Source organism: Vulpes lagopus, chromosome 5, assembly GCF_018345385.1.
Source record: "Vulpes lagopus strain Blue_001 chromosome 5, ASM1834538v1, whole genome shotgun sequence".
Taxonomy (NCBI): domain Eukaryota; kingdom Metazoa; phylum Chordata; class Mammalia; order Carnivora; family Canidae; genus Vulpes; species Vulpes lagopus.
The window spans coordinates 85,719,373-86,007,730 of NC_054828.1; the positions used below are offsets into that span (position 1 = coordinate 85,719,373).

The 288,358-nt window shown below is 40.0% G+C and overlaps 1 protein-coding gene across 1 annotated transcript; it reads right to left on the reverse strand.

Annotated features, from left to right (window-relative positions):
* Positions 1-57,100: 57,100 nt before the first annotated feature.
* TACR1 (tachykinin receptor 1) lies at positions 57,101-195,085 on the reverse strand. The gene is made up of 5 exons (XM_041757580.1): positions 193,965-195,085; positions 123,861-124,055; positions 63,688-63,838; positions 61,563-61,759; positions 57,101-60,104 (listed from the first exon to the last, which is right to left on the reverse strand). Exons 1-5 carry the CDS (start codon positions 194,351-194,353, stop codon positions 59,813-59,815), a joined length of 1,224 nt encoding a protein of 407 aa, XP_041613514.1. The 5' UTR covers positions 194,354-195,085; the 3' UTR covers positions 57,101-59,812.
* Positions 195,086-288,358: the final 93,273 nt, after the last annotated feature.

The following is a 288,358-nucleotide window of genomic DNA, read 5'->3' on the forward strand; positions in this document are numbered from 1 at the left end:
GGTTTATTTGACGTGCTGACAATCCCAGGTTTCTTAGCCTGAGACATATGGAGCCTATTAATGTCAATGTGAAGGACCTCTTTGGAGATGCTTTTAAACCAAGACAGACAACAAGCCCCTTTTGCTTTCCATTCCCTAATTGAGTCTAGTACCGTGAGTGGAGAAAGACATGCTTTTAAAAAGGTGTCTATGCCTGTCATTTCATGGTGTTTTCTTGAGGAGCTGCTAATTAGTACATCTCTACCTTATTAGGGATGGTAAATAGGGACTGACCGGGCCTTCTCTGGGCAGGGAGAGTTCTAGAAATCATCTGTCCTTATCTCAGGGATCAAAGTTTGGCTTTTTAAGTTACACTGAAGATGAATTTATAAGACTCCCAGTACATTTTAAAGAAATGCGTCACTTCAAAGTTATTAACTGTGAAACCATATTTCAAAAACAATGGGCAATCGTATTGCTTATTTGCCTTACCTGCGTGGGAAGAGAAACTTTGTGCCTTTGGTGCCTTGAAATAGTAAAATACCAGGTGAATGCTGGCTGAAAATCTTAGGGATCATTTCAGGGTTCCTCCTCATCCCACTGTTGCCGTATGGTAAAAAAAGCAAGAAGCCAAATTGTTTTTTTCTAATTGTCATTCTTAATTGTGAGAGGCATGAATCACAGTGATTTCACGAAGCACTTTGTAAAAGTGAAAAGGTCCGTAAGTCAGAACATGTGTCAGAGAAAAATGTCCGATATAACTGAATTGGGGAGAGAAAGTTTGCAGGAGCTCATTGTCATGGGAAACCTTCCAGCTCAGAGCATGAGACATAGACTGTGACCGTGCACTAATGGGAGACACCTGGACACAGGACAAGAGGAAACCCTAAGCTGTGGTGGTGCCGGGAGACAGGAGAGAGGAGTGAATATGCCAGCATGCGCTGGCAGGTGAGGTATTTGTGCTAATAAGAATGAGTGATGGTGGTGGCCCTAAGGTTAATGAATGTAGCCTACAGGGCCTCAAGTGGCTAAACAGGCCTGCCCTCAGAGGATTTCACAAGGTGCTTCCTCTGCGTCAAACTTCTGGAAAGCGCTGAGATTTTTTTATTTCATTGGTTTACATAGCTAGTGGTTTAGGAGAGACGGTATAATCAGCCCTGATGCAAGTGCCTACAAAGGCTGGCAGGGAGAGCCAGGAGTCACAAGTTGGGATAGATGAATGGATAATCTTCCTCCAGTTGATCCTAGGAAAACTCTGCCCAGTGTTCTGGAAGATAAGAGGAAACTTTGCAGGTGTGCTCCAATGACAGTAAGAATTGTCGGGGATCCCTGGATGGCTCAGCGGTTGGGTGTCTGCCTTCGGCCTGGGGCGTAGTCCTGGAGTCCTGGGATCGAGTCTCACACTGGGCTCCCTGCATGGAGCCTGCTTCTCTCTCTGCCTGTGTCTCTGCCTCTCTTTCTGTGTCTCTCATGAATAAATAAAATAAAATTAAATTAAAGAATTGTTACAGCTGATATAAACTGGAGGGAAAAATCCTATTACTGATCAAAACTAAGGCCAGGTATGATCAGCTCTTTCTGCTCTGTGACTGTCTGTTGGCCCCTGGGGTATAGTCTCGCCTGCTTAAGAAGACTTCACAAGGTCTCTATGATGCACCTTGCCTGTCCCTTTGTGCTTGCCTCTCCTTCCTGCCCTCCTTGTACTCCAGCCACCACATTTCCTGAGAGCGCTGTGGTCCCTGTGGTGTGCTGGGTGCTCTTCCCCCTGCCTGCCATACATTTCTGCTTATTCTCTTCTCATTTGCTGGCCCAAAGCGTAAGATTGGGAAACTTCCTGGCCACCTTCTAGGTGACAGTGGGTGCCCTTCCTCTGTGCTCCCACAGGACCCATCTCTTGCTATCTTAAGCCTCATCACACTGTGAAATCAGTGCTTGAAACCCTGTGTGCCATTAGATGGCCTGCTTCATGATGGGGGTGGGGTGGGGGGTTGGGGATGCGGCTTCTGCCTGCAGCTTGTTCTGGCTTCAGCGCCCCAACTCCAGCTCTAGTGTGAGACAAGTAAAAGTACTTGTTGCTCAAGTAAAAGATTTGCCTGAAAAAAATTGTGTTAAAATATTTATAATTTAAAAAAGTAGTACGTAAATCTATGATTATGGTAAAAAACAAAAAACCTTTAACAGAGAAGATAGATTCAAAAGTGGAATTCCTTTTAGTTCAGTTCCACCTTTAAACTCCTCCTCCCCATAGGTGTATACTGTGGCCCGTGTACTGGCCTGCCAAGTTTGTATGCATCCTCATATTCACGCATATGTAATTTTAAGGCAAAAAAAATGTATAATATATATGTGATATATAGGATATATATATGGACACACCATTTATGCATGTGTGTGCACATGTGTGTAGTTAACATAATAAGTTGTAAGCAACGGAAACAAAGCTGGATGATTTTAAACAGAAAAGGAATTTAATGTTGAGTGGCTCACAGAACCGGCAGGAGGCTGAAGAAGTAGGCTTGGAAAGTGGGAAGATGGGAAGCTGGACCACGGGTCTTGCCCCCTCCACGAGATGTGGGGACACTGTGGCTGTCCCTTGAGCCCAGACTTCTCAGCCGGGCCCCACTGCCTCTGTCAGTGCTGCTCATTGCCACTGGTGCTGCCCCTGACCAACAAATGCCATGCCTCTCTGCTCTTTGATTCGTTCATTCTGTATGCACAGGCTCTGGCAGAGGACTGGCCTGGGGTAGATAGGAGCCGGCAGCCAGGTGCAAAAGCACTGGGCCCGTGGGTATGTGTCTGCAGACTTTGACTCCTAGGGAGGTGGCCTCTGCCTCCTCCTAAGTCTGCTCCTCTCATGGACTTTTTTTTTCTAACATTTTTTTGTTTTCTTTCACTGCTTTGGTGTTTGATCCATCTGGCATTTATTTTGGCCCACGGAGTGACGTGGGGAGCCATCATTACTTGTTTTCTAAATGGCTACTCGGTTTTCCATATGCTGTATAAGAAATAATCCATCCCCATCCGTACCCTCAGTACATGATGTTTTGAAATACTACCCTTTAATAAATGTGTTAAATCTCATACATGTTTGGATATGTGTATTTACGGATACTCTGTTCCACTGAGATGTCTATTCATGTACTAGGACGAATTGTGTATTTAAAGCTTTTGTCAAAATAACCCATCTATGTTTTTCAAAACTTTACATTTTGAAATAACTTCAAACTTGAGTTGCAAGATTAGTACAAAGAACTATATTCCCTTCACCTGGATTCACATTTGCTTTATCACTGTCTTTATTACATATGTTATTATTACATAATTTCATTCAGAGCCATTCAAGAGTAGATTGCAGACATGATACCTCCCATGAGACAATGACAAACATCAGGAAATTTAACATTGCTACAATGCTATTATGGGTTTGTTTAAATTCTGTCGGTTGTCTCAATAATGTCCTTTAAGGTAGTTTAATAGTTATTTTTTCTTATTTAGATGCACTATAGGATCATTCCTTTTGTCTACTTTTTATGTCTTTTGTGTCTTCTTTCATCTGTATCAGATCTTCAGATTTGTTATTCATGATCTTGGCATTTTTAAATAGAACGGCTCATTAATTTTTTTTAGAATATTATTTAGTCATGTACAAAATTTTAAAAAGTCACATAATACAGCAGTCGTATCAGTCAGGGTCCTGGCAGAAAATAAAGCACTCAGGAAGTCCAAGAGACTTTAGTAAAGGGACAATTTTTAGAAACAGGATTAAGGGACACAGGGGACATTGGAAAGCTATCTCCATCCCTGGGCCTGAAGGGGCAAAGGGAGAGGACATTTTGAGAGAGCCAGTAAGAGCCGGAGCTTGGATGAGAAATGGCATCCTTTGCTCAGAAGCATCCCTCAGGGCAGGGAGATTGCCAGAGCTGCCTCCCTCCTTCTACCTTTTAACTCTGCAGTGCCTCCCATTGGCTGAGTTCAAGCAGAACCAGGGCAGGGAACAGCAAGACCAGCCCCTGGAGCTCAGAGTAGGGCAGAGAAGGGTGAAGGGTGGATGGGTAGGGATAGGCTTATAATGAGAAATAGCAATGCCTACCCACACTCTTCCAGCTTTGTTGCTCAGAGACAACCACCTGCTGCTATTCTGATTTTTCTCTTTATTTCCATAGGTCTAAACAATTTTTAGAAATTTATCAGTTGACTTCCTTTGTACCTTTTCCCTTTCTTTCTGTCATAGTTATATATTTTTTGTTGTTGTTAAGTCAATAGACAGTGCTTATATTATTATTTTTTAAGGATTTTATTTATTCATGAGAGACACAGAGAGAAGGTAGAGACATAGGCAGAGGGAGAAGCAGGCTCCCTGCAGGGAGCCCGATGCGGGACTCAATTCCAGAATCCCGGGATCACCACCTGAGCCAAAGGCAGACTCTCAACTGCTAAGCCACCCAGGCATCCCCAGTGCTTATATTATTTTGAGAGTGCAAAAATTGTTCACTGCCACACCAAGAGGTTTGTGATGCTTGGGCTTTTAAATTTCCTCATTTTGTTTTGTAATAATAAGCATATTGCCTTTTCATTTGCTAGCTATCTACAAGCTTCCTTACTAAGTTTATCCAGGCACTCTGACAGCTGTGTACCGTGCCTTTCATTAAAATTTTTCATATGCTCAAACATATATGTTTATTTTATTTTATATTCCTCTGTCTGCCTGTTCCAATCTGGAACTATTGGGGCCTAGACCAGCTATCTGCTGTCATCTGGAACTTTCTCTTGGCTGATTTGGTAGGCAGAATTGTAAAGATGGCCCCCAAGATTCTCATCTGCTGGTTATTTAGGCAAACAGGACTCAAGGTACTATTATGGGGGGGGGGTGTCTTTGCAGGTGTTATTAAGGTCACTAATCAGCTGAACTTAACATAAGGAGATTATCCTTGTGGGCCCAATGTCACCACATGAGCCCTTAAAAGTGGAAGAGAGAGGCAGAAAAAGAGATGTGGCAGCAAAGATGGGGCACAGGCAGGTCAGAGAGATTAGAAGCAGGACAGGGATTTGACTTGCTGTTATTGGCTGTCAAGATGAAAGAAGGAAGCCATGAACCAAGAAATGGTCTGGAGGGTGGTCTAGAGGCTAAGACTGAACCTAAGGAACCCGGGTCCTGTACCTAAATGGAATTGTATTCTGCCAACAGCCTCAACCAGGTTGGAAGCAGAGTCATCTCCAAGGCCTCCAGAAAGAAATGCATTCTGTGATGTTTTGATTTTGTCCTGTGAGGCTGTAAGCAAAGAGCCAGATAATCCATGCTGTGCTCAGACTTCTGAAGAAACTGCTTGATAATGAACTTGTGTTGCTTTAAGCACTAAATTTGTGGTAATTTGGTACATTAGCATGAAAAAACTAGTACAGCTGTCATTACGGTCTTCCTCCCATCTTCCTTGTGTTGGGGGTCCCCATTTTCTAGAGCTCTTAATCCTGGAGCATATTCTCTAGTGTAGCCATTCTCAAACATGGTGGTTGCAGGAGCCTTTTATGCTCTTAAAACTTAGTGGGGACCCCAAAGAACATTTGTTGATCTGGTTATACCTATCAATATTTAACATGTTAGAAACTAAAGCTGAGAGATCTTTAAAATGTTCATTAGTTCATTTCAAAATAACAGTAATAAAACACATTGCATACTAACACAAGAACACTCTTTATGACAAATATAGTTTTTTTTAAAAAAACAAAAACCACTACTGAGAAGAGAGCCATTGTTTTATATTTTTTGCAATTTCTTTAATGTCTAGGTTAGTAGAAGACAGACGCTTATACCTGTTGCAATGTATTGTTCTAGGTGAAGCATCTGAAGAAAATCTGGTCCCAACCTGGATGTAGTTGGAAAAGCAAGACCTCAGTGATCCCTAAAAGGCTCTCAGGGGCCCCTGAAGTCCCTTGGCTGACTTGGCTATACTTTGAAAACTGCTACTGTGGTGTCTTGTTGATCAAAGTATGATCTAGGGACCAGCAGCACCAGTGTCCCCAGGATCTGTTAGGAATGTGGACTCTCTCAGACCATCTGAATCAGAACATACATACAGTTTTTTTTTTAAAGATTTTATTTATTTATTCATGAGAGAGAGAGAGGGAGAGAGAGAGAGAGAGAGAGAAAGAGAAGCAGAGACACAAGCAGAGAGGCAGAGGAAGAAGCAGGCCCCATACAGGGAGCCCGACGTGGGACTCGTTCCCCGGTCTCCAGGATCACGCCCAGGGCTGAAGGCAGGCCCTCAACCGCTGAGCCACCTGGGTGTCCCAGAACAGTTTATTTATTTATTTATTTTATTTTATTTTCATTTTATTTTTTATTATTTATTTAGTTTTTTGAACATACAGTTTAATAAGATCCTCGGGTGGTTCCTATGCTCAGGGGGGTTTGACCCCTCCTCAGGTCTGATTAATTTGCCAGAGTGGCTCACAGAACTCAGAAAAACACTGACGTTTGCCAGTTTATTAAAGGATATGATAAAATATACAGATGAATAGCTAGATGAAGAGATACATAGGACATGGTCTGGGAAGGTCCTGAGTGCAGCAGCTCTGTCCTTGTGGAATTGGGGTGTATCATCTTCTTGTATGTCAATATGTTTACCCACCTGGAAGCTCTCAGAACCCTTACTATTGAGATCTTATGGAGGCTTCTTACATAGGCCTGATCAATTATTAACTCTATTCTTTGCCCAACTCCTCTCTAGAGGATAGGAGTGGGGCTGAAAATTCCAAGCTTCTAATCATGGCCTGGTCTTGCTGGTGACCAGCCCCCATCCAGGAGCCAACCCAGAGTCACTTTCTTAGAACTACAGATCTCAATGTCACTTAGGGATTTAGGAACTCTGTGCCAGGAACAGAGATGAAAACCAAATACATATTTCCTTCTCATAAATCACAATATCACAGGCATTTACTTCTGAAGTATAGTATGTTCTCTGAGCCCTTGCATGTGTCAAGATATCTTTATTATAGTCTCATGTTGACTTGATAGTTTGGCTGGGTATAGGCTAGATGCTAGGCTAGATGAAAATCATTTTAGTTTTCAACTTCTGTTGAAGGAGTAAATCAGTGGCATTTGGTGGGAGAGAAAGGTATATTCTTTATCTGTGTAGGCTTGGGGAAGAAATCCAGGGTCTGCTAACCTTCCTGTAAATAGACTTTCAACCAAGTTGCATGTTTTCAGCCCCTTGCCTGATTTCTACCTTCCTCAGGAATTTTTCCTCTGTATCCTGAGGCTTTACCACGGTCTGTAGGGCAAACGCTTCTCATTTTTAACTCTCTCTACTTGATAAAGTAGAAAAGTTTATAAAGTTTTAGAAAAGTTTTAAAGTTTATAGTTTCCCTTGTTCCTACCATTCTCTTTGGATTTTCAGTTTACACATTTGTTTATTATTTCACTGTCCTTTGGTGGTGTTTCAATGGCTGTATTTGCTCAGGAATCTCCCAAATGATTTAATTACCAGAATACTACAAAATTTTCTGCTGTCTGTTGGGTCTGAAAGAGTGTTGGTCCATCTTTCATTGTTATTTTTTATATGAACTTTATAATCAGCTTGCCTACACCCAAAACCCACTGGCATTTTTACTGAGATCATATAAATTTATAGTTTAATTTAGGAAGAACTGACATCTTTAAATTATTGAGTCTTTTGAGAACAGAATATGCTTTTCCATTTATTCAATTGTTCTTTTATATCCCTCAGTAGAATTTAAAACTTTGCTTCTTGTAGATTTTGCTCGTCTTATATTTTCTCCCTTTGGTTGCTATTATAATTGAGATAATTTCTTCTATATTCTTTGTAACTGGTGTTTAACTTACCATTGTATCAAATGAGGTCTTTTTGATTTTGATGTATACAAATCTCCTTCATATTTTAAAATATATTAGCTAGATTTTTGTTTAGTTTTAAAAGTAATGTATAAAAACATAAAAATAATTAAATATAAAAAGGGTATATGATAAAAAGTAAATGTCCCTCTTGTCCTGGTCCCCCAGTTTAATCCCAGTTGATTACTGTGGATTATTTATTGTATAATCCTTCCAGAACTTTTTATATATATACATGGGCATATGCATATTCAAAAAGATATTGAAATGGTACTCTTTCTTCCTTTTGTGTGAGGCCCAAAAGCCTGCAACAGCATTGTAGATGACTTATACTTGTACCAATATAATTGCCTTTGTAGGTTGTACTGAGAGATTGTAAGAGAGCATTGGTTGCATTAGCAACTCTCCCTCTCGACAATAGAGAGTGTAGAAGCTGAGAGATGTCTCTGGGGAGGGTTGTCATTGTTCTTGGTCAAGTGAGTGTGGTCTCTGGGCCCGTTTCCTGGCATTTGTGAGAAATATAGTACCTATTTCAGCCTGAAATGGTTGAAAGGCTGTTTTGAAACTATCTACCAGGGAGTTGAGGGAAGAAGGGTAGCTATCCTGGAGTTGAGATGCATTTCCGGTAGCTGTGGGGCAAAGGTACCTGTTTTGGGGGTACCATATATAAGTTCTGTTGAATTTGGGGAGCAGCCAGGGATTGTCTTGGGTCCCACCCAAGAGGCTTTCCTGGTAGGACCATGTAATCCCAACAGAATGAATCTTTGGGCCTGAAGGAAAGGTGGTCTACAGCCAGACAAGAGGTAGCTCCTAAGGGCTCCACACCCATAGATCCCCAGTGAGAGAAGCTCCAAAAAGGAGGAGAGAGAAAGAAAAATCAAAACCCATAACAGGTTTCTGTAAAACAAACATCTGAAAGCTCTGCATCTGTGACACTCAGAGAAACCGGCTCCATAGCTTCTGTACTAGCCACAGAAACCACGTCTCTCTAGACCCCCTTCCGCTACATCCCAAGCTGGGGTGGGGGCAGGGTCAGAAGCCATAGCCAGCAGTGATTTGGAGACCTGAGCAGGGAAGAGGGAAACAACCAAATTTGCCCCCCTACCACATACCCCTTCCCCCATTCCCACTCCCAATGGCACACACCTGCAGACAACAGGCCCAGCTGACTGAGAAGGAGAAGTTTTATACTGGACAAGACTAGAGTTGTTACACTGAATGGATCCTTAAATTACTAAAACGAGGTTTTCCTTACAAGTGAATGTGATGGGGGGCTTTTTAATTATCAAGGAATGGCTAGAGACCTATGGGACCTGTAAGCAATGTCATCCTAGAGCAGAGTAAGAACAAATCCACGGTGTGAGCTTAAGCAGAAGTGGTGGGAAAGAATGTACTTACTTTCTTCATGCACCCTATTCCAACTGGTTCTGGCTTCATCTAAAAACCAAGCCCCTACTCCTCCCCCCAAATCCGAAAAGCCTTCACAGATAGGGCCATATCACACCCACACTTGTGTACCTTGCTTTCTACCTAGTAATATATCTTGAAAATGTCCCCTTCCCTTCCCAGCACACACGTACCTATTTTAAGTCTGTTATGTAGTATTCCATTATATGTACAAATGGTATTTATTTAGCTGTTCCTCTATTGATAAACAATTAGGATTTTTCCAATCCTTGCTTTTCATACAATGTTGCAATAAATATGTTTATTCAGTTTTTTGCTTGCATATGGGAGGTTATCTATGGAATACATTTCTGGAAGTAAGATTACTAAATTAACCAGTATGTAAATCTTAAATTTATGATCCTCCAAAGAAATTGCACCAATTTATATTTCTACCAACAGTTTCCTCATAACCATGCAGATATTGTGTATCATCAAATGTTTTAATCTTTGCCACTGTGAGAGGTTAAAAAAATAGTACCTTGGCAATTCATAAATAATAAATGAGATTGAGCATCTTTTCATATGATTATAAGTCATTTGTATTTCTTTTTCTATAAACTGCAAATATATATCTTTATAGATTAATTTTTAAAAAATTGTATTTTTGAGGCAGCCAGTGGGTGAGTGGGTAAGGAGTAAGAGACTGGGCTGAACGCTATGGGGAATGTGGCCCCACATTGGAATGTGGCCAGGATCTTTAATCTGCTTTCTTTCCTTCCTTCTGTCCTTTGGGTTTATCTAGACATCTGGGTTTGAAATTCTGCAAAGCATTGACTACCCTACCTAGTCTTGTCTCCCCACTCTACCCTGGCACCAAGCCCTCTGGGTACATATGAGCCAGAACCATGCAGGTGAGTGATATTCAGCTACCAATTGAAGGCACCATGCAGGATCCTTGTCTACAATTCCCTGTGTGCCAGGAAGCCAGCCTGCATGCCCTGAGGGCTGCCTTGATTGGGTTCAGTCAGTGAGGGGCCCCACAGGAGATTGGGAGATTGGCCCCAGTACACTTTTCTTCTCTCCCTGTGGCATTGCCACAGGCTGCTTAGTCCCTTGACCAAAGGTCTCATCTCTTAGCAGTCCACCTTGTAACTTAGCCACCCCATCTTTGGGTTCCTTTAGCCATACACTCCCTTACCCCTCAGGCCTAGGGGTGAGATGGAGGCTATTTTCAACTTTGGGACACTGTACTATTCCTTGTGAGTTCCCTACTCCTCACCTACACCTTTGTAAGTAGTCCTAATAAACTGCTCACAGATTGTCCAAAGTTTCCTGTGTCATCTCGTTTTAGGGACCTTGACTGGCACAAGCTCCTTGTGTTTAGCTGCATCCATTGGATCCTAAGTCAAAAGAAAAGTGAAGGAGCAGCACCCACAGCTGGTATTAGAACCTTCAGCCCCACCCAGGAGAGGCCACAAAGAGTCATAGCAGGGGCCAGTCAGCAGCAACATGCTGTCCCCTAGAGCTCCCAGGACCAAGTGGAGAGAGGCTATGGCACCCAGGCAGTGAGAGCTCTAGCGTGTGCTGGAGCCCTTGCTGACTGGTGCAGCTGAGAAGGTTGTATGGAGTGGAGCTCTGGAGGGGTTCTGTGTTGGAGGAAGAGGTGACAGCCACAGAGTAGCACTGTGGCCCTTTCTGGGGCTCAGGCAAAGCTGGCTTCAGAAGGATCTCAGGAGTGAGGGGGAGGACCCAAGAGGGGCTGGGGAATGAGAGGGGAGGGGGAAGGGGGTAGGCAAGTTGACCAGAATGTTTCAGCTGCCAGAGAATTGGGCAACGTTGGATTCAAGTTCAAAGCATCCACAAGAGACTGCTAGCTGGGCAGGTAGTGGCGCCCCAGCTGGGTAGGATCTGAGAAGATGCTGGAGCCAGGGAAGAGGTGAGGATGGTAGCCAGAGCTGCCACTCTCAGCCCTGGCTCCTGGCCTGTGAAGGAATCCCCTCTCTTGCAGTTCCTGCAAGGCTCCAGGGAATGCCACGTGTGCTCTACAGCCCGCTATTCCCACCTGCAGCCTCAGCCAGTGCTTTGGCCCCTGTGCAAAGTGGCTCTGCTGGTCAGTGCTTCTCATTATGGTTTCCCCAGGTGACCACTGTACTCTCTCTTACATCACAGTCCAAGAGTGATCCACTTTTCCTTCCCAGCTTAGGATAGGCTTTCACTGGAAATATGGTGAGAAGAGGCAGTAAATACCATACAGAAAGGAACATTGAGAGGCCTCTGGGTGGCTCAGTGGTTGAGTGTCTGCCTTCGGCTCAAGTCATGATCCCAGGGTCCTAGGATCAAGTCCTGCATTGGGCTCTCTGCAGGGAGCCTGCTTCTTCCTCTGCATGTGTCTCTGCCTCTCTCTGTCTCTCATGAATAAATAAGTAAATCCTTAAAAAAAAAAAAAAGGGAACATTCAAACTGCATGGTAGAGATCATGCCTGGCAGAGCTCCTCCCTGGAGGCTTCTTTCTTCCCCTACCTCTGTCTGTAGCCCCTTGGCTTTTTATAATGTTTGATTTCCTCTACTAACTTTTTGCTTCCTGTTTGCTCCGGACTGGTAAGCCAGACAGGTAAGCTTGTTACCATGTGGTCTAAGATAGATTGATAAATTTTGAGTGAGAGATTAAAGATTAATCCCATAAGTAGAGTGCACTAACATTAACACCATTATTTTGGTTGTTTGGAGGCCTTTAGGGTTATGTTTTCTCAGACTTGACTTTCAGCTATATTCTAAGTAAGTGAGGTGCCCAAATAACCTAGTTCTAGGCTGGGAGTTTGTGCTATATACTCTTTTTTTTTTTTTTTAAAGATTTTATTTATTTGAGAGAGAGAGCACACAAGTGAGCATGAGTCGGGGGAGGGGCAGACGGTGAGGGAGAAGCCAACTCTCTGCTGAGCAGGCAGCCCAACATGGGACTCAATCCCAGGACCCTGGGATCATGACCTGAGCTGAAGGCAGATGCTTAACTAACTAAGCCACTCGACACCCCTGTGCTATATACTCTTGAAGGAACATGACTGTGTTAGAATTGGGGGAGATGTGGAGAGCAAAGAAAAGCCCCCGATGCAGCTTTTGGTTTCATTGACTGTGTATGTTGGGTCCAGGATATGATTAATTGTTATGGATAAAGGGCAGTGTGGCCATCAGACTTAGAAGAGGCACTGTGGGCAGATGACCACCCAGACAGACAGGACCCCAGGCACAGTTCTGTAGGGGTCCTGGACTCTTTGTTTTGGTGCCTGCCTTGGTACCCAGACCACCCATCTCTGTTTTTTCCCCATGCTCCATGCTTTGTCTTACACCTTGATTTCTTACCTGAATCTTCTATTTCTGAATCATTCACATCTGTATAGCTATATATTTTTATTTAGTTGTTTATTTCAATACCATCCTGCTTCATTCGGACTCCAGCCTTCATAGTAATGTCACAAACCATCACTACTTTTGGCTCTGATGTCTTGGCACTAGCTTGGATCTGGTAGGCCCAAGAGTTTCCTGAGCTGGTATAAAATCATATATAAGGAGAGTTGTATATTCCACAGGATGGTTCAGTTATGAAGATCTAGCCAGAAGATTCTAAAAAATGTAGGGTTTAATGAAAAAAAAAATGGCTGTTGTTATGTTAGCAAACACCCATTTGTGGTCTCCAACCCAGACTCCCAATAAGTGGGTAATGGAGCTTTGACACCCTCCTTCCTCATTCTGAGAGAAGAAAACATGAGTTTCTGGGAGGAAAGATGCACATTCAGAGGCAGGTTCAGGGCAGGATCTTCCTTGAGGAGCTCTTATCTCTTCTCTATCCCTATCATTATTGCCAATTGGCCCCCTAAAAACTTTACGGAATAGGTGAGTTTGGATGGGGTGCAACAATGCAGAGATTCTAAAAGGACTTTGAATTAGAATTGCAAAAGGGAAAGATGTCCCTCCAGTGTGCACTAGGTAGGTTCCTTCTTGGCTTACTCTCTGATAAGCAAGTGCTGTCCTGGTGGGCCAGTTTGGGGTCCTCCTGGGGAGTCCTGCAAACAGATCTATTAGCCCCACCAGGTGAAGACTTAGCTCACAGTCACACCACTGCCTTCAAGGCCTTGTTATCATCTATTCTAGATAATTTCAAACATGGTCTAGACTAGTATTGTCCAGAACTTTCTACAATGATGAAAAATTTCTGTCTGCCACCAAGAGTTTTCCCTAATATACCCTTATTCTAGGTTGGGGACCACAGATGGATGCTTACTGGTGTAGCATCACCTATTTCTCAGCAAAACCCATGTTTCTTAGAATCTCCTGATTCGATCTAGATAACCCCACCATCTCCTGTCCAGCTGGCTTTGAGGTCAGTGGGCTGATCTGGCTCCACATGACGACTTCCAGTGTGTTCGGGTCACCTCTGGAAGCTGAACCATTTGCTCTGGCTGCCTTACACCTCATTTCTTGTCTAGTCCTTTATGTTCCTCATTTTCCAACCATATTCCATCTTTAGTTGAACTCACTAAGGGATCTTGGGGAAATTGTACTTCATAATGTGTAAAACAGAAACATCAAACAGAAGAGTCAATGAGGATGAACCCATTGGCTCCAAGGTGCACTAGGTGATTTGCCAGATTCTTCTGGCTCTGACCTTGATTTCCAGTAAGCAGAAATAACAGGAGAACAACAATAACGTGAATGATAACAATCATGCCTGCTAGAAAAATGCAAAGAAATGAAACATGCAAAATGACTTTGAAAAGTTAAAAATGCTCTATTAAAGTATCAAATAGCTCTCAAATTCTTGTTTTCCTCTCAGGCAGACCACCAGTAAATGCTGCTCATTTTATCTATCTCATACTTTTTGTTTCTCTTATTTCTTCTGGGCCAAATGGGGTATAGCTGATCAAAAAATGCCTACGACTGGATGAGCTTCCTTCTCCTGGTCACCATCAAAGTGCTTTCTTGTTGTCTGCGTTACATTCAGAAACAGTTTTTCAGCTGGTTTGAGGAAACAACTTTCAAATGACTTGATAGAATAAAAAAAAAAAAATAGGACTCTGACAGCCCTCAAGGCTTTGTGCATCCAGCTGGCCATTTCCTTAAATGATATAAGATGGCAAGCAAGGCTGCAGTGAATACATCCACCAAAATTGGGCAAGTGTCAGAGGACCCAGGACACTGAGGATGATGTCAAAAATTACTCAGGGTCCAGTCAACACATTTTTGGGAGAGAATCATATAGAGATTTTTATACTAAATATCACCAGAAATGCACTTTAAAAAATAACCAGGACATACTGTATGGTAACTAACAAAATTTAAATTTAAAAAATAACCAGAACATTTTCTTTCTCCATATTTTACAGCACCAAGCAAGAATTATTTTAGGTGAGCAGACCCTGAAAGTACAGAATGTAAAGAAAATTCTCCATAACTCATTCATCTTGTTGGACTTAGAAGGGTCGAATGACAGTTACAAATGACAGCCTTCCTAGGTATTCAATTTTCTGAGGTCTTTTAAATAAGGAAATGTATTTCTGGGATTATTTATACAATAGTAACAAAGCAGTGTTCAACTTTAGGTGATAAAAAATGGATTTAATTAAAATTTAAAAAATGTAAATCAGATTTGAAAGTTTTGTTTAAATATTTTCTGTTCATTGTTGACATTAAAGAGGATGGCAGTGGGAGTGAGAGGGAGGAAGACCATCTAGGTGCTCAGATCAGGGACCCAGAAGTGTTGGGCCATCCTGTCCAAGGCTAGGTCTTTGTTGGAAATTCAGAGACAGTCTCATAAAAACCAAATCCACAGAAGATTTATGTGTATGGATACTCCATACCCCTGCAGGAAGGAGGACACTTGGATGTCCACTTAGATGTCACTCCTGCACAGGGCTGTGGGCAAGGATGAGAAACATGTGCTTCTGTTGCCCACTGTTACAGCCTTTGGTCTGCCCCTCCTTGGTCTACCCATGGCTTCCTTTGTTTTTTTGTTTTTTTGGTTTTTTTTTCATGGCTTCCTTTGGCTGAGAGAACTGATCTCTTCTACCTCTTAAGCTTGTGTAGCCAGCATTGCCTAGGTTTTCATTAGACTCTAACCTCTGAACCCCAAGTTAAGCATCCCAGATAACATGCTGCCTAGGGGAAGATGTTTCCTGTATGGAGAGAAAGAAGCAATCCCTGTTATGTTCCAGACTGTGTAACTGATCTGGTACTCCCTACTGAGCTTGAGGTCAAGGTTATTGGCAAGTCATCTACATTTGCTCATGGGAGAGCCTCATCTTATGGGTCAAAATGCCAACAAGATGTGGGAGCTTCCTGGTCAAAGACATCTAGTAACTCCTAGATGGGCTTCATGATAATTACAGTGTTGTATTCTTCACGTTCCACTCAGTCTTCTCTTGTAACCAACCAAGATCCTCAAGAAAAGGGTGGGGTGGCGTTCTGCATTTGCAGAATTCTAGTGACTAAGACAGCTGAAAACTATAGTCCTCACTAATTCTAGTTTCTCTGACCCCACTTAGGCTTGCATGGTCAAGGCCAATGCCCACAGCATAGCATTGAGATCTCAAGGGAGATCTCAGGTCTGACCAATCTCCATCCTGTTGATACTTCTCTTGCGAGCTGGTCTGGTAGAGGTCAGTCATCTGGTTTGGTGATGGGAATTGCTCACTACCAAGCTTGCTTCTGTCTTCCAAAGAGTCTACCTTGAGGATGCCTGAGCCATGGGGACTGGGAGAGCCATGCTGGATCTGGGAAGCCCAGGTCATGCCAGTCATGATGGCCATGATTTTTTTAATTAAGATTTTTATTTATTTATTCATGAGAGGTGCACAAAGAGAGGCAGAGACATAGGCAGAGGGAGAAGCAGGCTCTCCATGAGGAGTCCAAAGCGGAACTTGATCCCAGGACCCTGGGATCATGACCTGAGCCAAAGGTAGATGCTCAACCACTGAGCCACTCAGGTGCCCCCAGTTTTTTGTTTCTTGAACTCACTCTATTATTTGTGTTATATGTTTATATAATGTACAATATTACATATAGAACATATATTTTATACATATTTGAATGGTGAGTTCATGTGGACGAATGCAGGTAGACATTGTATATGTTACAATCTCATCTGAAATGAGGGATACGTAATCTTAAGCTTTTCATTCATTTATTTATTAGTTCAAACAAGTATTTATTAAATGCTTAAAAGTGCACATCACTAAACTAAGAATGAAACTCAGGCGTGGGGCACAGAAGGGTAAAAAAGACCAAGTGCCCCTATCTTTAAGCAGTTCAGAATTTCTGGGGGAGACAGGCATGTAACAATTTACACCTGACAAAATTGTCAAAAATAAAGTATAAATCAGGTAACATTAGCATTTTGATGAGGAAAGGATCAGTACTCTCAGTGGGGATTAGGGACCATGCCCATGAAGAAATAACTTTTGAGATAGCCTTGAAGGATAAATAGAATTTCACTTTAACAGTTATAAAAAAATAATTAGTCTTGGCAGCAAAGCTCTTAACAATAAGTATTCATATGGCAGTAAGTATTTGTATAAAGCAGCCTCACACACTTTATCTTAATTGGAACAATAATTTTGCGAGGTTAAGTAAGGGAATATTACTATTATTTTTTAGGGTCAAATTGAGGCTTAGAGAACTTTTATGACTTGCCTCAGATGACCTATTATTTAGTCAGGGGAGGAGAGAGTGCAGATGTGTCACCCATATCTTCTATGTGCACGTACTTTGAGAGCCTTTCCCCACTTGCCCATGCTTTTCCGGAGGTGCATTCCAGGAATTTGCCAATTCTTGGTCACTCATAGACTTATTAACCAGCCACAGAAACCATCGATGGTTCTCCCGTGGTGGCTACTGTGGTCCACACCCCAGCAGCATCAGCATAGCTTTGTTAGAACTTGTTAGAACTATAAATTCCCAGACCTTGTTCCACACCTGCTGGATCAGCAGTCCTGGCGATGGGTGTTTTAACAAGCTTTCCAGGTGATTCTGCTGCAGGTTCAAATGTTGAGAACCACTGGCATAGCTGATCTAAATAACACAACTTTGAGGAAAATAGAATGAAACATGAAAACTGCCTCTTAAAAAACCCAACGAATCCTTATAGTATCAGAAATTAAGGCAAACTGTGTTTTCCTTTTCATTTGGGGATTTTTATTGAGTAGGGTGAAAAGGCATAGGGCTGGAATAAATTTAGTAGTAAAACTGCATACACTTCATTTTCGTTGAGAAAACTGAGATACATTCAAAGCCACAGGGAAATGGGGCTCAGTCCGCAAAAGTCAAGGCCTCCCAGAGCTGAGATACAAGCTCATACATTACTTCAGAACACAATGGGATGGGTTTCTGTTAAGGGTTACCCACAAAAGGGGGCCCATAACGGGTGCATCTGCTCTTGAGAACATGCAGGCTCTAAAGAAATTCAGCTGAGAAATGGGAGACATCCTAATGTCATGGCATTTCATTCTTTTGAATACTTTGTGAGAAAAAACGAGAGGGATGAGGGTATTCTGTTACCATGGAAACCTGGAGAGGCCCAGGCTGGCAGATGATACCAAGCAGCTGACAATGCTTGGCACCCTGATTCTAGATAAGAAAAAAGGGGCTGTGGAGGCCTCAGATTGGGTCAGATGAATACTCTTTTATTCCTACATAGTTCTGCCACACTGTCTGATTTTAAAAAAATAATCCATTAAATTAAACAGCTCTCACGGTGACTGTGATTGATGAACACCTAATTGCATGTTCCCTTTACCTAGAAGGCATTCCACTTTGTTTGGTTTCTACTCTCCTTCACTGCAGAGCTCCAACCCACTTTCTGAGGGTGGGCTTCCTCATCAACCGGCCCTCAGACCCCAGCCATGCAAGGCGCTCCCATGCCTTTTGTCTTGCTTCCCTGTGTTTGTTTATAACACAGAAATGATCCCTTTCAGCAGGGAGAAAATGCCTTCAGGATGTAAATAGCAAAGTGGTCTATAATCTTTTCCCTTTCTTTCTTTAAAAATAAAAATAGCTAACATTTATTGAGTGCTTATTGTATACTACCCTAGTGCTATTTAACCAAAGACCAGCAGCATCAGCATCACCTGAAACTTTGGTAAAAATGCAAATTTGAGGGCCTTACCCCAGACCTGCTTAATCAGAAATTCTAGAGCAGGGAGTCCAGGGGCCTCCTCTCCACCTCAGTGATTCTTGTACACACAAAGTTTGAGAGTCACTGTACTAGATGCATCTAAGTGCTTCATATTTCTTCTCACTTAATTTTCGTAACAATCCTTAACCTAGGACCTTGTGTTGCCTCCTCACACAGATGGGGAACAGAGGCACAGAAAGTATGAGTAAATTGCTCAAAGTCCCTGAGGTGTCTTATTTTCAAAGGTGTTGACCACAATCCCTTCCACTTTTTTGATAGGACTTTGTCACTTCTAGTAAGAAGTGGAGTCTGTTTTCCTTCTTGAATTGAACTGGTATGTGACTTGCTTTGACCAGTAGAATGCAATGAAAGCATGTGGTGCACCTTCTGATGGAGGCCTTAGGATGCTTTGCAATGTCCTTTCTCATTCTCCTAGTACCCTGACGCCTGTGTCAAGAAGTTCAGGCTATGGTGCTGGAGAGAGAAGGTCATACAATAATAGGAACCATGTGGAGAGAGAGGCAATGAGGAAGAGAACCACAGTGTGCCAGCAGACAGCCTTACCTAAGCCAGGTCCTGTGGGGAGGCCATCTTGTGGGAGTCATGGTAACACCACACAGAGCAGAGTTTGTGGAGCACTGCCTGACTGCCCAGCCTGCAAAATGTGAGCAAATAAAATCGTGTTGTTTTAAGCCAGTGAGTATTTGTTATGCAGTGATAGATAATTGAAACAGTCATGTAATTTGTCAACCACAGATCCTGGATTCCAACCCAGGCAGTTTAGCTCTGTTATACATCTTAACCATTGCTCCTTGCTTAATTGAATTAAAAAAAAAAAATACACTCGCTATTTTATTGCTACATAGGGCTTTCAACCCAAACTCCAGTGCAGAGAATCTGGTTTTGATAAGCCATGTAGTATATATAGCACCCATTTTTTTTTGTCCTAAGCTAGATAATAATAATAACAGCACATATATAGTACTATGTACCAGGCAAATCCTGCTTTGAATATGTTTTAATTTGCTTATTTTTTTAACTTTTGAAATATATACTTAGTTAATTGGTTTTCAGCCTTTTAAAAACACAAGTATTTAAAGCTATTTTAAGTACGATTTTAGCTGCATCCTAAAAATTTCGATATGTTATATTGTAATGATCATTTCATTCAGAATAATTTCTAATTTCCATTGTGATTTCTCTTTTGACCTTGGGTTTTTATTTTTTAGAAATATGCTGCTTAATTTGTGATTTGTTTTCTCATTTTTAAATTCTTTTATTTTTATTTTATTTTCCTGTGGCTAGAGGATATATTCTATATGATTTCAGACATTTGAAATTGATTGGGACTTATCTTATGGCCTAGTATATTTTCAGTTTTGGCAAATGTTCCACATGTACTTGAATAAAAATGTTCTTACTATGGTTCATGGCTAACTTCCATGAACTTTTGATGTTGTTGTTGTAGATGATTATACCCTTAAGGAAATTTTCATTTACAGATGCCTTGCAAGGATCTGGAGGCCCAAGGCTGAACCATTTTCAAAAGCTTCTGTTTTATCTTAAAAGTTTTTTGCATTGTGCTATTGACTCAGTAATATATTGGGCCTATTTTGAGATGGAATTATTTTTCTAACACATGCATCAGGAAAATACCACCTTCTAGAACAGTGTCTGACACATAGGAGGCACACAATATGTATTTGTTGAATGACTGATGGAATGAGTTGGTTGACCCTGTCTGTGGTCTAAGCCACAGAAGCCTCTTCAAGGCTGCCATAGACCTCACTGGTCAGATGAGATCCTTCCCTGCCATCTGCTGGGAAACTATTGTAGAGAATATGCAAATCATAATATCTCTAATGCAAATGGGCCCCCTTAGAGTTGTGCAATATCCAGTGTTCTCAGTTGTATCTGTGGCCCTGGCTGGGACCTAAGTGGACCTACTTTCAGCCTCCTGGTTCATCTTTTCCCCATATGAGCCACACTGGAAGGAAAGCTGCATTCAAGCCCATATCTGATTGAGGTTTCTCCTTAACTTATCTGGACTTTAGTAGAGGACCTGGATTCCAGTGAGTAGTGTTGCAGCAGGCAGTGTGCTGCCAGGGAGCAAGGCTTAGCCAAGTGGTTCTGATAACTGTGAGTGTCCCCTACAAGGAAGAGTGAAGGTAGGACTGTGCTATATCTTCATAGATCCTGAGATTTTTACTTATTTATTTATTTTAAAGATTTTATTTATTTATTTGAGAGAGAGAGAGCAAGCATGAGTTGAGAGGAGCAGAGGCAGAGGGACAAGCAGACTTCACGCTGAGCATGGAGCCGACGTGGGGCTCAATCTCATGACCGCAAGATCACGACCCCTGAAAATCACAACCTGAGCCAAAATTAAGAGTCTGATGCTTAACTGACTGAGACACCTAGATGCCTCAGAGATTTTTATTTCTAATGAAATAACATCACTAGTTCTATATGTCTCAATAAATTGAATTCGTAATTACAAATATTTCTACAAAGAAAACTCCATGCCCAAATGTTGATTTCTGGCAAATATTTAAGGAAGAAATAATATCAATTGTGTATAAACTCTCTCAGAAGTTAGAAGACGGGAGAATATTTTCCAATCCATTTGATGAGGCCAACATTACTCTGATACCCAAAACAGACGTTATAAGAAAAAAACTGCAGATCAATAACCCTCTGAATATAGCCACAAAAATTCTTGACAATTAGCAAATCAAATCCAACAACATAAAAAAGGATGATATATCATGACCAAGTAGGGTTTAATTCTAAGAACACAAGTTTGACCTAACATTCAAAGAAGTCAACGCAATAATCACATTAACAGAATAAGAGAAAAATCAAAGGACCATTTCAGTAGATGCAGAAAAGCATTCAACAAGATTCAACACTCATTCATGTTTAAAAGCTCTCAGTTTTCAATACAATGGAAATACAAAGGAGCTTCCTTAAACTGATAAAAGATATCTTTGAAAATTCAATTGAATGAAAGTTCTTCACTCTTTGTTTATGGATCTGGGGTGATATTATCAGTACCTAACACCTATTGAATGTTTACTATGTGTCAATCTTCAATCCAAGTTCTATATAGATGTCATCTTATTTGATCCTCTGAATAACCCTATGGTGGTTGTACTACCATATCACATTTATCACACTCACAGAGGCATCAACTAATTTACTTAAGATTGCTAAACTAGTACAGAGAGGAGCTAGGACAGATTGGCTCCAGAGTCCATGAACTTAACCATTGCCTTGTACTCTCACCTTCCAATTTGAGGTTTGACTTCGTGGTGTAAACCAAAGGACAAGAGTCTAAAGCAGAGGTTGAACACTGGCCATGTAGTAGAAATTCTTGTAGAGTTTTCAAAAGCCACACATGTGCTTCAGGGTTATGCCATCTGGTTGCATCAGCTGTACACACTGTAAATGCTTGACCTGCATTTTAGATCCCCAACCTCTGAGATTCTGATTCTGTGGCACAGGGATTCTGCATGGGCATCTGCATTTTAAAAAGTTCTGCAACTGGGGGAGAACCATTAGAGTAAGTGTTTTCTGTGCTTGATTCCTGGATTGGGTACTATGACATTCAGAAGCTTTAAGTATATCTTTTGCAAATGAATTACTGTCTTAAGTGCCTTGTTAAGGTATAATTTCTCATGTATGCTCCCATGCATGCATTCTGTGCTTATTGTGTACCCAGTATTCATTCACTATTTCTTTCTAAGAGTACACAGACTTTGCTTAACAGGACAATGTGACCAGTGAACAACCGTTCCCCCGAGTTGTCCTTGCAGCTAAGGGGAGGCACATGACATGATCTGGCCAATAGGATGTAAGTAGAGGTCTGCTGGGGATATATTTGGAAAGTTTTGCTCTTGTGGCTGATGCTCCAACCTCTAGACTTCTTAAGTATGTGAGAAAAGAATAATTCCCATAAATATTTGTTTGTGTCTCTATTACATGTGGCCAAATAACTTTTCACTAATTTCCTTTCAGTAAACATTTACTAAGTACCTGCCTTTATGTTGGCTTTCATGGACAAAATAGTGAATGAGCTAGAGTCTTTTCTTCAGGAAGCTCATGGTGAGGTTCAGAAGGAAGATATATGAAAAACAACGATAATACACCCTGGTAATAGCTACCACAGAGGTAAGATTAGTGGTCAAGATAATCAAGTCTGAATGAGCCAAGAAGACCACTGACTGAGAGATGTTTGTGTCTGTTCCAAAATGATGAACTGGAATTTGCTATGTAGATTTAGAGTGGAATGGGAGAAAGTGTATTTCATATAGGTGGAAGAGCATGTGTGAATGTATGAAGTTTTGAAACAATATGGGATGCTCAGACAGCTCAGTATGGTTGACCTGTGGGCTGAAGGTAATGGACAGTGTGAATGAGAGCTGGTTAGTTCAGGCAGGGATATATGTGCCATTTCCTACCAGGTGTGCCTGGTGTTGGGAGTCAGCAAATCGTTTTTAGCAGGGAAGTGATTTGATAAGATCTGTGCTTTTAAAATTCACTTTGGCAGCAGTGTGGGCAGTGGACTGGAAAGTGATGAGACAGAAAGATGAGTTATAAAGCTATTTCATCGTTAAGGCAAGAGATGTCAAGAGCCCATGCCAAGGCAGTGGCACAGGGCTAGGCAGGAAAGGATGAAGAGGAGATAAACGCTTTTGGTTGCTATTTAAATTCCATAAAATAACATTTTGGGCCCTCTATAAGTTTGTTCATTGGGACTTTGTACTTCTTCATATTAGCAGTTTTAAAATTTTTATCTAAATGTCCCCTTTCCACATATTTTATTGGCTTTTGGACTTGTGTTATTTTTTAATAAAAATTATTTATTTATTTATTCATTTGAGAGACAGGGAGAGAGAGAGCATGAGCATGAGCAGGAGGAGGGTCAAAGAAGAGGGAGAAGCAGACCCATCACTGAGCAGGGAGCCTGATGCAGGACTTGATCTCAGAATCCCAGGAACATGACCTGTGCTTAAGGCAGATGCTTAACTGACTGAGTCACCCAGGCATCCCTAGACTTGTGTTCTAATAATAGTTTCTGTCCCCAAATGATGCCTTTTCTCCAGTGGATTTTTCCCCCTAAGTTCTGCAAGACCATCTCAGCATCTATCTCTTGATCTTCATTCAGTTCATAAGGGAGGCCTCAGGATTAATTCACAGGAGAGCTTCAGGTCAGAATCCTCCTCTGGAGATGGATTATGTCCAGCATCAGCATTAGTTCTGGAGAATTACTGGAAAAAATACTGTTAGCTGTTGTTACATTTCTCTGAGAGGAAAATTATGACCTTAACTCATGTTCTCTATTCTGTGTACTGGAGGATGAGCACTTGAAAAGTTCAGCTCAGAGGAAAAAATATAACTGTCCCTTCAGATTGTATTTCAGAGAATACTTGTAAATACCACATTTCTCTTTACATCTCTTTAGAGGGAGGAGGAGGAAGGATTTATGCAAATATTACATCAATTCTTTTTATGTCACCCACCCTTAGGTTAAAGCTGTTCAAAATGATTGACATGAAACCCTTCTTCCAAGTTCTTGGGTGATATGTGTTCTCTGGCTTTCCTCTGCAGGTAATTACAGGTGGACACATATGTGAAGAGTTTGAACTGGGACTGATTAGGTGTGATAGTTTCCCACTGCTGCTGTAACAATTACCACAAAGTTAGTGGCTTAAAACACCACCACTTATCATCTTACAGTTCTGGAATTCAGAAGTCTGAAGTGGAATCTTATTGGGTTAAAGTCAAGGTGTCAGCAGAACTGTATTCCTTCTGGAGGCCCTAGGCAAGAACCTGCTCTTGGCCCTTTCCAGCTTCTGGAAGTTGCCCATATTCTTGGCTTGTAGCCACATCACTCTGCTTCTATCATTGCACCTCTTTCTCTGCCTTCCTCTTATAAGAACTTTTGTAATTACATTGGGCCTGTCTGGTTAATCCAGGATATGCTTTCCATTTTAAGATCCTTAACTTCATCACATCTGCAAAGTCCCTTTTGTAAATGAGATAGCATTTCACAAGTTCTAGGGACTAGGACATGGATATGATTCTGTCTACCACATTGAACTCAAACCAGGGGACATTGTCTGAAATAGGTGGTTTGGGAAACCACCCTGCTGCCATGCAATGAAAGATGGAAATAATCAATGATGGAGGTTACATTATCTTCTTAATGAGGTTTTTTGGTCTCATAATACCCAACTTTACAATACCCATTTATTACTATTAATGCAATGTGAGATAATGTATTTAAGGGTTGTTTCCTACCTATTGCCTTCATTAAACTGTAAGTACCATGAGGGCAGAGACTATATCTGCTGTGTTCATTACCAGTGTGTACAATCCCCCACTGGCTGCTCTACTTCTTCCTTAGTGATGGAATTTCAATTTTATTCTCAGGGTACTGTGCACATCCTAAGAAACAAATGACTCTCTAAATCAATGTGATAATTCTATTCTCCTTTGCCTGTGATTAGTCTACAGATGACCATGTGACCTGGTTCTGGAAAGATCCCATGTTTCTGCTCCTCAATCTTTAACCTCTGGTTTCTCCATCTTACCAAATTACCAAATGGGTAACTTCTACTTCTTCTCTATCCCTTCAGACTGAATGACCCAGTTATTTACCCCTCTCAGATACTTTTAGGAGGACAACATTTCAAATTTGTACATTTTTTGCATTCTCTAATTATTAACAAAAGTCACCACTTGGTTGGATTTGGTTTGAGTTAATCCATTTTTTTTATGTCTTTCCCCTAAGGCAGGAGATCAGGCAAAAGTGAATTTTTGATCTTGCAAAGTTGAAGACTTGTTCCTGGATTCTGGGGACCCCCAGAAAGTGTGTCATTGGGTAGAAAGGCCTTGTCTACTTGCCCTCTCTGATTTCTCTCTTCCTCTGGACTTTAGCTCAACAAAAATGAGCCTTTTTAATGAGTAACCAGAGCAGCCATAAAATTGAATGCTCAAAGCTGTTCTGTTTACATGATCAGCAAGAGAGGTTGCATCTGAAGATGATAAGAATTCAAGATTGGTGCAGAAAAGGTGACTCATAATAGAGACAAGAAGATGGGATATCTCTGGAGAGTAGATATTTTAGAGAAAATCCTACTGATAATGAAGCTATACACACACTGTCTTTTCCTTCAGGTCAAGTGGCCTGGTCTAAATTCTTAAAATAACTAAGCATTTAAAACTGGAGAATAAAAAGTGTCTCTACTCCCACATAGGCACTATTGGTTGCAGTAGAGGCTGTGGAAATGCTCTGGGAGGCAACTTGGCAAAATACATCAAGAGCTCTAAAAATATTTATGTTGTTTGACACAGAAATTCCACTTCCAGAAATAAGTCAGAAGGAAATGATCTCAAATAAGGAAAAGAATTAATAGGCACAGAAGTGTTTATTGCACTCCCTTATTATAATAAGGAAACATTGGAACTGATCTAACCTTTTAATGATAGGAGGAGGGTTAATTAAGTATCATACTACAGTCCCTCGATGAAATATTATGCAGTCATGAAAATTTTAATTATGGAGACAATACCAACATAGAAACATAATGATGTAAAATTTTATGCATATTCTGATTGCAGTGTCCTAAAAATACACAATACTGTAATCAAAGAGTGGAAGGAGATACATAAAATGAGACATAGCTGTGTTAGGGTGGTGGAATTATTAGTGACTTTTTTCCTTTTTATATTCCTATCCAATGTAATGTTCCTATATGTTCTTTATAATATATAAAATAAATACATAAAATGCAAATGCTCTATGAATGGTTAAGAAATGGGGCAAGAACTAGCATTCATTGAGGGGCTATTATGTTTCAGCTACTGGGCTAATATTGTCTGATATTACTGATATTACTGTATCTGATATTATCTGATATTACTTTCTTTTGTCTCCTAAGAGATATCTGTCTTTACATTTTTACATAAGAGGAAATGGAAGCTGCCAGAGGCTGGTTGAGGATGAATAGAAGAAGGTGGGGGGAAGGCAGATAAATAGACAGTGTGATCATAATTTTCTCAGTAGCAGGACAGTCAAGGGGCATCAGGAATCAGTCCATTCCATTCACTGGCTACATGAGATGATGAGGGCTAATTCTTTCCTGGGCTTATTTTCTTGTGCTGCTGTCCTGGCAGAGAACTGAAGAATGAAATCTTGGTAGTACCCAACTGGGCTCTTGGATTGCTGTGCCTCTCCGAGCGTCCAAGGGGGCCTCCTTCCAGAATGAGTGACATCTTATTGGCCATTACTTCACCACCTGGAGATGTGGCTCTGAAGTTCATCTGCTACTCACGGGGCTTCTGTGACTGTAGTTAGTGGAGGAATTCCTTCCCTCATTCCCAATCTCTTTCTTTTCTGTCTTCTCTCTCTCTTTTCCTTTCCATGGGGAAGAAGAATGGATAAGAAAAGGCAAAACTAATAAATAGTAAAACATTTCACAGTTGTTTTGAGGGTATCTCTCATAGTCTACATTTCTTAGAAGGCAGAGCCAGAGGCAGAAGCTTATGGCCTAATACTTTGTCTGGGAGTGTAAATCAGCGGTGTGCTGGGGCTAGCTTGTACCGTCCCACAGGAGCTGATTGTTTAATTTGCAGGGATTGTGGTTAAACCCTGACATGACTAAAAATTAAGTTACATAAATTTCCAACTAAAGAAATTATATAAAAAACAACAGCAATAAATACCCAAACCTACCACGTCCTAATCATTTGAGTGAATTTTCCCATTATCTAGATTCTTGAGGTTATTTATGCTTCTTATATCTCTATGGTAAAAATGCCAAGTAATGGTGTGTTACTGAGCATCTCTTTCTGGTTCCAGAAGCATTGTATTAGCTTGAAATCAGCCATGGTGGGAGTATTTACACCACATGAAATAGGCAAATGATACAAATCTGGGCTTGACCTGTCTAGTTGACTGTCTAGAGTTAATACATTAAAGAAGAGGTTAGTAAGGCAAATTAAACTTAAAAGCCCCTCATGTCTGCAGCCACCTCATTGTGAATCCTGCATAAAATTGCAATAGTCTTTTGGTATTCGAGAACTACTACCCACTATAACAAAGAAGTTTCTCATGCCATTGATAAATGAATGAAGTTCAGACATATTTCTTTGGAACTTCACTTTCATCTTACTCATTAAGTGAAAATATCCAGCTAACATCTACCAAATATCTAAGTGTCATATCAGATGACACTCAGAGAGCTGGTTGTTGAAAACTCACCAGCACAGTATTGGGCAAACCCAGAGAATCAGGAGTGAGGAAAAAGAAGGAATGAGGCAGGGAAGGGGCCAGCTTAAATAATTTTAAATAATTTCAAGGTGTGGGTATACACCTTGAAAATACCACCTCAAAGAAATATTTGTACATCTATGTTGACTGTAGTATGATTCACAATATCCAAGAGGTGGAAACAACCTAATGTCTATCCATATATGAACAAATAAAAATTGTGGTATATACACACAATGCAATATTATTCAGCCTTAAAAAAGAAGGTAATCCTGTCTCATGCTAAAAACACGGATGAACCATGAGGACATCATTCTAAGTGAAATAAGCTCATCACAAAAGATCAAATACTTTGTTATTCCACTTATATGAAGGATCTAAAGTAGTCTTTCTGGGAAATAGAAACTAGACTCATGGTGGCCAGGGGCTAGGGAGGAGGGAATAGGAGAGTTGTTGTTCAAGGGGTAGAGACATTCAGTTTTGCAAATGAAAACATTCTAGTGTTCTCTTGCACAACAATGTGCATATAATTAATACTACTGTACTTTATACTTAAAATTAGCTAAAATGGTAATTTTTTTTTATTTATTTTTTATTTTTTTTTATTTTTTTTATTTTATTTTATTTTTTTTTTTGGTAATTTTTTTTTTAATTGCAATTTGAAAGAGAAAAAAATACAAGGAGATGTGTTACTTAGCTGATCAGAGTCTTAAGCACAGCTAATTGCTTGGTTTCATAGAACATTTTCGGAGTCTACAAATAGTCCATCTGGGGGTAGAAGGGAAAAGGTAAAGGGAAAAGAAACGATCTCCCAGCTCCACCTTCCACTCTGTCTCCCACACCCATGAGGTGTCATTCCACCATACTTCTAGTGACACAATGTCACTGGCCTCTCTAAGCAGGTAGATGGTTTGTAGGGGACTGTGTGTGGACCTTCCCAATGTGTGGCGGTGGCGGTGGCAGCAGTGACCAGACTCCACAGTCACGAGCTGTTGCTCTGGCCAGGAACCAGGCACCTGGGCAGACCTCAGAGGCACAGAAATCGAGACCAGTACAATATTCCTGTGGTCTCTTAATTTAAGCTGAAACCAGGAAAGGAATTATATGAGAGCATAGTTGTTTGTCGTCAGGAATGAGGAGGAAAACATAAAATTGCAAATTGCTGTGTTAGGCCATTTATTGAGGAAGCCATTCATCAAAAGAGCAGAGGTGCTGACGACCAGATAAAATACTTGACATACTTGACGCAGAGGAAAGGCATTTTGATGGTATCTATTCAGAGTTCCATGGGGCAAAATAAAGTCCAGTGCTACTGGTGACTATTCAACAGTGGCTGTAGTAAGTAGTTTATAAAAGTCAACTAATGAATGGATGAGAACCATATTTACTAAAAGGACATGATGTTGATGGGAACACATTTTGATTTTCAAAATATCACTTTTAATGGTAAATTCGTCAGTGTAACAGAGCTGGCTGGAGCCTAGATTTTATTCTTTTCCATTCTTGGGAAATCGGCAATGAAACGTAGGGTCAAATCCCTTTTATTTATGTCACATTTGCATTGTGCTTTGAAGAGGAAAGTCCCACATTAATTAAGCTAAACAAAGTCTTGCGAGAACTACTTGCTTTTATTAGCAAGGGTTTATTAATCAAAAACTTTTCCCTACATTTAATCAGCTATTAGACCTATTCCCCAGGTATAGCAGTTTTTATTTCCATCCCTATTTAGAGGGGCAGAAATTGACTGAAGGTCATCTAAATTGATCTAGAAATAGAAGAGATGATGGTTTCCCTTAGCTATGGTTTAGGATCTTGTAACACCAGCAGTCCCTGGAAGCATGAAGCAGTTATTAAGACAATGCAGTTGTCATGAAGGTGCAATTGGTCTCCTCTGCCTTTTATGCTTCCCTGACTTTTCCACCCCCTGAATCCCTTTAGCAACAACTCCAGAGATCTCTGATGTCTCCTAACTTTGAAGAGGGACTTTGTTCATCTCTAGCACCCTTGCAGCTTTGCCACTCCTGGACAGCATCCATGGGATCAATTTTGCTCTTTCTCAGTTGCATTATAGAGGATGCTTCTCTGCTCATGAGACTATAGTGGGTCATGCTCTCATCTAGACTAGGAACAATCCCTTTTTAAAGTTTTATGTCTCCTGGAAAGCAAATTAGCTCATCAGTGACTGTTGCACTGTTGTCAAGTGACATTTATCAAGTGACATTTAGTGAGACATTTATTGCAAACCAAGGGGAAGGAAATACAATGCTCCTTTGGTAGCTGCCAGGACACTCCCATCCCATCATCTCCCCTCACCCTTATTACTTAACTCCCTTGGGTCTGACTTCTGACTGCCAGCATGGGTATTGCCTTACCTATGGGCTTTCCTGTACAAGCTGCAAGTGACCCCTACCCTCAACAGCCCTTAACCAGCTGATAGGAGTTGATGTATATAGAAATACCCCAGTTGCAACACCCTGGAGTGGGACAGCTCTGAGGTATGTGCTGTACACTGGCTCCCAGAGTTCCACAGCAGAATCAAGCGCCAGTGGCCCATAGAGCTTGCTTGATAATGCTCCTCCTGTTGGCTTCTTCCCTTCCTTGGCTCACTACCCCAATCCCCTCCAGCAACTTTTCCTGGGATTGCTTTAAAAATAAACAACTTGGGAATTCTGGCCTCAGGACTGGCTTCTTGAGGAACCCAAATAAAGAACCAACAGCCTTTAAAATCATAAGACAAATCTGAGCTGAATAAAAGGTCAACCTTTATTTCCAAAAGAGCCCTTGCTGATGCATATTCATGTCAGCGGAGTACTTCTCTGTCTTCTCTGTCTGTCACGTGACTTCAATTTGCCCAGAGCCGAAGGGAATGGAGGGAATGGAGGAATTTGGGTTCGTCATACCTCATAATTTTTCAGTTGTTTCCAAAAGCCAGTCATTTTCTATTCTTTTCTCTATTAGCTTTTTTTCCCCTCATGTAAAGTTTAATGCATTGCATTCTATGAGAGAAGCAATGAGCCTGAAATTTAATGAGTTAATCCTATCCCCCCTTTCTTTCTCTAGCAATGGAAACATTTTGGCATTTAGCTAAGTCCTCCACGCTTTGATATATAGTTGAAAATATGGAAACAGATGAACTAAGGACTTAACTCCCCAAATTAGAAAAAATGGTGGCAAAGTACATTCAAGGAAAGCAAGAGGAAAACACAGTAAAGATAAAAGCAGAAATTTATAAATTAAAATCCACAGAAATCATAGAATTGATAAATCAAAGAGCAGACTCTTTTAAAAGAACAATCAATTACATAAACCTCTGACTTCAAGTCTTCAAGAAAAAAAGAAAACATAAACCAACAGAGTTAACTATTACAATACATCACATTAATAGAGTAAAAGATGCCTTTTTTATCATAGCCATTTTTCAACATTGTTTAGAAGTTGTTATCCAGAATTACTCTGACTTCAATCCACGAACACAGGTTTTATGGGGAGAGGGGACTATAGAATTTCTAGGTAGGAAAAGCTAAGAAAACATATGCTTGCAGGATGGGGATATTTGAGACTTTGACTGCCGTTGTCCTGAGGTAGATAAATGGATGTTTTCTGGGGTATTAGGTACACTAGTTATGCAGGATTAAATGAATTTAACTAAGTTTCTTTTTTTTTTTTTAATTTTTATTCATTTATGATAGTCAGAGAGACAGAGACACAGGCAGAGGGAGAAGCAGGCTCCATGCACCGGGAGCCCGAAGTGGGATTTGATCCCGGGTCTCCAGGATCGCGCCCTGAGCCAAAGGCAAGCGCCAAACCACTGCGCCACCCAGGGATCCCTTAACTAAGTTTCTTTACCATATAACTTAAGTGTAAATTTTGAACCTGCAGTGAGGCAAGAACTGAAAAGGAAGAGAGAAAAAGAAAAGCGGTAAGTTTATTTACAATAAATCATTATTTTTAGCTGATGTGATTGTTTCTCCATAAAACTTAAGAAAATCAACTGAAAACATATATGACCAATTATGACATTAATAGTTTTACAGTATTTACAGCAAAACCAGTTAAGAAAAAGTGGGAAAAATATCACATTGAAATACTACTAAACATTTAAAATGCTTAGCACTAAAATTAATAAGAAATGTTTTAGGCTGATATGAAGAAAACTAAAGAGTATTTCTGAAGAACAGAAAAGAATGAATGAGGAGCTTTTTCAAGGTTTTGAAGATGTTAAGTTCTCAAATTAAGCTATGGGCATAATATAAACATAATTAGAATATTTACTGGGATTTACAAGGAATCTAATGCAATAATTATAAGTTACCTAAAGATTTTCTATTTTCACATTTGAAATAAAAATCCATATTTATTATTTTTATAATGAGAAAAAATACAGCTATAAAAAGTAAATGAGTAAATAAGGCTATGAAATACTTGGAAAAGAAGTTAAATGGGAAGGAATTACCTTACTAGATGTGAACATAATATATAAAAAGACTATAAAAATAAAATAATTAAAATGTTATGGTACTGATTCAAGACATGAATAGACATCCATACTCTAAGACACAAAATAGCTTAAAATATAGTCAATAGAGCATCACAATAAGAAGTAAATGAATTACTTAATAGCTGATGTTAGGAAACTGGTTATTCTTAAAAGTAATAAATTTAGAACCTGACTTTAAAAAAATATATATATATACATTAAACTTAAACCATGCTGAATGTCAATCATCTCGATAAAATTTGAAAAAAGCACATGTAAACCCTTATGAAACTTGAAGAAAACAGGTGAATATGTATTCAATCTCTGGGTAGATAGGAGGTTTCCAAGTAGAGGATAGAATGAATAACAAAGGGAATACAGATTTGGTTACATAAAATTTAAAAATCTTCCGCCTTTTAAAAACTATATAAAAACAAAAAGGAAAACAACAAATTGGTATTATAATTTTTAGTATCATTTAAGTCCTCAATTGGGGGACCCAATTAAAAATTCCAAGACCCTCAGTTGAACAATGAACAAAAAACATGAAGATACAAAATTCAGAGAGGAGAAATTATAAGTGGCTAAGAAACAAACAAATACATATCAACTTCAACATTAAATAAATGCATGATAAAACATGCATTGCTAACTCTTGCTGGAAATTGAAAACTGTATCCTGGGATCCCTGGGTGGCTCAGCGGTTTAGCGCCTGCCTTCCGCTCAGGGTGCGATCCTGGACTCCCGGGATCGAGTATCTCATCGGGCTCCCTGCATGGGGCCTGCTTCTCCCTCTGACTGTGTCTCTGGCTCTCTCAATCTCTCTCTCTCTCTGTGTCTGTGTTTTTCATGAATAAATAAATAAAATCTTTAAAAACAAAACAAAACAAAACAAAACAAAACAAAACAGTATCCTGTCTGAGGCAGAGATAGCCTGCTGTCAGCTCTGTCATTCCAAATCTGTGCACCTTCCTCCTTCATAGGACAGAACGGACCGGGACTACATATCCTAGGAACCCATGCAGTTGTGTGCAGCCATATTGCTGGGTTCTAGCCAATGGGGTGGAAGTGATATAAGCCTTTTCTGGGCCTGACCCATGTAAACCTCCCATAAAGAAATACACTATGCACTTTGTTTCTCCTAGCTGGCGGTACTGGAGGCAACCCCCAGAATGACCTTGGAAGCCAAGTGCTGAAGAAAGCAAAGCGTTATCAATTCTGGATCCCTGAAAGACCTGCCAATCTGTTCACATGCTCACTACTATTATGTGATCAAGAAATAGATTTTTATGGTGTCTGAGCTGCCATACCTTTAAGGATTAACTTGTTCCAGGAGTTAGCCTACAATAATCAGTCCAACCCCCAGGAGACTTTGGTCTTTCTTTGCCCTCAGTGACTGTATGTTGCCGACACCTGGGGCTTTGTGGGACACGTCTTGCTTGTTGTAATTACTCAACTCTACCCCTGTAGAGTGAAAGCAGCCACAGACAGGAGAAAATAAATGGCCATGGCTGTGTTCCAATAAAACTTTATTTGCAAAAATAGGTGGCTGGCAGGATATAGCCTTGGGGGCTACTGAAGCACAGCTCTATGCCTTTGGCCTAACTTATTTTCCTTCACAGCACTTACTACATGATATATCACATATGAAAGCTTCCTAAGAAGAGAAATGTTTTCTGTCTTGTTCACTGGGGTATTTCCAGCATATAGAGTAATGACTAGCTCATAAGAGACTCTTGATAAGTATTTGCTGAATAATGATTATAGGTTTTGATGAAATTGGCCCATTCATCTGCTGCTGCTGTAATTGTTAATTTTAGTATCATATTTCTGCAAAACATTATGGTGGAACTGTTTGCTCTCTTCTCCGCACCCCCACCCTCTGTGTCTCTTCATCTTACCATATCAATGCATCACATGCTGTACACTTGCAACTACACAATAACCACCCTTCTTCCTTAGCATGCTGTCTGTAAAAAAAAATACATTCATCAAAATTGCAAACACTTGGGGGCATCTTCACAGAAACGAACACCTCTGTTTGTATAGTAATTTGACCCTGGATGGTGACCTGGATATTTACTCTACAGAACTTTAGTATCAGGGTAAAGGGTCTCAGGCAACTATGACAAAGTAACGCCTTTTGAAGAAGAGAAAAAAATCGGTTTTTGGAGGGCAACCATTTTATTGTCTGTATCCTAGGCAGGATGCCCCTGACACATCAACAATGTGCTCACATGGTATGTGTTTATTGTAGGGACAGTGGAGGTCACTCCTCTAGTTCTCCTCACATTGTATAGAGGCATCTTTCTTCCTCTCAAACGTTTGATGTTTGGGGCTCCTGAAGACCAGACTGTAGTTACAGAATTCCAGTAGTTTTTAGGTGTTCATCTTACCTAAGGGGAAAAAAAGCACCCCTGGAATCTGGAAAGTGGCCTGACCCAATTAGCCTTGGTGTTGCTGGGAGGTGGTCAGGTACCCATGACTGGAACATGTCCATCTGTTGGACAGAAACGATCCACAGAACACTGACATCAGACAGGGCCCTTCTAGGAATCGGATGACATGAAACAAACCAAAGCCACTTCATAATTTTAAGTGAGCTTAGACAAAAACAAGGCCATTGGGCCACCTAAATAATACCAAACACTCCCTTATCCTAGCTAATGAATTACAGCTGCTTCTTTCTCCGCTATAGCTTTGTCCCCGCTCCAGTCTGTGCTCCGTTGAAAAGATGCATTGAGATACCCAGTCACAAAATTGTCTACACTTTCTAACAGTTTTCTGATGTCAAGTGATTCTCTGCTTCTTTAAACCCTCCCCTAAATCACCAAGCCAAAGCACTGACTATAATAAGTTATTTCTAATACCCTTTTACTGAGATGCCCCAAGGTTGTCTGTGGCGTGTTTTCTCTTTTTCTGTGATATAAACCTAACATGTTAAACTACAGGCGTGTTCTTGGTGCTCTTTGGCTGGAGGGTGTTGATACACCCATGGGAGATGCGATGTTTTCTTAGGAGGCAAATTGCCAAGCTGCATTAGGCTCTGCAACCTTCTGGAAAATCCCTAAAGTACATCTTGAACCTAATCTACCAATGTCAATGCTTGGGATTCTAATAACAAGCCACATAATAGCATGAAGATAGAATCACAGGTCATGTAATAGGAAGTGAGGGTAGTTTTCGTCCTTAAAACATTTGAAACCTTAAAATTATGCCAACCATGATGGGTTGTCTCCAGACTGTGCCATAGGACCACTAAAACCTCACTGTGAAAGGATTTCAAACAGTTGGAGGAGAAACTTCACAGACAATAGTGATGTAGCAGCACCCAGCCCAACATCTCTGCATCCAGCCACTCCACTAACAAAGCTTCTGTCTGTTAACAGGTGATACTTGAAATAACTAGTCCAGCAACTGGCAGTTCCTGCCACTGCTCACCCTAGTTACGGGTAAAGAGCTCAGGCTAATTCTCAACAAACTCAGGACCTAGTGGGTTACGTGTATTAGTCTGGGTTCTCCAGAGAAACAGAGCCGCTAGGATGTGTGTGTGTGTGTGTGTGTGTGTGTGTGTGTGTATACATATATAGGGATGTATTTCAAGGAATTAACTTATGTTTTGTGGGGGCTGACAAGTCTGAACTGGGGCCCTGGCCACCAGACTGGAAACTTGGGCAGGAATTCATGCTGTTACCTTCAGGCAGGAGACATTTTCAGGGAAATCTTAGTTTTGCTCTTAAGGCCTTTCAACTAATCGTATAGGACCCACCCACACAATCAAGACTTACATTAGTAAGTCAACTGAGTATAGATCTAGCCATAACTTCAAAATACCTTCATAGCTACACCTCTCAGTTCTTAGTGATTGATTGAATAACTGGGTACTATGGCCTTATCAAGTTGACACATACAACTGTCCATCATGGGACAGCTCTTCTCCTGGGTATTCAAGTGTTGCCTTCCTGAGTAGGTAAGGAAGAGGGGTGGGGCAAGGTGTGAGGGTGTGGGGACTCAGCATACTCAAAACACATGATGGTAGCTTCTAGGCAAGAGTCGAGGGATAGACTGGAAGAAGGATCTGTCATTTCCCTTCAAATGTACATAGGGTAGCCAGAGCTACTTGTTTCCTCTACTAGGACACCCTGGGCCAACTCAGCTGCTAGGTTATGCTGGTGACTTGGGACATTAGAGGTCAAGGTTCATAGATATGATGTGGACACTACAGTGACAGTCTATATAAAGCCCTTAGTTTTTAAAACATTGGCTACTCGATTATTAATGCTTAATATATCTTTTCTTTCTTTTTCTGCTTTTGAGATCACGCTCATCCTTTGGACTCAGCTCACATGGCAGCCTCAGGTTTCTTCTCACTTCCCTGGTGATGTCAGAGTGTCATATGGCTTTAAACACCACCTACTTCACTGATGCTTTTCAAGTTGGTAACTTTGCTCTGAACCCCGTATCCATATAGCTAACTGCCTATGTGATGTTTCCACTTGGATGACTATCAGGCATCTCAAATATGACATGCCTCAAACAGAACTTTTGATTCTCTGCCCCGAATATTCCCCTTCTGCCACCTTCTCCATCTCAGAGGACATCAGTTCTACTCTCCAGTGACTCAGGTTAAGAAGTTCACAGTTATTACTACTGTCTCCTCTCTTTCGCTCACGCTGACCTCCGATTCACCAGCAAACTCACTCGGCTGTACCTTCCAAATGTAACTAGAAGCAGACCACTTCTTCCCATCATGGCTGCCCCCACCCGGGTCCAAGCCCCTTCATGCTTGGTGGTTGTAGAAGCCTCCCCGCTGGTCGCCTCACATTCACCATTGTGCTCCCTACTAGCTACTTTTACCACTGTGGCCAGAATGATCCTTTGGAAACCTATGTCAGTCATGTCCCATCTCTGCTAAAAAAAAAAAAAAAAAAAATCCTGGCTTTGAAATGAAAGCTCAAGTTCTTCAGGTGGCCTCTGAGGCCCCACATGTTCTATCAGTAACACCTCCTGCCTTCCCAAAGTCACATTGATGAATTTCACAAAAATAATGGCTGAAAGAAGCCAAACACAAGAGCATCCAGAATGTATGCTTTTATTTATATAAAGTTGGAAACAGGAGGTACATGTGGTGCCCAAGTTCAGGGTTGTGGTTCCTTTGGGAGGGGATGCTGAAGTGACTGAGTGGGGTGTAGGAGAGCTCTTAGGTGCTGTTAATGCTCTATTTCTTTCTTGGCTTGCATACTTTTTTTTTTTTTGGCTTGCATACTTGTTGCACAGGTACGTTACCTTAGTGACAAGTCATCTAGCTGTAACCTAACGATCTGTGCAACTTTTCTTTATGTTTGTTATACTTCAAGAAAAAAGCTTAAAATCCTCTATTGGGTTTCAGATCCACTTTTTTCCTTTTAAAATATTTTTTTTTAAAAAGAAATCTTTACCTCAGTGTTCATCGAACGATGAACGGATAAAGGAGATGTGGTCTATGTATACAATGGAATATTACTCAGCCATTAGAAACAACGAATACCCACCATTTGCTTCAACGTGGATGGAACTGGAGGGTATTATGCTTAGTGAAATTAAGTCAATCAGAGAAGGACAAACATTATCTGGTCTCATCCATTTGGGGGATATAAAAAATAGTGAAAGGGAATAAAGGGGAAAGGAGAGAAAATGAGTGGGAGTATCAGTGAGGGAGACAGAACATGAGAGACACCTAACTCTGGGAAATGAACAAGAGGAAATGGAAAGGGAGGTGGGTGGGGGATGGGGTGACTGGGTGACGGGCACTGAGGGGGGCACTTGATGGGATGAGCACTGGGTGTTATGCTATATGTTGGCAAATCGAACTCCAATAAAAACATATATGTACAAAAAAGTAATCTCTATACCCAATGTTGGGCTCGAACTCACAACCCCAACATCAAGAGTTGTGTGCTCTACCGACTGAGCCAGCCAGTTGCCCCAAGAGACTCCACTTATAAAAATTAATTGCCCAGGGATTTTTAAACACTTTTTTGGTGACTTCTGGGCATCAGGCTACAGGTCAAAATCGACAAAGCTGTGTCACATGCTGACTCCAAGCAGCTAGTGGTGGCTGCCTGGAGCAGTATTTTGAGAGGGGTTTGGGGTCCATTTCTGGGCTTAGCAGCAGCAGAATGCTATAGCCCAGAAGAGACTTTTGTCATAATTGAGGGAGAGAGAATATACTGTATGTGTGCCTACTGGTTAGCCAGTCCCATTGATGGTACAGTCAGGTGCTACCAATTTCTGTCCCACAAAACAGTCTGACTTGTGCCAACACAGAACTGATTTGAGATTTCAGAAGCTGTGTCATGAACCACAGACATTCCATTGATATTTCTGTCTCTAATTTCTCTGATGATCCATCACTCTCTAAACTCTTCCCCCACCCCCCTCTAACAGTATCCTCTACACTTGAAGTGCTAGGTTTTGGCAGCAACCCCTTACTAAGCAGGCATTCACTATTTCATCCTCCTTGCATCCTACCAATCTCCAGTTGCCACAGCAGCAGCCCACAGCCAGACCATGAGTCTTACATCTAGCTGCTACCTCAGTCTGGGTAGTTAGGAGGCCCTGAAAAATGCCATCAGAGAGTGGTGGGTGTCCTCCCCCTGCCTGGTGAACCCAGAGGGTGACAATGGGTGGATCTCTACTGGTAGTCAAAGCCCAGATGGTTTGGTCTACTGTAGTAATCCTTAAGCCTCTTTTCACCTTAGATCAGGGAGAGATGAGTGCCAAGATACTCTTCTTTCTGTTCTTTGAACACAAGAAGCTCATTTGCATCTCAGGATTTTTGCATTTGCTATTACCTTTGTTTGGAACACTACACAAAGTCATCTCCCTCATTTAGGTTTCAGCCTTAAAGGTGCTTCCTCAGAAAAGTCTTCTCTTTCCTCTCTGAGTCATTCATTGCCTCCCTCATTTATTCAATGGTTATTATTGAGACCCACTCATTGCCAGATGCTGTTCTCAGCATGGTGATACAGCAGTGAGCCAATGGACAAAACCTCTACTCTCCAGGGAACATCGATCTAGCAAGGGAGAGTATAATAATTAGTAAGTAAGAAAAGACATGTAAAATGTAGCAGGCGGTGACAAATACTGGGAAGAATATTAAAACAGGGCAAGGAGAGAGGAAATGAGAACAGGGATAGGAGGAAGCACCATCTTGGGTCAGGTAAGTAGGGGACACCTGCTCGCAAAGGTGATACTTGAAGCTGGATGAAGTGAGAGAATGAACACAGGAAACATCTGGGAACAGCATTCCAGGCAAAGGGACTAGCGAGGGTGAAGCCCTGAACAGGAATGCTGCCTCTCCTCCAACATGCCTTTTATCACCTGGTCCTGTTGATTTTCTCTATAGCACCTGCTACTCCTTGACATTATTAATTTAACTTACCGATTATGGTAAGGGGGCTCTGTGAGAGCAATAATCTTACTGATTGTTCACTGCTTTAATTCCTGTGCTTAGAATTGAGCTTTGAAAAAAAAATACATGGGCATGACTTGTTAACTTTCTGGTCAGTTAGGCTCTAGGAAGGCAAGTTACAGAAACTTACAAGGAGAAGGAAGGCAAAACCAAAACCAAAAGGGAATTTAGTGGAAGAAGGTGTGAGAGTTCACAGAATTACAGGCAAAGCTGGAGAACAGGACAACAACACCTTGGAAAGTGAAGGGCAGAAACCAGGGCAGTCCCTGTGGTCTGCTTGCAGGAATGAATGGGTGTCCCCATGGAGGTCTGTCGAGGACATGACTCAGTTTCCCATTCTCTCTCCCTGTGACTTTCCTCTCAAGAATCCAATGTGATGAAGAGGCTGGCATCAGGGGCATGTAACCATGCTTTGAAGAGCCCTTGCTTGACTTAATGTCCTGTTCTTGCCATCTTGAAATTCTTAATAATCATTGAATAAGGGACCCTGCATTTTCATTTCAGTAAGATTATAATTTATTTAGAGAAGTTTTATGTTCTTAGCAAAATTGAAGAGAAGGTACCGAGATTTCTCATATACCCCTGACCCCACACATGCATACCCACCCCATTATCAGCATTCCCCACAGGCATGGTACATTTGTTACAATTGATGAGCCTACACTGACACATCATAATCACCCACACTCCATTGGGTGCATTAGGGTTCACTCTTGGTGTTGTACATTCTGTATAACATGTATAAATGTATAACAACATGTTTCCATCATTACACTCTCATATGGAGGATTTACACTTCCCTAAAAATCTGTGCTCCACCTATTCATCTCTCCCTGCCACCCCACATCCAATTCTTGGCAACCACTCATCATTTTACTGTCTATATAGTTTTGCCTTTTCTAGACTGTCATACAATGAAACCATGCAGTATCTAGTCTTTTCTGATTGGCTTTTTTCCATCATATAATAATATGCATTTTAGCTTCTTCCCTATCTTTTCATGGCTTGATAGCCCATTTCTTTTTAGTCCTGGATGATACTTCACTGTCTGGATGTACTACAGTTTATTTTTCTGTTCACCCACTGAAGGACATCCTGGTTGCTTCCAAGTTTTGGCAGTAATGAGTAAAGTTGCTCTAAACATTCATGTGCAGGTTTTTGTGTGGACAAAAGTTTTCACAAGTTTTTACCTTTTGGTAAGTAAGTACTGAGTGATACGATAAGGGTGTGTTTAGTTTTGTAAACATACTGCCAAAATGTCTTCTAAATTGGGTTTGCCATTTTGCAATCCCCCCCCCCCCCCCCGCAATGAATGAGATTTCTTGTTGCTCCACATCCTCCTCAGCCTTTGTTGTTGTCAGTGTCTGCATATTGGCTGTTCTAGGAGGTGTATACTGGTATTTCACTTGTTTCAATTTGCATTTTCCTGCTGACCTATGATGTGGAACATTGTTTCATTTGCTTATTTGCCATCCATACATCTTCTTTGGTGGGGTGTCTGCTCAGGTCTTTGATTCATTTTTTAAATAGGGTTTTTTGTTTTCTGGTTAAGTTTTAATAATCTATTTTGGGTAACAGTCCTTTATCAGATGTGTTTTTGCAAATATTTTCACTCAATCTGTGGCTTGTCTTCTCATTCTTTTGACATTGCCTTTTGCAGAGCAGACATTTTTAGTTTTAATGAAGTCCAGTGTATTAATTATTTCTTTCATGGATTGTGCCTTTGGTGTTGTATCTAAAAAGTCATTGCCATACTCAAGGTCATCTATGTTTTCTCCTATTTATCTTCTAGGAGTTTTATGGTTTTGCGGTTTACATTTAAAATTGTTAGAAAAGGAGCCATTCTTTTTGTAGGGATTGTAGTGGTTTTTTTTTTTTTTTGCCTTTTGTTTTCATTGGTATTCATGTGTAACAAAGAAGTGGTCTGTAGATCAATATTTTCAAAACTACAAATATAAGTTTGAATTAAATACTAAAAAAATACATCTATGATCCATTCTGAGTTAATTTTTGTGAAGACTGTAAGGTCTGTGTCTAGATTAATTTTCTTGTTTTTGCATGTGATATCCAGTTGTTCCAGCACTATTTGTTCAAAAGACTATCTTTGCTCCATGATATTGATTTGCTTCTTTGTCAAAGAGATTATATTTTGGAGGGTCTATAGCTGGACTCTTCAATCTGTTCCACTGATCCATTTGTCTTTTCTTTTGCTAATAATTCACTGTCTTGATTATTGTAGCTTTTTTTGGTTTGTTTTTTAAAGATTTTATTTATTTATTCATGAGAAACACAGAGAGAGAGGCAGAGACATAGGCAGAGGGAGAAGCAAGCTTTCTGTGAGGAGCCTGATGTGGGCCTTGATCCTGGGACTCTGGGATCACGCCCTGAGCTGAAGGCAGATGCTCAATCACTGAGCCACCCAGGCATCCCTTACTGTAGCTTTATAGTAAATCTTGAAATTGGGTAGTGTCAGTCCTCCAGCTTTGCTCTTCTTCCATATCATGTTGGCTATTATCGGTCTTTTACTTCTCCATAGAAACTTTAGAATTAATTTGTAGTATTCATAAAATAACCTGCTGGAATTCTGATTGGGATTGCATCAAGTCTGTAGAGCAAGTTGGGAAGAACTGACATCTTGACAATATTGAGTCCCTTAGTCATGAATATGGACTATCTCTCCATTGATTTAGTTCTTTGATTTTTATCATTAGAGATTTGTAGTTTTCCTCATACAGATCTTATACATATATTGTTAAGGTTTATATGTAAGTGTTTAATTTGGGGGGATGCTAATGTGAATGGTATTGTGTTTTCAATGTCAAATTTCACTTTTTCGTTGCTGACATATAGGAAAGTGAGTTTTGTAGATTAGCTTTGTATCAGTGCATTTTCATTTTGTGCTGCAAATCGCATGGTCATTCCTCGGGTCACCTTGGGTCATGTACTACCCCTTTGTCAGAGGAGAGCAGGGGCAATGTGCCTGGCAGCTCCCCCAAGATGTCCCCAAAGAAAAATTGAGGGGAGTTACTGGGGGTTAGGAAACAGGCTTATACAGCAGCCCTGTTAAGAGTTCTGTTATGTACTGGCTTTGTTAGGAGATGGAAGTGCAATTGGCTATTTGTTTCTAACTCAGGAAACAGATCTTATGCCTATATCCACTCTCACTCGTAAATACTGTTTTCCTCAGGCCCCACAGGGTTTGGAAACCTGCTGTTAGTCTCTCAGTATCTGTGAGTGGTTTTCCCAGTTGTTCTAAGTTGTTCAGAGAGGGAGTTATGAGTTCATGTATGTTGAATTCTTGTTTGTAAATTATATATAATGTAAAAAGTAGTGTTTTCCTCAGTAAAATGTAGCTTTTTTTTTGTTCCATGAAAGCCACAAGAAAAAAATTGGTCTTAATTGTATGCATAATTGTATATTATTCTAACTCCACCAGTGATTCTACTGCCATCTCTCTGTGGTAAACTTTTGGGTTTCCAAAGGCATATTCCCATAGTTCTCTTTGTATAGTATTCTAGTTATTAGTGTCTTATTGGCACTCTTCAAAGAGCATGCTACTGTTTTGTTCTTTCTTCATGTCAAGTTAAGGGTAATTGTATGATTTGAGATTCTGTTATTTGCATGGGTTTAAAAATATATGATCAGATGAGCCCTAGAAATTTTGAAAACTCTCAGCCTGCTTTTATTGGGAAGTGATTCCCTCAGTTTTTGATTCAATATGGTCAGCTGGGCACTCACTTTTATCTCCCTGCCCTCCCCAAATCCTATTGAAATGTCAGAAAAGTTACAAGAAATGCATCCACAAAGCACTATAAATTGTAAACTTTGAACATTTTTAAAAGATTGAAGGCAGATATGATCAAATGATGGAGAAACCAGCCTAGAGAAAACTGCAAGTCTGAACAGTCTTGGGCACTGATAGATAGAGCAGTGAGAACCATTCTTCCTCACGAACTCTGGAACACTTCTAAACTTAGAGGCAACGGAGTTTATCATGTCAGTGACAGAAAGCAGATGGTGAGAAATATTATAAATTACAAAAAAAGCTACAAATTAACATACAAATATATAAAGAGCTTCTACAGGAAAACCTCATAATGCTCAGTAGAAAGATACAGAAAAAGGAATGAAAATGGTAAAAAATTATGTGATGAACACTGAGTGTTATATGCAACTGATGAATTATTGAACCCTACATCTGAAATTAATGATGTACTATATGATGGCTATTTGTTTTTTTTTTAAAGATTTTTATTTATTTATTCATGATAGACATAGAGAGAGAGAGGGGCAGAGACACAGGCAGAGGGAGAAGCAGGCTCCATGCAGGGAGCCCGACGTGGGACTCGATCCCGGGGCTCCAGGATCATGCCCTGGGACAAAGGCAGGCACTAAACCGCTGAGCCACCCAGGGATCCCCTATGATGGCTATTTGAATTTAAATTAAAAAAAGATAATGGTAAAAAAAACTGTAAACAATGTGAACTTCACTGAAAATCAGAAAATTACAAACTGAAACTAAGCTGAGATCCATTTCTCACTGAATCAGTGTATTAGTCAGGGTTGTCCAGAAAAACAGAATCAAAAGGCACCGTGTGTGTGTGTGTGTGTGTACATGTTCATATGCACATTACAGTTGAGAAGTGCTGGTCTAAAGGGAAGAGGTACAATGAACAGAGCTTTGGTAATTCTTCCTGGATGCAGACATTTATTACATCTCTTCATTCAAAGGCTTTAAGTGTGATTTTTGCTTTGAGGGAGAGGAGAGAAATAAAAAGATAAGTATCTCATTAGATAAGAAATTATTTAAATCAGATGCACATTCCCAGACTCTAATTGAGCATTCTAAGCAGGGAGATTTAAGAGGAAGTAAACTGAACACATCAGGTTTTAAAAAACGATGACAGATTCATGATAAGTCAGAATGATCATTTGAAGCAAAACTTTCAAAGGGAAGAATCAGAACTCCTTCGGAACCCCCCAAAAGCCAGAGATTTTGAGCATTCAAAACTCAGACTGCAAGCATGATTTCTGAGAACAGTTAGACCATTGAAATGATCATGGAGTGGATGTCCAGAATTATAGAAGGTTTGCACTGAACTGCAGTGTGAGCCAGCTAAGAAGATCTAACTGGAGTCACAAAAGGAAGTGTCTTTTTTTACCTAGGTTTTAATGTCTTTCTTTCTCAATAATTTTGTGTTGAATTTTTTCTTTGGATTAATCTGAACAATAACTACACTTATTATTAAACTTGAAGCTATGTCTCCCAAGGTATTTTAAGAGTCTCAAGGGGAAGAAGGACATATTTCTATGGTTGTCGTAGCTGCTGAAATTTATCTGGCATTTAGCTGTCAAAATAGCTGCTGGCATTTCTAGGGCCCTTGCATGAGGCAAACTGCAATACCAAACCCTTTTTAGTTAAAAGAAAGGGTTGTGGTATGCCTTGTTTATTCTGAATGCATTATTTTTTTTTAAAAAATTTTTCTTACGGGGATCCCTGGGTGGCGCAGTGGTTTGGCGCTTGCCTTTGGCCCAGGGCGCGATCCTGGAGACCCGGGATCGAATCCCACATCAGGCTCCCGGTGCATGGAGCCTGCTTCTCCCTCTGCCTGTGTCTCTGCCTCTCTCTCTCTCTCTCTGTGACTATCATAAATAAATAAAAATTAAAAAAAAATTTAAAAAAAAAAAAATAAAATAAAATAAAATTTTTCTTATATATTGATTCTTATGGATGGTTGTACTCATTTGACAGAGGAAACAGAATGTGGTATTTACCATGACCCCTAGCAACATATGCATGTTTAAGGTCAAGTTATTCCATAAATTAAATATTTTCTTTTAAAAATGTGTTTATATTACAGTAAGAGGCACATAATACATGTTCATGACAAAGATCCTACTTCCAGCATCATTTCTGTTATAGCAGGGTGTTCCAATTCTCTTAAAAGGCCTTTGATGTTCTGGACAAAAGGTTTTTTTTTTTTAAGATTTTATTTATTTATTCATGAGAGACACACAGAGAGAGGCAGAGACATAGGCAGAGGGAGAAGCAGGCTCCCTGCAGGGAGCCCGATGCAAGACTTGATCCCAGGACCCTGGGATCATGACCTGAGCCAAAGACTCAACCAATGAGCCACCCAGGTGCACCTGGACAAAAAGTTTTTTATTCAGAGCTTCCCGAGAATGGTGTCCAGTAACTCCCTTTTTCTTAAAGTATATGAATAGCCACCATATCCTAGAAGGTTCAGGAAAAGACATTTGGCTTCCAGAATTGTTTCATACTCATCCCAACTCATCCCAAGTTGTGGGGTTGTATTCTCAATCTCTATTCATTGATTCCTCAGACATAATGCTCTCAGGTTAAACTCAAAATATGCATTTTTTGTTTGTTTAATATAGTTGATTTCTGCTTTTCTTGTTTCTAAAAGGTTCTGAGGCAATTAGTAACAAGGACAACAAGGCTGATAAAATGGAAATAGAAAGTCAGTATACAGAAAAATAAGTGGAAATAATGTACTAATGTACTAATGATATGACGGTACCAGCCTAGGTACAAGACCCAAACTCAAGTGCACATTTCCTGGAATCAAGGGATAAAAAACAAGCAGTATATACTACACCACTCATGATCAGGAAGAAGGAAGTATATCAGTTTCCTAATAGAGTCAAAAATCTTCTGGCCATAAATTCCAAAAGAAATTCTCCAAGCAGAGATTAAGGAGTAAAGTGTGACATTGTGAATAAATGGATTAATGCTAGTACTTTCCTCCTTAGGGATATGCAAAGACTAAATTAAGCAAAACATGCTAAGCCCTTAGAATTGTCAGTGGCACATAGTAAACTCAAACATTAACTGTGGTCCTCAACATGATTATATAAAAGTTATATACAAATTACACGGTAAAGAACCATTGATAATATTCACAGTAACTATGGCAAATGCAGAAGTGGATTCTATTTAGTTGTTCTTGAAACAGCCCTAACCAAGAGCATGACATTAACACAATTCAGTGAAGGTGGTTGACACAAACCACAGCTAATGTAGTCCAAGTGTGGGGCTGTCTGGTGTCCTCATTGGATCAAAGGACAAAGCAGAGGGGAGCTAGAGAAGTGGCTGGATTGTATACCTTCTAGACCAGTAATACTTGGACATGATTCTTAGTCATCTGGTAAGTCCTTAGGATCCTTTAAATGAGCAGGGAATGAATAAAAAAACCCCAAGTTCTTATAGGCAAATGGTAGGCAATTCCATAGACTTATAGTAAATTGCTTACTAATAACTAGTAGGTGTATTATTGAGGGTTACTAAAATTTGGTACTCAACAAAACTCACACTAATACTATACTAGAATTTTCTGAGGATTCTAATTCAGCATTTTACCAATAAGTCTGGTTCCTCCACAGTTACTGCAAAGCCCAGAGAGTGAGATGGCTTGTTATCTGTTTATCATTAGCAGTATCCCAAGTTTACTGGGATAGCAATTAAATGGCAACTGTTATTGTTATTTAAAGTATTAATAAATTTTTCTGAGGGCTGTTTGGTTAATCCTACAATGTGTTATGATTTATATTTGCATCAAAATATTGCTAAAGTTAATGCCTGTATGATTCCCTCAAAATGTGCTTGTGTTATCCGTATGGTTCTTTTTCTGTTGGAGTAGCTTTCTCTGACTAAGTGACAGTCACAAAGGTTTGAGAGCCACTGCCTTAGATTCTCTTGCCTGGATGTCACACTGCCAGCTAGACTCTCACTCATTGCATGTTGCTTTGGAAACCAGCAAGGATGAGGTAAGGTTGACTCCCTAATGTATTATTTGTTCAATAGATATTTATTGATCTAATCTAATTAATCTAAAATCATTCCTTTGTATCAATGCAGTACTAGGAAAGGGTGTAGATTGGATCATAAAACTAACTTGGGCTCCTCGTAGGACTTATAGTCTAACAGGGATACAAAATTAAAAATATCATACAAATAATTTATTTTTTCAGGTTATGACAGTGCCATAAGGAAAAAGAACAAGGTGGGATGAGAGAAAATAATGTTGGGGATCTGTTTGGGGGTCTATTAATGTTAGGAGTGTGGAGAAACATTTCCAAAGAAGTAGCATTTGATCAGAGATTTGAAGGTAAATCAGAGATTTGTTGGCCAAGCAAAGAATGAAGAACAATTCAATAAGAAAATGACTGGAAACCAGAAAAAAAGGCCTTTGTGGAATTCACTTATCCCTCCTTGGGCCTCAGATTCATAGACGGAAATGATTTATGTGGCAAGATGATCTTCTCATAGTTACCATGCTGTTTCAAAACTTGTACCATTATTCTTCCAAAATTTAACTTGATAAAGCTTTCTCTGAACCATCTTGCTTGGAATTTATTGTTAGGTATTAATTCGAAGTTTAGATTAATTGTGTACATATTCATGTATAATTACCTTTTGATGATGGTCAGACTTTGGAATTCTCATAAACCAGATAATGACTAATATTGTAACTTACAGTAATTTTAGGAATGGAGGGATTGAGTGGGGCATGGTATGGGATCAAAATACATATGATTATGTATTATCATATGGGTTATCATGTATTATCATATAATATGGGTTATTAGAACTAGGGCCTAAGGTCAGAATAAAAGACTAAGTTTGAGTTAATGTTGAGTTACCTCAGAGCTGAATTAAGATTTATTCAATTTCACATAAGGTCAAGAATAGCTTCAGAGCTGCCTTAGTCAAATAGCCCTCTGGGGAGACTGGAGTCATCTGGGAACATAGAATTATACAGATCATCATGTACACAAGTACTGTCTTCTTAGAAATACTTATGTCCTCCATTCTTGATGGCGAGTTTTACATGGGGGCTTAAAGGGTACATGTCACCAAATACTGGCTGGGTTTCTCAAAGCCTGGTGCCTGAACCACGTGTTTCAGAATAAACTGTGTTTGTTACAAGTGTAGATTTGGAGGCACTACTCCAAAATGGCTGAATCAGTTTCTGGACAATCTTCAGTGACTACCTGAAATCTATCATATGAATGCTTCCCTGACCACTCTCTTGAAGCTCTGTGCCCCAACTCCTTGTCCCATTACCAGTGATGACCCTGCTTCCTGCTTCTTAGAGAAAATTGAAACAACCAGCTAGAGGAATTTTTCTGATATCCTGCTTTCAAATCTCCTAACCTACCCTCATCCTTTGTCTCTCATCTTTTAGCTGGGCTCTCTGTATACCACCCTCCTGCTTTCCCAGATATTGCTACCAATTTTCTTTCCTTTCTCCTGTATATTCAAGTGCTCTTTCTCAAAAACAATCATTCTTGTAAGCATTGAATTATGTCCAAGTGTCTTCTATTAAACAACAAATACAAATTAAAAATACCTTCCGTGGTCCCACATTCATTCCCTCTAGCTAACACCTTCTCTTCCACTTCTTCTAAATTAGCCTTTTGGGAAAAGATCTGTAGGTTTGGGTTTCTCTTTCTTCATCAGACATTTTTCTTCCTCAGCTCACTGAGATTTGCTTCCATCTCAGAACCCTACTCAAATAGCTCTTGCTAAGGCCAACACTGATCTTTTCACCATTAAACACACTGGGCCTTTTCCATGTCCCCTTCCTCAGTTTGCAGCATTCAACATCACAGGATCCTTTCCTCGAAGAATTCTCTTTCATTCTTGACTTCTGAGACACGGTATTCCCTTGTTGTTGGTTGTTTTCTATATCTCTCTCGGCACAATCTGACTCCTCTTCTACCCAGCTATTAGATGTTGCAGTTGATTACCCAATACTACCACACTTGGCGAGCTTCTTCATGCTCATGGCATCAACTGTCATCTATAATTGACTTGGAAATTGATGTCCTCAGCCCCGTCTGCTCCCTCAGCTCCAAATCTGCATGTTCATCTGCTTACTGGATATATCCTTTGCTGTCTCTAAGTTAGCTCATATTCAACTCATAATATTTCTGCCTCTCCTCTCTCCCCAAGCTGATATCCCAGTGTTCTGTGTTTCAGTAAATGGCTCTATCATTCAATTAATCACGTGAGTAAGAAACACGAAATTCACCCTTGAAACCTCCCCTTTCTCCATCACCAGTGAAGCCCATCAACAAATATTTCTCATATAGGCTATAGGCTTCTCAAATCCATCCCCTCGTGCCCATCTCCTTTTACCTAAATCTTAACAATAGCCTCCTAACTAGTCTTCGTGTAGCTAGAGTGGTCTTTTCCAAAGGCAGATCAATCCTATCACCTCCTAAATCTTTTGCTGATTTTCTTTGCTCTAAGATTGAAGATCATAATGTTTATCGAGGCCCATAGGAGTCTCCAAGTTCCTCTGCCCCCTTCTCTTCCAGCCTTGCCTTCCACTATGGTTCCTCCCTCTTCCGGTCAGACACACTGGTCTTGTCTCCTCCCTCTTTTAGCCAGGCACACTGGGCTTGTGCTTTCAGTCTCTCAAATAAGCCATATTCTCTCCCATCACAGACCTTTCTCCGTGCCATTCACATGCTCAGGTTGCTCTTTCCCTCCTCTTTGTCTGGGTTACTCTCACCCCTCAGAGCCTCACTTACTTGGAGAACACCTCCCTACCCTCAGATGCTGGGTGCAGTTCCTTTGTAATAGAACATTTCTTTCTCTCATAGTCCTTTTCTCAGTTTGTAATTATGCCCTCCTTTGTGGGATTATTTGATCAGCATGTCATGTCTTTCCATTAGCCTAAAAACTGCCTGCCAGTGGGAGTCATGCCTGTTTTCACTCTCGTTGCCTCCCTGATGCCCAGCATAAGGTCTGGTGTGTTGTGGGTGTTCCAAGAATGAATGGATGAAGAACTAGGCATGCCCAGACCCGAAGGAAGTTTCATATTATTTGTCACAAGGACCATCAGGGTTCTTGGTGTATAAAAACAGCAGTGTTGCTTCTTTGGAAATTACTCATCATCTAGGAAGGAACATTTCTAGGAATACAATAAATGTTTGTTGAAAGGGTGAGTTTCGGGGAAGCTCACAATTAGTCTTGCTCTGATTATATAGCCAAGAAAGGGCATCCAGAGATCTATACCTTTGCCCTCAAGCACACACCAGGTGCTGCCTCTGCCTTCACAATGTGGCACATCACATTGTCTGTTATCTAAGAAGGGATAAAATTTGAGACAATTATGGTTTATAGTCTCTTGTTGTAAAAAGAAAATATATCCAACTTCTGCTGCTTTTGTCTTATAGATTAACTTTCTTTCCCCTCCTCTCTCACTGAGCTCTGATATATAGACTTCTTCTTTCGCTTGGATATGAATCTGAGTTGAACATAAGGGGAAAGTTGTAAATAATTGAAAAAGTCATAAAATTGGAATGTGTGTGGGGACTGTATGAAAATAAAGTGCTTTTCCATAAAATGCTCTGGGAATTGGTTTAGAATTCAGAGAAAACAGTTCTATCCTGAGCTGGACACGGTTCAACACTGGGGCATTCCAGAAGTTGGAAGCTATGGCACATCTCTAGAAATCTGGGAAGTAAAAATGCTGCACTTTAATTCTGATTTTGCAAACTTGCATGAAAGAAGACCAAAACAGGGGCAGGAGGTGGGTGGAGGATAGTAAGCTTGTGATAGAGGGACAGTTTTGGAATGCTAGAAGGAAACACTGGGAATGGGGGCTCAGACAGAGCAAAGGTGAAGAGGGGATGGAGTTGTAACTCCCTCTTACATCTCCTCCACTGTCCCTCTCCCCTTTATGGTACTGACCCTGGGACCTTGCTCCCAACTATCTTCTTAAGCCCAGTTCTTTGAGAGTCTACCTTGATCAAGTGAGGCAAGACTATGTGTTAGGAACCCCCTCCATTCACCTATTTACAATTCATTCTTTTTGTCAAAACCCCTCGCCATCAACTTTCCAATCTGTTTTCTGTTTAGGTTTTGTGCTGCCCATTGGTTCCATGGGCTGCCTACATCATGATCACTTATATGCTTATTAACACGCAGATCTACTAAGTCAGGATCTCTGGGAATGAGGCTAGGAATCTGGCTCTTGATAAACTCCCTAAGTGATTTTTTATACCCATTAAGTTTTAAAACAATTGAGTTGGCCCCTCCAGTTTTCAACTTCCTAATTTCTTTTCTTGGGTATTGAACTTGCCCTTCATGATCCAGGAATCTTGTGGGTAATGATGGATTCAGGCTGGCCCCAGGACACTCTCCTCTTGTGCACATTTCCATGGCCAGTCCAGCGGTCCCCACCTTTACCTCCAATACCTAGGTAAATCTGGCCTTATAGATGGGACACAGATTTTTAAGTTGTTACTTGTAAATATAAGGTATTATCCTTCCCAGTGACACTTATCTTTCTAAAAGAAGGCTTTATCTTCCAGAGAAATGCATTTCTAGGGAATTCTGTGCATCCAGGGCTAAATGTGCCAAAATTAATTATAGCTGGAAAACCCTGATAAGCAGTCTTCAAATCAAAGTTAGAGCCTGGCCACATATCCTGTCTAACTGTAGGAATGACTACAGAGACTATGAAGACAATTTACCGCTTGAAATGTTTAATGGAGCTATGGAAGTTGACTGCTCCTGGAAACACCATCTCTTGCATTAGCATTTTGGCAGTGTGGTTGGGGCAATCCTTCTAGCCTGGGCCTCAACACCTTTAAAAGGTGAGAGTCCTGGGGGCAAATGAAGGAAAGAGACGGCAGGGGGTTGCTCAAGACCCTGGGCTTTGAGATTGGCTGCTCTGAGACTTCTGGTGAGACATGGAATGAATTACTCTCTCTGCCTCATTGTCCTCCTTATAAATTAAGGACAATAATAATATTGATTTCATGGCATGTGAAGATGAAACCTGATAAGGCCCATGAAATACTCGGCATAAGAGTTCCAGAGCATAATACTTGTTATCCCTCTTATTATCGTCTTTATTATTACATTTGTGGTGGGAGACAGAAGGAAGCAATTTTTCCATTCTTTTACTTTTCAAACCTTCAAACTTTCCTGGAGCACACACTGCTGCTTTCACTCACATGCTCTTTTCCTTATCAGACAAGGACCTGGGGGGGTATCTTACTCTAAGCCCCATCTCCCGCACCATTTTGTAAACAGATGTGACCCAGGGAACATGAACATTCAAGACCCAAGGGTCTCCAGCATTAGGGGGATGTATAGAAAAGGGCAAGGGCTGTTCACTCATCTTGCCTAGATGATAGCTGGGGAGTCAGTTTGTGCTGATGTAGAACCTCAATGCCATCTTCTTTTTGAAAAATTAGCTGACAGTGTCATGCCTTGTTCAGGCCGTGGGACCCCGAAGCCAGGGCAGTAAGAGAGGTCTCCCAGAACACACAGCTGAAGTGTGGGTGACCCTATTCTGTCTTCTCCAGTCACCTTTTGAGGATTCATGCCCAGTCCTGTAGGAGATATGGGGACTGAATTTTGCCCTGGAAATCTACAGAAAGATTCATGACTATCATCTGATAGGGGTAAAAAGCTGGGGTTGATGTCTCTGAGCCACAGTGTCCAGTTCCAAATCCAAGTCCAGTGTAGACTGAAGCCAAGAGTGGCCCTGATAAGCCTAAAGTATCTGATGCAAAATAATACTTCTTGTTCCATAGGTATTGCCCTAGGTGGGCAACTGAGCCTGCCCAGCCACAGCTTGGCATCAGCGGCAGCAGAAAACCGTATTGTTTCCTAAAAAGGGGACCTTGTGCATCACCTCTAAGTGGGCTGCTGGGAGCCTGGACCCTGTACTCTGCATACTCCTGGCTGGTGGGCGTAGCCATCCGCTGCTCTTCACACTACCATTACGACAGCTCCCACTGGAGCGTTAGGACCATCGTGGGGCACCTGGGAGTTAGCAGAATGTACGCCATGATTAGGAATGTGGGACCTCAAGTCAGAGACGGGAGAAGGGGACGGGCATTAGGAGTCCATTGTGGAGTCTTACATTTGGCTCCCTGATCAGATCTGGAGTTCCACTGGTGGGAACAGAAACACAAGTGATTATGACAAATCCCTATTTCCAGACCCCGTGTATTCTAATATGTGTCTTCTTTTCCTCAGATCTATAACTCAAATAATGCCCAGGTATAGGAAAATCATGCTCATGGCATTGACTCCTAGGCCACTTCAAAGCAAGCACCCTACCAGCTGGCAGAGCTTTTGTATAGAGCATTTTTAAAAGGTCCTCCAGAGGGCAGCAGAGAGCAGTCCTAGGCCAATGTGGGACTGGTGAGAGGTGGCGCCAGAGGTGGCGGCGGTGGTCACATTCCCGGGGATTGCTGAGGGATGGGCTTTTGATTTGGGAGGATTTGAAATTAACAGTAGAAAGGGGGATACATCGGATAAGGGAGCTTCATGACCTTGAAAAGTAAGAGTGTTCATTAGATACAAAAACACTTGGGAGACTTTGGACGTGAATGGTAACAGGCAACCATTTCCTGGGGGTGATTATGTACATATTGCCACCCAGGAAAACACTGGGCTTAAGACCTCTTGATCTTTTAGTGACATTTGGTGAGGTGTGGCATCAAGTGTGCTTTCTAGCATCTCTGCTTTGACTTTCCTCCCACTGGGCTTTGGTGAACATCTGTCTACCCCTCTGGACTTGAGAGCAGAGACCATGTGCTCTTGAAACGTATACTTCCAAATCCCCAGCAGGGCACCTGCAGCATCATGACCGTCAGGCAGGGGTTTAGTGGATGATGTTGAATTATCAGCTGCCAAATCTTTATAGGTATAAAATAAAAGATCTGCTTCCCTTTCTGGGGAAGTGTTTGGGTTGTCCCCAAATTTCTGAAGTCAAAACAGAACGATGTTCACAATAGCCATCACAGCATCTTTTTTTTGACCATCTGGACTAGTTCAGGTGGCTGCCATCTTTGAGACATAGTTCTTACCCCATGTAACTCTTCTGCCAAAACAAGTACTCCTCTGGGGCGTTGTTAAGGAACAAGAGGGCAATGGGCATGGATTGGGGAGGGGCAACCAAAGCCAAAAAGAACTTTGTGGACAGTAAGCATGCACTGCCATCCCCTTCGCCCTCCACTCTGTCTGGTGGTCTCTTCATGCATTAATGTTTTCTACAAATCATACATGGGCATGGTTGGTAGATGATGGCACTGGCATCTGATAGCCCTCTGGGGTTTGCTCTTCTTCCCTCCCAGCCTGGAGGTGGGATCTGCTATGGCAGCTGCTTCTTCTAAGTGTAGGGACTAACTCAGGAGTCCTGTTCTGAAAGCAGCTCAATTCAGGAAAGTGGGAGAGTGGGAGGTGGGGTTGGGGGATGAGGGGAAAGTGTGGGTGGACCGGGGCATTGGACAGGCAAGGAGGGGGTTGGGGAGATGGGAAAGGGGATTTGTTAGGGATGGGCATTCTCATTCTTGCACCAAATCCTCTCTTTAGCGATGAGCACACCGGGAAGGCTTCCAGAGTTGTGGCATTAAATCCTAGAGATTGCAGCAGGGAGAGTGTCCAGAGAAGAGGGCTTCCAGGGACAGGAACAAAGTTGCACTGAAGAGTGGGGAACAAAAGGAAACTGGAAATAAAAAGAATCAGAAAGAGGGAAGGGACACATGTGCACGCAGTGCAGGGGACCTGGGTTTGAATCCGTCTGCATGAAAATCTTTGAAGCTGGGGGGACCCATGCTGCCAACACGCCATGGGAGAGGGAGAGTGACAGGCCAGGGCAGCCACCCAGCCAGCTAATGTCAGAGCTGATATCCATTAGGCTCTTGCTCCTAATCAGCAGCCTTTTCTCCTTGCTGGCTGTGCTGCTCTGCTCCAGAGGGAGGCCAGGATCAAAAGTCGCTATCACTTATTTTGGGTTCGGTGCTTGCAAGATAGGCACCCCACCCCCTCAGTTCCCTTTCTTCTTCCCCTTCTTCCCTTGTCTTCCTGAACTAGGTCCAGATAAATGGGGGTGTCTCAGAACACTGCCTGTGGGGGGCAGGAAAGCAGTTTCTTCAGCCAGATGCTCCCCTCACCTTTGAAGATGAATGAGAGGAACTTGCTTGGTGTGTCCCCCACCTCACCCACCTCTGCTTGAGGTCTTGACTGAAATCCCCCCCCCTTCAGGTTCCAGAGCTGAGATCTGCTGACTCACGTACACTCATATACACCAATTAATGTGTACACTGTGGAGGAGACTGACACAGCTCCAGGGCCGTATCACCAAAGACAGCTGTGGCCTCCAAAGCTAAGTACCTGCAGCGTGTCTGTAGGCCACACGTGCCCACACAGGACTAACGTGAAATGGCTTTGCCTTTCCACAGGAAAACCCATCCTCCATAGCTTGCCCACAACTCCAGCTAGCCCTTCCTCAACTAACAAATATTCATTTTTTCATGGAGAAGGGTGAGCACATCCGTTAATCATGAATTCGGTGTTTTTACTGCCTCAAGCATCTATAATGATGCTCTACAGCTTTAACTCATCTGGGTGTCGGAGGTGAATCCTGATTTTGTTCTAAAGCAGTTTCCAGTTTCCCACTTTCTCTGGGTTCTCCAGGGCAGCTTATACCTGTCACTGTGTCTGAAGGTCTCAAGGCTGCTCGCCCCTGTCCTGGAAACAATTTCATTTCTCTCCTTCTCAGGAGAACGGAGGGTGAATGATTTCTTGGGGGAGATTCAGGTTTTGTACCTCTTACTACACACCCCTGGGCACACGCACACGCATATGCAATGTCTCACATAGGACTTGTAGGAATCTTAAAGGGGTTTGTAGATCCCTTGAAGCTTATACAAGAATATCAGTTTAAGATGTGTTGGTTTACATGGAAACAGTTTTATTATTTGTATCTGATGTTGGGCAACTGTCCATATTCTCCTCAAAACTCCCTCTTTTAAATGCCTTTACAACCTTTGTCATTGCAAGTCCACTGACAGCTGCCTACTGCTCTTTGAGAGGTGAGGTGTCACAGGGTGGCCCCAGGAAGTAAAAGGCAGGTTGCCAAGGCTCACAGACATTACTGTGAAGGTTTCAAATTCTGCCAATGGTTTCCTGACATGTGCTTTTAAACACAGGGGGCTGGACCAAAGCTCTGGTGGCAGTCATGGGGAGGGTCCCAGCTCTGATGTCCCTTCAAAGGAGAATTGGGGAGGGGGTCAGCTGCTGGCTTCCAGCTGCAGTGCCTCAGGACCTCCTTCCCACCCCCTTTCAGCACAGGTGTCAGATCTGGGCAGTGCTATCAGCTTCCCTTGATTGCTCCTGCTTCCTCTCCCCTCTATCTTTTACCAGTATCCCCCCAATAAATCTCTTGCACTTCTAACTCTGTCTTGGTATCTGTTCTGGGAGGACCTGCAGGGGTGCAGCTTTGTTCACAGGTAACATTGTTGGTCACTTTGCACAGTCCTTACCTTTCTAGATCCTCACCTGCAAACAGCCCCCACAAGTTGTCAACCCATTTTGTCACAGAATTAAAAGTCTGTTGGGTGTGGGTTCCATCCTTCTGGCTATGCAAATTAGTAGGGTTCATGATACCACCCCATTCAGCATCCCGTAGGGTCCTGAGGTTCCCTGGAGATGAGATGGAGTCATGAGATAGTCAAACACATACTTTATTTATGAATGGAAATTCTTTCCAGGATTCTAGGCTGGATAACAGAACTCTCAGGAATTAACCCTGTCCACTTCTAGGACTCTTCTTGAAAACCAGGACAATGAGGTCAGTTCCCCTTTTCTCAGGAGTCCTCTTAATCCTTCTAAGAGAAAGTACATTCTAGTGTGTCTTTGAATTCTGGTGGGGGTGAGGAGGACAAGGATTCCTGCCCTTCAGTTCCTCCCAGAAAGGTCTTCCAGCCAGCCCTCAATTGCTAGGACCTGACTTTGAGTCCATGATATGTATCAGCTCCTCTCTGTGACAGAAGAAGAGGAGGAGAGATTGGCACAATACAAATAACACATTGACAGCAACTGGATCCCACATTTTGGAAGTAACATAACAAAGATGGCCCCATGATAGCTTATATTCTATTATTACTGAACAGTATACCAAGGAAAAACACTCAGGAGATAAACACAGGGTGATGCAATTCTATAAGAACGAGACCCATGCACGGTGTAAATCACGGTGTTTCGCACATGTGGGAGCTGACAACATTTTTCAATGGGCAGTGGACAGTGGGTCAGAGGAAGGCTTGCTGGGCCCCCAGCATGGATGTTCTACTATATTTGAATGAGCCACAACCATCCAATCTTCTCCTTATTACGTGCAGTGACGATGCTCTCCAAACACATGCCTTCAGGTGCCCTGGACTGACTTATTGCAATAGGCTCTCTGAAGGTCCCAGCTTTTGGCTTGATTACCCAGGTTGAGTGTGGGTCTTTAGAATCTTGGGGAGAAATGTGCTTCTCGGGGCCTCTGTACCTGGTGGGCAGTCTGGACCCCCTAGGACAGGTGAGTTAGCCACAGCCAGACTAGCAACTTCCTCAAGAGTGGAAGGAGCATTGCATCCCCAGTTCAGGGATAAGCACAGAGAAGGTAATCAATAAATCCTTGTTGAATTCATCCCTTGCCTCTTTGATAAGAGAGGATGTATCCAATTCCTTGACACTTTCTTCTTAGATATGTCTCAAAATCATGCTGGTCCCTCTGGAGTGAATAACCCATGCATGGTATGATTCTTTATTGGAAGTATGACGAATGCTTTGGGCATTGATTTTTTTTTTGCCCCTAAATTATGTCTTTCATTCATATATCTGCACTGAGCTGGCTTTATTTAGTTTATTTATTTAATCCTTCTCATGCTGCTTTGCAGAATATGGCTCTTGGGTTGTTCTGGCTTATGCTGTTGCTATACAACTTCCCCAGGCCTGCCAGTGTCCTGGTAGGGCTATAGCCCGCATAGCTGGTAAAGGCTGGGAAGCCCAGGGGCTGTGCTGGTCTCCCTCAACACTACAAATGCAGCCCATGTGCATCCATCCTTCAGACCACAAAGAGGACATTCATGGATGTTACATGAGACTTCTGCTTTCAGCCACATCTGGACAACACATAAATCTGAAGGGCAGAAAGAAACTGTGTGCTCACCTGCTGGAAACCTCATCTGAGCACATACCTTATGCTAGTATAAAGCTAAGACTGCATTAGTGTCCCTGCCCTAAGATACCTCAAAAGGCCAGGGCAGGGAGACCATGTGTTTATCTTCCCTGATGGCCTCTCTAGCCATGGGACTTGGCCTGTTAACACCTCATAGGGAGATTCAGGCTTTGACATGAAGTCCTCTGCTCTGTCAAAGACCAAAATGTTCCAGAAGCAGGAAAGTACTCATGGCTTTAGGATCAATCAGAGAATGTTTGATATGGATGTTGACCTGTTCTAGCAGTTGCTACTCTGTAGGAACTGGATAATAAGTCACTAGATTTGCTCTTCCTATTCTTCTTGAGACCACCAATTTTTGGTGAAACAAAAAAACCCTTATGCAATCCTCAAACCATTGCATGTTAAAAGGGGTACTTAGGTTATCTAGTTCAGCCCACCGTTTTACAAATAAGTAAAGAGGCTCAGATAGATTAAGTATGGAGCAGGCCTCTCGACTCTTGGTCTGTAGCAGACACTAGCTGGCATTAGTGGACGTAACCTGTCGTACTGGTGTTCACCACAGTCCCTCGGGACATAGCACAGATGAACCTGAGGTTCTCAACTTCAAGATGTTTCTATGCACTGAAGTACTGAGGTGCCTAAAGGAAGGCATCCATGCTTCCTTTTCATAGATGCTTAAAAGACGGAGTTAAATCTTGCCTTCAGATTTTGTGCAGTTCCTTCTTTTGTTCACCCTGTCCAGTGAAGGTGGATGTGATGATGTGCTCCACCAGCTAAAAGAGGGTAATCTGAGCCTGACTGGGGACAGCTTCACTCAGGTCAGGCAGGGGATCTGGGCAAATCCAGGTGCTACAGGAATCATCCTAGAATGAACCCCCACATACAACCAAAGTTAATTTTAGAATCATAGAATGGATTGCAGGGAATATTAAGCCCCTACCTTGCCATTTTACAAGCTCAGGGAAGTTCAGTGATTTGCCTTGGGTCACACAGCATGGGGGATGGCAAAGTCATAGAAGAATCCAGTTTTTGTTTGTTTGTTTGTTTTTGTTTTTTAACTCAGGGTGGGATGCTTTCCCTAAAACATTCTGACCTTTTTCACAAGCCTCAACGTGAGGATGTTTCTGATGGTTTCTAGATCAAGGCATTATCCATGCATGAAGTGAAGCAAGACATAGATGGTGGTGGCTGCCCCTGCTGAAGACCTGGGGTCTAGGAGAGCATGTTGGAGTAGAAGCTGAAGCTCTCGGTCATGGTCTTGGAGTCACTGCGAGAAGAACCATTGGAGGTGAGGTCCAGGGATGAGGGTGTGGTCTTGGGACCATCCTCTAGCTCCTCCTCATGGGCCCCCACCACGGTGGAGACGGTGGTCTCCAGGCGGCTGACTTTATACACGCTGCCCTGGGTTTGGAGGTACCGGGTGGATTTCATTTCGAGCCCCTCGTAGTCGCCGGCGCTGATAAAGGGGCAGCACCGGAAGGCATGTTTGAAGCCCAGACGGAACCTGGTGAGAGAGCACATGGAGAGGTGACCCTGGGGGACGGCTCCTTCACCCGCCAGAGTCCCCCAATCTGACTCTCCGTTATTAGTCTTTACACTGACAGCTGAACACAGTAAGGCCAAAACGATCTGAAGGCCAGTCATCAAGGTATGATCTAGGACTAGACCCCAGAGTCCCGCGAAATGCAGGTGTTGACTGAGGGCCACCCCTGGACTCCATGGCCTCTACTGGCGCCACCTCAGCCCACGCAGGTTCAGTTCACCATTAACAGAAGCATTAGCCAAGTGTTTATTCCATGCACGGTACTGTGCTAGTCACCGGGCAGTAAACACACATGTCAGGACTCCTTTCCCTCAAGTAGCCTGATGACCAAGGTTGACTTCAGTCATTTCCTTTCAATGTGCCTCAGTTTCCCTGTTTGATAAACAGGGAGAATCAGCCTTTACCTAAAGGCATCCTGGGATATTTAGCCCAAGAGCATTTAGGCAGGTCATCAGGCTCTCTGAAGAAGCCTGATGCATCCGGGAATGTTTGGACACTTTCAAGAGAATGGCAGCCACTAAATTCACAGCACTTTATAGGCTGAGGACAGAAGGCTTGAAAGACTGTGACAAGCACTTTATTTCTGCCCCCTTACCCACAGAGAGTGAGAAGGTGGGGAAGGTGCTCCAGCTGACAGACTGAGCTGCCACCCTGGCATCCCAGCTCCCTTTTGGGGACTCTGCACACTGACCTGAATTCCCTATTACTGACCACAGTTCCCTTCTCTCACTTGTCCAAGGTTGGCTTCTTCTGCCAGGATAGCTTTCCTGACCAAGGAGGCCCAGATCAGGGCCCTTTTGCTTACCCTGACCTGCTGGAACTGCTGGGAGAAACTGGGTAAAGCTACCTAGATTGTATGATGGGATGGGAAGCAGAAAGTGAGAGACCAGTGAAGGGAAACGATGGAGATTCTCCCGTGGAGAATAGTATTCAGGTGCCTTCAATCTGTGTATGTGTGTGTATATGTGTGTGACTCCCTCTGACTCCCCCTCTGTCTCCCTCCTTGCATGCACAGCCCCCTGTGCGTGGATCCGTAGGGCAGAGTGAACCAATTCACAGTCTGTGAACTAGATCCAGCTTGCAGACCTATTTATATCCATCAGTGACAGAGATTATTTTTTAATGTGCACTCCCCCCCTCCTACCTTAGTTGCCAGTGTTCAAAAGTCAGAAGACCTCACACAAAAATATGGATTTCTGGTTCTTCTTGGAAAAGAAAAAAAAAAGTCTACTTTGGGTTCGTAATCCTGCCTGGCGATAACTAGTAAGGATTGAGTAGTGTAGTAATTTTTTGCTGCAGTCTCCTTGCCACTCTCTCTTGTATCACAGAGGTTTTGCTCATTTAGGTTGAATGGTTGGCTGCTCTAGAGACATATGATCTTGTTACCTCTGGAGAGAGTATGAGGGATGAGGTCCTCACCTGTCGTTGAGGCAGCAGTAGATGATGGGGTTGTACATGGTGGAGCTCATGGCCAGCCACATGATGGCCAGGTAGACCTGCTGAATAAACTTCTCCAGGTAGAGATCAGGGTTGATGTAAGGCAGGAGGAAGAAGATGTGGAAGGGCAGCCAGCAGATGGCAAAGGTGCATACCACGACAATCATCATCTTGACCACCTGGCAAGAGGGTGAGACAGGTGAGACCACCAGCACACCCACCTTTCCTCATGGTTACTTTCTCTCTTCTCCCATCACCTCACTGCACACAGTGCAGTATGGGGTGGGAAGTATTTATAATAACTCCTTTCCAGGAGGAGGAGGAAGGACCATTTATATGTGGTACCAAGGGACTTTGATTATGTCAGTAGTTCTCAGAGTGTGGTTCTAGGAACAGCTTTGTAACCATCATTTAGGAACTTGTCAGAAATGTGCATGCTGGGACCCCATCCCACACTTACAGAATCAGAAACGCAGGGAGTGAGATCCAGAATTCTGTGTCTGAGAAGCCCTTTGATGATTCTGAGACATGTTCATGTTTGAGAACCTCTGTGTTATATATCCTTTTGGCAGTGACTGGAGAAGCCAAAGGAGGGTAGATCCAGGGGAATGGGAGAAATCCAGGAAGGGGGAGGAAGCAGCTGGGGTTGGGTGGGGGGATGAAGGGCCAGGGCAGTATCTGGGGAAGGAAGGGGAAGGGAGGGGTCTGGACAGCTGCAGCTAGGGAGCAGCAGATGGTTAAACGGGATTTAAAAGGTTCTTATGAACAGTGGGTGATGTAACCTGTTCCTTTTTATCTCCAAGAAATCTTCAGAGAAAAACTAACTAGCATTCACACAATGAAATACTATATATAAAGAGGTACCAAAAGAGAAAAAAATAAGAAAGCTCTTGATACACTGTTTTTCAAAGATCTTGTGGATATTGTTAAGTGAAAAAAGTGAGGGGAAGAAGTATGTATTGTGGACAAAAGAAAAGAATATATATTTATTTGACTTATAAATGCATTGTAATATCTAGATGGATTAATAACAAATAACAGTGGTCACAGTAGTCTGTGTGTCTGTGTGTGGGGGGAGGGGCGTGCTTGCGTGAGTTGGGAACTGGGTAGATGGGAGACCTAGAAAGGAAGAAGCCCTTTCATGGTAAGACTCAGTATATCTTTGGACTTTTAATTTTGAAATAATTTGAGATTCCCATGAACTTGCAACAGTAGTACCGAGTTCCCAGGTACCTCCAGGGAGATCATCTTACATGACACTAGCAGGTGATTAAAACCAGGAAATCAACATTAGTACAGCACTATTAAAGCAACTTCAGATTGTATTTGGATTTTGCCAGTTTTTGCATGCACTCATTTTTGTGTGTGTGTATGTGTGTGTATGGTTCTATGAAATTGTGTCACATGGATAGATGGTGAAAACCCCACCACAATTAGGTTGCAGAATTGATCCATCACCACAAAGAAACTCACTCATGCTACACTTTTATAGGCAGACTCTCCCCTCAGTATAATTCCTGGCAACCCCTAGTCTGTTCTCCATTACTAGTTTTGTTCCTTTTAATATTTATTTATTCATGAGAGACACAGAGAGAAGCAGAGACACAGGCAGAAGGAGAAGCAGGCTCCCCATGGGGAGCCCGATGCGGGACTCAATCCCAGGACCCCGAGATCACACCCTGGGCTGAAGGCAGATGCTCAACCACTGAGCCACCCAGGTCCTGCCCCTCCTTTTAATACTTTTTGAAGTTTGAATCAAGTGACTGCATTATTTTGTAAAACTCTAATAATAAAAGAGGACTTACTAGCTCTTCAATGCTTTTGTAGTTAAGTGTGTGTGTGCATGTGTGTGTGTTGCAATTACCCGTAAGGCAAGAACTAAGCGGCTGCTGTCTGTACGGGTAGGCCTAAGCTACAAATATGATGAAGAGAGATCTTCCCTCCCTGGCCACACATTCCCTCCCCTCCCCTCCCCTCCACTATCCCACAGACCCTAGGGATGTTTTGTGCCTGTGGCCTCTGGGCCTCCTGAGGCTCTGGGGCGTGTCTGCCTGCCAGCTTATTGCCTGCACCAGGGTGGGTCAGGTGCTGCTTGCTCTTTGCTTACCTTGCGCTTGGCGGAAACCTGCTCGTGGTAACGGTCAGAGGAGTCCCCAGGGATCTCGCTGGCCCACAGGGTGATTCCCACTACTGTGTATGCATAGCCAATCACCAGCAAGGGGAGGAAGTAGATCAGCACAGTTACGCAGATGTGGTACCTGCAACAAGGAGGATGGGAGAGGTCGGTCTAAGAAATAACAGGGGCGGTCAAGGCTTGACAACTACCTTTCTCAGAATTTGGATGATAAGGCATGCCCCAGGGAGGCTTGCTGCCCACATTGGATGGTTGGGGGATACATGAATGGATAAACTAAAGAAAGCAAATCTCTTCAAGTTATGTTTTTCTCGTGGACTCATTCTATAATAGAGATTCCTGTTGAGATTGGAAAGAAGAATAAACACTGACAAAAAGGAATTGAATCCATTGTATACCTATGACAATATTAGTTGAAAGTAAGGTCAATATTCCATACATTCTCCCTCCAAAAAAAAATGCAACCTTAGGCTGCATTAATAGAACTATACTCTCTAGAATGCAGGAGGTGGTTGTACCATTGGGTTCATACTAGTCAGATTACATTTAGGCTCAGTTTTGGTATAGGAGTGCAGACCAACTTATACATCCAGATGAGAACCACTGGAGGGCTGGTGAGCTCTCATCCATTCTGCATGATAAGTGGATTCACAAGTATAAGAATAATTAGCTTGGAGGACAGAGATTAAATTTATTTTACAACTAGGATCAGTGGATGAAAGCCACAAAGTATAAACCACTTCTAAGCCAGGCCCTTAAAAATATATCTCCAGATGGAACCTTCCTGGGTCTGAGTTACAACTTGCAGGACAGATACCAACTGACTTGAGTTTGACTAAGACATAGGCAGAAAGAAACCTTTGGGATGTTAAATCACTGAGATTTTGAAGTTTGTTACAACAGCATACCTTATCCTATTCTGTTTAAGGCAAGGGTCTTCCTAAGTAGGACACTCAAATAATTTTTTTTTTTTAATTTGAGAAAGGATGTTTTTCTCAGGGGGTCTGGTATGTCTGGCTAGTTATAGTTCTTTTCTCCTGATATGGGCTTAATGAAGAGGCTCAGTCTCTTAATATTAACTACTAATAATAGTGGGAATGGCTAATATTTTGGGGAGTTCACTCTAGATCACTGTGCTAATAATAATAATGCTAATGATGGTATTAATAGCAGAAATGGTAGTTAGATTTTATTTAGTGAAGAGTGAAATGCCAAGCACTTAACTACCATTATTCTTATTTGATACTTAAAACAAATGATTAAATAGTTACCATCATAATCCCATTTTATAGATGAGGAAGCTGAAGTTTAGAATTTAATTAACTTTCCCCAAATCACAGCTGGTAAAAAGAGGAGCTGGGATAAGGCGGCAGGACTATAACCCCAGAACCAGCTTCTTGTCCCTGGAGAAAAGTCACCCAATGGTATTTTCTTCCACTCTGTTTATGCTTATTCTCTGAAATGATTTATTTTCTCAATAAGGAAAACCCACTTATTCACTTAATTTCTCCTTTACCAATACTATGTTTTCAATCACTCCTTGCAAAGCCCCATAGTTTTACTACTTATTTAGCCTCCTCTGAATATTAAAATTTGCAACTTGAAGATGTTTGAAGAGCTTTTAAGCAATGCACCACAGATTTGACAAAGCAGAGTGCTGAGCGCATCCATTTTGTGCAGATAGGCTGCTCCAATCTTGTTAGGTCCCCCCTCGATTGTCACCTCTGGGAGCCTCTGGGTTCTCCAGCCACCAGGGCAGTGAGTGCCTACTGAGGTTCCTACCTGACCTCAGCCTCTCCTCCTGCTTGCCTTAGTTGCCATTTGAGATTTGAGGGAACCTCGAGGTTACACCTGCTCCTCTTACCTGGAAGAACAGTCCTGCTTTATGCAGACTGACACTTGATTGGTGATCTAAGCACATTAGCTGAGCTTTGTGGGGCCAGTGCCTCAGAGTGCTGAGCATCCCTATGGGAGTCAGGGACATGACAGGAGGACCCTGCAGTTGTCACCTATGCTCCTTACCCTGGACCAGTGGTTCCCAAACTTGAGCCAGCTTCAGAGTCACCTGGGGTGCTTGTTCAAATGCAAAGGGCTGGACCGCACCTAGACTTTTCCATTTAGCAGGTCTGTGGGGAGTGCCTTAGAATCTGCATTTACTTTTTATTTATTATTTTTAAAAGATTTTATTTATTTATTTGAGAGGGAGAGAGTGCAAAAGTTAAGGGGGCAGAGAGAGGGAGTAGGGAGTCTGACTCAGGGCTTCATCCCAGGAACCTGAGAACATGACCTGAGCCAAAGTCAGATGCCTAACCAACTGAGCCACCCAGGTGTCCCCTGAGAATCTGCATTTATAACAAATTCCCAGGCCACGCTGCTGCTGTGGTCCAGGTTCAGATTTTGAGAAACACTGTCCTACACCAATGGTTCTCAAGCCCAGAATCATATGAGAATCACCAGGGGAGCTTTTAAAATGATCAGTGCTCAGAGACGCACATTTAATTGGCCTTGGGTGTAGAAGCAGGAAACCACAGTTGAGAAAATTCTCCAAATTATTCTGGCACATGGTTAGCACTAAGAAGCACTGTTTCAGGTCCAAGGTCTGCAAGCCCGTTGGAATCCCATTGTTTGAGATTTTATGACTTCACCAAAGTGAGTGTTAGCCATATTTTTAAATTTCTGTGTCTGACACTTTGAGGTCTGGGCCTTGCTGACTTGGAAAGGACCATCCCTCTTTGAGCTAGTTGATTCCTAGAGATAATTCCTGCTAGTGTGCCTTTCATATGCCAACTAACCAACTCAGGGCCCATACACCCCCACCCACCTGTTTTCTCAGGGGCTCTTACTGTGTGGGATCCTATCCAGCTGCCATAGTCACTCCAGGGCCACCTCAGTCAGGGGTGCGGAACCCAAGGAAATGATTCAAACTAGCCAATTCTAAGCCTGTTTACCCTGCCTCACCCATTCCTTCTCTGGAACACACAATAAAGGCTTTCCTGACGTCCCCCCATGCTCTCTCTCTGCCTGTGGCCCTGCATGGCTCGCCTGCTCCTTTGTCCTGGGAACTGTGTGTAGTAAACTATCTTTTCAATGGCAATCATGTCCTCATCTGTTGGCTTCACCATACTTGAATAGAAAATAAAAAACCTATACTTTAAAACAAAGTGCCCTGTAGAAAATCACAGATCAGATCAGACCATTAGGAAAATGCTAAGCTGAATCAATAAACATTAACTTATCAGCCTCTTTCTTTCCCCCAAGTAGGTTCCACGCTGGGCATGGAGCCCAGTTCGGGGCTTGAACTCACGACTCTGAGATCGAGAGTTGGATGCTTAACCAACTGAGCTACCCAGGAGCTCCTGGCCTCTTTTTTTCTTATTTTAAAGAAGGAAAAGTAATTTTCTTATTTATTTGTAAACAACAAAAACTATGGACTTAATTCTAGTTAAAAAGTATTACAATCAGGTAGTGCATTAACTTGTCCATTGTAGAACAGGGATAATTAAGAATAACATAGGATTATGACTCAGCAATTTCACTTCTAGATATATACCCAGGAATAGATACTTGTGCACCAGTGCTCATTGCAGCACTACTCACCATAACCAAAAGGTGGAAACAACTCAAATGGCCCTCAGAAGTTGAATAAATAAGCCAAATGTGGTATACACTTAACGTTGGAATATTATTCATCCACAAAACAGAAATGAAGTTCTGATACCTGGGACAACATGGATGAACCTTGTAAACGTTATGTTAAGTGAATAAGCCAGACATAAGAGGACAAATGTTGTATAATACCACTTATATGAAATATCTAGAATAATCAAATTCATAGAGATAGAAAGTGGAATAAAGGTTGCCAGGGGCTGAGGAGAGGGAATAGGATAATAAGTACAGAATCTAGGATGATGGAAAAGTTCTGAGAATGGATCTTGGTGATGGTTGTGACAACACTGTGAATGTATAATGGTACATTTTCTCTTATATGGATTTTATTGCAATAAATTTATTTTAAAAATTCCATTAAGAGCATTCTAGTGGAGCTGGGGTCTTAAGTCTCCAGATGGACAGTTATTTGCTTTGTCCAGGAACCCCTTGACAACCTCCCCCTCCAAAATCATAAAAGAACAAACCAACCTATAAGTTTGATTCTTGGATGGGATCAAAGGTTAAATGCATCCCCCTAAATCTTGCTCAGATAAATCCCCTTTACATAGAAATTGCAGATACTCAATCCAAACAATGTCTGAGTTATCGAAACTCCTAAATGGCTCTCAGCCAAATGAATGAATTCCATCAGCTGAGAACATGAAAATAAATACATTTCTTCCATCTTGACACCTTCTTGGAGAAATTTTACCATATCCTTGTGGTTAATTGGAGATAATCCTGTTTTGTAATTTTTTATGCCAAAATCATTATTTTAGAGAGTTGGCCGATGGAACCTTATGTAATCTTATTATGTGTGGCTCTATGCTATTTTTTGATTTTCAATTTTGATATTCCCTAGGTTCCTGCCAAGCAGGGTTTTATCAGTTCTCAGAGTTAATATCAGCCTTAGGAGAAGAGAAGAGGGGTCAGAGATGCCTCAGACATGAGTCAGAGAGAGAACCAGGAGTGACAGCAAGAGGCTGCAGGGATGGCATGGCTCCCACTTGATGAGATGTGTGCATGGATTCTGATCATTAAATTCTGTCAGGGGACTTATCTGTACTCAGAAGGTAGGTGCACACAATGAAATCATGTCTTTGTTCCCTCCCGGTCACTCCTCTAAGCAGCACATTTTACAGGATAAACTTGCTGAATACAGACTGTGCCACCCCAAATCCTGCAGATTTGCCTGTCCTTAATGCTCTCTAATCCAGGTTCACCAATGGTTCACTATCTGGAGTCATCTCATTGTTCAAGCACCAACAGTTCCGGTCTCTGAAAAAATCCCCAGCATTTGAAATCAGATACATGGGTTTATTCAACAGTATCCAGTGCATCTTCTAATGCACTTCATGGAGGCTCTTGGTGCCCTGAGGTCTCCAGGGAAGAAGGGGGCTGAGAGGACAGGGCTCGGGGGTTTCTGCTTTACTGTAACAAGTGACTGCTTTGCTGGGTTTATGTGTGACTTTCTGTGGATGATGTTGTTTGGTGGTGGTGGCGGGAGATTTCAGCTGTAACAGAAAGGGTGATGAGCACCGATGTACTCCTAATCCTTATCCAATGCATTAAGCCTCTCCATGATTTCCATACCACGCAATCAGCTACTTGCTTCTTGAATACCCCGTGATGTGCTGCTCACTGGCCATAAAGCCAGCTCCAGGAGTGAGACCTGGAGCTTGTTAGAGATGCAGACTCTCAGGCCCCACCCTGGATGGGCCAAATCAGAATGTGTGTTTTAACAAGACTACCTGGTGGTTCATGCACAAGTTCGAGTTTGAACATGGCTCTCAATCTTGGCTGCACCTGGGGAGTCCTGAAAAATTCCAATGTGTGGATCCCACCCTCAGCTTCTGACTTAAGACTGGCCTGCGGTTCTGCATGGGCATCAGAGTTTCAGAAGCTCCCACGTAGTTCTCCTTGCATTGTCATCGAGCCTCCTGCTGCTGGCAGCTGCAGACGGATGCAGTTCCTCCTTCAACCGAGAACCTGTGGCCTGTAGCTTTCCTTACTTCATCCTAGGTCATGGGCAACAAGCTACATCTGCCTCCGGGGACGGTCCTGCAAACTTGAGATGACCAGGAGCACGCCTGTCCCCAGGGCCCTCTCTGCATCTCAGACTTGTGGGGCCACTTCTCATTGGCCAGGGGTTGAGTAGCCCTCCTTCTGCCCTTCCTCCAGCGGCCCTCAGGCTATTTCTTAGAACACAGTGCTGGCCACCTGCCTTTTTACTTTCTTTCAAAAAATTGGCTTCTTTGCAGATAAACATGGTTTCTTTGTAGTAAAAGAAAGAAAAATTCATGTATTTTACTTCTAGACATTAGACCAAATCCCAAAGCCCTTGCAGTCCTCTTGCAGGCAAATGGAAATTACAATCTACTGATTCAAGCATTTATTCTGCACCTACTCTATGCCTGGCCCTGTGTGAAGAGTCCAAGCCTCTGGTCTCATCACCAGGAGCTCAGTCTGCAGGGGACACGGTGAAGTACCAAAGAATGTGACAGACAGTGGTTACCACCTCAAGTGGAGACACTGAGAAAGGCATCAGAGGCCTTTACAAATATATATGAAATACAGAAAATGTATTCATATGTAGACAGTTTAAAAAATGACCCTGAATATAGTAGGCATTTTGTTACTAAGTGCGTGGAGAGTGATGGGAATTCAGAAGTAAGACTCTCAACCAAGCCGATCGGGGATGCTCCCTGAGGAGGTGTGCTTGGCCAGGCCCTGATCTGCAGGAGGTGGGCAGCTCAGGGAGGGAAAACAGAAAGTGCAAAGGCACCAATGGAGGATCTGGGCACGATGCGGTGCTGCACTGTGATCTGGACTGAATGCAACGCAGCTGTGCAAGGGCGTATCAGGAGACTTGGTCAGAAAGGTAAACAGAGGCTAAATCATGAAGGGCATTTTATGACAAGCTGGAGAGTTTATAATGTATTCTGAAGTTGATGGGAAAGCATGAAATGGTTTTAAACAGGGAGCGACATGATCAGATGCTTGTGCTCTGGCCATGGCAGGGCTTCGATGGAGGCTGGCCAGGCTAGAGGCACCGGCCTTTGGGATGCTGTGCATGGATCCAGGCTGGAAGTGACAATGGCCTGATCTAGAGCCATGGCAGGACAGGGAGGAGGGGAAGGTTCTAAGTGGTGCTGTGGCTGGGGGGAAGATCTGGTGGGCTTGGCTGCCAAGGGGGCAATTTAGCTGGATTTCTGGCCAGTGTGAATGGGGGCGAGTGAGGCCAACTGTTGCTGGCATGGGGACCATGGAGGAGGGGCAGGCTTGTTGGGGAGGTCAGCAAGTTGATGTTTGGGGATGCTGGCCTTCAGATAGGCAGTTGGACGTCTGGATCTGGATGGAGCTAGGACAAAAGGCCCAGATGGAGATTAGATTTGGAGCCCTGAGGTGTCTCCAAACACTGAGAAGATGAGAGAATGTGGGGAGAGAGGAGGGTGGGGGTGAGCCCAGGGCAGGAGGGAAGAAGAATGGCCATGGGTGGGAAGTGGGGAGGAGAGGGAGAGTACAGGGGCTGGAGGAGCCTGTCTGGTGTGAGGTGGGGAGATGGTGTTGGGAGAGCAGAAGATGAGGACTGGAACTTGCTCTGTGGTTTTGGAAATAGGAGATCAAGAGAAGATTTAGTTTTTGTGGGGTGGTCAGCAAAGGCTAGCACAGGTGGGGTGATTGATGGGGAGTGAGGAAGGGGGGCAGTAGGTGGAGACTCCATTCCTAAACTGTTAGGTCATGAAAGGATGGAGAGGGCAGGGAAGGAAAGGCAAAGGAAGACATCTGTGTGTTTGACAGGGTAGGGGATGATGAAGCCCCCAAGTCCCCTGCCCCACTTGTGGCCAGTACACCCTGGGTCACAGTCAGGTGAGTACATGTCCTTCTTCCTGTTTTTCAGAGAAGGGCTAGGATCAAATCTCCATCAACTGCATCTGGTCATAAACTCAGGGCAGAAATGTGCTTTGACCACTCAAGGCAGATGCTCAAGTGAATTCATTTAATTGGGGTCACAGAATTCCTATCCCGGAACAGTATTACCTCCTGGAAGTAGTCGCCCAGCTCCTACCAGTGAACAAGACAGGAAATAAAGCACATTCCTTCTCCAGTCACTGTCCAAACCATAAAAGTCAGAATTTTGATGTGTTCTTCTCCAGGCTACTTTTTACATTTTATCTGCTTTATTAGGTGCTATGGTCCTTGGAGGCAGAGCCCAGCGGTGTTCCTCTTTAATCACCCTTGCAGAACTGGCACCAAGGAAATGCTTCATAGAAAGATATCATCTCAGGCTTGGAAGGACATCAGAATTCTCACCTGCTCTATCCCCACACCTAGCAAGCAGTCCTCCCCAGGGCATCCTCTACAAAAATGTGTCCAGCATCTGCTTGAGTGCATGTCCTGCAGGCACAGAGCCTGGAAGCCTGAGCTTTTCCTACTTTTTCATTTTTAATCAATAGTTTTCTTGTTGCAAGCACTATATATTCATTGTGGGTTTGAAAATATAGGCAAGCGTTAAAAGAAAAGCTTTAGGGGGCACCTAGGTGGCTCAGGCAGTGAAGTGTCTAACTCACGGTTTTGGCTCAGGTCATGATCTCATGGGTTGTGAGATGGGGCTGGCGTGGGGGTCTGTGCTCAGTGAGGAGTCGGCTTGAGATTCTCTCCCTCTGCCCCTCCCCAATTCATGTGAGCACATGCTCTCTCTCCATCTAAAATAAATAAATCTTAAAAAAAGAAAATCTTTAGAAGTTCCTATGATCCCATGACCTCGAAATAAATTCTAATAAAATTGACTAACGTCTTCCTACAATTATATGCACATTCACACTCATATTTGTATATACATAAGTGTATGTCACATTACTTCAAAAATAACATGGTGTCACAATCATCTTTTTATGTTAATAAATATATTTCTATAAAGTTTCTAATGGGTGTGATGATGCCCCATTTATGGAGGTACATGGGTATTTGGCCCATCTTCTAAGTGGGACATATGAGTTATTTACTATGGTTTGATATTTAGCTGGTACTGTAATTAATATCTTCCAATACATGCCCTTTGCTCTCATTCTTATTTCCCAAGGATTAAATTAAGTGTTTAATTTCTAGAATTAAATTTAAAGTGTTTTTAAAAGTTTGGTATATATTGTAACTCTTCAGAAAATGTCGGCCAGTTTGCACCACTCTGGCCTCTGGGCTCTTCCTTTTTCCAAGAGGGCAGAACTGGGCTTTGGTAAATCTTCTATTCTTTGACAACATGAAAGCTTACTTTTAATATTCTTGATTCATTATAAATTGAAATTTTATAATTATGCTTTTCATCATTGTCATTTCTTCTTTTCCCAATTGACTGCTTGTATAATTTTGCATTGGGGTATTTATATGGTCCTTACTAATCTGTAAGAACTCTTTATGGCTTCTAGCTATCATATTATACTTAGAATTGCCTTTTCAATACCAAATCATGAAAATATTCACCTATACTTTCTCCCAGTTTATTTATTTGATTATTTGCATTGTGACTATTCAGTCCATTAAGGATTTGGGTGAGTATTATGACAAAAGGCTCCACACCATTTTTTTCTTCAATAACTTTCCTAGTACCACTATTAGATATTACATCTTTTCCTTGCTGATTTGAATTTGCACTTATACCTTATATCAACTCATATATATCCTTGGCTCAGTTTGGGGCTTCTGTTCTGTTTCCTTGATCTGTATTTCTTTCTGGTGCCAGCTCCACACTCTCTCAATTTTTGTGGCTTTGTAGTATATATTTTATCCATGTAGTATATTTTTTATCTCATACTATTTTACTCAACTCTCCAAAATAAGAGATCTCCAGACCGTCACATTTCTTAAGAAGAGGGTCAGAGGATAGTTTCAGTTATTTGTAGCCAGGCTTTCAGCTTTCCAGAACATATCATATGGAAAATGCACTGGCACATCCCTGCACAGGCTTTCATGATGTCCTGATTTTAGAATTTGTCGTGGTCAGCTCTCTCAGACGACGGAGAACAAAAGAGGATGTGTTGCTAGGAATGGCTCCAGAGTTTAGAAATATTCTAACATGAGATATGTAAACAATGGACTCCAGCAGAAAGAAACTAAGCTCCCTTACCCACACCCCTCCTCCTTCCAGTCTGCACAGGGGCAGAATGGGAAAGGGTAGAGATGCGAAGATAAGAGTCCTACCTGAAATTGGTTTTTACATTAAAGAGAAAAGTAAACCCCGAATTACAAAGCTTCTGTAGACTTCCTAATGCTGAGAGAAGAGAATAAATCAGATGGCCCCTGGTTTGGCTGAGGACCTTACTGTGTTTGAGGACAAGAAACGATAGGCCAGAAGCTTAATTTGAGGTAGAGAGAAAAATGCTAAACCTGTCTCTGCGGAGGAGAATATCAAAAGTACAAGGAACAAGAAAGAGAAAGATAAGAGAGTAAGGATGGGGGGGGGGGGAAGTGAACGAGAGCGAGCGTTCTTGAGCCTCACCATCAGAAGCAGGGACTTGTAAAAGGGCACCGCCAGCAAGAACTTGCCCATACTGAGAACTGCTCTAAAGACTGCAAAGAATAGTCATAGTGGAGGGTAAATTTACAAAGTGCAATCCTGTCCTCTGATTTCTAGATTCACTCCTCTAATGTTCTGTAAGATACGCCCAGCCCAACAGCTCCATGTCAGCGGGGCTGTGAGGAACTGAAGAGTGGGGCCAAGGGGCTGCTCAGAGATAGTGATGGCCACACAGTTCCCACGGTGGGTGAAGGCTGTTGCTCGGAGAGGGGTACTCTGTCTCAGGAGGCAGGGAGGCTGGGAGGGACTCCCTGAGTCTGCACTCTGTCCCCTGGTCAGTCTTCTCAGTCTGGCAGATGATATCAAATCATGTAGATATTCCTGGAATCCCCGTGGGAATTCTGGAAACACCAGCCAAGCCGTGCAGCCCAGATGTTGGCGTCCGAGCAGACATCCACCGCCAGGTGGCGCCAAACTGCAACCGGCGCCTGGGCCAGTCCGCACTTCATTTAGGTCATGGGCATTTCCCAGTAACACCGCGCTAAAGCAGCAGGCGTTTTAGGTGCTTGCAGTCCTTGCACACTGCGCACCTCATCCCCCAGCCCCTTCCCATGTCATGATTCCATTTTCCAGTATGTACCTTGGTCCAGTGTGTACCAATGTAGCATGAGCTTTGCAAGCCTCCTTGGTTGATGACAGCCCCGTTGAGAACAAGACTGCATTGTGCCTGTGAGTGTGTTTTCCTATCAGTGAGCACTGATATATGTTTTGCTGGTATTACTCACCTACTCTCAACCCCTCCAGGTAGTTAACTCTACTGTGCTATGCTCTGCTTGAGGCTGGCTGTCACTGTGGAACACTCCTTGCTGGATGAGTCGCTGGGGACAGATCTGGGATGAGCCTCTGCCCTGGCTGCCGAGCCTGTAATAAATGCTGAGTGAGGAGCACTCACTGGTACTTTATCATGCTGTTGAGCGCTGAAAATACAGTTATTTTTATTATTTTTTTTTTGTGGGACATTGTTAAAAACTGCTTCAGTTGGTGCCAACCCGTATCAGTCAACATTTCCTGATATAAGTAAGTTGCACCATAAATGTGGGTGTTGGTTGGTTTTTACCCTCCCTCCAGTCTGTGGGATCTGAAGAACACTTAAAATAATCAAAACAATCCTAATCATAAAAGCCTTCTCCCCACCCTCCAGACTAAGTTCCCAGACTCATAGTCCTGGAACTGAGCACCCTCCTCTCTTGCAGTGCCTGCAATGTAGTTCCTCTTGACGGCAAATCTCAGCAACAGCACCTCCTAACAAATGGCCAGTTAGTGGCCATTTTCCTTGTCTTTGGGTGAAATCTTCTGATGAAACCTAGCATCAATCGTGGTACCATGTAAACAGCTATTGGCTTGTAAAAGAAGAAGTTTCACATTTTCAGTGTGCATTAGTTTCATTGTAAAGGTATTTCTGCAAAGTGGATTTGACTTCATGTCATTACCTCTGGGGCTCAGGGTGAGAGACAGATATTGCTAACCCCATTTTAAATTGAAAAATTAAGGTACCAGGAAAGTAATTGCCTCGTTCAAGTCGCTCAGAGTTGAAGTGGGAATAGAAAACAGATCTGTCCTTCTCCCATTTCAATCCTTTGCTTTTTTTTTTTTTTTTGCTTTCTGCTCAGATGAGCTCAGAAGAATGGATAAATGTCACTCTGAGCAGAAAACCACAGTTTTCTAAAAACGAACAACACATACATCAAGCACAAAAATTATCCACAGTGATTCATAATGGCAGATAATTAATTTATTGAAAAATAGCGGGGGATCCCTGGGTGGCTCCGCGGTTTAGCGCCGCCTTCGCCAGTCCCCTGTCGGGCTCCTTGCATGGAGCCTGCTTCTCCCTCTGCCTGTGTCTCTGCCTCTCTCTCCCTCTCTGTGTGTCTCTCATGAATAAATAAAGAAAATTTTAAAAAAGAAAGAAAGAAAAATAGCATAGCTTAAAACATCAGACCCAGCATTTGGTTTTGTCTACGGGGTGACTTAGAATGTGGTCAAATCCTGCTTTCCAGTTTACCTCTGAATTCGTTCTTGCATTCCCACTGCCTTTTCCTGCCTTGAACCCTGAGCCAAAAGAGTCTCCCAGTTGGCTGAAATATGTGGGAAAGGCAAACACCCTACTTTCTATTCCTCAACTGAAAGTTTCTTAGGACAGACAATAGACCATTCCACTGTGAGCCGTGCAGGCCATCAGTTTAGAGTTTCCATTAACAAATTGAGAAATGCAATTTATGGGTCTCACAAGAAATAGTCAAGGAGACTACATTAATCAATTTGAAGTCTGCTGTGAGTCGTATGTGAGAAGACAAATATTTTTAACGCGGAGTATTGATAGATTTTCATGCCTCTCCAAGCTGGCCAAAGAGAATCTAGCAATTTCTGCACCATCTTTTATGTAGTCTTTTCCTCTTACAAAAAAAGGGGTCTTTATTGCTGCCATAAAAGCTAAGCTGATCTGTCCAATAAAACAGAAAGTCTTATGGACTGGATGTGAGAAGGAGGCTCCGGCTGGGGAGGGTATGGGGTGGGGACAGCAATGGGGTATGAGAGCAGGTGGTAAGAAAAGACAAAGAATTTTTTATAATTATTGCTGTGGACGACCGTTTTGGCTACTTCTTAATAGAGTTCCTACTTTTATTACTTTTACTTATTAAACGAGGCTTCCTAAGCTTGACTCTGTGTAACTCCTGGATCATGCCAATTTTGGCTTTATAAGGGTTGTGTGTATATTGTTAACAAAGTCACCTGTTCAGGTAGGAGGCCAGCCCTGTGTTGAGGCAGTACCTTCAGTTATGGGGGAGGAACATGTGAAAAAAGGAGCTGTGTACTTGCTGCTGGGCCCCATTTATTCAACCATCTTAGTGTTAATGAACTCCCTACTTTGTGCTGGAATCTAGGGGTATAGTGGTGAATGAAACAGACATGGTCTCTGCCCAAGAGAAGCTTAAAGTATAGTGTGGAAGACAAATTGTAAACAAACATATGAACAAATAAATATAAAACCATCAATGTGTTGAGTGATTAAAGGAACCAATGGGGAAGACGATGGAGAATACCAGACACTCACACTCAAAGGACTCTCTGATGAGGTGACCCAAAGGGTGAGGCAAGCACATGGGGTGCAGGATGGAGGGCCCATGCAGAGACAAGAGCAGACACAAGACCCCGTGCTCCAGGGCAGCCCGGGTGGCTCAGTGGTTTAGCACCTGCCTTTGGCCCAGGGTGTGATCCTAGAGACCCCAGATCGAGTCCCATTCGGGCTTCCTGCATGGAGCCTGCTTCTCCCTCTGTCTCTGCCTCTCTCCTCTCTCTCTCTCTCTCTCTCTCTCTCTCTCTCGTCTTTCATGAATGGATAAATAAAATCTTAAAAAAAGAAAAAAAGACCCTGAGCTCCAAATGAGCTGGGCATGCTGGAGGAGCCGAAAGACGGCTTCTGCAGCTGGAATGAAAGGGACCAAGGGCTGTGAGACTGGGGCAGGGCTGAGGTGTGTCACTGAAGGGGTTAAGCAGGATGGGATGTGATCCAGCTTTAATTTGCAAGGTGGGGGGGCAGTGCTTACCCAGTGGTGAGGGCTGGGGAATGTGAAGCCTGTCAAGCAGGACTTGGGCTGGAAAAGCAAGTAAGAGTCGATGCTGCAGGCTTGAAGCAGAATTCCTCCCTCTTCAGCAAACCTAGGCTTTTGCTCTGAAGGCCTGCACCTGGCGGTTGAAGCTCGCCCACATCATGGGGATAATCTGCTTTTCTGAAAGCCCTCTCGTTGTACGTGTTCATTACATCTTCAAAAACACCTTCACAGCAACGTCTAAACTAGTGTTTGATTAGTGGCCCAGCCAGCTGACACAGACAACCAGCCGTCAGGAGGCACAGCTTGGATGGAGAGAGCCAGGCCCAGGGGGGCTGCAGTCTGGAGACAGAAGAGTGGGAGGCCTGGCAGGGAGGGGAGAGGGTCAGGGGGTGGGGGTGTCCCCAGGCACAGCCTCCAGCCCAATCTCACAGCCCCAGACATTCATTGTGTTTGGGAAGGAAAGAGGCTTAGGAGAGATGGCATTTTGGTTAAAATGGTATTCCAACCTGTGATCCTCCTGGTTGAAGGGGGGCCTGGGTGGAACATGGCATGAGGAGTGCATGTGTAACTAAACAGCCCCTTACAGTACTTACAGGGGCAGATAGTTCCCTATTACAGATGGGCCTCCAGATAATAATAATAATAATGATAATAATAATAACAACAATAGCAACCCTAACCTCAACCTTAACCCCCTGGACATGGAGACACTGTTTGCCGGGCACTGTTCTAAATATTTTATGCATATTGCCCCATTCATAACTCCCAACAGTAATCTTTGTTTTACAGATAATAACACTGAGGCACAAAGATCGCAAAGCACTTATGTGCCATGGCACTTGGAACAACCCCGGGACACCATTCACAGAGACAGTTGTGTGAATAGCAACCCCTGGCATTGTGCAGTGCAGCTCACTCTGACAGAGTTTTAGGAACTGGCCCAGGAGTTCTATGTCGTAGAGATCAGCGTTGCCTTGGGTGAAAGGATGGAGCCATTCTCACTACATAATATCAAGGGCACATGCTATCAACATGGCTTATTGCTGTTGATGCTGCCTTAGGGTCACCTAGGGCAGCATTTGTCAGGTTCATCCACCCTACAGCTACTGCCCTGCCCCTTTCCACACTGTACTCTCAGGAAGAAAGTCACTATGTATAGCCCACACTTAAGGAGTAGGGAGTTATGCTTCCCCCCTTGACAGTGGAGTCGCTACATAAATTATTTGGATTTTTTTCTGCACTGGATAATATCAGACAAATATTTGTTTATTCTTTCATGTTTACTTATTTATTCAATCCTTTTGGACTAATCCAATATGGAACCATGTATATGTATTATATACTTCGAGTTATAATCCAATACTACTTTATTAAAAATTTTTTTTTTTACTAATTGCTCCAGCTTCAGCCATTGGGAGCTCTTCTGATTGACCCCATAGCTCTTGACTTCCAACATTGTGTGTATGTGTGTGTGTGTGTGTGTGTGTGTGTGTGTGTGTGTTGGTTCCTTTTGTTGGAGAACAAAATTAGAAACTGAGATACTGGGTGATACAAAGCTTTCTTACCTTTTCCAAGTACAATATTTATTATGTCATTTTCTCCCCCAACCTCGTATCTTCTTGCTCCCCAACCAATCCCCTGTTAAGTGGGGTTTGGTTCCAACTCTACATAAAACTAAGGAACTGCCCTCCAAAGATCATGCAACAGATCTCAAACTAGACCCTAAATCTCACAACTGAGCCTCAAGTTTTTTCCAATCATGCCTGTGCTCTGCACACTGGTGCTCCTCTGTGCGTTGGAGAAGTTTCATGGTTTCCAGACTTTCTGCTTATTTCATCTTCACAGCGGCCAGAGGAGATGGATGCTCCTAGCTTTATCGCTATTCTGCATGTGAGGAAGCTGAGACACAGAGAGGCAGCTCCTGCATAGCTGGGCATCTGGGGAGTAGTGGGGGTGCGGGGGGGGGGACTAGTGAGCTGTGGACCTGGGTCTTTTGATGCTGTGGGCCACAAGCTACTGGCCACAGGTCAAGTCAGGTCGCCACCTGTTTTCATAGGGTTCATGATGGAAAAGTCATTTTTACATTTATAAATGGTTAAAAAAATCAAAAGATTATTTCATGTCATGTGTAAATTATATGAAATTCAAATTTCAGGGACCATAAATAACATTTTCTTGGAACACCGCCATGCCCATTCCTTTGAGTATGTCAGCAACTGCTTTTTTGCAGTGGCCAAGGGGAAGAGTTGTGTCAGAGACCTCAGGTTCTGCAAAGCCTGAAATATTTACTACTTGGCCTCTTAAAATCTGCCGACCTCCCCCCCCCCAAAAAAGAAAAATCTGCCGACCCCTTCTTTGTTGTATTGCGAAGAAAAGGGGCTGAGTTACAACCATCGCAGAGGAAGCAGTACAGGCCAGGGCTGTGCCTTGGTCTTATTTATGCTGCTGGGATGCTCTCCCTTGTGGCACCAACCCTAACCCTACCCTTCTCCTCGGTCCATCTCCTTCTGCTGGGAGCTTCTCTGGTCTTTCTCCCCTCCCACTCCTCCTATCTCCCACACCACCTACCAATGACTTAGTTTTTGATTATTTGATGTCTTGTATGGTTCCTTTCATGCACATGAGCTTTATCTTCCAAGTTATCTGCAAGCCCCTGAAAGCAGGACAGTATCTTTCTTCTGCCCTCCCTAAATTACCAACCACAGATTAAGTATGCCAAAACCCAGCTCGGATCATTGATATGAATGACCTCCTTATTCAGGCTTCCAGCTGCCTACCAGATTAAGCATGAACTTCTTAGCAGGATGCTTAGAGCTCTTTGCAACATGATCTGCAACCCCCATTCTTACTCATTAACCAGCGTCCAGATTAGTGCTTGGAACCTAGTGCATGCTCAGGAAATGTTCCCTCCTGCTCTCACCCACCTTGTTTTCTCTTACGCTCTTCCCACGTTGGAAAAAAATTGAGAACAGACCTCTGGCTTTGGAAATGATGAGGTCACTCAAGAACAATTTCAGTGTCAGGATGGGGACAATGGCAGGAACAAGGGAATATGCCAGTGAAAAACACAGCTGCAGCAAGTATCGCATAGATGTTTGTGTGCTGGGAGGAGGGCGTTCTGCAGCAGCCAAGAGGCCAATGTTTAGTCTTGGGGGGAGCACTGCATAGATTTGTGAGTGAAGACAAGGAGTCCATTGTAATATGAGGAGGGGGTTAGCTAGGGATTGCCCAGAAGGAGCTGGACAATGGCTCAGGTGTAGAGGAGGAGAGAGGGAAGGGAGGAAGGAAGGGTCTAGTTTCTGTCTTCTTGATGGGTTGACATGAGTCATCTGCTGAGTCAAAGATGCAAGGAAGGATTAGAGACCTGAGGTAATCAGCCATGGGAAGGCAGCTCATGACTTCAATAATGGAAGTGGTGGAAGGTTGCCGGTAGGATGAATGAATACAGCCACACATGAATGTATACGGTCACACTTAGCTTGGTTTCCTGACTTTCATTAGCATTTATGGGAGTTCCCAGATGTGTGAGGGGAGAAAATATAAGAATATGAGGTCAGAATGCTGAGGCTGGGGATAGGCCATGGAGGCTGGGAAACGTTGGGAGCAATGCCTTGGTGAACACATTTTTTGAGCTACCCTTGATTTAGCACCAACTGCAGGTCAATGGGTTAGCATGTGTTACCTTGTTCAATGCCCACACCAATTCTGTTAAGGTGGGGTTTGATCAGTTTGATTTTGCAATTAAATTTGACATTGACTGATGTCATAGTATTAGTGTGTGCTGTGAGCTAGGATTTTAATCAATCTTTTTCTCTTTTTCCAGTCTATCATTCTGCCTTCACACTGTGGAAATGTGGTCCCAAGAGGCCCCAGGCTCACAGATTAGGGGAGTAAGTGAAGCCTTGAAGGGTTGAGACCCTTTAGCATGCTCATTTCTATCCCATCCTCATGTCCTTCCTCACTGTGATGCCATTCATGTAACCCCTCTGGGCTGGCCCTGTCACAAGGGTGGTGCTTGTGTTCTGCTGAATCTGTTGGTGAAAAGCAGAACCCTGAGGGTACCACTGTCCCTGGTTCCCATGGGGGAACCACGAAGAAATGGGTGGAAGAGGCCACTCCTTGCTTTCCTCTCTCTCCGGTTCCAGAATATCAGGACGGGATGGGGACTAGCAAGGGTCCAACCTCAAAACCTCTTTGCTTTTCATTATGACTCTCCAACAAGACCCTTGCTATGGACTGAATGTACATGTCCCCCAAATTCACAAGTTAAAACTATGTAAATCTTAATTTAAGTCTAGTTTAGGGACGTCGTCCAAATTCCTCCCCAGAGATAGATATGCCAGTGACCTTTGCCGCAGTTTGAAAGAAAATGGGTGTCTCCGGGGACAGCTAGCTGGCTAGCTGCAAGAGACCCCCAAAGGGCATTCGCCTTGGTGAGCTCTCTCTAGTGCAGGGGCTGGCCCCAGGCTTTGGGCTCCAGGACCCTCATTTGTCAGCATGCATAGCCTCAGAGGCACGGACATGCCAACCATGCTCTCAGGAATCTGATTTGTAAGCCATTTTCTGGGAGAAATATGTTGCTAGGCAGACTGGATGCTAGTGCTGCCAAATCAACAGGCTGCAGATCGCGTAATCAGATGGGGCACGGGGAGGGCTGCTTGCTGGCATCAGACTCTGGGAGGCTGAAAGGCAGGTGTACCCCCCTCTACAGTGAGGATGTGTCCGGGGCATGGACTTGCCTGCCATGAGGGGACACCTGCAGTCTATAAGAGCCTGGCACACTGCTGGTGCCCTGAAGATGGCTTAGCAAGGTGAGGTCAACCTCAGGACACTTTTGTCCAAGTCCTCAAGACTATGGTTCACAGACTTCTACATTTCATGGAAAAAGTTTAAACAAAACTTGGGGACTGATGTAGGTTTTTTTTCCCCCAGTCTCTTATTGTATCAAGTAAGGACATTACAAATACTAGCCTAGGGTAAGCTAACCTAAGCTAAACCAAAGGAAACTAAGCTAAGCTAGTGACTACTGTCAACATTACTATATTCAGGAAATTATATTTTAACAACAGAAAGAAGTAAGGGCACAATTTCAGCATAGAAGGCAGACCTTTAAATTAAAAAAAAAAACCCTCATGACATTAAAAGAGAAAACTTCACTGGGTGCTGGCATTCAGACAGGGTGTCTGGAAACTACTGAGAATCTGGCATTGTTCAAGGGCCGTTATTCTGTATCCCTGCCTACAGTCACCATCCTGATGAACTGCTGCCCGTATATTTCTTTTCCACTTCCTGGCTCCTGAGGGACTGCAGTGCCACCCTGCTCCCAGATGACCTTGACTGGCTGTTGGGGTGTTCCCGGCTTACATACACACGCAGCTCCTGCGTCCCCTGTGTGTGGAAGCTCCCAGGGAATGTCTCAGAGGGTGATTTTATTTCTGAGAGGAAGAAAAGGAGGGGTGAGAGGGGTAGTGACTGGCTGACATTGGTCACCAGGCCTGGTGGATGCATCCTCTGTCTGACCACCGCTGAGGGGTGTGTGTGATGGGGGGTGGGGGTGGCAACTGGTGTGAGCTCAGTTACTAAAGGGGACAAAGGCCAAAGAGAGAAAAAAACAAGAAGAACTGAAGGATAGGGGCATGGTGGATGCTCACAGGTGAGGGTGCTCCAGGGGCTGTCCTTGCCCAGGGTCAGGTGAAGTAGGAGGACAGAGAAGGGAATCCCCCTACCACTTCCTGAGACATTCTTATGGTTATTTAATGGGATTCTGGGCAGATTCCCTTTTCAAAGCCTCATATAGGTCGAAGAGACAAAGGCCAAGTAAAGCAAGGCTCCCAAACCCACCTGAAGGACTGTTCCTGCCAGGCTGGGTGAGACAATAGCAGAATAGGTTTTTTTCGGCCCAGCTGGGAAGCCCTTTCCTACCCAAGGTTTTTTAAACTGCATGCAACATCACGGTCCCTGAGGTAAATAAAGGACACCTGCTGTGGCCTCTCTCATTCCTCTGAGTGCAGACTAGTTTCATATTGAGATGCAGACACCTTTGAGAGGGGTGACTCATTAAACCATTACAGCTGAAAAAAAAAATAAACCATTACAGCTGGAAACAGCATTCTACACAGCTGACCACTCCCTCCATTTGAAATAACTATCTCCTTTCTCAGGGAAATGCAAATTAAAACCACAACAAGATAGCTCCTCACATTTACCAGAGAGGCAAAACTAAAAATGTCTGACAACTTGAAGTGTTAGCAAGGACATGGAACAATAGGAACTCTTATTCACTGCTGGTAGGTATATACACTGATACACTCACTTTAGAAAACAATTATCTTATGGACATTATCTTACAAAGTTGAACATGTACAAACCCAAGTTAATTTCACTTTAAGATATGTGTTCTATGTGATGAGATGAGCACTGGGTGTTGTACTATATGTTGGCAAATTGAATTTAAAAAGAGAAAAGGATATGTGCCCTAGAGAAAATCTTCTGCTTGGAACTCAGAAATAATACATAAAAAGGTTTACAGCAGCAAAAAATGAGTAACCATCCAAGTGATGACAAGTAAGAGAATGGATAAATAAATTATGGAGTACTTACCCATGGCATAATATGCAACATTTAAAAATACTGAACCACAGCTACAAGCAATGATAGATGAATCTCAGAAACAAAATGTTAAGCAAAAATTTTAAACTAATCATGAAAACCACATGAAGTAGGACACCATTTCTATAAAGGTGAAAATCAAGCAAAACTAAGCAGACTACTGTTCAGGAATGCATATGGACCACCCATGAGAGGGAAGCAGAAAGGGTTTCTGTGGCTTAATAATGTTCTAGTTCATAAGACAAGTGCTAGATTCTCATGTTCAAATTATTAATATGTCATATTATTTCTATGTGTGTTATATACATTCATTTATAAAAACAAAAAAATATAATAAATGTTCTAGGAAAATAAAAAGGTAGAAATAAATCAAAATATGTCAACGACCATGATAAATGTAAAGAGATGGAGTTTGCTGGTTAAAAGGCTGGGATGGTAAAATTATATTTTAAAAACAACAACAACAACAAATCCAGCTAAATGCTCTTTGTAAAAGGTATACATAAAACATAAGGACACAGAAAAATTGAAAGTAAAAGGACAGAAGAAAACATTCCAAGAAAGAGGCACTATGTTAACATCAGACAAACAGACACAAGGCATGCATTAGGAATATCTAATATCCTAATGTCCAAAGTTAGGAATCAAGAGAGTCTCTATAGAACTACACTGAGAGTGATAACTTATTTGAATCTGTACAACATAGCTTCACTATGTTATACTACGCATATAAAATGAAACAAAAATAATTACCAGGAAAAAAGGATAAATGCACAACCATGGTGGGCAGGAGGTTTTAACCCAGCAAGTGAGTGGCAGATGCAGATTTGTGCTTGGATCTGCTTCTGCTATTCTGTCCTCCTAATTTCCTATGTGACCTTGAACAAGTCTCTCTTCCTCTTGCTACACCTCAGTTTCTCATATCTGACTAGACCATATGGGTAGGATTCCATGAACTCTCCGTACTCTCCATACTCCCTTCCAGGCAGTATCTGGGAAAAGACCCTGTCATATGACAAATACTTTTGACCCCAGTGGCAGCTGGTGCTTTTTGCTTATTAGGTCTCAGGAGAATCTATCACCTGCTGTTTTCCCTGACTGTTTCACCTCCCAAATCCCCTCTACCCCCATCCCAGGCAGCTTTTCACACACAGAAGTTCATAAAGCTCTTTGTCAGCTGAAGGGCTAATGGAGTAAAAGCACAACCCGGTCGATCCAGCTTCTGGGAGCTCCATGTCTGGTTTGCTTCTTGAAGTCAATTAGGAGGTGATAGAGTGAGGAAGGCCATCCAAGCCGACTCTGCTGCAGGGCTGGCATTAATACAGAGCAAATGCCCTTCCAAACATGGAAGAGGCCATCTGTGAAATCTGGCAGTCCAGCCTCCTTAAGTAGCAATTCCAAGTGCAGCATAAAGGGACCAACAGGGCATGGCCAATGTGGTCATAGGGACTGGCTTTGCTGGCCTTGATGATCCCTGGTACAACACTGAACTACCTGTGGCTTGTCTTTGTAGGTTTTCCTCATCTCTACAGTAAGATGGGGGCCAGGTTCTTACCTCTGTGACCTCTGTGCTCATAGATCCTGGCAACTGTAAGTTGTGGAGAGGTAACTTTTTTGTTAATTGACTATTTTCCTCAGTAGGAAGAAGGGAGGGAACTAGCATATACCAGATGCCTATAAGATTCTAGATGCTTTGTAATTTCACAAGGTACTCAACACACACCATTATTACTTTAATTTTACTGATGGATTGAGACTCTGGGAGGGAAGACTTTGGACAGTAGTACTAACAGGATTCAAAGTTGGGTCTTTTGATAACAGAGCCTGGGCTTTTTCTGCCAACAAACCTACAGTAGCTGGGACATCTCCCCTAAGAGGTCAGATGGTTCTGCTATGAATTTTCCTTCCTATAAGATGGAACTCTTCCAAATAGGGCTAGAAGGAAGAAGAGATTGTTGGTAAATGGCTGACACGGCACTGCAAAAATCCACAAATATCTGATGATTGACATGGCAACAATATAAATACACAAACATCCTGGCAAGGGGTTTTTAGAAGATCATTCCCAGATAGAGCCCTGTAGTCAACAGGTGAGCACGTGCATTCATTCCTTCACCCATTTACCACTTTCTGAGCATTTACTGTGAAACAGGTCTGGGAAGCTAAGAGTATCACGATGAGCAAACACAGACCCAGTCCTTGGTCTCTTTGTTCTGTTAAATTCTCAGCAGTTTGAATCTACTGAGAATTCAGACGAGTCATGGAGGGAACAGTGGCTCAGAGCTGTCAAGGTGTGTTGATCATGAATACCAAACTCAATAATTAAATTAGGTACTAAATTCAGCACTAAATTCAGTGTCCCTGTCCAGATTCCATTTGGATTTTCAGTTCTCGTCTCATTTGAGTTGGGAGTAATGGATATTGCATGAATTTGCAAGTTGTATGATCTTGAGTGATTTTCTAAACTTGCTGAATCCCAGTTTATGTATCTAGAAAGTGCGGATTATGTTATTGTTCTCCTCACAGGAGTTTCTGAGAGGCAAATGAGATTGCTTATTTACAGTGCCTAGCATAGTAACTGGCCTATGTCAGAGCTTGACAAAAACCTAGTATTATTCAAAATAGTAAGAATTTAATTTCTGTTGGTTCCTCCTTGCATCTATTTTATTATTTCTCCTTTTTATTAAGATCCTCTTCTATGCAAAATATCCAATGGCATCTTAGTTTGCTTTCTCATGTTCCACCTCAACCTGCTCCAATGGCACCATCCATTACCACTTCCAGCATCGTGGAGTAGCACAGAGATGTAACCAGTGTCCTGGTAGGGACGCACTCAGGGGGAACTAAAGATCTTCCTTGGGCATCAAGAAAGCAAATTGTATCTCATTTGCTCCCTTTCTGATAATCATGCTGTGTGCAAAATGCTTAGCACCATGACTTGCCATCTTGTATATTTACCCCTCTGGGTAAGCGAGAGCTCTTTATCCCTAGTTCTTCTTCCCCTCTCACCATCTTTTTATCTATTTCATCATAAATTCTGAAAATTATCAGAATTATAAGGGAAAAAATGTGACAAGAAAATTCTAAAGTTCACATGAAGTGAATACAGATGTTAAACCTTATATCTACGAGCTCCCTGGCAAACCTATCAAAGCATCAAAATCCTTTGTGCCTGAGGCCTCTCCAGTGACAGAGAGCTCACCGAGTTAAAAGGCAGCCTATGCCATTGCTTCTCAGTAGTAATTATTCCTGAACTTGTCTTTACATGGAAGCCACATGGCATGTCTTCATATAACTTGCATTCATTTGTCCTAATTTTGCTCTCTGGAGTGACCCAAAGTCAGTCCCACACCTCCTCCATGTGATAGCTTTTTACTCTCTTTCTCCTGTACATCCCTTTTATCTCAACACATGACCACTGCTGTAGTGTTGTCCATCATAGTCGGACACAGTTGTAATACATCTCCTTAACATGTCTGTATCTAGTCTCTCCCCTCTGAACTTTCTTCCCCATTCTTGCTACATTTCTCTCCCCCAAACTGGATTACTTTCTCCTGGTTAAAGTTGAAATGTTAAACTTGGCACTTGAGCCAGTGCTACCACCTCCTCTGTCCTTCCTGCCCTCCATTGCTGGTCCCCAGCTGTCCAACCTGCCTTTCTTGCCTCGTCTCTCACTGAGACTTTTCACCAGTGGTACCAGTAGTATCTCTAGACAACTAGAGTGGACAACTCATTGCTAAGAATGACTTGTGATTTTCTACTTCTTTGTTTTTACTTATTCCATATTCATTCTTTCTCTGGAATACTCCCCCCACTTCAGCCTCTATGCTCAAATGAGATTTATTTGTATTTCAGGAGGAGTCTAGACTGTGCTTCTAGACCTAATACATTTATGTCTCAGTATAGAGTAAATCATTTCCATCAATCCCCTGAGAGATTATTCTTCAGGGAGATGCCCCAGTTGTAGCAGTTTTCTGGAAGATTGATCCCATGGTGGTCTTTGGGTTGTCTAGAGGGAAGAAGACTGAAAGTGGAGAAACTGCTACATTTCCTAAGCAGATGTGTCATCTCAGGCAGACTGCTACCATCACAAGGTGTAGAGAAGGTTGCCAGAAGCTGGGTTTGAAGTAATTAAGCTAATGCTGACAGTTCACAGCACAGAAGGAAGTAGTTACTCTCCTATCTTGCAAAAGATTGCTACATGTCTATTACTTACACTTCAGGATATTAAGATTGGGACAGAGATAATTCATACTGAAATTAGAAATCGAAATGCAATTAGAACTTCCTAATTAAGTTGTTATAAATATTTATAAGAGTATAATGCACATTTCAAATGGCTGGAACACTGAATGTCTCTTTGAATGTTCTGAGGGAGAAAAATGTAGTGCTCAGTCACTTCACCCTGGGAAAAAGGTTGGGTCTCCCAAAAGCTGAATACACACATTCATGAAAACACACTGCCATAAACACAACCATCATCTCTTCCCTTGAGCACCTGTCACCATTGGTATGCTCAGAAATAGCTATTCATTTGGACTTTGAATATTCATGATTTAACATTGAACCAGTTATGCCTATATTTTATAGTCTTTCTACCTCAGAATTTTGGAAATATGTTTCATTATCCACCATACAAGAGCATTGTTAGGTGGCTCAGGAAGCCAATGTGGTGTCTAGAGCCATCAGTTGGTTTATGGAGGAAAACACTTTACCCTAGAGGACAGAAGACCAGAACTTCAATTCTATTTTGGCTATTTTGGTCACCAATCCTATGAGCTTGAATTAAGTGTTTTATCTTTTCATACTTCCAGACAGGCTAATAGAAGCATCTCTACCTTTGAGGCCTTGGAGGATATATAGAAATAACCAATGTGAAGTATTTAGGAAAGTTAAAAAGAATGAAGCACCTGGATATTATTGTGTTAATGTAATTATTACTTAACCGAGGTGGCTGATAAATTAGTGCACACAGAAGAAATACTTCCCTAACATGTAATACCTGAATGGGGAAAATTGGAGGAAGCAAGCCATGGGCAGGGGATGTGCCATGAGCATGGACGGATTAGTCAGGAGGAGTCAGGGAGGAATCATCTTCCCAAAGCCAAATGGGAAAGTGCCCAGATTCCAGGCCACTGGCAGGCTGCTTGAGAGAACAATGGCATGTCAATCAATGTCCCAGTCCCTCAGTCCATCACATCACAGGTGCTAGGAGGAATACAAAAGAAGCACCAAGCCTTCCCTGGGGGAAATTACAATTGATTGGAGAAACATTATGTACACTCAGGAAACAGAATAAGACTGGATAATAAATGATGTGAAATTGTGTAAAGGGAAAGCACATTAGTGCTGCCAGCCCCACCCTTCTACCTGGGTAAGAGGGACTCACTCTCCTGTGTCCTAGGCTTTAAGAGCCGCACTTAGGCCCTTGTATGAGCAGGCCACCCACAGACTGAGGATTCTATGAGGGGTCAAGGAGACAGACCCACAGGTGACCCCTTCACTCTTGTCATGTTTTTGTACTTAGGACCCTGGAACTCCCTAGAGCCTACTTCTAGGGCCTGTGTGGACCTCTTTGTTTGGGACAGTCTCTCCAAGAATGGAAAATGCTGCTTGTGTTGCTTGTGGGGTGGCCAAGCAACAGCTGCTCATAAGGCCTAGATGTGGATAGAGCTTGGATACAGAGATCGGGGTGTCCCATGGGTAGAGGGCAGAGGCAGGGATGTGAAGGGAACTGGGCCAGGCAAAGAGCTAGAGGTTGAGTTGTCCTGTGAGGCCATGTTCCCACAAAGAACTCTAAGGAGTAAAAGGTTCAAACCTGGCCTCCGGGTCAATACTAAGGTATAATTTTTCAAGATAAGCAGACAGAAATTTTAATCAATGTTTTATTAGCTTGATTTATCACTTTTTAGTATTTAGACATGATACACAGGCTGTACTCTTGTTTTTGGCCTGCAAATGTTTGTTAGTGGCAGATCTGAGGGCTACAGCAGTTTTGAGAAGGAAGAGACCAGCATTTCCTAAGCAGCTGCATCACCTCGGGCAGGCTGCTGCATCACAAGGGGCAGAGAAGATTACTGGAAGCTGGGGTTGAAGTAATTAAGCCGATGCCCGCAGATCACAGCATCGGAGGAAGTCATTACTCTCCAATCTTGCAAAAAAGGTTGTAACATGTCTATTACTTACACTTCAGGATACTAAGATTGAGAACAAGCTATTTCTTATTGGAATTAACTGCTAAGCATCTGGGAGGACTTCCTCTAGGATATGGGATTTGAATTTTCCCTTGAAGTATCTGTCAAGGTTGGGAAAGAATTTCAAGGCACCGAATGACTGAGGCAAGTCTTGGAGGTAATGAGGTGACCTGACTGGAATAGGTCATTGCTGATTCCTTCCAGCCTGGACCATTCTCACTACTCTTCCATGCAGCTAAATTCCTGACCTTTTCTTTATAGCTTACCAAAGCCCCACCTCCTCCATGAAGCCTTCTGGGATTTTGTCATTCCATAGAATCACTTCTCTTTTCTGATCCCCTTGGAATACTTTATCTACACCATCAACAGGCACAACATTTTTTGAGAGAACATACTGTGTACATGGGTATTATTAGTTGGCACTACCCAGTTGAAGATTTAATTGTGAACTAATAGTTTCAGCTTTTTCAGTTTTTGTCTCCCCAAAACTCAAACTTCTGGAGATCAAGAGCCCTTCAGTTAAACACAGAGTGATTTCAGAACTGGTCTGTGGCAAGTTCATTCTGACAGTTTTGTGTTGTTTGGGTTGAGGCGAGGACAAATGGAGAAAGAGGAACAATTACTGGTGTTAGACTTTTTGATCAAAGTTGCTTCTTTTGGTACAGGAACTGGGAACATGTATCCCCCAAGGAATCTGAGGGCATAGCCCAAAGCTACGCATGTCAAGCTGAGACATTTATGTGAAGCCTCTTGTTTTATCTCAAAGCTTCATGCAAATTTTATATTCTACTCCATGATACATTTTTGTATCAGTTAAAATAAAGTTTTAAATTATTTATCACTGAGTAAAACTGCCTCTCGGAAGATTCATCATGCCAATTTTAGAAAGTGTGAATTATTCTCAGGCCAAGCACAGCACTTGGCACACGGTGGACATGCAACAAATATTTGCTGAATGACTAAATGAAAAAACCACACTGGGGAGTCTCATGTCCCTAGTCAGAAGGATTTAGGCCAAGTTTGGGCAGCTGAGAATTATATTGCTATTTCAATTGTCCACATGTGAGGGAAAAGGCCCAGCTGGAGTGTTGGAAATATAGGAGAAGGACAGAGATGAGAGATCCTTCAAAGGAAAAATAAGTAGGACCAACACACTGACTGCAAAAGGAAGCTTAAAAAAAAAAAAAAAAAAAAAAAAAAGGAAGGTAATCAGAAATGGAGAAGTTTCAAAAGGGAGGGGATGTTTAATTCAACTTTGTTGTTTGAGTTTGACTTTGTGATGACCAAGGTGGATTCAGATATTCTTGGGACATCTTTTTCAGGCAGAAGGAATCATCAATTCAATATGCTACAGGCGGAGTTATTGTCTTTGTAAAGTATAAAATATGAAAATCTTCAATCTGATAGAAGAAACCATCACTATCTAGACTCATCCTGTCCAATATTGAGGCCTCTGGCCACATGGGACCAGTTGGAATTGAGCTGTGCTGTAATGTGTAAAATACACACTGGATTTTGAGGCGTACATACACATACATACATATACCCACATTCAAAGAATGTAAAATAGCCCATCAATAATTTTTATATTGATTCCATGTTGAAATGGTAATACTATGGATACATTAGGTTTGATAACATACACTATTAAAATTAATGTCACCTATTTGTTTTTTGTTTTTTTTTTTTAAAAAAAGATTTTATTTATTTATTCATGAGAGACACAGGGAGAGAGGCAGAGACACAGGCAGAGGGAGAAGCAGGCTCCATGCAGAGAGCCTGACATGGGACTTGATCCCGGGTCTCCAGGATCACACCCTAGACTGAAGGCGGCACTAAACCGCTGAGCCACCAAGGCTGCCTGTTTGTTTTACTTTAAAAATTATGGCCACTAGAAAATTTTAAAGGACATATGTGTCTTCCATTTAATGTTCACATCATATTTCTATTGGGCAGTGCTGGTCTGGATGGATGAAGTAAGACAACTTGGTCATAGATCCAGGAAAAGAGATCCCAGTAGCTCTTCCCGAAGGACTACCAAGGACAAGCCTTTGCAAACCTCCCTCTGCAAAACAATGTTTATCTCTCTGGTGTATTTGGAAGACACTGTTAATAGATGGTTGTAGAGAATGATCATCATTTACCACACACATGTGATAGGGTTTACTGTTGAGAAAAGCCACAGAAGTGTAAATTTGAATCAAAACAAAAAAACCTTTGGCTAAAGAAGCCCCATCAGTCCCAACCAACTTCAAGCAGAAGTGTGTGATTAAACTTGCTTTTGTGTGAGTTATCACTTCCCCAGCTGTATCTCTAGGTTGTCACGGATTCGTCCACCTCTTGCCATTTTAAACAGTAAATAATTGGAACTTCTGCTCATCTCCTTGCGATTCCTTATCTTCCTTGCTGAGACTTGGTTCTTTAACTAGTCTCATCTCCCTTGAGGATATTACTTAAACATCTGTCATAATTCTAACAGGTTCAGGATTCAACTTGCCTAGTAGTTATTTGTGGTACTTTCATGTAGCAAAGCATGGAGGTACATAGAGACCTATAAGGAACTTGATGCCCAGTGGCAGGCACTCAGGAATGGCTTTTCGGATCCTTCTGAGGGAAACAATTCTGTGGTGGAATGAGCTTCTCTCATCTGGAGTTCTGCCTTGCATGGGTCCTTGCTTCTCTGCCTTGTAGTTTGGTCCTGTGGTGCGTGGCTCCAATCTACCTCTTTGGTGACAGGTGGGTAAAAACCCAAACTCTCAATGTGGCCAGCAATGGTTTGTCTGACATACTCCTTGCTGTAGCCACATCTCAGGCCATTCTTCCCACACACCACTCCAGTCACCCTGGCTGGCACTGCTTCTTGTCCCTGTCCTACTGCTTTAAGGACAGGCCTAGGGCCTGTCCTTAAAGAGCCCTTGGCTTGGAATGAAGCCTTCTTCCCTCTCTCTTCAGGCACTACCTCCTTCCCAAAACAGCCCCTCTGGGCATCTTTCTGGAAACCTTCAGCCTTTTTATTTGCTCTCATGGAGGCCAGGGGTTGTCTTTTTTTTTTTTTTAATTAATTTTTATTGGTGTTCAATTTACCAACATACAGAAAAACACCCAGTGCTCATCCCGTCAAGTGTCCGCCTCATTGCCCATCACCCATTCCCCTCCAACACCCGCCCTCCTCCCCCCTTCCACCACCCCTAGTTCGTTTCCCCGAGTTAGGAGTCTTTATGTTCTGTCTCCCTTCCTGATATTTCCCAACATTTCTTTTCCCTTCCTTTACATTCCCTTTCACTATTATTTATATTCCCCAAATGAATGAGAACATACACTGTTTGTCCTTCTCCGAGGGGTTGTCTTTTAAAATGCTCATCACAGTTGATGATCTATGGCTTATGTGGTTATGCGATTCTTTCATGTCTTTGCCACTGGATTTTAAGTACCTGGAGGAAGGGGCTAATCTTTGTTTTGTTCACTGTTGTATCTTCAGGGTAGAGACTTAATATATATTTGTTTTTTTTAAAATTTTTTTTAATTTTTTTTTATTTATTTATGATAGTCACAGAGAGAGAGAGAGAGAGGCAGAGACACAGGCGGAGGGAGAAGCAGGCTCCATGCACCGGGAGCCCGATATGGGATTCGATCCCGGGTCTCCAGGATCGCACCCTGGGCCAAAGGCAGGCGCCAAACCGCTGCGCCACCCAGGGATCCCCAATATATATTTGTTGAATGAATTTATAAACATGTTTGTTCTGTTCCTCCCACAGACTGCCTGGAACAGCCCTGGTGGAAGTACTGACCATGAGGCGGGATGCAGCGGTAGAGGGGCTGGGCGGGGGTGGGGGTGGGGGGGTGGCGGTTGGAAGGACACCTGTCTCTTCCTTCTTCCTCAGGTGGAAAGGCCTGTGCTTTAGACTTAGTTGTCATGTGTGGCGAAATGGTGGGGTAGCTGGGTCAGTTCCAAGCAGGCACATGGAAAAGGTATGATGTATGGTGTAACCTCCATCCCCCAAACCTCCAATCACTACCTCCTTCTTTCAATCCCTTGGTTGGAACTACTTCTCTTCACTCCCTGGGATTTCCTTCTCTTTGCATTTCAAATATTCTCCCTTTTCCCTGTAGCTTTTCTGCTCCAGCTGCTTTCAGCTTTTTCCTTCCCTTTCCATATGCTGCCCCCATCTTCCTGCTAGTCTGGCAGTTTCCCAAAGAGAGCATCAAGCTCTAAGGGCACGTGGAAGCAATTTTCCATCTGATTATAGTGGTTTCTAGTTTTAATATACCCACAAAAGGCAGCATGGCTCAGGGAGCTATCCTGAAGGTTCACCACATGGTCCTCTCTTTGGCCTAGCACACAGGCTTGGGGGCCTGGTACAGAATCTCAGATGAGGCAACTGGTTAGAGCTCTTCATGGCCCAGAGATCACATCTGCGACCACTTTACATAGCAGGTACATCATGGCTTGCCTTTTGTATAGATGCAAGATTTTTTCATGTGCTAGTTCTCCCTTCAAAGATATATCAGGAATCAGATCACTTCTCACTATTTCCAAAGGCAGCACCATGGTCCAAGCCACTGCCATTTTTGTCCTGAACGATTGCCACAATCTCCTTGCTTCTGTTCTTGAGTCCCTAGTTCAGCACTGCATTCTGTATCATCTTATCGAAATGTGATTCAACCATGCCATTTCTCTGCTAAGATCCTCCAACAGAGGGAAATATAGTCATTTGAAACAATGTGGATGGGTCATGAGGACATTGTGAAATAAATCAGACAGAGAGGACATCGTGAAATAAATCAGACAGAGACAAAACTGTATGATCTTACTTATATGTGGAATCTAAACAAACTGAACTCATAGAAACAGACTATAGACCAGTGATTGCCAGAGGCGGGGTACTGGGAATAGGGGAAATGAATAAAGGTGACCAAAATATACAAACTTTCTGTTATAAGATAAATTAGTCCTGGGGATGTTATGTTTAGCATTTTGACTATAGGTGACATAGATAATAATACTGTTTTGTATATGTTTTGCATATGTGAAAGTTGCTAAGAGAGTAAATCTTAAATGTTCTCACCATAAGAAGAAAAATTTGTAACTGTGAGGCAATAGTATTAATTAAACTTACTGTGGTGGTGATCATTTGGCAATATAAACATACCATACATCAAACCACTTTATGTTGTACATCTTAAACTAATACAATGTTACATGTTAATTGTATCTCAATAAAACTGGGAGAAAAACAGATCCTTCAATGGATTACTCACTCAGAGTGAAGGTGAGGTCCATGCAATTCCTCCCTCTAGCCTTGCCTCTTACTAGTCTCCTATTGCTCATTCTACTCCAGCAACACTGACTTCCTTCCGGACTGTGCCAGAGTGGTCCTGCCTCTGCACTATGCACTTGCTGTGTCCTCTGCCTGGAATGCCAACTCTTCAGTGTGCACACAGCTTATTCTTACCTCTTCCAGGAGACTCTGCTCAGATGTGATCATTTCAGTGTGTGGACCCTGGGTCTTTGCCTTAACCATTTATTCTTCTCCCTTTGTCTTACCTTTCTGAAAATAAACAGGCACATCACTGAGGTTATGCTGAAACACTGGCTGGTTCAGAGATGCCTTTAGAAAATCTGTGCTTGCTTGAGGGCTTCTGAGGATTTATAAGAGACCATAGACCCTAGGGCAATGGTTTCCAACTTCAAAAAATAAATTGAACCCTTTTATCAAATGAAATCATATGTAGAAGATCTCACTTTGGCAAGTTTTAGAGAAATGAGTTGTATGACCATAAGAACACATTGCTAGGAGCAGAGGTTGTTACTGTCTTAGCGGACAGATTAAGAAAAAGAGGTTAAATTCTTAATGTAGGAGTTAGAAGCAGTGAGGGGAGACAGGATATAGGCTTTGTCACTACTACTCCAACCACCCTTTCCCCCAACCACAGTACATAAGAAATACATTTCTGCCTGACTTCAGATGAACTCACCAAATATGGCAGCTCATCACCACCATCACTTCCATCAAATCTTTACCAGTACCATTCAGCTAATTGCCTCTATTGCATCATTTTATCCATAAGGACAGTGAGGACTCATCATATGCGTTGGTTAAAACAAATATGTTCTCCACCTCCTTCAGTTCTGCTCAAAGTTCACCTTTCAATGGTACAGCCACCCTACTGCAAAATGGGCCCTTCCTTTCCTTTTCCCCTGAACCCCCATTCCACCCATTCCACTCTGCTCTGTTTTTCCCATAGCATTTGTCACCTCTAACATGTTTTAAAATCCACTTATTAATTGTTATTATTATTATTTTGTTGTTTGCCTCTGCTGGAATGTAATCTTATCATGGATTGAAATGTGAACTCATCTGTCCGCATTCCACTCTCTCTTCAAGTTCCAATCAAGGGCCAACTGTCTTTCCTGGCTCTGGTTTACACCGACTCTGCCTCCTCCTGAGTTCTCACACATTTCAGTGTTAGGTTAGAATAACTTCCTGGAATCTTCCATTTCTTTTGTGCTTGGAGGTGGGAAAATAATTTCCCACTGGGCTTCTACTCCTAACTCTGCCATAACTCAATGGCGACCTTAGGAAATTATCCAGCGACTCTGAACCTCAGTCTCTCCATTTTATAAGAAGGATCTGAATTACATGATATTCCAGTCCTCAGATTTCACCTTGTAAGAGATCATGAACAATTTGAGAGGAGGATCCATGAACAACAACAACAATAATGATAACAGTTTTTGTTCACAAATGTCTGCTGTACCCATTTCCAATCCTCTCAATGATCTGATAAAGGAACTACTACTATACTCACTTTACAGATGAGGAAAGTAATACTCAGAACTTAAAAAAAAAAAAAAACAACCAAACTTGTTGAAGTGATTAATGAGACAGGGTATGGAGTCTTTCTTGAGTCTGCCTAACTTCTAAGCCTCTGTCCATGTCCTACTTCTACATAGTCTTTTGTCATATATTTCTTTTATATTACTTTTATTACATGATTGAAAGACCTGGGCACAATAAATGATCTGCGGTGAACTCTGTGTTGTATTCCAAAACTCAAGGAGAAGAATCTATTTGCATTTTCTTGCTTGGTTGTGACACATGACTGCTGCAAGGGCTGGGCTGTACCCCCTAGGGATTCCTTGATGCTGGCAGTTGGGCGGAAGGCAGCCACATGAGAAAGAAGTCATTCTTCCACTCATTAATGTGTACAACTGTGGACAGGTTACATAAGTTCTATAAGCCTCAATTTATAAATTATTTTCACCTATTAAATAAGGACAATAGCATCTACCTCCAAGGATTATTAGAAGAAATTTAAGTAAGGAGAGGAGCGTAGCATCAGTGTATAGTGTTTTAAAATTTTTTAAAAATTGTGGTAAAATATATACAGATGATATTTATCATCTTAACCATTTTTAAGCCCACAGTTCATTGGCAATAAATACATTCATTTTGTTATGCAACCACCACCACCATCTACCTCCAGAACTCTTCTGGTCTTGCAAAACCAAAACTCTATATGGGGTGTCTGTTCTTGTTCCATTTCAACCTAGGTGCACAACTTAACAGACTTTCCAGTTCTCTCAAAAGAAAACACACACACACACACACACACACACGGAGGTGAAGACCTCCCTGATGATCTTACAAAGTGGCAGAAGAGTGTTCAAATCACACACACTGTAGCAAACCACTACATTCTACATTACCTTTCCCCAAGCCTCACTGGTTCCTGTCTCTTCCTTACCTCCTCCAACTTCAGAAACCACCCCCCAACCTTTGGTCATGCAGGATGTAATACCACCAGCTTTAATCTCCAAACTCATGTTTCCAGCTCATCATGGTGCTCAGAAAACAAGGTTCCTGCCAGTTTACAGGAGTCACTCTCTGTGGACAGTTGGGGTTATAAATAAAAAAGATTATTATCCTTATACATTACCGTTATTATCTTCATCATCAAAAACTTTTGTTGGTTACTTGGAAGAATGATGCAGAAAAAGAGAGGTGCTAGAAAATGGACAGTTTAATCAATTTAATCAACTCAAAGAGAGTTACAGATCAACAGAACAAGCAAATCCAATGCTGGACAAAGTAGCTCTGGGACTCAGCCTCCTAAGTGCAGAAAAATTGAACCAACTACATCCAGCAACTGAGGCTCCTCTATCCTACACATGATTGAGTATGGCCTGGAGACCCACAGTCCCACCCAATTCCCATGCCTATCCCATCTGTAATAGCTCCTGGGTGGGAGTCAGGAGGTCTTCAAAGACCATTTAGAACTAGCAGGGAAGATCAGAGCCTTCCTCCCTGGGCTGACACATGGGGTTCTCCATTACCTAGTTCTCTATTACCTGGTTACCTCCTCCCTATCTGACTGTCTGCCAGAAACTACCATGTCAGTATGATTACCTCTGTCTGGCAGGTTCCTTCCAAGAATTAAGTGGAAATCAAATTTATCTGGAAGAGGTAACATAAAAGCTATCTGCAGCTGCTGAGGAACAGAGAAATGGAATTAAAGCTATCAAAATAAGAAAATTCCTGATCAGGAGTCTTCAATTAGTCCTTGTCATCTACAGGTCAAGTTATTTTTTTGTGTAGTAAGCAAAATTTGTTTCTAATACCTTAGTAAGCAATAAATCACACCACTGATGGGTTGCATGCAACAGAAGGCAGATGGTGTATCTGGACATGGGGTCCTTTAAAGTGCAAAGGAGAGGACAGGAGAAAGGGTGAATGTGTTACAGGTTCATATTTTCAATTTATAAAAACCTGGGGATGTTTAATTCTGACTTTCTTCTTCCTCTCACATTATCTCCATTTCCTCCTGTGTGATTGTCCACAAAGTAGAAAAAGGATTTACCTGAATATTGAAGATTTTCATTTTCCATCTTTGCACAGTATCTATGCAGCATAGATCTCACAGATCTTAGGGGTTAGACATTAGGCAATGGAAGGGACCAGAAGGTTTGTCAGTGACAGTGGTAAGCTTTGCTCTCGTAGCTAGATTTTCTCCGTCATTAAACTTGGAGCAGAATGAATCTGATCTCTTAATCCCCCTGTGGAATTCTCAACAAACTCAAGAAGGAGGTGGTTAAGGGCACTGACAAAGGGTTATGGGGCAGCCATTGGAGATGAAAGGCCTCAATGTCTGGGAAGAATAGACAAGAGTCTTGCAGCATTCAGTCTGCCCATCTGTAGCACTTGCAGAATCTGTCTCTGCCTTGCATTTGGTAGGGCGGTAATTCTTTGTGCAGTTATGGCTGCCACTTTTTCTGACAGCAGCATACTATACAGGCTGTTTGAGGAGAGAGCTTACTGAAAAGTGGGGAGTCAGATAACTTCACGGATGAGGTGATATCTGATCTGAGTTTTGAGAGAGGATAGGGTTTGAATAAACAAGGAGGGAGGGAGTTTCATGCGGGAAGAAAACAGGGACTGAGATTTAGGCATTGGAATGAGTGGATCACTTTTGCAGATATGGAGGCCCATGAGGTCTGTTGGATAGACTCGCTCTGGTCACACTGGGAGAGGCTTGAATGCTTAGGCAAAAAAGTTGGGCTCCTTCTTAGGGCAGGGCTTCTGAGTCAGAGCAATTGGTGCTCATCCAATATCTGTGATCCCCTTCATGTTGACCTCCCTTGTAGTCAGTCACTTGGGGTCCTGTGAGTGAGGTCTGGCAAACAGGAACATGAGCAGAAGTGACACCACTTCCACTTAGTGCAACTCACCCATCTCCCTCTTCTTTGGTGCCTTTGGAAATGCTCCAGTGATGCAGCTACAAGACAAGAACCCAGGACCCAGAACCCAGGATTGTAGGGAGGACCCAGGACATATGCTGCCTATGAGAAATATTATTTTATGATAAGGTCCTTAAGTTTGGGGTTAATTTTAGGGCAGCCACCTTGACAGCTTCTAAGGTTTAGAGTCAAGCAGAATTGGGAGCTAGGGGTGGGTGGAAGCATATGTATAAGGTTACATCCTCTTTATCTGTGAAGCTTTCTGTCACATGCAATCATAGTACAGTACTCTTCTAGGCTCTGGGGAGAGCAGTTGCTTATAAAATCTGTGAATGCCTCTCCTTTTCAGTAGGCACCATCCCTTTCCCTGTGCTGCTCTTTGAACACCTTGGAGCAGCAGAGCTGACATGGAGAGTGAGATGGCTTGAAAGGATGGACATGTGATACTCCAGTTGAAGTTGGGTATTAGGAAGCAAGACCCTTTAGTTCTCTCCAAACATCAGCTAGCCAATGGAGCCTCTTCAGAACTCCTGATGCATCTCAGAATCCAGATTGAAAATACCTTGGTAGCATGAAAGTGTACATGAATTGGATTTAGAAGATCTCAATTTGACTCCAGTTCCTAATTGAGCAAATATGGGTAAATTTTTTAATCTCTCTGGGTTGTGTTCTTCATGTGAAGTCCCATTCTAGCACATCTCTTTCAAAACTGCTTCTTCCATCAACAACCATCTCTTATCTTACAATATTTCTGTCCTCTCAGTTAGATAATGTGTTCAGGTCTTGTATCCTAAAAAAATTTCCTTACCCTATTGCCTGGCAAGACTGTCTTTTCTTCTCTCCTTTACCACACATACTTCTGAAAGAATAGCCCAAGTTCTCCACTTCTACTCCCACGCTCACTTGGTTTGGGCTGAATGGAGGTAGATATTTTCTGACCACAATTAAAGAACACCTGGGCGGCTCAGTGGTTGAGCATCTGACTTTGGCTCAGGTTGTGATCCTGGGGCTTGGGGATTGAATCTCCCATCAGGCTCTCCACAGGGAGCCTGCTTCTCCCTCTACCTATATCTCTGCCTCTCAAGAATAGATAAATAAAATCTTAAAAAAAAAAAAGAGCCAGCTAACTTTTCATGGGTGTGATGAATGTGGGCAAGAAAGGGAGGTGGTATCAGGATCTTTTGTTCTGAGTTAAGTACACAATATCAACAGCAAGAAAAGCTTCATTACCAGAGAACTAGATGAAATAACTCAGTAACTTGTCTTTGATCTTTTCACTTTTTGGGTTTTCAGTAACGCTACTGCTTCACTGATTTTTTTTTTTATTGTAGGTGATGAAACTATGTCTGTTATTTGAAGTGTATGAATATATGAGTATTTGGAGACTTGAAACAAACGTCTCTTCACCTAACAAATAGCACATTCAGTATAGGAGCTAACTTAGATCCTTTAAAATAAATGACAAAACCATGGAACTCAACATGGGAAAAAGCAATGACAGTGATAGATCATTACACGAGAGCAAGAGTGTAATGCGGGAGCCTTACACTCTTGAGCCAGTGGGGCCTCCCACTGTGGGAGGCCAAGTCAGTCTCAGGTAACCTTCCTTCTTATTCTCAGTTTGGCACCAGCAGGCAACCACTGTCTATGCCCTGAGGGGACCACCTGCAATGGAGGCAGCCATTATTTATCCACTAAATCTCACATTCATTCCCCTCAGAATAAATGGGCTGAGGATCCTTCTGCTCCTAATTGCCACTTCCAGACCACTTCCCCCTCTGTCCTCCAGCCACAAACCTCTCTTGCTCATTGCTGTCACCCTCCAACTCTAGGTCACCCTTTCCTCATCACTGAGGACTTTGGCTCTGGCTGGACGTTTTCTCTTCCATCCAGCCTCTGTCTTATCCTAGTGACTTTTTTTTTTCCCCTGAAAAAAGACTGCCTAGCACTTTGGCATCTCAGCTCTCAAACTCCTCATCTGTCTCTTAATTTCAGTTATCTGTTTCCTGGTCATACCTGGACTGTGCACCACTTTTGAGATGTGGATTTTAAATATCCCCTCCATACATACCTTGTCCATCCTCCTGGATCACTTGCCAAAGTACCTTCACTGTCACAGTTCTGTCTCAATGGGAACTCAAATCAACTGAGCCTATCACTTTCTTCTATCCATGTCTTCAGGTTTTACTTCCCTCCTTGTCCATCAATATAATCACTCCTTTGTAGCTGCCATCAATTCCCTTACCCTTTCCACTCTGTGTTATATTCACTGGATAACATCTCAGTCCTAGATGAATCCAACCACTCATATTCTTGTCTGTTGCTGCTCCAGAAGCTGAACACTGGGAGAAGTTAGCAGAACTAGATTGACTTGATTTTCAATTCCCAAGTCCCTTTCATTCCATGATTCCATGACCCTACACCCCTGGTTCTTTCCCTTCCTGCTGGTCATTGATTCACCATCCCCTTGCCTGAGTCCTCCTATTCTACTGACTTTCTTGGACTTTTGTCCAGACCTTCTTCTCTGATTACCTCTCCCCAGATGAATCATCTGTCCCAAAGGTTGTAGATTCATCTATGAGCTCATGGCTCACATTTTTATGTCTCTAACTCAGATCTCACTCATGAGCTGGACTCATATGTTCACCAGAATGCATGTCATAAAGTGCCTCATAACCACCTCTTGCTTCAGCTTTCTGGTTCCAGCATTTACTCTCCGCCATTGTCAGGGTAAAGTTTAAACTCCTCAGTGGGTCTATGTGATCTCTAGCCTGCTATTTCTTCACTTATTCCCTATCCTGCCCCACTCACTACAACATGCACACACACACACACACACCACACACACACACCACCATTGTACACCACACACACACACACACACACACACACACAAACACACACACACTCAAATACACTGAATTTCTCCAGAGAGGTAGGATGATACATAGTAGCTAATAAGTGGGCTCCACAGCTAGAATTCCTTGGTTCAAATTCTAGTTATGCTACTCACTACCTGGCAAATCTTGGATATTTTACCTACCTTATTGAGCTTCTGTGAGGATGAAATGAGAGGAGGCATATAAAGTTCTTGGCAGAGTGCCCAGAACACCATAGATGCTTAATGAATGTTAGCAATTATCATTTTTAAAACTCAATTTCTTAGGCATAACATATGATCTCTCTTTTACTGTATGCTATTGCCTGGACCTGGAATTCTTTCTTCCACTAAACCCTGCATACTCCCACTCTTACTCATTCCCACTACAAGCCATCTAACTCAAACTCAACCTCAACCTCCAGGACTCAGCCCATTACCTACTTGGTCTGTTGGACATTTCATGATTACAGGTTAAAGACATCCTTCTTTGTGGTGTTCTGGCACTGTAGACATTTTATCCTATAATACCTACCATCCACCACTGTATTTACATGAGGTATATATCCTTTACCTCTCTGGTTGCCCAGTAGTCTCTAAGAGCATGGAGGGTGGGGAGTGTCTTGGCCACTGCTATATTTCCAGAATAGTACCTGCCATAAAGTAGGTGTTCATAAATATTTGCTAAGTGAATGAATGAAATGATAAACCACACTGAGTAACCATAGCTCTCCTCTTTTAAGAAGAATAAATAAAAAAAAGAACATTTATGGGAAATATTAAGTAATTTTGTGATTCAGAGATGCAACCCCCCCCCCCCAAGTCACTAAACATCCTTAGAGACATGAATTAGTTCCTTGAAATAGACATCTATAAGAAAAAAGAACACTGGTGAGAGAGCTAATTTATATACTCAGAAATAATAAGATGCTGTCTTTAAGAAACAAAAGGAAACTTCCATTAAATGAGTTCCAACATCTCTATCCAGCCAACCATGATGAAAATCATGGTTGCTGAATTAAAAAAAAAGAACAAGTAAATAGCATATTGGACAGGCAGAAAATTAAATTAGGCAGAGGACAACTTGACTATGCTCCTAGAATAACTTAGAAAAAGGAAAACAAGGTAAAGGAAAGTTATGCTATATAATAGGAATAGAGGTGAGATTATAAGTCTTCCCTCGAATGATGGTATAAGATCTATTAAATTCGTAATAATAATTAAATAAAACAACGTAAGAGTTAGTGAGCATCTGCATTTATTGGATGAATATTATGTACCAGACACTGTGCTAAAGACTTTACATGCACTATGTCATCTAATCCTCCAATAACTCATTATGTAGGTATTATTATTATTATCTCCAATTTTCAGATCACAGAAATGAGGCCCAGAAGCATGGGTAAGCAATTTTCCCAAAGTCACATAGCTGGTGAATGGCAGTCTTACTGTGGATTACTTTGGGAGTGAGCTCTTAACCCATGTTGGGTAAATCATCGTCTTAATTCTGGAAATTTATGGAAATAAATGCCAGGCTCTGTTCAGTAACTGAAAGTAAAGACATGAACATATTTTCTGCCATATTGTTATATGTCATAGTCTCTGGTTTGGTTTTTTTTTTTTTTATGAGAAAGGAAGAAAGAGAGGGAGGCAGAAAGAAAGAGAGGGGAACAGCTCCATATATCTTGGACTTAAAAAAATAAAATAAAAACTTTTCTAAATACCGACTAGGTCAAGGAAAAAATATCCAATGGTAGATTATTTAAAAAATAAAGAGTATGATACAACTATGTATCAGTGCTACTAGAATGGAGACAAAGTGGATCTATGGGGCAGATAGTTTTACTATTTGAAAAATGAAAATATGTGGACTAAGTATCAGAAATTCAGAAAATGTACATTTATATAAATTTTAAAAAAGCAGGAGGAAAATTGAACTCCAATAAAAACATATACAAAAAAAAAAGCAGGAGGAAGGAAATAAAAATAAAAGCAAAAGTTAATAAATGAAAGCAAAATGGATAAATAATCTCTTTTGGTAGGAATTTTGGAATGAAAATAGAGGAAGTAGAAATAAAAAATTTTAAGATGGCGTATAATTATATATTATTAAATTCAAAGTCACTATGAATAGATTTTTTTCCATAAAAATATAGGTTAACTAATTTAAAAGCAAGAATCCTCAAAGTAGCAGTGATGGAATTAATGTACTATAGAATCATCCCATAAAGAACTCCAGAGCTAGCTAATTTTATGGGTAAGTTCCTTTGCTAATTCCAATGCTGTTTCAGAAAACAAGTATAGTTTTCAAAAGCTATCCCTAACATGGGTACCAAGACCTAAGATTTATCTAAGAGACAGGAATAGAATTACAATGATTTATATTCTTAGGGTACATTAAAAAATACTTTTCTCAACACATGCTGATATAGTTTGATAAAACTCTTCAACAAACTAGGAATAAAAGGGTAGTTCTTAAAATAATAAAATGTATGAATATTGAGAAAGAATCTTCTCAACTAAATTCCCAATTTTAAACCTAATTGTGAAACCAATAACTCACACCCTATTTAATAGTAAAGTTTTGGAGGCATTCTCAGAAAAATAAGAAAGTTAACAAAGTCCTTGTTATTTAATGCTGTAAAAATTCTGGTCATTACAACACGAAGCAGAAATAAGCGATGTAGCCACTAGAAAGCTGGAGGAAAAAAATTATTTACCCATAATAAGTTTGCATTCTTAGAAAAAAAATCCGCTTAAACACCATTAGAATCAGTAAAGATGAAAAATAAGCACATAAAAACAAATGACTCTGCTATGCTTCCAGTTGAAAAATATAAAGGGAATCATTATAAAATTTGAATGTAATACTCTAGTTTAAGCCCAATGTAGGTAAGTATTTCTCCTTCTGGAAAACTCATTAAAATTGTCAAAGAAATGGAAAAAAACCATTTCATCTGTGGAAATTAGTGCAGGGTGTCACCCACTGGACAAGGCAGAGTTTTTCAGGTTGCTGAACACCTGAGACCTGACAGAGGGAGGGTGCAGCCAGATGGAGGAAGAATGACCCACTTGGGAAAACAAGTGTCAGGAAGCTGCCCCAGTGCAGAAGACTGCAAGGTGATGCTAGAAAGGGCTTGAAGGGATGGGTAAGGCTATATCTTGAAACTGCTTTCAGTTCTAGAATGCACAGTAGGCCTCAGGGTAGGAAACTGCCATCTCAGGGGCCAGTGTCCAACTTCCCAAAGGCTTTAACAGTTGGGGACATGAACTCTGATGACTAGACAAGGGGGACAGAGCTCTGAGGATCTCCGGGCTGTCCCTTACAATGAAGAGGGAGAAGGGAAGAGGAAAATTATAGCAAACCTATACTTCTTTCCCTTTCATTTGTCATTGAAAGAGTCAGGAGGGATCCATATAATTCCAAATCCATTTTAATTCCCCACACTGGGCTACATTTTCTAAGGATGATTAAAAAGAGAAAATTATTTGCTATTTGATACAACCAACAATGGGAACCAACCTAGGAGGGAAGAAAATATTTCTTTGTGAAATATCTTGCTTCAGGAACAGTTAGAAACTTGAGGTACCAGTATCTTCTGCTTTTATGAAAGACCTACATCAGTACTTGTTTTCAGTAACTGGAAGAAATTTGAAGAGGATGTTCACTTTTATGAAAAAAGGCAAAAAGCAAAATAGCTTCCACTGCTTGTTTTGCAGTGAGCTGGTATGCAGCAGCACCCACTCTGAGCATCAAGAGCAGGTGTACCAATCTGCTTCCCTAGGAACTACATTCAGCAGCTCAGCATTAAGTCTCCATAGCTCAGAAATTTGTCTGTGAGCATGTGTGCTGTATCTCAATCTATTTTGTGCATCAGTTGGGAAGATGTGTCCTAAGCTATTGGAAAAGTCTAGGAGAAATTATTTTGGGGTCTGGAGATGCTCAAAAAGTCTCCATGTAAATTAATGGTAATTGCTTCTTTGCTTTATGCCATTTCAGTTTACAAAGGATTTCATAGAAATGCTCTACTTTTGGATAGCAGGGGAAACCATAATCTTGTTTATTTTTCAAACAAGATTTCTGAGGCTGTTGCACCTGTGAAAAGGGCAGGAAATACTTCTTTCAAAGGAAAACATGATTATAGAATTACAAATGCAAAATCTGAGGGAGATGGCCAAGTAGGAGGATCCTAAGCTCATCTCACTGATACAATTAGATACCACTCACATTAGTGTAAATAAACCAGAAAATTATAAGAAGACTGGCAGGACATACTCTTGATGGCTAACTGCAGAGAAGAGACCACATCAAAGAGGGTGGGGAGGGCAGAGATGTGGTTGGGAGCTAAATGACCTGCAGGACTGTCTGCAGGAGGGAGGAAGGCTATAGACATGAAGAGGTGAGAGGAGCAGACTCCCATACCAGGCACCCCAGCACAGGAGACCCACACTGGGAGGACAAATTCCCATAACATTTGATGTTGAAACCAGAGGGGCTGATTGATTTTGTGAATTCTTACAATCAGCAAGGCTCAACACCTGGAACTTTAAAAATCACTGGGCTTGGCTCTGAAAGAGCCAAGAAGGTGATAGGAAACTAAATCCTCACCCTTAGAGACAGCACAACAAAGAGCCCTATGGAGATACAAGCATAGGAGCAGCAGTTTGAAAAACATATGGGATATATGGGAGAGAGATTTGTTTATTAACTTCAGAGTGTGTGCATTGGGAGACGTCTCTAAGAACAAAGAACCTAGTGGGCACCATTTCCCTCCCCTGCTCCTTACCCCAGAATAGGTACACAGACACCTGCAGGAACCAGCACAGTGTCAACACTCTCTACCTAGCTTGCTAATAATGTACGCTGCTCCCTCCAATATGCCCTTGGCCAGAGCCCATCCAATATGGTGCCGCAAGCCTGGTAGTGTGCAAGCAGTCCTGACAGGGGCTAGCAAACTCCAAAGTGACTCCTGTCCCAGGGAGAGGGGGAGATAACCATACACACCCAGTCCAACTGTAGCCTTAGTAGTGGGCTGGGCTAGATGTCTGGTATGACTGCATGCCCCACCCACTAACAAAAGCTTCTCAGGGTACAACACAGGAAAAGCATGCTGCAGTTCAGTGCTACTCCACCTCTGGCAAATGCCTGGTCTGACTCAAAGCCCAAGGTGGCCTCAGACTGGCCTACCAACAACATAGGGACCAAACTCTGTCCACAATAGACAAAGAGAGCCATTGAAGATGACTGGACTGAAGGCAAAAGCAGCTCAGCTGCAATGGTAGGGCACATGAAACCCACATAGGAGACAGGGTCTCCTGAAGGGCCTGAAGGGCCAAGTTCTAGTGAACAGGGACATTGCACTGCAGAGCACTCCTGGTCCTCTTCTTCATAAAGAAGGTCTTTTCTCTCAAGAGCAGAAGATGTAGCTGGCCTCCCTAACACATAGAAACAGACACAGAGAGTTAGACAAAATAAGGAGACACAGGAATATACCCAAATGAAAGAAAGAACAAGACAAAATCATAGCAAGGGACCTTAAGGAGACACAGGAATATACCCAAATGAAAGAAAGAACAAGACAAAATCATAGCAAGGGACCTAAGTGCAATGGAGATAAGTGATATGCCTGATGGAGAATTTAAAGTAATACTCATAAAGATACTCACTGGATTTGAAAAAAAAAGAGGAGGACCTCAGTGATGCCCTTAATAAAGATATAGAAAAACATAAAAAAGAACCAATCAGAGATGATAAACTCAGTAACTGAAATTAAAAATACACTAGACAGAATAAGTAACAGACTAGAGAAAGCAGAAGAATGGATCAGTGACTGTGAGAACAGAGTCATGGAAAACAATCAAGCTGAACAGAATAAGAAAAATATTATAATAAAAAATGAAAACAGACTGAGGGAACTCAGTGATACCACCAAACATAATAACACTAGCATTATAGGTATCCCACAGTAGTGGAGAGAAAAGGGGCAGAAAATAACAGTTGAAAACATCCCAAATCTGAGAAAGGAAACAGAAATCCAGATCCAGAAGGCACAGAGATCCTCCAACAAAATTAACACAAGGAGGTCCACATCAAGATGCATAGTAATTAAAGTGGCAAAAAGGAATGATAAAGAATTTTAAAAGTATCAAGATAAAAGAAAAGAGTTACATACAAGGGAAACATAAGGCTATCAGCTGATTTTTCAGCAGAAACTTTACAGGCCAGAAGAAAGTGGCATAATATACTCAAAGAGAAAAACCCTGCAACCCAAAATACTTTATCCAGCAAAGGTATCCTTCAGTATATAAGAAGAGATAGTTTCCCAGACAAACAAAAATAAAGGGAATTTATGACTCCTAAACCAGCCTTACAAAAAATATTAAAGGGGACTCTTTGAGTGGAAAGGAAAGACTATAGTAGGAGTGAAAAGTAGGAAGCACAAAAACAGTAAGATTATGCATGTCCATAAAAACAGTCAAAGGATTCACACACAAAAAAAGATAAAAATTATGACACCATATACCTAACGTGGGGGAGGAGTAGGAATAGGTTAAAACTTAAGTGACTATCAACTTAATGTAACCTAGTATATGCATAAGATGTTATATACAAACCTAACGGTAACCACAAATAAAAAATCAGTGATATATGCAAAAAATAAAGAGAAAGGAATCCAAGTATACCACTAATGAGAGCAAGAGAAGAAAGAACAGAGAAGAACTACAAAAACAACCATAAAAAAGTAACAAAATGGCAATAAGAACACACTTACCAAGAGTTACTTTGAATGTAAATGGACTAAATATTCCAATCAAAAGACATAGGGTGATGGAATAGGTAGGAATGCAAGACCCATCTTGCTACCTACAAGAGACTCATTTAAAACCTAAACACAGGGGATCCCTGGGTGGCTCAGCAGTTTAGCGCCTGCCTTTGGCCCGGGGTGCAATCCTGGAGTCCGGGGGTGAGTCCCACATCAGGCTCCCGGCATGGAGCCTGCTTCTCCCTCCTCCTGTGTCTCTGCCTCTCTCTCTCTCTATCATAAATAGATAAATAAATCTTTTAAAAAAAAGCCTAAACACACAAAATGTTTATTGAAAATGAAAGGATGGAAATGCATTGAAAATGAAAGGGATGGAAAAGCATTTATTATGCAAATGGAAGTGAAAAGAAAGCCTAGGTACTAATGTTTATATTGAATGAAATAGATTTTAAAACAAAAACTTTAACAAGAGACAAAAAAAGGACACTATACAATTGTAAAGGGAATAATTCAACAAGAAGATATAAAAGTTATAAAAACTTAGGAACCCAATATGGGAGCACCCAAATACAAAGAGCAGCTAATAACAAACATAAAGGAAGCAATTGATAATAATACAATAACAGTCTTTAACACTCAACTTACATCAAGGAATAGATAACCCAAACATAAAATCATCAAGGAAACAGTGCCTTTAAATGACATATTGGACCAGTTGAATCTAACATATATATTCAGAACATTCCATCTGAAACAGCAGAATACACATTCTGTTCAAGTGCACATGGAATATTCTCCAGAATAGATCACATATTAGGCTACAAAACAAGTGTTAACAAATTTAAAAAGACTGAAGTCACACCATGCACCTTTTCTAAACACAGCACTATGAAACTGGAAATCAACCACAAGAAAAAATCTGGAAAGAACACACGGAAATCTGAAAATACATGGAGACTAAATAACATGCCACTAAACAATGAATAGCTCAACTAAAAATCAAAGAGGAAATCAAAAAATGCATGGAGACAAATGCAAATGAAAATACAAAAGGTCCAAAATCTTTGGGATGCAGCAAAAGCTGTTCTGAGAAGGAAGTTTATGGCAATATGGGCCTACCTCAAGAAAAAAAAAAAATCAAATAAACAACCTAAATTTATACCTAAAGGAACAAGAAAAAGAACAAACAAAACCCAAAACTAGTATAGAAGGAAGGAAATAATAAATATAAGAGCAGAAATAAATGAAATAGAAACTAAAAAACAGAACAAAACAAAATAAAGAACAGATCAATGAAACCAAAGATCTGGTTCTTTGAAAAGGTCAATAAAATAGATAAACGTTTAGCTAGACTCATCAAGATAAAAAAAAAGAGAGCAAAATAAATTCAGAAATGAAAGAAGATAAATAACAGCCAACACTATAGAAATACAAAGGATTGTAAGATAATATTATGAAAAATTATTTGTCAAGAAATTGAACAACCTAGAAATGGATAAGTTCAGTTCCAAAACTGAACCAGGAAGAAATAGAAAATTTGAACAGACTGATTATCAGCAATGAAATTGCATCTGTAATAAAAAAAACTCCCAACAAATAAAGTCAAAGACCAGATGGCTCCACCAGTAAATTCTACCAATGTTTAAAGAAGAATTAATACCCATGTTTCTCAAACTATTTTAAAAAATAGAAGAAAAAGGAAAGCTTCTAAATTCATTCTATGAGGCCAGCATTTCCCTGATACCAAAACCAAGTAAAGACACTACAAAAAAAGAGAACTACATGCCGATATCTCTGATGAACATAGATGCAAGAATCTTCAACAAATACTAACAAACTGAGTCAATGATACATCAAAAAAATCATTCACCATGATCAAGTAGGAATTATTCCCAGGATGCAAGAGTTGTTCAGTATTCATAAATCAATCGACATTACAACAATAAGAGAAAGGATAAAAACCATGAGCATCTCCATAAGTACAGAAAAAGCATTTGACAAAGAACAACATCCATTCATTATAAAAGCCCTCAACAAGGTAGGTTTAGAGAGAATACACCTCAACATTATAAAAGTCATATATGAAAAACCCAGAACTATCATCACACTCAATGGTGAAAAACTGAGAGTTTTTCCCTTAAGGTCAGGAACAAGACAAGGATGTCTACTCTCACCACTTATATTCAAAATAGTAGTAGAAGTCCTAGTCAAAGCAATCAGACAAGAAAAAATATAAAAGGCATTCAAATTGGTAAGGAGGAAGTAAAACTTTCATTATTGCAGATGGCATGATTCTACATATAGAAAACCCTAAAGACTCCACCAAAAAACTACTAGAACTGATAAATGAATTCAGTAACATCACAGGATATAAAATCAATGTACAGAAATCCATTGCTTTTCTATACAGTAATAATGAAGTAGCAGAAAGAGAAATTAAGAAAACAATCTCATTTACAACTGCATCAAAAATAATAAAATACTTAGGAATAAACTTAACCAAAAGGTGAAAGACCTTTACTCTGAAAACTGTAAAACATTGATGAAAGAAATTGAAAATGACACAAACAAATGGAAAAATATTCCATGCTCATGGATAGGAAAAGCAAATATTGTTAAGATGGCCATATAGCCGAAAGTAATCTACATATTTAATGCAATCTTTATGAAAATACCCCCAGCATTTTTCACAGAACTGGAACAAATAATCCTAAAATTTGTATAGAGTCACAAAAAACTCAAATAGCCGAAGCAATCTTGAAAAAGAGGAACAAAACTGGAGGTATCACAATCCCAGATTTTAAGATATACTATAAAACTGTAGTAATCAAAACAGTATGGTACTGGCACAAAAATAGACATATAGATCCCTAGAACACAATAGAGAGCCCAGAAATAAACCCAGGATTATATGGTCTATTAATCTTTGAAGAGGCAAGAATATGCAGTGGGAAAAAGACAGTCTTTTCAATAAACAAAGCTGGGAAAACTGGACAGCTACATGCAAAAGAATGAAATTGTACCTCTTTCTCACACCATCCACAAAAATAAACTCAAAATAGATTAAAGATCTAAAGGTGAGACTTGAAACCATAAAAATCCTAGAAGAGGGGATCCCTGGGTGGCGCAGCGGTTGGGCGCCTGCCTTTGGCCCAGGGCGCGATCCTGGAGGCCCGGGATCGAATCCCACATCGGGCTCCCGGTGCATGGAGCCTGCTTCTCAGAACCTCTGCCTGTGTCTCTGCCTCTCTCTCTCTCTCTCTGTGTGACTATCATAAATAAATAAATTAAAAAAAAATCCTAGAAGAGAGCACAGTTAATTTCTCTCATATAGGCCATAGCAACATTTGTCTAGATATGTCTCCTGAGGCAAGGGAAACAAAAGCAAACATAAACTATTGGGACCACATCAAAACAAAAAGCTTCTGGACAGCAGAGGAACAATCAACAAAACTAAAAGACAAGTGAATGAGAGATACTGACATATCTGATAAAGGGTTAGTAGTATCCAAAATATATAAGGAACTTACACAACTCATCACTAAGGAAACAAATAACACATTGAAAAATGGGCAGAAGACATGAATAGACATTTCCCCAAGAAAAACATGCAAATGGCCAACAGACACATGAAAAGATGCTCAATATGACTCAGCAACAGGGAAATGCAAATCAAAACCACAATGAGATATCACCTCATACCTGTCATAATGGCTAGGATCAAAAACACAAAAACAAGTGTTGGTGAGGGTGTGGAGAAAAAGGAACCCTCTTGCATTGTTGGTGGGAAGGTGAACTGGTGCAGTCACTGTGGAAAACAGTTTGGGGGTTCCTCAAAAAATTAAAAATAGAATTACCATAAGATCTAGTAATTCCACTACCAGGTATTTACCCGAAGAATAGAAAAACACTATGTTCATCGCAGCATTATTTATAATAGCCAAAATGTGGAAGTAACTAAAGTGTCAATTGATAGATCAATGGATAAAGAAGAGGTGATATTTTGAAATAATATATATATTATATATATATATATGATGAAATATTACTGAACCACATAAAAGAATGAAATCTTGCCACATGTAACAACATGGATGGAGCTAGAGAGTATAATGCTAAGTGAAATAAGTCAGTCAGAAAAAGACAAATACCACATGATTTCACTCACATGTGGAATTTAAGAAACAAAACAAGTGTATATTTAAAAACCTTGATTGCTGTCAAACTGTCTTCCTGAAAACAGTGCCCATCTTCCCCATAACCTTGTTCATGCTTAATATTTTCATTAAGTTTAACCTGGGCCAATCAAATAAAGAGAAAGTTGTATCCCTTACTGGAATACAGTTTTCATATTCTTTTATGCACTGTTAGCTTTTTGATTAAAAAATAACCTCTTATTCTTATTGATTAGTCGAAGTTCTCTATGTTAATTATATTGATGGTTTGTCTCATATATTGTATTTTCATGGAGTTTCTTTGATAAACAGAATTAAGAAATACATCTGTATCTTTATACGTTTCTTCAAACCAGCAATCTCTTTCATTTTGGATTTGCCTTTGGTTGATGTTACAGAAAGCTCTTCTCTATCCCAACTTACACGGAATTTGTGTTGGTCTTAAGTTGTGAGAAAGGAATATAGCTTTATGATTAGCCTGGAGTTTCCACAGAATATGTTTTATGGACAATGGTTCTGTGGAATGTTAATGGGATTAATCAAAAGAAGGATTTTATGATCAAATATGCTTGGGAAACATAAGGTTTAAGCAAAACTGTCAGGTTTCTTTACTGCAATGCTTAATCAGGGTGGATCCTATTCACTGCAATATAATTTGATGTAGCTAAACACTAGAAACAATTCAAACATACATCAAAATCATACCAGATAAATAAATTATTTTTTTCCATAAGGAGAAATACTATGTATCTGTAAAATGAGAATGCTTGCCCATATGGTGAGAAAGGACATCTGAGATACATTGTTAATGGATAGAGCAAGAATAGGGTGTATTATATATTTTGTGTAAGAAGGAAGACAGTAAGATCATATATATATATATATATATATATATATATATATATATATATATAAACTTTTTAAGATAAGCATAAAGAAACTTTAGAAATCTTCCAAGAAAGTAAGAACTGTGGCTAGAGGGAAAAATCTTTTCCTGATTTTATCCTTTTACAATAACTGTTGTTTTAAACCACATAAACATATTTACTATAAAAATAAATTTAAACATTTTTGAATAGAAAGACTCTCAGAGGCTTTAATATACTAATATATATATTGTGACTCTCCGAGTTGCAGGCAGTGGTGGCTTATGCAGTTGCCTATAAAATCATTTGAGTTAGAGAATTCTACAAAATTTTGGCTGATCAGGTTTCCTTCCAAATTTAGCATATACTAAATACAATATTTTACAGTCTTGGGTTTCTGTGTGTGTATATGGGTGTGTGATTTCTGTTGTTTTTTTAATTGATTAATTCTATCCCCAGGAATGATTATTTTCATATCTGGAAGAGCAAGTCACCTCTTATCATTGTTTTTCATTATTTTGCTGATATCAGAATTAATTCTTCTTGTCCAATCTTTTCTGGAACTATTTTTATCCATTTATTCTTTCAAGTGTTTTGTTTTATCAGTGACCTAAACATACTTGTGGAAAGTTCGTGGAGAGCTGATAGCTTTATGGAATTATATAAAGATAGAAGGGTATTTCCACCTTTTGATTATTGTGAATCATGCTGCTACGAGTACTGGTGTACAAATAGGAGAAAAAAGATAGGAGACTGTTTTCTATATGCCTTTAGGTATTTTCCAGAATTTGAATCAGGTGAAATGATTTCTCAAATATTCTCTTATGCCATTCAGTAAAGTCTAAAATAGCATGATGTTTTCATTCATATAACTCCTATTTCTTAAATATTCAAAGTGTTTTAATTTTGTTTCTGCTGTAAAGGAGATCTCTTATACATTTATTTTCTCAAGGATTATTGCTGATATAAGCTTTAATAGTTATTATATTTTAACAAATTTATTTTGAAATTTATTGAAACAAATAGATGATGTTTTCATTTGACCAATTAATTTAATGAAATATAATAGACTTCCTGATAAATCACTAACCTTATTTGCTGGAAAAAGCTGAAAAATAAACCATTGTTATTTCAGTATCATTTTGAATTTTTTAACGACTTTTAATTAGGATGTTTGCATATATGTTTATAAATGGAATTGGCCTGAAGGTTTGTTTTTGGAGTTCCCTTTGTTAGTTTTTTATGATTATGTAGTGCCAAATGTGTATAATAAATTAGCAAGTACTCCATATGGTTCTGAATTCTTGAAGAGCTTATAGGGTATTTAAAAGAATTTCTCTGCACACATTTTGGTCCCAGTAACTTTTGTAAATGTAATTCTTTTTTTTTTTTTTTAAGATTTTATTTATTTATTCATGAGAGACACAGGAAGAGAGGCAGAGACACAGGCAGAGGAAGAAGCAGGCTCCATGTAAGGAGCCCAAAGTGGGTTTCAATCCTGGGAATCTGGGATCACACCCTGAGCCAAAGGCAGATGCTCAACCGCTGAGCCACCCAGGTGTCCTGTAAATGTAATTTTTGAACAGTATTTTCATTCCTCTTCCCTCAAGCTGCGTCAATTCGACATTTACTATTTTGTACGAAATTGTCCATTTTTATCTTACTGTCAATTATGCTCTCTGGCCTGGGTGCACCTTGTCCCCAATCTAAGAGCAGCTGCCTCTGGAAGCTGATCAGGGAAGCCCCAAGGAATCTCAAATTAGAGTGTTCCACCTTTCTCAGGCTTACACTTTCCCCCCCCAAGTTAAGGGTCGATATTTTATGTCTTGCCTGTGACAGTCCTTGGTGGCAGCTGCCTTTTCTTTGGCTCTATCTGCACAGTATCTACCAGAAACTGAGTGAAATTTCTGGCATTTGTATGGCAACCTTCTTAGTTTCTACAGTCATGTAAACTTTTTTTTTTTTTTTTAGTTTCCTCCTCCTTCTTTACTTTGCTCACTCTAATTTCTTTCTGGGAGTCAAGGTTAAGGGATTATTTTTAGGCAACCATCTTTCCCTGAAGTGTCAATGTACTTTTCCTTCTTGGCTTAACTGCTTTTCATCAACGGCTGAGACAATACCAGGGGCTCTGGGCTGTATCTATAAATGTAGCAGGTGTCAGGGGAGGAGATTAATCATAACAGCTAGCATAAACAATCAGTCCTGGAAACACAAATATGTTGACACCCCTTTGGCTAAGGCCTGGAGCAGCTTGGCAAAGGATCCACAGTTCTTTTCTTTTGTTTTATTTGTGAAATAATCAAGAAGGTGGAAAATTTGAGAAGTAATGCCGCAGGTACATTTTCTGATATTCCCTTCTCCCCTCATAACTGTCAATTAGTTGATTTTCAATTTTCATTATTATTAATGAAAGAAAAGATACGTGTAAACATAAAAATTTCAGCTACTTTCTGGTGATCGGCTGTAACATACAAAAAGACGAAATGCTGCAAAAAATAACCACACATATTTTTACAATTTTTTTTAAAAGATTTTATTTATTTATTCATGAGGGAGAGAGAGACAGAGACATAGGCAGAGGGGGAAGCAGGCTCCTCGCAGGGAGCCTGATGTGGGATTCAATCCCAGAACTCCAGGATTGCACCCTGAGCTGAAGGCAGATGCTCAACCGCTGAGCCACCCAGGCATCCCTACAGTCTTTTTTACAATTAGTACTCACAGAGAATTATATTAGAGTTAATATATACCCCTTCATGTACATGTTCACAAAATTTCCAGGTAATTAAAAGTCATAAATGATGCTGTTTTCTGGCATAACCTTTCCCAGTATTACTGGTAATATGTGGAATTCAGAATAGTCACAACTTACTTCTTGCTATAGCTTTACTGCCTAGTTAGCTACATAGAAGTTTAATTAATAGACAATGATATATGACCAATATTAATAAATTATTCAGGAAAACTGGAATCCTCCAACTGTCTAAATATCATTCATTTGGCTGTCTTTCTCATTTTCCATCCTCATTACAGACTTTTTCTTGGCCTTAATAGTGGGCCCTCTGATGAAGAAATGTTGGCTCATTCATCTTACTTGTCCTCAGAGGCACTGTCTTGGAACCTTCTGGGACCACTGCAACCTGATAGCATCCTCAAGAGTGGGCCTGACCCTGAATAACTTTGAAAGCTATGACACATTCTTCCTCATTTTAATAGAACAGGGAGGTTGATGCACTTCTCAAAGCCAAATGTTTCTTTTTCATAAGTTCCTCCTTGTATGTGTACTTTTCTCCACCCGGAAGAGTCACTTGTGGTCACCCATGAAACCAGTCAATCCACTCTCCCTTCATAGGACTTCCTGAGCAGTGTCACAGTTCACCAGAGCAGCCTCAGCAAAGCCACCAGCTTTCAAATTGTGGCAGGACTCAACACAGATGATGATATTATTGGATTATTATTATTATTATTATTTTTTATGATAGTCACAGAGAGAGAGAGAGGCAGAGACATAGGCAGAGGGAGAAGCAGGCTCCATGCACTGGGAGCCTGACGTGGGATTCGATCCCGGGTCTCCAGGATCGCACCCTGGGCCAAAGGCAGGCGCCAAACCACTGCGCCACCCAGGGATCCCCGATATTATTGTATTAATAATGAATCCACATCTTCATTTTCATGAGTGTTACAACAATAAGATATTTTCTATAACCCTGCACTATAAATACAAACAGAGGATAGCAGAGGACACTGAAGCAGTCCCCAAAAGGATCTAAGGATGTAGAAGCAGCTTGTTTTAAAGCTTAGTGTTTTAACTTAGGTCAGCTAAAAGAACCCACTGGAGTAATCGATTTTCAAAGAGCAGATTAATTAACAAAATTATCATTAGTTTTTAAAAGATTTATTTATTTGAGAGAGAGAGAGAGTAGGTGCAGAAAGAGAAGGAAATAATCTTAAGCATATTCTGCGCTGAGCATGGAGCCTGACAAGGCGTTGGATCTCAGAACCTGAAGACCATGACCTAGCCAAAATCAAGAGTCAGACATTCAACCGATTGATCCACCCATATGCCCCCCAAATTATTTATGTGCACATATAAACATATCTGTATATATATTCATAGAAGTTGGTAAAACATGTTTAATGACATAGGAAATCATTTATGATATGGTAAATGAAATAATCAGGTAATAAGATGTATATACAAATTACTCATTTTATGAAAAGACATTTAACTCTGCTTGTAGAAGGAGAAATGCAAATTTTAACTATAATGGGCAAAAATCCAAAAGCCTGACAATATAGTTCTCTGTTGGGAAGTTTGTAGAGAAACAGGGACTCTCATATACTGCTGGTGAGAATGTAAATTAGTACAATCTCATATGGAGGGCAAATATCAAACTTAAAAAGTTATAGATCTTTGACTTAGCAATTTCATTTTTGGAATTTTTTTTTGCTATAGGTAGCCTTACATGATACATGTAAAGGCTGTCCATGGCTGCACTTTGTGATAGCAAAAGGCTGGAGATAATCCAAAGTCCATCAAAAGTGATTGGTTAAATAACATTGCACACTGTAGTTGTGAAAAAGAGTAGAGAAGCTCTTCACGAACTTGATATAGGAATATCTCTAAGATATATTAAATTTAAAAAATGGGATATAGAATGATGTGCATGCATAAAAAAGCTAAATTTTGTGTTACAGGGAGGGAACAATCTATATTTGTGTTGACCTGTAAGTGTATAAGACATTTAAAGGAAACTAAGAATTGTATTTTCCTAGAGATGGAGTAAGCGACTGGAAGAATATTTATCAAAATGTTACAGCCTTTCGTAAATGATGGGTATACTGGGGTTATACCAATAAGAGCAGTTTCTTAAGAGCTTGTAAAAGTAAAAATCCTTTGAATAGCATTTAATTGTAAGTTAAAAAATATGAAGCATATATTCTAGAAAAAGTGGATGAACAAAATTACCTGGTATTATGAATGATTTTTAAGCAAACACTCATGCTACTACCATTGAGCTCAAGAAAAATAATGGTGCCCGCTCCTCCAAAGCAACTCTCAGTGCCTGTTCTCGATCATACACCTTTCCCTTCCCATGAGAGATAATCATGTCTTTACTTTCATGGTGACTACTACTTTGTTTGCACTTATAGTTTTGCCACCTATTGATGTGCTCCTAAAGATGTATTTTCATTTTATTTTAAAACTTTTTGTCACTGAGGAAGGCACTTGTGATGAGCACTGGTGCTATACTATATGTTGGCAAATCGAACTTCAATAAAAACAAATGAAAAAATAAAACTTTTTGTAAGAGACATCCATGTTACATGGAGCTACATTTTGTGCATTGTGTTAATTACATAGTATTCTGTTACTTGCTTATGTCACAGTTTTGTACCCATCCTACTGATGATGGATATTTGGAATATCTCCAATTTGGGGTATTAAGAACAATGCTGATATGATCCATATGGATTTGGGTACATACATGCATGAATTTTTCTAGGGCAATTACCCTAGAGCACAACTGTGGGATTATAGTGTATGGATAGCTTCTGCTTTTCTGGATACTACAAAATGTTTTCCCATATGGTTTTATCTATGTATACTTCTAGCAGTCTACAAAGGTTCTAATTGTTTCCTAGTTTCACCAAAGGTTCTTAAGACTTAGTCGAGTCAGACTTCTTAACATTTGCTAGTCTAACGGGTGTGCAGTAAGATGTCATTATGGTTTTAATTTGTATTTCATTGGTGACGAATGAAGTTTTGTGCCTCCTCACATATTAATTGGTCATTTGGACATTTCCTTTTGTGAAGTGCATGTTCAAAACTTTTGCCTACTCTTTTATCGGATTGCCTTTCTTTAATAGTGCTTAATTTAATCTATGTATTAATAAAGAGTTTGAATGATGAATGATCAGGGCTGGAGGTTCACCATGCAGACAGAAGGCAAATGCAGCAATCTAAGATTTTTCACAAAACCTTTTTATGTAATTAGCTGGCACAAATTATTCATCAGGCAAATTGTGCCTACGCATCTGCCCACCACAGTCTGCTGCCAGTCATCTACCCATGCATCCAGATCAATGAATGATGCTGATGGCAGTAGTTAGCATTCACCAAACTCTTCCCATGTGCCTGGTACTGGGCTAAGCATGTGCCTTATTTACATCTCTCAATACCTCTATGTGTAATGTTCCATTCAGCTTCAATAACTTGACCATGATGACTTAACTAAAGAGTGATGTGGCTGGGAGTTGTCCCTCATTTAACTCCAGAGGCTGTGTTCTTATCCTAATTATCATACTGCCTTAAACAAAGTTTCCTTCTGGTTTCAGATTTGGGATTATTGTGTGCTGTAGAAATGGCAATCAGTTCTAGCAGAAGAGAATATAATGAAGTACTTAATGTAAAACTTAAATTCCCTAAAATATACCATAATGCATTATGAAGGATATTGACAATAAGAAAATAGGCTTACATAAAGCTTACTTTGCACTTATGTTTGCTTCACAGCCTGTACGTGGATGGCAAATATGGATTCTTTCAGCTTACTACTGCATCTCTAAACATTTCACACATCTTAAGTAGCTAAATCATATGCTCTTCTCCAGAATCATTTTTTTAAGGTTAAAATCATGAAATAAACACATGGCATTGTCTTTCTCTGATTGACTTATTTCGCTTAGTATTATACTCTTTAGCTCCATCCATGTTGTGCAAATGGCAAGATTTCCTTCTTTTTTTATGGACAAATAATATCCCTGTGTGTGTGTGTATATTTCACATCTTCTTTACCATTCATCTTCACTCATGTGGAATTTAAGAAATGAAACAAATGAACAAAGAGAAAAAAGAGAGAGACAAACCAAGGAACAGACTCTTAACTATAGCAAACAAACTGATGGCCACCAGAGGAGAAGGAGTGGGAGGGTGGGTGAAATAGATGAACACTTAGCATAGTGAGCACTGAGTAATGAACAGAATTGTTGAGTCACTATATTGTATACCTGAAACTAATATAAGACTGTATGTTAACTATACTGGAATTAAAGTTAAAAACAATAAAAATTAAAAAAAATTTAAAAATAAACATAAAAAGAAAGAAAGAGAGGGAGTGAAAAAAATGATGAAATGAATAATGATGGCAAATATAACCATGCATCCAGTACAGCTACCTTAAATCCTCATAGCAAGGAAATAAGACAATCTGGCACACCGTATTGAGTCTCAAAGGGCTTTGCAGTCATTAACAAGCGTAAGACAGCAAAATGTTCAAGAGTAAAACTTTAAAAACTACTATTTCTTGAGCAAGACTACAGAGGTCTGTGGAAAAATAAACCCTTTTTTTTTCCATGTTAAACTTTAAATTTGTTGGAAGATAAACGAACTTTATTTTGAAATAAAACTTTTCAAACTTGGAAAAGATTATGAAAATCAAGAGCTGAGCTACAGTCGAAGACAGTTTCTAAGCAGTTTATATAATGGGTTTTAGTTCAGAGGGCTTTCATTTTTCCCTTTTGAGGGAACTTTCTGGCTCAAACATGTTCACAGGCCCCGTACAGCTTGCAAAACTATGTTCTTTCTCCCGCTGAGACCCCGCTCAGGCTTGTACTTTTATTTGGAAATATAATTTTCAATGCCTTCTTCTAGCCTGAGCATTAATCCCCCCACTGCTTGATCGATTAAATCCCACTGCCTGTGTCTGGAAGGCAAAGTCTGGGCTTTATGTATTGCTTTCTGGCAAGCCACATTTCCATGCTCCACGGAACAGGTGCAGCAGTATAACTCTCTGCAGCAGGCTTTTGGACCCTCAGATCTTGGGGTCCAAGAGGTAGTGTCTCGTGTTACCATCTAATGAGTTTAAAGGCCTGTGAGGATTCTACTTCTATCGATGGATGTGGTTCGATAACAATATCTTAACTTTAGTATGGCATTTAATAGCTTACAAGGTGAGACTACATGATCTCGTTTGCACATCACAGCAGTTGTTTATGGGAAGCAGTGCTTTATCGCCTTCAAATTTTAACAATGAGGGGGTACTGTGATCCTTGCCCAGAGTCACGTAACTAGTAATGGCAATCTTGTTATTAAAACATAGGTCATCTGATTATTGACATACCAGTGTTCTTTTATGATTCACAAAATAAACCCAAGATTTGAGATTTAATAGAGAACTTTCAAAAGGACCCACATCATCAATGTGCTCTGAATCTAGAAAACTAATGGTAATATAAATGTCACATTGCCACTTACCTGAGCGGAACAGAACAAAGAATGAGCTCTTTCAGTGTTACCTCTAGGAGAAGTCCTGGAGAAAATTGTCAGGATTTCTTTGAAAAACCTTAAATGTGATCAATCAAGCCCCCAAAGATAAGCAGGCCTGCTTGGTAGGGAAACTTGTAATTCATAAAGTCTCATTGTCCTGGCCTTGTCTTCCTACACTTTTTGAATGTGTATCTTGTTTCTCCACCTAGAAAACCCTAGAAGATAGGTGCTGTGGCTTGGTTTTCCCCAGACGCACATCCTGAGATAAAGATTCAAGTACAAGTGACTTAGAAGGAGAAAGAAACACAGGTAGGGAGGAGGGCAGCAGTACAGGGAGGGGTGTGTCATTGAGCCAACTGCCACTGGGGTGACTGGAGCTTCACCCCAAGACAAAACCTTGGACACAGTGTAAGTTACACACCTCAGAGACACCCCACCTGGGGGTATGGGAGCTGGGTGTTCATACAGCGACTCCTATCAGTTGTTGAGAGCTGCAGGGAGCAGAGGATAACTTCCCCACCTTCTGGTACACTGAACACAAGGGCAGAGCAGCATTCTATTGGTGAGGATCAAGCTCCCAGGAAAAGCAATGCAGACAGTGGCAGGGCAGAGTCACTAGTAACTGGCAGGAGGATAACGAAGAACATTGGAATGGTAAGCTACCATAGGATCAAGGTCTTACATTTTTCTAATTTTCATTTGAAGTCCAGAGTGGTATTTGAGACATAATAGTCCCTTGATAATTATGAACACATCAACATGACATCAGAGTGGTTATGAGAAATGCTTATGGATAGACACTGAATCCTAGGCAACAGAAGAACATGGAAAGAAAGAGGAAACAAGAAAAGACAAAGGAGGCATCAGGGAGTCATCCCTACTCACACTTTCTCATAAATCTTGTTGGGATGCTCTGGCCATTCAATCATGCACACCACTCTGTTGGGCATGGTCTCTGTGGTTGAGTAGTAGCCCTGGGGGAAGGCCAGTAGAAGAGCCAGGACCCAGATGACACAGATGACCACCTTGGTGGCCGTGGCCGACAGCCGGGGCTGGAGGGGGTGGATGATGGCCATGTACCTGGAACAGAGAAGAAAGGACAAATTTCTGATTTGGTCACCAAAATTTGTATTGGCAATTAGCATTGTTCCTACAAATGAAGAATTCCAGGGAAATCTTTGACTTCTAATGATTGTTTCTTTTATTGAAAATCTTATTAAAATTCAATTAATTAACATATAGTGTATCATTAGTTTCAGATGTGGAGTTCAGTTATTCATCAGTTGCATATAATACCCAGTGCTCATCATATCAAGTGCCCTTCTTAATGCCCATCACCCAGTTACCCTATCCCCCCACAACCACTTCCCCTCCGGCCACCCTCTGCCTCCTATAATTAAGAGTCTCTTATGGTTTCTCTTCCTCTCCAATTTCATCTTATTTTATTTTTCCCTCCCTTCCACTATGATCCTGCTTGGTAGGGAAACTTGTAATTCATAAAGTCTCATTGTCCTGGCCTTGCCTTCCTACACTTTTTGAATGTGTGAAATCATATGATAATTCTTTCTCTGATTGATTTATTTCACTTAGCATAAAAGCCTCCATTCTATCCATGTTGTTGCACATCTTCTTTATCCATATACAACTATGTTCTGATCCTTTTTGCATACCTTATCCTCAAATTTGATGACTCTTATGACATAAAACCCTAAGATCCATAAGAAAAGACAACCAGGTTTTTAAATATTTTAGAACCCATCTAACAACATGCTAGGAGTGAAGTTTTCATCAATAGAATGCTCATGCTGGGGACACGATAGCCAAGTATAGATCAGTGGCATACAGGAGAACTGGAAGGGCAAGAACAATGTTGTAAATTTATTCAATGTAAAGACTATCTTTATCCTTTTTTGGATTAAGGAATAATATTGATAGAAGTAGTGATTTTTAAAGTCCTTATGTGGCAATTTAAAAGGCTGGGAATTGTATATCGTCTCTACAATGTGAGGGGAAATGAATGTGTGCTAGAGAAAGGAGTTAGTCTAACAGCAAATTGTCAGCTCCTGGCAAAATCTTCATCAGTTCTTTGAACATCTAGAAGTCAGTGTGTGGCTAATAATGCATGTCTCATGAGGAGAAAGACAGTTTCCACTTTTTGAGACAGATACACTTGGGTATATTAAAGTCCCAGGGTGGATGAAACCTCATTTGCAGGAAGAGGTAAGTAAAGTGAATGATGACTCAGGACTTGGAGCCACTCCTCCATGTCCTCTCATCTGGGTTGGGGCACTGCATAAGTGTGTCCACACATTTGAATTTGTGCTGCCTCTGAAATGTAGCAGAGACCTTAGGGATAATAAACATTCCAATCAGCATTTCATATCAGTTATAATCACATCAATTCTGCATCCTCCATTTTAAAAGACCTTTTGCTTTGTGTATTTTTCTTGCAAAGTTCACAGGTCTGTCCCTTAAAATATGCATTCTTTGTCATAGTAGAAAATATGTCTAGTGCTTCCTTTAGGGTTTAAATATTATTGGACAAAACCTCATGTTTGATTCTCTGATAGGCAGGTATTTCTGGCTTCTAGAGGACAGAATGGCCAATGGAGACTTCAGAAATGAGCAGACAAATAACAGCCCAGCTGTCAGCTGGCTGCACATAATTCCACATAGTTCTTTTTCTACACACTTTGGACTCCTAGGATCTGTAGGCCACAACTGGGGCCACAGTTACAAGTAAAGCAATTTCATTCAGTATGTGCTCTACAAATTCACACTGGGCACCTGCTACATGCAGAACGCAGCTTTTCCTTCTCAGCTCCAAGCTCCTAATTTCTCTGGGGAGAGTAGGCACATAAATAAGCAACTACAAAACACAACAGTAGGATATGTGACCTCAAGTGGTAATCCAATAAATACCTTAGAGCTGTACGGAGGCGGCAGAGATAATGAAGTCTTGGTATGGCAGGGGGACTTATGGAGGCACCACAAGAGGTGTGCTTAGCTGGATTTGGGACAAGTCTGCTGGGCATCCATCTTGAAAGGTAGGAAGCGTTCAGAGCTTTCCTCCCTTCCTCATGTCATGATTAGATCTGACTCCATCTGGGAAGTTTGATGGCTCAGTTTTCATGAAGGCTTCTTTGAGTGTCCTTTTATAATCGTAAACTTTATTTTATTTTATTTAAAGATTTTATTTATTTATTCATGAGAGACAGACAGAGAGAGAGAGAGAGAGAGAGAGAGAGAGGCAGAGACATAGGCAGAGGGAGAAGCAGGCTCCATGCAGGGAGCCTGATGTGGGACTCGATCCCAGGACCCAGGATCACGCCCTGGGCTGAAGGCAGGCACTAAGCCACTGAGCCAACCAGGGATCCCCATAATCGTAAACTTTAAAACACCTTTCTCCACATTGTCTTGCTAGGAACCTAGGCTTTCTAGTAGTTTCTTCTGGAGATGCCACTCAAGGAGTTCAGTATCTGGAGGTTGGATATTAGGGTACCTCAGGTCAATTACTACATATATGAACAGAAGCGATAAACTTCAGAAAGAAACACCCCCAGAATCTCTTTCTTCTGCCTCTTTTGGATAGTGGGCAGGTGGTGTAGAAGTCAGGGAGAGTGAATTAGGAAGAGACTTGGAGCAGATATTTTAGTAGAGGTGAGCAATAAGCTATACATCTTTGGGCAAGTTTCCTCAGTTGAGTTGGTTGGTGGCTATAAAGCCTATCATCCAGCTGTTGTCTTAGAGCACCAAAAAGACAAAGACAACCCTCGAGATGCTATGAATCAAGCACCATCTGTCTTCTTTAGGTTATTCCAAGGGAGGTCCACTGAACCATAGACCTGATGACCTTCTATCCTTGGCGTGGTCTCCTGAAAGGAACCCTGAGAAGTCTTGATTTCCCTCCTGGATCTGCCTCTTTCATGCGGCCTGATGCCAGTGAAGCACTGGTTTCCTCTGTAGTCATGGAATGCAGAATCAGAGCCAACAGAGGTGAACTGTATAAACACTATTGTCCTTTCCTATTTGATGAAGGCCTAGACCTGGATGGTCACGGCCACAATGTCTTTGAGTGCTTGCATTGATTGTAGGATTGTAGGATGGCTTATCGTATCATTTCCCAGAGGTGAAATCTTTCCTAGCCATGCCTTTCATTTCCAGCACCATCCAGGCTTCTGCTCTCACTGTAGCTGTGCATTCTCAAGCTTCACAGGAATGTGAGGAGACTGCACAGAGGAGAATATGCTAATTACATTGTCCCCTTTTAATATTATCTCAAATGCAAGATTTTAATTTGCTTTTAACTCAGAATAAGCATTCAATCTTAAATAAACGTAACTGAACACCCACACCCATGCCCAAATTGGTAATGCAATCATTCAGAATCTAATGTGACTGAGGCTTAAGGGAAACTGCATCAGGATATCGGTGCTATAGTTCCAAATGGTTTGCAGAAAGTCATATTTTATCTTTATTGCAAAAAATTACAATTTGAGAGCCCATTTCAGTTTACTCTGCTGTTTTTTGAGTATAGGAGCATTTCAGTGACAAAAGAAAGTATTACCAACATAAAGCCATAGAGAATACAAAATATTGGCCCTAAAAATGTATGTATTTTCATTTGTTCAAAATAGAGCCATTTATAAATCTCTATTTTTTTAACTTTCCTTCTTTCTTTGACAATCCTCACTTCTAGAGCTTATAAGATATGCTTCTTTCTTATGTACCCCAAGTCTTGGATAGCTTGTCCACTTGTCCATGGATGGATGCATATTTCCTGTTCTGCTGACCATTCATAGCTTGGATTCCATTAACATACATTTATATATTTATTTGTAACACTCTGAATAATTCTTGCTTATTCAGTTATGACTTATCATTGAGCAAATGCTGCAAGCCTTAGGAAAGTGCATTCAATAAATATTTATTGACTACACTGTGCTCAAGAGACCAGAAGGCAGTCAATGAAATATCTTTTTGGTTTACGCATTAATCATCAGGCTGCCAGAGACAGGGATCTGTGTGGGATGTGGATTATGTTCTCCACTTCAGGTTGCCCCAGTCCCATAGAGGGCAGGCAACTCTGATTTGAATTGTATGTGGCCTCCCAGCTGAAACACCTGAGGTGCTATCTTCCTTTTGCATGATCATGCTTTATAAAAAGAACCCTCCATAAAGCCTCTGAAATCTGGCAAAATATAAAAATGCACATTTTTTTTTAAAGACAGAGTGAAGCAATAGTATTGTGAAAAAGAATTCCAATCTTCTGACAAGCCCTGGTGTCCTCAGAATGTCCTCCTACCAGCCTGAAATCACCTGGAAGAGAGGATGTGTTTCTTCTACCAAGAGATCTGACTTCCGAGGCCCTGCCTCTGGTTCCAGTCCCCACCCTCCCTTATCCCTACTCACTTCCTCCCAGGATGGTTTCTGTCAAGGGACTACATCTTGTTGGGTTCAAATGATTAGGAATAGTGGCAGCTGAGAGCATGGCTGCTCTAGTCCAGTTCAAAGGTTGGTGAACTTTTTCTGTAAAGGGCCGGATGGTAAATATTCTAAGTTTTGCGTCCCACACAGTTTCTGCCATAACTATTCAACTCTTGCCTTGGTAGTATGGAACTGCAGACAAGGCAACTACAGTGTGACTGTGTGCCAATAAGACAATTTACCAAACTGGTGGGGGCTGGTCTTGGCCCGGGGCCATAGTTTGTTGATCCTTGGTCTATTTGATAGGAAATGAAGAGTAGGAGGAATTAGAACCATTGGAGAACATGGTGTACTCTTCAGAAACACTCTTTACCTTTGGCAGACTAAGGACTCTAAGATGAAAGCGCATTGGGTGGAAAGATCTTGTAGCCCACAAGGAGTTAATAGTGTTCAGGTGCCATTCATGACCCCAGAATCTAGCCCCTTGTCTGAGTACAGTGGTCACTAACCCATGATGTTTTTACTGCTAAATCTCCTTCTGGCTTGCTCCTACTATTTGCATGACTTGGCCCATTTATCATGTTCTGTGACTGGGCTTAGGTGCCCTGCCTTTCCTATTGTGAAGATATCTAACCCTGTGTGGATCACATTTCAGTTTACTTGCCAATCTACCTTGTCTTAATTCACTCTTGACAAATTCTTTGCAGATGGCAGTTGCTGTGACTTACTCAAGCTGGTTTCCCTCAGTGCCCAGGACATAGTAAATACTCAATGAAGGCTTAATTGAATAAATGAATATGCAAGTGTCTCAGTACATAGCAGGAGCTCCATAAATGGTTGTTGAATAAAAATAAATGCAGTAGGAGAACTAAGTACTTACTATACCCTTCATTCTTCCCAGTCTGAACATATGTAGGACTATTATGTGGGAATAATTATTGCCCAGTGTTTTCTGTCATACAGATAACCAGGATCATCCTGCAGGAAGGACTTCACTGGACCTGGGTCTTCAGAATTTCCTATCTCTTGACATTAAACCTTTATGTAAATTCTCAGTAAGTATTTATTGACTAACTTCCACATTGACCACTATGTAGAGAAGTCAATCTTGCTACATGATATTGCCCTCCAGCTCTTCCTCTGAACAAGATTGTTCCATCCTTTCTTCTCCTACTCCACACCCCATTCCATCTCAGACAGCACCTGTTGGGGGCATCAAGTGAGGTTCTCTTCTAGAGAATCATCAAAATCCTCATTTAGCCAGATCACTTGACCAATAACTTTGTCCATTCAACTAAGCTCAAGAGTCATGTAACTATAACCAAAGAGGCCTTTGAGCAGACAACAGAGGTGACCTGAAGTTCACATACTACCAAAACATTTTTGTTAACAGCAAAGACCCTTGAGTCCTCATATGTTATGCACAATTCTAAAATGCATGAGTTTTTGGCCTCTGAGCCCAACATGGATTCACAGCATTGTCAGTGGACTAATTTTAAAAAGCTGACAGCAATGGTAGTCAATAAAACCATAAGAAATAGATGCAAAGACAGATGGAATGGAGAGCATGGGACAATTTAGAGTTAACTGAAGGAAAGAATGTAGCTAACTGATGGCTTAGCCATCCTGCCTCATATATGATCAAAGGATCCACATGGATCCTTCAAAGGTAATTTAGATACCGGCCAGGGCTACCATAAAAGTACACATGACTAAGGCCTGAAATTAACTATGGGGGGGAAAGCAGTAAAAATCTAAACCAAATACATTATCCTAAAGGCTTCTACCTGTAGAAGTGGGCTAGATTTGCATGAAAACTTAAAACAGGGGCAGATGGGACAGAAGGGTGGGGTGAGGGGGGATTCAGAGAATGGCATGTTCCTACCTCCTCCTCCTCCAGTCTCTCTTCTCCCACAAACCCCCTTTATTCACCAGATAAAGGAAGGATCCTGTGAGTGAGGCACTCACTGTCAGGGTTGTACAAGTGCAGAGTTAGATCCTGTCTTCATTGAAAATTTTGGTATTTTGCTCAGCATAGATTTTTTTTGTTAATTTTTTATATTTTAAAATATCCATTAAAATATTTTTAATCTTTATTGCTGAAATACTTGTGTGTGCCACCTTAAATTTTGCATCCAAGGTGAGCACCTCACTTGCCCCACCCTAATCCCAGCCCTGATAATATTGCCCACTCAAGTACATCAGGTAGGACAATCACTGATGAAATTAAGTGTCCTTGGACTTAGCTAGTGGTGAGGCTATTGTTCAATGCTGCTGGTCCTGTCCACCACCTGACAGTTAATGCTCTGTCCTCTACCTGTAGCCTTGTAATGCCCAGGTCACCAAACTATGGGGGTGGCAGGACTGATGTGAAGCCTGGGAAATTATCACTAGCATGAGCAGAATGGAGGCTGAGCAATTCTACTGTATAGAGTAATTTGGGCACCCTTGCTACAGTGATTTTGCCTTTTATCATACATTCAAATCCACAACTATTTATTTTATTGACTGATTGGCTAACAGTGCTTTCTTAGTTAAAAGATTTTTTGACAGCAATAATAAACAAAAATGTATGTTTAATGAAGAGCTAGCAGGCTTGATTTCTGCTTTTCATTAAAATTAATGATGAATGTGGAATCTTGCACAAAGGGATTGTACACATTTTTACCTTCTTTGGAGCTTAAGTGTTACCACTGAGCATGTGAAAACCAGAGGATACGAATTGGAGAAGCAGCAGCATCTACCTCCCAAAATTAGTAGTTATTTTAAGCCAAATGTGTCCAAAGATGTTGATTTAACACATGCAGTGAAAATGGTGTGTTTGCCCATTATTCTGTGAGGCATGACTTTTCATTTAGATTAAATGACTTTCTAATTAATTTCATTTGTTTTCAGTTCTAATTTTTCTAGTGTATGTACAAAAGTTCAAGTGATAGCTATTAGTAACTTGGCTCAGTTAGCAAAGGAACTTGGCAAATAGCTAATGATTCTAATCTTGTATCATTGTCATCAGATTTTTCAAATAGGAAATCATGTAATTTCAATAATGGTTCAATTCTTTTGTAATCTAATTCACGGTATCAAAGTTTTTGGAAGTAGGAACAACTGACATTGTGAATAGTATCATAAATTCATTTCAAGTTTCAACAGTGAAGATAAATGGTTTTGTTTTGATACTAATATGAATACAATGTGGTAAAAATAATGTCCTTACTAAATTAAGAAACCTACAAAACAGAAATGTACTTGGATAGGTTGTGAGATATATAGCTTGCCAAATAAGCTCTGATATTTTACCAATTGAAATAGAAACTAAAGTTGTTGAAATTTAAAAATTTTTGTATGTGCAGAGTAATTGAGTAATTGAGTAATTTTCTTTTTTGGTGGTAAGCTGATGATGAATACAAAAGCAGATCTCAGTAGGATTTTGAAAGTGTTTAAGCCTTTGACAAACTGTTTTGTGAATTAACCTACATAATAGTACTAAACTTTTTGCACCTAAGTCCTCTAAGTCTTGGTTGCATTTTGTTTAAAATTAGTTGAATATCCTTAATGCAAATATATTTTTTAAAGGTTTTATTTATTTATTTGTGACAGAGAGAGAGAGACAGAGAGAGAGAGAGAGAGAGAGAGAAAACGCGCCCATGCTGGTGACCATGAGCAGGGGAGAGGCAGCAGGACAAGCAGACTCCCTGCTGAATGCAGAGCCCTGTGCCAGGGCTCAGGGCCTGGATCCCGGGATCCTGAGATCATGACCTTGAGTCAAAGTCAGAAGCTTAACTGACTGAGCCACCCCGGCGCCCCTTTAATACAAATATTTTTAGTGGAGTATCCCAAAATATGAGCTTCTGAAGCTTTTAGAAAATTATTGTTTTTGAATACAAATCTGGTAAACAAAAAGACTTTGAAATTTATCCCTATAGAGGCAGGAGAGGAACTGCATAAAGTAAACAATGAAAGCTCTAAAGTGTTCACTATTAATTTTGGAATTCTTGAATTGCTCTTTTTCTTTCTTTCTTTCTTTCTTTCTTTCTTTCTTTCTTTCTTTCTTTCTTTCTTTCTTTTCTTTCTTTCTTCTTTCTTTCTTTCTTTCTTTCTTTCTTTCTTTCTTTCTTTCTTTTTCTTTCTTTTCTTTCTTTCTTCTTTCCTTCTTTTTTTTTCTTTTTTTAAGATTTTATTTATTTATTCATGAGAGACAGAGAGAGAGAGAGAGAGAGAGGCAGAGACACAGGCAGAGGGAGAAGCAGGCTCCATGCAGGGAGCCTGATGTGGGACTCAATCTCCTGTCTCCAGGATCAAGCCCTGGGCTGAAGGCAGCACTAAACCACTGAGCTACCTGGGCTCTTAGGAATATTTTGACTTCTGGGAAAAATCTTTTGATGGATCTCCATTTTTTTTAGTAAATAATTTGTACTCAGCATGGACTAGTATGAAATTGGAATGGACTACAATTTTGCAGCATCTAAATTTAGTAAAACATTAAAAAGAAACAGAGATCACTTATTTACTAACTTAGATGACTTAGTTTTTTTTCTCTTATATCTATTTTTGTGTCTTCGTGCTACATTCTGGATTCTTATTTTGGATCAATCTTCTAGTTCACGTGATTTCTTCAGCCTATCAAATCTACTGTTGGACTTGACTACTAATTTACGTTTCAATTCTTACTATTCTTCATTTTTATAATTTTGATTTGCTTATTTTCCAACATGCTTGGTCATTCTTTATATTTTTCACTAGGTCCTCATATTTTCAAGCTGCTTTTTTATAGTTTGCTCCTTTCTATTTCTTTATACATAATACACATAGTTTATATTCTGTCTCTATTAACTCCAATAATTGAAGTCTTTGTGGGTCTGCTTCTGTAGGTTCTCGCTCACATTGATCTGTTTCATTTTGTCTGCATCCTGCTTATTTTCCTTGGAACTTTATCTGTGAGAATTCATTGATGCCTGGGCGGAAGGTAGGTTCCTTCAGGGATTTGCAGTAGTTTCTGCCAAGAACCTGGGAACACTTCCAGGCTTGGACCATTGTGAACTAGATTTCTGGTGAGGTTTTTTTTAGATCAATTGACTGATAGGAATTTGGCTTGCATACCCATGTGTGGACTCCTTTTCTGATGCAAACTTTCAGAATTTTTTTTTTTTTTCTGTTTACTCTGCACCAAGGTAAGAGATGAACAATTTTTCTTGTGGTCTCTGGAAGGGTAGGTGTTTATTTACAGGCCTTTTTATACTGAAAGTGTAACCCTTTGTTTCTAAACTTTAAGAAAAGACCCTGTTAGACAACTCAAAATGGACAGGTCTTAGGCTTTGGGTCTTGTCTCTGTAACTTACCTTGTAAGTCAAAGTTCAGAACAATTACCCTCAAGACAAAAGCTAGCTTCACTACTCTGTCCAATAATTAGAATTCCTGCCCTCACTTAAATTTTGACCTCAGTATTCCTGACTTTCTTGCAAGAAAATTAATGCATTTAAGAAACGTGTGTGTGTGTGTTTATGTGCATGTGTGCACATGTGTGGTATCATATCCAGAAATTCTTACTTAATTTCAATATCATCAATCAGCATACCTAGTCTGCCATTTAGCTGAAAACAAAAGTTCTGATCTTATTTGTGTGTGTGCTTTTGTGTTTTATTGTTGAATTAATTAATGTAAAAACTCAAAAAATACAGGAGGAGATAAAGAGAAAGCCTCTCTCCCACCTCTGTTTCCTAAGAGAAACACCTAGCTAACATACTGAGTACTTGAGAAGTGCCAGGCTCCATTCTTTGTGCTTTCTGTGTATTAACTCATTTTATCCTTTATCAACTTTTTGAGGCAGGCTACTGTTAGGACCCTCATTTCCAAATGAGGAAACAGATAGAGAGAGGTCAGGTAACTCATCCATCAATGGTGGGCCTGGGTTTGAACTTCGCAGTCTGGCTTCAGAGCCTCTGCATTGCTTTGTTCCTGCCCAACCCCCCCCCTCCCCTTTGGTTTGCTTTTCTATCATGGCACCTTCTAGGACTCTCAGACCTACTGCCAACAATGAGTACAGTCTTCTTTTCTCTACACATATAAACCTATATATTCATAACTTTTTTTGATTGCTTTTTTGTTCATCCAACAAACATATGTGATGCCCTTCTATGTGTCAGGTAAGAGCTCAGTATATTCCTGTTGTGAAGAAGTCTGTCTAGTGGGAGAGGCATATACTTATATTGTAGTGAAGATGCAATGTGCTGTGTGCTGTGGGAAAGTTAAAATGTGTAGGAAGGATGGACTGGACAGGAGGCCATATTGGCCTGGGTACAGAGGCCAGGGAAGCTTCTTCAGTGGAAGTGGTATTTAAATTTGACCCTGAAGGGAGCGCCTTGGGGGCTCAGTGCTTTATAGAGCCTAAGAAAGGATAATATCCACTAGTAGGTGAAGCTCTGTTATGTTTTATTACTAACATCTATGTGCACATGATGTGATGAGCACTGGATGTTATACCCAACTGATGAATTATGGAACTCTACTTAAACCTAATCATATATTATATGTTGGCTGGTTGAATTTTAAAAAATAAATTAAAAAAATTATGCAAAAGGATTGTCTATCACTGACTAAGCAGTGTTTTTGAAGGCAGGAGAAATCGCTTCAGAATAGATGAAAGAGAGGCACCTGGGTGGCTCAGTGGTTGAGCATCTGCCTTTGGCTCAGGTCGTGATCCCAGGGTCCTGGGATTGAGTCCCGTATCAGGCTCCCTGGAGGGAGCCTGCTTCTCCCTCTGCCTATGTCTCTGCCTCTCTCTGTGTGTCTCATGAATAAATAAATAAAATATTAAAAAAAAATTTGACCCTGAAGGATGAGTTGGTGTGTACATCTATAGAAAGCTGTATACATCATACTTTCTAGGAGGAGTCAACAGCATATACAAAGATCTGGTGACCGGAAAAGAAACGCCTTGTTTATAATCACTTTTAACATTTTATCATACGCTTCTCAGGAAGGAGCAACTAATGCATCTTCTATTCTTCCAAATCCCTGATCAAGCACAGCATAGCCCTATAGTGACCACCCAGTAACTGACTTAGTAGCCCCCTCTATTAAGCAAGCAGATGCTGGCCTCTGAGTTTGCTCCTTCCAGGTGTTGGTAGGAAAACAAGAATAGCGGACTGAGTGAGGAAGGGCATGGTCCTGTGGTCTTTGTTGATGACAGTGCCCAGAAAGGAGGCTAGCCTCCAAGGCAACATATGGAGGATGACGGGACCAGGGCTGCCAAAAAGAGCAAGAGCTCAAGAGAGACAAATATGCTTTCCAGGAAGTAAACATTCCTCAGGCCTGTGTTTACAGACCTCCCGGTGGCCTGTCCTGCTGGTGATGTTGGGCTTCCTTAGTCTGCACTGCCAGGCGCTGGAGACCCTGCTGCCTAAATTATGACTTTCCTCTTCCTAAGGACTTCCCCCCACAGAACATACCTCTTTCCCTCTCCCCCTTGCCCTGACTGCTTTTTCAGCTCTTTATCTCTCTCAAAGTGATTTCTAAAGAGTGTCAGTTTTCTCTTAGTGAAGTAAGGACATTTTTGTAATGCACATGGCCCAGAGCAACACAGTATCTTCTCAGAGGCTCAGGGCCAAGGTTAAGCCCTCTTACCCAGCTCGACACACAAACTGCATAACTGTCACCATGACTGCCTGGAGCCACCACCGTCAGGTGCCCAGAGGTACTCAAACAGCAAAAGGTTGAAGAGGCTGTGGCGTCAGCTTAGTATGGAAGAGCTCAATTTGCAACTTAAATAGTATTTCATGAGAAAAATATAAATGGGAGCAGTATTATTCATGCCCCATAGTTCCCATGTGTGAGTTCCACGGAGGCCTTTAAGCCTGGCAATTACTGAAATGGGGGCCACAGAGTGGTGAAGGGGCACTAAACTTTGGCCAACTATGCATTAGGGTTTGCTGGAAGGAACTGTTTTGTTTGCAGCAAATCCCCAGACCCAGCTTCTCTGGGGAAGAGACTGATTCACCCTCTCCCTGTTCCCCAAGCTTCCCCCCTCCACGCAGCACCATGTTTCACTGCCTTTTTTGCAAATATCATTTCTGAGAATCCTTGTTAGAGGCCCACTGGAGAGCTATTATGATACCAGGAACTAGCAGGGTGTTGTCAGAGGACAGAGCACACAGGCTGTGAATGTGGGGACTGCATAGGAGGAAGCTCCTTTTCCAGCAAGAAGGAGGAACATGGAGAGGGCAGGGGTTGCCAGGACAGGGGCTTGTGGAGAGGGGCCCAGGCACATCATTGGACAGGGCCCAGTCCACAGCCTCACATTTCCAGAATCCTCTGTCCAGCCCTCCTCTCTGGCCTTTTGAGGAGTGGCTGTTCCCTTGGGATGTGTGGGTTTGAGCTCTAAAGGGCTTGACCCTCCCTCCTTCCCATACAGCCCATGGCAGAGGCCTGGGCATTTGTACTTACTGGTGCTGTGAGGTAACAAAACCCAAATCCCTTTGGATTAGGAGTCAGAGAGAACTGGGTTCTAGTTTTTTAGTTTTTCTGCACTGACTAGTGTGAGCTCCTGGCAAATCATCTCTCTGAGACTTAGTGTCATTATTTCTAAGAGAATTCCTATGAGTTCCAAGTGCAGGTTTGGCTGGGAGTCTTGGCCCAGAGGTGCTGCAGGGCTGCTGCTCCTAGGTCCTGAAGGCTATCCCTCCACCCCTGTCTTGCCTCACAGGACCTCTCAGCCAGCGGCCCTCAAAGTCCCCTCACTGCTATCAGAAAGGGCCAAATTCATAACAGGGGCTTGAGCTTTCCATCTCATGTGCTTACTGTGAGGATCAAATAAAAAAATAAAATAAGGGTTTGTGATCATTATAGAGGCATTGTTAGGCAGACTCCCCAGACTGGCCCTGGAAAGACAAGCAAAAAGGCAACTCATCCACGTGTGCTATGCCACCGTCAGAGCTTTAGAGAGATCATGGACAACTGGGGGAGGATGAGAGCAGAGCAGAATGCCTGGCTAACTGTCTAGGGAACCTGTGGTGCCCACCCTGGCTCGGGCAGGGACCTCAATAGATAAGGATGTCCTAACTGCCAGTTTATATGGTTCCTTAGGAGAAATTGATAGGTCAACCATAACTCACAACTAGAAGCAGCTTGGGCCATTGATCGGGAGTCTATGTTGCTTGCACACTGATGGCACACGGGACCTCAATGACTATGCAAGCTGTTAAGGTGAGGAGGAGCATTAGAGGTTATTTAATCCAGTCTTCACTAGACACAGGAAGACACCAAGGCCCAGGGAGGTGGCATGAAAAATCAAGGTCAAGTTTAAGGTCAAGTTGTGCTTAAAGCCAATGATGGCTCCAGAATTTCTATATTGGGAGGGCTAGGGGAAGAAATTGGGTTGAGGGAAGGCAGGAGGACTTTAGATAAAATTGAAAAAGCATTACCTGTTTAGATCAGCAAATAGGAGGGAAGAGCTAGTGCAGCTGGGAGAGAACTAAAACCACTCTTGGGTGCCAACACGGCTTTATGCCCAAGAACTCTGCTTTCCTGCTCTTCTCCACTAAATGTGGCCAAATGAGCATTTTTAAGTGAAAGGGAAGAGGACAGGTCCTCCTGTGTCCACAGCAATAAGCTCATCCTCTGTACTAGGCATCCCTGCCCTTGCCTCTGCCAGAGTCACGGGGAAGCACTTGTGAGGAGTAGAGTAGGGTCCAGCCTTGGCAATGGGTGTTCACTGTAGAGAGATACCTGAGCTTCCATTTCATGCCCAGATTTAGATCAGGAAAGTGATTCCTGGCAACAAATTCATTAGTACCAACCTCTATTACCAAAACACAATTTGGAGAGCTGAAGAAATTCATTAAAACAGGATTTTCCTGATATAGTAACTGCAAACAGAAAAGACAATGATTTATGAGCAGCTTTGCAATGCCCTGGGAGAGAGTGTGTGTGAAAGGATTCTTTCTCTCCCACTGAAACCTGAAGGGCTCTGACCTTCTGCGATCTTTTCTTTGCCTAGGCGACAGGTGTCACAAACAGATTAAAGACATTTGTTTGAATAGCTCCAATGACTTTGTTTCATGACTACCCAACAAGCTTTGAGGTCTCCCTTCCCAACATTTGCTTGTTTTCTTCCTCTTCCTCCCCCTCCTTCTCCTCCTTTCCTCCTCCTCCTCCTCCTCCTCCTCCTCCTCCTCCTCCTCCTTCTTCTTCTTCTTCTTCTTCTTCTTCTTCTTCTTCTTTCTTCTTCCTCTTTTTTGACTATTTACTCTGAGTGGTTGCAGTCCCCTGGGTGACTGGCTAACTGACAAAGATGGCCATGAGCCACCTCAGGAGCCATTGTCTTAAAAGGAGCTGGATGGTTTATATTCCAAGCGGCTCCTGGAATCTCACTGCAGCCCTGTCACCAAGCCTGGTTCCCCACCTGAAATGAAATGGGACACTTTGCTTCAACAGATTAGATATGTTTATGTTTTTAGATATGGTAGGGTCAGCATGTAGAAATGTTGTTCTGATATCAAGTAATGTGCAGAAAATTACTTCTCCATCCCCAAACCTTCTCCCCACTCTTGCCTATCTTTCTTGGGCTCCATCTTTTTTTTTTTTTTTTTAGGATTTATTTATTTACTTATCAGAGAGAGAGAGAGAGAGAGAGAGAGAGAGAGCTCACACACACAGAGGGAGAGGGAGAAGCAGACTCTCCACTGAGCAGGGATCTCGGGCTCCATTTTTAAGGGAGGGTTGGTAATGATGTGAGGATGAGAGATGCGGTAAAGTCCAGGAAGGGGATGGTGGAGTCCATTAAACCACCTGAGATAATAATAGTTTGATTTCTACAAGTACCAACTTGTCTCGGCTGTCAAGTCTCATCCATTTACAGCTGTTTACTTCTGGGTATCCTATCCAGTGAGGCAGAGACCATTCACTCCTCCTCTGGGAAAGTAGTGCCCCCTTCAGAGTCTCTGAACACAGTGCCTTTTATATCAGATATCCAGTTCATTATCCTATGGGATATGATACCTAATCACTGTCTAGAGCAGAGCCAGCCTTTGCATCCACACAAACTTTTGTTCTCTCCCTCTTCTTCAGTAGCAAAACCTTAATTTGAATCACACAAGTTCTGGCCAAGCAGATGTAAATGGAAGGTTGTGTAAGAGTTCTAGGACAAAGTACCTTTCTCTCCTTCTCCTTTCAGCTTTTTTTGCTGCCTAAAACATGGGTGCAATGATTGGAATCTCAGCGATCACTTTGGACCATGAGGTGACCTGAGAATGGAAGCCACACTTGGGAGAGCAAAAAGAGAGGGAGTCCAGGTGTCTGATGGTCTCAAAGAGCCGTCATACCGGTCCTTCTCTGGCCACTGCCTTTCAGGTAAGTCTAGCATTTGCATACCTCTGGCATCCTTACAATGTCAACCTGTCTCCCTCAGGGATTATTTTATGTAATAGAATAAGCCTTTGTGTGTTTAAAAATAGTAATCAGACTTAAGTCACTCTTAGCTGATGTGAATTCGAACTGATACCAGAATTTAGCACTTGTAAGTAACAGAAACTAGAATAAACCAGGCAATACGGCAAGGGCTGGGGATGCAAAGGTAGGGATCATAAATACCACCCCTGATCTTAGGGAGCTCTAGTCTTTTTTAAAAAGATTTTATTTATTTATGCATGAGAGACACAGAGAGAGAGAGGTAGAGACATAAGCAGAGGGAGAAGCAGGCTCCCTGCAGGGAGCCTGATGCAGGACTTGATCCCAGGACCCTGGGATCATGTCCTGAGCCAAGAGCAGATGCTCAACCACTGACCACCCAGGTGTCCCGGGAGCTCTAGTCTTATGAGGGTGAAAGATAATCAACTAAACCTACAAACCTACAAATCAACTAAACCTACAAATAAGTGTTCAATGACAGCTGTCGTAAGAAGGGTCATAAGATTATGTAATAAGGGGGACCTGAACAGCTTTGGGGGTCAGGAAAAATTCTCTGAGGAAGTGACATTTGAGATGAGACCTACAAGGTGAGTTGGATCTGGTAGGTGAAGAGTGATATGGGAGTGGAGTCATTCCAGAGAGAGTTGGGGGAATAGCATGTTTAAAAGCTCTGTGGTAGGAGAGAGACTGATATGTTTCAGATACTGGAGCACACGGGGGGAAAGGGAGAATGGTGTGAGATATGGCAATAGCTAGTACCACTGGGGGCTTACTTTGTACCAGGTGCTATTTTTAAGGGCTTTACATATAAGAACTCATTAATCTTCATAACAACCCAAAGAGGTAGAAGCTATTAGACCTATACTTCACATATGAGGAAACTGAGTCACAGAGAGATTTAGTGATGCACCCAGTGTCATATTGCTACTAAGCATTTTGAATTTCTAGGTAGCCTAGTTCCAGAGCAGTGAGCAGAGTGAGGAGGTGCCATTACCCAGATGGGAACAGGAAGCCCTGTTTGTTCTTAAGGTGAGAGGTAAGGTGGCCAGGTTTGCACCTAGAAGAGTTCACTTCTGGTGCATGACCGCTTTGGGGTCATCTTAGATCTCTTGCCTCCAGTCTTCACCACCTCTCGGACATGTACTCAGTAGTGATCGGTGGAAGAATGATGCTCAGTGATAATGCCACAATCTCCTGCATCCTTTGTCCTCAGGGCTCTATTGTTCAGGCCTCAGGAACTGCAGAAAAAACAGGTTGCTAAAAGGCTGAATGAGGCCTCTGCAGGCGCTAAGAAGTCCATCTGCCATGCTTCCTTGCTCTAGTGGGAGGAATGAGCAGAAGGCAGGCTGTCCCTTCTCTTCAAGCCACGGTGACAGCCTCGCACCCGGGACCAGGGGCCTTGGAGGCTGCAATGGCTCTGTTCTTGTGGACTGGCCTTCCCACCTGCAGAGTGTCAGGATGGACTAGACCACGCCTCCCGCACTGGACTTCTCATTAGTTAGCTGAGGAACTGTAAACAAAAGCTAGATGCCATCATCCACTTTAGATCTACCAAATCAGAATTTCTGGGAGGAGGCCCAGAAATTGGTATTTTGAAGAGCTCCCAGGCTGAAGTAGACCACTTCTAAAGAGTCTTCTTGCTCCATCATGATGATTTTGGTCTTTCCCTATATTTATTAAACAAAAGAGGAATAGGAAGAATGAGCCACAGTGCTAGGAGACTATATATTTTCTATTGCTGATGGCTCACTCACCCCAGGCCTCTGAGGCTGGGAATACCATCCTCACTGGATGGATGAGGAGGCTGGTTCAGGACATTTACTTCCCAGTCAATGTCTCACACTTGATAGACACTGGAGCCACTGTTTATCTAAAAGTCAGTCTCCTTCCACTGACCTGCTGTCATGCAGTGACAGCAGCCACAGGCAACATGTCAAGGCATGTGCGGGGCTGTGTCCCAGTGACACTTTATATATAAAAGCAGACGGCTTTGGATGGACTCAGCCCATCAGCCCTCGTTTGTCCACCCCTGCACTAAAGAGTGAACGTGTTAATTTAGCCCCCTAAAGGAAAGGGAAATGAAATGAGCATTTGTTGAAACATTCAGTACGGGATGTCTAAGAAATGGGCTGCTTGGGCATCATGCTACACACTTCATGGCTTTTATGTCCTATAAACGGCTTTGTCACCTAGGTATTATTGTTCCTATTTTACCAGTTAGGAAACTAAGGTACTAAGCTATTAAATTATTTACCCAAGGTCACATTGCTAGTGAGGGATTGGGGCAAAGGGGGTGTCTCCAACAGGTCTGTTAGGCTGGAGGCAGGGATCTGGTGGGGATTTGAGCCTGGCTGCCTGACTCCGGCATCTGTACCTTTTCAGTTAGAATGAGAGAAGCGAAGGAGAATTTGTGCTTTTGCCCTCCAGCATCTGTACCTTTTCAGTTAGAATGAGAGAAGCGAAGGAGAATTTGTGCTTTGGGCCTCCCTGCTTGCTGTAGCCATGAAGGTGTAGCTACAGGGTCCTGGTTACCTCTGTCTGACCTGAGGGCTTAGGTCCTTTCCTCCCTTCTTGGGGAATTTGTGTAAAGCACCATCTTCCAATGCACTTCAGCCACACTGGGTCCTCTTCCCCCTCCACCTTCCCCCGAGAATCAAGAATCCGGAGCTATTGTACATGAAACCAAATATTCCAGAGCTTTCTTCCTCCTGTATATAAACAAGTAAATCATCAGTGTTCAATATTCTGGTAACAAAGTAATCTCCTTCCTGTTGAGCTGAAGATAAGGGATTTGAGAGGCTCCACTGGGGGAAAAATAAGAACCTGAATTGTAAGTTTATTTGAGACACAGCCAAGATACTAACATCTCATTCAGAAGGGGAAAACAGTGAGGCTAAGAGGTAAAAACTTTCGGACATTAGGTAACACAACAGCCCTGGTTAATGCCCCCCAACAAATGAGAATGAAAATGTAGCTTATTTGTTCTTGATGCAAATCCAGTTGTTAATGGGGAGAGAACACCAATAATTCAGAAATCTATTCTCATTCTCATTCCTTTTATTTTTTAAAAAATATTTTATTTATTTATTCATGAGAGACACACAGAGAGAGAGAGAGGCAGAGACACAGGCAGAGGGAGAAGCAGGCTCCATGCAGGGAGCCCAAGGTGGGACTCAATCCCAGGTCTCCAGGATCACAACCTGTACTGAAGGCGGCGCTAAACCACTGAGCCACCCAGGCTGCCCTTCTCATTCCTTTTAAATCAACGTGTATTCCATCAAAACAAAAATTGAAGTCCTGTGATATGGAGCAGTCATTTTCTGGATTCTGTAAGATTATCTCTACCTTTCAGGCCACAGTGGAATTTCACCCATTAGCCTCGGAGGTTACAACTTTGAATTTCTAAAGTAGCCCACTTCCCTCACTATTGTGCATACGCATCTGTTTATCAGGAGCAGGGGCTGGCTGGGTGGTCAGTGCCTGCCTTCCTCCTACTCAAGGGGACTCAGAAAGGCCAAGGGCAAATGTAATGACAGTGGGGTGCAAGAGGTAGCACAAAAGGCTTCTGTTGTGCTTTGCTATTGTGTGTTTTTGTTTTGTTTTGGAGAAAGAGCAGAGGCAGGTAAATGTTCATCCAGAAAAATGATTTTCTAAAGTCATCATAAGGCAAAAGGAAGCAAGACTTGCTTGTGGGGTTTACAGGCAGATTCTGTGAGGCCCGTGCTTTCCATGAGCAGAGGCCAGAGCGGCTTTTGTCTGCTGGTTACTTCCTGGCTGGTCTCTTGGAGGAGGTTCTGATGGCAAGCTCTTGGAGAGGCTGTTCCCATATTCTGTCAAACCAATCCTGCATCTCCCTTGTAAGAGGTAACTCGGGGTGACCCTTGAGGACCCTTCCCAAGGGCCTTTCTCTAATCACCTGTGTCATTTTTTACCGAAAGTAAAATGCAGCCCTAAAGCCAGTTATCCAATAGCTTTACGTCTTATCTGCGCAACGAGACTGTAAACTCCTTGAGGACAAGGCCAGGTTGCATGTAAATTACACTTGCTTTGTGGCCTTGGCAAGAAGGCCAAATTCAGAGGATGCAGGTGTCACTAGAGAAGACTGCTCTGCCCTTTAGTGGTCCAGATGAGTCTGGATCAAACTCTCAGTTATAATCCCAGCCTTAAAAAAAAAATATATATATATATATATATATATATATATATATATATATAATCCCAGCCTTACCCATGATATGCGGAGATTCTCAAGGTCTCTCTTCTCATTGTTCCAGTGCTGACTAGTTCTTAAATGCATAGATTATCTCTTTTTTTTCTCCTCAATCACCTGTATGCAAAATTCTTTCTTAACTGATTGATGGGCCTAGTAAGAACTGGGGATTTAGAGATCATAGGAGGGACCCTGGGTAACTCACACCATCTTACTGGACATCTCTTCCTCTTTCATCTCCTCTTGGATTGCCCCAGAAATCTCAAGTCATTATCCTTTTAGAATATGGAAGCTACCCAGCTCCCCCAACTTGGAAATTCACAGAATAAAGCTAACTCAGAATGGGATCCATCCTCCTCAGAAAACAGAGCTTTAAATGATAACTTTTCCTTGTTACATTAAACAGAACTTGCCTCTCCAAATCCCTCTTATTAGAGGTGTTTTACAATACCAATGACTTTATCTGAGAGCAGGAAGCTCAAAGTCTTGATGCCGGGTGGAGGTGATAGGTAACTGTGTGGACTCTGAATACCTTAGAGAATAATAGCTCAGGAGACAGAGCTGTGTTTGGGATGGCTTAACCACACCCAGGCATGGAGGTAGAGGCTTGGATTAAATGTCTCATATAAGCCTCAGTAAATATCAACTTATTCCCATCACACATAGTCTGGAGGACCAAGGAGGTCAGAAAGAACAAGGGAGAAATGTCGTCAAGCTGTGCCTTTGCCCTCCCACTGTTCAGTGTACAAATACTGGTCTTCTCTCAGGCACTCCACTAGACATTAGGATGGCACAGATGAGTGAGGTATGAGCCTTTTCCTGAAGAGCACTTATATGTGCTGGAAATGTGTTACACCATCTCCCCATGAGGATTCTTGGATATCCTAGAAGGTAGTTTGCTTGGTCTATTTCAGTGGTCTGGTTTTCATACCTCCTGGAACTGTGGTCTGCTTGATAGACTGGACTCTGTAGTTTCCTGCAGCTGTATACCCCACTGTCTGCTGCATCTTACTACGAGTCCAGGCCTAGGCTTGTGGCTGCTCTCTATGGCAACATAGATGTTCTAAATGTTCTGCGGCAACATTTAGTGTATATACTTGGTGCTTTCATATATACTGTTTCATTTTATTCTCATAACAATACTGTGATAACCCATTTTTATCCCTCTTTTATAGATGAGGTCTCTGAGGTTCTGAATGGTTAATGACTTGCCTACACTTACACAGTAAGTGGAGGCTATTAGAGGTGAGATGGGCTCAGTCCTAGCACCCTTAACCTTATTTCCATGTCCTGTCTAGCACACTATTAAGTCCATTTAAAGTGCTGGCTCATGCTTCTTGGCTGTTCAGTTTTTTCATTCTTCATACCATACCCCAACTTGAAGCTGCTAAATATTTAAGTCTCAGGAGAAGGCTGTTACAACATAGTCCCTCTGATCTCCTGGGCCTCCTTTCTCAAGAAGACAGAAGGTTCACAGTAAGCTTGGCAAATGATGATGGTATATGTTGCCAAACTAAAAACAATGGCTCCTGTCTGATGCTTAAGCTCCTCAGGTAAGTCCCTGAAAGTCAAACAGGGGTAAGTAAAAGCAATGAGCAAGAAAGGACAAAGACATCTAAGAGGCTGGCAGCTCCTACATTTAGAAGAGGCAGTTCATTGATTCATTCATTCATTCATTCATGTAACACGTTTCTCAAGGCTTGGAGCTGTGGACACAAGACAGAGTCTGTGGACAAGGTATCAGGGACACAAGACCTGTGAGACGTGGTGCCTTCTAATGGAATTCCTGGCCCTATTAGGGAAAGGAGAGCATGCTGAGCAGAGGAGAAGGTGAGTTAACCAGAGAGGAGGGAATGCTAAGCACAAAGGGAGGACAGATTAACCAGAGAAGATGTATTATTAATCCAAAACTGGCTGGTCCTCAGAATCACTTCGGTTGTTTTATAAATAAACGGATTTCTGGACCCTTCTAAGCTTATGAATTAGAATCTTCAAGACCATCATTTGCATTTTTTAATAAGCTCCCAAGTAGATTCCAATAATCATGGCAGTTGGGAGTCAAGCCCCATAGGCACATTATAGAGAAACCTGCATTGAGTGCAGTGTGGATACCAAAGAGAGGTCCGTTGGTGCAATTTTGGGCTTCAGAGCAAATAAAGTGCGCAGGGGTGTTGAGAAGGGGAAGGGTCGAGGGCCTTCAGGTGGAAAGCTCCATATGAGGAGATACCCTGTGGTGTGAATTATCATGATGAGCCAGGAGGTGTGGCTGGGTTGGAGTTTGAGGTGTAAGAGAGAACCAGGTTAGACAAAAGCCCAGAAAGTGGGCTACATCTCTGGTAGCCTGGTTAATCCCACCAACAAACTTGAATTTTACCCTCTTTGATATGGATGACCATTCAAATATTTAAATCAGGGTGTGAATTATCAGCTTTAATTTCACAACAATTACTCTAGAATTTCTGGAGCAAGATGGAAATTTGAGCCTACACATTTAATTCTTCTCTTTCTAAAATCTTCATGCAAATATTCAAACAAATATAAAAAGAAGAATGATGAGGGAAAGATGCCTTCCACAAAGCCCAAGTGCTAACACTTTTTATATTAGTTAACATTGACTGAGGCATTGTCTGGCATGTTTGGCATCATAGTATTCCATGAGAGAGATGTTATCATTATCCACACTGATGGGCTATTATTATCTTCTATTGCAGGTGAAGAAACCAAAGCACAGGGAAGGTAACTAAGTCCATTAGTTCCATAGCCCATGGCAAAACTGGAATTTGAACCCAAGCAGTCTGGCTTTCGAGACCAAACACAGCATCATACTGCCTAATATATTATAAAAATATTGTGCTAGTAAATGTGGACCAATATCTTTAATTCTGCACACATGAAAGAGAGGTTGATCCAAGTGGTGGGTGCATGCGGTAGAGTGCAATCCCTCTAATTTCTGAGCTCAGAGGGCCTTCAAATAGGGGAGGCCATGAGCAGTGTGTAGAAGAAGTATTAAAAGGCCATAACCTATGATAATAACATAAGAGGAGCATTCTCCATCCACTTAACAATGAAGCACCCTGCCAGGGATCTACCTTCCATCATAATTCCTTTCCCAGGTTCCATGGCCACGGGCAATTCTAACTGGGCACAAATGCTCCTAACTTTGAGAAGCAGGTGTCAGGACTCCATGGGACCATTACTGGGACAAAAGGCATGGTCTTTCGTAGTGTTCAGAAAATAAAGTGGAAGCTGGTGGACCATCTTGGGAGTTTTAGGAGGTGAGATGATTATTATAGTGTGGGCATAGCCTGTAGTGTTCTGAGAAAACCATGGACTTCACCATGCACTGGAAGGAATCCCTCAGCACCACATGAGCTTCTCTTGTGCAGATGTCTTTGGCTATAGCCGCTTCCCACTCCTCACAGCCAACTAAAGCTCCCGACTTCTCCTTTTCTCTTTTCCTTGGACTTGAGATTTAAATAAGCATCCTCGTGATCTCTGACAAAACCACTGTAACTCACAACCCTGAATAGTACTTTCTTAAGAAAGTTGGGCAAATAGAAAAATCAGCAGATACATGAAGTACTTTGGCAGCTTGAAAGAAGGAAATGAATCTGAAGAATCAGAGCACATGGTATTCTTTGAAGAAAGCTTACTTCGAAAAATAAGGGAGAATCAGAGGCAAAACAAAATGGATTTATATTCTTAGTGAGAAATATTGCTCTTAAACATTTTTAAATTTTTAAATGTAAATTTATCTTATAGATGCTTAAATTCAGACTTTAAGTTTCAAATTTATATTTGCGAGTGGTAACTGTGAATGACATTAGATTGTACTGAAAATCGTATCAATGGTTCAAAAGTCCAGGTTAAGAAATTCTCCAAAACTGCAGAAGGAAAATATAGAGATGCATAAAATACATTAAAATGTAAGAGATGTGCAGGTATAGGTTTAGGAGATAAGATATAGTGTAACAGGAATTCTAGAAGGAGAAGCAGTAATTAATAAATTTATAATGTAATCCCCTGAACTGAATAAAGTTTTTAAGTTTCTAAATTAAATGGACTCTTTCTAGAAAAAATATACTGCAAAGATAATTCAATATTAAGAACTCTATTAATATCTCTTATCATATAACTAGATCAAAGGAGAAAAAATTATAATAATTTCTTTGGATAACTAAAAGATATTTAACAATAAAAATTTAACATCATTTGCCAGTGTAAAGATAGAATACTATCCCATGAATAATATAAAGTGTATATATTTAATGGTGAAAGGATTTTAAACTAAATGATGAAAACTAGAAGTGATCTATTCTTATTTAAGTCAGAAACAAATGACCATTATTACCAGCAGTAACATTGTTCTAATCATGCTACTCAATGCAATCAAGATAAGAAAAAGGAATAAGAGGTATAAATAATGTAAAATAAGGGGAAATTATCATGATTTGCAGATGATAGTCCATCTACAAAACCAAAGAAAATCAATTGAAAAACAGGTAAATTAGAAATTTCAGAAAGTGGTTTGTTTCAAAGCAAATGTGTAAAAGTTAACAGCTTTCTTATACACCAGCATAGCCATTTATAAACCATAATGGAAACAAGATCATATAAGGATCATGAAAATATAAAATACTTAGAAATAAGCACTTACTGAAATATAGAGGACCCATGTGAAGAAAACTACTAAATATTTCTTTATTGGAAGAAATCATGGAAACTTGAATAAGTGAAGAACCATGTCCTGCTGAATTGGACAGATCTAATCCTGCAACATTATAACCATCTGGTTTGTGGAATTTGAAGTTCTTATTGCATGCCCAGGCAGAGAGATGCAGAAAACACACAGGATATATGTTCTGAATTCAGATGGGGTCTGGGTTGGCAACAGAGATTTGGGAGCTACCATTGTAGAGGGAATGGTTGCAACCATGAACATGGATGAGTCCCCTAGGAGAGTGTGGAGTGCCAAGAGAAGAGAACCAAAGACTAAATTTTGGAGAACACCAGCATTCATAGGGTGCACAGGGACAGAGAAGCCAGAAAATGAGACTGACATGGTAGGTGTTAAGATGGAGGAGAAAAACCAGGAGGTAGCACCATCACAGAAACCAGAGGAGCCAGCCTTTAAGAAGAAGAGAGTAGTCTACATGGTCACTTGTGACAGGGGTCTTGCAAGATAAAAGTGGAAAGAGTCTGTAACATTTGGCTTCTAGGAGATTCCTGGTCCCATGGCAATTCTACAGTTTTGGTGGAATTGGGAGGTGCCAAACTTGAGGTGAGGATCATTTAATTTCTTGTGATGCTAATCGCCACGTGGACTCTACCAGTTAATGTGTGAAGTAGCTAAACTCTAACAAGTCTCAATTTCCTCCTCTATAAAGTGGAGTGGCAGCTGCAGGGAAAAAAAAGTGAGACAATAACTGTAAAATCTTTTATAAACTATAAACCACCCTACAAACAAATGATGTTATTTTTAGTTCTGTCTTCCAGGCAATATTTTTGCACGAAATGTGTTCAAGGTGATGGCACTGAGATAATGGGCCTGAAAAATTTCCCCATCACTTCTATAGTCCCAATTTTTCATCCCAAGGCAGGTTCTACAGGCTTGTTAACACAGAAACCCGATCTGCCGTGTACTTCTGAACTGACGCAGATGAAGCTATTGGGGAAGCCAACTGATCTGAAAGGTTTTGCAATGCCGTGCATTGTTTCAGCCATCGACAAGAGAACAGAATTCCAGTCCCAATGAGGTGAGGGGGCATAATGGGTTCCTGTTTGCCTAAGGAGATGCCAGCACTTAAATAAATACCATGTTCCTTCCCAGAACTCCGCTGGAAAGCACTCCCACCAAACAGAACCCCGAGATGCTTGGCACGTGGCCCAAGCAGGCTGACATTTCAATGGTCCTGCCCCCCATTGTTAGGATCTCAAATGGCCACAGGGCTGACATTTCTCTAGACACTCAGTGGGAACGTTCTAGTGACAACAATCAAGTGATCATAACATAATGGGCTTAGACTCACGTTCATTCCTTTCTTCATCCATCCCGACAAAGTGCATTTGTTAAACATCTATGAAATGCCAGGCACTTAGCCAGGGATAAGGTTCACAAAGATGAATGACACCCAGTTGCCCTTGAAGAGCTCGTGGTTTAGTGACAAAGAGAAGCACGGCAGCACTTCATTACAATACAATGAAATATAAACTTTAATAAATGCATGTCCAAAGTGCTACGGGAAGCTTGAAAAAGGGCATCCAGACTGCCAGTTCAGACAGCAGGCCAAGAGTCAAAGGTCTGACTCCTTCTAACTCTGAAAGCAGCAAGCTTAGCAGCTGGTACATAGTAGGTGTTCAATTAATGCTCAATAAATGATGAATGAATCACTAAACATGCCTATAGAACACAGCTTTCCTAATCACCACACTTCTATTCCCATTAGGGTAGTTGCTTTCTAAGAAGACAGCGACAGATACTTCCTCAGAGAATGGACTATATACCACACTCTGCCATCCTCAGCAGGTGGGCCAATGACCTTTAATCCCAAAGAAAGATGAGTTGTTTTAGGTAAAAGCTCAGCAGGAGAGCAGGCCAGGAATGGTACCATGATCACAATCACCCTGATTGAATCTAACAAGACACCACAGCACAGGATGGAAGCAGAGGTCAATGGGAATCTTCTGAAGTCATCCATATCTCCGTGGGACATCATGAAAGACTGCTGCTAGGAAGATAATCCTGACACCAAAATGGGCTAACTCAGACAAGCCACTCACTCCTCCACCCCCCCCCCCCAAGGGTCACTGACTCCATTTGTCAAATACCAGTGCTGCCTGGCTGTGCTCAGGTGGCTCTTCCAAATCTAAGAAACTAGGATACATTTTTTTGAATCAGGAAAAAAATTTTTTTTAATGAATCCTTTAGTTCTTAGAGTAGTTGTGTACTACTGGGGAAGAAGGAACAGCAAGGTTCCTGAAATTCACCCAGTACATTCCCCATTTCCTTCCATGTGGCTGCCAACCCTTTAAACTTGTCAGGGTGAAAGATCTAGGTAGGACAACCCAGGAAGCAAAATGAAGGAGACAATTTTAACTCCTCCGTGCAAGAGTTTGACTTCTCACACATCCTCTCTCCCTCCTCACACGCTAATTCCGGGTCATCAGAATTATAGTCTGATCCAGACTCATTTAACTTTTTATTGGAGTTGCTGGCTGTGGACAGCACTATTCAGCTTCATTCGGGTTGTCATACAAAGAAAACCACAGGGGTGTCCCTGCTGTATAAGGACATCATCAGCCTTGGTAAGGGGCTGGCCTCCTTCTAAGATTTCAAGAAAGGCTGAGCCTCCTGGCTAATGGATGAATTGAAGGGCAGGGGTGGGGGCCTTGCTGTGCAGAACACAAGCCCCCTGCTAGTGCCCAAAGCAGGGCCTGGCCCCATGGGAAGGCTGAGCCCAATGCTGGCTTTCTCCCAGGCTTCTGGCTTCCCCTCAGATTCCAATGATCAGGGTCACACTATGGCTGCTGAGGTGTTAACATCTTGTTCCTGAAAATCTCCCAGTAACAACATCCCTGAGGGGACCACAAGGGAGTAGTTAGACCTTTCAGACTGAGCATGTCACAAGGGAAGGCTGCATTACTGAACCCGTTTGCTCTAGGAGATTTCTAATTGGAAGTTTAGCCTCAGGGAGATAATCAGCCAAGCAAAAAAACACTGGGGATTCAGGACCAAACCCAGCACAGCTGAGTGAGAAATGCCACCCTGTCAGCCACTCAGCTATGGTGCCTCTCTCTGACAAGTGTTCCCCATCTGTCCCTTCCCTTTCATCACCACTGCAGGGCAGGTACTCCCACATCCCGCCTGACTATGACCAGAGGCTCCTAATTGTCCTGTGTTCTCTGGTCTTCTTCCCCTAGACTCTCCCTGTCCACCAGCCCTGCATTCCCGCTGCTGTCAGAGGAGTTCCCTAAAGCACTTTCCAAAGCACTGCTCAGCTCCTATTCTGTCTGCATCATTCCTTCTGGCTCTCTCACTGTGTGCTGCTGCCTTCAGAGGCTGCATCCTGCCTACTTCCCTCCTCAGTCATGGTGGCTGGCCTGAGGAAGCCTCCTTCTCCTCAGCACTCTGGGCTCTCCCCACTCCTTGGTTCACCCAGATTCACACAGAGCATGGTCATCTCTGACCCCACTTCTCTATACCAAAGGAACACACAGGGTAAATACAACTTCATTTATTTTAGAAGGATGTTACACCTTGACTAATATTTAAAAACTAAAACCCAAAACACTTAGGAATTTCCCCCAAGTCCCGGTATCCTTCATGTCTCACCCTCATCTCTCAGGGATGCTCTTTCCATTCTTGAGATTTCAGCCCCTAACATATTTGAATTCTCCTCAGCTCTAATCGCCCTCTTTCCTAGTACAGCCTAATAAGCTTCAAGCTCACTTAGCATCTTCTGGATTTAATTTCCTCTTTTGCCATAAGCAACCTCATGCCATCCTTTTGTCTCTCTCTTCTCTTCCTTTCTTCTCCCATGTCCCTTACTCTTTGTTTACACCGCCACCCACTTCTCTCCTATCTCTGTCTCCATCTCCCTCATTCATGTCATTAGCTCCTCTTAACCACCCCATTCACCTCACCCCATCTCTCACTTATCTGGCACTGCTCATCTGTGGAAGTTTCTAGTCCTTCCACAGAGGTTACTATATCCTGTTCTGAAAGGTCACGGAGCTCACACATGCATAGACAAGGTCAAGACCATCACCTTCCTGCTAGAGAAAGTCACCATATTACTCTCCCTCATCATATTCCTTGTGAAACCACATTTACATTGTATCATAGCCACACAGCTGGAGGGAGAGTTTTGGAAGAGAGGGGTCGCATCATGTGTCAAAAGACACAGAAACCTTTAGAACAATGAAGATGGAAAAGATAGTTGCCTTTAGGAGAAGGTTATCAGAGAACTCTGAAAAGAAAGCAAGATGATTTAAAAATATATTCTATTACTCAAACCCAAGATGGGCAAATTCTAGTCCATAGGCCAAATCTGGCCTGTTTTCTGTATGGCCTATGGGTGAAAAACAGTCTTTACATTTTTAAATGGCTGATAAAAAATTAAAAAGGGGAACATTTCATAATGTGTGAAAATTCTATCAAATTTAAATTTCAGTGGCCATAAACTAAAATTATCCTGTAACACAGCCACACTCATTTATTAATGTGTGATCTATGTACGGCTCCTTTCATGCTAGCTACGATGGCAGAGCCGAGTAATTAGTGTAACTGGCAAGACTCCCTGACCCCCTAAACTCAGGATTGACCCTTTGAACTCATGAAACTTCTAGAGGCTCCCGCCCAACTGCCAATTTCATCTTTTAGGAACTAACAAATTGCTGGAACAATTTGAGAAGAAACATTTGAGGAAGCAACCTGTGCTGATGAATCAGAAAGTGCCGGACAGTCACCTTAACTTGTAGCTTCATTATAATGTTAAAATCCCCCTCTGAATATTCATTCCAAGTCCTAATAAAAGGAGCCTGCTTGCCCCTTTCTGGAGTCATGACTTTGGACATTAGTCCCATGACCTCCTTATTTGTACAAAAATAACTTTGTGTTTTCAACTCCACCTGTGTGGTCTCTGCCTATAACTCACCAAGAAGCATACCCATTTTGGTCTGATAACATTGGGACATAAAGTGGTCACATTTACAGCCCATAAATCCTAAAATATTTACTATCTGACTGCAATAGATTGAATTGTGACCCCCCTCCAAAACGTGTCCATGCCCTGATATCCAGTTCCTGTGCATGTTACTTTATTTGGAAAAAAGAGTCTTTGCAGATGAAATTAACAATATTAAAGATAAGCTCATCCTTAATTACTGGGGTGGGCACCAAATCCAATTTTGAGTATTCCCATAAGAGACAGAAAGGGAGAAGACATAGACACAGAGAGGAAAGCCACATCTCAAGGATTGACATTATGCAGCTGCAAGCCAAGGAACACCTGAAATCACCAGAAACTGGAAGGGACAAATAAGGATTTTCTCCTTGAGCCTTTTCAGGAAATGCACTTTGATTTTATGCTTCTAACCTCTAAGCTTGTGAAAAAATAATGTTCTGTTTTTTTTAAGCCACCCAATTTATGGTAACTTGCTTAAAAAGCCCTAGGAAACGATCCCACTGACCTTTTCCAGAAAGTTTGCCAAACTCTGCTCCTTGTATTTCTACGGAGTATTTTGTTATACTCATTCAAGTTTAGTATATTCCTAAAGGAGGTAGAGGATACATTGTGTTTCTAAATTTTTTTTTTAAATTTTTTATTTATTTATGATAGTCACAGAGAGAGAGAGAGGCAGAGACACAGGCGGAGGGAGAAGCAGGCTCCATGCACCGGGAGCCTGATGTGGGATTCGATCCCGGGTCTCCAGGATCGCGCCCTGGGCCAAAGGCAGGCGCCAAACCGCTGCGCCACCCAGGGATCCCTACATTGTGTTTCTATCAACTTAAGATGAAAAAGAAAATGTGAGAGCCTGCTTGTCCTCCACTTCCAAAAGGGTTCAGGTTCTACAGATACACCTCTCACAGGCAAGGTAAGGACCTAAAAGACAAGGATTTGACTGAATGGGTTCAGAGAATGCACTGCAAAGAACTGAAAAAGGGAGATTGCATCATCTACCTGGTTCCCCACCGTTTATGTACAATATGCCAAAGAAGGGCAGGTAAAGCAGCCCAGACAGCCCCCACATAGCCCAGGACCGGGGTTAGACACAGGGATGCACTGTCCTCACACCTTGGTGTGAAAAAATAAATGAATAATAAAATGATAAGAAAAAATTCTAAATCTATTTATTTTCCTTGGGAAGAGGTAGGTTTTAAGCAATTTAAATATTTCATTCTGTTCTTTCAGTTCTGGCGACCGGCCTTTATTAGGAAGATGTGGGAAGAAGCCTGAATGAAAATCTTCTCATTTTTGAGAAAAAATTCACAGCAATGAAGCAATTTACAGCCTTTCTACCTAGAGACAGGGAGGTAAGAATATTCTGAGTCCAAGTCCCCATGGAAATAATCTTTAGTTCAGAGCTCGTTTTTCAAAGAACTTGCATATAGACACATGGATTTGTGTAATTCTCATTATAATCTGATAGGTTAGCTCTAAACCTTATTTGATGTCTGGAAAATGGAGTCTAACTATGGTGAGAAGTTATCTAAGATCATAGAGAGAGTTGAGGATCGAGAAAGTATGAGGCTCTAACTATGACCCCAGTTGGTTTTCCAACACTCCTCAACACTTTGGGATCTAATTCATTTCAGGTTAATGTCTCTGATAGATTCAGATGCACAAAGGCCTGGGCATCTATTCGAAAAGCATTATTCCAGGTAACTACCTGATCAGTATAGTTTCTATTAAGCAAAGTGGGCACAAAGCAATTTCCAAGATTTACTAACTCTCTTTTGCTTTCTGCCTTCTTCCTAGGCAGGAACATGCATATTGTGTATTCCCAGGGTCTGATTTAATAAAAGGGATTGCTATGAGAGGCAGCAACAAGACAGTTATTTTCTAAGATAAGATACATACTTAGATAAATAGCAAAAATGGAAATGGTCCTAACAGGGGGCTCTATCCCAGGCTTCAAGCAAAATTCAAACCTTAGAATCTGTTAGTTTTTAACAGCAGGGTTAGAAGTTGTTTTTGTCAGCTTTGGGCAATTGCCATATATTTTCATCAATTAATTTTTGTTGAAATGCCTGCTGAGTATGTGGTGTAGCACAGGGAGTCAGCTGACTGTTTGCACCATAATCTAATTTGGCAGCTGGGCCCTGAAAGCTGAGTATTACTCAAATTAACATGCCCAGGATAGCAGAGGAAGCAGAACTGAAGACAGGAAACTGGTCAGTGAGCTGCTGGCTATGTGGCTATTAGTGAAAGCCAAGGCGCTGCTTTGAACTCAGATGGTCCCATGTCCCAGCCCTGGCTCTGCCTCGGATCAGCTGTGAGGCTTCCAACAACTTAACTCAATCTCTAAGCATCGACTTCCTCATTTGTAGAATTGAGATAGTCATTCCACCAATTCCTAAGGGTGGTGTACTAAGTGCTTTAGATGTATTATCTTATTTAATTCTAACAACTACCAGCTGATAAAATAACTTTTTATTGGTACTTTTATTTTGCGGAGGGTGGGGGAGATAAGTAAAGTAGCTAATTCAGTTGAAAGTCCAAGGAATAGGAGACCTGATTTCTAGTCCAGCTTGGTGATGAACTAATCCTAGATCTGTAAGGTTTCAGAAAGGAGATCCCAAACAACATGCCTTCCCCATTCGCATTATTTAAAGTATTAAGTACTCAGGCCCACTGAGACATAGAGCGAAGTCAAGAGAATTCAAATGGGGAAGGCATGTTATAAAAGGTCAATGGGTAGGTACTGAGCCCAGTTAAATTTAAATAATTTTTAATTGTTGTAGTATCTTCGTATTCAAAAAATATAATACTTAGTGATTTTTTTCTCTCCTACAACTTACTGAGAAATAATTCAGAAAAAAAGAAACTCTTTTTTATAAAACTGGGAACTCTGAGAATTCCTCAATGCTAGGAAACAGAAAAAATAATAGGAATTAGTCAAAGTTCTTGAGGAAGCTTATAGGCAGGAGAAAGGAAAAGGGTGGTAGGGTCTTCTCTAAAGCTATGTCTACCACAGATATTTTCCTTTAAAGCATGGGAGTCTTCCCACTAGAGAAAGTGAAGCTAACCTAGATTTGACTTCTAGAACAGCTGGAGCCATTTCTGGTACATTTTCCTTGGCATTAATTACTGTTTTCTTGCATCAATTCTGGGATTATAATTACTCACAAAGCTATGTGACTGGGAGTGCTTCTATCTAAGACGGTCAGGTTGGCAACTGGACGGAGCTAAGCCTGACAGAGTTGTAGTGCTTTCTGGGAGTTCTACTGAATACTAGATGAACTATTTACTGAGCATTTACCATATGCCAAGCAAATATACCATTCACTTGGTTAGATAAGTAAAAAACTAAAAAGCATGTCTGACTATGCAGGAATCATTACTGCTCATGAAATAAACAGGCAGTGGGACTAGATGTCTCCTCCTGGCAATATATTTGCAATAAATGGAAGATTTCAAAACAGCAAAAAAATTTCTAGAAAATAGAAATATCAAATGAAACTTGATCTTATGATCTGAGATGAGAATTCTATCAATTATGTGAACACTGAGGGGAACCAAGCTAAACAACAACACACATACATATGGAGTTTACAGAAGAGCCTAGTCTGAGAGAACTTCTCTACATTAAAGGATGAATAAATAGGAAAAAACTCATTAGAACCAATGAATTATGAGTTTGATTTATAAAAGGGGGAGAACAAAGCACTCAAAAGGCAGGGGAAGAAGAGTTTTGAAAAAAAAAAAAAAAAAACAATTTGCTACAGGTTCCAGAAATAAATCTTACAGTACAATTGCTTTGAGCTTTAAAAACGATTTTCAAGATAACCCGAACTCTATGAAGCAGATATAGGATGAGATTAAAGAAATTAAAGCTGAAATAAGAAAAGATCAAGCTGGGGGTGTTGAAAGGTCGCAATGAAAAAAAGCATTGATTGACATAAACAATTTTGTAGGAGTTAAAAAGGCATCTACAGAATTAAGTTCATCATTGGAATAAATAAATTGGAGAAAAGAGAATTAGCAATAAATAAACCAGCTTTAAAAGTTGTTCCAGAGTGAAAAACAAAAGATTAAAAGAATGAAGAAATTGGAATTTGATCAAGAGAATTAAATACTTTGAACAGAAATAAAGTTAAGATGTAATAGAAGAAAAATATTTCTGAATTGAGTAAAGATTTGCGGCTGCTTATACTAAGCAAAGTCAATGTATGTGGGAAAGAGACACACACCTAGAGATATTCTGATATATTTTTTTATTTTAAGAGTAAGAAAGAATTCTACCAGTCAATCAAGAAGATAAATATTTTGCCTGTAGGGGAATAAATCATGCTTGCCTCATAATTCCCTCCTAATATAATGCCAGAAATAAAAGAGCCAAATTTATAAAATTATGGGAGGAGAGATCTTATTGTCTGAGAATTGTTTACCTAAGTTGTTATTTATTACAATAAATAGTTAAGCCAACAGAAAAAAACCCAGGAATGTAAAAGCTCAGAAAGTCTACCAGCCTTACCATCCCCCAAATAATAACAGTAACAAATCCCCAAACACTACTCAAAGACATTCAATTGGAGAGAAACAGCTCAGAATAGTAAGAGAGAAGGTGCTCATTAAAAGGATTATGGCTACCACTGCAACAATTTAAATAGAAAATTAAGGCTTAATAATAGTTGTAATATTATTATAAGACAACACAAATGTTAAAAATAGCTCTTGAAGGACGATATATACAGCATAAAGTACAACATAAAAGTATAAATCAAATTCCAAATATGGCTTTTGGCTACTATGATGGAGCTGGAGAGATTCCAGCCAGGCTGAGGACATTGGATCTCAGTGTCCTCCCAGCCCTTTGATCCCCACCCATGCCCCTGACATGGAGCCCCTCAATAACATGCTTTGAACCCAGAAAAAAAATTCCATATAAAATAATAATAACAAAAACTGAGAGAGTGGGGAAAGACAAAATGGAATTAAAAATACATGCTAAAATCTCTCATGGACTTAAGCAATAAATACAGTTTTAGTTCTGGCAATGGCAATGACAAAAACAGTTTCAAGCATTTTTTAAATGTAAAATTTGTAAATGTAAATTTACATTTAAAAAAATGTAAAATTAACCACTAGAAAAATAACACCAGAACACAAAGCTTTCAAATCACTAGAGGAAACAAAGTTAAAGGAAACATAGTCCAAATAGTAAATAGAGATTTAAAAAACCCCAGTAAAACAGTAAAGTGACAATAACAAAAAACAGAAAACAAACAAACAAACAAGAAAAACAAGTAAAACTGATGCAGAGGCAAATCAGGCATATTCATTAGGACAAGCAGTGTTAATGGATAAAACAGTTTTACTAAAAGGAAACAAACCTAAAAGATCAGCAGCATATAAACAACTATATAGACTTCCTAAAAAGCTATTACCTAGGGAAAAATTTCAAATAAAAAGATAGACATTCTGTGTATAAATTTAGCTTATGGACTTGAGTCATTGCTCTTCATCAGCTGTTGGGAAAAACATGGGTAGTGTTGGGTCAAGAACAAGTGAATGAATTAGGTAATCACTGATCCAGAGTGAATATTTGATGGATTTATCAAAACTGAAGCAGAGAAGCTCAACCAAGACTTTAATTAAAGTATAGACTATCCTTAAACAAAAAAAAGGAAATGTTGGAAATCTTCCCATTAACATCACTCAGGAGCATATTGGAAATCTATTTGCAGAACATGAGCCAAAGAATGTTCTGAAAGTGCTTTTTAGAATAAACTATTATTCCTTTGTGACACTTGCAGATTCAGAAGACAGCCATACAATAAAAATAATGAGATTTATGAAGGTCAAAGACATCTCAAAATATTGTATATTTTCATGACCCTACATAAATATGTCAGAATTTTTTTTTAATGTGGTAGAGGCATACAGCATAGCATACCTTAGCTAATTCAAGCCAATGGCCAATGGTCCTAGATTTCTAAATAATACCAGCAGAAAACCAGTGCCTTCATATGAAAGTTTGCAATACTTTCCATTTGCAATTCATATGAAAGTTTGCAATACTTTACAATTAGTTATCTTATTTTAGGGAAGAAATGGGACTAAAACAATAAAATATACCAGTGGAAAGGAGAACTTCAGCTAGAAGTGAAAGATATATCAAAGGAGTAGATTTGTTAGAGCTCTGTTTTATCTCAGACATATTTAATTACGTTTCATGACTTTCTTGGTTGAGGAGACAGTTTCCTGTAATTGAAGGTCAATATGCTTATATTTTTAGCATATTTTTGAGTGTGCACTGTTTATGTCTGGGTGACACTCAGGGTATTGACTTTTCTTACTGAACATCTTTTTGTGCCTTAATTTTATGTTGCCATTTCCTTTAAAGATGGATGACTCAGAGAAATTTTGTTGATATTTCAAGGTTGTTAAAATATCATGCTAGGATTCCATTTACAATCAGCTGCACTGAATATGAAATACTATGTATTTTTCACTTGAGGGAGACACAGCTGGTGCTCTCCCATATCCAGTTATTTTTTCTGTCCTAGTCCTGTTAGAGATTACAATTTTCAGCCACATTGCAGCTAGGCAAGGTGATGTGACTAAGTCTAGCCAACAAAATGTAAGTGGAGGCCATGTGTGTTATTTCCAAGCTAAGATGGTTGGTTGCTGATAAACCACTTCCACTTTCCCTCTTATCTTGTCATGGCAACCATGGAAGTCATGTGCTAAAATGACAGGGTCACAAGATGGAGAAAGATTTGATTCTCGAGTCACCAGGTGGAGGATAGCCTTTACTGACTCACCATCAGACTTTGGGAGAGCGAGCAATAAACTGTTGTGTTAAACTATTGAGAATCCAGGGTTTGTCTATTGCAGTTGCTATTGATTCCTTGTCCTAACATAAGACTTTTTGTGTTTCCTTTGGGCTCAAGTTCCTTAGGATCTATAAATATTTTATCTGAATGAAAATGTGAATCAGCTTATAGAAGGTAAAACATACAAACTCTAAAATAAAGGCAGTCGTATAATCCTAATAATAAATTTAATGTCTCATTTGCATGTATTCTATTAAATGAAATTTTTTTTAATTAAATGAAATTTTACATTGATTGTTTGATAGGGTAAATATTGCTAGGTTTATTATTATTTTTGCTGAAATTTTTATCAGATAAGTAGGGGAAAAAAAGTTGAGATAGGAATGCTGAACTCTGAACTGCCTAATGATTTATTCTCAGAAAGTTGGTGTACAGGTATGTTAAAAACATTCAACACTGAAAGAATTCTATGATTTATTTTGAAGAAGACTGTCTATTCAATATAAAAATGTAGAGGTCTTAATAGCAAGGGAGGGGAGACAGAGAGAGAGAGATTGATTCTTATCCCAGTATTGCACTATTATTCTTCATGACCTCATTTATTCTATTCAGTGAAATTTAAAATGAATCATTTAAGTTTCTCCATATACGTTAATCAGTTTATGTTTTGTACAAAATGATTGTTCTTCTATTTCTTTGGAGTGCTTCCTGAAGTGGTGTAAACACTGTCATTGTAATCTTTCAATAAAATACATACCCTTAAAAAATAAACAAATGCACATGTAAAGACAGATCAAGTATAAACTGGTGATCTAAAAAGGGCAATAATCTTGGAAATTATTTGTGGAAGGCCTGGGTAGTTTAATAGGTAAACTTTTTAAAAAAGAGATTATATGATTCCTATGATATATAAACCCAAGAAAAAAAGATGTAAAACCTCCAGAGTCATTTCTTGAGGTACAATATTAATGAATCATCAGTCTGCCCTCATAGATTTTCCCTCAACTCAAAAAAGCTAAATAAAAATATCTGCAATACCAATTCACAATAACAGTGGCAGATAACACATCATGGTCTAAGCAGAATTATCTATGACTGTAGTTAATGGGGCTTCTGGAGTTGCAAGAAGGTCTTGCCTGTTGGGCTTATGGTCCACCAAACCCACTCCCCTTCTTGGTCCAGCTCAATCCTGGATGTGACCTCTGCAGAGGCTTTTGACAATGCTTAGTCCCAAGCTCCATCAACACTACAAAACTAATTATTGGGTAGAATAAAGCCAAGGCATGAGGTTGGGTCTATGACAACCTGATATTGAACTAGTGCCAATCCTTCTCAGGGATTTCATGGCTCCTCCTGTCATGGTGTTTGTGTTGAATTGGAGGGGTGAATGCACTGCACTTAGCACTAGGAGGAACATTGGATCAGATGCCCTGGATTCCCATAAAGAAAACCACTAAGAAAATGCCTCAGCATAAATTGGCCACAATTTCTGGCCCCATTTCTGGCCCTTTTCAAGCAAAAGATATAAAGGAGTAAGGGACACAAGTGTCTAACTGTTCACTACAAACTATTTACGGATAGAGAATCAAAGGATGATGCTCACTTGAGGCTGGTGTCCTACCTTCCATTCTCTGGTTTAGAATATCAGGTTTTGACATTCCTTTAGCTCCAGGTCTCTGTCCTTTAGTCCTCTATTGCTTTTTTTTTTTTTAAGGATTTTATTTATTTATTCATGAGAAACACACAGAGAGAGGCAAAGACACAGGCAGAGGGAGAAGCCGGCTCCCCACAGGGAGCCTAATGCAGGACTCGATCCCAGAACCCTGGGATCACACCCTGAGCCAAAGGCAGATGCTCAACCACTGAGCCACCCATGTGCCCCAGACCTCTATTCCTGTTATCACAAGTGACCACCAGGGAGTCAGGAAGATGGCCCACATTCTGTCAGGGTCTCCTCCCCAGCTCATACTTCCCTGTCCCTCTGGTATATTGTGAACTCTCTCATCAAGCACACACCTTTAAGAATAACAAGAAAAAAAAAAAACTCTATACTTTAATGAGCCAATTCAGTTAATATCTATTATGAGGCACACATATATGCCTTTCATCTTTATCCCTTAGTTAAAGAACCATATAAATGAGCATTCCCTAAAGGTATACTTTTCCCAACACTGTGAGTAGAAACTTTTGGCCAGTCTAAACCATGTAATCATAAGCACACTGCTCTATTAAAATAAGAATGACTTAATATTAGGACCTTCATTAAGAAGAAAATGTCACATCATTCAGTTATGGGAGAAAAGTATGTGGCCATCAGGATAAAGACCAGAAACAGATTCAGTAAAATTCAACATCCATTTTTTAAAAAAGTAATTTCTATACCCAATGTGGGGCTCACACTCACAGCTCCAAGATTAAGTGTGCTCTACTGACTGAGCCAGACCGAGCCCCTCAACATCCATTTTTGATGCAATCTTAGAAACTGGAGCAGATCCTTCCTCTGCATGATATAAAGCATCACAAATCAACAAACAAAATATAGAATGGTGAAGTTTTAAAAGTATTTTTATTTTGGTTTGGATGTCCACTATTACTACTATGGTTTAATATTATAGGTGCTTTAAGCAATTCAGTACAATAATATGATTATTTAACTTGAAAATTCAAAAGGGTTGTAATGAACATGTACTTGACTATTGGCCAAGTAATCAGTACCCCTTCTCCTTCCCCACCTCTCTCTTGCTCCAACATATGCTGTTATTGGCCATTGGCCTCTGGGTCATCAGTGACTCTTCCAGAAGTAGAAACTGCAATTGATCTGACCAATACTCTCTTCCCAAGGCATTTTTGCAAAAGACAGAACAAGAGTGAGGGAACGAGAGCACAGCAAGGCAGTGAGCTAGAGATTATGGGTGGCTGCAGTTGCAAAATGTAAATTTGGTTCAAGCTATCTGAGGTATGCTTTTTGCTGGGAGACAGAATGAAGGATGGAACAAGCATTCAGAGAGATCCAGAGCCAAGAGACAGGAAAGCCCAGTTTTAGTTCATTCTGAGATGCAGCTGCAGCCCTCCCTGTGGGTTATGTGAGATGCCTCAGTGTTCCTATAATAAAATATGCTTCTTGCTTATGGTAGTTTGAATTGAACCAATGCAGGGAGATAGTTAGTTACAAAATAGATATAAAAGAAGAGATTTTTTTCATATATTCACATAGATAACAAATGACTATACATGATAAAAATATTTTTCCCAATAGCAACAAAAGATAAATCATAGGAATAATCTAATGAAAATGTGCAGGAAATTGTATGATGAGTAAAGTGGAAAACTTAAAAATGGAAGGCTTATAATGTTGAGGGCACGAATTAACTGTCAATCATTTTATATTTTAATACAATTCCAATAAAAATTATAGGGAGATTTTCCTTGGACCATGACTAGGACCATACCTAATCTTGGCATGATAGAGGTCTTTCTAACCTTAAAACTAGTAACAAAAAATGCTCAATAGATTAACTATGTAAGACTTCTGAATGCCAAAAAATGTCTTTAAAAACTTAAGAAGTGAAAAACAAATTTGAAATACGTTTGCATCTTATATTAAAAAGGATTAATATTGGGGATCCCTGGGTAGCTCAGCGGTTTAGCGCCTGCGTTCAGCCCAGGGCATGATCCTGGAGTCTCGGGATCGAGTCCTGCATCGGGCTCCCTGCATGGAGCCTGCCTCTCCCTCTGCCTATGTCTCTGTCTATGTCTCTGTGTCTCTCATGAATAAATAAATAGAATCTTTAAAAAAAAAAAAAGGGTTAATATCATTACCTTAGAGATAACCCTTAGACACCAATTTAGGAAATAAGCAAATAAACCCTAATATAAAAATGTGCAAAAGAGTTAAATAAACCACTTTCAAAATGTAAGAAATACAAATGGCCAACAGAAATATGGGGGAAAAGTGTTAAGCTTATTAGTAAGTAAAGAAATGCATTTGGTACAAAATGTTATATAATTTTTCACTCATCAATTTGTCAAATATTAAAGACTAGTTACACAGTCCCCAGATGCCAAGGTGCAAAATCAGGCATTTTCCAATTTTAGTATGTGTGCTGCAGAAGCAAGCACAAAATCAGGCATTTTCATAGACCACTGGAGTGAGATGAGTTTAGATCTTTCAAGAAGTAAATTCAACAACATGTCAAGAACTTTGGCATTTGGAAAAGTAGCCTTTGACTTAAAATCACAATTTTAGAAATTTGTCCTACGGAAATACTCAGTTGGCCCAGACTTAGGTGGAAGAATACTTGTTATTTATTATTTTTTAAAACCTTGAAACTGCAACAAAAGAGAATTGGTTTAATGAATTATTACCACAAATAGTGTGGCAGGTGGTAAAACACTCTACTATTAAGATGTCCAAGTCATAATCCCAGGAACCTGTGAATGAATACATTATCTTACATGGTAAAGGGACTTTGCAGATGTAATTAAAGTAAGGACCTTAGAATAGGGAAGATTATCCTCAATTATCAGATGGACCCAACTTAATCACATGGGTTCTTAAAAGCAAAGAATGTTTCTCAGCTGTGGTCCCACGGGAGGCATGACAACAGTATTGTTGACAGTACTGTCAGAGAGACTCAATGATAACTGGCTTTGAAGTTGGAAGAAGAGCAATGGCAGAAAATGCAGTTGACCTGCAGAAGCTGGAAAAGGCAAGGAAACAGATTCTTCCCTAGAGTGCTAGAAAAGAACTGAGCCCTGCCAACACCTTGATTTTAGCATACATCAAGATTTCTAACCCACAAAACTATAAAAGAATGCCTTTGTGTGTGTGTGTTTTTTTAAAGATTTTATTTATTTATTCATGAGAGACAGAGAGATAGAGAGAGAGAGAGAGAGAGAGAGAGAGAGGCAGAGATACAGGCAGAGGGAGAAGCAGGCTCCATCTAGGGAGCCCAACGTGGGACTCAATCCCAGGTCTCCAGGATCACACCCTGGGCTGAAGGCAGGAGCTAACCCACTGAGCCACCAGGGCTGCCCTTAAAGAATGCCTTTGTATTGTTTCAAGCCATTAAGTTTGTGGTAATTTGTTACTGCAGCAATAGAAAACTAATAGAAACAGGATACTTTGTGATCAGTAGTTAAAAATCATATTGGTTAAGAATTTATTTAAAGTAAAAAGCTGGAAAAAATAAATAAAGTAAAAAGCTGGGCAGCCCAGGTGGCTCAGTGGTTTAGCACTGCCTTCAGCCCAGGGCATGATCCTGGAGACGCAGGATCGAGTCCCATGTCGGGCTCCCTGCGTGGAGCTTCTCCCTCTGCCTGTGTCTCTGCCTCTCTCTTTCTCTCCTCTCTGTGTATTCTCATGAATAAATAAATAAAATCTTTAGAAAAAATAAAATAAAAAGCTGACTTACAAAACTGTAAGTACCATAGCTAAATTCTAATGATGAAATGTAAATACAGTAGCATGATTATTTCTGGGTGCTGTAATTATGAGATTTTTTTTATTGATTATGTATTTTCCAGATTTTTCTAAAATAGCTCTCCTTCATAATCAGAAAAAAATACATGTAAGAGCTAAGTAAAATACACTTTAATTTATACTACTCATTTTAATCAGCAACAATAATCTAATTTATGATGGCTTTACTTCAATGTACCCTCCCAACCGTACCTAAATCCTAAACCTTAAACTTATGTCAGTAAAAGCATAAAGGAATGGGATTCACCTCTCTTCTGCAAAATAACACTGTGCTGAACTTGTCTTCCTGGCATCTCGTTGTTAACCTCAGTATCCAATGCTATTGCAGATTTCCATAATTTTGTCTACTTTGCTGAATATTGTATTGCCAGCATGGTCTAAAGAGGCTTTATCAGGGGTTATTAACTGACTGCTAGATTAACTGTGAAGTGACAATCACTACATCTTTGTTGATAATGTTAATAATGTGTGATTCTGGAGTCTGTCCCACTGACCCTTATTTTTTAAAATTTTATTATTTGTTAAATATAAAATTTTTTAAAAAAATTTTTCTTAAGGTTGCCAAACCACTGGACTTCACAAGGGGCATGTATCTTCCTTGTAATATAGACTGTGGGTCTGATTTAATCTCATTTTTAAAGCACAGCAATCAATAAACCAGTCACAACTAAAAGGTAACAGCTTTGCTTGGGTGGAAACCTTCAGTTTTGATGTACAACCCATTTAAAATAATGCCCCTCTTCCATTTTTGCTTTCTTGAAATTTCGTGATAAGAAGAAATCTGGCAAATGAAATGTCTACTCAATCAGCACCTTCTAAAAAATCTAAATAATGTATTTAAACTAAAACAAAACAAAAAACTGTTCACCCATATCTCCCACTCCCTACCCTCAGCCTCTGACAACCAACAATCTGTTCTCTGTACCTGTGAGTTTGGGTTTTTCGGTTTTGTTTTTTAGGTTCCACATATAAACAAGATCATAGGGTATTTGTCTTTCTCTGTCAGACTTATTTCACTCAGCCTAATGCCTTCAGTGTCCATCCATGTTGTTGCAAATGGCAAGATTTCATTTTTTATGACTAAGTAATATTCCATTGTATATCTATATATACATATAGATATATATGTGTATACACACATAATATATAGATACATATATATATATATATACACACACACCATGTTTTCTTTATCCTTTCATTGATTAATAGACACAGGTTGTTTCCATATCTTGGCTATTATAATAATGCTACAATGAACATTGGGGTGCATATATCTTTTCAAATTCGTGTTTTTATTTCCTTCAGATAAATACCCAGGAGTGGAATTCCTGGATCATATGCAGTTCCATTTAAAATTTTTTGAGGAACCTCCATACTGTTTTGCAAAGCAGTTGCACCTATTTACATGCCTACCAATAGTGCATGAAGTTCTCTTTTTCCCACATCCTCACCAATACTTGTTAATTCTTGTTTTTTTGATACTAGCCATTCTGACTAGGTGTGAGGTGGTATCTCATGTTCGTTTTGATTTGCATTTCCCTGATGATTAGTGATGTTGAGCATCTTTTCATGTGCCTGTTCACAAACTGTATGCCTTCTTTGGAGTAATGTCTATTCAGGTTTCCTGTCCATTTTTATATCAGATTGTTTTTGTTTTTGCTACTGAGTTGGATGAGTTTTTAAAATATATTTTGGATATTTGCTCATATTATATGGTTTGCAACTATTTTCTCTCATCCAGTAGATTGCCTTTTCATTTTGTTGATGGTTTCCTTTTGGTGAAAAGCTTTTTAGGATGATGTAGTCTCACTTGTTTATTTTTGCTTTTGCTTCTACCTACTACACTTAATTATTCTGAATTGTTTTAGTGCTCTCTTTGGGTTACTTACTGATTCATGAATAATAAGTAAAGGTTACTTACTTACTTTCCACTTAGGAAGTTGGCTTCTGATCTGGTTGAACTAAAGAAGGAGTATGAAGAATGAAGGAGGGATGGGGATGAGTTGGAGGTATTTAGCAGCTGACTCCTCTGTAATGAGCCAGGCAAAACCCAAGGAAAACAATTCTTTTTCTAACCTTCACATAGGGATGAGCATGGAGCAAATCATAAGGTGAAGTCTTGTCTAATTATACAATAATTATCTACTCTTTTAATTTGAAAGACTATTCATCATACTTCTCCCTCATCAAAAGGAACATCCCTCTGACTTGGTAATGATCAAACTATATTCTTAAATAGAGAGAAAGGCAGAAATTAAACCTTCCTGTTCTTATGCAAAAACAGTTCTATAATGAGCTGTCTCAACCTGCTCCATTCTTTGGAGCCACACGGCCTTCTGGGAGGACAGACTCCTGATGTGTTAAACAATATGTTGGTGCCTAGTCTCTCTAGTGAGGACTAATTACAGCACAGTGGCTCAGGAACTCAGGAATGAAACAATCACTCTCTTGACTCCTCACACACTCTCATGTTATACTACCAATGCAAACACTTCTGTGTCTTGGCTCCCAATGTGTACATTACCCTCTCTGAATTCTGTAATCCTTCTTTCTACGTGATGCTGAAAATCCCCAATGGACCCTCAAATGGCACTGATGTTACTGCATCCATGTAACACAGAGATGTACTGCGCATTATCTTCTAACACTCCTCTTCTGAAAACAGTTGCTAAGTATGCACCACTTTACAGATAATAACAAATGGCTGCTGAGGGAGGAAGAGGCATGATATAAAAGAAGATTCCTTTTTTTCTCCTCTGTAATCTATAGCAATGGATACTGAAAGGAGAAAGATTCATTTTTCATTTTAACTGAATTCTCCCCATTTGCGAATTTTTATAAATAGTTGAGGATTTCATTAAAGATGCTTCCCTGGGAAACTAGAAGGTTCTGGATTGGGATGGCTTCTCTTATCCAGTGGAAGTTCTGTTCTCAGACTCAGTTTCAGGGGCAAAGGATGAGGAGCGGCTCAACACAGGCTTCTAAGGAATCAATAAGGAGTCTCTACTGATCCATCGGAATTCTGATAGTTTATTGACCTCTACTCTGAAACAGTGTCAGCTTTGAGGCTTTGAGGCACTCAGCCAAGTAACTAAAGGTCCATGAAAGAATCTTTGAAACTGAGTTTCTAGTTCAAAGAAATCCCTAGATACAAATGCCTCCACTCTTCTTGCTTCTAGATGATGGGTACTTTCTTTAGCAAACTGAGGGTTTGTAGAGGCACCTTTTGGTTGTTGTGATGACTGAGGGATGTTACTGGCAATTAGACATGGGGCCAGGAATGCTGGCTGTTGGGCACTGCATGGTATGACCCTGCACAAATAAATACTGTCCCACACTCCAAATGGTTTTTGAATGCCCTTCCAGATAGTCATGCAGGTGAAAAATCTGCTTATAATTACCCAATCTAGAACTTAGCTTTGATTTTTATAGAAATAAAATGAATCAATTTCCTATTACTTAAAGCAACACAAATTTATTATTTTATATTTCTAGAGACAAGAAATCTGAAGCGGGTTTTGCTGTGCTAAAATCAAGGTGTCAGGAGAGCTGTGCTCCTCCCAGGGACTCTTGGACAGGATCCGTTCCCTCATCTTGTCCAGCTTCTAGAGGCCGCCTACATTCCTTGCCTCAGGCCTCTTTCTCCCATTTCAAAACCAATAGCATAGCACCCTCAGCTCTTTCTCCAACTTTGACCCTCCTGCCTCTCACTTTCTTTTTAAGACCCTTCTGATTACACTGGGCCCAACCACATAGCTCAGGACAAACTCCCCATCTCAAGATCCTTAACTTAATCACACCTGCAAAGTCCCCTGTGCCATGTAAGGTAACATATTCATGGGTTCCTGGGATTGGGATGTGGACATTTTTAGGGGACTTTTATTCTGTCTACAACATAAAAAAGTTATTTTAGAAATTAAAAAAACATATCTTGAAATTTCTAGGAAACTAACTCTCATAATAAATAAGGGAAGATTGTCTTTTGCTTATTACCAAGAACTAACCCCCATTTCCCATTTCAGAGTCTCATGTCACTGACAGAAGTATGGTTCACAGTATTTGAATTGCCAAAACAAACAAACAAACAAACAAATGACACCCAACTCCTGTGTCTGCCTGCATCTGTTACTATCACATTCTCTTCATTTGCAATAAAAGTGTAAGCCTAACACACTCATCTTTTATCCTCATGTTGTATGCCTGAGCATTTCCATAATGAAATACATATTAATTTATTATAAAATGTTTGTTTTCTTATTTCTCTTTCATAATACACTTAGGACATCATATTGATTTTCTTCCTGAAATGTGTATATAGGAAGATTATAATATCCATGAATTTTATTCCTATATGATAAAAGAGACATTACGAGATATTTGTTGTAAAAATATAGGGCATTAAGTCTGATGTGTGCATCTCAGATTCTACTGCCCCTCTCAACTGAAGATGTCTCTTTTCTCCAGGCCAATGCTATCATGTTGCATTGGATTTCACTCCCTTCAATCTCCTTCAAAACCCTGCTGGACCTATTTTTGCTAAGGACATCGAGCAAGTCCTCCATGACATATTCTAGAGTTCTGGTAAACACTCTATCCCTAAATCATGAAATTTCTAGGAATAGTCTCTGAAGGAGGCCTCTAGACCTTCAAGAGCCCACTACAAGATGTCTCAGTGTCCAGTACCAAGTGGGAAGTTCTATTTAGGAACATTATGGGTCTTCCTCCAAATGACCGCCATGACCAGTCTCATCACTCCCTACTTCTGTGTGTCTGATCACTACCAGAGGTCTGAGCTTCCCTAGTCAAGAGATATTACCCTGGTTTTTATCTCCAATATGGCTCAAAGCATTTCCCTAGTCTGATACACCCTCTCACCCTGCTCTCCCCATGGAATACATAGTCTGTCATCAACAAAATCCTTATGTATTCTTTGAAGGCTCTCTTCACCTTTGCAGCTTGGCTGTTTCAGGATAACACTCCCACCACTGCAGTAGCCTCAGGTAGGTTGAGCTTCCTCCATAGTCCATGCACCACAGATGTACTCACTATCCTTACTCCACTTCCAGCCCATTATTTCTTCTTTATCTTTTAAGCCCCAGCATCCGGGGCACCTGGGTAACTCAGTGGTTGAGCATCTGCCTTGGGCTCAGGTCATGATCCCAGGGTCCTGGGATTGAGTCCCGTACCAGGCTCCCTTATAGGGAGCCTGCTTCTCCCTCTGCCTATGTCTCTGCCTCTCTCTCTGTGTGTCTCTCATGAATAAATAAATAAAATCTTAAAAAAAAATAAATCCCAGCATCTTTGACACACATGATAACAGACTATACCACCTGCTACACTTGTTGCAGCCCCACTCCCTGACTCATCTACCTTCTTATTCCTGTTCATCCTTTGGAGATTTTAACTCATTGTGTTCCCAATCACTGTCTCTGGCTTCAATTTGGTGACTATAATATACACATATATGATCAATCCAACTCCCTGACTCACTTCCTTGACTTCCTCACTTCCTGTTATGCTTTCCTCCACTTGCCTCAAACTTCCACTCTCATGCCAAATCATTACCTGGACTTTGTCATCACCAGTAACTACATAATTTTCAGAATTTCTCCTTCAAGCCTCTTACTCTTCATCACCTCCAACCTTTTCAGTTCATGCCCTCTGGTACTCCACATCCAACAATTCTTAGTACTCCTCAGGATCTCCAGTTCCCTGATCTTAGCACTTTTTATTATCTATCACCCCTCATGTCCTTGCTTCTCTATTCCTCCAGGTAGGACACCATGGTCCATCCCTATGGTCCGTCCTTGCATATACTTTTGACTCCACTTTCCTCCCTCTCTATTTCACTCATCTGACAAAATGCAATGCTAATAATCTCTAAGCCTATGTTATTGAAAAACACATACTATTTTTGCCTGATCTCTAAACTTTCTGTCGGTTCACAAATCCCAGGTGGCTCTTCTGTATTGTTCAGTAGTCATAAAGTATTTCTAGTCACTTCACTCTCCAACTTCCAAGCAGCCTTTTTCACAACTTCTTCCCTCTTCTCCACCTCTAACATCTCCTTCTACTTTCAACTTATGACCTTGATTTTTATTTCCCAGGGAACATGGAAGCAATAAAAGTGAACTTTGTAATTTTATCTTCAGATCCACCAGCCCATCTTTTCATTTATCTATATGTCCATTGTTCTTCTGGTCACCATCTATGGTCTCCCGTCCCTTTGAAGGCAAACCTGGACTCATCCCCATTTCCATACTCAAAAACTTTGCTCCTATGTTCTCCACTCACTAGCATCATAAATTTCTCTTTCAATTGCCCCATTCTTAACACAACACAAACATGTTGTAATTTCTTCCTCCTTACAAAAATCCTTCCTTAAACTTATGTCCTTTCTGCCTATGATACTTTTCCTCTTCTCCCAGTTATAATGCTACTTTCCCCTCACAATCTTCTGTCAGCCTATCCCAATCAATCTCCACCACTTTACTAAAGCTGCTTTTGTCAAGGTCCACAATGGTCTCATCTCGTAAAACCTTTAACTCTCATCTTGCTTAACCTCTCAGCAATTTATGATACAGGAGGTACTTCTTCCTCTCTGGAAAGTTTTCTTATTTAGCTTCCAAAATACCTCACCTACTAGTTCCCTTAACTCAGGCTATTCCTTCTTGGTCATATTTACTACTTCTTACTCCTCTTTCCTGCTTCTGTAAATTTGGAGTTCCCTTAGGCCCAATCAGTGGCAATCTTCACTGTCACTCTAGTAGGTGATTGTATACAGCCCCGAAGTATATGCTAATGACTCTCACGTTTGTATCCCAGCCCTTACCTCTCTTCTTGAACTCCAGACTTAAAAATCAACTGTCAGTCCAAAGAAGACATACAAGTGGCCAACAGGTACATGAAAAGATGCTCAACATTATTAATCATCAGGAAAATGCATATCAAAACCACCATGAGATATCACCTTGCACCTGTTATAATGGCTATTTTCAAAGAGACAATACATAACTAATATTGGTGAAGATGTGGAGAAAAGGGAACCCTCATTCACTGTTGGTGGAAATGTAAACTGATGCTATCATTATGGAAAATAGTACAAAGATTCCTCAAAAAATTAAAAATAGAGGTGTATATGATCCAACTTCTTCTGGGTATTTATACAAAGAAAATTAACACACTAATTTGAAAAGATATATTCACCCCCATGTTCTTCTCCATTCTTCTCCATCTTAGTAAACGGAATGACCATTCTCCCAGTTGCTTAGTCTCAAGCTCAGGAGTGATTCTTGATTGCTCTTTTTCTCTTTTATCCCACATCTACTGCAATAGAAAATCATTTGCTTTACTTTCAAAACATACCCCAAATCTAACCACTTAGCACCCCTACCATTATACCCTGGGTTAAGTCACTATCACCTCTCTCCTGGGATCACCATAGGAGAGCTCCTAACTGGTCACCCTGCTTCCAGTTTTGCTTCTGTACTCTCTATTCTCCATACAACTGCCAGAAAATCTTTTAAAAGAATAGATAAGATCATGCTCCTTCCCTGCTTATTATCTTCTAATGGTTTATCATCACACATAGAATGAAAACCAAACGTATCTTGACTTTTGATGTTTACTGAATATTCATTTGCTCTCCCACATTTTCCAGAGTCCATGCAGTTGGACCAGACCATATGATTTGTTATTGCTAATGGATTTTGAGGAAAAGTGATACATATCACCTCTGGACTGGGGCAGGTTAAAGTTCCCATGAAGCTCTCAGCTCTTTCTTCCTTTAATGTAGCAACTAAGCTACTCAGGTTATGATGGCTAAGCCATAAGATGGAAACAGTCTGTGATCAAGTAATATCTTCAGGGAGCTGCCCAGGAAAGAAACTGAATCTGTAGTACAGTTAGAATGAGTGATGAGTAAACTTCTGCATATTAAGTCATTGTGATTTGGGGCTTTACTTATTACTGCAGCATATCATAGCCTACCCTGACTAATACTTGTAATCTGTATGGCCTTCTTTTGTAATGTCACTGGCCTTTCTCCCCCTAACTCACTGCCATCCAGTCACATCCAGATTTTATTGCCAAACCCATTCTTGACTCAGGGCTTTTTATTCTAGCTATATGTATACCTAGAAAGCCCACTTCCAAGATCATCATAGCACACTACTTTCACCACTCTCTATCCTTTTACCTTTTTCATTGCAGCACTTAATTGGATTCAGAATTATTTATTTCTTAGTTTGCTTATTGTATATATCTCTAAATAGAGAATAAGGACTTTTCTGTTGTTGCTTTCAGTTGTATCCCCAGGGGTCTAGAACAGTGTTTTTGCATGTAGTTTACATGGAGATTAACTGCATTAATGGTATCAATTATTTATCCTTCTCTGTATCCTTGCCTTAAAGAGATGGAATCCAGTTCCCTAAGCATGAATCTGGTCCATTCTGAGGGCTTGTTTTGGTCCATGGAGCATTAGTAGATGTGACACAAATGTAGACTTGAAAAAGTGTTTGCATAAGTCTGTTTGCCTTTTACACCTTTGCTATTGCTATGAAGACATAGCTTGGCTAGCCTGCGGGAAGATTAAAGACACATGGAGCAGAGCTGAGCTGCCCGTCAACTCTGCTGAGGCCAGCTTGATCAGTTGGCAGCTCGCCAGCTCCAGAAATGTGAATAAGCCCAGCCAAAATTCAGACAAGCTTAGGCCAAATCAGCCGAACATTGCAGACTAATGAACTAAGCAATTGTTTTTTGTTTTATCCCCCTGAGATCTTATGGTTGTTTATTATACAGTGTTTCTATGGCAATGGATAACTGATACAACAGGGGCTCAATAAATAGCTATTGTATGCCTCCAGTGGATATGTATATGTTCTACAATGGGTATGTAGATGCTCTTTCCTACTGTGCTCTGCCTCCTGTGTTCCTGATTTGACTATCTATCAATCTGTTCTCTCAAGTTATTAAACTGAGAGAAGCCTCAACCTCTTCTCCTTCATTTCCAACTTCTACTTCCTTCCAAACATTGAATAGCCTGCTACATTTTACAATTCCACCCTAAAATTTCCAGAATCTGGTTTCTCCTGTCCCATAGTTCCAATAATATTTTGCCTCTCCCCACCAATAGTTTTCTCCCCACTCTAGAACATCCTCCAGACTGCCATTAATTTTATCAACCTCAAAAACAAATATGGATTTATAGCTATTATAAAATATTGACCAGTCACTTTGAAACACTTTCCCAAATTCCTTAGAAAAACACCTAGAAATCATTTTTTAAAATAAAAAAAGTAAATATAACCCAAGTAAGTTCAATAAGGGAAAGAATGTAAAAGCAATAAGGACAAACATACTCCATTCATTGTTTCTTAACTGTCTGAATAATTAATTTATTATTCCTCATGTAATATCAAATATTAACATTATGGAAAATAAATGGGAGTGGATGCAACATTATGCCTATGGTCATATCACTCACTCACTTGCCCTACTGAGTAAGAAATAAAGGGTGGACTCACCGTGATTATTCCTGACAACTCTCTGCTGATCTTGTCTGCCTCACAGCCTGCAGTGAGCTTTTTATTAATGAGACTCCATTAATAGTGGGAGTGGTAATAAATTGCCATAATGCTAATGAATTGCAATTTTATGGATTTTCTCCCATTTTCTTTTAATTTTATCCAAGGATAAATTTTTAATGTGAAAAATGGCAAGTGTAAATAGAAAGCATTGGCTTTTCCAGTGCATCATATTTCCTCTTGCCCAGGGTTTTCATAAACTCAATTTTTCTCAACTCTTTCCCCTCTACCCAACCTCTCTCTTAGTTAGGTGTACATTTGTTTGCAAATAACAGAAAATCTGTTTATCATAAGCTTAAAGAAATAGAGGTTTCATTGTTTTTATTATAACAAGAAGGCCAACACCAGGGTAGGGTAATTTAGGGCTGGTATGTGGATCAGTGAATGCTCAGGGCTTTAGGCTCTTTCTACCTTTTTGATCCCCAGTCCTTAGTGGGTAGAGGTTGTTCTCATAGGTAAAATGTGCTGCTACCATTCAGGTGCCTTTGTTCTAGAGAGGAAGGCGAGGGGAAAGCAAAAATAAAAAAAGTATTTTTCTTGTAGACATTGTCTTTTTATTCAAGAAGAAGAGAAGCTCAATCTAGAGACTTTCTCCTGCACCCCACTGGCCAGAACCCTGTCATATGGCCAGGGAGACTAGGACATCAACAATATCTCTAGTAGAGGATGGGAAAGGAGAAAAGAGGATTGTAAATGGCTTTTGTGTAACCAATCCAGTGTCTATCGCTCTGCTCTTCCTAATTCCTACTCATCCTTTAGGTCTCAGCCCAAGACCATTCAGACTAAGTGAATTTTTATGTACTCTCACAACATTAATAATAGCTCTTAAGACAGTTTGTAAATGTACACTGATTTGAATAATCTTTGGATTCATGTTTATTAATATCTATTGAGGGCAGAATCAGGCCTGATTCTTGATGACTAACGTATCCCTGGAACTAAAGTCTGTAAGGTATTTCACTTAGTGTAATACTCTTTAGTTCCACTTGTGTTGTTACAAATGTCAAGATTTCATACCTTTTTATTTTTGAATAATAGTCCAGTGTGTATATTTATATTTATAGCCACATCTCTTTATCTATTCATCAGCGCATGGACACTTGCACTATTTCCATAATTTGGCTATTGTAATAATGCTGCTATAAATACTAGGGTATATATATTCCTTTGAATTAGTATTTTTGTATTCTTTGGGTAAATACCTAGTAGTGCAGTTGCTGGATCATAGGATAGTTTTATTTTTAACTTTTTGAGGAACCTCCACACTATTTTCTAGAGTGGCTGCACCAGTTTGTATTCCCACCAACAGTGCACAAGGGTTTCCTTTTCTCTACATCCTCACCAATACCTGTTGTTTCTTGTGCTATTGATTTTAGTCATTCTGACAGGTGTGAGGTGATCTCTCATTGTAGTTTTGATTTTCATTTCCCTTATGATCGGTGATATTGAGCCTCTTTTCATAAGTCTGTTGGCCATTTGTGTGTCTTCTTCAGAAAAATGTCTATTTGTGTCTTCTGCCTATTTTAAAATAGGATTATTTGGTTTTGGGGTGTTGTTTTGTAAGTTCTTTATATATTTTGGATCCTAACCCTTTATCAGATATGTCATTTGTAAATATTTTCTCTCATCCCATAGGCTGCCTCTAAGTTTTGTTGATTGTTTCCCTCATTGTGCAGAAGCTTTTTATTTTTGAGAGCATTATGCTAAGTGAAATAAGTCAGCCAGAGAAAGATAAATACTACATGATTTCACTCATATGTAGAATTTAAGAAACAAAACAAACAAGCAAAGGGAAAAAGGAGAGAGGAAGAGGCAAACCAAGAAACAGACTCTTAACTATGGAGAACAAACTTATCAGAGGGGACGTGGTTGGGGGTCTGGGTTAAATAGGTGATGGGGATTAAGGAGGGCACCTGTGATGAGCACTGGCTGTGGTATGGAAGTATTGAATCACTATATTGTACACCTGAAACTAATATTATACTGTACATCTACTAACTGGAATGTAAATAAGAACTTTAAAAAAGTATGTATAGTCTTTATAAATATTTAGATCTACACCCGCACAGCATGAGAGAGTTCATGTTAATGGAACAAAACAATGATTGTTTTAAAAGCAAAGTGATGATGAAAATAAAATGTGCCAAAATAAATTTATATTAATAATAACTTGTTAGAAGTCAATAAACTGTATATATAAAATGATTTTTTAAGCCACAAAATAAGGTTTATTTATTCTTCTTTAATGGTATCTCCTTGCTTGTCTTATTCATATTGTTTATGGGAAGGGAGAATCTGGAAAAAATAAAATTTGATATTTTAAAAATAAAGTTTAAATTTTTTAAATTGAAATTTTTATTTTTCCTTCTAAGATGCAAATTATCGAGGTCTTTAAATAAGCAGTTTTATTAATCACCGTCTTCTTAAAAGTCTTATAAAATGCATACCCAAGCTGAAAAAATCCGTGCTACTAAATTTTGCTTATCTGTATATTTTCTTGGATTTTGTAAAATCTGTATCTACCCACAAGAATGTATCTCTCCTGGGATACTGTGTATGGTGCCTGAAAAAAGATGAGCATTGAGGCTCGGCCTCTTCTTCTGGCTAAGAAGCTTCAGTGCACAGAAGAGAACCACTGCCAGGCTCTTCCCTGTTCCTTAGGGCTGGCTTTTGCATTGATCATCCTCACAAGAAGTGTGTGGCTGGGGTTCTTTCCCTGTGATTAAATCATTGGCTGGCAAGACTCCTAAACTGAGAGGGTGAAACCTGCAAACTACTGTGTAGACCTCACTCCCACTCGTTTTCTGAATCAATAACCTATTGGGTTATTTCTTTTTTCTTTTGCTTCACCTGGGGGGCCTGTGAAATGACCTGTACTACTGTGCAATGGCTAAACAGAGAAAAGAAAGGGAAGTAACATCTTCCAGGAAATTGACTGGAAAAAAAGCTTCTCACCAAAGTTCATTTATTTCAGAAAGCATAATAAATTTCAGAAAATGCTTATTTCCTATATCCCCGAAGCCCAAACTTGAAAAGGCAGTACCAAAAAATGAAATGACAGTTGTACATTATAGCAAAGATGGAAAAATGTAAATAAATTATTAGCAAGCAAATCTAGCAGTGTGCTAATAGAACAAAGTCTAAGACCAAGTACCCTTTATTCTAGGAGTTCTACAAATGTTAGAAACTAAGAAATTAGGCAACAGAAAAGAAAGTATTGATGGATGCCAAAAGGACAACTGGATAATTAATATCTAGATCATCTGATTAACTCTTTTCATAAACTAAGAACTGAATGATATAATTTTTAAACTTCTGACTTAAACCAATAGCCAATATACTTAATAGTAATATTAAGAGAAACATTCCTTGAAAGTCAAGGGTAAGAAAAGATGCTTCCTGTTACCAGTTTCAATTAAAATTGTTCTGAAAGATCTAATAAAAAAGACAGATATAGATACTGGATATAAAATTAAACATAAAGATTTATAGGTTTATATGATTATTGGGGAAATCTGAGAAAAGTGACAAGAAAAACATTAGAACTTCTGCTATACAGGGTTCATTTAAGATATCTGGTTCAAAGTGTTTACAAAAAAATATCAAAAGCTTTTGAATATACTGACAATAACCCATTAGAAAAAAATATAGGGAAATGATTGCATTTTCACTAGCAAGCAAAAACATTAATTTTTTAAATGTTTAAAAAATGTGAATGATTATATGAATAATATAAAAAATTATAGAAGAAAACATAGAGCCATGAATACATAGAGTACGCCTCATGTTTATATATTGAAAAAACATCTTGATATGCTAACAATTCTTCCTAAAGTTTATTTCTAAATTTAACACATTTACCACATCTCCAATAAAAATTCCATTGGGACTTTTCAGTAGGAGGATTTTAAGTAATGAATCCAGAATTTATCAGGATGGGTAATGGTATATAGACAGCAGGATAAACATATATGGCATTTACAAAAATTAGATATAATCTAAAATAAATTATGAATTAAAGACTTAAGGAAAAATCTCCTAACTATAAAAGCAAATGAAATTGTTTATGCATATTTATTTACTTTTGAACGGAGAAAAGTCTTCTCTAAGCATAACACCCAAGTGAGAAGACATAAAGGAAAAGGTGGATGGATGTAACTACAAAAAAAAAAAAATTTAACTTAAGATAGTCACTGAAAAGGAAATTAAAATTGTAACGAGGAGTGCAAAAAACTATTTGCAGCATGTGACAATCAAAAAAGGTTGTATCCTTAACACAGTTCCTGCAATGCAATAGGTAACTTAAAAATAAGGATTTAAATTTTAAAATGTCCTAGGGTCATGAATAGAAAAAAATGCTTTCACGAAAAAGCAAGATATAAAGGAATAATACATATACAAAAATATTCAATCTCATTAGTAAGAAATGCAAACATAAATAACATTTTAAATCTTTTAAATTGGAAAAGATGTTTCTGAAATTGTTAGGAATATGAAGGAACACTTTCCTACAATGAATGTACATATTCTGATCATGTTGCTAAATTGCTAAAGCTTTCTGAAGACCAAGTAGAATGAAGCCAAAGCCTTTAAATGTCCAACACTCTGAACAGACTTTTCCTCTGAGAATTTATCCTCATAGTCACGTACACACGTGCAAGTGTAGCCAGAGCGTATTGATCACACGAATGATATATTATAGCAAAAGCTAGAAATAAGGCATCCCAGGTGGCTCTGCGGTTTAGCGCTGCCTTCCACCCAGGGTGTGATCCTGGAGACCTGGGATCGAGTCCCATGTCAGGCTCCCTGCATGGAGCCTGCTTCTCCCTCTGCCTGTGTCTCTGTCTCTGTCTCTCTTTCTGTGTTTCTCATGAATAAATAAATAAAATCTTTAAAAAAAAGCTAGAAACAATTGAAAGGTCTCAGGATGAGATGTTATTGAAATTATGATACTTTGTAACCACGAAGCATGATCTTTTCGAAGAACACTTAATTACATGAAATTTTTTTTTTTATTATGTTAAATTTTTTAAATTGTATATGGTGGCTGGGTGGCCTGGGTGGTTCAGTAGTTAAAGTGTAGTTAAGTAGTTAAGTGTCTGCTTTTGGCTCTGGTCATTATTCCAGAGTCCCTCCCAGAATCCCTGCTCAGCGGGGAGTCTGCTTTACTTCTCCCTCTCCTTCTGCCCTTGCCTCCACTTATGCTCTCTTTCGCGCTCTCTCTCTCTCAAATAAATAAAATCTTTAAAAAAGAAATAAATTGTATGTGCCATAGGAATATAATTATGTAAAATATCCTATAAATTGGCAAAAATTCCTGTACTGAAATAATTCCTAAGAATTGACAATAGTAGTATTCAGGCAGTGACACAAGGGTTGATTTTACTTTTGTTCTTCATCATGCTAGATTTTCCATGAGGTGCTAATTCTCCTTAATGAATATATAATACTTTATAGTTTTAGGAGTATATATATTAAATGTAATTAGAAGGGAATTTGCAGTTTTGCAAGGAATATTCATCAGTAAATTATTTTTCTTAAAAAAGTAGCAGAAGTATACTTTACATTTCCATGATGTTATATGTCAGGCATATCCCATTTTTTAGAAGTGGCTTAAGTGTAAACCTAAATAAACAGTCTCAAAGAATATATTCAGGACCCTCTGGAATCAGAATCATAGTACTTTGCATTTTTAATATTGCTGTGTAAATCTACTCTGGTTGTTTTATACATGACAGCTTTTGGTTTTGTCTGCTCCGACTCCATTTTCAAGGCAATAATATTTAGGGAAGCCATGCTATTTTCAAAATGCTGGGGAGGACTCAGGAGGAAATGGAGTAATAAATTTTTGACCCAAGTGTAGGCAGAAAAAGAGAAAGGAAAGACAGACAAAGAAAAAAGGATGTGGGCTTCTAGATGAAGTGTGGGTCCAGACAGACATTAGCAGAAAGCTCAACTCTTGGAAACTTTGTCCTCACCCCAGGATTTGTAAACAGCCCGGATCCATTGTTGAAGATGCTGGAGAGGTAAAGGATCAGCCCTGGCCACCTAAACAGGACTTCATTGCACTGCTGCCCTTAACTCCAACCTGCCAGACTCTTAGGACTGGCGGGGACTGTGACTCAAAGTCCCTTCTGATGAAAATATCCAAGCTATAAAAAAAACACTATATATTTGTCAAAGAGAATTAGTGACTTATGAAGAAGCATGAAGAACAGAAGGAAATTCACCCTCGTTTCACAATCTAAACACAAATGCAGAGTTCACAGGCACCTCAGGAATGAGACAGTTCCGATAATGGCAGGAGAAGGTCTGTCAGCAGCAATCTGGGCTCATGATAACAGGCCCTTATGTTTCCCAGAAGTCTCCTTGGTAGACAAATGGGGCCATGTTGTGAAAGCCAAACTCTGGGCACCCTGAAGTCCCTAAATCCCAACACTCTTTGCATCTCATATTGACTCAGTCCCCAAGACTACTTGTCTTGGTTTTCTACACTATTTCCTGCTTATGAGGCGGTAACTGAAAGAAATAGGTAATCAGAATGGACACATTCCTATTTTAAAATACAAATGGGACTTGGAAGGTAGAAGCCCAGATCATTCTCACCTTGGTGTGATTTTAATTGGCTACTCTTCTCTTGATTCAACTCAATTTACTAAATTAGATTGGGCTGTGAAGAAAACAGAGCAGTAATTTGGGACCATGCACTTGTGAGGCAGAACCGGGGAGTGCCTTAATGCAGACTTGGGCTGGTTAGAGCATTAATGAGGGAAATGGCCAGAAAGGGAAGAGGATACCTTCTTTTCATTTTGCTTAGTTTTAGGCTGGCAGTGTCTTCATTGGACCATTGAAATCCATGATGGCTGTGATCTGGCTCATAGTCTAGCTGAGTCTTTAACATATTAACTTCTAAGCCCTTCATCATGCCAGCTGGAAAGAGAAAGGAACTGATCTTTGGAAACAAATTTAAGTGATGCCCCAGTAAGGATTTGGTCACAGGGTTTCTAGATTATTGTCTAAGTGTCTCTTTGAAGAGCCCAGTTAAGTTGTTGAGCTAACTAGTTGCATGTCACCCCCAGGACTGCTTCCTTTTTAGTTCCCATCATGAATTCAAGCATTCTAAAGTCCACTCTGACTCTCTGGGACTATTTGGGAGGTATTTCAGCTGTTTGTGGAGTTTTCTTTTGTTTAAACATTTTCAGAATTAGGAAATCCTCTTATAAGAGCACATTAATTATCCAAAAGGACATTTCTCCACAGTAAAATTAATTGATAAATTATACAAGATGAGAATTTAAGCTCATGCTTCTCATCTTCCCAAATACCACTAAATGTGCACCTGAGACTTTTCAAAATTAGTGTCTCAGTTATACTCTTTGACAGAGCAGAGGGGTAGCTAGCATGACTGTTCACCCTTCTTGTAGGAGCTCAGGAAGTGTGATTTGTGAAGATGGTTGCTTGTCAGTCCATATATGGTTTAGGGCACTAAATTAAGCTATAAGAACAGAACATCACTTACTTTTCATGATCTGAAATCTAGGACGCTGAGAAGGAAGGGAAGGGAAAGGAACTCAGCACTTCTGGTGCTATAAAAAAGTCATGACAGTCTTTCCTCATGGGGAAAACCCAGAAGATCTGAAGAAAGAACATCTCGTGATTCAGTTGGAGGACTCAACGGTGTCAAATATCTTCCAGGATCCAAGAAGAAAGGCCCTGGCACTGAAGACTTTGTGCCAAGAGGCATAGAAGCTGCTCTGTAGACCTTCTACAAAGGATGCACACATGTCTCTGGACATTGATCTGAAACATGCTAAGACCCTGAGTTGGTCAAAACCAAGAAGTACTACTCTTCCATTTTTGATGATTCAATGAAGAAACAGGATAAAACCAGAAAAATCCTGGCACATATTTTTCATGACCTCACAGTCTCAAAAAAATGGAAAGACCTAGGACAGATGGTGATTTTTTGGTCACTTTATCCGTGGCAATGAGCTAGTCTGGGATGAAGGTCTATAAGAAGGTAAAAACATAAGAGGGTATGGAATGCAGCTAATTCTACTCAAGTAGCAAAGTGGTTGGATACAATTTAGGGAAGGATGGGGCTCTGCATGATTCTATCGATGTAATTCAGATGATAAAATTTAAGATGAAAATTGGAGAAGGGTAACACTTGAAGAAAGCCAGGGAGATGTAGAGCACATTGGGACTGCTCGATTCCAGTGGCAAGGTGTAGGTGGGTCCCGTGGACATGGAAAAGACAGAGCTCCACCATGAGAAGGGCTCAGGGCTTTGGGCTCCTGAAGGACACACCCTGGTTCCAAACTTCAACTTGACTCTGATTCCAGAACCTCAGGGGCCCCATGGGCAAGATGATTATGCCACCTGCTTGTGTCACTTTGTAACCCTGGAAAGGCATTTTGTAAAATTCAATTGACAATGAAGAAATGGTGCTTTTAGGTAAAAAGTATATATATAGCAGTGAGTTTTATGATTGGTATATGTGATTTGTGGGTGATTTGTTTATAATATATTGGAAATGAGAATCTGATATGTTAGAGAATTTGACTTACCAGATTTGTAATTTTAATTGAAATGCTTAGGAAGATTTAACAAATTAATTTTATAGTCAATATTCAGAGGCTCATAAGAACCTCATTTACTTAAGTTGTAAATTTAATTCTTAGGAGGTTGGAATGCTTTAAGAGAATTTAATATGCTAAATTTAGAAGGTTTGATTTACTAGGTTTACCAGAACTATGAGTCCTGAGAAAGATTTTGTTTCTCCTATTTTAAGTCATTTTAGGGGATTTGAAGTTTTAAGAAAACCAGACATATTAAATTTGAAATATTTAAGGGGATTTAATAATTAACATTATGTGCTGTTTACATTTTTTAAGATTATTTGATTTTTGAGCTTTTTAAGTCAGAAACATTTCTGACTAATTGGAAATACATGAGATCCTCTCACTGAGTTTGAAAATGTTAAAAAATTTAGGAGGTAGAACTCCATCTCATGTTTAGGAGCTAATTGAATATTAGTCAAAGGACAAGAGAAAATGAATGCTTGACACTTTAACTAGACTTATAACAAAAATTAAAAGATTTATAAGATGTGTTCAAAGGCAAAAGAAACAACTTTAACAAACTGAATATCAAGTAAAACCCATGCAGCTGTTAAGAGTGTTTTGCTAATATCCTTAGGCATTTCTCCCTTACACATTTTTGCTATGACCCTCAGACATTAAACACTCAAATAATGCTCCGAGGGTGGTGACTTTACAACACACAGGATATGGGAAGTGATTGAATGTATTGTTTTGGAGATGGTATAAATGAAAATGATTTAGTTTTCCTGGACTGTGATATACAATATCCAAATGCCAGACTTTTGGTAGAGTGTGTATCTCCATAGATTGGAAGGATGCTGGAAAGCATCTGACAAGAGGTTTGCTGTCGCAATTAGGAGGATTTTAAACTATAATTTAGAGGAGTGGCAGGGATATAAATGTTTCATCCTGTTATATATATTTTTAAGATTTATTTATTTATTCATGAGAGACACACTGTAAGAGGCAGAGACACAGACAGAGGGAGAAGCAGGGTCCCCACAGGGAGCCCAATGCAGGACTGGATCCCAGGACCCCGCAATCACGGCCTGAGCCAAAGGCAGACCACTGAGCTACACAGGCATCTCCATCCTGTTGTACTTGATGTAGAAGGAATTCAAGAGTAGCTGAAACAGGAATGGGTGTGCAGAATGGGTATAATGGTGTGTCAAGGTTTATTATAGATCATAACATAACTATTAACTGAGTTCTTACTGGATCTCAGGCAATGAATCAGCAATTTCCCATACATCTCCATACTTTTCCCTTACTCTCTCTCCTTGCAACAATACTCTATGAGGTAACTTTTATTATATCTTTTTATCAGTTGAGGAAACTGAGGTCCAGAGAGGTTAAGTGTCTTACCTACATTTGCATAGCTAATGGTAGAAACACTGCTGGGACCACTGCCTGTGGTCTTTTCTATGGTAAACTCCATTATCAAAGGTTAGTTGTAAGGTTATTAAAAGACATTCTTATACAAAAGATATGAAAGGCACTCCACAAAGAGTACCAAATATTAAATACAGCAATAAAGCTGAATTAGGAAGTAGATCAAGGAAAGAATTATAAAAGAGAGGAGCACGGCATCAAGCCCAGGGTTGCTTAGACAAATTTCCTAGAGCTTCATGTGTTGCATTAACACTCAAGCTGAGATTTATGTCTTAAGGACATCTTTTCATCCCTGGGGATTCATTATCCATAGAATCTCATATCTCCCCTTCCAGGAACTGGAATCATAGCTTCTCAAGGTGGCAAGAGAGGAGGTTTGGGTAATGGAAACCAATTCTTCAGTCTGTTCTCCAGGTCAATAATTTTCTTGGATGCTCTGCTGGAATTTTTCTGTGTCTGTGGTATTTGAATATAGTATGGACTATATATTCAGACAATTACTGTGGTTATAGGACTTGGAGTGCTTGATGGAGGGTAGGCTTCTGCTTGTCCTGACCCAGGGAGGATAAGTACAACAGAGGGTGCACTTCCTGTTGCCAGTAGAGGTATTGGAGAAAAAGCTAGAGAGTTGACAACAGTTGGTCCATAGGAGGATCATGAAATATCTGAGTTTCCAGTATTCCTAGAAAGATTGGGGGTAAGGCAGAAATGATAAACACCTCCCTTGATTAGAAGTGTTCTCCTTGGGTGCAACATCTGTTGGGGACTCAGTGTGGGTCAGGAATCCGACCCAGTTAAGTGAAGCATGGACAAGGCAAGTGTGAATTAAAACACATAGTTATTCTAGAAGGAGGGTTCTGAACCAAGTATTCTATAGTGTAGGCTGGATTGAGGAATGCTAATAGGGTAGTGTTCACTTCCAGGTATTAGTTAGCCTCTCAGTTTAGAGGACTATTAACAATAGGAATAGCCTGTAGAGGCTAAGGAGGATGGAAAAATGAAGGAACCATGAACAGTCAACCAGGGATGGAGAAGCTTCCAGAGGGACATATCTAAAAGACTGCCACACAGAAGAGGAATTATGTTCATAGGAGTAACCCATAATCAGAGGCAGATTCCAGTTCAACAAAAGGAATAATTTTATAATGATTCAAATGGAATGAGTTTAACAAGTGAGACAGATTAGTAAAATATTTAAGCAGAATTTGATATTCTTACAATGGCTCCATCTAGAAGGTTGTGGGGTTGAGTTTTTGTTTGGGTGGAAAATTATTTAAAGAGTCTCTAATATCCTCTTTGGCACAGTAAGAGACTTATATCACTTTTCTGCCTTCAGTGACAGCCTTAGATGATACAGCATCCAAGAGCCACCTTGAGTGGGAGTACAAAGGCAGACATCTAAGGCACAGGAAAGCAAATTGCATGGGTCTCCAAGCTATGAGGGAGTACAGAGTGGGAGGATGCTAAAATAAATTGTTTCTAATAGTCTTTCCAAGACAGGAACAGAATCCCCATTGGTATTTAGGATTAGATGAAACAATGGATCAGAGAGCATGCAAATACAAGGTAACTATCAATTTTATTAAATGATATCTCTTTTCTAGTTTCCAAGTGACAAACACTAATAAGTCATTTATAATTTCCAGTCCAGTGTTCTAGAAGTTAATTAAAAAAATACAAACTCCACATTGTTTTCTCTGTACTTTGCTATTTCTTTTCTCCTCCACCTCTCCCTTCTTCTCTTTCTTTTCTTCTTTTTACCAATTAATCTTTCTCAATCTGTGTAGTTCTTCCCTCTACCTCCAAGCTCTCTCAGCATGGTATTAATTATATTGGGTTATAATAGTATTTATGAGTTTATCAATCCCCAAAGATGAGAGCACAGGGCAAAGGCAATGTTTTACTGCCTCAGGATTTGGCATATGGTAGGTGCTCAGTAATGGTTGGATGGATGGGTGGATGGATGGATGGAATGGATTGATGGGATGGATGGATGGATGTGTGAGGAAGAGGCCATTCCCCTCATTGCCATCTAACTTTATCCCTCTTTAGCATACTCTGTTGGTACTACCTTTCATAGCTGACCAATGTCTTCTAATTACCATATCCAGTGTCTTCTGATGAGTTTGAAAACATGAAATTCCTGGTATATTTTGGATTCTAATGACACTGATGAATAGAGCCAATCACAAGCTACTTCTTTTGACCTTTGTCACTCCACATATCCTGATTTCTCCAGTAACTCTCTGCTTCTTTTTTTCTTCTCCTATTTATTGATAGGACATTCTCATGAGTATTTGCCCTTTGCCTCTTCTCTAGAAACATGTATAGGTAAAAAAAAAAAAACATGTATAGGTAAAAAGTAGATGTTCTCTACTTTCAAACTCCAATAAGCCATCTGTTTGGAAAGCTACTAAATCTACATTTTGATCCCTTCTGAGTCTCTAGCCCCATATCTCAAGTTGTCTGTTGTGCATTTCCAACTAATTATTATATTTTCACATCAACTCCAACAAAAACTGTATCCATCTTCTTCCTACCAACCTCTCCATTCATTTCCTGATTTACCTGTGAACTCACTTCGATTGAGTCAGCCAGTCATTCTCCCCAAACACTTTGCAATTTTTTACCTCCACACTTTTGCCAAAAAGTTTCCTTTACCTGAAATATTGCCTTTATCATCCTCTCTAAAAAAATTCGATCTAATCTTCAAGGCCAAAGTCAAAGGCCGCCTTTTGGAGTCTTCCTTGATAATCACTGCGGGACATAATGTTCCTCCTCCTCCCCTCTCATATTGGATTTGTCTGTACAACCCATATAAAATATATTATGTAACATCTCATATTGTAGATATCTCTAAGTCAGTTTTATTTGCCTCAAAATATAGCACAAGGCCTCTGAAGGAAGACATGAGGCCTTGAATTAAGAAACATCACCATACCAGGTGGCATTATCCCTTGATGGACTGAAGATCTTTGTCCAAGTTTAACTGAGTGTTGCTCCCTCATGATCTTTATTCACCATTTGCTAATTTAACATCAGTAGTAGTAACGAAGTCTTGTGGTCCTACTACATGTATTTACATTGAGAATTACTATTCACTTTCCTTCAGTTGAACCTATACTTCTGTCAGTTTGTTTTCTTTTTTTAAAACCAAGGTCCTTGACCATTCAGGACACTGGAAATTCCCAGGAGAAGGGACAGGATGTGACAAGTGCAGTGGGATAGCTCCAGAGAGTAAATGGGCATTGAACCTCTCTAGCCTAAATGACCCATCTAAGATGTAATAAGCTCAATTTTGATCCATGTCAACTTAGACAATTGAGGTTCTAAATCTGAAAAGACAGGGTCAGTTGTGGTAGATGAACTTCTAGTGAATGACCATTCTCAGTACCATAGAGATGTCTGGTCATGGATTGTAAGTTTCATCTAAATTAGTGCAAAGGGGATGCCTAGGTGGCTCAGTGGTTGAGTGTCTGCCTTAGGGCATGATCTCGGGATCCTGGGATAGAGTCCCCCATTAAGTGCCCTCTGGGGAGCCTACTTCTCCCTCTATCTACGTCTCTGCCTCTCTCTGTGTGTCTCTCATGAAAAAATAAATAAGTCTTTAAAAATTTTTTAAAAATAAATTAGTGCAAAGGATTCTAAAATCTATGTCTGACCTCTGGGTTGTGAAGAACTGACCTGAGATATACAATGGAATCCACGTCCAGCCAACAAGGTGGGGTACAGGGACAGACTGCAGGTATAGTGGAGACCTGGGAAGCAGGCTCTTTGAATTTGGAGCTAAGTGTGACTGGGAGAGTGGGACAGACATCATAGAACCGTGGAAGTTTTTGATTATTTATGCATGTCTTTGCTCTTGGTTCCTCTTTTACTCTGTCAGAGAGCTCTCACTCTTTCTTTTGCCTTCAACCGTTACATATCTGGGCAACTGTATTTTTGGTCCTAACAATATTTCATATTGTTCAGAGACCATAATAATTTAAATGTTTCCTTTCACTCAAACACAAGATCCAGAACCAGTATGAGGAGTGAGCAATCTTCTTTCAAATAGCTGAAATTATACCTGCCCCCTCCAGGTACAGAAGCAGTGTCACCAGCGCAGTGCTTCTCTGAGCCTCCTGTAGCTGTGTGTTTGTTTCCGTGTCAGACTGCCTTTTGCCTCTACAATCCCTCTAGTGGAGCTTCAGAACTGTCCTCCTTCCTCCCTTCCTAGATGCTGTTCTGCTAGAACTGGCAACCATCATGGGTCCCTGCAAAATGGATGTGTCACCTCAATGTCTTCCAACTTCCAATTTTATGAAACATCACACACACCTTTTAATTTTTCTAATAGGGAAGTTTTAAAAAAAATTTTATTTTAAGTGGGAGAAATTACAGAGTTTCAAATAGTGAAATTTTTGGAATTTAATTAGAGTTAGGCTTGAACTTGTTTGTTTAGGTATATTTGTCTCTGCAACCTTTCTTTCTTTTCTAAAGATTTATTTATTTATTTGAGAGAAATTAGGGGTAAGGAGGGGCAGAGCGAGAAGGAGAGAAGCTCAAGCAGACTCCATACTGAGCACAGGAGTAGACATGAGGCTTGTCTCATGACCCTAAGATCAGGGCCTGAGCCAAAACCAAGAGTCAGATGCTCTGGCTGAGCCACCTAGATGCCCCTGTTTCTGCAGCCTTTTTATTCTAGGTAACCATTGCCTTCAATAAATAAGTATTCCTTCAGAAGAAGAACCCCTCCTGCTTCTCATTCCCCACTCTATGGAAAGATAACAGAAAATAATTAAACTAGTACTACAATCTGTAACGGAAGGTTTCATTTCTGTATATATTTTGGTTCTGGAAGGAAATTTGGCAAAGTTTACCAAGACAGTTTGACCTAGCAATTCCACATCAAGGAGTTTATTTTAAGGAGAGAAAAAGGAATACTCTTAAAGATTTATGTCTAGGATACTTGTAGTTGTTAAAAATGGAAACAATTTACATCTAAAAATAGAAGTATGGCAAAAATAAATGAGCAGCCATGCAATATAATGCACCCATTAAAAACCTTACTTTGCAAAATATTTCATGACATGGAAAATGCCCATGGTATGAATTAAGGAATAAAACAAGAAACAAAAATCAATCATTGAAACTGCTTTATTATGATCCAAAATTTATCCTTAAAGGTGTGAGTAACTATCTGTGGCATAAATAACACAGATAGAAAAAGCCAGTATAAGCTGGCATTCCAGAATTTTAACTGGTTATCTGTCAGTAGTGGGACTGTAGATACTTTTCAGATTTTCTTTACAATCTTATGTATTTTCCAAATGTTCTTCTGGGAAGATATATTATTTTAATCATTCATTCACTTATTTAAGAAATGTGTAGTGACCATTAGGTGCCAGGCACTCTGCCTTGTGCTGAGGAGATAAACAAGAACAAGATAAACAGACACATTCCTTGCTTTGCTCAGAGTTTATAATCCCTTAAAATTGGGAGAAAGAGACTTTTTCTTCTCAATTCATTTCATTTGACCTAGTAATTCCACTTTTGGGGATCTATCCTAAGGAAATAATCAAGAAAGCAAAACAAAATTATCATATAGAAATGTTTATTAGTGCATTAACCATAAGGTGAAAAAAATTTAGAAATCACCTAAATGCCCAGCAGTAGGGGGATGGTTAAAGTAAAAATAGCACATTCATGTAATGGAATAATAGGAAGCCATTAAGATTATGTTACTGAAGATTTTTTAATATATGGGAAAATGTTATTAATGTTTTCCATTACTATTAATGGAAAAAAGTAAGCTGTGAAATTATATAGACTCTGACCTCAATTATGTAGCATAGTAGTCATAAATGAGAAATTCAAATGTTAACAGGTGTTATTTTTGCATGGTGAAGTAATGGCTGATTGTACTTTGTGTCCATGTTCTGCATATTTCCCAAGTTTTTGCAATGAACAGGTTTAATTTTGTGATCAGGAAAACCATATTGCTTTTGTTTTTTAAGACTTGACGCAGAGATTAGATGTTAAAAATTCAAGGAACATACATAAAGGTAATTTACCATTTCCTTAAAATCTACACTGAAAAGAGATAATTCATATGGAGAGAGCTTACAGCCCCTTTCCTTTCTATGACATTCTAGGGAGAGAATGGATGACCACAAACTACCTTACAGAGGGCCTGGGGGATCAAGTCACTGTGCTCACCAGGTTGGGCAAGGAAAAAGTAGAAGGAATGCTGGAAGGATTTGGAGACAAAGCCCTGGAGCCTAATCCCAAACTCTATCCTGAATTCTAACCTTAAGCATGTCGTTGGTAATCTCCCTGGGCTGTATCTGTATATTAGGGAACCTATGGACATTTCTTGCTGCTGTCATTCCCTCAGTCTGGCACCAGAACTCCTCTGACCTCACTGAGCAGGTGTTGTGCAGCGTCAGGGTCCTGTCTCTGGTTTGCCTAGATTAAGAACAATGGAGCCTGAGATGCCAGGGTCAAGGCTGCCGAAATCTGGCTCCCCACCCAATCCAAAGTAAAGACTTTGTCGCTGACTCCTGTCCCTACCCTTCTAAGTTCAAAGGGACAGAGCATGGCTGTGGAATGTGACAATTCTGTGTAAGCCAAAGCAAGAGAGCTGGTGCCCCATCAGCTACTAAATGCTCAGGCACACACTGACTGACCGGTCTCCCTTGAGCTCACACAACGCCCAAGTGCAATGAAAATGCCAACTTTCCTTCTAATTTATAGTTCATCAAGGCTGAAGTTACACCAGGTTTCACTGCACATGTATTCAGTCATGTATCACGCTCTGGGTTTTATAAAGTTAAGGGGTCTGCTGTGCAGTTAAAGGAGCAGGTCCGCGCAGAAAGATTTATAGGCATACTTCACTTTCAACAAACGGTTATCTAAAACTAAAGTATCATAAGAAATACATTTACAAAAAAAATTCATTCCCCTACCACTTTGAGTAATCGGTTTGCCTTCTACATTTAAAGCATAAATTGATTCACCACAACTTGTTTTACACACGATGTAGCAAGCACATAGAGTTACATAAAGGGAGATGTACATAGAACTTAGAAATCAGCATTTTGACACCACCCCCAAAGCTGGAAACATGTCTCAGATTTTAAAAGTGTTCATTGACTACAGAAGCTGAAAAAGACCTCAAATCAATTGCAAATGCTAAACAATCTTTATGCCAAAGGAGTTTAGTAGTTTGGGAATTTATTTATTTATTTAGGAAATTTTTCTCCTAGGTCTTTTTTTGGGTTTCTCATAATTCACTGATCTTGGCAAAGCCACTGAAAGAACCCATTTTAAAATCACAGTGGCAGGTGTTTTCAACATACTTTCACATCCCAGGTGAGCACTTAATACTTGTGCACACAGAGATATACACATTAGAGATCTGTAACACCCACAAAAATGTCAATACAGATAAAGCTGTGCTCCGATAATCAATTTTCCATCCTGCCACCTGAGGAGCCATTCATTCCAGAATGGTAGCCCCAGTGTTTGAAAATGCCAATATTTTCATTTTCAATTGGCTTCTGAAACCCTAGTTGGTTGCAGGAAGGAAGGAGATTTCAATCGCCTTTGCCAAGCACATTTCTCTGTGGATACAGACAGGTTAAAAACATTGACCTTACATGACAAGAGAAATTTGGAAAAGCTCTTGGGTAAGCTCCCTGGGTCCCTATCTGTAGAGTTCCTGAAGAACAGCCTAACTGCCTTTCATTCCTGAATGAGAGCTCCCAGCAGCAAAGAGAGAGACAAATTAGAACCCTGAGTAGGTTATGATTCTAATGAAATGCTCTTCACATACAAATAATATTGGAGAGTTGAATGGGAGCAGAAAGCCCCTGAATTTCCAGGAAAAAGTGAAAAATGAGAAATTTTGCTTAGGCATACTTAAAACTGGAAGGCACCAACAGGCCTCCTAGCAAAATAGGCTTGCAGGGATTCACAAAGCCCCAGCCAAGGGCCAGCCCCTTAGCCGGGGCAGGGTATACCCTTCAGGCTTTCAGGGTAAAGGAGAGGAAGGATATATGGAAAGAAGCAAAGGAGTGGAAAGGAAAGTGTCAAGGAGATGACTGCAGGAGGGGTGAAGAAAATAGGATTAAATGAAGGAAAAAGGAGGTGTGTGAAGAAAGGGAGACTGGCAACGAGTGAAAAGAAGGAGCAAAGGAAAGAGGAAATAGGAAAGAAAATGGTGAGGTAAGATAAAGCCCCCCATCAACAACTGATTCAGTGGCTGTCAGGAAAAACCCCAGGGTACAGGTGCCTAATCTCCACCTGGAGCCAGGTGCAGCGCAACCCAGAAGCTCACAGCAATGCCATGGTCCTCTAGGGACATATTCTCCCTTTTCCACAAAGGGCAAGCTCACCTATCAAAGGCCACAGCCGTCATGGAGTAGATGCTGGCGAAGACAGCGGCGATGGGGAAGAAGTTGTGGAACTTGCAGTAGAAGAGGCCGTAGTACCACTCATTGTGGACAGCGTAGGTGAAGTTCACCACTGTGTTGAAGGCAGCCATGGACGCCTCTGCGAAAGCCAGGTTCACCAGGAAGTAGTTAGTCACTGTCCTCATTCTCTTGTGGGCCAGGATGATCCACATCACCACCACGTTGCCCACGACAGAGGTCACCACAATGACCGTGTAGGCAGCTGCCCAAAGGACAATTTGCCAGGCTGGCTGCACGAACTGATTGGGCTCCGAGGTGTTGGTGGAGATATTTGGGAAGAGGTCCGAGTCTACCTGGAGGACGTTATCCATTCCTCTGCTAAATGGTCAAGCCCTCCTCTCTGCACACACTTCGTCTTCGCAGCAGGCCCTGAAGCTGAAGGCTGGGGTCAGAGTCCTGCTTAAACCCAGAAGTCTGCGGGCTCTCTCGGGGCAGAACTCTTTCCTTGCAAGCAGGAGAGTTGGCGCTCAGAAGATAAAGGCTTCTAGATGCGCGGTCTGCTGCTTATGGCTCTGAATTCCTCCACTTTCAAGCATCAGGAAGCATTTGAGTCCTGAAATCCGGAGACAGCGTCTCTACTGCGTGGGACTGGAAAAAGGAAAGAAATTCCACGGGTCACAGTTCCAGGAAGCAGGAGACCCCTGCCTTTCTGCACCTGCTGCTGCTGCTGCTGCTTGCAACTCCTGTCCTCCTGCCTGCAGCGGGAAATGCAAAGCCTGTTCTGCAGGAGGACTTGGGGACGACGGGGAGGGTGTTCGTCACAGCTCGACCTGTAAAAGTTCTGGCTCTATGGCGGGGATTCTGGGGCGTCCGGCTGGAGATTTTTCCTTTGCTTTCGCTGCGCTGCCGCCGCTGGCGTCGCCTGCAGCTTCGCAGGCGCCTCTTTGGCTCGGGTCCTGCTGGGCTCGGGAGTTAGCAGAACCTCAGCAGGCTGCGCGCGAGGCTTTTATAACCCTCTGCAGAGACGTCACCGGGAAGGGGCAGTACCTGGGCTGCGTACTCGCCAGTCCCCGTGCGCAGCGCCGCGGCTGAACCGGCGGCTGGCAACCGTCTCACCCACCCACGCGGCCACCCCCCCCCCCCCGCCGCCTTTCGCGGCTACCTGCCGTGGGAGTCTTCAAGCCGGGCGCCCCACGCGCTCCACGAGGGGGCGCTAGGCAGCCTCGGAGTAGTTGCGCCCGGCGGAGTCCGCCTGGAACCACAGAAAGGGTTCGCCGACGCGCTGCCGCGGGGGACGCGCAACTTCACGGGAGCGCAGCCCGGAGCGCTGCGACAGCTCTGCAGAGGCGCCCGCCTGTGGCTGTGGGAGTCGGGCAGGTGTGGGGGCGACGTGCCAGCGCTGCGCTACGGGCCCCTCTCCAGCCCGAGTGTGCCACGGGCTCGCTCTGCTTGCTACCAGGAAGGAAGAGACGGCGATGCCCAGTTCCAGGTGTCCAGAAAACAACTTTCCTGAGATCGTGTTTAGGAAACATCCCCCAAATCCCTAGTTCCTTTCCCTGGGTGGACCCATTCCCCTGGGGCAGCGATGATCGACTCTAAGCTTTGGGGATAGCGTCCCCAGGCCCCCTGGTGACTTGGCCCCTCCGTCCCCGAGAAGCGCCGCCAGAGCTCTGTAGCTGAGCCCGGGCGCAGGCAGCCGGGACCGGTCAGGGCTGCCTGCAACGCTCGGTGCGCGCACGAGCCTCCCGTCAGCGGTGTGACGCCCAGACGCGCCTCTCGGGGCTCTCTGCCAGCGCCCACTGCGGCCGCCGTTCACCGTTCACCGCCCGGGGACCTGGCAGCTTCGGTGTCCGCGCCTCCCGGGCCTGCCCGCCAGAGCCGGGCCGGGGGCGACGCGGTCTCCTTCCCCTTCCCCCTCCCAGGTTTGCAGGGGGCCTGGAGGGCAGGTCTGTCCTCCACCAGGTGGGGCAGGTCTCGCCCCACTCCCACCCCGCTCCGCTCCCCAGCGGGCTTCAAGCCCCACCAGTCCCTGCCATTCCCCGCGCCGAGCTGCTGTCAGGCCCTGGGAGGAGGTGGGAAAGGCTCGCCAGTGGGTGCGAAGCGTTTTGGAGAAGCCCAGAAGGGCTGGGGGCAGGACGCCTTGCAGCCCGCGCGCCCGGAGACAGACACTGTTCTGCGTAGAGCTGAACCTTCCGAGTCTTTCTGGGGACCGTCCCTCCCTCTTCCCACTGCGGGGACTCAGAACTGCGCGAGCCGGGTGGGTAGCCTGGCTCAGCTCGGAGGCTCGGGGTGGCGCAAGCCCGCACCCTCCCCGGAGCGACGTTTACGCACTAGTCCTGCCCGCTGGCGCGCCTCGGGGGGAGCGAGCGTAGTATCTGGCAGGAAGCGCTTTCAGGCTTAGAAATTTATTGTACCGATTTCTGCCCTGCTAAAATCGGATCCTCTCGTGGGGCGAGGCTTGGGGGTGGAGGTGGAGGAATTTGCTAGTTCACTCTGGTTTTGTTGAAACCAGGAATTTCAGCATTTATATGAATCTCACCTTGCCCTGTCTGGAGTTCCAGGCACCCCTAAACTCCAAGAGAAAACTCCAGTGATGCCTGGGAGAGCACAGCACGCCCTATTTAGAGGGGTAGCAAAGGAGGAACCTTCTTGTGGAAGGGAACTACTCTTCCACCCTGGATCTCGCATTGATGCTTCCAGTAATGGGTATTAGAGGTCTATTTAGCTTTGTCATTCTAAAATATGTAAAATATTATAACGTTGCTAATACGTAGTGTTTATTTTCCGGACTACTAGAAAATCTGAGTTTCTAAGATTTTTTTTTTTTTTTGGCTATGTGGATTTCCCCTTCTATAAACTGTCTTTTCACGTGCCTTGTACTTTCTTCTGTTGGATTGCTTTCCAGTTACTTTTTTTCTCAGAGCTCTTTGTATATTATAGGTATAAACACTTTCCCTGTCATAAATATTTCAAGTATTTTTCTAATGCTATATTATTTATTTCTTGAATTTGTCATAAAATCTTAAACAATTTTTATGTAGTCTGATTTGCTTTAATACCATGTGGGTTTTCAAGTGTTGGTTTAAAAAACTTACAAAATCCTGGCCTTTTTTTTTTTTTTTTTTTTGGTATAAATATCTTGGGTTTTCTTGGCAGTTCGTTCTTTCTTTCCAGTGAGATCTTTAATTCACCTGCAGTTTGTTATTTTACATTATGTATTTACTTTTTTTTATATAATCAGTTTTGATAGCTTCATCCATTTTCCTAGTGAATTAAACCATTATCCTTGTCCTAGATTAAATTTACAAATGTGATTTAATAGTTACATTCTCGTCTTTCCTACTAACCCATTTGTCTATTCCTATAGCAATACCGTGTATATATGCATATATACATATTTGATTCATATGATCATCTACTTTGCCTAGCTTCCTTGCAATTAGGCAGAGCCTTGTGACTAATTTAGCCAATCGGTTGTGAGTGAAAATGATGTGTGTCACTTCTAGACCAAAGCATAGAAGAGCGTGTGTGTGTGTGTGTGTGTGTGTGTGTGTGTGTGTGTCCCGTGGGGGGAAACTTCTCCAGGTATTCTCTCCTGCCAAGTCCTGAATGGTACAGCTATAAGAAGATAGGTCTTAATTACCTTGAATTCCCAAGTGACTATATAACCCAGACCACTGCCCAATCATTTTGTACATGTTGTATGAGTAGGAAATAAATTTTTGTTTTATTAAGACACTAGGGTTTGGAATTAATTTGTTACTCACCATGATATAGTTTATATCAGGAATAAAATATTCTGATACCTGGTAAGGCCAGTTCATCTGAATGCTCATTTCATGCTTTTAAAAAATCCACTTTGGGAAATCATATTTAAATTTTAATATTTTAAATTCAATTTAAAAATTAAACCACACAAACTGCATTAGTATTCTAATTGAAACTGTGTGGAATTTATTGAATTTTGGCAAAATTGACATTTTTGATATCAAGTTTTTTAATCCAAGAACATGGTATGCCTTTCCATTTATTCAGGTCTTATTTATGCCTTTCAAAAAGATTTTATAATTTTAGTTAAAATAGATCCAGTCTTTTGGTTACATTTATTTCCATATATTTTGTAGGCTTTATTTCTATTTTAAATGAAACACTTTTTCTTCTTTTATCCTAGATCAAAGAAAACCCACTGTCTTCTGTGTATATGTATTTGCCTCTGTGTGTGTGTGTGTGAGAGAGAGAGAGAGAGTGTATGTGTATGTATGCTGGTAATTTTACTAAATTTCCTATTTATTCTTGTTCTTTTTATTTGCATTTCTTCAAGTTTTCAATCACATCATTAGCATATTCTTGTCTCACTGAATTTCCTTTACCTTCCAGGACAATATTAAATTAAAATTGGTGATAGCAGGTATTTCTGTATAGTTTCTGAATTTAAATTAAGATGACTGAATTTTTACCATTTAGGACAATATTTGTTGTTATATTTGCTAAACAGTCTTTTATGTTTAAAGAGTTTCCTTCTACTTTTTTTTTACCTAGAAGTTTTAATAGGAATGTCTTGTAATTTATTTTGAAATGCCTTTTTCAGGATCTGTTGATACCACTGTTTAATTTTTTTCACCAATTTGTTGATATAATGGATTAAATGAATAGATTTCCCAACACTGGCCCAACCTAGCATTCCTGGCACAATTTCTGTTTGGTCAGAGGCTAAGTTGTTTCTTTGATATATTACTGGATTCAACTTGCTAATGATTTATTTAACATTTTTACATCTATTTTTCTAAGTGAGATTGATGTAGAGATTTTTTCCTTTTCTTTTTCAGATGTTAGTGTTATGCACCAAAAAATGAATTGGGAAGCATCTTATCTTTAACTATGGCAAGAAATAGTAGTCTTGGTCCCTGAACTACCAAGGAAATAGTCGGAAATATAAGCCCCTGGGCAAGCACTGAACTACTAAATGAGAATCTGCATTTTAGTAAGACCTTTATTTGTATGCACATTAAAGTTTGAGGAGCTTAAAATAGGTCCAGTGTTTCCCAAATTTCTTAATGATAAGAATCTCTTGGGGCACCTGAGTGGCTCAGCTGGTTAAGTATCTGCCTTCAGCTCAGGCTCAGGGTCCTGTGATCAAGCCTTGCATTGGGCTCCCTGCTTAGCTCTGTGTGGCTCTCTCTCTCTCTCTCTCTCTCTCTCTCTCAAATAAATAAGATCTTTAATTTAAAAAAAAGAGTATCTTGAGTTGCTTTTTTATAGACATTATCCTGTTCTCCTGAAAATCCTGAATTGGTAGATCTGGATTAGGGCTCAGAAGTCTGTGTTTTTAGCAAGTACCATGGGCCAGTATTCTCTTCAAGCAAATTTTGGAAATATATGGACTTTTTACATAGACTTTTTACTTTAAACAGCGCGAAACTAGATGAATTCTTCCTTCATCTCAAGGAAATTTTCAACTAGTATTTTTTGAAATTGTTACCTCTTCTCCATTGGAGACTCCTTTTGAGACTCTCATTTTTTTCCTTTTTCCTCATTTTGAGGGTCTCATTGTTGTCATGCCAGGTTCCCTAGATCCATCCTCTGAACGTTTTAGAAAGCCAGTTCTGTCTGCCCCATTCTCAGATCTGAGTATCCATGCTCTTCTGTTTTGGTCCTTTCTCCAGGTTCCCATGCTAATCTCCCAGCAAAGCCCAGCCTGCCCAGTTCCACTGTTCTCTTAGCTCAACCCCCTGACAGAGCCCCAAGGCTCACTTCTGTCCAGCTGCCCCTAAGGCCTGATGCCACATGGCTGATGGGAAAGAACATCCGGAAAGGGAGGACAACTGTGTTCCGGTGGTCCCCATAAACTCTGGTCTCCTGAAGCCACTGGTGTGGAGGCATCCCCTACTCCCTCCAGTTTGGATGAGTTACTACTATTAGTCACTGGCCTCCTTCCTCAGCTATCCTTTCATAAGACAAACTGCTGTACATTATAACTCTTGGAAATTAGATTGTTAGTTCTCTGCTGGCATGAACCATGTTTTTCAACTATTCATTTGCTAGCAGTCCCTTCCATACAGTGCATGATTAATACATATATATTGGGTTTGATTGAATTGCTTGACAATGGTTAAGAAAGGTGATATGAAGCAGGGAGGCAGCAACAGATCAGGATTCATCAAACTGTAAATCTTTCCAACACAAAACAATAATTAACATTAATAAAAATAACAGGAAGCAAAGGGAGAAAGAGAATAAATGTCTCTTAAACAATGTTTACTGTGTGCCAGGAACAACCGTCCTATGTGTTTCACATAGAATCACTCTATTTGTGCCTTTAGCTTTAGCTTTCTGTATCACTTTGCTTTATGTGTGCCTCTACATATACTATAGCATATAGTATAGATTTTGAGTTTCTTTTTATAAGCCAGTGTAAAAATCATTTTCTTTTAAGTGAGTTAAACCTATTTGTATTTAATAATATGACTGATACATTTGATCTTAAGTCTGCTATATGATTTTATGTTATTTTCCTGAGTGTATTGTTTTTTACATTCATGGGTAAATATGTATGAGTTATATTTATGATGTTTGCTTTAAAAATGATTATGCTATTTAGAAAGACTGTGTATTTTTTCCTAGTAGCTACCTTTATACTAGTATCTTTAATAATGCTTTTAGTCTCTTTTTTGTCATAAAGACTTCTATTATTTGGTTTATCAATTTTAAATGATATTGTAAGTCTTCCACCTATTACCCAGGTAGTGATCTATGAACCTTTCCTATTCAATTGAGCCATACTAACCTGTTGTCTTTGCAGGTTAAAATGGCTGATTATCAGCAATGTCATATGCTTAATCTAGTAATACTTTTCCCTTTTTATTTCTTACCTTCTCCCATCTTTAAAGTTGTATTATTTCTACTTCGACAAAATATTTAACATTTACTTATTATTGTTTCACATGTATCTTCACTTTTGTTTCGGTCTTAGATCTATAATGAAATACATTCAATGATCACCATCAGTCCTTTTGCTGAAATTTCTACATCAATCTATAGGTTGAAAGAAGCTCATTTTGTGAGTTCTTCAGAAAAACCTCATGAGTAGAGTTTTGCATTTTTAAGAGTTTCCTGTAGCCTTCACTCTAGAAGTTTAACTTTAGTGTATACATATATTCTTTTACTTTAACATGCTAAAAACTACATATACTACTTGGCATCTTTTACAGACTATGATTTTACAGACATAAAATTTTCATGGGGCTTTGCATACCTCTCATTTCTTAAAGAAAATCACTATTTTCTATTACTGGAGAGTATTTTCAGACCTGTTAAATTGTTCTATTTAAATATTTCTGTTCCAGTCCTGAGAATATTTTAGAAGAAAAGTTAAAGACCGTTTAGTATTTGAAATGAAAATGTGTATATATTTTAAATAAAATTTCACTGAAGTATGTGTCTATAGAAAAAAGGACACATATCATAAGTGTAGAACTCAATAACACACAGAAAGTAAACATATCTGTGTAAACACAACCTAGGGAGAAAATAGACTATTACCAGAATGACAGAGATCCCCCTAGACTCTCTCTCAGTCATTTCCAAAGGTAACCACTACCTTAGCTTATAAAACTGTAGATTCAATTTGCATGATTTCGAATTTTAAATTAATGGAATTATGTCTGTCTAACTCCTTTTACCTCACATTACAATTGTAAGATTCATTTATGTTCATTTTCATTGCCATATAACATTCCGTTGTTTGAAAATACTAGTTTATTCATTTACTGTTGATGAACACTTGATTAGTTTTTGTTTTTGGAAGTAAGAACAATGTCACTATTTCTTAAGCACATGTTTATGCAATTTTGTTGGAAATATGCCTAGGAATGCAATTACTGGGTCACGGGTTTGAGTATGCTCAGCTTTGGTAGATATTTACAAACACATAGTTGCTTGTGACAATTACACTCCCACAGTAACACACATGTTTTCTAGCTGCTCCACATCCTTGCAAGTAAATGGTATTATTGGTTTTCTTAATCTCTGCCATTCTGACAGATGGCATATGCATATTAGGTATTCCACTGTGGTTTTAGTTTGTGTTTTACTGATGAATGAAAGAATGTGGTGGAGAACTTTTTCATATAATTTTTGGAAAGTGTCTGTTTTGGTGGTTTGCCCAATTTTTCTTTTTTAAATTGTCCCTCATTGATTTGTAAGAGCTCCTTATATAAAATAGCTCCTTTGTCAGTTATACATATTGCAAATCTTTTTGTATTCTGTAGTTTGCCTTTGTCTTTTGTGGCCAGAAACTCCTAATTTTAATACATCCCAATTTATCACCTTACTTCCCTCTTTTCAGTCAAAGCTTTTTATGCTTTAAGAAATCTTTGCTTACCCCAAGATCATGAAGATATTCTTATATTATCTTCCATTAACTTGATTGCTTTAACTTTTATATGTATGTATATATGTAATCTATATAATCTACTTGGAATTGATTAATATGCATTGTATGAACTAGAGGATTAAGGTTCATTTTCATCTTTATTGATATACAATCGTCCTATGACAGTTTATTTAAAAGAATGTTCTTTCTCTACTGTTTTCAATGCCACCTCTGCCATAAATCAAGTAATTCTGTATGTGAACGTCTATTTTTGGATTCTCTATTTTGTTCCATTGGCCTTTTGTATATCATTGCCCCAGTACCACTATAGCTCTGTGATAAACTGTCTTGTAATCTACTAGTATAAGTTCTCAATTTTTTTCTTCAGATAGCCTTGGCTATTCTTAGACCTTTGCATTTCCATACAAATTTTAGAGTTTATCAATTTTTACCAAAAAAACCCTCCAATTCTTCTGCAATTTAAATTGGGATTGTTTTGAGTCTCTAGAATTATTTGGAAAGGATTTAGATGTTGTATATAGACACACAATTGACCTTTGTATTTTGATTTTGTAACATAGCTGTGGTAAATTCACTCAATAATTCTCATGGTTTAATTTTAGATTCCTCTCCAATTTCTTTCTTTTTAATTTTACCCATTGCCTTTATTTTTTAAGTTTTTAGTGAAATTCTAGTCAGTTAACACATAGTGTAATATTGGTTTCAGGAGTAGAATTCAGTGATTCGTCACTTATATATAACACCCAGTGCTCAACTCAACAAGTGCCCTTCTTAATACCCATTACTCATTTAGCCCATGCCCCACCTACCTCCTCTCCAATACCCCTCAATTTGTTCTTTATAGTTAAGAGTCTTGTATGGTTTGCTTCCCTCCCTTTTTTTCCCCATCCCCTATGTTCATCTGTTACGTTTCTTAAATTCCACATATGAGTGAAATCATGTGGTATTTGGCTTTCTCTGACTGATTTCACCAACTGTAATACACTGTAGCTCCACTCATGTTATTGCAAATGTAAGATTTTGTTCTTTTTGGTGGCTGAGTAATATTCCACTACAAATATATTACCATCTCTTCTTTATCCATTCATCAGTCAATGGACATCTGGGCTCTTTCCAAAATTGGCTATTGTTGATAATGCTGCTATAAACATCCAAGTGTATGTGCCCCTTCAAATCAGTATTTTTGTATCCTTTGAATAAATACCTAGTTGTGCAATTGCTGGATTGTAGGGCAGTTCTATTTTTAACTTTCTGAGGAACCTCCATACTGATTTCCAAAGTGGCTGCACCAGTTTGCACTCCCACCAACAGTGCAAGGGGGTTCCCCTCTCCCCGCATCCTCACTGACATCTGTTGTTGCTTGCGTTAGTTTTAGCCATTCTGACAGGTGTGAAGGGGTAGCTCATCATGACTTTCATTTGTTCTATGAGGCCAGCATCACCTTAATTCCAAAACCAGACAAAGACCCCACCAAAAAGGAGAATTATAGACTGATATCCCTGATGAACATGGATGCAAAAATTCTCAACAAGATACTAGCCAATAGGATCCAACAGTACATTAAGAAAATTATTCACCATGACCAAGTAGGATCTATTCCCAGGACACAAGGCTGGTTCAACATTCGTAAAACAATCAATGTGATTCATCATATCAGCAAGAGAAAAACCAAGAACCATATGATCCTCTCATTAGATGCAGAGAAAGCATTTGACAAAATACAGCATCCATATCAAGAATGGATGCTGTCTTTTGTCAAATGCTTTTTCTGTATCTATTGACAGGATCATATGGTTCTTATCCTTTCTTTTATTAATGTGGTACATCGCGTTGATTGATATGTGAATATTGAACCACCTCTGAAGCCCAGGAATAAATCCTACTTGATCATGGTGAATAATTCTTTTAATGTATTGTTGGATTCAATTTGCTACTATCTTGTTGAGAAGTTTTGCATCCACATTCATCAGGGATAATGGCCTGTAATTCTCCTTTCTCATGGAGTCCTTATCCGGTTTTAGAATCAGGGTAACCCTGGCCTTGTAGGATGAGTTGGAAAGTTTTTATTCCATTTCTATTCTTTGAAACAGCTTGAGAAGAATAGATATTAACTATTCTTTAAATGCCTGGTAGAATTCCTTTGGGAAACCATCTGGCCCTGGACTTTTGCTTTTTGAGAGATTTTTGATTACCAATTTAATTTCTTTACTGGTTATGGGTTTGTTCAAATGTTCTATTTATCCCTGTTTCAGTTTTGGTAGTTTATATGTTTACAGGGATTTATCTATTTCTTCCAGATTGTCCAGTTTGTTAGCATATAATTTTTCATAGTATTCTCTTACAAGTGTTTGCATTTCTGTGGTGTTGGGTGTGTGATCACTCTTCTTTCTTTGTGAATTTATTTAGTTGGGTCCTTTCTATTTTCTTTTTGGTAAGTCTGACTAAGGGTTCATCAATTTTATTAATTCTTTCAAAGAACCAGCTTCTAGTTTCATTGATCCATTTTAGTGGGGTTTTTTGTTTGTTTGTTTGTTTCTATATCACTCATTTCTGCTCTAAATCTTTATTATTTCCCTTTGTCTGTTGTCTTTAAGCTTCATTCGCTGTTTCTTTTCTAGCTCTTTTAGGTGTAAGGTTAGGTTGTATATTTGGGACTTTTCTTGCTTCTTGAGGTAAACCTGTATTGCTTTGTTCTTCCCTCTTATGACCACTTTTTGCTGCATCCAAAGATTTTGGACTGTTGTGTTTTCATTTTTATTTGCATCCATGTATTTTTTGTTTCCTCTTTAATTTCGCAGTTAACCCATTCATTCTTTAGTAGGATGTTCTTTAACCTCTGTGCATTTGTGGTATTTCCAAATTTTTTCTTGTGGTAGGCTTCAAGTTTCATAGCTTTGTGGTCTGAAAATATGCATGGTATGATCTCAATGTACTTGTAGAGGTTTGATTTGTGACCCAGTATGATCTATTCTGGAGAATAGTCCATGTACACTTGGAAATAATTTGTATTCTTTTGCTCTAGGATGAAACGTTCTGAATATATCTTTTAAGTTCTTCTGGTCCAGTGACATTCAAAGCCATTGTTTCCTTGTTGATTTTCTGCTTAGATGATCTGTCCATTGTGTAAGTGGGTGTTAAAGTCCCCTACTATTATTGTATTATTATCAATGAATTTCTTTATGTTTGTTATTATTGACCTATATATTTGGGTGCCCCCAAGTTGGGGGTATATATATATTCACAATTGTTAGATCTTCTTGTTTGATAGATCCCTTCATTATGATATAGTGCCTTTCTTCATCTCTTGTTACAATCTTTGGTTTAAAATCTAGTTTGTCTGATATAAGTATGGCTACTCTGGCTTTCTTTTGACATCCATTGGCATGAAAAATGGTTCTCCAACCCCTCACTTTCAATCTGCCATGTCTTTAGATCTAAAATGAGTCTCTTATAGGCAGCCTATTGATGGGTCTTGGTTTTTTATCCCTTCTGATGTTCTATATCTTTATAGATATAAAGATATCTATATAGTCTAGAGAATTTAGTCTATTTACATTCAGAGTGATTATTAATAATCTGAATTTAATTGCATTTTATTACCTGTAAAGTCAGTGTTTCTGGATATTTTTACTGTTCTTTTCTAGTCTTTGTCACTTTTGGCCTTTTTTTTCCCCAAAGAGTCCCCTTTAGTATTTCTTGCAAGGCTGGTTTAGTAGTCACAAACTCCTTTAGTTTTTGTTTGTCTGGGAAACTGTATCTCTCCTTCTAGTCTGAATGACAGCCTTACTGGATAATGTATTCTTGGCTGCATATTTTTTCCATTCAGCATATTCAATATATCATGCCACTTTCTTCTGGTCTGCTGAGTTTTTGTGGAGAGATCTGCTAATTTCGTCTTCCCTTGTAGGCTAGGGATTTCATTTCCCTTGCTGCTTTCAGGATTCTTTCCTTTTCTCTGTATTTTGTAAAATTTACTACAATATGTCTTGGTGTTGGCCTGCTGTTGATTTTAAGGGGAGCTTTGTGTGCCTCCTGGACATGGATATCTATTGCCCTCCCCAAATTAAGGAAGTTTTCAGCTATAATTTCGTCAAATAAACCTTCTGTCCTTTTCCCTCCCTTCTTCTGGGACTCCTATGATATGAATGTCATTACATTTTATGGAGTGGCTGAGTTCTGTAAGTCTACATTCGTGATCCAATATTTCACTTTTCAACTTCATTAGTTTCCTTTGGAATTTCTATGTGTCAAATCACTGGAAGAAATAAAACAGTTTCAATTTTGCAAGATTTTGCTTCATGTATTTTGATGTGGCTATATTATTAGGTGCATCAGATTTAAGATACATATGTATATATTTTTGTTAACTTCACCCTTTTATCATTATGAGATACACCTCTTCATCTCCAGGAATATTTCCTACCTCTAAGTCTACATTACCTGATAGTAGTATTGCTACTTCACCTTTATTTTGGTTAGTATTTGCAGAATATATTTTATTCTTTAGTTGCAGAATCTTCATTTATTTCTTTTATGGTTTCCAGTTCTCCACTGAAATTTTCCATCTTGTTATTTAATTTCTTAAACATGTTATCACAATTTCTTTAATGCCCTGTTTGATAATTACAATATCTGGATATCCTGATGGTTTGTTTGTATTGTCTATTTTTCTCTTGATTTTTGGCCAATTCTTGTATTTCTGCATGCTTAATTATTTTCATTGTATGACAAAAAAGGTGTCTAAAAAATTATAGAGATGATTTGGGCATTAGATGATATTATATTCTCCCAGAGAGGAGTTACTTCAGCTCCTGGCATGTAGTTAGAATGACTTTAATTCAATCAGGGCTCGAGCTGATTGGAAGTGACAGTTTAGCCTTTGTCTATTTACCATCAATCCTAGGGTAGTGTTTTTTGGGAGTCCACACTGAATCCTTGGACACTTACTAAGACTCTTCCTTCTTGTGGGCACTGACATTGTGTGTGTGTGTGTGTGTGTGTGTGTGTGTGTGTGTGCTGGGTATTCCTTTATTTTTTAATTTTTATTATTATTTTTTTAATTTTTATTATTTTTAAAGTATACTTGACATACAATGTTACATTAGTTTTAGATGTACAACATAGTGATTTGACAAGTTTATACATTATGCTATGTTCACCATAAGTATAGCTATATTCCTTATGCTGTGACTTTTATTTTATTTATTTATTTATTTATTTATTTATTTATTTATTTTATGCTGTGACTTTTATTTGTGACTTATTCATTTCATAATTTGAAGCCTGTATCTCTGACTCCCCTTCACCCATTTTTTCCCAACCCCCCATTTTTTTGTATTGTCAATCCCATGAAACTAACAACTCTGCTCAGTTCCTCAGCCTCTTAACCACTGCTTTTAAAAAAGGCAAAAGCCTTGAAGAAGAGGGGTCAAGGTGATTGGCAGGAGACAAAGGCAGCTACTGGGCAGTGGTCAGTGCCTATTTAATAAGTGTGTCAATGTTTCAACTTTTTAAAATTAAAAGACTTTATATTTTAGGTCCTTTATTTAAAAAATGATTAGCATATACAGAAAGTACCCATATTCTCCCTCCTCCCACCAGTTTTATTAGCCTTAATAGTGCACACCAGGTGAATAACTACCCAGATTTACTGTCAGCCCCCCTACCTGAAATTCCAAAGGAAAATAATGAAGCTGAAAAGTGAAATATTGGATCATGAACGTAGACTTGGAGAACTCAGCCACTCTGTAAAGTGTAATGACATTCATATAGCAGAGGAGCCCAGAGAAGCTTAAAGTTTTAGAGTCTGATTTGCTCCCACCCTGATGACTTTTGGTTTCTACCTGCCTAAGGTGACAAGCTGGCAGTAGTAAGCACATAAGTAAGGGGTATTTTGTCAGTGAATATCTATGAATAGAATTGATCCCCCACTTTAGAGCCAAAATTTTATCCTATAGACGAGGTGTCAAATCATGTTAACAGATGCCTGCCTGCAAAACCTTGACATTTTACTCTTTTCATCTTCCTTATATAGTGTTACTGGCAATAGTTAAGAAAAAATAAAAAGAAGAGGCTTGGGAGAGTAAGCTAATGCTGCCACTGGAGCCTAAACTAAGCAGGACAGCAAAGCATAAAAAGCCCTTATTTCCTTTCCCTACCAGCCTACAAAAAGGGAAAACATTTTTTTTTTTTACCTCATTTCATTAACTATCCTGCTTGGACCTGATGTCTGTGTCAAGTTTAAAAAGAAGTTTGTGGGTTAGTACCCAAGATCTATAAAGAAGTTTTCAAACTCAACACCCAAAAAACAAATAATTCAGTTAAGAAATGGGCAGAAAATATGAATAGACATTTTTCCAAAGAAGACATCCGGATGGCTAACAGACACATGAGAAGTGATGCTCAGCATCACTCATCGTCAGGGAAATACAAATGAAAGTCATGATGAGCTACCCCTTCACACCTGTCAGAATGGCTAAAACTAACGCAAGCAACAACAGATGTCAGTGAGGATGCGGGGAGAGGGGAACCCCCTTGCACTGTTGGTGGGAGTGCAAACTGGTGCAGCCACTTTGGAAATCAGTATGGAGGTTCCTCAGAAAGTTAAAAGTAGAACTGCCCTACAATCCAGCAATTGCACAACTAGGTATTTATTCAAAGGATACAAAAATACTGATTTGAAGGGGCACATACACTCGGATGTTTATAGCAGCATTATCAACAATAGCCAATTTTGGAAAGAGCCCAGATATCCATTGACTGATGAATGGATAAAGAAGAAATGGTAATATATTTGTAGTGGAATATTACTCAGCCACCAAAAAGAACAAAATCTTACATTTGCAATAACATGAGTGGAGCTACAGTGTATTACGGTTGGTGAAATCAGTCAGTCAGAGAAAGCCAAATACCACATGATTTCACTCACATGTGGAATTTAAGAAACATAACAGATAAACATATGGGAAAAGGAGGAAGAGAGGAAAGGAAATAAACCATACAAGACTCTTAACAGTAGAGAACAAACTGAAGGTTGATGGAGGAGAGCAGGGGGATGGGATAGATGGGTGATGGGTATTAAGGAGGGCACTTTTTGTGATGAGCACTGGGTTTAAGTGATGAATCACTGAATTCCACTCCAGAAACCGATATTACACTGTATGTTAATGAAATAAAATTTAAATAAAAAATAAAATTAAATTAAAATTAAAAACAAAAAGAATTTTGTAATACTGAAACAGTGCCTCACAAATTTTTTAGGTTAAAATTCTGCAAAGTCCTTTAATTCTCCCATAGAAATTTACAGACACCTTTAATTATCAATAGTAGATGTGACATGGAAAGAAGGTAAGATCTTTTCTGGACCAGTTCCCACTCTAGCCTGGACTACTATATACCTAATATATTTCATAAAGTCTAGATAAAACTGACATTGGTCAAGGATAATTTCAAAGAGGTTTTAACCAGTGATTTGGGACCTTTGCCTGTCTAATATCCTTCTGTATGTCTTAACGTAGTTTTCTTCATCTACCACCTTCTTTATTAAGCGTTAAAATTAAGGGGGCTCTGGAATTCCTCAGATGTCTTCCTAAATGGATAAAAGCTTTTCAGGAAAATGAAGGCTATTTTTTCCTTATCTTCAAGACCCATATTCATCTGATGTATCTACTCTGAAATAGTAACACATGAACTGCTCACTTCTTATCAAATAATCCGGTACATCTTGTACCAGAGGGTGCTGTGTAATCATCAATATTAATCACATAATTCAGAATATGGTATTCCACACACATCAGAATGTTGCTTCTTTCTCACAATCACAGTTGGGAAAGCACATGGTCTGTGGGTTTTGGTAATGATCCTGTTAAATATCAGTTCTTTAATATGATTCCTCAGATCATTAATTGTCAATAGATCTTCCCTTGAATGCTCAAGTCATTTAGTTTTATGGTGTGCAGGTTGACTTGAACACACCCATATCACATTCTTGTGGAGAAAATTGTCTTGCTACTGCCCCAAGCACTTTGTTTTAGTTTCTCCTTCACATCTCAGAAAGTGAAAAAAGGTCATCAAAGTTAAATCTGTCTGAACTAAGAATTTTCTATAACAATGCTTGGGATGAAAGTGATTTGGGAGCTATTCTATTTCCTCCTTGTCTCCATGATCTGGTATGAAGACTACTGTGATTAATAGAGAACATAATGAAATACCTCATCTGCCACAATCATTAAAGGTGTTAGTGTTTGCTCTCATCAAGGCTTTTTCTCTTCCTACTATTTCCATTGAATATGAACATATTTAACAGCTGGCTCTATAAACTGCTCAGTGAATTTCAACCTCACCTAAGATTAGTAATCATCCTTGATTCACTCAATAAATATGTGAGTATCAGACTCTATGATGCATATGGTAAATAAGATAAGTATGATTCCTGTCCTCAGTAAAGGGGACAAATAAATAGGCAAAGACAATAAAGTATGTTAAATGCCACATTAGAGGAAGCACAGAGAATATAAAAAGGGTACCTGGCCCAGAGCTGGGAAGTCCGAGCAGGCATCATAAGGGGAGTGACATCTAAGCTAGCTAGGCCATGCTGCGGTAACAAAGAGCTCCCATACCCCAGTGGCTTAACCCAATAAAATTTTATTTCTTGCTTTTGCAAGAAACATTTCTTAGGTCAAAACTAGTCACATGGCTGCACTGAGCTGCAGGGAGGTTGGGAAAGGTAGTTACTGTGTGCCCAGAAAGGAGAAATGTAAAACAGAATTTTTGAACGCATAAAATTGTCTCTGCCACAATTCATCCTTCTGGTCACCATATATTCATTTCATTCTTCCTCCCACACACAGAATACACTCCCCAAGGGAGTTAATTCAGTATCCCACCCTGTTAGAGAGTCCTGGATCTCTGGATAAACAAGTATGAATGTGGATTCCATTGGTCTAGAGACATATGAACTAAAAATAAACATCTGTGTTTACAATATGCAATCATAGAAGAAACCACAGTCACAACATTCTCATTTGGAAAGGAGTAGAACAAGAAACATACAGCCATCACTAGTCCATGGCAACTCTGAAATCCTGCTTGGCAGACCTTATGGAGTTTCTCAACTAGGGCAGTGGTTCCAAGTGGGAGTAATTTTGCAACAGAGGACATCTGGCAATGTTTGGAGACATTTTTGGTTGTCACAACTGGGAAAGAGACACTACTGGCATTTAGTTGGTAAAAGTCAGAATGCTGTTAACATTCTAAACATAGGACAGCCACCCACAACAAAAATCCACCTGGCCCAAAGGTCAACAGTGCCAACACTGAGAAACCCTGACCTAGGGTAAGAAGGATTCCTTGGTGAGACCCTGATCCTACTCCCAGGTTCCTTGTGCCCTGTGGCTCCTAGTCCCTGACTTCTTGGAGCTTCCTCCTTTTTCCATTTTCCTTTGTGGCTACATCTGAATTGCGCATTGAGGAGTATACCCTCTCCAAGTACTGCACAGTTGTCACTTCTGTAGCATAGGCACTCAAGTATCCTTTTAAGTCTTGAACAACCACAATTAATTCCTTCCTTCCTTCCTTCCTTCCTTCCTTCCTTCCTTCCTTCCTTCCTTCCTTTCTCTTTCTCTTCTCTTTCTCTCTCTTTCTTTCTTTCTTTCTTTCTTTCTTTCTTTCTTTCTTTCTTTCTTTCTTTTCTTTTTTGCCTTGATTGTTGATTTCTTGGACAGTTCAGCTCTTTCAAAAACATACCTATTTGATTCTAATCAGTTCCTTATATGTGTACCTGTACCCACAGTTCTTTACAAGACATATCTTCTTTTTTTCTTTGCTTTATCATTCCCAAAGTCTCTTCACAGAGACTCTTTTGAACTTCTGTGGAAAGGCTTCACAGTTAATCTGATCTCTGACAAGACTGAATTGTAATGGGCCTTTCTTTGTTACTCAAAGACTTTCTTAACATCATCTATTCCTGTTTGGGGTGTAAAATAAATTGGTTTTTCCAGTTCTTCCAGGCCATGAATTTTTGAGCTATCTATACCCTTTCATTTCTGTTTAATTCCTTCCTGAGTTCACCTCGTCTTGTAATTTCTTGCCAAATGCAGCCAAATAATATATAACCTATATTACTAAGCCTCTTCTTTTCAGTGTTTCCCACAGGAGCCCAAACTCCATTAGTCACAGAAAAAAAATAGTATTTTTCCTTTTTGTAAAAACATTTCCTAGCCTTGAATGTCAATTTTCATATTTTTTGCCACCCATCTGCTACACCAATGTGACATATATTAGGTTTCTTCAGCAGTAGTACCCAACTCCTAGTACATTTTCTGTATTAGCCAGAGGACACTAACCATGCTGTGGCAAGCAAACCAACCAACCAACCAGTCTCAAAACTTAGTGGGTTAACCAAACACCTCCTGTTTTTTTGCTTACAAGGCCTTCTGTGAGCTTGGGTAACTCTCTTCTTTTTGGCCACCCAGAGATCCCAATTCTTCTATCTTATGACTCTGCCTTCTTAACATGGGGCTCTGAGTTTGCCAGAAGAGGAGAAGCCAAGAGACATGAGAACCAGGCAGAAGGTTTCAACTGCCTTGCACTGGACACAACATACATCACTTCTGATCACATTTCATCAGTAAAAGCTGGTAATACAGCTCCATCTGTTAATCACTAGGGCTGAGAAGTGTACTTCCATGTGCGCCCCAGAAGAAGGAAGATGAAACTGGACTTGATGAGTACGGAATATTAGTTCTGCTTAGCTGAGAACTTGAAGGATTAGGAGTCAAGTCAGATAACAGGATGGGACACAAGGGAGTATTCCAGTCAGAGGGGGTTACTTGTATGAAAGCCTAGAGGCTAGAAAGAAAGTGAATCATTTGGGGAACTAACAGAAGTGTTCTATGGTTGTACCTTTGTGAAGGCAATATGGGATGAAGGAAGTAAAAGGGAGTAGAGGAAAATCAGGTAGGGGCTGCCACCATGCAAACAAAGCCTTTTGAGGAGGAAAGACTTTATCTCATGTCAGTGATTGTAAGCAGAGTAGTGATAATTTCTCACTTATTAGAAAATCATTCTGGCTTTATAGAGTCCAGAATGGACTGGAGGGGTAAGACCTGAGATGGGATCCAATTAAGACATTCTTGCAGCAGCCCAGGCAAGAGATTGCCTGAAGTTGAGTAGTTTCAGAAAGGATGTGTCACACTGATAAGTTTGAGAGTCATAGGAGGTGGAGTCAACAAGGATTTGAAGGCTAATTAGCTATAAACAGGTAGTGGAGTTGGGGATAAAATCCAAGTTTCTGACTGGGCAACCATGTGGACTGTGGCATCATTTGCTGACGGGAAACACATGCAGAAGCCCCAGCACTCAGACACAGATATCTCAGCCTGTCATGTTTCATAGTAGAAACCTGGTGTGATGTTGACTGCTGAAAGACTTGAAAATTACATTAGCCACCTGAGCATCAGGAGGAGGCAAGGCTTTCTTTCAACCTAGTTTTTGTCTCTTTTGTGTTTTGCTTTTTCTTGGGCGGGGGGCTGGAGGGAAAAAAAATAACCAGACTGCTTTTCAATATCAACACTCTCCTAACAAGATGCTGAAGGCTCACTAGTTAACACTGTGTTAGTATAGCCTATTTGTAAAACTGTTTAGTATTACCTGCAAAAGTTGAATATAAACTGATGGTTAACTTTATGTGCCAGTTTGGCTGGGCCATGGTGCCCAGATATGTGGCCAAGCATTATTCTGGATGTATCTATGAGGGTGTTTTTAGATGAGATTTACATTTAAATCAGTAGACTTTAATTAAAGCAGATTGACCTCCATAATGTGGGTAGGCCTCATCCAATTAGTGGAAGGCCTGAGTAGAATAAAAGACTGATCTCCCATAGGCAAGAGGGAATTCTGTAGCTAATGGCTTTTGGGCTTGAATGAAATATCAGCTGTTTCCTGGGTCTCTAGCTTGGGGGTACATCTTGCAGATTTTGGACTTGCCAGCTTCCATGATCATGTAAGTCAATCCTTTAAAATATTTCAATAGATAGATATATAATAGGTAGTATATTTATATTAATTTATATTTGTGTATAAATATCCTATTGGTTCTGTTTTTCTGAAAAGCCATGATTAATACATATACCAGCATACAACCTAGTAATTCTACCCCTTGGTATATACCATAGCGAAAGTCAAGCAGATGAGTACCATTCGTGCACACATATAAGAATGTTATGGTAGCATTGTTTACAGTTGTCCCAAACTATAACTACATAAATGTACAACTGTAGAATATATAGACAGATTTTGCTGTGGGCATACAATTGAATGATACACAGTGAATGAAAGGAATGAATGGAATGAATGAAGTCACACACAAAAACATGAATGAATCTTATGAATATAATACCAAAAGGAATTAAGACAGAGAAAACTATACATAATAAACTCCATCTGGAAAAATTTCAAAAACAAAGAAAAGTGATCTAAAATTTTAAGGATGCATACCTAAGTGGTTACACTATGAAGTAAATAAAAGGAGGCAATTACCAAAAAATTCTACAGAGTAGTTATTTTTAAGGGGTATAAAAAGAAACAAATAGGGGATTTCTGCATGCTGGCAATGTTGTATTTCTTGTCCTGGGTGGCAGTTATGTGAATCTTCACTTAAAATTATTCAATTACCATTGATTTGTGCTTAAGGTACTTTATGTATTTTTTACACAATGTAAAAAAAGTTTTTAATAGAAACCAACTTTTGTTTCTTTTCTGAAATGCCCCCTAATTATTTTTATAATCAGAGAGTATTTATCTTGACCATTAGAGCAGATAAATTGTGCCCATCCTCCTCCCTGCTCCAGTAGTAGAATAGTGTGTATGTGATAGGTAGTGGGGAGGTGAGTGGCTGCGAATGGGGATGGGGCCTGGTCACTCCAATTCCCTAAAAGGATTAACAATCCCAACATGACCTCAAATTGCTGGGCCTTAGCACTTAGCTCTGAAACAGAGCTTCTGTGCCTTAGGCTTTTCCTTCTGCTCATTTGCTCTTTTTAATTAACAGTGACGGTGAGGATCTAAAAAGGCCTCAAAATCTTAATACAATCTGAGTGCCCACAATAGCAAGTCATTGTTTAGTCTCTGTTGTCACAGGTTCCCAACAGGCCTGCTTTGGCAGGTCTCCAATTACTGGTCTTCACTTTTGTTTGTTTGTTTGTTTGTTTTTGTGATTAGCACTTTTGGTATAGTTCCAATTGGTAGGTGGTTTCGCCTGCATTTTGGTACAGTGTTAAATGCCCATGAGATGTTTTAATAATCACAACAAAGGCTCCAGTAATCTTGAGATATTTATGATACCTAGTGTAGAAAACAATGACTTTCTATAATTTTTCTTTTCTTCCCTGCCTTAGGGTCCTGCCACTAGGGCACCATTTTGATAGCATATTGTAGATGCAATTTTAAAATCTCTTTCTGGGGGTGCCTAGGTGGCTCAATGGTTGAGCATCTGCCTTAGGCTCAGGTCGTGATCCTGGTGTCCTGGGATTGAGTCCCACATCAGGCTCCCCACAGGAAGCCTGCTTCTCCCTCTGCCTGTATCTCTGCCTCTTTCTCTGTATATCTCATGAATAAATAAAATATTATTTTTAAAAAATACAATCTCCTTCTGCATGAACAAGGCACTGCAGAATCCACATACCTATTTGGTGTACTATTTGCTTCTTCTCTGAATTTTTACTGCTGCTTTATGCCGTCATAGAGGTCATCCCAAGAGATTCTGCTAGAGAAACAGAGCAGGACAGGGAATTTGGATCAATCCAAACTTAATTGCTATCATGAGCTTTCACAGGAAAGATTACACTAAAAAAACAAACAAACAAACAAAGAAATGTAACAAATTTGGTTTCAGTTGATGCTGACTCACCCATAGCTTCTAGGACCCTCTCTTCATTTGACTCTTCTTCCACCTAAAGCACTCCATGCAAATCTGTCAATTCCCACTCTGTGATGGTTATATACAGCCATGAAGTGTTTGGTCTAAAGCCATAAACAGTGTTTGTCCCCAGGAAATTAACTAACTTCAACCAACTGTTCTCTTTCTTGGGTAGGACTGGCCTAAGCCCTGGGAATTGGCACATCTGAGGCATAACTCTGTCCCTGGTTGTATAGTCATGATGCAGATGCCCTGTTGACTCTGTTTTCTGGGTAATGATTATTGTATTATACTGATGGCTATTATTTCACAATTCATCCATGACCTTGGACCAGATCCTCCAAAATATAACCTCTGTTTACAGATGCTATACTTAAATGAGGGGTTGTATTAACTACACTAAATCTAATTACAATGGTTCTTGATCCCATCCATTATTTTTTTTTCTGTTTTGTTATATTAGTTTATCCGCCTATCTTTGGATCAATACCATGTGTCTTAATTGCTCTTACAAATAAATTTGAATATCCAGTAAATAAAGTCTTCCCGGCTTATTCTCCAAGCAATGTTTGTACCTTTACATTTTCCAGAAGACTTTTAGAATCAGCTTCTCCAGTATCCCTGCTACCCTCCTCCACACAACACACACCTGTTGAGATTTTGGTTGGGATTGAATTAAACATATAGATCAATTTAGTGAGAATTTACTTCTTCCTGTATTCCATTTTTCAGTTCAAGAACATGAGTAGTCCTTCAATTATTTTGGGTCTTTCAAAATCTCTCTCCATTATGCGGTATGGTTTCCTACTCGGGTCCCACCCATTTTTAAAAGAACAACCGGCCTCTGCAAACACTCCTGCCACGATTTCTAGAAGTTTCCAGAGGCTCTTTCATGCGAGCTTAGGAACAAATCCCGCCAGGTTCCAGTTCAAGATGGCACCGCAATACAAATGGAATGAGTGAACAAAAGACTATGATTTTTCAAGCACATTTATATTATACAGTTTTGAAACTACTGACTCTTTGAAACTGTAGAATTGATAGAGGATAGTTTGGGGACTTATAAGGCAATTTTACACATGATATTTATGTGTGGAGAGAAGACTGTTAATTGTACATCACTACATGTTTTAACGGACATGACTTAGTAGTAGAGTCAGTATTCTGTTTAAAGGCTGGCATGTATATTCTAAAATTTAAAAACATGTCCACATAAATATATAAATTTTACCTAGAATACCTTTTCTGATGCACATTTACTTATATTTAATAGCTTACAATATAAGTCTATTAAAAGTGAACAAGCCAACATTATGATCACTATGTTCCTTGAATATAAACAGGTTTGAACTACTTTTTTTTTTTAATTTTTATTTATTTATGATAGTCACACAGAGAGAGAGAGAGAGAGAGAGAGAGGCAGAGACACAGGCAGAGGGAGAAGCAGGCTCCATGCACCAGGAGCCCGACGTGGGACTCGATCCTGGGTCTCCAGGATCGCGCCCTGGGCCAAAGGCAGGTGCCAAACCGCTGCGCCACCCAGGGATCCCCAGGTTTGAACTACTTGAACTACTACAAAGCACCCAAGTGGAACAGCAAAGAGAGAAAATAATTTTTAAAAACGAGGATGGGGTGCCTGGGTTGTTTAGTCAAGCATCTGACTCTTGATTTTGCCTCAGGTCATGATCTCAGGGTTGTGAGATTGCATTGCATTGGGCTCTGTGCCAGGTGTGCACACCTGCTTAAGATCCTCTCCCTCTCTCTCTCTAGCTCTTTCTTCATCCCTCCCTCTCTCTCCTTCGCCCTCTGCATTCCTCCCTCTCTAAACAAATAAAATAAAGATAAAGATGAGGATAGATTAAGAGGTCTCTTGGGCAACATCAAGGAAACCAACATTCACATTATAGGGATCTCAGAGAAAGAAGAGAAAGAGAAAGCAATAGAAAACTTATTTGAAGAACTAATAACTGAAAACTTCCCTAACATAGCAAGGGTCATAGACATCCAAATCCAAGAAGTACAGAGTTCCAAACCAGATGAACTCAAGGAGGGCCACACCATGGCACATAATAATTAAAATTTCACAGTTTAAAGATAAAGAGAATCTTAAAATCAACAAGAGAGAAACAAAAAGTTACCCTCAAAGGAAAACCTGTAAGACTATCAGCTGATTTTTTTCCCAGAAGAAACTTTGCAAGCCAGAAGAGAGTGGCATGATATACGCAAGGTGCTGAAAGGAAACAACCTACAACCAAAAATATTCTGCCTGGCAAGGTTATTATTCAGATTTGAAGGAGAGAGATACAGTCTCTGAGACAAGGGGGGAAAAAAGATAAAAGTTTATTACCACTAAATGAGAGTTATAAGAAATGTTAAAGGGATTTCTTTAAGTGGAAAGGTAATGGCCATAATTAGACATAAGAAAAATATGAATAAAAAGATGTAAAATGTAACTACATATACACAAAACACAGAGAAGGGAATAAAAAGAGAAGAGGAAGGCAAAATGAAAAAAGTTTTTTTCTTTTTCTGTGTTTTTTTAAAGAATGTGTTTAAACTTAAATGACCACCAAATTAATGTAAACTGCTATTTACTTAGGATGTTATATATGAACTTCATGATAACTACAAACCCAAAACCTATGATAGATACACAAAAAAATAAAGAGAAAAGCCACACAAAACACCAGGTACTTATTAATCACAAAGAAAGAGAAAGAGAAGAAGAAAGTAACAAAGAAGAGCTACAAAAACAACCAGAAAACAAAATTTTAAAATGACAACTACTACATATCTATCAATAATTACTTTAAATGTAACTGGTCTAAATGTTCCAATCAAAAGACATAAAGTGGAGGAATGGATAAAAAACAAGACTACAAGAGACATAAAGTGGAGGAATGGATAAAAAACAAGACTCTACAAGAGTCTCACCTCAGATCTAAAGAATTATACAGACTGAACGTGAAGGGATCAAAAGACATTCACCATGCAAGTGAAAAAAAAAAGAAAAGATGGATTAGTAATAATTAGACAACCTAGACTCTAAAACAGACTTTAAAATAAGAGACAAAGGAGACCATTGCATAATGATAAAAAGGATCATTGCAACAAAAGGATATAGCAGTTGTAAATATGCACCCTACAGTGGAGTACTTAACTTAAGTACATGAAAATATTAACAAAGAGAGAAATTGATGGTAATTCAATAATAGTAGAGGACTTCACTTACATCAATGGATAGATAATCCAAACAGAAAATCAATAAGAAAACAACATCTTGCCATATAAAAGAATGAAACTGGACTACTTCCTCACACCATACACAAAAATAGACTCAAAATGATTGAAAGACCTAAATGTGAGGCAAGAATCCATCAAAATCCTTGAGAAGAGAAGAGAAGCAATCTCTGTGACTTCAGCCCCAGCAACTTCTTGCTAGAGACGTCTCCAAAGGCAGGGGAAACCAAGGCAAAAATGTACTATTGTGACTTCATCAACATAAAAAGCTTTTGCACAGCAAAGGAAACAGTTGATAAAACCAAAAGACAACCCAAAAAATGGGAGAAGATATTTGCAAATGTCTTATCAGAAAAGGGGCTAGTATCCAAAATCTATAAAGAACTTACCAAATTCAACACCCAAAGAACAAATAATCCAGTTAACAAATAGGCAGAAGACATGAACAGACCTTTCTCCAAAGAAGACATACAAATGGCCAACAGACACATGAAAAAATGCTCACTATCACTCAGCATCAGGGAAATACAAATCAAAACTTCAGTGAAATGCCATCTCATGGGCAGCCCAGGTGGCTCAGCAGTTTAGCATCACCTTCAGCCCAGGGCCTAATCCTGGAGTCCCAGGATTGAGTACCAAGTCGGGCCCCCTGCATGGAGCCTGCTTCTCCCTCTGCCTGTGTCTCTGCCTCTCTCTCTCTCTCTCTCTGTGTGTCTCTCATGAATAAATAAATTTTTAAAAATCTTTAAAAAAAAAAAGAAATGCCATCTCACACTGGTCAGAATGGCTAAAATTTACAAGTCAGGAAACAACAGATGTTGACAGGATGTGGAGAAAGGGAAACCCTCTTACACTGTAGGTGGGAATCCAAGCTGGTGCAACCACTGTGGAAAACAGTGTGGAGGTTCCATAGAACCAAGAAGATTTAAATCATACCATACATTTTTGCTGAACACAATAGTATGAAGCTAGAAATAAACTATAAGAAAAAAACTGGAAAAACACAAACATGTGGAGACTAACAGCATGATATTAAAGAACCAATGGATCAATGAGGCAATCAAAAGTGAAATAAAAAAATACGTGGAGACAAATGAAAATGAAAGTACAGTGGTCAAAAATCTCTGGGATACAGCGAAAGTAGTTCTAAGACAGAAATATATAATAATACAGGCCTACTTCAAGAAACAGGAAAAATACCTCAAACAATCTAACCTGACACCTAGAGGCACTAGAAGAAAAAAAAAAAAAAAGAATAAAACCCCTGGTGAATAGAAGAAAGGAAATAGTAAAGATCAGAGCAGAAATAAATGATGTGGAGACCAAGAAAAAAAAAAAGACAAAAATCAATTAAACCAAAAGCTGGTTCTTTGAAACGATAAATACAGTTGACAAATCTTTAGCCAGACTCATCAGGAAAAAGGAAGGGACCCAAAATAAAACCATAAATAGGAGAGGAGAACAACTGATACCACAGAAATACAAAGAATTATAAGAGAATATTATGAAAAATTACATGCCAACAAACTGGACAACCTAGAAGAAATGGATAAATTTCCAGAAGCATACAGTCTTCCAAAACTGAACCAGGAAGAAATAGAAAATCTTAAGACTGTTTACAAGTAACAAAATTGAATTGGTAATTTAAAAACTACCAAAAAAAAAAAAAAAAGTCCGGGAACAGGTGGATTTACAACTGAATTCTGCCAGACATTTAAAGAGTTAATACCTATTCTTCTCAAACTATTCCAAAATAATAGGAAAAGCTTCCAAATACATTCCACAGCACCAGCATTACTGTGATACCAAAGTCAGACAAAAGCACCACAAAAAATGAAAAATAGAGCCCTGATGAATATAGATGCAAAAATCCTTAACAAAATATTAATAAACAACAATACCTTAAAATCCAACAATACCTTAAAAAGATCATTCACCATGAGAAGGTGGGACTTATTCCCAGACTGCAAGGATGATTCGATATTCACAAATCAATCAATGTCATACACCACATCACAAAATGATGGGAAAAAATCAAATGATCATCTTAATGGTTGCAGAAAAAGCATGTCTGACAATTTTCAACATCCATTCATGATAAAAATTCTCAACAACATAATAAGGGACATATATGAAAAACCCAGAGCTAACATCATCCTCAAGAGTGAAAAATTGAGTTTCCCCTCTAAGGTCAGGAATAAGACAAAGATGTCCACTCTCACCACTTTTAATCAACATAGTACTGGAAGTCCTAGTCATAGCAATCAGATGACAAAAAGAAATAAAATCCATCCAAATTGGTAAAGAAGTAAAACTTTCACTATTTGCAGATGACATGGTACTATATATAGAAAACCCTAAAGACTCCACTGAAAAACTGATAAATGAGTTCAATAATGTCATAGATACAAAACCAATATACAGAAACACATTATATACACTAACAATTACACACACTAACAATTGAGTAGCAGAAAGAGAAATTAAGAAAATAATCCCATTTATAATTACATCAAAAAGAATAAAATACCTAGGAATAAACCTAGCTAAAAAGGTGAAAGACCTATACTGAGAAGTATAAAACATTGATGAAAGAAATTGAAGATGTTATAAACAAATGTGAAACTATTCCATGCTCATGGATTGGAAGAACAAATATTGTTAAAATGTCCATATCACCCAAGGAAATTTACAGATTCCATACAATCTCTATCAAAATACCAACATTTTTCATAAAACTAGAACAAATAATACTAAAATTTGCATGGAGCCACAAAACACCTAAATAGCCAAAGCAATCCTGAAAAAGAACAAAGCTGGAGGTATCACAGTTCCAGATTTCAAGATGTACTACAAAGCTATAATAATCAAAACAGTATGGAACTGGCATAAAAATAGACACATAGATTGATAGAACAAAGTAGACACCCCCCAAATAAACCCATACTTCTATGGTCAACTAATCTATGACAAAGGAGGCAAGAATATACAATGAGGAATAGATAGTCTTTTCAATAAATGGTGTTGGGAAAACTGGACAGCTATATGTAAAAGAATGAGACTGGACTACTTTCTAACACTATACACAAAAATAAACTCAGAATGGATTAAAGACCTAAATGTGAGACCTGAAACAGTAAAAATTCTAGAAGAGATAACAGGCAATAATTTCTCTGACATCTGCCACAGAAACATTTTTAAAGATATGTCTCCATATCATCAATGAAAACATAAGCAAAAATAAACTATTGGAACTACATCAAAATGCAAAGCTTTTGTAAGCAAAGGAAGACAAAAAAGACAACCTATTAAATGAACAAAGATATAATTGCAAATGATATAGCCAATGAAGGGTTAATATTCAAAAAATACAAACTTAAACAACTCAACACCAAAAAATCTGATTTAAAAATGGGCATTTTTTCCAAAGAAGAAATTCCAGCTGGCCAGCAAATAAATGAAAAGATGCTCACCACCACTAACCATCAGGGAAATGCAAATCAAAACTACAATGAGATATCACCTTATACCTGTCAGAATGGCTAAAATCAACAACACAAGAAACAAGTGTTACTAAGGTTATGGAGGAAAAGGAACACTTTTGCACTCTTGGTGGGAATGTAAATTGGTATAGCCACTGTGAAAAACAGTTTGGAAGTTTTTCAAAAAATTAAAAAGAAATAGCATATGATCCAATAATTCCACCATTGTGTATTTACCCAGAGAGTATGTAAACACAAACTCAAAAAGATGGATGCACTCCTACTTTTGTTGCAGCATTATTTACAATAGCCAAGACATGGAAGCAATCTAAGTCCATCAAGAGGTAAATGGATAAGGAAAATGTGGTACAAATACACGCGCGCGTGCGCGCACACACACACACACAAATATTACACAGCCATAAAAAGGATGAGGTCATGCCATCTGAGACAACATGGATGGATCTAAAGAGTATGATGCTAAGTGAAATAAGTCAGACTGAGGAAGACAAATACTGTAGGATTCAACTCATAAGTAGAATCTTAGAAAAAAGAGTAAACAAACAAGAAGCAGAACTGTAAATACAGAGAACAAACTGATGGTTGCCAGAGAGGAGGAAGGTGGAGGACTGGGCAAAATGAGTGAATAGGAGTGGCAAAAAAATCCTGTCAGCTACCACATAGTGTTTGCCATTTCTTCGCTCCTGCTCTAGCTGTATTCATCCTCCTCCTATCTGGACAGCTCACTAGTGAGCAGCCAGTCTCCAGGGTCTGTAACTCCAACATGCCTCACTGAAGTCAGTCTAAGCAGAAGTTGGGAGTGTTGTCCATACCTCCTGTGAAGGAATCTCTTTCTACCTCAGTGTCTTACAGTGTCAGTGAAATAGTTCACCCCATTTTGTTTGCAGCTACTCCTCCCTCAGGACATATACATGAACCTTCACAAAAGTAATTTCCATTCTTCCTTAACAATGCCTTCTATTCTGTCACTTACATTCTGTTCTAAAATCAGCCCTTTTGACATAAGACTTACATTTTACTTTAAAAGTTTCTCTGCATTAAGATGCTTCTTCATAAGTGGAGGAAATTCAAAGACTGGCAATATTAGGAAGAAGTAGAAAAATCTTTAGGGGCCATGTAATCCTCTCCTAGAGAAATGTACTATTTTTGTCTGGCCATTTGAAAGTTTGAGGTCTGGCTTGCGAGTGATTCTTGGTGAATAATTTAAGAAAACTATTTGACAAGTCTAAATCATCCATTTTCTCTTTAGATATAAAATTATTCTAGCGGAGAGCTGTATTCCGGAGGATAAAGAGCAAGAAACTCTGGTGGTAATTGGAGGATACAGAAAGTGACTCTGGAGAAAGATAAAATTGATATAGGAATAGAAAAAACAAGATAGTGCTGCCAGTGATTATAAAATAAATTATATTGGCCATTATTGAAGAGTGTACTACTGGAGGGAAAGTAGACCACAGGGGTACAAGCCATGGGCTTTCTGGAAAGTGAGAAGTGAGTAAAGAACCTGAAGTCTAAACATTTAGGGAGGTTTGGTTCAGGTTGGTGGTGGGGATGCCTGTGCAGTAAGACAGTTACAGTTCTTCACATTAGCAGTGGTAGGAGCAAGGGCTGAGCACACAAAACACCTGTGGGCTTGCCCTGTCGTTTGTGGCAGAGTAGGTGGAGCAGATAAGGTGAAATTAGTGTAACCTTGGCTTTCTGCAGACTTAAGAGATAGAAAGCCTTCTAACACTTACATGTTAGAAAAGTCACATGGTCTGCTGTGGGCTGCAAGCAGGTCTTCAAGTGAAGATGCATCACCTCTCATACTCATAGGGAACACATAGGAACTTTAGGGTCCCTTCTCTTTCTAACTTCACTGTTAGGCAACCCCATTTCTCTTTATACCAGTTTCTGCCTCATGATACCCCTACTTTTGGCCAAAATCTCATGGAATATGCATTTGCTTCAGCAATGGCCAACACTGTAACATTCAGAATGTTTTCCAAAGGAACAATCATCACGAATGCCTCTTGGTCACTATAGAAATACAGAGTTTTTAATCTTTTCTTGACAGAAAGTTAGAGCCTGAAGTTACCTTGGAGACCAGCTTCTTCCATTTGATAACCTGTAGTTTATAGTTTATTAAGCCAACAGTTATTTATTGATAATCTTCTATGCCAGATGCTGGAGCTTCAGAGATAAACAAGACAGAAGTGACCCCTCCACTGATGGTATTTACAGAGGAAAAGACAGGGGCAAAATTGAGTGTGATGGAATTCCATTGAAGCAGCCCCTACATTTGCCCTGGGGGATCAGAGAGGATTCCTAGAGCCAATGACAGATGAGCTGGGACATGAAGTATGAGAAGGAGTAGCCAGGCAAAGTGAGGGCAGGAAAGTAGACTAGAGACTAGAGGCTAGAGAGATTGAGGAGAGAACTAGGACTGTTTCTCAAACCCTCAAATTCCCAGTCTCTTGTTCATTCATAGAACACATACCGATATATCCTAAACCATAGAATTATAGAGAAGAGATCATACCCCCTTCTTCAATAATCCCATTGCCTGATAAATGAGTACTTACATAACTACAACATGATGAGATAAGTGCTTTGATAAGAGCACTTTGATGAGATAAGTGCTTCAACCACAGAGAATTTATGATGTGTGTGAAGGTGACATTTTACTCTGGCTATGGTCAGGAAGGGGAATCCAGTAACTTTGGAGCTGAGTTTGGATGAAAATTAGGTGGTCACCAGGTAAAGGGTCTGAGGAGAGCAGTCCAAGTAGAAGTGTCAATCCAGGTAGCAGTCCAGCTAGAGCCTATTTGGAAGGCTCAGAAGCAGCCAATCTCAAGGCATATTTGAGGAATTATGAGTCATTCGCTATGACTGGAGCCAGTTGTGGGGGAAAGGGAAGGAGATCAGGAAATGGGACTAGAGAAGCAGGCAGAAGCCACATTCTGGAGGGATTTGCAGTGGATTATGTTAAAAAGTTAGAGATTATCCTTGAGACAATGGGAGTTAGTGGATTACTTAATTTGAGACAAATCAGATTTATATTCTTGAAAGAACATTTATCAATAATATGGCAAATATGTGGGGAAGGGGAAGTTTAAGGCAGGAGACTAGAGGAAAAACCAAAGGAATCTTTGTGTTGATGATTGTCTGAATGAAGAGAGGTAGAAGATTTTGAGAAATACTTAGGAGTGAAATTAAGCTTCTGATTTGCCTGGGACCTTCCTGGTTTTAGCAGTGATAGTCTCAAATGCTAGAATCCCTCAGTCCTGGGAAAACTAGGATGGTTGATTATTCTCCATGAAATTAACCCTGCAGGGAGAAGGACAGGTAGAAGGAAAAGTCAAAGGTGACTTCCAGGGTTTTAGGTTGGGCACCTTGGCCAATAGTAGCACCATTTATTAAGATAGGGAAATGGAGAAAAGGTTTGCGGAGTTGGGATCTGGGGAATCTAAAAAAGTAATTTTGGACATGCTGGGTTTAGGTGATTATGCCATATCCATTATGGTTCTAGAGCTTGGTAATTAGAGCTGGGTTGCAAAGAGAGACTTAGGAGTCAGCACAAATAAATAGTATTTGAAACGACTTCTGGTTAATATGGCAAACAAAGCAAACACAGGAAAACTTCTGTCCTTCTCCATTTATCTATTATCTATCATCTATCTATCCATCTATCTGTATATATGCTAGATAATTTGGAGTAAGTTTATTTTAAATACATAATCTTAAAAATAAGGTAAATTTTTAGAGATTAGAAATGAGGCAAAACCCTAAACCATTGTACTGAGCTAACGTTGAAGCCAAAGAGAGAATCCAGCGGAAGCCAATTCTTTTATGTAAGGTCTAAAGTCAATGTTCTAAACTGAAACAGGACCCCCTGTATGAAGTTGGACATTAGGAAGAAGTTACCATGTCTCTGAATGAGCATGAAGTGGGCCACCTGCTCTGAACCATTCTGGGAAAAGAGTAATTCCTGAGGAATAAGAACCTCAAACTAACACTGCATAGATTTCCTTGTGATTGATGTCCTGTGGGAAACATTCCTGCTGAAAAAGCACAGCACATAAGGCAATCACGTAAGGATAGACAAACTCTGCCATGAGAGAGTCAGGAAGCACAACACACACACAAAAAGACAGAATTTACAGATAATAAAGTATTCTGGAAGAGACTATAACATAAATTTGTTTAGAAATTTACAGATATAAGGGAAGAGATAAAATATCTAAGACTATGGTGGGACATTATGAGTAAAGAATAAGTAGATAAAATAAATATTCAGAATAAAAGAATTATTGAAATAAAAAATCTGAATAAATAGGTTAAAGATAAGCCTAGATAGCTAGAGAGAATTAGCAAACTGAACTACCTGAAGAAATGACCAAGAATGCACACAGAGGGATAAAGAGATGGAAAATATGAAAAAAGAAATTAAGAGATATTTAGAACCTAATGAGAAGCTTCAATATACATCTAAAGGGAATTCAAGGAGGGGCTGAAGAGGATAAGGAAAAAAGAATTCTGAAAGGAATGGTGGTGAACAATTTTCCAATATTAAAAAATGATGTGAGTCTTTAGAGAAAAATGATACGCCAAATCCTCAGTAGGATAGTCAAAGAAATCTATACTTAGACAACTTGTAAAAAATTGCAGACATCAAGGCTGAGAAAACCTTAAAAGATACCAAAGAGAAAACACAGATTATTTATAAATAAATGACAGACTGACAGCAGATTTCTTATCAACAACAGATGCCAGGCACAAAGAAAAGATATCTTCCCTGTGCTGAGGAGGGGAAGAAAACCCAGAACTCTATATCAGATTAAATGATCACTCCAGAAGAAGAACTGAATAATAATATTTTCATTATGAAGTTTATTGCCCATAGGCACATCCTCAAGTAATTGCTGAAGGATTCACCTCGGTACGAAGTAAATTGAACTCAGGAAAAAGTCGTGAGATGAATGATAGTTGTGAACAAAGACATTTGTAAAATGAGGTGGTAAGTCTGATAATGATTGGCTAGAAAATATTTTTTTTTAAATTGTCCTTAAAAACAAGGTGAAATTCTATTTTCAACAATAACATGGAATATGGGAGAAATTTTCTTACAGGTTGTTGAAATGTTCTAAGGTACTTATGCAAGAAGATGATAGGTGTATTGACTAATTTTGGAGTAGAGTATGCACTTTAAAATTTAAGGATGGCATGGAAGTAACCTAAGTGTCTACTGATAGGCCAACACACACAATGGAGTATTACTCAACTGTAAAAAGATGGTATGTTGCCATTTGCAACAACATGGATGGACCTAGAGGATATTATGCTAAGTGAAATAAGTCAGACTGAGAAATACAGATAGCATATGATTTCACTCATAGGTGGGAATATAAAAACCCAAACAAAGAAGTAAATTAAAGCAGAATCAGACCTATAAATGTGGAGAAAAAAGTGATGGTTGTCAGAAGGGAGGGAGATGAATGATGGGCAAAATGGGTGAAGAGGATTGAGTGATACAGGCTTCCAGTTTGGAATGAAAAAGTCATGGAAATAGAAGTCACAGTGTAGGGAATATAGTCAAGGATATTGTAACAGTGTTGCATGGTGATAGACAGTAGCTATACTTGCTGTGGGCATAACATAAAAGAGAGAAGTTGAATCACTATGTTGTACACCTGAAACTAAAGCAATATTGTGTCAACTATACTTAAATAACATTTTTTTAAAAAGTAATTAACATGGGATCCCTGAGTGGCGCAGCGGTTTAGCGCCTGCTTTCGGCCCAGGGCGCCATCCTGGAGACCCGGGATCGAATCCCACGTCGGGCTCCCGGTGCATGGAGCCTGCTTCTCCCTCTGCCTGTGTCTCTGCCTCTCTCTCTCTCTCTCTGTGTGACTATCATAAATAAATAAAAAAAATTTTAAAAAGAAATTAGCATAATGTTTAAGGATGGCACCAAAAAGAACATAAACAAAAATAATTTCCAAAGCAGTAAAGGAATAAAAGGAAAATGGGAAAAGGAATTCAATAAATTCAACAGATGACAGGGAGAAAAGAAAAAAAAATTCATATAAAACACAAAGTAAAATGGTAGCAATAAGCTTAAATGTATCAGTAATCATAACAAATGTAAATTTAAACTTGCCTATTAAAATATAGAGGTATTCAGAATGAATGTACAGTTAACTTTGCTATCATGCTTGTTTTAGAAATGGGAATTTATTCCAAAATGATTGATGTATTAGGAGGCATTTGGAGCATAACAGAAATTTTACATTTCCTTTTGTGTAATTTCGTCTGCAAGGAATACTGGATGGCACCCAGGTGGACCAAGTGTGTAGCAGTACACAGGATGCAAGTGTTCCAAATATCCACCAGCTCCTCGGTTCACTCCAGGTGCCCAGAGCCACACCCATCCGCATGTGCTTCCAAATGGTCCTCCTTCCAAGGCATCACAATAACTGCAGCCTTTCTGACAGCTACTTCCACAAGCAAACTTCAGGAATTTTCAAGGTAAAATGTCAAATCTATTACGGTATTTCTAATTTTTTTAAACTGTATAAAATGTATAAAACTATGCTGCTGTGTTTTTCAATCTTTTTTTAAAAAGATTTGTTTATTTGTTTTAGAAGGGGTAGAGGGACAGAGGGAGTCTTAAGCACTGTACTGAATGCCCAACTCTGCCCAACTCTGGGCTCAATCACCCTGAGATCATGACCTGAGCTGAAACCAATCAGTCACTTAATGGACTGCACCACCTAGGCGCCCTTGTTTTTCTATCTTTTTTTTCCCCTAAGATTTTATTTATTCATTCATGAGAGACACACAGATAGAGGCAGAGACATAGGCAGAGGGAGAAGCAGGCTCCCTACAGGGAGCCTGTTGCAGGACTCAGTCCCAGGACCCTGGGATCACAACCTGAGCCAAAGGTAGATGCTCAACCACTGAGCCACATGGGTGCCCCCGGTTTTCTTGTTTTTAAAAAATATGCTACTCACGAAGTTTTTGAATATTGTGCCTCTAAACCTAATTTTCACATAAGCCCTGTGAGTTTTACTGCCGTCACAGATTGTTACTGTTCACAATGTGGTGATTTTTAAGAATGCACACATGTCATGTCATAGCAGAACCCACTATATTTTTAAATATCCAGATATTTACAGTATTAACCACTACAGCATAATAACATAAAAAGTGTAATATTAATGGAATGAGCTATACTATCAAAAATAAACCAAAAGAAAGCTGAGGTAGCAATTGTAATATCAGACAAAGAAGAATTTAAGGTAAAATATATTAATAGAGTAAAGAAGTCCAGGTTATAGGAAAATATTGGGGGAGGGTCAGCCTTTGATGGGAAGAACATCTTTCCTGCTGAGACTGGGAAGAGAGGTCAGGATGAGTCTGAATATAAATGAATGTGTCCCTGGAGGACTGGGGATGGATATTTGGGAAGCTCCTGCCTGGTGCCTCTGTTCTGTCTTGGAAGCAGGAGGAAAGGTCATTGTGGCAGGCTGAATAATGACCCCTATAGCTATTCCTGTCCAAATCTCTGTAACATGGGAATATGGTACTTGTATGGTCAAAAGGACTTTGCAAATGTGATTAAGCAAAGATCTTCATATGGAGAGATTATCCTAGATTATCCAGGTGGGCCTGTTGTAATCACCAGTGTCCATAAATAGAGAAAGACTGTGGGAGCAAAGTCAGAGTGAGAGATGTGACAATAGAAACCGAGGTGATAGTGATGTGAGAAAGAGACGGGAAGCCTCCAGAAGCTTTGAAAGGCAAAACAGATTCTCTCCTGAAGTCTCCAAAAGGAACACAGCTCTGCTGACACCTTGATTTGAGACTTCTGAGCTCCAGAATTGTAAGAGTACACTTATACTGGTTTAGGTGAAGTCACTACATCTGTAGCAGTTTGTTACAGCATTACAGCAGCAGCAGGAAACTAATACCTCCAGCCCCGCCCCCGCCCCAGGAAAGCCACTATGCCAAGGGCTTGAGCAAAGTGAAATGCTCACTACAGAGACCAGGAGAGGGAGCTGGAGAGGGGCACATGGGTCCAGGCAGAACCAAAGCCCAGCCAATATTGGTGACCTTGAATGTATCATGAGACCAATTGTTGCGGGAGATTAGTCAGCATGTGCAAGAAGAGAAAAGGCAGAAAACTATGTTTTCCAGAACTGGAGTTTTTCTAAGCAAGTGTGGCAGAGGAATTAATAGGCAAAAGAGAACTGCAACATGAAGTCTCAGCTGGCTACAGGATTTGTCTAGAACCTCAAAATAATGGGGAGGGGGGGATCAGTAGAGATGGGATCTTATTTTTGTCCACAAATGAATTCAGTTGGACTTAGTGAGTAAGAGGGGTATGTGCATAAGAGGTGGTTATTAGAAGACATGGGCCAAAAAATGTCATAGCAGATAGGTTTGATGGATGACAATGTCTAGGGTATATATGTAGCAGAAACTGCTAGTAGTAACCCTATATAAATTCTCTCCTTTCTTCCTTAGTAATAGAATTTTTAGCTACATTAACGACACCTCAAATACAGAATGTCCTTCCAGCCTCCTTTATATCATTCAATTGACGGGTGAAGAGACTACTCACTGTAGTGTGGGCAGGGTTATGGGGACCAACAAAGAATGTCAAGGCCCCCAGAAACCAGCAATAGGTACAACCATTGCACCCCTGGGCTTGAAGGATCGTGAGGAGAGTGGTGAGAGCTGGTACCCTGGAGGTGGGGGGGGGGGGGATGCCTAATAGGAACTATAATTGTAGAAGAATACTGCTCTTGCCAGAAATGCAACTCAAAATGAGGAGCTAGTGGGAAGGAAACACCCTGATCTCTCTCATCTTCATCCTTGTGGTCTTTTTCCAGAGTGTCCACTGGCGAAGCCCAACTGGAAGCCAGTTCGCAGAGGAGACCAGCTGATGCAGTCCATGGGGTTCAGCTTCCCTTGGAATCAGAGCAGGGCAGATAAGAGTGAATTGGCAAAAAGAGGATAACCAGCACTGTAGGAGGGTGATTTGAAGGAATTATTAGATCTCAAGACTCTAAGTGGAATTTTGATTAATGTTGTTTTGATGCCAGCACAAACTGAGGTCCTCAATGGTATCTGAGGTCATACCAGCATATATACATACATATACATACTGGCAGTCTCTTTGCTGTGCTTCTGGTTCTTTCGAGAAATACTTACCCAAGTGTACAAGTATTTTTAAGGACTCTCTGCTTGCAGTAAAAGTGATGATGACCATCGGAGAGATAGGAGGAATCAAGCCTTTCTTTAGAGGGTAACAATAGCCTAAAGACTTGGTCATGCTTTTGAAAAGAACTGCCAGATCCACATAGATAACATCCACTGGTGGGTGGAAGAAAGGGGGACTCTTAAGATTTGCTGCTGAAACCCAGTTAATATTCAAACAATAGGGTTGATGTGTTCTCATGCCGCCCGCCCCCCCAGTCTTATCTTTTTGGAAACAGTGTTTTTCCCACTGGGCCACACTTCTGTAGAGGGACCAACAGAGCCAACTGTCACATCCACATCCTGTGACCACAATGATAAGGGGGCATACTGTTTAGCCAATGAAATCATGTTATGGAAATTTTTTTAACAATATGAGAAAATGTCTGTAGTGGAATACTGAGATAAAAAATCAGGCTAAAAAGTTTTAGGGACAGTATACTTTTAATTATTTAGCAAACAAAGGAAAAACCAGGAAGGAAATATATGTTAACTAATAGCATTGCCTGCCTCTAGGTGGCAGATTATAAGGATGCTTATCCTTTTCTCTCATGAACAAATATTATTCTATAGTATAAAAATGCAGAGTACTCTGTTTACAATTCCTTGGTTCTGGTTTCTCTTATGATGAAGAAGTGATTTGCCCTGCTTAAGACTGACTTCATAATATTTGAAATGAACTGTTGTTTTTTAATTTATAGTGGTCTCTTTCCTTTTTTGGTACTGTTTTACAATTAGGTTTATTTTTAAAATTATGTTGGCTTCATAATGTAAAACTCAACGTTTTCCATCTTTTTATGTAGTCTAGAAGAGTTAAAAAAGAGAGAGCAACTGGGTTGGAGGTCCCTAAGACCACCCTTGGATTCAGTGATTTGCTTATGGTTACATAAGGTCAGCATATGGTCACACATATGCCTATTATTTATTATAGCAAAAAGGATATAAAGCAAAGTCAGAAATGGGACAAGGTGCATGGGTGGAGCTAAAGAAAATCCACACACCAAATTCCAGAGCTTTCTCTCAGTGCAGTAACACAGGATGGGCTTAATTGCCCCCAAAACAAATTAAGACAACACATATAAAGTGTTATCTACCAAAGAGGCTTAAAGACTCAGCATGCAGATGTTTTATTGGGGATTGATAATGTAGGTACCCTTTGCTTAGCACACACCAAAATTTCAAACTTCCAGATGAAAAAGCAGATGATCAGCTTAAATCAGATTATGCAGTTTACAAAGAGTGAGATACTCTTATTAGTTAAGATAGTGAGAAACCTTCTGAAATCCAAGATACCAGATGTCCCCAAGGGCCAACTTTTATAAGCATGCCTTTCAAAGGATAGCAGTCATACCTGCTATGTTTACTCTTCTGCACACCAATTATCCCCTACATAGATCCCCATTTCTCTTATCAAGATGTTCACTATGGCCCATACAACTCAAACGACAAAAAGTATTTTAAATAATATTTGTTCCCCTGCTACTTCTGACTTCTCTTTAGGAGTATCATTTAGATGCTTTCACTATTCCTATTCTCCCTCCATCACTAACTCTATCATTCAGGTTTTGCTGATATCATTTAATATTAATTTATTACTTCTCTATTGATTTGAGTCCTTAGTTAGCAATAGTACTATACAAGTCTGTCTACCAGTGAGATAAGATGAGAAGATGAATGGAGGGTAGAGGGGAGAAAGAAGGAAAGTAATTTGTGATATTACTCTAGGGCAAAGGCCAGTGATATACGGTCAATTGGCCAAATCTGGTCCACCACATATTTTTGTAAATAAAATTTGTTGAGGGCCACCTGTGTGTCTCATTGGTTGAGCGTCTGCCTTTGGCTCAGGTTGTGATTTCAGGGTCCTGGGAACGAGTCCCAAATCAGGCTCCCAACAGGGAGCCTGCTTCTCCCTTTGCCTATGTCTCTGTTTCTCTCAGTGTGTGTCTCATGAATAAATAAATAAAATCTTTTAAAAAAAATTGTTGAAACACACAAAAAAACATTTTTATATGTTATTTACCTCCTTTGACACTACAACTTGAGTAGTTGCAACAGAGAATATATGACCGTCAAAGTCTAAAATATTTGCTACTGGACTCTTTATGGAAAAAGTTTGCCAAACCCTGCTCTGTAGTGTGACTGCTTTGTCGAAGTTGAATGGGGAATTTTCACTGGGTATATATCTCTCCTCCCCACTCTCTTCTGTTTTCCTCTCTTTTGCTCCTCTAGCCAGTAAGTGGGTTGTTACTTTTTCTGTTGACTCACCTGGGCTCAGAGTTGTTTATCAAAATACCATGCACAAGAATCAAGCAGCTGGTAGGAGGCCTGTTCTGTAGAAGCAGCTCAACTGTCAGACCTCTGCTGAGGAAGCTCGCCTCACCCCTGGGTTCTATGTACTCTTGAAACTTTTGAGGCAAGGAAACTCAGTCCATTCATATCCCCCTTTAGCTTTTCTGAGTCAAGTGACCTGTATACTCATGTAGGGACAATGTCAAATCTCTCTCCCTACTCTAGATTTCTGAGCATCAAGTTCTTCCCAAGATTCCCTGCTTCCTGATTTTCATCTCTGGGCTGTGATTCTCTTCTCCTGATACATGTCTTTCCCAAGAGTAGAAAGACTCATGGAAATTTTCTTTGCTGAAACTCCACAAAAAGTCTAAATCATTATACTTTGGTCCCATAGGCCTGAGAAGTCCTTTGGCTTAAGAGAAGCAAATAGTTTAGAATTGGAAATTGGAAAGAAAGGAAATTATTGTCAAATCCTCTTGTTTGCAGAATCTTTCTTTATTGGTTCAACAAACACTTAGTAAGAACTTAGTGTATTCCCAGCACTCAACTAGGAAATGAAAACATGGTGCTGAGCAAAACAAGCATGATGCCTGCCTTTCAAGGAAGCTAGTGGACAAGACAGGGATTTAACAAATGATTCTATAAATAGATTCACAATTATGAATCTTGATAGCTGCTTTGAAGGAAGAGTCTGAGGTGATATAAGAGAGTACAATAAAGCTGACTTAGTCACACACATGCCCACAAACTGATTAAAGCTTAAATCACACAGTCTTGCCACTGTAATCCCTCTCTGAGAATATTTTTGAATTTGCTTTCAGTGGCATTTTCCTCATGAAAGCATCCTCTGCCCTGGCCATGTTCATTGAGGATACACTGTATTAATATTTACAACTAGTAATAAGCCTCATAAGATTAAACCTTTTGGAAACAACTGGCTTTTCACTCTAAAACGATCCCAGGTTGAAGCCATGTTATCCTGAATTACTAAGCAGAACAAAAATAACAAGACTGTTTATCACTGATAAAATATTTCCTCCAGTGAATAAGTATGAGGATTCTTAGATATATTTACAAGACATTGTGGGTGGGGTGAGGAGGGATAAGGGATAAAGGTGGGGACACAGTTGGCTTCTGAACTAATTTCCTGGAGAATTGAAGCTCAGTAGTAAATGATTGTGACAAAATATCATTTCTTCATCAAACTGAAATTAACTAAAATGAAAGTGATGTTCTTTGACCCAGTGATCCTTACAGCCTTTGCTTTTTATTGCTGAGAGTAGTTGTGCCATAATAATGTAATGAGGTAGTATAATAATTTATATATTCACTTTTGTGTATATAAATAAAATTATGTACTATATATGTATGATATGTATCATATATGGTATACATTGTATATATGTCAACAATGACCATCCACAGGAGAGAATGGCAAAAAAAAGAGAAGGCAAAGCCTAAGATCACTCTAGGATTTCTGACTTTTGAAATAGTTTTAATTTGTATTTACCGATTATAAGTAAGACAAATTATTTCCTGTATGTGTTTTGACCATTTGGGGAGTTAAATTGCTAGTTCATGTCATTTACCCATATTCTGCTAGGAGTTTCATGTTTTCTTTGTTCTTTTATGTTAACTTATTATAGATAGATAGACATAGATGTAGACACATAAGTAGATAGATATAGCATCTTTTATATATATAGATATAGCATCATTATATTATAGTCAAAAAGACATATTTCCACCAGTTGTGCATCAGGGTTTCAATTTCTCCATATCCTCATCTGCATTTGTGTTTTTATGATTTTTTATTTACTTATTTTTAAGATTTTATTTATTTAACCACAAGAGACAGAGAGAGAGAGAGGCAGAGAGAGACACAGGCAGAGGGAGGAGCAGGCTCCATGCAGGGAGCCCGACGTGGGACTCGATCCCAGGTCTCCAGGATCACACCTTAGGCTGAAGGTGGCACTAAACCGCTGAGCCACCTGGGCTGCCCTGATTTTTTTTTTTTTTTAAATAATGACTATCCTAATGGATGTGAGATGATATCTCATTATGGTTTTGATTTGCATTTCTCAATGACTAGTGGTATTGAGAATCTTTTCATATGGCTGTTGGTCATTTGTATATCTTTGGGGAAATGTCTGTTTGAGTCTTTTGCCTGTGTTTTAAGTGGAATTTTTAAATTGTAGGAGTTCTTTATATATTCTGAATATTAACCTCATATAATTTGCAAATATTTTTTCCATTCCACAGTTGCCTTTTTACTCTGCTTATTGTTTCCTTTGCTGCACAATTTTTAGGTTTGATGTGGTCTCAATTTCTATTTTTGCATTTATTTTTTGCTTGTGCTTTTGATGGTCATATCTGAGAAACGTTGTCAAATCCAATGTCATGAAGCTCCTCCTATGTTTCTTTTTAGGAGTATTACAGTTTTAGGTCTTACATTTAGATCTTTAATCTATCTTGTGTTAATTTTTGTAATATTCTCCTTTCCCCTCCTATGTTTCTTTTTAGGAGTATTACAGTTTTAGGTCTTACATTTAGATCTTTAATCTATTTTGTGTTAATTTTTGTAATATTCTCCTTTCCCCATTGTGTAGCCCTAGCACTTTTGCCAAAGACCAGTTGACTATATATGTGAGGGTTTATTTTCAGGTTCTCTACTCTGTTATATTGGTCTATGATGTCTGTCTTTATGCCAGTACCATATTTTATTGATTACATAACTTTGCAGTATGTTTTGAAATTGGCAAGTGTGAGGCCTCCAGCTTTGTTTTTCTTTCTCAAGATTGTTTTGGCTATTTAGGGTCCTCTGATATTCCATGAAATTTTCATAATTTTTTTTCTATTTCTACACAAAATATCATTGGGATTTTGGTAGAAATTACATTAAATCTGTAAATCACTTTGGATAATATGGACATTTTAACAATATTGTCTCCAATCTATGAACATAGGGTGTCTTTCCATTTATTTGTGTCTTCTTTAATTTCTTTTAGCAATGTTTCAGATCACACATTTTTGCCTTCTTGATTTTTTACTAAATATTTTATTCCTTTTGATGCTATTATAAATGGAATTGTTTCTTAATTTTTTCAGATTATTCATTGTTAGGTTATAGAAATGCAATTGATTTTTGTGTGTTGATTTTGTATCATTTGCTTATTTTTTTTTATTAGCCTAAAAGGTTTTTTGTGGAATATTTAGGATTTCCTACATACATACAAGATCGTATCCCTGTGAACAGAGACAATATTACTTTTTTCTTTTCTATTTTGATGCCTTTTATTTCTTTATCTTAGTTAATTGCTTTGGTTAGGTCTTTCAGTAGTATGTTGACTGGAACTGGTAAGAATGGGTAAAATATACAGCAATGAAAAGGAATGGGAGTGTGTGGAAGGGTGGCTGATAACACCAAATAGTAAAACATGGTACTAAGCTATAATGACTGGTGCGATACTACTGCAATAATTATCAGATTAATAATATAGACAGACACAAAAATGACACTAGAACACAAAATACTTTATGATAAAGGGAAGATCACAAACTAATGATAAAAGAATAAATGGATTTTTCAACAAGTGATGTGAGGAAGATTATTTGGGGAAAGAAAGATTCTTAAGGTTCTATCTATGTTAGGTCTTAGAATGAAGAGTGTCTTACTAAACAAGATTCAAAATTTGTACAAGCTTTATATAAAGATACATAGATAAAAAGATAGGGAAGATATACCAAATATTAACAATGGCTATCTATATGGTAGATATTGGGTAATTTTATTTTTTTCTTGATACATTTCTATAGTGTTCAAATTTTCCACAATGAGCATGCTTTACTTTATGATAATAAAATTTGTTATATAAAAATAATTACAATAAACATTATTTATAAATGTTAAATAAAAATTCAGAATATAAAAATGAAATTAACAAGTATAAAATTGAGAGGGGAAATTATAATTTCCTAGAATTATATATCTAGCAATATTCTATTCAATAGAATATGAAGTAATTAAATTAATTTCAGAATTCAAAAGATTGATAAAGTGTGTTTGGCTAATAGACTCAGGTTACTACTGGCAAATTTACCAACCCATTTCTTGGTCTTCTTAGCTCTCATTGTATCTCTAAATCTAAAGAGGAGGATATCAACCTATGATGAGTTCATGTAGCTTTAAAGGCTTTTCTATTAACAGATTCATTAATGGGCCAAGTCTAATTTATACCCCTTTCTTTAGATTTTTAGAATAGTGGAAGTATGGTTCTCATAGGATCTCTGGCATCTCTGGGGTTGCTAGTTAATGGCTAGGCTTAGTTTCAGGGATGCTGAAATATGAGTAGCTGAATCATATAGGGACTTAGTAGACCCTTCACCTGTGCATTTCCAAAACTTAAGAGAGTGCAGCAATGGCTGCATTTGCTTGTGGCAGGCCAATCTTTTTTTAAGTAAATAAACAATTGAGAAGATCAAGAAAAGTCAGCTACAGGTAGAAGTACATATGTGCTTACCAGCTTAGGATTAAAAACCAATTTCACACCTGATAAATAAGGTACAACTAATCTGATTGTACTATAAAGATTTCAAACAGACCTTCCCTTTCTAAGGCCACATTTATTTCTCATAGGTAGGGATCACCACACTTTTGCTCTCTTAGCAGTGTTTCATGTGGAGGAACAAATATACACAGGGGCTAAAAGTTTAGAGCCAGGCACACACTTGCACTTACATTTTAATTCTGCCAAACACAAGCTCTATAAACACAGGCAAGTTTATTTAACGACTCCAAGCTTTGATTTACTCATCTGTAAATTGGGATTGATTAGTATTACCTTCCTCAAGGGCATTTTGGAGAGGTAAAGAAGATACTGTGTATGTCTTTAGTTTTACGCTAATCATGTACATGGTGGTAACCTAAACCCCCACCTACCTTAACATCTTACTTGTAATATCTACACTCCCCATGGCACATAGTATATCAATAAATATTTGTTGAATGAAAGAAATCTAATAACTGCTTCTTCTTCTTGCCCCTTCAGATGAAAGGCTGATGAGCTCCTTTTTTCCTACTATCTCAAGTTACTGTCCTATCCTGATAGGTTTCCTTAAACTCTGCTCACTCTTGGTAAATAGTCTCCTTCTCTTTTTAACATTCCTCAATTTACCCAGTTTGAGTTAGCCCCTGTTTTCTGCCAGGACTCTGTCTGATATAGGGAGAATCTATAATGCAGAAAAAATATATATAGTTTCAAAGTTTCCAGTAATTTTCTGATTTACAGGAATGTAGACTGAAGAGCTTTGGGCAAATCATTCCTTAGCTCCAGGAAACCCCCCTAAAAGGGCCCCTCACTGGTAGGCAAAGGTAAAATGAAGATCTTATGTTGAGAGGTTTCCTTACATTAATTAAAATAGACCAAAAATCTTGGGGGAGAATTAAATGTTCCATAATAAGAAGTTAGTTAGATACATTAGGGTATATCCATTGCTACAGCACACTTCAGGAAAGTCCAAGGTACTGAGTACATGATTAAGGATACCCAAATTTGAAAATGCTGGCTCTGAGTCTGGACACCCTAGAACAGATGAGAGAAATAGGAGAGTTTGCTGCTACACCAGGTAATCTGTGTCTCTTTGGTCTCCAGTCATGTGAGATGAATAAGGACTTCAAAATGGGTGATTTGGGTAGCATGGGAATCTTGAGTATCTGTAAGCTCATTTTTATAAGGATGTCTAGGCACTGGAGATACAAACATGAAAATATTTGATGACCAAATCCATGAAGTCAGGAATGTTATTCACTGAAAAATCTGCAGCTGTATTTTTAAAAAATGCATTCTCCATCTATGTATAGGGTCTATGTCCTCTACTAGAATGTCAGTTCTTAGGGATCTCTGGGTGGCTCAGCGGTTTAGTGCCTGCCTTCGGCCCAGGGTGTGATCCTAGAGACCCGGGATTGAGTCCCACATCGGGCTCCCTGCATGCAGAGGGAGCCTGCTTCTCCCTCTGCCTGTGTCTACACTCTCTCTGTGTGTGTCTTTCATGAATGAATAAATAAATAAAAAGTCTTTTAAAAAAATAGAACGTGAGTTCTACGAGGGCAGAGATCCAAGTCTGTTTTGTTCATTACTAAATCTACTTTGCTTCAGTGTTAGGTACATAGGCTTAATAAATGTTTGTTGAATGAATGACACTTTGCTATATATTCTTTGTCAATTAAAACAATTTTCCAATAACTTATTAAACAGCTTTATTGGTACATAATTCACATACCATAAAATTCACTCACTAAAAATATACAATTCAGTGGCTTTTTAAAAAATTTATTTATTACAGTCACACACAGAGAGAGAGAGAGAGAGAGAGAGAGAGAGAGGCAAAGACATAGGTAGAGGGAGAAGCAGGCTCCATGCACCGGGAGCCCGACGCGGGATTCGATCCCGGGTCTCCAGGATCGCGCCCTGGGCCAAAGGCAGGCGCCAAACCGCTGCGCCACCCAGGGATCCCCAAATCAGTGGCTTTTAATATATTTACCAACTTAAGCAACTGTCACTACAATCAATTTTAGAATATTTTCATCAGCTTCAAAGGAAATCCCTTAGCCATTAGCAGTTACTTCATTCTCCCTTTTCTCTAGTTCCTGGAAATGACTAATTTGCTTCCTTTTTTCTATATATTTGCCTTTTGAAGGAATTTCATATAAATGGAATCATGAGAGACCTTTGTGACTGGCTTCCTTAACTTTTAAAGTTTTTGAAGTTCGTCCATGTTATAGTATGTATTTGTACTTCATTCGAATTCTTTTAGGTGGATAATATCCCATTGTATGAATAGGCCACATTTTGTTGATCTGTCCTTCACTTGATGGAATATTTGCATTGTTTCCATATTTCTTCAGCTTAGTAAAGATAATTGACATATAACATTGTGTAAGTTTAAGGTACACAATGTGATGATTTAATACATGAATATAATGTGAAATACCACAGTAAAGTTAGTTAACACATTCTTTACCTCACATAATTACCAATTTCTCTGTTCTTATTGTTATGTTAAGAATATTAAACTCTACTCTCATAGCAACTTTCAATATGTAATACAGTATTGTTAGAGTCTCCATGCTGTACATTAGATCCTAGGATTTATTCATACTATAATTAAAAGTTTGTACCTTTGACCAACCTCTCCCCATTTCCCCCACATCTCACCTTCTGACAATCACCATTCTACTATTTCTATGGGTTTTATGTTTTTAGACTCCACATATAAGTGAGATCATAGTTTTGTCTTTCTCTAACTGATTTATTTCACCTAGCATAATGGCCTCAAGTTTCATCCATATTGTTGCAAATGGCAGGGTTTCTTTCTTTTTTTGTGGCTGAATACTGTAACTGTTGTGTGTGTCTATGTATAGCATGGAATCTATAATGTATAATATATAATATAAAATGTTTATTAAAAATAATATTTTCTTTCCCCACTCATCTATCAGTGGACACTTAGGCTATTTCCATGCTTTGGTTATTGTGAATAATGCTGCCATGAATAGGGGAGTACAGAGATCTCAAAGAGATAGTGATTTTATCTCCTTCAGTTTTATACCCAGAAGAGGGATTGCTGGATCATATGGTAATGCCTTTGTATGTAACAAGTTATTTTCTTTTGCTTTGTCTTTGAATTTTTACTCTGATATGTCTGAGTCTAGATATCCTGCATTTATGCTACAGAGTGTGTTGAGTTTTTTGCATGTGTAGATTAATGTGTTTTTTTTTCAGTTTGCAAAGTTTTCAGCTATTATTTCTTTGAGTACTCTTTCTGCCCATTTTTTCTCTTCTTTCCTCTATTATGAATATTTTTAGTGCTTAATCATGTCTTATATTTCTCTGAGACTCTGCTCATTTTTCTATCTCCATTCTTTCTTCATTCTGTTCTAATTGCATAATCTCTATTCTTCCATGTCCAGTTTCCTGATTTTTTTTCTGCCAACTCAAATCTACTGTTAAGCCCTCTAGTAAATTTTTTATTTTTGTTATTGTACTTTTCAATTCTAAAATCTCTGTTGTTTTTGTTTTATAATTTCTATCTCTGTACTGACATTATTTATGTCATAAGACATTGTCATCTCCCTTCTCTTAATTCTTTAAGCATGGTTTCCTTTAGTTCTTTGAGCATACTTATAATACCTGCTTTGAAGTCTTTATTTGCTTAGTCCAACATCTGAGCCCTTTCAAAGGCTGTTTCTACTGCCTCCCTTTTCCTGTATATGGGTCACACTCCTGCTTCTTCTCATTTGTCATAATATTTTCTTGAAAGGTAGACATTTAGATAATATAGCAACTCCAAATATTGGTTTACCACCTCCCTAATTCCCCTCAACACAGGGGCTTGGTGGTGTTATTTGCCTCTTTATTTGTTTAATGATTTATTTCGGCTATTTCAGTCTATTTCTCTCTTCGTGCAGCCTCTGATGTTGCTCCTCAGAGGATGTAGTCTTGGTCATGCACATCCCTGGATGACAATGTTTTTAGTATGGTTCTCTTTGACAGTTTATTTCCCTGATCTCTCTGTTACAGTGATTGCCTCTGTTGGTATCACACCCAGCTGTTAGCTGATTGTTCTATTGTTTTTTAGCAATGTTATAGATCAAACTGAAGCTACAAGTTGCTTCATAGTTTAATCCAGGCCCCTTTGAAAGGGTAGTTTTGGAGACAATCTTCGAGGCTTGTTTCAACTCCAGCAGGGTTCGTCCTAGCTCTTTTATTGGATTTCTAGTTAAATTTATAATTGCTTTACAATTGAAGTTGTTGTTCTCATTGCTCTGACAGCATCCTTTGGCTTGAACTTCTATACTCTATTCCAAATAAATTCAGTTTCCTTGGGAGGAGCTTTGAAGTTCTCTGTTTTTATGGTCTGCATCTTCCCTAGACAAAATTTCTGCACCACAATCCCAGGGCTAGAGGTGGGGACAGTGGGCCACTTCTATTGGAATGACACCTCTGCTTTATGAATGAGACACTCTATGGGGACATTAACCTCATTAATCTCTCAAGTCTTCCTGGCTTGCCTTTCATAGCATGGAACTGACCCTGTGAACAAGCTGAAATAATTGGGTCCAGTATTCTCAATAGACTTCCCTATGAGTGAGGACTAAGTGGAAAAAGAGAGCCCCAGATCTTTCAGCTGCTCTTGCCTGAAATAGAGCTTCTGAAACAGGAAGCCTGGAGTTGGGGATAGGGATGGTTGGTGGCCAGTTTCTCCTGGGATAATATCACACTCATGGACGGGGAGCTAGGGAAGAAGCTATCCTGTGCTCCTGGCTTTACCTGAACATTAAGTAGAGCTTCCATCATACCAAACTAGGGGACATAGGAGGAGCCGGTCATTCATGGCTCAAATGCCTTAGGCTCTTACTCTTCTACCAAGATACCAGGTTTCTTGAATGAATGTTTCTCCCTTTGCCATATGCCCTTAAGACAATTTCCAGAGACTTAAAAAAGATTTCTTTTAATAGTCATCAACAGTTACAGTTGTTTTACTGAAGAGTCTGCAAAAGAACTCACACTGCCATTCCAGAGATCCTAATAACCATGTGTTAAGAAAGATGTTGATACCTGCCTCAAATTTCACATATTCACAAAAATTATAGGAGGAGGGGAATGCACAAAGGCAATCATAGGAGGAGCTAATTCCATGGGGGATATGCAGGAGATTGAAGATAGATACTTTGGATTGTATTTCTAAAATGTGTGGCCTCATTTTATTAGCACTTCTCTGTTATTCAAGAAGCCTCAGGGTATCATAAGACCAGATTGTTGTAATAACATCAACCAACATTTGTGTGGCACTTAACAGTGCTAGCCTTTTCATTTACATAATCTTATGGCTGCTATCTGATACTAAACTTGCTCATGATGGAGTCTTTCAGGGTTGTCCTCTCTGCCTTATCTTTTTCTGCCTGTGCTTTGCATATAGTACTGAGAAGAGTGAATTTAAACCCCGTTAGAGAAGAAATGGCTATGCCTTCCTCTAGTCATTTATTTTTCTTTTCTAAAGCATATGGTTTATTGATAGTTGTTAGGAGCACATAATGTACATAGCATTATATGAATTTATGTATGATTTACTCATACTGCACTTTGTTTCATCAAGAAAGGAAGGCAACTTTCAAAAATCTGTAAAGCAAGATAAAAGAAATAAAAAGAGACAAAGGGAAATATCAGTGTGAAAAAGTGAGATGGTGTGCCTGGTGATAGCATTAAAAAGCCAGGGAAACTTCTCAGTCCCAGGCAAACCAAGATAGTTGGCCATCTTAATAATATCAGCAAACCATTTTTTTGGCTCTTTCAGCATACTGAACCCTGTTCTAAGCACTTTATTTTTTAAAAAAGATTTTATTTATTTATTCATTAGAGACACACAGAGAGAGGCAAAGACATAGGCAGAGAGAGAAGCAGGCTCCCTGTAAGGAGCCTGATTTGGGACCTGATCCCAGGACTCTGGGATCAAGATTTGAGACAAAGGCAGATGATCAACCACTGAGCCACCCAGTGTCCATGTTCTAATCTAAGCACTTTACATCTACTATCTCATTTTATCCTCATAATGACCCTTTGATGGAAGTTACTATTTTCTTTTTTTAAAATTTAAATTCAATTTGCCAACATATAGTATAACACCCGGTGCCCTCCTTAGTGCCCATCACCCAGTCACCCTCCTCCCTGTCTGCAACCCTTTATTTGTTTCCCAGATTTGAGAGTCTCTCATGATTTGTCTTCCTCTCTATTTGTTTTACCACTCAGCTTCCCTCCTTTCCCTTATAGTCTCTTTCACTATTTCTTATATTCCACATATGAGTGAAACCATTTGATGATTATCTTCCTCTGCTTGCCTTATTTCACTCAGCATAATACCCTCCAGTTCCATCCACATTGAAGAAAATGGTAGGTATTCATTCTTTCTGATGGCTGAGTAATATTCCACTGTATGTGTATATACATATATATATATATGTATGTATATACACATACCACATCTTCTTTATCCATTCATCTGTCGAAGGACATCATGGCTCCATGGGATTTTTTTAAGTAGGTTCCACAGGAGCATGGATCTCAACATGGGGCTTGAACTCATGACTCTGAGATTAAGACCTGAGCTAAGACTCAGATGCTTAATGAGCTAAGCCACCCAGGCAACCATGGAAGTTACTATTTCATGCTCATTTTATAAGAGGAAACTGAATCACAAAAAAACGTTAAATAACCTGTCCAAAGTCACACATATATTAAGCAGTGGGGTTGGGATTCAAAACTGAGTTCTAAAACTGAAGTTCCTTACCACAAGCTATAAAATACATTTGAGGCCCTCTATGGGTGCTACATATTTGGCTCTAAGATTCCTAGTAGTCAAAGTAAAGAGGAAACAAAATTTACATTGTCCATAAAATAAACTATTTCTAGGAACACAGTAATTTCTAGTGCTAAGATCATCCACTTGCTCAATAAATATTTACCAAGTAAGTGCTTACTAAGAATAGGCATTGTTCTAGGTGCTGGAGATACAGCAAGTAAGTAACACAAATGGAACTTCTGTCCTATGGACCTGACATGCCAAAGAGATACCCATTAGAAAGAGATAGATATTATAGAAGGAACAAAGCAGGAGGAAGATGGGAGCTTGTGGGTAGTGAGTAGTCCATAATTTTAGATAGGATGGTAAGGGTAGAACTCCATGAGAAGACGATATTTGAGGAAAGTCTGGAAGGGTGAAAGAGCTTTTGTTTTGGGTGGAGGAAACAATAGGAACAGGGGCTTTCCCTCAGTGGTCTCAGGAAGAATCCTGTTGAGTCTGCGGTACTTTGAGCAGAATAAGTCAGAAAGAAGAGTAAGATATGAAATCAGAGAGGACATGAGATAATTCAGGTCTTTGTTAGGCATTGTATGGACTCTGACATTTACTGTGAATGAAATGAGAGTTTGACTGAGAAGTGATATGACCTGGCTTGTATGTTTAAAGGATATTTCTAATTGTTATGCTGAGAATTGGTGTAGGAAGGAAAGGAGAATCAGGGAAATTAAGAAGAAGCCTACATCAATCATCTAGGTGAGAGATGAGAAGGCTTGGACCAGCAAGGTAACAGGTGTGATGAGAACATGTATTTGTTGAGATAAAGACAATAGGATTTGTTGATGGACTAGATGTAGGGTTTGAGAAAGACAGGGCAAGAAAAACTGCAAGGTTTGGTGGTAACTAAAAGGATGGGACAACCACCAATTGAGATGAAGAAACCTGAAGGGGGCAGGGAGGCAAGTTTTTGGACAAAGAACAGAAGTTCAGTTCTTGACAATTTGAGTTTGAGGTGTTTCCTAGATTCTGACTGGAAGTACTTAATAAGCTATTGGGAATGTGATTCTGGAAGTGAGAGAGAGACTTGGGCTGGAAATAAAAATTTAGGAATCATCAACATATAAATTATATTTAAAACCATGAAATTCAATGAGATCAACAGGAAATGAGGTAAAATATAAAAGAGAAGTGAGCCTAAACCCTTGAGCCATCCAAAATTTAGAATCAGGGAGAAGATGAGGATCTAGTAAAAAACACAAAGAAGGAGTAGCCAGTGATGTAGGACACCAAGCTGGACAAGGTGCTCTGAATGCCATAGGAAGAAACAGTTTCAAGGAGGGGACAGTGATCAATTGGGTCAAATTCTACTATTAGAAAAATTAGGGACTGAGAATTGACTATTGGAATTAGCAACATAGAGGTCATTGGTAATTTCAGTAAGAGCAGTTTCAGGAGAGTGGGGAGGTCAACAGTTTAAGGACAGAACAGGAAATGAAATGGAGCTAATAATATAGACTAGGATTCAGCAAACTGTGGTCTAAATTTGGCTTGCCATCTGTCTTTGTAAATAAAGTTTTATTGGAACACAGCCAAGCCCATTCACTTATTTGTCTCTGGCTGTTTTTGCATTACAATGGCACAGTTAACAGAACACACTGGCCTGCAAAGCCTAAAATACGTATTCTCTGGAATTTTTACAGAAATTTTACAGAAAACGTTTATTAACATATGCTATAGACAATAATCTTGAGTTTTATTTGAAAAGGGGGCAGAAATTAGGTTATATTAAGGAAATAAAGTGGAGTCAGTAGAGGAATTTGTCCTAAAAACAAAGACTATAAAGTACTATAGCTACAACTATAGAAGAAACACATTACTGAGTTTTAAAGGGCTGTTTCTTACAACCAACACCATAGAAATACAATTATAAGATAATATTATGAAAAACTATATGCCAACAAATTGGATAACCTAAAGAAATGGATAAATTCTTAAAAACATGTAACCTACCAAAACTGAAGCAGGAAGAAATACAAAATTTGAATAGACTGATTACCAGCAAGGAGATTAAACCAAGGAAGGATGTGTGTTGTGAGGACAGAGTATGTGGGAACTCTTGGTATTTCCACTCAATTTTGCTGTGAACCTAAAACTGCTCTAAAAAAGACAGTTTATTTTTTAAACTTTTTTTATTTATTTTTATTTTTTTTAAGATTTTATTTATTTATTCATGAGAAACACAGAGAGGAGAGAGAGAGAAAGGCAGAGACACAGGCAAAGGGAGAAGCAGGCTCCACGCAGGGAGCCTGACGTGGGACTCAATCCTGGGTCTCCAGGATCATGCCATGGGCTGAAGGCGGCACTAAACTGCTGAGCCACCTGGGCTGCCCTTTTTTAACCTTTTTAAAAAAAGATTTTATTTATTTATTCATGAGAAACACAGAGAGAGTAATCAAAAAATTCCAAACAAACAAAAGTCTAGGACCAGACGGCAAATTTTACCAAAATGTTAAAAGAGTTAATACCTATTCTCCCAAACTATTCAAAAAAAATAGAAGAGGAAGGAAAACTTCCAAATTCATTCTATGTGGCCAGGATTAGCCTGATATCAAAACCAGAAAAAGACACCACAAAAAAAGAGAACTACGGGCCAATATCTTTGATGAGCATAGATTTAAAAATACTCAACAAAATACTAGCAAACCGAATCCAACAATATCTTTAAAAAATCATTTATCATGATAAAGAGAGATTTGTTCCCAATATGCAAGAGTAGTTCCATATTCACAAAACAATCAACATGATGCATCACATCAATAAGAGAAAGAACAAAAGCCATATTATCACTTCATTTTTTAAAAAGATTTTTAAAAATTTATTTGAGAAAGAGAGGGAGAGAAGAGGAGAGGGAGAGCGCGAGCACATGAGTAGTTGGGGGGTGGGGGGCAAAGGGAGAGGGAGAAGCAGACTTCCCACTGACCAGGAAGTATGAAGCCAGGCTGGAACCCAGGACCCTGAGATCATGAACTGAGCCAAAGGCAGAAACTTAACTGACTGAGCTACCCAGGTGCTTCCCATATGATCATTTCAACAGATGTAGAAAAAGCATTTGACAAAGTACAACATCCATCCACAATTAAAAAAAAAAAACTCTGAACAAAGTAGGCTTAGAGGAAACATACCTCAACATCATAAAGGCCATATATGAAAAACTCACAGCTAACATCATACTCAATGGGGAAAAACTACGGGCTTTCTCCGTAAGGTCAGGAACAAGACAAGGATTGTCCATTCTTACCACTTTTACCCAACATAGTATTACAAGTCGTCACAGCAATCAGACAACAGAAAGAAATAAAAGACATCCAAAGTGATAAGGAAGAAGTAAAGCTTTCACTATTTGCAGATGATGTAATACTATATATAGAAAACCCTAAAGATGCCACCAAAAATTATTAGAACTTATAAATGAAATCAGTAACACCACAGGATACAAAATCAATATGCTTAAATCTATTGCATTTCATACACTAATAATGAAGCAAAAGAAAGAGAAATTAAGAAAGGAATTCCAGAGGAGGGGCAGGATGGCGGAAGAGTAGTGTCCCCAGGTCACCTGTCCCCACCAAATTATCTAGATAACCTTCAAATCATCCTGAAAATCTACGAATTCGGCTTGAGATTTAAAGAGAGAAGAGCTGGAATGCTACAGTGAGAAGAGTTCGTGCTTCTATCAAGGTAGGAAGACGGGGAAAAAGAAATAAAGAAACAAAAGGCCTCCAAGGGGGAGGAGCCCCGCGAGGAGCCGGGCATAGGCCGGAGGGAGTGTCCCCAGGACAGGAGAGCCCCGACCCGGAGAAGCAGGAGCTGCACCAACCTTCCCTGGCAGAAAAGGGTTCACAGGGAGTTAGAGCAGGACCCCAGGAGGGCGGGGATGCCCTCGGGCTCCCTGGGACACTAACAGACACCTGCACCCTGGGGAGAGTGCGCCGAGCTCCCTAAGGGCTGCAGCGCGCACGGTGGGGCCGGAGCAGCTCGGAGGGGCTCGGGTGGCGGCTCCGCCGAGGGGGCTGCGGGGCGGGAGCGCGAATCCAACAGCGCAGGCCCCAGAGCACAGGGCGCCGGGACACAGCCCAGGATCCGGCCTCCCCCGGGACAGGCAGAGGACGGGAGGGCCCAGGACAGCAAGGACGCTCCTGCCCCGAGCTGAGCAGATCAGCGGCCCCACCCCGGAGCTTCCAGGCCCTGCAGACCAGAGCTCCGTAGTTACTGCGGGGGCTGAATCCAGGGCTCCAGAGCTGGCCGCCGCCACTCGGGTTGTTCCTCCTGGGGCCTCACGGGGTAAACAACCCCCACTGAGGCTCACAGTGGCCTCACCAGACAAACAGGATAAACATCACTCAGTGAGCCCTGCACCAGGCAGGGGGCAGAGCAGCTCCCCCAAGGGCTAACACCTGAAAATCAGCACAACAGGCCCCTCCCCCAGAAGACCAGCTAGACAGACAAGTTCCAGGGGAAGTCAAGGGACTTAAAGTATACAGAATCGGAAGATACTCCCCCGTGGTTTTTTCTTTTTTGCTTTTTTGCTTTTGGATTTCTGTTTGCTTCCCCCACCCTTTTTTTCCTCTCTTTCTTTTTCTTTCACTTTTTTTCTTTTTTTCTTCCTTTTTACTTTTTTCATTTCTCTTTTCTTTCCTTCTTTCTCTCCTCTCTTTTTCTCCTTTTCCCAATACAACTTGTTTTCGGCCACTCTGCACTGAGCAAAATGACTAGAAGGAAAACCTCACCTCAAAAGAAAGAATCAGAAACAGTCCTCTCTCCCACAAAATTACAAAATCTGGATTACAATTCAATGTCAGAAAGCCAATTCAGAAGCACTATTATACAGCTACTGATGGCTCTAGAAAAAAGCATAAAGGACTCAAGAGACTTCATGACTGCAGAATTTAGATCCAATCAGGCAGAAATTAAAAATCAATTGAATGAGATGCAATCCAAACTCGAAGTCCTAACGACGAGGGTTAACGAGGTGGAAGAACCAGTGAGTGACATAGAAGACAAGTTGATGGCAAAGAGGGAAACTGAGGAAAAAAGAGACAAACAATTAAAAGACCATGAAGACAGATTAAGGGAAATAAATGACAGCCTGAGGAAGAAAAACCTACGTTTAATTGGGGTTCCCGAGGGCGCCAAAAGGGACAGAGGGCCAGAATATGTATTTGAACAAATCATAGCTGAAAACTTTCCTAATCTGGGAAGGGAAACAGGCATTCAGATCCAGGAAATAGAGAGATCCCCCCCTAAAATCAATAAAAACCGTTCAACACCTCAATATTTAATAGTTAAGCTTGCAAATTCCAAAGATAAAGAGAAGATCATTAAAGCAGCAAGAGACAAGAAATCCCGGACTTTTATGGGAAGGAGTATTAGGGTAATAGCAGACCTCTCCACAGAGACCTGGCAGGCCAGAAAGGGCTGGCAGGATATATTCAGGGTCCTAAATGAGAAGAACATGCAGCCAAGAATACTTTATCCAGCAAGGCTCTCATTCAGAATAGAAGGAGAGATAAAGAGCTTCCAAGAGGCAGGAACTGAAAGAATATGTGACCTCCAAACCAGCTCTGCAAGAAATTTTATGGGGGACTCTTAAAAATTCACCTTTAAGAAGAAGTCCAGTGGAACAATCCACAAAAACAAGGACTGAATAGAAATCATGATGACACTAAACTCATATCTTTCAATAGTAACTCTGAACGTGAATGGGCTTAATTACTCCATCAAAAGGCGCAGGGTTTCAGACTGGATAAAAAAGCAGGACCCATCCATTTGCTGTCTACAAGAGACTCATTTTAGACAGAAGGACACCTACAACCTGAAAATAAAAGGTTGGAGAACCATTTACCATTCAAATGGCCCTCAAAAGAAAGCAGGGGTAGCCATCCTTATATCAGATAACTAAAATTTACCCTGAAGACTGTAGTGAGAGATGAAGAGGGACACTATATCATACTGAAGGGATCTATCCAACAAGAGGACTTAACAATCCTCAATATATATGCCCCGAATGTGGGAGCTGCCAAATATACAATTAATAACCAAAATTAAGACATACTTAGATAATAATACACTTATACTTGGTGACTTCAATCTAGCGCTTTCTACACTTGATAGGTCTTGTAAACACAACATGTCCAAAGAAACGAGAGCTTTAAATGATACACTGGACCAGATGGATTTCACAGATATCTATAGAACTTTACATCCAAACTCAACTGAATACACATTCTTCTCAAGTGCACATGGAACTTTCTCCAGAATACACCACATACTGGGTCACAAATCACGTCTGAACCAATACCAAAAGATTGGGATCATTCCCTGTGTATTCTCAAACCATAATGCCTTGAAATTAGAACTAAATCACAACAAGAAGTTTGGAAGGATTTCAAACACGTGGAGGTTAAGGACCATCCTGCTAAAAGATGAAAGGGTCAACCAGGAAATTAAGGAATAATTAAAAAGATTCATGGAAACTAATGAGAATGAAGATACAACCGTTCAAAATCTTTGGGATACAGCAAAAGCAGTCCTGAGGGGGAAATACATCACAATACAAGCATCCATTCAAAAACTGGAAAGAACTCAAATACAAAAGCTAACCTTACACCCAAAGGAGCTAGAGAAAAAAACAGCAAATATATCCTACACCCAGCAGAAAAGAGAGTTAATAAAGATTCGAGAAGAACTCAACGAAATTGAGACCAGAAGAACTGTGGAACAGACCAACAAAACCAGGAGCTGGTTCTTTGAAAGAATTAATAAGATAGATAAACCATTAGCCAACCTTATTAAAAAGAAGAGAGAGAAGACTCAAATTAATAAAATCATGAATGAGAAAGGAGAGATCACTACCAACACCAAGGAAATACAAACGATTTAAAAAACATATTATGAACAGCTATACGCCAATAAATTAGGCAATCTAGAAGAAATGGATGCATTTCTGGAAAGCCACAAACTACCAAAACTGGAACAGGAAGAAATAGAAAACCTGAACAGGCCAATAACCAGGGAGGAAATTGAAGCAGTCATCAAAAACCTCCCAAGACACAAAAGTCCAGGGCCAGATGACTTCCCAGGGGAATTCTATCAAATGTTTAAAGAGAAACCACACCTATTCTACTAAAGCTGTTTGGAAAGATAGAAAGAGATGGAGTACTTCCAAATTCGTTCTATGAGGCCAGCATCACCTTAATTCCGAAATCAGACAAAGACCCCACCAAAAAGGAGAATTACAGACCAATATCTTGATGAACATGGATGCAAAAATTCTCAACAAGATACTAGCCAATAGGATCCAACAGTACATTAAGAAAATTATTCACCATGACCAAGTCGGATTTATTCCCGGGACACAAGGCTGGTTCAACACTCGTAAAACAATCAATGTGATTCATCATATTAGCAAGAGAAAAAACAAGAACCATATGATCCTCTCAATAGATGCAGAGAAAGCATTTGACAAAATACAGCATCCATTCCTGATCAAAACTCTTCAGAGTGTAGGGATAGAGGGAACATTCCTCAACATCTTAAAAGCCATCTACAAAAAGCCCACAGCAAATATCATTCTCAATGGGGAAACACTGGGAGCCTTTCCCCTAAGATCAGGAACAAGACAGGGATGTCCACTCTCACCACTGCTATTCAACATAGTACTGGAAGTCCTAGCCTCAGCAATCAGACAACAAAAAGACATTAAAGGCATTCGAATTGCCAAAGAAGAAGTCAAACTCTCCCTCTTTGCAGATGACATGATACTCTACATAGAAAACCCAAAAGACTCCACCCCAAGATTGCTAGAACTCATACAGCAATTTGGCAGTGTGGCAGGAAAAAAAAATCAATGCCCAGAAATCAATGGCATTTCTGTACACTAACAATGAGACTGAAGAAAGAGAAATTAAGGAGTCAATCCCATTTACAACCACACCCAAAAGCATAAGATACCTAGGAATATACCTAACCAAAGAGGTAAAGGCTCTATACTCTAAAAACTATAGAACACTTCTGAAAGAAATTGAGGAAGACACATAGAGATGGAAAAATATTCCATGCTCATGGATTGGCAGAATTAATATTGTGAAAGTGTCAATGTTACCCAGGGCAATTTACACGTTTAATGCAATCCCTATCAAAATACCATGGACTTTCTTCAGAGAGTCGGAACAAATCATCTTAAGATTTGTGTGGAATCAGAAAAGACCCCAAATAGCCAGGGGAATTTTAAAAAAGAAAACCATAGCTGGGGGCATCACAATGCCAGATTTCAGGTCGTACTACAAAGCTGTGGTCATCACGACAGTGTGGTACTGGCACAAAAACAGACACATAGATCAATGGAACAGAATAGAGAATCCAGAAGTGGACCCTCAACTTTATGGTCAATTAATATTCGACAAAGGAGGAAAGACTATCCACTGAAAGAAAGACAGTCTCTTCAATAAATGGTGCTGGGAAAATTGGACATCCACATGCAGAAGAATGAAACTAGACCACTCTCTTGCACCATACACAAAGATAAACTCAAAATGGATGAAAGATCTAAATGTGAGACAACATTACTCTATTGGCAGGATTCCATCAAAATCCTAGAGGAGAACACAGGCAACACCCTTCTTGAGCTCGGCCACAGTAACTTCTTGCAAGATACATCCATGAAGGCAAAAGAAACAAAAGCTAAAATGAACTATTGGGACTTCATCAAAATAAGAAGCTTTTGCACAGCAAAAGATACAGTCAATAAAACTCAAAGACAACCTGCAGAATGGGAGAAGATATTTGCAAATGACGTATCAGATAAAGGGCTAGTTTCCAAGATCTATAAAGAACTTATTAAACTCAACACCATAGAAACAAACAATCCAATCATGAAATGGGCAAAAGATGTAAATAGAAATCTCTAGAGGAAGACATAGACATGGCCAACACACATGAGGAAGTGCTCTGCATCATTTGCCATCAGGGAAATACAAATCAAAACCACAATGAGATACCACCTCACACCAGTGAGAATGGGGAACATTAACAAGGCAGGAAACCACAAATGTTGGAGAGGATGCGGAGAAAGGGGAACCTCTTGCACTGTTGGTGGGAATGTGAACTGGTGCAGCCACTCTGGAAAACTGTGTGGAGATTCCTCAAAGAGTTAAAAATAGACCTGGCCTATGACCCAGCAATTGCACTGCTGGGGATTTACCCCAAAGATGCAGATGCAATGAAACGCAGGGACACCTGCATCCCGATGTTTCTAGCAGCAGTGTCCACAATAGCCAAACTGTGGAAGGAGGCTCGGTGTCCATCGAAAGATGAATGGATAAAGAAGATGTGGTTTATGTATACAATGGAATATTACTCAGCCATTTGAAATGACAAATACCCACCATTTGCTTCAACATGGATGCAACTGGAGGGTATTATACTGTGTGAAATGAGTCAATCGGAGAACGACATGCATTATATGTTCTCATTCATTTGGGGAATATAAATAATAGTGAAGGGAATAGAAGGGAAGGGAGAAGAAATGGGTAGGAACTATCAGAAAGGGAGACAGAACATAAAGACTCCTAACTCTGGGAAACGAACTAGGGGTGGTGGAAGGGGAGGGGGGTGGGGGGTGTGGGTGAATGGGTGATTGGCCCTGAGGGGGGCACTTGATGGGATGGGCCCTGGGTGTTATTCTGTATGTTGGCAAATTGAACACCAATGAAAAATAAATTAAAAAAAAAAGAAAAAGAAAGCAATTCCATTTAAAATTGCACCAAAAGTAATAGGATACCTAGGAATAAACCTAGTCAAAGAACTGAAAGACCTGTATTCTGAAAACTATAAAGCATTTATGAAAGAAATTGAAGATGACACAAAGAAATGGAAAGATATTTCATACTCACCTATTAAAGAACAAATATTGTTAAAATGTCTATACTACCCAAAGCAATCTACAGATTTAATGCATTCTCTATCAAAATACCAGCAACAGTTTTCACAGAGCCTATTCTCTTTTGTGATGAGAGCAAAAAATCCTAAAATTTATGTGGATCTACAAAAGACTCCAAATTGCCAAAGCAAAGCCAGAGGTATTACAACTCAAGACTTCAAGTTGTATTACAAAGCTATAGTAATCAAAACAGTATGGTACTGGCATAATAATAAACATATAGGTCAATAGGATAGCATGGAAACCCAGAAATAAGCCTATAGTTAAATGGTCAATTCATTTTCTACAAAGCAGGAAAAAACCCAATGAAAAAAGGACAATCTCTTCAATAAATGGTATTGGGAAATACCATGTAACTGGCCAGTTACATGCAAAAGAATGAAGCTGGGCCACTTTTTTACACTATACACAAAAATAAATTCAAAATGGATTAAAGACGTAAATGTGAGACCTGAAACTTTAAAAATTCTGGAAGAGAGCACAGGCAGTAATGTCTCTGACATCAGTTGTAGCAACAGTTTTCTAGATGTATCTCCTGAGGCAAGAGAAATAAAAGCAAAATTAAACTACTGGAACTATGTCAAAATAAAAATCTTCTGCTCAGCAAAGGAAAACAATCAACAAAACTGAAAGACAACCTACTGAATGAGAGAAGATATTTGTTAATGATATATTTAATAAAAGTATAGTATCAAAAATATATATAGAACTTATATAAACCAACACCCCCAAAACAAATGATCCAATTTAAAAATGGTCAGAAGACATGAACAGACATTTATCCAAAGAGGACATCCAGATAGCCAACAGACACATGAAAAGATGCTCAACATTACTCACCATCAGGGAAATGCAAATCAAAACTACAGTGAGCCAGCCTGGGTGGCTCAGCAGTTTAGTGTCGCCTTCAGTTCAGGGCCTGATCCTGGAGACCTGGGATCGAGTCCCCACATCGGGCTCCCTGCATGGAACCTGCTTATCCCTCTGCCTGTGTCTCTTCTCTGCCTCTCTCTCTCTCTCTCTCTCTCTCTCTCTCTCTTAAATCTTAAAAAAAATTACAATGAGATATCACCTCATACCTGTCAGACTGGCTAAAATCAACACTATAAGAAACAATAAGCATTGGTGAGAATGTGGAGAAAAAGGAACCTTCTTACTCTGTTGGCAAGAATGCAAACTGGCGCAGCCACCACAGAAAACGGTACGGAGCTTCCGCAAAAAAAGTTAAAAATAGAACTATCCTACAGTCCAGTAATCATGCTACTGGGTATTTACCCAAAAAATACAAGAACACTAATTAAAATGTATACATGCACACTATGTTTATAGCACTATTATTTACAGCAGCCAAATTATGGAAGCAGCCCAAGTATCTGTTAATAGATGATTGGATAAACAAGAGGTGTATATATACAATGGAATACTACTTAGCCATTAAAAAGAATGAAATCTTGCCATTTGCAATGACATGGGTAGAGCTAGAGAGTATAATGCTAAGTGAAATAAGTCAGTCAGAGAAAGACAAATACCATAGGATTTCACCCATATGTGGAATTTAAGAAACAAAACAAACAAGCAATGATTTAAAAAGAGAGAGGGAAGGAGACAAGCCAAGTAACAGACTTTTAACTATTGAGAACAAACTGATGGCTACCAGAGGGGAGGTGGATGGGGGGATGGGCTAAACAGGTGATGGGACTAAGGAATGTGCCTATAATGATGAGCACTGGGTTTTGTTGGGAAGTGTTGAATCACTACGTCATACACCTGAAACTAAACTAAACTAAACTAAACTAAACTAAACTAAACTAAATTAAACTACATAAAATTAAAAAATAAAATAATATAAAAGAAAATAACAAAGGTTGTTTCTTATAACAGCCAAAGGCAACACTTCAAAATACTGTTAGTAGAAATATTTTAGGGGTGCCCAGTGTGCTGCAATTCAGGGATCTGGCTTCTCAGTTCCCTAGTCTAACCTGGGGTTAGTATTTATGTATCTGGGAAGGAATGTCATCTATACATTTAGATAATCCTCCATTGATTTTTCTTTTTCCTTTTCCTGATAAAACTTTAAAGAATGGACAGTTGTTTTGCTTACTTAGGAAGTACCAGGAGTGTAACTAGTGTGTGTTGCAAACTTGGAATTTAGCTGTATCAGCTGAACTGGGTAGCACTGTGGTCATTTTAAAACAGGATTATGATATGGTCCCTCACCCTAAGCAGTTTACCATCTGGGGAAGGAGATAAAAGAAGCACATGTATTTGCAACAGTACAAGGGGGCATGTGATACTAACAAAAGTAGCTAAGGTTTCTTGAGTAACAAGACTAAACTGAATTGGGCCCTTCCTCTGCTTCCACAGCCTTCCACATTCCAGTAGGTGTCATCTTTCCATTTGTTCATATTGAATGCCTTAACTGTTTCTCTCACTTTCCATATCTAATTTCTTAGCCAGTGAGATTTGCCTTTATATTACATCCCAAATCCAACCACCTCCTACCACCTCCATGGCTAACCCCTTCTTACTTTCCCACCTCCACTCCACATCCCTAGCCCCAGCTTGAGGCTCCACCACCTCGAACTTAATATATAGCAGTAGCAACGGGTCTCTCTGACTTTACTTTTCTCTCTTACAATCTATTCTTAGGAGAGACCAGAGTGATTCTTTTGAAATATAAGTCAGATCATTCCATTCCTTCTCTCAGAATCCTGTAGGATGTCACTCAAAGTGAAAGCTCAAACTCTGAGAATGGCCTTCATGGATCCAAGTGATCAGAATCTCTTATTGGTTTGACCTCATCTTCTACCACTCTCCTCTGGCTCCTTCTGATCATGCTGACTCCTTGCCATTGAGCCTTGGCTTGTGCTTGGGGTGCTCTCTCCCTGGCTTTCTATTGAGTTCACTCTTTCACCTCCTTTGAGACATTGTTCCAATTCTGCCTTGTTGAGGCTTCTTGATTCCTCCAGAAAAGTGTAACTTTTCCTACTTCCAGCTCAATCCTCCCATTAACTCACCCCGCTTTACTTTTCCTTTTGTTTCCTATCAGCTCTCATTGTCTAACACACTGTAACATTTACCCATTTGGTCTATTCATAGTTAATTGTCTGTCTCCCTCACTAATATATAAAATTTGTGTCATTCTTGGTGTGTTTTGTTGAATATCTAGAACAGTGCCTGGTACACAGGAGGCTGAGTCCTGCAGGGTATCAGACTGGATAAGAAAGCAAGACCCATCTATTTGCTGTCTACAAGAGACTCATTTAGGACCTAAGGACACTTCCAGCCTGAAAATGAAGGGGCAGAGAACCATTTACCATTCAAATGGTTCTCAAAAGAAAACTGGGGTATCAATCCTCATATCAGATAAATTAAAGTTTATACCAAACACTGTAGAAAGGGATGAAGAGGGACACTATATCATACTTAAAGGGTCTATCCAACAAGAAGACCTAACAATCATAAATATTTATGCCCCTAATGTGGGAGCTGCCAAGTATATCAATCAATTGATAACCAAAGTAAAGAGATCCTTAGATAATAATACACTCATAGTAGGAGACTTCAACACGAACTTTCTGCAAATGACAGATCTTCTAAGCGGAACATCACCAAAGAAACAAGGGACTTAACTGATATACTGGACAAAATAGATTTCACAGATATCTACAGAACTTTCCATCTGAATGCACTGAATACACACTCTTCTCAAGTGCACATGGAACTTTCTCCAGAATAGACCACATAACTGGGTCACAAATTAGGTCTCAACTGATACCAAAAGTTTGGAATTGTCCCCTGCATATTTTCAGACCACAATGCTTTGAAACTAGAGCTCAATCCCAAGAAGAATTTTGGAAGAAGCTCAAACACGTGGAGGTTAAAGAGCATCCTGCTAGAAGACAAATGGGTCAACCAGGAAATTAGAGAAGAATTAAAAAGATTCATGGAAACTAATGAAAGTAAAGATACAACCGTTCAAAATCTTTGGGATACAGCAAAAGCCATCCCAAGGGGAAATACATTGCAATACAAGCCTCCCTCAAAAAATTGGAAAAAACAAATACACAAGCTAACCTTGCACCTAAAGGAATTAGAGAAAGAACAGCAAGTAAAACCTACAGCAAGCAGAAGAAGAGAGATAATAAAGATTAAAGCAGAACTCAATGAAATAGAGACCAGAAGAACTATAGGACAGATAAACAAAACCAGGAGCTGGTTCTTCGAGAGAATTAATAAGATAGATAAATCCCTAGCCAGGCTTATTAAAAAGAAAAAAGACTCAAATTAAAAAATCATGAATGAGAGGAGAGATCACAACCAATATCAAGGAAATACAAATGATTTTAAAAACGTATTATGAGCAGCTATATGCCAACAAATTAGGCAATCTAGAAGAGATTGATGGATTTCTGAAAAACCACAAATTACCAAAACTGGAACAGGAAGAAATAGAAAACCTGAATAGGCCAATAACCAGTGACGAAATCAAAGCAGTCATCAAAAACCACCCAAGACACAAAAGTCCAGGGCCAGATGGCTTCCCAGGAAAATCCCATCAAATGTTTAAAGAAGAAATAATACCTATTCTATTAAAGCTGTTCTGCAGGATAGAAAGGGATGGAATACTTCCAAACTCGTTTTGTCAGGCCAGCATCACTTTGAATCCAAAACCAGACAAAGACCCCACCAAAAAGGAGAATTATAGACCAATATCCCTGATAAACATGGATGCAGAAATTTTCAGCAAGATACTAGCCAATAGGATGCAACAGTATGTTAAGAAGATTATTCACCATGACCAAGTGGGATTTATCCCCAGGATACAAGGGTGGTTCAACAGTCATAAAACAATCAGCGTGATAGATCACATCAACAAGAGAAAAAACAAGAACCATATGATCCTCTCAATAGATGCAGAGAAAGCATTTGACAAAATACAGCATCCATTCCTGATCAAAACTCTTCAGAGTGTAGGGATAGAGGGAACATTCCTCAGTATCTTAAAAGCCATTTATGAAAAGCCCACAGCGAATATCATTCTCAATGGGGAAACACTGGGAGCCTTTCCCCTAAGATCAGGAACATGACAGGGATGTCCACTCTCCCACAGTTATTCAACATAGCACTCGAAGCCCTAGCCTCAACAATCAGACAACAAAAAGAAATACAAGGTATTCAAATTGGCTAAGAAGAAGTCAAACTCTCCCTCTTTGCAGGTGACATCATACTGTATACAGAAAACCCAAAAGCCTCCACCCCAAGATTGCTAGAACTCATACAGCAATTCAGCAATGTGGTAGGATACAAAATCAATGCCCAGAAATCAGTGGCATTTCTCTACCCTGACAATGAGACTGAAGAAAGAAAAATTAAGGAATCAATCCCATTTACAATTGTACCCAAAAGCATAAGGTACCTAGGAATATACCTAACCAAAGAGGTAAAGGATCTATACCCTAAAAACTACACAACACTTCTGAAAGAAATTGAGGAAGACACAAAGAGATGGAAAAATATTCCATGCTCATGGACTGGAAGAATTAATATCGTGAAAATGTCAATGCTACCCCAGGCAATGTGTACGTTCAATGCAATCCCTACCAAAATAGCATGCACTTTCTTCAGAGAGTTGGAACAAATCATCTTAAGATTTGTGTGGAATCAGAAAAGACTCCGAATAGCCAGGGGAATATTGAAAAAGAAAACCAATGCCGGGGGCAGCACAATGCTGGATTTCAAGCTGTACTAAAAAGCTGTGATCATCAAGACTCTGTGGTACTGGCACAAAAACAGACATATAGATCAATGGAGCAGAATATAGAACCCAGAAATGGGCCCTCAACTCTATGGTCAACTAATATTCGACAAAGCAGGAAATAATATCCACTGGAAAAAGGACAGTCTCTTCAATAAATGGAGTTGGGAAAATTGGACAGCCATGTCAATGGAACTAGACCATTTTCTTACACCATACACAAAGATACACTCAAAATGGATGAAAGATCTAGATGTGAGACAAGAATCCATCAAAAGCCTAGAGGAAAACACAGTCAATAACCTTTTTGAACTTGGCCACTTCTTGCAAGATATGTCTATGAAGGCAAAGGAAACAAAAGCAAAAATGAACTATTGAGACTTAATCAGGATGAAAAAGCTTCTGCACGGCAAAAGAAACAATCAACAAAGCTAAAGGACATCCTACAGAATGGGAGAAGATATTTGCAAAAGACATATCAGATAAAGGGCTGGTATCCAAGATCTATAAAGAACTTGTGAAACTCAACACCCAGGAAACAAACAATCTAACCATGATCATTTTTTTTCTTAATAAACAATGAGAGATAGAAAAAAATATCAGTTTGGAGAAGCACCAAACTGTTAGCCTTCCCAGCCTGCCCTTGTGTCTCAGCTTGTCTCTTTGTTGGTTGGGGAGAATAATCACTGTCTCCAATAATAATAACCACTAACACTTGTTTGTGTAGTTACTATGTGTTAGGTACTATTCAAAGTGGTCTATACACATTGTCTCATTTAATCTTGCAACAACCTTGTAAATTAGGCATATTAGTTACCTTTTTTCACAATAATCCTGCCCAACAAGCAACAACAAAATTTCAGTGCATTCAACAATAAGTATATATTGCCCATGTGTTTGGGGTCAGCTGGGGGATGGAGGATATGTGTGGTGGTGGCCAGATGGCTCTGCTGATGGCAACTGGCTCATTCCCATGCCTGCTGATCAAGGCTGGCCTCAGCTGGGACTGCCAGGGAGATTCAGCTTTACTCCAACACACCTCTCTTCTTCCAGCAGGCTGGTCCAGTATATTTTCAAAGTGTTGGCAGAGGGGCAAGAAAACAAGCAGAAAGAAACACACAAGCCCTCTTGAGGTCAGAACTGGCCCATTATTACTTCTATCTCATTCCATTGGTCAAAGAAAGTAAATAAGGCTGAGCCCAGAATCAGAGTGGGAAAGTACTGCAAGATTACCTGGCAAAGGGTGTGGATATCAAGAGGGTGAGGCATCAGGTCCATCAGAGCAACCTACCACAATAGGGGCTGTTGTCATTTTACTCATTTTATAAATTAGGATACAGAAATGGAGATGCTAAGTACCACACCTAGCTAGTTAGCAGTAGAACCAGGAAATAAATCTTACAGTCTGACTGCAGGACCCACGGCTGTTAGCCATTGTGCACACTGTTTTACTCCTACTTCCAGCCTTATCCTGAGCTCTTCTCCAGTTAAAGCCCTGTGGACACATCCAATAGCCTTTGTTAATTGTCAGCCCCTCTACTTACTCTAACACTATTGCAAGCTGCATCCTTGAGGCTCTTTTTTCCTTTGATTCTGCAGGTCCTGTGTTGTTTCTTTTTCTGCCACTCTTCTTCCCAGCCCTCTCCTCCCAAACATGGTATACTCACTTCTTTTGCTTGACATCTCCCTTCTAAGCCTACCCACTCTCATAGTTTCCATTACCATCTCTCTGCAGATGACTCTCATTTGACTTAAATCTCTGGCTCTAAGAAAGCTCACTATAATTTCCAGTAATTTAACTCAGTGGTTTGTCCTTCACAAATCACAGCCCAGGAGAATCAAGCTCTTCTTACTAGCATCTTATCATTTCATGTCACCTAGCAACTATTCCAGTGCTTGAAATTCCATCACAAGACACTTCCTCTTACAAAAATAATGCCACTGGAAAGTATATTATATCTGAAGTCTCTCATCCTACCTCTTTCTCTGTCCCCATGGCATTTATAACTTATGAAATTGCCACTAGTTGGCTGTTTTTGACCTACAAAAGTAGCAATTTCATACATTTCAGCTCAATATTAATATTTGTTGCCTTATTAATATTTGTTGCCTTGCACTGTAATTATTTATATACCTGCATTTCCCTATGAGGCTCAAAGCTCTTTGATGGGGGAAGTCATACTTCTATTCCAGATCAAGTTTCCTAATATATGATACCATATGGGGATTGAACCAAGTAGATATTCAATAACTATTTGGTGAATGAAAAAATAAGAGAAACTATCTGAAATCAGGCCCCAGAGACTAGAGACAGAGGGCTAGGAAGGGAACAGGAGGGGGATAGGGGCATCAGAACAGAAGTGGAATCAAAGTCAATGTTTGCAACCTCACTATTCCTGCTTTGTATTGTTTGCAAGCACTCCACATTCTTTAAATAACCCTTAAGGCTCTTCCAGGTAGCAAATGCATTGCATTCTTACAAAATAATGTAGAAAGTACAGTATATATAAAGAATAAAATCCAAGCCACTCATAATCTCACCTCCTTTAGTGGCCACTTCACCTATTTCTAACAATGTGAGTGCCTGCCTCATCACATATAAATCAGTGTTGAATATTATTTTTACCAATCTTTTATAATTTAATTGGCAAAATTTTAATCTACTTTTTAAAACAGATTTTATTTATCTATTCATGAGAGACACACAGAGAGAGGCAGAGACACAGGCAGAGGGAGAGGCAGGCTCGCCGCAGAGAGCCTAATGAGGAACTCGATCTCAGGACCCCAGGATGACAACCTAAGCCAAAGGCAGACACTCAACCATTGAGCCACCCAGGTGCCCAACCTACTATTATTAAGTTTGCTTTTATTGGATTGTTATGGTTAAATTTATTTTCAAACACTTTTAGGTATTTTTATTTTCTTGAGAAAATGGTTGGTTCATAATCTTTAATCTATTGAAATTAAGTATTTTTCTAATCAGCTTATTTTAAGAATATTAGATTTGTTTGCCTGTTATGTATTTGAATAGATTTTTATAAAATAGCATTGGTGTACTAAAAGCTTTATCACAAAAGAACATTAGTCCCTTTCCTCAGTTCCTTCTTAAGCTCTAGACTCAGGTGTCAGAGGCAACCACTTTCAATTTTTTTAGGTGTGTCTTCTGTACTTCTATTTTTAAAAACATTATTTTTGTCAGGCTATTTTTTGACTTCTGAGTTTTAGACAGGATTTGGTGTGGAAAACAAGGATTTTCCTTTCCTTCACATACAAATCCCTCATTCCTTCTTCATCTCCTAGATGTAGTTAAATTGCAATTTTTGGTTAAATCAGAAATCAGTATTTCTAAATGAAATGTGGAATCTGATATTGGATCCCGGAACAGAAAAAAAAAAAAAAGACATCAGTGGGAAAACTAGTAAAATGCAAATGAGGTGTATAGTTCAACTAACATGAGGGAGGTAGGGTAAAATGTGCATAGGAACTCTGTATTGTATTTGCAACTTTTCTGTAAATGTAAAATTATTCCAAAGCAAAACATTTATTAAACGTTTATTAAATTAAAACAATAATGAGATACCATGACACAACTCTTAGAATGGCCAAAATCTGGAACATTGGTGACACCAAAAGCTGGTAAGGATGTGGAGCAAGAGGAAGTCTCATTCAATACTTGTGGGTATGCAAAATGGTTCAGGCATAGTTTGATGGTTTCTTATAAAACTAAACATGCTCTCATCATATGATCCAACAATCTTGCTCCTTGGTATTTACCCAAAGGAGATGTCCACACAAAAACCTGCACACAGAGGAAAGCCCCATCCCGGAGAAGCAGGAGCTTCACCAATCTTTCCGGAGGGAAAGGCGCTCGCAGGTAGTTGGAGCAGGATCCCAGGAGGGGCAGGGATGCCCTCAGGCTCCCTGGGACACTAACAGAGCACCTGCGCCCTCGGGGAGCACTCCACACCCCTCGGCTGAGCTCCCTAAAGGGCTGCACCGCGCGCGGCTGGACCCCGGAGCAGCTCTGGGGCAGCTTGGGCAGAGGCTCCAGGCAGAGGGGGCTGCGTGGACCCGGAAGCCAGATTCCAGTGGTGCAGGCCGGAGAGCCCAGGGCACCGGGGACACACAGCTCAAGATCCGGCGCTCCCCCTGGGACAGGCTGAGGTCGGGAGGGCACAGGACAGCCAGGACGCTCCTGCCTCCGGGCGCCCCCGAGCTGTGCAGATCAGTAGCCTCCGCCCCCGGAGCATCCAGGCCCCTGCAGACTGGGAGCTGCAGTAGTTCCTGCGGGAGCTGACTCCAGGGCTGGAGAGCTGGCTGCCGCCAATGCTGTTGTTCCTCCTGGGGCCTCACAGGATAAACAACCCTCATTGAGCCTCACAGTGGCCTCATAGGATAAAGAGGTTAAACAACCTTCACCGAGCCCTGTACCAGGCTGGGGCTGAGCAGCTCCCCCAAGTGCTAACACCTGAAAACCAGCACAGCAGGCCCCTCCCCCAGAATACCAGCTAGACGGACAGGGGAAAAACAAATTATTGACCAAGCAGCACTGGAAAGTTACAGGGGAAGTCGAGGGATTTACAGTATACAGAATCAGAGGATACTCCCCCTTGTTTTTTGTTTTTTGATTTCTGCTTGCTCCCCCCCTTTTTCTCTTTTCTTTTCTTTTCTTCTCTTCTCTCTCTCTCTCTTTTTTTTTACTTTCCTTTCCTTTTTTTTTCTTTTTCTTTTCTTCTTTCTCTTCTCTCTTTTTCTCCTTTTCCCAATACAACTTGTTTTTGGCCACTCTGCACTGAGCAAAATGGAAGGAAAACCTCACCTCAAAAGAAAGAATCAGAAACAGTCCTATCTCTCACAAAGTTACAAAATTTGGATTACAATTCAATGTCAGAAAGCCAATTCAAAAGCACAATTATAAAGCTACTGGTGGCTCTAGAAAAAAGCATAAAGGACTCAAGAGACTTCATGACTGCAGAATTTAGATCTAATCAGGCAGAAATTAAAAATCAATTGAATGAGATGCAATCCAAACTAGAGGTCCTAAGGACAAGGGTTAACGAGGTAGAAGAACCAGTGAGTGACATAGAAGACAAGTTGATGGCAAAAAGGGAAACTGAAGAAAAAAGAGGAAAACAATGAAAAGATCAGGATAGGTTACGGGAAATAAATGACAGCCTCAGAAGAAAAAAAAATCTATGTTTAATTGGGGTTCCTAAGGGCGCTGAAAGGGACAGAGGTCCAGAATATGTATTTGAGCAAATCATAGCTGAAAACTTTCCTAGTTTGGGAAGGGAAACAGGCATTCAGATCCAAGAAATAGAGAGATTCCTCCCCTAAAATCAATAAAAACCATTCAACACCTCGACATTTAATAGTGAAGCTTGCAAATTTCAAAGATAAAGAGAAGATCCTTAAAGCAGCAAGAGACAAGAAATCTCTAACTTATATGGGGAGAAATATCAGATTAACAGCAGACCTCTCCACAGACACCTGGCAGGCCAGAAAAGGCTGGCAGCATATTCAGGGTCCTAAATGAGAAGAAAATGCATCCAAGAATACTTTATCCAGCAAGGCTCTCATTCAGAATAGAAGGAGAGATAAAGAGCTTCCAAGACAGGCAGGAACTGAAAGAATATGTGACCTCCAAACCAGCTCTGCAAGAAATTTTAAGGGGGACTCTTAAAATTCCCCTTTAAGCAGAAGTCCAGTGGAACAATCCATAAGAACAAGGACTGAATAGATATCATGATGACACTAAACTCATATCTTTCAATAGTAACTCTGAACGTGAATGGGCTTAATGACCCCATCAAAAGGTGCAGGGTGTCAGACTGGAAAAAAAGCAGGACCCATCTATTTGCTGTCTACAAGAGACTCATTTTAGACAGAAGGACACCTACAGCCTGCAAATAAAAGGTTGGAGGACAATTTACCATTCAAATGGCCCTCAAAAGAAAGCAGGGGTAGCCATCCTTGTATCAGATAAACTAAAGTTTATCCCAAAGACTGTAGTGAGAGATGAAGAGGGACACTATATCATACTTAAAGGATCTATCCAAGAAGAGGACTTAACAATAATCAATATAAATGCCCCGAATGTGGGAGATGCCAAATATATCAATCAATTAATAACCAGAGTTAAGACATACATAGATAATAATACACTTATATTTGGTGACTTGAATGTACCGCTTTCTACAATCGATAGGTATTCTAAGCACAACATCTCCAAAGAAACAAGAGCTTTAAATGATACACTGGACCAGATGGATTTCACAGATATTCACAGAACTTTACATCCAAACACAACTGAATACACATTCTTCTCAAGTGCACATGGAACTTTCTCCAGAATACACCACGTACTGGGTCACAAATCAGGTCTTAACTGATACGAAAAGATTGGGATCATCCCCTACATATTCTCAGACCATAATACCCTGAAATTAGAGCTAAATCACAACAAGAAGTTTGGAAGGATTTCAAACATGTGAAGGTTAAGGACGATCCTGCTAAAAGATGAAAGGGTCAACGAGGAAATTAGAGAAGAATAAACAAGATTCATGGAAACTAATGAGAATGAAGATACAACCATTCAAAATCTTAGGGATAGAGCAAAAGCAGTCCTGAGGGGGAAATACATCGCAATACAAGCAGCCATCCAAAAACTGGAAAGAACTCAAATACAAAAGCTAATCTTACACCTAAAGGAGCTAGAGAAAAAACAGCAAATAGATCCTACACCCAGCAGAAAAGAGAGTTAATAAAGATTCGAGCAGAACTCAATGAAATAGAGACCAGAAGAACTGTGGAACAGACCAACAAAACCAGGATTTGGTTCTTTGAAAGAATTAATAAGATAGATAAACCATTAGCCAGCCTTATTAGAAAGAAGAGAGAATAGACTCAAATTAATAAATTCATGAATGAGAAAGGAGAGGTCACTACCAACACCAAGGAAATACAAACGATTTTAAAAACATATTATGAGCAGCTATACGCCAATAAATTAGGCAATCTAGAAGAAATGGACGCATTTCTGGAAAACCACAAACTACCAAAACTGGAACTGGAAGAAATAGAAAATCTGAACGGGCCAATATCCAGGGAGGAAACTGAAGCAAACATAGACATGGCCATCATGCACATGAGAAAATGCTCTGTATCACTTGCCATCAGGGAAATACAAATCATAATTTTTTTTAATTTTTATTTATTTATGATAGTCACAGAGAGAGAAAGAGAGGCAGAGACACAGGCGGAGGGAGAAGCAGGCTCCATGCACCGGGAGCCTGATGTGGGATTCGATCCCGGGTCTCCAGGATCGCGCCCTGGGCCAAAGGCAGGCGCCAAACCGCTGCGCCACCCAGGCATCCCGGGATATACAAATCAAAACCATGATGAGATACCACCTCACACCAGTGAGAATGGGGAACATTAACAAGGCAGGAAACCCCAAATGTTGGAGAGGATGTAGAGAAAAGGGAACCCTCTTACACTGTTGGTGGGAATGTGAAATGGTGCAGCCACTCTGGAAAACTGTGTGGAGGTTCCTCAAGGAGTTAAAAATAGACCTGCCCTACGACCCAGCAATTGCACTGCTGGGGATTTACCCCAAAGATACAGATGCAATGAAACGCCGGGACACCTGCACCCTGATGTTTCTAGCAGCAGTGTCCACAATAGCCAAACTGTGGAAGGAGCCTCGGTGTCCATAGAAAGATGAATGGATAAAGAAGATGTGGTTTATGTATACAATGGAATATTACTCAGCCATTTGAAATGACAAATACCCACCATTTGCTTCAACGTGGATGGAACTGGAGGGTATTATGCTGAGTGAAATAAGTCAATCGGAGAAAGACAAACATTATATGTTCTCATTCATTTGGGGAATATAAATAATAGTGACGGGGAATAAAGGGGAAAGGAGAAAAAATGAGTGGGAAATATCAGAAAGGGAGACAGAACATAAAGACTCCTAACTCTGGGAAATGAACTAGGGGTGGTGGAAGGGGAGGAGGGCAGGGCGTGGGGGGTGAATGGGTGACGGGCACTGAGGGGGGCACTTGACGGGATGAGCACTGGGTGTTATTCTGTAAGTTGGCAAATTGAACACCAATAAAAAATAAATTTATTATTAAAAAAATTCTCAATAAGATACTAGCCAATAGGATCCAACAGTACATTAAGAAGATTATTCACCATGACCAAGTAGGATTTATCCCCGGGATGCAAGGGTGGTACAACACTCGTAAAACAATCAATGTGATTCATCATATCAGCAAGAGAAAAAACAAGAACCATATGATCCTCTCAATAGATGCAGAGAAAGCATTTGACAAAATACAGCATCCATTCCTGATCAAAACTCTTCAGAGTGTAGGGATAGAGGGAACATTCCTCAACATCTTAAAAGCCATCTACAAAAAGCCCACAGCGAATATTATTCTCAATGGGGAAACATTGGGAGCCTTTCCCCTAAGATCAGGAATAAGACAGGGATGTCCACTCTCACCACAGCTATTCAACATACTACTAGAAGTCTTAGCCTCAGCAATCAGGCAAAAAAAAAAAAAAGACATAAAAGGCATTCGAATTGGCTAAGAAGAAGTCAAACTCTCCTTCTTTGCTGATGACATGATACTCTACATAGAAAAGCCAAAAGATTCCACTCCAAGATTGCTAGAACTCATACAGCAATTTGGCAGAGTGGCAGGATACAAAATCAATGCCCAGAAATCAGTGGCATTTCTCTACCCTGACAATGAGACTGAAGAAAGAGAAATTAAGGAGTCAATCCCATTTACAATTGCACCCAAAAGCATAAGGTACCTAGGAATATACCTAACCAAAGAGGTAAAGGATCTATACCCTAAAAACTACAGAACACTTCTGAAAGAAATTGAGGAAGACACAAAGAGATGGAAAAATATTCCATGCTCATGGATTGGCAGAATTAATATTGTGAAAGTGTCAATGTTACCCAGGGCAATTTACACGTTTAATGCAATCGCTATCAAAATACCATGGACTTTCTTCACAGAGTTGGAACAAATTATTTTAAGATTTGTATGGAATCAGAAAAGACCCCAAAATGCCAGGGGAATATTAAAAAAGAAAATCATAGCTAGGGGCATCACAATGCCAGATTTCAGGTTGTACTACAAAGCTGTGGTGGTCAAGACAGTGTGGTACTGGCACAAAAACAGACACATAGATCAATGGAACAGAATAGAGAATCCAGAAGTGGACCCTCAACTTTATGGTCAATTAATATTCGACAAAGGAGGAAAGACTATCCCCTGAAAGAAAGACAGTCTCTTCAATAAATATTGCTGGGAAAATTGGACATCCACATGCAGAAGAATGAAACTAGACCACTCTCTTGCACCATACACAAAGATAAACTCAAAATGGATGAAAGATCTAAATGTGAGACAAGATTCCATCAAAATCCTAGAGGAGAACACAGGCAACACCCTTTTTGAACTCAGCCACGGTAACTTCTTGCAAGATACATCCATGAAGGCAAGAGAAACAAAAGCAAAAATGAACTATTGGGACTTCATCAAGATCAGAAGCTTTTGCACCGGAAAAGAAACAGTCAACAAAACTAAATGACAACCTACAGAATGGGAGAAGATATTTGCAAATGACATATCAGATAAAGGGCTAGTATCCAAGATCTATAAAGAACTTATTAAACTCAACACCAAAGAAACTAACAATCCAATCATGAAATGGGCAAAAGACATGAACAGAAATCTCACAGAGGAAGACATAGACATGGCCAAGAAGCACATGAGAAAATGCTCTGCATCACTTGCCATCAGGGAAATACAAATCAAAACCACAATGAGAAACCACCTCACACCAGTGAGAATGGGGAACATTAACAAGGCAGGAAACCACAAATGTTGGAGAGGTTGTGGAGAATGGGGAACCCGCTTGCACTGTTGGTGGGAATGTGAACTGGTGCAGCCACTCTGGAAAACTGTGTGGATGTTCCTCAAAGAGTTAAAAATAGACCTGGCCTATGACCCAGCAATTGCACTGCTGGGGATTTACCCCAAAAATACAGATGTAATGAAACGCAGGGACACCTGCACCCCGATGTTTATAGCAGCAATGTCCACAATAGCCAAACTGTGGAAGGAGCCTCGGTGTCCATAGAAAGATGAATGGATAAAGAAGATGTGGTCTATGTATACAATGGAATATTACTCAGCCTTTAGAAACGACAAATACCCACCATTTGCTTCAACGTGGATGGAACTGAAGGGTATAATGCTGAGTGAAATAAGTCAATCGGAGAGGGACAAACATTATTTGGTCTCATTCATTTGGGGAATATAAATAATAGTGACAGGGAATAAAGGGGAAAGGAGAAAAAATGAGTGAGAAATATCAGAAAGAGAGACAGAACATGAGAGACTCCTAACTCTGGGAAACGAACTAGGGGTGAGGGATGGGGAGGGGGTTGGGGGGTGAGGGTTACTGGGTGACGGGCTTTGAGGGGGCACTTGACGGGATGAGCACTGGGTGTTATTCTATATGTTGGCAAATTGAACACCAATAAAAATAAATTTACAAAAATAAAAAACCCTGCACACAGATGTTAGTAGCATTTTCACTCATAATTATTTGCCCAAACTTGAAAAGCAACCAAAATGTCCTTCAGTATGTGAATGGAGAAATAATAAGTGGTATTTCCAGACAGTAGAATATTATTCAGTGCTAAAAAAAGAAATGAAATATAAAGACATAGAGGAAACTTAAATGCATATTAATAAGTAAAAGAAACCAACCTGGAAAAGGCTACATACCATATGATTCCAACTATATGACATTCTGAAAAGGCGAAACTATGAAGATAAACAGTCAGAAGATAAACACTGAGTCAGTGACTCAGTTGTCAAGAATGGGGTTGTGAAGGGGGAAAATGAATAAGCAGAGCATAGAGAATTTTTAGGGCAGTGCAATTACTCTATGTTATAATGGTGGATATATGTCATTTATATTTTTGACCAAACTCGTACAATGTAGAACACCAAGAGTGAATCTTAAGGTAAGTTTTGGACTTTGTATGATAATGATGTGTCACTGTAGGTTCATCCTTGTTAAAAAAACATACCATTCTAGTGAGTGATGTTGATAATGGGGAAGGCTATGCATGTGTACAGGCGGGGGATATATAGGAAACCTGTATATCTTCTTTTTTATTTTGTTGTAAAACCTAACATTTCTCTTAAAATCAGCCTTTAAAATAAAGTTTCAAAAAGAAAGTCAGTGCTTACATTATTATATACACATATTTGCTGTTGAACCAAATAATATGCCATGATTATGTTTCCTTTGGAATACATCAGTTAAAATTTCTTCTAGGGTTAATACTTTCCTCATTTTAAATTTATTTGTGTGGCTGTTTTCCAAATTATCCAGTAAATCCACTTAACAAATATGACAAATGTCTATCAATATTATTATCTAAATTCTTAAATTCTGATAACCTAGCAGTTATACATGTTTTTCCTGGGTATCTCCCTCCAAAAAATCCTTCATCTTACTTTTATAATCTAGTTTGATGGATCTAGGACTTTCCTCTTCCCTGTGTTGAATTTCCTGTTTCTTGGATTCCTGTTTTATTTATTCTTAATTTAGTCTTTCATTTTTCTAAAACATGTTTTCCAACAGTTTTCTAAGAAGGAGTAGATCAAGGATAAGTAATTGAGTTATACCTAATAAAATCCTTATTCTACATTTACATTTGTTTATAATTTTAAAATACAGAATAATATTTGGAGCTAAATTTTCCTTGGTTTTGGAGGACATTATTCCATTTCCAGTGTAACTATTAAATAGTCTGATATATTGTGTTAGCATATTTTTTATGGATCTATTTGCCTTCTCTTCAAGTTTCTAGAGTCTTCTCTTTATCCTTGAAATAAAAAAAATTTTACCCATGATGTGTTTGATACAGGATTTCTTTTGTCATTCTTTCTTCATTCTTCCATACCCAGTAATGCAATTGCTGGGTTGTAGGGTAGCTCTATTTTAACTCTTTGAGGAACCTCCAGGTTCACCAGTTTGCATTCCCACCGACAGTGAAACAGGGTTCCCCTTTCTCCACATCCTCTCCAACATTTGTTGTTTCGTGTCTTTTTAATTTTTGCCATTCTCACTGGCATGAGGTGGTTTCTCATTGTGGTTTTGATTTGTATTTCTCTGATGGCAAGTGATTCAAAGCATTTTCTTATGTGCTTGGTGGCCATGTGTAGATCTTCTTTGATGAAACTTCTGTTCATGTCTTCTGCACATTTCTAAAATGAGTCTCTTATAGACAGCAAATAGATGGGTTTTGCTTTTTTTTTTTTTTTTTTTTTTTTTAGATTTTATTTATTGGGTAGCCTGGGTGGCTCAGCAGTTTAGTGCCGCCTTCAGCCTCTCTGTATCTCTCATGAATAAATAAATTAAAGAAAATATTTTATATATTTATTCATGACAGAGAGAGAGAGAGAGAGAGAGGCAGAGACACAGGCAGAGGGAGAAGCAGACTCCACACAGGGAGCCCAATGCAGGACTCAATCCTGGGTCTCCAGGATCACACCCTGGGCTAAAGGGGGTTGTAAACCACTGGGCCATGGGAGCTGCCCTGGGTCTTGCTTTTTTTTCCAGTCTAATACCCTGTATCTTTTGATGGGATGATTTAGCCCATTCACATCCAGATTACCTATTGAAAGATATGTATTTAGTGTCATTGTAATACATATTCAGTCTCTGTTTTTGTGGATTATTTCTTTGGGCTTCCTCTTTCTTTGTCAGAGTCCCCCTTAATATTTCTTGCAGAGCTGGTTTGATGGTCACATATTCTTTCAGTTTCTGCCTATCTTGGAAGCTCTTTATCTCTCCTTCTATTCTGAATGAGAGCCTTGCCAGATAAAGTATTCTTGGCTGCATGTTCTTCTCATTTAGGACCCTGAATATATGCTGCCAGCCCTTTCTGGCCTGCCAGGTGTCTGTGGAGAGGTCTGCTGTTAATCTGATATTTCTCCCCATATATGTTAAGAATCTCTTGTCTCTTCCTGCTTTAAGGATCTTCTCTTTATCTTTGGAATTTGCAAGCTTCACTATTAAATGTCGAGGTGTTGAACAGTTTTTATTGATTTTTTCTGGGCGGGGGGGAGAACCTCTATATCTCTTGGATCTGAATGCCTGTTTCCCTTTCCAAATTAGGGAATTTCTCAGCTATGATTTGTTCAAATACACTTTATGGCCCTCCTTCCCCCTTGGCCTCTTCTGGAACCCCAATTATACATAGATTCTTCCTTTGCAGGCTATCATTTCCCTAAGCCTTTCCTCATGGGCTCTTAATTGTTTTTCTCTTTTTTCCTCAGCTTCCTTCCTTACCATAAACTTGTCTTCTATGTCACTCACTCTCTCTTCCACCTCATTAACCCTAGCAGTTAGGACATCCAGTTAGGATTCCATCTCATTTAATTTATTTTTAATTTTAGCCTGATTAATATAAATTCTGCAGTATTGAATTCTCTAGAGTCCTTTATGCTTTTTTCCAGATCCACCAGTAGCTTTATAACTGTGCTTCTGAATTGGCTTTCTGACATTGAATGGAAATTCATATTCTGTAACTCTGTGGCAGAGAGTACTGTTTCTGGTTATTTCTTTTGTGGTGAGTTCTTCCTTCTAGTCATTTTTGTTTTCAATGTAGAGTGGCTGTATGAATGGGCTGAGTCAAAAATATCAATCATGGCCTAAGTAAGATCCACCCTAGATGATTCCGATGAGGTTAGAGACCAGAAAATGAAAAAGAAGATTAGAAAAAAATAAAACAAAAGGACCACTAAAGTGAAAAACAAATTTTAAAACAAAGTTGTAAAAATTACAAGGCCAAAAACCACAAAGAAGAAGAAAAAAGAAAAAGAAAAAAAGAGAAAATAGTAAAGAGGAAAAAGAGAAAAAAGAAAAATAGAGGAGGCACTGGGGGATGGTAGTGGTGAGGCAATGGTAGTGGAAAGAGAAGGGGCCCTAGAGGATTATCCTCTTTGTTTGAGTGTATTTGTTCTGTATGTTAGAAAATGCTCAATCTTAAATTGATATAAACCAGCAATACTTAGAGAAAGTCCAACATTGACCACCAAAACATAAACAAGATAAAATAGGAGGGCAGAATGGGAAGGAAGAGAGAATATAATCTCACAGAATGAACCAGCACGGTATTCCACTTGGTTCTGGGTGTATGCTGGTCATGTTTTAGAAGGTATTAACTTCCACCATTGTAGAACAAAATGAGGCAGAGAAAACAAAAAACACAAAACAAAAACCCGTATCTCATATATCTTCCAAAATTAAATAGAAAAGTTGAAGGGAATCCAGAAGTGAAAAATATATCTAAGACATGTAATTGTAGAAATACGAAAGTCAAAAAGGAAAAAAACTTAAAAATGAAGAGCTGGTAAAATATTGTACTTAGGGTGGGAAAAGAGATAAACTATTGGAAATTTTAAGTCTGATATAAAAACAAGTTGTAATGTAAAAGGGGGAAAAATTTAAAAGCAAAAATGGACCCTCTAGTTCTATATACTATTTTCCCTTGATCCTGGAGCTTTCCAGCACTGCTTAGTGAAGACCTTCCTTTTCCCTTGTTCTTCCAGCTGGTACTCTGGAGGAGGGTCTGCTGCCCTGATTCTCAGGTGTGTATACCTGGGGGAGCTGCCCCACCCCCCGCCAGGTGCCTGGCTCAGTGGAAGCAATTTACCCCGTGAGGCCTCTGGTCCCTGGCAGCCCGCCTCTCCCAGGTATAAAGCGGAACAAAGAGGAACGACACTGGTGGCGGCCAGCTTTCTAGCCCTGGAGGCAGCTCCCCATAGTAATTACTGCAGTCTCCCAGTCTGCACTGGCCTAGGTGTTCCCGGGGTGGCAGGGGGTGCTGATCTGCATAGCTTGGGATGTTTGGTGGCAGGAGAGTCTTCGCTGCCCTGGGCCCTCCCTGCTTCTGCCTGTCCCAGGGGGAATGCAGGATCAGGGGCTGTGTTCCCTCGGGCACCCTGGGATCTGGGGCCTGTGCTGCTGGAACCAAGCTCCTGAGGGCCACCTCTCCCAAAGGGAATGGGGCCCAGCCATCTCCGCCCACCTAACCAACTGGCTTCTCCCAAATGCCCCCAGGGGCTGCAGCGCTGCAGCCCTTTACCTATTTCGGACTACAGTTTGTGCGCTTTCCCCCTGGCGTCCCTCCTCTTATAGTGACTCCGGGAATCTGGAGGCTCACTGCCCCTCCTGGGATTTTGCCTGATTTCCCTGCTAAGCACTTTTCCTTCTGGGAAAAATCCAGCATGGATTTTTAAAGTTCCTGCTTCTCCAGGGCTTTCTTGTCCCGGAGGCTCTCGCTGCTTCACTTTAGCCCTGCTACTGACAATGACCCTCCCCCACGTTATTCTTTTTTATTTATTTTCCCCCCACCTTCCTACCTTTTTAGAAGTGAAAACCCTCCTCTCTGTAATGTTCCAGCTATTCTCTCTTTAAATCTCAGGTCGAATTCGTAGGTGTTCAGGATGTTTTGAAAGTTATCTAGGTGAGTTGGTGAGACCACGTGAGTAGAGTGATCTCATTTTCTCAATTTTATCTTCAAACTCTTCTATTGCTTTTTACAAATATGACCATCTCTGTGTTTTGTTTTGGTACTTTTTTTTTTTTCATTTTGAAAGAGTTTTGTTTTGTTTCGTTTTGTTTTTAAGTAGGCTACATGCTCAGTGTGGAGCCCAACATGGGGCTGGAACTCATGACCCCGAGTTTGAGTCCTGAGCTGAGTTCAAGTGTTGGATGCATAATCGACTGAGCCACCCACATGCTCCCATTTTGAAAGCTTTTTTTTTTTTTTTTTAATAACTGGTAATCTTAAGTTGTCTCTTGTTATTTAAGAATAAGTATTGAAAAACCTAATAGAGAACTATTTCAAATGACTCCAAATTCTATCATTCTCAGTACTGTTGAAATCAGGATTTTCAGCATGAGATAAAGGACAAGATAGAAAGTATTTAGTAAAGGCTTTATCCTGAGTTTGAACTGAAAGTATCATTTTAAATTTATCATGTATTTTATTTTATTTTATTTTTTTAATCCTAGCCCTGTCTACTGTAAAGGTCCAGAAATAATGACCAACCCAATAGCAATAAGTCTCCCTAGAAGCCAGATTATAGTCTTATAATATCACTTTCCATTAAAAGCAACCAGGGTTACTTAGAGAAATGGCTCAGTCTGGAACAAATTGTCATACAGACACAAGGAAAATTATGAATGACTAATGGTATCATGTCAAAAAGACTCAAGAGTCTACTTTAAAAGGCCCTTATAGCCAAAGATAGGACAAATTGAACCTCAAAAGAAAATAACTGCATTGGATTAAAACACATCAGATACTTTTCAAATCACATGCTCATGAGCATATAAAAGAAATCTCATTAATCGACATTAGAGAATAGAGGGGAATTACCTTATTATTTTGAAAAGTGATGAATAAAAAATCAGCATCAACTAATTGATGGGGATGTTTCTCTTTGTAGAAGTATTTTACCTAATAAATACAGAATAATAGGATTACAATATAGCAATGTTGTAAAATTAATGAATTTGGGTATTATCTGTGACTGATCAAATCACTCAAAAAAGACACAACTAAACATAATGTTTCTCCTGATGAAAGAACCCAATACCACCTATGAAATAGTCTTGCCATAGAAACAGACCTGAATCTGATCAGCCTTAAATCCAGCTCTCAATGTAAAGGGAAATATAACAGGATAGGGGACCACATTAAATTTTGTATGACCAGTTGTCCCTGGTTTAATGCTGAAAAGTCCCATACCCTCAGTCTCAGGCAGAGAGGGCTATCACTCAATCAAGAAGAGTTGTATGCAAAATCCAGAATATGGGAAATTCCACTAGTGGGCTGGGTTGCTACAACCTTGACTTTAATCCATTCCTTCTGTTTTCAACCCTAAACTCCACTTCTGATAGTTGTGTTTGGGCCTTTCTAGAGCCCTATGAGATAAGTAGCTTGCTGCTCTGAGCTGTCCTCCTCCTCAGGCATTCACATTTTGTGGCCACTCTTCTATCAACTTTTTAATTTTTGAAATTGTGGTATATATAGATAACATATTATTTACCATTTTAATTATTTTTAAGTGTACCATTCAGTGACATTAAGTATATTCACATTGATGTCCAACAATCACCACCATCCAGAGGCCATGTCCAGAACTTTTTCATATCATTCCAATCAGTAACTCTCCTTGTTCCACTATTCCCTCACCTGGCAATCACCTTTTCATTTTCTGTCTATAATTTTGACTACCATAGTTACCTCATATGAGTGGCCAATATTTGTCTCTTTGTGACTGACTGACTTATTTCACTTAGCTACCTGTCTTTAAGTTTCATCCCTGTGGTTAGCACATCTCAGAGTTTCCTTCCTCTTAGAGGCAGAAGAGTATTTTATTGTGCATGTATCCCACACATTGTTTATCCATTCATCTGCTGATGGATATTTGGGTTGTTTCTACCTACTGGCTATTGTGAACAATGCTGCAATGAAAATATGTACAAATATGTGTTTGAGTCCCTGCTTTCAATTCTTTGGAGTATATGTCCAAAAGAAGAATTGCTGGAGTGTTTTTTACTCTTTGAGTGTCCCTTGGATGAAAATTAGACCTCAATATTGCCTTTTGGGTTTTTTTTTCAAAATTATTTAACTTTTATTATTTTTTTCATTATGGCAAAATAAGCATAACAAAATTTACAATTTTACCTATTTTTAAGTGTGGATGTGTTTGACATAAAATATAGTCACATTGTTGTACATTTATCTGCTTTTTCTCTTTGAAAATTGTCTTAGAATTTCATTGTTTTCCTCTCCTGTTTATTTTTTCTTCATGGCTTTATAAAACATATGTGTTGTGCTTCCAAAGTATTACTTAGATGGAGTAACTGGGTAATGGGCATTAAGGAGGGCACATGATGTGATGAGCACTAGGTGTTATATGCAACTGATGAAAACGACATCTGAAATTAATGATACACTATATGTTGGCTAATTGAATTTAAATTAAAAAAAATAAAGTACTACTTAAAAGTGGATTTCTGAGAGGAAGAAGGATAAATGTATGTGGTCAAGCCACTGTAATGTGATGTGTCTCTTTTATATATTTTGTTTTGTTTTGTTTTGTTTTAGAGAGTGAGAGACAGAGGGGAAAGGGGGGTGGGGAGAAGAGGGAGAAGGAGAGAGAGAATTTTAAACAGGTTGCACGTCCAGTGCTGAGCCAGACTCAGAGCTCAATCTCACAACTCTGACTGAGATCATGACCTGAGCCGAAATCAAGAGTCCGACACTTAAGTGACTGAGCCACCCAGGCATAACTTCTGTGATTTATTTTGAAAATGTTTTCTTTGATTATGGTTTGTCTTTTAATTTTATGTATAATGACAAATGGAAATTTTAAACTTGATGTATTTACATTTGTTTTTTCTTTTGTTCTTTTTTCTGTATTAGATATTATGTTAATAATGTTCTCCATTTAGGGATGTAATAAAATTCATTTATATTTTATTTTTATTTTTTATTTATTAACATAGGAGTATTTTAAAAATCTGAAGTTTACTTTGAAGTTCAGTGGATGACAAGGACTTGAAATTCTTTTTTCCAACTGAAATAATCAATTGTCCTATTTTATAAATTTTTGTTTCTTTTCCTAACTACCAGCTGTGTGGTCTTAACTAAACCATATAACCTCTCTGAGTCAGAGTCATAACAGTTCTTATCTCACAGGGCTGTTGTGGAGATTTAGTAAGTTAATATTGTGTCACTCTTTGCACAGTGACTAGCAACAAATAATCTATTAATAAATGTCACCATATCACTATGCTTTCATTTTTGCCTTAACTGTCATTAACCATACATGTAACTGTACATTAACCATACATACATCCAAATATTTGGATGTTAAAATGAGACTTCTCCTCTTTTTAGAGTCTTAGCTTACATCGTAAGCCTGGGGAAATAGATAGTAATTACCCTCTCATTCAAAAGCCAATTACTCAAATATCCCTGCAAGACTTGCACTAGGAAGACGCAAAACTAATTCTGCCATCATTAGTGCCTATCACTTCCAGGCTAAGGGCAAACCAAGAATTCACCAAAAGGTGGAGAGGGAGTTAGTGTACTAGGGTATCCTCTACCCACAGAAGAGAAGATGAGAGCTCCTCAAAAAGTCCAAAGATAAGAGGTTATCTAAATGCTCTGACAGCACAGAGAAGGGAGAGAGCCCTCCTGATTTCCACTGGATAAGAGAGTGTGTTTCCTGTGGTACAGATGGTGACTCTGAGCTATCCTGGAAGCCATCAGCTGGGGGGGGGGGGGGGGGGGGGGGCGGAGGGTCACAAGTGGCCTATGGAGGAGGCATTGTGCATAACAGGGAACTGCAGTTGGAGTGGTCGGTCCAGTTGGGAGATCTGCAACCCTGGAGGAGCCAAATGCAGAATCCGTGGGGAAGATGGAAAAGACTGAGACACAGCATAATAATGAAGGAGCTTTCAGAGTCCCTTTCTCTATGGTCAATGTCAGAACCTGATTCAGACAGCTTAGAAAGAAGGCAAGTTTTAGATTGGATAAAAGATCAAAGTTTCAGTGCTTGGTATTCAAGTTTTGGACGTTTGAATATGTAGAAAAGTTCTGCAATTTGCCTGAGATTTCATCCAGTGTCCTAGAAGGAAGATCAGAGAGAGCCAGTTTACCAGGGGCCACAAGAAAAACACACACCAGCTTTATGTTTATACCCACTTAGTCCCATTCAATTTATATAATAATATTATTGTTTATTTGTGGGTTTTCATTTCTGTTCTATTATCTATCTCTACATCCTTGTGCCAGGAGTAGACTATGATATCCACTGTAACTGTAAGCAATTTTTAAAATATTTGGTATGTAAAAAAAATAGTTTTCACTTGGTGAGGGTCCACTATGCATTACACATTATCTTTAACCCTCACAGCAAGCATGCAATATTACTGTTTTCCTTATTTTAAGGCTGAAGTGTAAGGAATTTGCTGTAGGTCACAAAACTATTTTGTGGCACTCAGATTCCAAACCTTCACTCGACATTGGAGACAAGCCCCTCATTCATCTTTTTACCAAAAACTTCATAGATATTCTTGCCTATTCATTTATCCCTACGAACCTAGAGTAATTTTGCCAATGTATTTTTGTTAAGCCAGTTGTGTACCTGATCTAGTACACCCTTCCTCCAGGTTCTCTCTGGCAGAGGAGACACATCTTCTAAGGGACACTTAAATTTTTTTACGTAATAGTCACTCCATATAGGCAGATCTGTGAACTAATGTTGAAAAATACTTTGTGTATTTTCATACCTGGGAGTCTTTATGGTTTCTTTCTATCTGGGTTATTTCCTTGTAACATTGGCCCTCCAAAGTGTACTTTTTTTTTTAAGTGCACTTTGATTTTAATAGCTCTTTGCTGATACTGATAGCTGAAATAGCTTTTTGGAACAACAACAAGGAAGGGAGCTGTAGGATGAAGAAGTCCTCTTACTTACATAGTTTGGTGGGGGAGGGGTGAGCGCTCAATGAAACCACGCAAAGCAACTTCCTGGGCTGTGGGAGAAGTAAAGATGAGCTGTCATTTAAGAAACAGCAGCTAACCCAGGTCCTTGGGTTTGTGTTGCAAGTCGTGTGCATCATCAGCAGCCTGCCTCATCGCCTCCGCCGGGTACCAATCCTTCTGCTCCCCTGGGAAACTGAACTCTGTGCATCAGCTGCTGCAACACCCCTCTTTGCAACGGGCCCCGGCCCAAGAAACGGAGCAGTTCGGCCTTGGCTCTTTGGCCGGGGCTCCCCACCACCATCCTGCTCCTCCAGTTAGCCCTCCTCTGGGCTCACTGCTGAAGGTGAAGGAGACCCTGGCGCCTCCTGCATCGTGCTTGGGGCCCTTGCTCCCCCCGCTTCTCCTGGGTGTCCTTTGATTCTGGGGTGGGAGGGGAGTAGGATCACCATCTTCAGTTCCTTTGCCAGTGAAAGAGCTCCTTGTGAAACATTTTTGTAAGCCCTGAATAAATTCTGTCTGAATTTTCAGTGTGTACTTAAAGGAAGGGGTGAGCAAGAGCCTGGACCCCCAAGTTTGTCCCTAGAGTCCAGGTCATCAGCCCTTAGAAGGCACTGAGGGGGGCATCCAGTTTCTTCCAAGACCCCCGCCTTCCACTCCTGCCCCTCCCAGGCACAGTGTGTTGTCACCCCCGTTTTAATCCTAAATAATTTCAATTTTTAAAAACATGCAGCTTCCCTCCCCCCCTCTTTTTTATTTTTGAAAGAATACATTTGGTCATAAAGTGAAACCCGTATTAGCAAGTACGTGGCAATGTTCATTCCAGTCAGATGCAGCTTTCTCCTCCGTCTGGTCTCCTGTTTGCAATCACTTCCCTCATCTCAGCAGGGAAAGCATCGAGTGGAAGGACTGAGGTGTGTGGGGCTTTTGCCTTCGGACAAAGAACGAGGTTAGAAGCCCGCAGCTTGGAGTCTCTAGGTTTTCAACTCTTCACAATTTGAACACTTGACGGTTGTCCCTTTTAATTTATTTGAAGTGCTATTTTTTTAAATAAAGGTTCATCTGTCCATGCAAAAAAAAAAAAAAAGTGTTTTTTTCCAATGTTCTGCACTGCTCATATTATTTTTCCCACATTAAACATTTGGAATTAACTGCTCCCTTTCTCTCCCACTTTTACTTCTTCAAATCACCTCTTTCTTTAAATCCAATTCAAGTTTCAAATGCTTTGCAATTATCCTCGTTAATGTTAACCATCTCTCAGTCTGAATTTATTATATACAGCTTTAAAATATTAGGAACCTTCCTGTGATTTTAAATCTGTCATTAGCAGCATGGCCCTATCTCAAGGCTTACTGAGAGTTCTCAGTTGTCAGGGAGGGTGACAAACATGTTCTATGTGGTGGGATGGAAGAATTGGGACAGATGGGCCAACTTGTGTAACAGGCATGACCAGCCACCTAGCTATTCAAATGAACAGCTCTAAAAGATGCTGCCAACCTGAGTCTAATTAGAGTCAGCACCTACCTTCAGGGGTCCTTGATTCAAGGATGTACATTCTCAGGCACTCAGAAAATAAATATTAAATGCCTATTCTACTGGTGGGAGAAAGAAAAGGATCAGAAGTTCATGATTACAGTCATGGACTTGTACCTCAAGGAAGTCTTTCTAAGTTAATGGAGAGAAATAGGAGCAGGTCTAGAGCAGAGGTTCTCAACCAAGAGTGATTTTGTCCGCTCAGGGACATTTGGTGATGTCTGGAGGAGATGCTTTTGATTGTTATAATAGGAGGAAAGAAGGTGGGTTCAAATGGCATCTGGTGAATAGAGGCCAGGATGCTGCTAAAGCATCCTCCAATGCACAGGACAGCCACCCACAAAAAAAAGAATTATGCAATTTTAAATGTTGATAGTGTCAAGGGGAAAAGGGGCTAAGGGCATCAGGTCTCTCACTGCACTCAGTCAGGGGATTCAGGGCTGGGATCCATTAATAATATAAACAAGAACAAACAAACAAAACAAAAACCTAGGAACTAGGGCAGAAAGCCAATTGGATAAATAGTCCACAAGCAATGATTGAATGGAAGGTTGTGTAATGCCAGTTTAATCTCAAGCAACTATCACTCAAGGTAGTCTGGCCGTAGCAAATAATTCTCAAAGCACTCTCAGGGAAAAGAGTGTCTAAGATGCCTGTCATGGATTTGGAATGAAGCTATAGGTGATAGTAAATATTGGTAGAGTGAAGTGGGGTCTATAGAACTGAAAATAGTATTTCAGGATTTCCTACATAATTTAAGGATGGGGACCAGTTCTTATGTACACTTATATTCCCCATAATGCTAACATAATGTACTATAGTTATTTAATTAGTGCTTATTAACTGATTGATTATTTAATTGATCATTCCATTCATATCCATCTATTCTCAGCACCACTAGGACAATTGGATATATTCCAGTGTATTGAGGAATTAAATCTCCCACTGAGGACTCTGACAATCATATCACCACAAGACTTGGATTCAGCTCTGCATTTAAATAGAAATAAAACAAGCACACTTCAACCCTCTGGGTAGAAAGTAGCATAATCTGCTTACTTACGGCTAAGCCCACGTGAGAAATGAAAGTGATAGGCAGTGACTTCAGTGATGAATTACAGAACAGCTTCATTTAGCTCACCCCACCTAGATAAAGTATCTTGCCATACTCTGAAGAAATTAATGAACCTTAATTTGAGTTAGTGGATAATTTCAGATCAGCTATTTTACATATCCAGCTGTTGCTTCTTTCTCCCTAGATTATCTCTTCCCCTCAACCTGCCCGAAGTCTGGCTCAATAACACATTTTGATCCTAGTTCTGGAGGCTAAATATTGAAATATTCTAGAAGCTAAATATTGAAGTAGAAATCAGTGGACATGGATTGTGTTCTTACCCCTCACCAGATGGCAAAATTTGTCCCTTTCCCACAGAGCCTTGATTTCTGCTTGTTTTCAGGACTGTCATATAGTTTGTAGAGGAAGTTTAATCTCCTCCCAGAGAAGTTGCATGATAATAGAGGACCCTAAAATTCAGAAATGCTTTACAATCCAAAGAAATAACTCTTTAGTGGTAGGATTTTAGGTTCCACAAAGGCAATATGGACAGGGAAAGCCTCCAAATGCTGCTAAAACTCACATCATATCTACAATGGTGCCATTGCTTGACCACTAACCTGATCATGAAACTGCCTCCTTTTCTGTCTCTACTTCTTCTTTCTTGATGATACTTGTTTCCATTCACCAATCCCTACAGATGAAGGGATGTATTTTGATGTATTGAGAAACTACACCTCCCACTGAAGGAAGTCAAATGTGGTTGGCCATATCAGATCCTGTCTTTTTTTCATAGCGGTTTTATCCATGGTGGTTGGGATTTCCTCCCCCAGAGCCTACTGGGTGCTGAAGTCTTAGATGATGATGGGGACAAAGTTTTCTTTCTCCTAATGTTGCTGTTCCTTATTGCAAGGTGACTTCTCTTATGACATGTTTGGAAAGACATTTAGGCAACCTAGTATTGTGATATATAACACTTAAACCAGGTTTTGAGAGTTGAAAACATGACTTCAGACAACCCACATCTCAGTAAACCTCGTTTTCCTATACAATGTAGAGAATATGCCAAAGAAGCTGTCACTTCATTCTGTTCTGTGAAGTAAAAACAAAGGCAGAGAGCATTTTCTCACTCTAGAGTAAGTAGGAAAAAAGCAAGAGTTATTTTTACCTTCTTTTGGAACACTCAATTGAACCTAAAACCATCAACTATCTAGGTATATTGATCTGGGAAACAAAAGGAACTTACAGGTGTTCAGAAAAGAAAGTGCCTACTTACAAAGTGAAGTCAGAGAAGGTTTCACCGAGGGGTCACCTTACCTGGTCATTGAATGCTGGAGAAAATAGAACTTTCCTAGACATACCAGGAATAACAGGACACAAGAGCTGTTTCTGTAATAAACAACCAACAAACTTTAATAGCTTAGAATGACAAAGCTTTATTTCTTATTCATATCATGTGCTCATTATGAGTTAATAAGCTCTTAACCTGTGGGATCTGATGCTGTCTCCAGGGAGATATCAAAATTGCTGAATTGTAGAACACTTGGCTGGTGTTCTACGGAGCATTTCTTATTGGAACTCCTGCTCCCCACAACACACACAAACACGTTGGAATTGGTGAAAAGAAATTTTGCCAGGCATCAGAGTATGCCAGATAAGACAATTCCCCAGACAGGACATCTGATGCTTAAAATATATATCAGCTAACACTGTGGTAGTTATGGGTTTGGAACAGATGGTCCTCCAAAAAGAACAAATGGTTAGAAGGTGACATAGCTCCAAACCAGCCAGTAATCTCCCCATGCATAGCAAGCCACTGGATATTTGTCTAAGGCTAACCTGGCCTAAAAATGATAAAGGAGGGCAGATGTCAGGCACATTGCAACAGTCCAGTATATGTGTCCACAGTCCTAATAGTTTTGACTTCACAGTGCCATAATTTATCTGAATTGGACTCAAGCCACTAAGAGAATTTTATAGATGGTAGATCAAGCTATGATCAATGCTTACTCTAATAGAAAGAGGCTAGCTTCATTTTATAAAATTTTATGTTTAATAACATAAACATAATTTATGTTTAATAATTTTTATTTTTAAATTCCAGGTAGAGTTGAAGTTTGAGTTACAGTGGAAAGCTTTTTCCCCAAGAGGTAAGGACCTATCATCAGGAATCACTAAAGACGAGATGAAATGTGCAAGAGCATGACAGACAACTTCAGTTCTTTTATTAAAAAAATCCATCTATATGTCTAAAATAATGAGAAGCATCCATGCCCTTAAAATATGGAATAGAGTTCATGTGAAGTAGAAGACCAAAACTGCCACATTGCCATGCTCTCTTGAGTAAAAAAAAAAAATAGTGAGAAAATGATGTATTGGTAAGAATTTAATTTGGCCTAAAAGAAAAGCAAGGGTAATTCTAACATCTAGGCTTTGTATAGCTAAGCCATAACCATTAAGAGGTTTAGTATTTAAAACGTAATAATTTTTAAATCATCTTTGAGTAAGAGTGCTCCAAACAGAAGGAATAACATATGCAAAGGTCCTGTGAAGGAATACATGTTTATATGGTTGAGGAGCAGAAAGAAGAGCTAACTAACTACAGCATGGGGACCAGAAGGAGACTGGGAAGAAAATTTTATGTAATATCCAAGGAAAGATCATGTAGGACATTAAGGACTTTGGATTTTATTTTAAGCAGAGAAATGACATAATTTTATTTCTGTGCCATTTGTGGCAGATGGACTGGGTAGGAGGGGTAAGAGAAATAAGAAGACTGGTTAAGAAGCTATTGCATTTGTTCAGGTGAGGGAAAATGTGGTTTGGACCAAAGTCATAGCAGAGCAATGGTATTAAGGGGTCATATTTATGATGCATTTTGAAAGTGATCCTGATGAGTATTACTGCTGTATTAGATTTGGGGTGTGAAGAAGAAAAAAGAATCAAGTTTGTGGAAGAGCTCTAGAAAACCTTAACCTTTTGAGAGTTGATTGGGCAAACAATGCCAAAAGGAGGTAATAATGCAGAATGCCCCCTCTACTGAAGGCAGAGCTGAAGACCACAGCCAGTAAGCAGATTGTGGAGCAATTAGGAAAATAGTTCTCTTTCTTAGTATGGAATCGGAATGTGATTTTCCCATTATGTTATTCTTGGAGAGGGGAAGACTGACTATGGGGATAAATTGGATTATATCCTCCATAGTTATGCAGCAATTGTATATTTAAGCCCCAGCAAGACATATGACATGATCTCCTGGGATAACCTGGTGGATTAAATGGAAAAGTATGGGGTAGATAATAAAGGGATTTATTGAGAGAATTTGGCCCAAATGTCAAATGGCTCAACTTTAGCTTGGAATGATGTTTCTCATTACCATAGAAATCTACCCCATAGCTAAGATAAAGAAATAGCGGGTTTGCTGATTAAATTTGTGTACCACATAAAGCTGCAAGGAGACATGAATACACAAAA

Bases quoted from the DNA above. Each gene is read 5' to 3' on its own strand.
- TACR1 (XM_041757580.1), bottom strand. From the start codon at position 194,353: ATGGATAACGTCCTCCAGGTAGACTCGGACCTCTTCCCAAATATCTCC. The intron at 63,839-123,860 runs GTGAGTAGGGAT...TCCTTGTTGCAG, and splicing joins AACAAGATTTATGAGAAAGT to GTACCACATCTGCGTAACTG. The intron at 60,105-61,562 runs GTGAGGACCTCA...CTCTCTCACCAG, and splicing joins TACTGCTGCCTCAACGACAG to GTTCCGTCTGGGCTTCAAAC.